Genomic DNA, 288358 nt, shown 5'->3' on the forward strand with positions numbered 1-288358 from the left:
GGAGACAGGCCCCGATCAGTTCTGGCCAAATTTCTGAGATCATCCAATAAAGATCTTGTGTTACGTGAGGAGTAAACAAAGGCTTTCTTGGAAGGACCACAGCATTTTCTTGTTCCCAGACTTTGCAAATTCGACAAGAGAGTAACGTGATCGATTCAAGGAATGCAAGAAACCTTTACATCAACGGAAGGTCGCTTTTGCGCTGATATTCCCGGCCAAATTGAGAATAGATGCTAAGGATGGCCGTAAAACATTCACATGCCCACAGCAAGCGATGTCCTTCATAAACTCAATGGAGTATGTCATCTTGTTGTACTCACATTGCAGCTGAGTGGACCGGCTCAATGAACATTCACTTGACTGTTTGAGGAAACTTTGCGCTTTTTTTTTGTTGCTTGTTCCGCTTAGCTGCTGGAGTTTATTTTGTAGAGTAACACACCTTCAGGACAGTTTTATGGATGAATCTACATGCTCTTTGTGCTTATTCTGCCTATTGGCTGCAGTTTGTTTTGTGGAGAATTTCTTGCAAAGCCATTGGAGTAAGTCATTTGCTTGCACTCATGTTGCAGCCGAGTGGACTGGTTCACTGAACATTCGCTTGACTGTTTGAGAAACCTGCACGCTTTTTTTGTGCTGGTTCCACCTAGCAGCTGGAGTTTATTTTGTAGAGTGTCACACCTTCAGGACAGTTTTATGGATGAATCTACATGTTCTTTGTGTTTATTCTGCCTGTTGGCTGGAGTTTGTTTATAGATTATCTTTTGCTGTGTAATTCTGTCACAAACTTTTTATTGAAACACAGGACTTAAGCAATCCGAAGGCAAGGCTTTCGCATGGGTTCTCGTAGGCGTGCATGGACTGTTTGAGTTTGGAGGGATGGACGCCAGTTGCCGCTGTCTTGCGCGGGGTTAATGCACATGTTTTTCTTTTTTCTGTTTGTTTGGTTCTGGGGGATGTTCGGGTTTTGATGGTTGTACTAATGTTGGAATGTAGTCTCTATAATCTTGTTTTTGACACACAATATATTTTTTTATATGTCAAAGTGTCAAATGTTAATATGAGTTGATTGTCTCTCTCCACGTGGAATGTGAATGGGTTGGAGCAACCCATAAAAAGAAGGAAGGTTATTTCTCTTCTTAAACATAAGAAATATGATATAGTGTTACTTCAAGAAATGCACCTTTCTCCACAGGAAGCTGAAAAATTTGAGAAGATATGGGGTGGGCATTTTTTTAATAGTGCTGGCTCGAGTAAGAGCAGGGGAGTCATTACACTGATATGTAAACATCTACAATTCAAATGTCTCAAACAGAGTAAAGATAAATTAGCAAGAGTCATTATTGTTTTAGCTGAAATACAGGGACAAAGTCATATTTTGGCTAATATTTATGCACCTAACGTTGATTATCAGGGCTTTTTTATAGATCTTGAAGGGATGTTGCAAGCTGCTGGCACCCTTCATGATATAATATTGGGAGGAGACTTTAATCTTTTGATGGACTCAGTCCTTGATCATAGTGAAGCAAAAGTGTGCAAGCCCTCTAGAGCAACATTGACACTTCACAGGATGTGTAAAAATCTTGGTCTTACAGATATTTGGAGACTTTTGAACCCATCTGGTAGGGACTATACATTTTTTCATCAGTCCATAAGATTTACACTAGAATAGATTTTTTTTAAATAAATCTAAGTCCCTCATTTCATCTGTTGTTGATTGCTCAATTGGAAACACGTTAGTCTCAGATCACACCCTGGTGTGTTTAGAGGTGTATAGAGGTGTTGCCACATACATAGTTGGCACTTTAATGTATCCCTTTTGCAAAATCCAGAATTCCAACAAATGCTAAAGGCTGAAATCAATGTCTATATGACGACCAACTGGTCCTCTGTATCCTCTGTGGGCGTGGCTTGGGAGGCACTTAAGGTGGTTCTTAGGGGCTGGATCATACAGTATGCCTCATTCATCAAAAAAATCCAAAGCACGAGAACTCATGGAATTGGAAGGGAATATTAAAAGTGCAGAGGCAGAGTTGAAGTACCGAATGTCGTCTAATGGCCTTAGGGAATTGACCCAATTGAAATACAGATATAGCACTATTTTGTCATGTAGGGTGAGTTTTGGCTATTCGGGGAAAGACAGTCATACTCTGAGTTGGGGGACAAGGCAGGGAAACTTCTGGCTAGATATATAAAACAGAGAGAGTCTTTTTCTACCATTCCCTCAGTGAAATCTGCTGGTGGTGAAATATTTACCTCGGCTATTGATATTAATAATGCTTTTAAAGAATTCTATCTTGATCTCTATAGTTCCACGTCTTTGTCTACAGATGAAGATATTAGAAACTTTGTGGAACCATTAGAACTTCCTTAACTGATGGCTGAGCAAAAACATTCTCTTGATTCTGAGATAATCTTGGAGGAGCTTGGCAAGGTAATTAAGGCCTTGCCCACAGGCAAGTCTCCAGGGCCAGATGGCTTTGCCGCTGAATTTTTTAGATCTTATATTACAGAACTGGCTCCATTTTTTCTAGAAGTTTATACGGAATCATTAAAGAATGTAAAGCTTCCCCAAGCATGACACAAGCCCGGGTCAGTCTGATTCTTAAAAAGGACAAAGATCCAAGCAAGTGTCGGAGTGACCGTCCAATTTCCCTGATCAAGTTAGACGTTAAAATATTGTAAAATATTTTGGCTAACCGATTAAGTAAAGTTATGACATCTCTTATATATATAGATCAGGTGGGGTTTATTCGGGGCCGTAGCTCTTCTGATAACATTAGGCGTTTCGTCAATGTCATGTGGTCAGTGGCGAGTGAACAGACTCTGGTTGCCGTCATCTCACTTGACGCCAAAAAGGCATTTGATATGGTAGAATGGGATTATCTTTTTAAGATTTTGGACATGTAAGGGTTCGGGAATACTTTTATTGGATGGATTAAGTTACTTTATACCCTGTAGCGGCAGTGCAAACAAATGGATTCATTTCAGATTATTTTACTCTGGATAGGTGCACCCGACAGGGTTGCCCTCTTTCCCCATTATTGTTCTGTCTTGCCCTGGAACCATTAGCAGCCATGATAAGAAAGGAGGATGATTTTTCAGGGGTGGTGGCGGGAGGTGTGGCACATAAGCTTTTGCTTTACACAGATTATATTTTATTATTAGTCTCTGACCCTACTAGATCTGTGCCTTGCCTCCACAGAATTATTAATTCCTTTTCTAAGTTCTCAGAATACAGACTAAATTGGTCTAAATCTGAAGCTTTGTCTCTGACAGTGTACTGCCCCGGTAACTTTTTAGCCAGGTGCCTTCCAGTGGCCCAAACAGGACATTAAGTATTTGGGTATTTTATTCCCAGCAAATTTGTGTGATTTAGTTAGAGTTCATTTTGACCCTTTAATAAAAAGGTTTTCGAGCAATGTGGGCAGGTGGGCTTCATTACATTTATCTATGATTGGGAAGGTTAATGTTATTAAAATTCAACTACCTGCAACAATCTCTTCCTATAGATGTCCCCCTCTCTTATTTCAAGCAATTTGATAGCATAGTGAAGTCCATCATTTGGAATGTTAAATGTCCCAGATTACATCTGCATAGACCGATTGACAAAGGTGGGCTAGGCCTACCCAAGATTTTGTTTTATTATTATGCATTTGGTCTCAGACATTTGGCTCATTGGTCACTTCCACCTGAGAGAGCCCCACCCTGGTTTTGTATTGAACAGGAGTTTCTTGCCCCTATTTCACCATTGCAAAACCTTTCTACCAAACTAACCGGAGAGGTTAAGTTACACCCCATTATCTCGCATTTGCATGCGATATGGACAAAAGTGTCCAGAGTGTTTAATTCGGACATTTATTGAAATGTTGCTTCGAGCATATGGCTGAACCCAAAGTTATGTATTAATAAGTCCCCTTTCTGTTGGACAGAGTGGATTGTGAGGGAGGTTGATATGCTTGGTGACCTATATGAGAGTGAAGTGTTGAGATCCTTTGAAAATATGGTTCAACATTTTGGGATTCCCAGGTCTCAATTCTTTAGGTATTTACAGCTGCGCCACCTGCTTTGTACTATTTTTGGGAGTAGCATACACCCCCATAAAGCGGAAGATATGGGAGTGGAAATTACTGCTTTTGGAAAAGGTCATGAGGCATCAGAGTATTACTCCCTGTTATTCTGAGTCTGGAGGACAGAGCTTCAATTTCTCTCAAGAAATTAAGGGAGAAAGATTTAAACTTGGTATTGGAGGAGGGAGTGTGTGCTAGGATTCCAAAAAAACATCAAGTCTACATCTAGAGATGCAAGTGTAATGCAATTTAAGATTTTACATCGATTCTATTGGACCCCCTCTAAATTGTATAGGCTTGGTCTTAAAGACACACCCACCCACACCCATTATTATTATTATTATTATTATTATTATTTTATATATTTATATGGTATGTGCATTAAAACACTGCATTTCCCAAAATAAATAAATAAAAAAATAAAAAATATGAAATGCCAGAATAATAGTATTATTTATTTCAGCTTTTATTTATTTCATCACATTCCCAGTGGGTCAGAAGTTTACATACAATTTGTTAGTATTTGGTAGCATTGCCTTTAACTTGTGTCAAACATTTTGTGTAGCCTTCCACAAGCTTCTCACATTAAGTTGCTGGAATTTTGGCCCATTCCGACAGAACTGGTGTAACTGAGTCAGGTTTGTAGGCCTCCTTGCTTGCACATGCTTTTTCAGTTCTGCCCACAAATTTACTATCGGATTGAGGTCAGGGCTTTGTGATGGCCACTCCAATACCTTGACTTTGATGTCCTTAAGCCATTTTGCCACAACTTTGGTGGTATGCTTGGGGTCATTGTCCATTTGGAAGACCCATTAGACCAAGCTTTAACTTCTTGGCTGATATCTTGAGATGTTGCTTCAATATATCCACATAAATTTCCTTACTCATGATGCCATCTGTTTTGTGAAGTGCACCAGTCCCTCCTGCAGCAAAGCACCCCCACAACATGATGCTGCCACCCCTGTGCTTCACGGTTGGTATGGTGTTCTTCAGCTTGCAAGCCTCACCCTTTCCAGACAAAACGATGGTCATCATGGCCAAACAGTAAAATATTTGTTTCATCAGACCAGAGGAAATTTCTCCAAAAAGTAAGATCTTTGTCTCCATGTGCACTTGCAAACTGTAATCTGGCTTTTTTATGGAGGTTTTGGAGCATTGGCTTCTTCCTTGCTGAGCAGTCTTTCAGGTTATGTCGATATAGGACTCATTTTACTGTGGATATAGATACTTTTCTACTTGTTTCCTCCTGCATCTTCATAAGGTCCTTTGCTGTTGTTCTGGGATTAATTTGCACTTTTTGCACCAAAATACGTTCATCTCTAGGAGACAGAATGCATCTCCTTCCTGAGCAGTATGTTGGCTGCGTGGTCCCATGGTGTTTATACTTGCGTACTATTGATTGAACAGATGAACATGGTACCTTCAGGCGTTTGGAATTGCTCCCAAGGATGAACCAGACTTGTGGAGGTCCACAATTTTATTTTCTGATGTCTTGGTTTATTTTTTTATTTTTTATTTTCCCATGATGTTGTTGGGCCTCATGTATTCAGATAGAAGACAAAGGCAGGCCTGACACAGTCGTAAAACTCAGGCCCACATACAAAGTCATAAATCTTACTGATAAAAACCGCACCAAAATCAAACAAAGGGAGTCCAAAACATGCTACAAATCCCATGAAGCCTTGCTCACTAAAGGATCGAACTCTCAACTCCTATTGGATGAGGCACACGACAGAACGCCCCTCAACCATGACGTCATCAGGAGTAGAAATACCTCTGAAATGCTTCCAAGATTTGCTTCCAGCAACTTTGCTTGCCGTGCGTAGATGCAGCTCATCGCTGCTCTCAGGTGTAGCCTCGTGGCACAAGGAAGTAACGTCTGACTTGAAACTGTGGCCATACAATCTTCATCTCGCTGGACGAGTTGAGATTACTCTGTGTTCCACCGAACACTCTAACAGATCCGAAGGAGACCGCTGAGCAAGCCACATCTTCATCCGTTTGCCTGCAGAAGTGAAGAGAGAAAATATTTCTCTTCCATCTTCAATCAAGTCGACGTCACTGATTTCTCTGCCAGCCCGCCAAGAATCAGCAGCCGTAGCGCCCGCCGACAGAGCGAGGAAACGGCCTCCTGTCATCACCCGAGCCTCGTGGAACCGAGTCGGAGTTAAAGGACGGATGAACACACATTCGTCTGCGTCCTCATACAATTCAAGTAAGAGGTTTGCATCTGGGCAGAGATAGAATATTATAGTGTGTTATTCTTGTGTATCAAGGTTATTGCTTGTACAGTTTACGGACCACTGAGTCTGCACATTGCGGCTAATACTCAAGGTATTAATTATCACGAATGAGATTTGCTGTGTTGTAGTCCAACCACATTAGACTGTTGTGCATTTCCACCATCGCGGGTGAGACCGGCACACTGAGTTTATCCATTAAAGAATCAAAGACTGCGGGACGGTTTATGAGCCGTCCACTGTGTCTCTGAGTGATAAACTAACAGCTTCTTTCTCTCCTACGATCACGAAATCAGCTTTGACAAAAAATGAGACAAGTTTTTAGCTATATTACTTGTATTTTAGTGCAATAACAAAGGTTCATTATTCAAATCTTTTTAAATGCAACCACACATTACACCTACTTTTTATGCAGTGTCAAATGTTTGTAATTAATTCCTAACAAAGTTTGTGAATTTCAAAGCCATACAAAAAGACTTCATTTCTCAGCAGCTCAAGGACAACAATACATAGTGATAATAGTCACTGAAAGAAACTCAAACAGCAATTTGACTTCAGCTCACAGATTTTTATTCAGACAGCTATGGAGGAAAGAGCAACTCAGGTTGGAGGTGCTTTCTTTTACCACAGCAATGACACCACAAGGAACATTTTTAAAATGTCTTAGAACGAGTCTCTCGGCAGAGTGATATGTAAAAGGCAGGAAAATCACCCACCTGTGCTTTTTTATTTGTATTTATTTTTTTCATTTCATTTTATTATTTTTTTTTACATCAAACAAACAGAAATTAATTTTACCTGCAATATTCTCCATATTTTAGTCACTTCACACACACACACACACACACACACACACACACACACACACACACACACACACACACACACACACACACACACATATATATATATATATATATATATATATATATATATATATATATATATATTTACTTATATTTATCAACACTTGTCTAAAGAATTCAAATAATCTGCCACATGTACTGGAGAAGATTCACTTTTAAATCACAATAAATATATAAAAAACAAACAAACAAAACAAATACATAGCAAATCCAATATAATTGGGTTAATATTGGAGAGAGGGAGGACTCGTCAGTCAAGGCCATACAGACCTGGTTAAAAAAGTAACGCAGATCCAAAAGTTTCCTGAGGTTTGCATGTTCCCCATACATACAAACAATGTAAGAGGAATGGCTTTCCGACTCACTGAAAGGCTTTCGACTGAAGTCAAAGGGCACATGTCAGTATGTTTATGAGTTAGGTGGATCTTTGCCCCACCCCAACTAGTATGCCCTACTCTATATTCCCAATAAAAAAATGGCATGACATCAAGAGTTTTGCCTTTTGCTTTGTTTCTACCACAACAGAGAAACCATAAATAACTAGGATCAATTGTAAAGGGGGCATTTTAATCCCACAATTGTAGTACACTTTGGGCTGATGAGAAGTCCCTCCTCTCTCTGTTCCATAGCGTCTACAATACATAGTGGCAACCACATGTCTAAAGGCCCTTACAAAGATGTTTTGCCTTGGATGTGAAAAATAATAAAGATCGACAAGGTAAGGAATGCTTTTGAAATAACTGTTGCACGGATGCATGGATTAAAGCAACAGTATATGCTTGAATGAATTAATTGATCATTTATGTAGTCTATTGTGAGTGCCTGGCTGCAATACAATACAAAAGTGTGCAAAGGCCTTTACTGTGGTTTACGTTCACCATCTTCCTGCAGTGTTCCCCACAAATTAGATTTTTTTCTAGTTAAAGTAAAAATTGCAGTGTGGGGTCAGGACAGGACAAGAGGTGGTGCTTTAATAAGACAAACAAAACCAACAACAACAAGAAAAATAAAAGCAACAACAAAAAAATCTGAAATTCTGTACATGTAAACATCACACACTTTCACTGAGTCAAAAAATCAGAAAGAAATCATACAAAGCTTCACATTGGTATACAAAGAGAAACTGAGCTTCGGACTACAGTTTCTTGTAAGTACAGGAGTAAAAACAAATAAAATACCATAATCAATTATAATAATATTACAGAGCACCACAAAATTAAAATATATCACAGGTAATGGTTGTTACCACATCTGATTGCAGATTTTAGCTGCACCAATTAAAAAAATAAAACATTGTAGCATTTCTGTCATTTTCTCTTGCCCTTTTTCTTTTAATGTGTCCTGTGTTCATCAACCTCAGATGTCCAGAGAGCACAATGGGCCTATTCCCTTTAATGAAAAGTAAAAACCGTCTTACACTTCTTATGCTATTTAGGAACAAAACATTGTTATGCCGTATAAGGCCATTTAAAATGCTTGTATTCTTGCAATGACCATAACAATACAATAAGCCTTGAAACATTACACTTGATGACAAATAATCAGAAATCAATTTTAACAAAGCTGGAGGGGCTCACATTTTTCGCTTGTGCGACATGCATGAAGAAGAACATAAATGGCAAACAGAATTATATTTTTGAATAGTAAATATCCACTTACAGTAACAATTCATATGTAGAGACAGATTATGGCTTGACAACGATTAGCTGCATTTCATAATTTAGGATCATTTAAGTGGTTTAAAGGCTCCATCCTATAAATATTTGACCCCTTCTGTGTACAATTTTCCTTTGCGGACTTTAAAGTGCTACTATTTTTTTCAACCAATTTAGTAATTTATGAAGTGTAACATCTTAATATAAATTACTAATGATCCTGCACATATAATTTCATCTGTTCATCAAGGAATATATTTTAATGAGAAATAAGAGGTAATAACAGGCTTCAAGCCGTGTTTTAAAACTAAGTTGCGTGAGACAACTTAAATCTTGTTTTCTCTTCAGAAGTTGCTTCATTTGGATATCAAATTCAGCTACTAAGAGACCAATCTGAGATGCATGTTTTCTATTTGGAATGTTGAGACTCACAACACTGATTCTCATCAGACTGTCAGTGCTGTACAAGGGAGCTTTGAAAAAATATTTAAGGTACAACACAAAGAGATTTAACTTATAATTTAATTTAAAAAAGAATGAAAAACAACATATGGCAAAGCACAAATGAAATGCAACACTTACAATGAAAATATATTAGAAATCCAGATAATTAAAAGGAGGAAAATGCTCTGTTCCAAGGACACAGTTCAAGCTATGGCTACAAGATTTGAAACTTAAAGGCCCTGTATTGTCACCACTTTACCAAAGGCTAGAGAGTCAGTGTGAGATCTCATACAACACTATGCAGTTTTACGAGGAATCAAGTCACAATTGTTCAGGATTGTCTTTTGCTTTTTGAATACAGTTTTATTTCTTCTAATGATGGCATTTGTGTACATGAGAAAATGTAGGGAGAAAGAAGAGTGAGGCTGGTAAAAAGAGAGCATTGTTAGCATTATTGTATGTTCTGTGTAGCCCTCAAGTACAATTCGTATGAGAGGTAGCAGAACACACAAGTTTCTCACATCTCAATCCACCCAACCACTGCCAAAATCTCACCAATCAAATACAGCTCTATGGTGTTGTTGACAGAAAGGAAATGAAGGAATACCCTTATTTCCCTCCTGTCAATCATTAGGTCCTTTCTCTTAAACTCACTATGCATATACAATATGTGTGCCAAAAAGTTGTTAATAAATACCTCTGTTTTGATTGGTCCCTGTGAATAAGATGAAAGTGTCTCAGTCATGAGGTTAGAAAATAAGAGCAGCATTCACAACTTAACTGAACGTATTTGCAATGCAATGCAGCATGGAAAATGCAGTCCTTCGTTTGTTCGTTTAGTTTTTTTTCCCCCAAATCTTTGGAACAAGTCCATGTACAGACTGGTCCTCCTGTCTGGTAGGTTGATGTCACCCATGTGTTCCTGTGCATGTGTTTTCCTACAGTGCATTGGTGTGCTGAGCGTAGAGGGTTGCCAAGGCAATAGATCATGTAAGAAAGGGTTTGAAGCGTTCCACTCAGCACAGCTTCATTTGCATAATGTCCAATGGTTCGACAATCCCAACCAATAGAATTTCAGCATCTCTTTCGTTATCACCAATCGTTGTTTCTTTAAGTAGACTTTTCTGCATGTGTAAGCTTGAATGAAAATTCCTATTTATGAGTAAGGAATATACATATATATATATATATATATATATATATATATGTGTGTGTGTGTGTGTGTGTGTGTGTGTGTGTGTGTACAAACAGTTGTTTATGAGTTTATGGCTGAAAATGATAAATGTTCAGACACACTATAACGATTATCATCTACATTGCACCTTCTGCCCAAACCTCATTAGCATTAAACAGATAGAAGAGATCTTTAAAAACCCTTTCTCTTGGATATGTTCTATGTCTAAAATGGCTAAATCTGGAGCAAAGTTGCTGCATGTCTATCTCTATGGTAACAGAAGAACTTAAAGGTGCACTCAGTAATCTTTTGTTTATGTTGCGCTGGCCGATATGACGCTCAGTGGCTCACTGATATGACTGGAGTCAGTTAAACACATAAGTACTATTAGTTTGTTTATGTGTAAAACTTCATGAAGGAAAATGACTGAGTACACCTTTAAATAACTGAGGTGTGTAAGTTTTGGCTCATCTGTTAAAAGAACTATTCAAATTGAATAAAAACATTAAGTCTGTGACATACAGGAATCTATGGTAATCTAGTGTAAACTTTAGGCTGGAGATGACATCATGTATTTGTTTGGGCATCAGTCCCTAATTTAAAGAGGATTGTAAGATAGCTCTCACTGAGTGATTGTAAGACAATTTTCATGTTGCCGTGAGTCCAGACACCTGTTGCTTTGCATTGCTTTCTCTGATAATACAGCCTCATCATAAAACGATGCTCAACAAGGCATCTCAGTCCCCCAAAATTCATTCAACTCTATTGGACTGAGAATCAAGGGTAAGGAAATTTGCAAGACACTATCATGGACATAAAGCTGTCATGAGCGATGTGTGATAGGTAGCCTTACAGAGGGGGCTTCAGGTGTGTATGTGTGTAAGTGCACATAGCTACATGTGTCTTTCCTGTCATTGTTTGTATGCACATATATGTGTGTTTATGAGTCTGCACTGACGTGTGTGTGGGTGTGAGAGAGAGAGAGACAGGCAGCACAAGACCGTGGGCAGTTCTCAGTTCTGCTGCAGTATGAGGTTCTCAAGCTCATCGGCGGAGCGGAGCAAGAATGCTGCGGACTCACGGTAGCCTGCAATCAGCTGCCGAACAGCTGTGACCTCAGGCGGACTGAGTTGGGCAGATGCCCCCCCGCCCCCTCCACCTTGACCATGACTATTTGAACTGGAGGATGAGGTGGAGGTGTTGGATGCCAGAGATTTCATACTGAGATCAGTGGGACCTAACAAGAGGAAAACACAGAAACCTTTATTAGATATTTAGTAAATATTTAGTAGATCCATAGAATGGAATAGAGTCGAATAGACAATCAAAAAAATAAATGTAAATATACTTAGACACATACTTAATATGTGATAAGTGGGCTTTGTGATTCAAATTCTGATTTTCACTCACCATTGGTTTGTGGTGTACCATTGTTTTGGATCCCATATCCACGGAAACTGTAATTAAGTCCACCATTGGTGTAAAGTTGGTCCTGGGAGTAGGCTGAGGCAGCCAGTGAGAAGCCTGAATTAGCCAGGGCAGCCGGATCTCTGGAGTTGGGCTTGTCTGCAGTAACCGACTCATCCTGAAGAGGAGTGCATAAGCAATGGGAAGGTAAGAGGGAGTTATATTTTGATACAAAAGCACTGAGGGTATGGTTCACCCAAAAATGTCAATTTTGTCATCAGTCACACACCCTCTTGTTATTCCAAACCCAATCACTTTCTTTCTTCCACGAAACACAAAAGTCTCTATTCACTTTCATTGCATGGAAAAAAGATGCAATGAAAGTGACTGGTGACTGAGACTAACATTCTACCTAACTACTTTTTTGCTCCACAAAAGAAAGAAAGTCATACAGGATTGGAACAACATGAGTGTCAGAAAATGATGGCAGCATTTTCATTTTTGGGTGAACTATCCCTTTAAGGCATGAGAATGATACACAAATATCTCACTGAGCAATCTAAAAACCAACCAATCTAATCAACATTCAGTGATGTTATAAAATGTATTAAATTAAATAAATCTTATATTACAGAACCAAACTGTCAGAGCTCCATTATCCCATCACCTTCCCTTTATGTTTGGACTTTTAGTTTGACACCTATTGAGACTTATGTTGAAGTTTTTCCCTTAGACTACACTTCCCATGATGCATTGCCCTCATCACACTCAACTGTTCCCCATCTTTGTTCCCAGGTGTTCTATGTTTTGTCTTACCCATGTATGTATTTAAGCCCTCGTGTTCTCCCCTTCTTTGATTAGTCTTAGTCCTATGTAGCCATTCATTTTTTCTTTCCATGTTAGAATTTATATTTCCATCATCATCATAGTTATTTGTTTATCTTTCATGTTCCTAATTAAACTCTGCATTTGGGCTCTAACACAATTTCTCTCTCTCTTCCTTGTGAAAGCGTGACACAAATATGGGAATTTCTCTAAAAACACATGCACTCACATGGGCCTGGTAGACGTCAAGGCGCATCCTCTTTGCAGCATTGTGTGTTTCACTCTCACATGCAGCTGCAAGAATGTTCTCAGCCAAGGCAGAGGTAAGGTGGGGGGGTGTGGGCCGTGTCTGACACAATCAGGGATGGATAGAAAGAAAGAAAGAAAGAGGAGTGTTATCATTTTAAAGCAGAGAGCAGCTCTTCCTGACCAAATCTACTATTGTGTACTAAAATTTTAAACCCCTACTTTATTAAAACCTCCTGCTTTCTTTAATTATATGGAAAATTCAGTTTTTCTCTTTTGGAATCTGGAATCTTCTGGTCTCTGGAAATGGATACACTGAAATTAGTGTTTTTTTTTTTTGTTTTTTTTTTAAGAATTAATAAGAAATATTGTTTTCAAAAACATAAGACTAACACTACAATAATGCATTTCTTTTTTTGTTTTAAGTTTATTGAAGTCATTAGGACTGCACTGATCTAAGAACGTTTGGCTGATACTGATATTTTGACACCTTATTTTGTCATCAAATCATTGTTTTGCTCATTATGTTTTAATAATGACAAAGCGGTACAAAAGCTTTTTATTCTAAAAATAAATTTTCTTTGAACAGGGATTGGATCTGTATAACACATGACAGGCCAATTGTTTTTAAAGCACATGAAAGCTAAATATAAGATAAAGAGAAAGGAAATATTGAAATAAGTATATCAAAAGCTTGATGGATGTAAAAAAGATTATATTGCACTTCTAAAAATGTTTTTGCAGTTCAAAACAACAGAACATTTACATGTTTGTACTGCATAATAGAACATCATTCATATTATGCATATCATGGAAAATTAAGACTTTTTACTGTAGGTTCTATTGTGGTGTAATGGATTATGGCATTCAGACCGCTAGAGAGTGCCACTTGCTTAAACAATGTTGACTGAATTGCTGAATGCAGTCTATTTTCAAGCTTTTAAGGTTTAGTAATAGATGTAATGATGTTTTTTCCTCATTAATGTGATGCTAATTTAAAATGTATGTCATTTAAAATTGTAATATTACATGTTCTTAGGAGTGCCAACTCTTCTACATTCTGTAGCATTATTAATAAATCATTATTTCAGGATTTTGTATTTGAATTCACAGGGTTTTAACAAGTGTGATTAATTAAATCATAAATAAACTACTGGATGACCCATCAGCCACTAGAGGACAGAAGTATGCTTGTAAAATACACGCGTGTATGGTATGTAGCACAAACAATAAGATTTACCGCTTACAACTCTACTGCATGTGTTCTTACACACACCAGCAAGACTGCTCATATCAACCCTATACTCCAACTTCACTGGCTTCCCATTGTATGCAGATTGGAATCCTAATCTTGGTTTTTAAGGCTTGTCACAGCCTAGCACCATCATATTTGATTCATTAATACACCCCAGTGCACACCCTCTGATCCGCAGGCACCAAATTACTCATCATACCAAAGTTTATATTGTCGTCTATGGGTGACAGTGTCACTGCTCCTAAGCTTTGAAACGAAGCTTAAAAATTATTATTATTATTATTAATGTTTACCTAACTACATAACATAATTTTGTATGTGTGTGTCTGTGTTTGTATGTTTCCCTACCTCAAAGCCACCCTTCTTCATGCGGCGACAGGATTTGAGGTAGGTTCGGATACGTTTGCGAGCACGTTCTTGGAACTCTGGGAACTGACGGCTGCAGGACTCAATGATGGCCTGGATTTTCTCTTTGGGCTGCTTTGAGATCGGAACCATCCGGTCCAAATTCTCATCTACAAACAACCGCACAAACATCTGAAAATGGAAAGAAATATTAGAGAACAAGAAGAACGGAAAGTCACAATGTATCAAATCAAAAAAGTAACATTTGAGAAAAATTTGAAATGTAAACGATGTAACTCCCAAAAAATGATAAATGATTCACTTCCAAACACAAACAATGGAGGTCATTAAGCATAACAAATAAAAGTCATTAATTACAAAACTTGATGTACGTCAGAAAATCATCAAAATATGTTTGAGGGGGTCAGACTCACATTAAAAGCTTTAAGTCTTTCAGGGTCCATGCCCTCTGCATCATTTATCTTGTCACTGTCATCATGGTCATCACGATCGTCATCATCGTCGTCTATGGCCTGAGAGCCACCTGGGGTCATGTCCACTCCGCACGTGCTCAGTTCCGTCTTCACCGAGTCATAGCTTCCTGAGCTGTATTGAGGGGACTGTAAACACATACGTACAAAATAAATGTAAACAATAGTTTAGTTTAACATCATAGCAGTTACAGATAAAAGTCTGAAGCTAACTGAAATTACATTTCAAACACTATTATGCTGATTATTATTTTAAAGGGACAGTTCACCCAAAAATTAATTGTCATCATTTACTCATCCTCGTGTTCCAAACCCATATGACTTGCTTTTTTCTGTGGACCACAAAATGAGATGTTTGGCAGAATAACTCTGTCACCATTCACATTTATGGCATCTTCTTTCCATACATAAAATTTTGCCTAACATCTTCTGTTGCGTTTTACAGAAGAAAGTCATAGGGGTTTGCTGCAACATGAGCGTGAGTAAATGATGACAGAAATTTCAGTTTTGGGTGAACTGTTCTTTACATATGAATATCTAAGAATTCTTAGAATGATGTAGAAAAATGTGATTTAGTCTTGTACCTTGTTATTGTACTCAGTTTTAACAGGGAATTTTCTGTTGGGGTCAGGTGTGTAGGATCTGATCGTCACCCCGGGAAACAGCCTGTCACTCAGGTTAACGGGCTGTTGTCCCTCCTGTGATGAAGAAGTGGTGCTGAAGTCCAGCGGTACTGTTGCACCGTTACTGTTCACCTCTCCATATGGAACCACCCCCTCAGATGCAGGAACTCCTCCTGTCGCCATGGCAGCACCACCAGGCGGAGTCAGTGCAGGGAGACAGTTAGCTGTGCAGCCATTCTCTGAAAAGGAATCATCTGAGAGAAAGAAAGAAAATCTTAATACACTATAATAAGTTACATGCAGTGGTTACCTTAAAGAGATAGTTCACCCAAAATTGAAAATTCTACCATTATTTACTCACTCTCATGTTGTTTCAAACCTGTATGACTTTATCTCTTCTGTGGAACACAAAGGGAAATGTAAGGCAGAATTTTATGACAGCCTCAGTCAGCATTCACTTTCATTGTATGTTAAAAAGATGGAATGAAAGTGAATGGTGACTGAGACTAACATTCTACCTAACATCTCCTTGTATGTTTCACAAACAAAACAGAGTTATACATGTTTGGAACAATGTGAGGGTGAGTAAATGATGACAAAATTTACATTTTTGGGTGAACTAGATGTTAAGTGCATGTGTGTGTGTATCAGCCTGTGTCTACAGGGGGAAGCGGGGTAGGCTTTTCCACTTTAACGCTGTGCTAGTATGTAGTGCTAGTGTGTGCTAGTATATACAGGAGAGCAACATTGGGGTCAACTGTCAAACCAGTGTTGGAAGGCAGAGGTGAAGAGAGAGGGGATGAGGGGGAATGAGATGGGTGTCGGGCTCTGCCAGAATGGTGTTTGAGTGGATGGGAATAAGTATTTTGAAAAAGAGAGGGGGAAGGGGGAGAAGATAAGATGAAATAGAGAAAGAGCATTACTTCTCATCCACCCATTCAGAGAACAAAATAAGATATAACACATGCCCTGTAGACCATATACAGCATCTATCAAAAAGTGAACAAAATTTAAATGACCCAAAACACATTGACTAAAAAACATAGCCCCAATATTCGGATGTGGTTGGATCTGATTTGCTGATTTGCTAGATACAGTCTAGATACAGCCTAATCTCAAGTAAATTATGTGACTGTTGTGACATTTTTGCGTAATGACATTATGTGGTTCATTACACGCATTGCAGCAGTTCCAAATTGAAATATCCACCGTGTGGCACTAAAACTATGTTAAATGTTCTCCCAAACATATGAGATTTTTCAGGTTTATGCTCTATTGAGTTTTAAATCAAGAAAACCTACCTCCGTACCCTAAACCTTAACCTCGTGTGACCTTTTTTTTGGCTTTGCTTATGCAATGCATAATTTAAATGAATTGAAACCAACTGAATACTGTTCACAAGACTCTAGACCTAGTCACATGATACAGAAAACAATGTCATGTTGTTGTGAAGTGCTTTTATGGGCACAGAGCCAACAAAAGGGTCTCTGGTAAGAAATGACAAAGTTTTTTAATTGAAACCTGTGTGGGTGTAAAGAGTAGCGTCTATAGTTTCGTTTGATATGCTGCTTTAAAAAATTCAGTCAATTTTCGCGCATCACCACGCTGATAAACATGATGTCCACATACGTGGATTATTCCCTCATAAGTTGAAAAAACATGTTAGTTATTTTTAAAAACTTTCAACTTTAACACATCTGTGGGTCATTTTACTTCATTTTAATATAGATTTTGTTATATTTTATTTTGTTATTAATGTAAAATACGGTTCTATTCATTAACATTAGTAAATGCATTCCTATATTCACTGTGCATTTTCACATTGTGAATCAATGGGTTCATCCAAAAGCTGAAATATGTTACTTTCAGAGGCTTTATATGAAGTTAGGATAAAAATAAGGTGCATTTCGAACTGTTCTGAGACCAGTGCAGACAGACAGACAGCACACAATTTTTATTAAATGCTACTAGTTACAAATCAAAAAAGGAAATGGAAAATGCACACAGCAGTCACGCTCGGGTCTCAGGTTTAGATTTAACCTCCTAACTCATAGTGTCATAAAAAGCAAATTGTGAGATGAAAAACGTAATTGCTGAAGCAACCGCATAATTTTATGGTGCTTCTACGACACTTTTGCTGTTTTTTTTCATGTGTCGACTTGTGTGCTCTTTTGGACTTTTGGATTCCCTGGTCCTTCACGATGCAAGTGCAACGCTCTATGAGTTGAGCTACTGTGTAGTTTGATCGCACTCGAACGTTTGTAAATGTAGTTGGTTATGTAATGCAAACGTAAAAAATTAACACCTTGCAAGTCATGCGCGATGTCATAACATTGGGTGAGGAACATAGTGAAAAGGCTTATGAACTGATAATCTGCCATTTTACTTGTGATTTGTGTGAAAGGGAATAAAAGCAATTGTTGTAAGTGTTTATTTCACCAGGAAACTGCCGCAATACGTACAACGAGCCACATTCAAAACTTTAGGTATAATAGCGTGATTCTATAAGACAAGGGTGTCTAGATATCCAATATGACATGGAACTGTGCAGACAGCGACACTAACCTAAATGAACAATTTAGCGTGTCAAGAACTAATCATGTAAATAACAAACAATAGTGCAATGGTAGTGTGTGGGTTAAATAATCATCATTCTTGCCCTGTGTGTCTCTAAACAGCACCCCTCCAGCTATGAATCAAGGGGAGGGATCCATTAGAGCATTGGTACATTGAAAATGGGTACAGGACACTAAAGAGGCTCATTATAGCCGCAAAACACCAGACCTGGAATGGACCATAATACAACCACACCAGGCAATGTATTTTAGAGGGAATATCTGTATCTGTAGGGGGTGTAGTGAACATACATTTTACTTACTAAAATGCATTGTTTTGTAATAACAATATAATTAACATTTATTACATTGTATCAAATGTATAAACCTGTCCCAAACACTCTGGGTGCCTTTGCACAACCTAAACAGTTTTCATGGGTTAAATAATCACTTTTAAAAAGTTAAATATGGTGTTACCCTAAGGAACTATTTCTACCTGATTAACCTTAAAAATATTCACTCATATTTAATAACATTCATGACTTCAATAAAACCAGTTAATTTAGATGTTATAACAAGAAGCACATTTTTAGGTAACCGGACATATATTTATATATAACAGTCTGAAAAAGGGTGTTTAGTTTGAGTTAAATCTGAGACAGTGATTAGTCAAACATGATAAAGTCAGCAAAGCTTACGATGACAAGCAAGGGAGTAACTCTGTAACCTCCATTCCTAAAATACTATTATCCCTCTTTAGGATAATTCCCAGAAGGGCCTCCGCAGCTGTCCGTCAAGGGTTAGGTGCACTGAGCATGTGCGTGGCCCACTCGTCACTTTCTCTCTTCTTGCGTCTGTTTGTATGTGTGTGGCCGAGTCGTTCCCTACAGCCCCCTCTGAGCAAGATTACACAGGATTAGCCCTCAAAGAAGTGACCCAGGCTGCTTCCTCCCTCTCTGCCACCCATTAGACCCTCGACCATCCCAGCAGCCATTTTAAAAACATCTCCTCCTCCTCCCCCTCTGCCCTCATCTTCTCTCCTCATACCCCATTCATACGCTAGCCATGTACCACTCCATCTCCCACTGCACTCAGCTGAACAAGAGACAAGACAGAGAAAGTGAGAGCTGTTGAAAGGAAGGAAGTGTGTTCAATTCAGAAAGGTACTAATGTCAACAACCCTTGAAATCTTACAGTTGTGTACACTTATCCACAAATATGTAGGTCCTGGCCAAAGATCATTGTTTACGTCCTGTTTATAGATTCTAATTTGTAAATTTGTTGTTGGCTTGAGCACTGTAACCAATGGTGTGCATGAACACAGATGCGAATCAGAGACATTTAGATTAGTCTATAGGTCTATCGTAAACAACAACCACTCAAAATTAGTACATTTTAAGCAGTCTGATCCACAGATATGTGTTTGATGTTTCACTTCTTTTTGTGGTGAAAGAAAAATCACCTGACACTGAAGCTACATCCACACTACTCCGTTTTCATTTGAAAAGTTTGTTTTCAGTTTCCTAATGTCATCGTTTTCCAAAGTATGCAGGAATGGAGAGGAGGACACGTTGGGGACGGCATTTCATTGTGGATGAGAGGCATAAACTTAGCAAAATCGCTGCATTTTCAAACAAAAACACAATCAGTGTTGATGAGGCCTCAAAAAGTTTTAGAAGTGAAGTGAAAAGCATTGGTAGTAATTTGGATTAATTTTGGATTCGTAAAATGTCCTGATGCTATACATTCTATTACTCATAATGAACAATCGCGATTACAATATCAAGGAAAAATGATTTTTGTCAAATAATTATGATTTTTGCCATAATCTAGCAACCCTACAAGCCACTGATTTTAAAATCAAGACTGAAGCCAAAAGACTGAGATTCAAAACTTTATAGAACCTCACACTGATGATTTTCACATACACAGCCAAAATGAAAAAATAAGGCCGTTTCAGCATGGTTCTGCATACCCCAGACATCCATTTGACCGGCATCTGTCCAGAGTGTAATGGAAGTGAGCAAGAGAGACTAGAGTGCTGGGAAAAAGGCTATAATGGTCCTTCAGGCACCTCTTCAACATCAGCTTACAAGACACTTGTCAGACTCTTGCCAACCATAAAGTCTTCACTGATAAACCCTGACAAACATCGGCAAATGGTGGCTGTTATTTCAATGAAATATACAACTAACAATATACACAGTGTGAGTGAAAGTGTGAGATAGAGAGAGAGAGAGAGAGAGAGAGAGAGAGAAATCATACCTTCCTCTTTAATGCTGGGCTGTGGGGGTGTAGGCATCCTCTCCTTGTAAGGGGCGGTGGGGCTGCTAGGCTCTGGAGCTGGAGCACGTTCAGTAGAGACCCACACAGGCTCAGCCATCTCCAAATCCTCACTGCTTACCGAACTCTCATCCTGTATGAGAGAGGGAGAGAGAGAGGGGGTTGGACAAGGAGGAAGTCAGAGCTGAGGATATTCTGTGCACAAAATGAAGCTCAACCACTCCACTAATGCCAAGATTCTCCCATATCTCAAGCACATGAACTTTACACAGCCAAAGTCCTCAGTTCAAACTATCAGACCAGTATCAAAATAAAATTCTCTCTTTTCTTTTCCACATTTCCTGTTTGGAATTTCCTAATTCACTATGGTGCCATTTGTGGGATGTAAATAATAATAATAATAAAAAAACTTGTTTTACCACCTGTTTTCTTTTTTCTTCACTTATTATGTTGTAACATTGCAATGTTTTATTCATGTGTATCTGCTTGTGAGGAAACTTCACATTCCAGGTGAAGAATGGGAAAGGACAGAGGGAGGAGACTCTTAAATAATGAGTGACTATGAGGGGAGCTATTTTTAACCCTGTTTGAACCAAAACCAGAAAGAAGTACAACATACAGTGTAAAAAGTGGTAACTTGCAACTTTTACCTCAAGGAGCTTTTTCTGCCTGATCTAACCCTTAAAATGTGTTTTGTTGTAAAATTATATATTCAGGTTGGTTCAGTGATGTCAAATAATATTTTTACTTGAATAAAACCATTTAGATGTGACAAAAATTTTTAGGATACATTTATTTTTTTTGTCAGTGTAGCGAGCAATGAAATGTTTTCTTCAGGAATCAAACACTGGTTGGAAAACTACATACATTTCGTACAGTTTTAAAGGAATATTGTGGGTTCAATACAAGCTAAGCTTAATCTACATCATTTGTGGCATATTGTTGATTAGCACAAAAAATTATTTCGACTCGTCCCTTATTTTCTTTCAAAAAAGCAAAACTAGAGGTTACAGTGTGGCACTTACAATGGAAGTTAATAAGGCCAATTTTTTGAGGGTTTAAAGGCAGAAAATGCAAAGCTTATAATTTTATAAAAGCACTTACATTAAATCTTCTGTTAAAACTTGTGTATTATTCGAGCTGTAAAGTTGTTTAAATCATCGTTTTTACAGTCACTTTAGGATTTGTGGTGTTACGTTGTCAAGTTGTAAATTGAATATAACTTTACCAGAAAATTTTTGTAAGCGATTTATCACAATAAAATCATGTTAACACAGATATTGTTTATGTCTTGTGGCTATACTTTTGAAGTATTTTAATGTTTACAGATTGGCCCCTTATTCACTCTTCCATTGTAAGTGCCTCACTGTAACTCAGATTTGTGCTTTTTTTTTAAGAAAAGGAAAGACAATTTGAAATTAATTTTGTGGTATTCAACATAATGCCGAAAATTCTGTCGATTAAGCTTAACTTGTATTGAACCCAGAATATTTCTATAAGTAATTGCATACATTTATGTTGCAAACACACTACAGGTTCATAGGAGCACTAATGAAGTATTGTGATTGAGGGTTTGAGCATGCTTACCATTCACATAATATATTTATGCATTCATAGTTCCTTTTATAACCTATTTAATTTCATAATGTATTCATTTCAGCCAACATATGGGGCTAATATGTGACAGTTGACAGCCCTAATGCACACTGACACTGTGTGTGTTTCTTTGGGTTTACTTAGCTATACTTTGTGAACAAATCTGCAAGTTAGTCCTTTGGCGACTTTTGTGGATGTCCTCATTTTAGAAAAATCTAAGGTATGTTCCCATTTTAGAAGTGTGTGTGTGTGTGTGTGTGTGTGTGTGTGTGGTGTGTGTGTGCCAGAATAAGAGCTGTTCAATGTTTAGCATGCTCATGGCATAACGAATCACACCGTGACCTATGCTATAGGCATGAACACACCTCTCTACCTCCACCGTTGTCATGACAATGAAGCTGTAAGAAAGTTCACAGTGATTTCGTACATGTTTTAGACCTTCTGGTGAGGCTAACACTGAGCATCTCCACATCCTTCATCATCCAACACAGCCTACAATCCCCTTGTCAACTCCTCCCCAAACGTTCTAGGAAATACCCACAATATACTGCTCACCCAGTGCCTCCTATCTGCTAAGATCAAACCCTCACAATACCATGTGGGCTGATCTTGTAACTATTAAAGAGAAGCATTCACCCCCACCCATGTATATTGTGTCACTTCCTCATTTTATCACAAACAAACCCTCATTTCACTATAACCCCCCCCCCCCCCCACACACACACACACACACACACACACACACACACACTTACTTATCCACCCCATCCCTTATGTACAGGACCTAATATTTAATTCATCCCTTCCTTCCAAAAGTCAGATAAGATTTCAGTTCAAGCTAAAAAAAATAAAAAAAAGAAGATGTCAGGCAAAATCCATCCACTTTCACTGCATTTTTTCTCCATACAATGAAAGTGAACAGTGATTGAGACTAACATTGGGCTTAACATCTTTTGTATTCCAAGGGAGAAAGTCATAAAAGTCTTAACAACATGAGGGTGAGTAAATAATTTTTTTTCATAGATAATTTTTGGATGAACTATCCCTCTACCTCTTTAACTACGAATGAAAATTAAAAATGAATTCTAGTTACAAGTTGCTCATTCTCTCTCTCCCTGCACGTGCACTAACAAACAAACAACTATGGCCTCTACACTACATGTGTCCCTGGATCCCTGTTTATCGTTACCATGGCAACCTGAAGAGTAGAGAGGGGCTGTAATCATCTAGTAGGGCTCAAGAGAAAGTGAGAAATGCAGGTGTGTAGATGGAGACAAGCATGCCTAAGACTAAATACACATACACAACAGAGGAAAAAGTCACTATAATTTCACTCCCAAATTGTGAATTGCCTCTCCCAAGCTCAGCAGTATAATGTAAAGCACTCACAAGATCTGTCACATATTCCCTGTTTTTTGCCTTGACTTTTATGTTGAAATTCTTGTTTAGTTCCCCATTCTTGTTTCCTGTTAGTTTTGTAGTCCTTTGTAGTTTTCTTTTATTATTGGTTTTCCCCTGATTGTTTCCCCAGGTGTTCCTCGTTCCCTTGTTTTCCCTTGTGTATTTAAGCCCTTGTTTCCCCTGGTTTCTTTGTCAGTCTTTACATGTGTTGTCATGTTCTGTTCCTGGGTCCCTGTGTTTTGTTTAGTTTTATTCTGAGTTACCTTGTTCATCTTCGTTTTATTAAAAGCTGTGTTTAGCTCCTCATTCCTTGCCTGCCTTGTTAGAGAATCACTTCCTCTTTTGAGCATTGCACAGCTAACAGAAACATATTAACTAATCAAAACTCTCATAAATGATCTTATTTAACATAAGACTTTAGATTTATCTGGTATTGCTGTAGATTAATGTTGAAGAGGTCATATAATATTTATGTAATCCCCCCCCCCCCCAAGGTCAACTTTATAATGTAAGTCAGGTTTTTTTTTTTTTTTGCGACAGAAGTCATAATTTGTTTTTTCATGACCACTTTCCACCACCTCTATCTCTCCCTTAGAATTAAACGGGCTGTTTTTGATGCTTTGCCTTTAAGATTTCTTTTGAAATTCCCTCTTTAAATGTGAAATGAGTAACAGTGCTTACTCACAGGCTACAGGTTTGTGCCTGATCAGAACCTTTATTAAAATTAATTTCAGCCATCTTTCCTAACGTTGGGATTTTTCTTAAGGTTATGCAGAGCGGCAGGTGTTATACACAGCCAGGAACACTTTGACAGACTTTCTTACATTCTGCTCTTCTCATTAATTCTTTTGGTGTTTAGGAATAACAGTACCTATCCTACTTCTATTACCTCACAGTGACTAAATGTTCAACATGTGTCATTGACGTGTTAATGTATACTGAATTCTGATGTCAGAAATCTAAGGATTTCAGAATGAGCATACTGTAAATACAGTATTAATAGTTATCTTAAACTGTAAAAATAAATTGTTTATTCAACTAAGGCTTAATTTTTTACTATTCTTACTAGTTTAAAATAAATGCCCATTTCTCTCTTAACCCTAAAGTTGTCATTAATAGAAACATTTAAGTGGTCCAAATTAAACAGTACTTGAAATGTCACATTTTGGAATCATAACTAAAATGTATACGCTCTTTAAACTTTGGCTTCAAGTACTACTCACTCCGAATATAACAGCTGTGTGGAATACCCTTAAGCCTTTGTGCTTGAATAAATGATGTATGTTTGGTCAAGACAAGGGAACTTATGTTGAAATATAATAATTGTTATTAAAAATTTTATTAAGTTTTAATTCTTATGACAATTGTTTTTTGTGTGAAGTCACCATTAAGGGTGATTAGTGTTACCTCTGGTGAACCTGGAATCTGTCAATTTAAGCCATTCTTCTTTCTCAATTGTACTTTACAAAAGTGCAGATTTTTGTGCACTAATAAGTACTGAGGAGAATCCAATGTGCCATATGGCTAACCAAGATTCCAGTCATAATTTCTCTTATACTGTATAAGACATGCTATAACTCAATTTAAATAATTAAAAACAATGATACTTTAGTCACAGATGAGTTAAGTTTACTTGTAATTAGTTAACATTACTTAAAAAATTAAGTTCAGTTCATTTGAGCCAAATAAGTATGTTTACTTGCAAACTGGGTTCCACGTGACGCCATGCAAGGAGCGGACGTGTAAACGGCGAGCTCTGCGCACTTTGCTAGTTTTTAATTATTTTTATGTCATAAACTGGTGAGATTCGATACACCCTGCTACATATCTGTACTATGAAGTCAACATGGCAAAGAATTCAAAAACCCTCGGGCTCTGGAGATATTAAAAGACACTTACATGCTCAAGCTGACACCTCAGATAAGGCCACAGATCAGGGACTCGGTTTGGACGGTGCGGTGGGAGAAATCCAGCGGCAACTGGCGAGCATGTCTGTGATGCTGACGAAAGGTGTTGCTGACTTAGAGGATCTTGCTGTAGTGCGTCAATCGATTACTGCGATGGAAACGAAATTCTCTGAGTTGGTTACAAGAATCGGGGATGTTGAGAAACAGATCGATTATCTGGAGTCATCGGAGAGGTAATTAGCTGCTAATCCGCTAGCGACCCAGGCAGATTTGGAATGCGTTTTGGAAAAACTGGAGGATTTGGAGAATCGTAGCCGGCGAAACAATGTCCAAATTGTTGGAATTCCTGAGCATAAAGAAGGTCAAGATATGGTGAAATTCCTACACGAGCTCTTCCCGAGTCTGCTCGACATAATAGGCCACAAGCTGGAAATCCCGGCTCGCAGATCCACTGAGGGAGACAGGCCCCAATCAATTCTGGCCAAATTTCTGACATCATCCGATAAAGATCTTGTGTTGCGCGAGGCAAGGAGCAAAGGAAAGCTTTCTTGGAAAAAATCACAGCATTTTCATGTTCCCAGATTTTGCAAATTCGACAAGAGAGAAACGTGATCGATTCAAGGAATGCAAGAAACTCTTACATCAACGGAAGATCGCTTTTGCACTGATGTTTCTGGCCAAACTGAGAATAGATACTAAGGATGGCCGCAAAATATTTACACGCCCACAACAAGCGATGTCTTTCATAAAATCAATGGACTGAGGAAGTCATGGTGTGTTTCTCATGTAACTCCATGTGGGCTTGTCTTGCTGAACATACACTTGACCGTCCGAGGAAGCTGGGCACCTTTCTTGTTTCTTTTTGTGCTGGTTCTGCCTTGTGGCTGGAGCTTGTTTTGTGGACTAACACTCTTTCAGGACAGCTGTGGATGAATCTGCATGTTCCTTGTGTTTATGCATCCTATTGGCTGGAGTTTGTTTTGTGGAGTATTTTTTGCAGGACATTGGAAGGATTAGGTAATCTGCTGCACTCATGGACAGCCGGCTCACTGAACATTCGTTTGACTGTCTGAGGAAACTGAACAGGTTTTTTTTTGTTTTTTTGTGCTGGTTCCGCTAGAGGCTGGAGCTTGCAGAGGAACACACCTTCGATACAGTATTGTGAATGAACCTACATGTTCTTTGTGTTTATTCTGCCTATTGGTGGGAGTTTGTTTTATAGATTATTATCTGTTATGTTATTCTGTCTTACAAAATTTGTATAGAAGCACCAGACTTGAGCAATCTGATGGCAAAGTTGTTGCAGGGGCTCTTGTAGGTGTACATGGACTGTTTGAGTTTAGAGGGATGGACACCAGTTGGCGCTGTCGTGCGCGGGGTTAATGCGCATGTTTTCCTTTTTTCTGTTTGTTTGGTCCCAGGGAAGTTCGGGGTTTGATTGTTGCACTAATGGGGAATGTGGTCTTTATAACTTTATTTTTGACACACAATCAATTTTTTCTAACATGTCAAAAGGTCAAATGTTAATATGAGTGGATTGTCTCTCTCCACGTGGAATGTGAATGGGTTGGGGCACCCTATAAAAAGAAGGAAGGTGTGGCAGGGTAGAGGGCAGGGCCGGGTCATGATTCCGCACACCCGGCCCCTAATTAGGCTGATTAGAAGCCGGATGTGCAGAATCACGACCCAGCCATGCCCTTCGCCCCACCATAGAAGGTTATTTCTTTTCATAAACATAAGAAATTTGGTATTGTGTTTCTTCAAGAAATGCATCTTTCTCCGCAGGAAGCTGGAAAATTTGGGAAGATATGTGGTGGACATGTTTTCTTTGGTGCTGGCTCAATTAAGAGCGGGGGAGTCATTATATTGATAAGTAAGCATCTACAATTCAAATGTCTCAAACAGATTAAAGATAAATTAGGAAGAGTTATTATTGTTTTAGCAGAAATTCAGGGGCAAAGGTTGATTTTGGCTAATATTTACACACCTAACGATGATGATCAGGGCTTTTCTATAGATCTTGAAGGGATGTTGCAAACCGCTGACACCCCTCATGATATAATATTGGGAGGAAATTTTAATCTTTTGATGGATTCAGTCCTTGATCATAGTGAAGCAAAAATGTGTGTAAGCCCCCTAGAGCAACACTGACACTTCACAGGATGTGTAAAAATCTTGGTCTTACAGATATCTGGAGACTTTTGAACCCATCTGGTAGAGACTATAAATTTTTTTCATCAGTCCATAAGATTTATTCTAGAATAGATTTTTTTTTATTTTTTTATCTATGTCTCACATTTCATCGGTTGTTGATTGCTCAATTGGAAGCATCTTAATCTCAGATCACGCCCTGGTGAGTTTAGCAGTGTTGCCACATATGGAGAAAAAGAAATCATATAGTTGGTGCTTTAATGTATCCCTTTTGCAAAATCCTGATTTCCAACAAATGTTAAAGGCTGAAATCAATGTTTATATGGAGACCAACTGGTCCTCAGTATTTTCTGTGGGCATGGCTTGGGAGGCACTTAAGGTGGTTCTTAGGGGCCGGATCATACAGTATGCTTCATTCACCAAAAAATCCAAAGCATGAGAACTCGTGGAATTGGAAGGGAATATTAAAAGTGCCAAAGCAGAGCTGAAGCGCTGAATATCATCTAATGGCCTCAGAGAATTGACCTGATTGAAATACAGATATAATACTATTTTGTCACGGAAGGTGGAGTTTTGGTTATTCAGGGCAAGACAGAGAGTCATACTTGGTGGACAAAACAGGAAAACTTTTGGCTAGATATATAAAGCAGAGAGAGTCTTTTTCTACCATTCCCTCAGTGAAATCTGCTGGTGGTGAAATATTTACCTCAGCCATTGATATTAATAATGCTTTTAAAGACTTCTATCTTGATCTTTATAGTTTCATGTCTTTGTCTACTGATGAAGATATTAGAAACTTTATGGAACCATTAGAACTCCCTAAATTGACGCCTGAGCAAAAACATTATCTTGAGGAGCTTGATGAGGTAATTAAGGCCCTGCCTACAGGCAAGGCTCCGGGGCCAGATGGCTTTGCTGCTGAATTTTTTTAGATCTTATGCTACAAAACTGGATCCACTTTTGTTAGAAGTTTATACAGAATCATTAAAGAATGGAAAGCTTCCACCAACCATGACACAAGCCCGGATCAGTCTGATTCTTAAAAAGGACAAAGAGTTACCGTCCAATTTCCCTGATCCAGCTAGACATTAAAATATTGTCAAAAAATTTGGCTAACCGATTAAGTAAAGTTATGACATCTCTTATACATATAGATCAGGTGGGGTTTATTCGGGGCTGCCGCTCTTCTGATAACATTAGGCTCGATCAATATCATGTGGTCAGTGGCAAATGATCAGACTCCGGTCGCTGCCATCTCATTTGACGGCGAAACGGCATTTGATATGGTAGAATGGGATTATCTTTTTAAGATTTTGGAAATATACGGGTTCGGGAATACTTTTATTGGATGGATTAAGTTACTTTATAGACACCCGGTAGTGGCAGTACAAACAAATTGATTAATTTCAGATTATTTTACTCTGGATAGGGGCACCCGGCAGGGTTGCGCTCTTTCCCCATTATTGTTCTGTATTGCCCTGGAACCGTTAGCAGCCGTGATAAGAAAGGAGGATGATTTTCCAGGGGTGGTGGCAGGAGGTATTGCGCATAAGCTTTTGCTTTACGCAGATGATATTTTATTATTTGTCTCCGACCCTACTAGATCTATGCCTTGCCTCCACAGAATTATCAATTCCTTTTCTAAATTCTCGGGATACAGGGTTAATTGGTCTAAATCCGAAGCTTTGGCTCTGACAGCGTACTGCCCAGTAACAGCTTTTCAGCTGGGTGCCTTCCAGTGGCCCAAACAGGGCATTAAGTATTTGGGTATTTTATTCCCAGCAAATTTGTGTGATTTAATTAGAGTTAATTTTGACCCTTTAATAAAAAGGTTTTCGATCGATGTGGACAGGTGGGCTTCATTACATTTATCTATGATTGAGAAGGTTAATGTTATAAAATTTATTGTATTCCAAACTTCAACTACCTTTACAGTCTCTCCCCACTGAAGTTACCCTCTTTTATTTTAAACAATTTGATTGTATAGCTAAATCCTTTATCTGGATTGGTAAATGTCCTCAGATGCATTCTAACAAGTTACACAGGCCAATTGACAAAGGTGGGTTAGGTCTCCCCAAGATTTTGTTTTACTATTATGCTTTTGGTCTCAGACATTTGGCACATTGGTCACTTCCGCCTGAGAGAGCTGCTCCCTAACTCTTTATTGAACAGGAGGTCCTTGCCCCTATCTTGCTATTGTAAAGTCTTTCTACCAAGCTGCCCGGAGAAGTAAATACACATACCGTTATCTTGCACATGCAGTTAGTGTGGACAAAAGTTTCCCACGTGTTAATTCACACATTTACCTGAACATTGCGGCAAGTATTTGGTTAAACCCTAAATTGTGTATTAACAAGTCCCCTTTTTGCTGGACAGAATGGATTGAGAAGGGAGTTGCTATGCTGGGTGACCTGTATGAAAATGGAGCATTGAGATCCTTTGAAAATATTACACAGCGGTTTGGGATTCCCAGATCTCAATTCTTCAGGTACTTACAGCTGTGCCATCTAATTTATACCACCTTTGGGTGTAGTACGCAGCCCCCTAAAGTGGCAGGTACTCTTGAGATGGTACTTGCGGCTTTTGGAAAGGGTCATGAGGCTTCAGTGTACTATTCCTGGCTAATTCAGAATCTAGGGGACGGGGTTTTAACATCTCTTAAGAAGTTATGGGAGAGAGACTTGAATTTAGTACTGGAGGATGAAGAATGGGGTAGGAATTTTTAAAAATGTCAAGTCTATGTCTATGGATGCAAGGATGTGCCTCATTCAATTTAAGATTCTGCATCGTTTTTATTGGACTCCCCCTAGATTGTATAGGCTTGGCCTTAAAGACACACCTACTTGCTGGAGATGCCAGTTGGAGGATGGGGACATAACCCAGGTTTTTTGGTACTATACTAAGATTCAAGAGTTTTGGTCGAGGGTTCAGAGTTATGTCTGTGAGATCCTGAGCACTCAAATTTCACTCTGCCCCAGACTTTGTATTTTGGATGATGGGGCAGGTGTTAATGTAGGGAATAAACACATAAACAACTGGGTCCTTACCAGCGTGATGATCAGCAGGATGTGATTCTTGGGGGATGGAAATCAGCTGATGCGCCCTCATTTCATGAGTGGTGCACCGAATTGGGCAGAGTTGCTGCCTTTGAAAAGATGTTGCATAGACGGCTGGGCAGCTTGGATGCCTTTGACAAGAAGTGGGGCACTTATTTGGCCTTCTTAGAGGGTTGCCAGGGAGGAACAGTGGAGAGGGACAGTTTAAATTGAGTGTATGTAATTGATTGATGTGTGGAACCCTTTTTCTTTTCTGATAAGTAATTTTTTGTGTTTTTTTATGTCAGTAAGTATTTTGTTTGGACTGTCTGCTTGTATGTGTGTCTGTTGTTATTTGGTGTCCGATCACTGGGATGTGTGTTGGGTGGGGGGAGGGGGGCATATTGATGAAAGTTGATTCCGTGTTTTCATGTGCTGTTTGTGTTGATTTGAGTTTGGAATTGGAAAAATTGCTCATGACAAAAAAGAAAAAACATGCAAACCAATTGCCTTCAAAAATCTAAGGTCAAATAATTAGATTTACAGTAACAGTGGTGCAGCTAATTTTCAATAAATGGTCATGAATTGGGCAGTAAACGGGGCAGAAGTTTTCAGTTCTGAAACATACAGCAGTAGTTCTCAACCTTTTTGACTCCAAGAACCCCATTTGTCATAATTATGACAAGGCTGCATGTTTTTAAACTTTATTAACAGAAACTAAGAAGGTCAATGCATTCAAATAATAATTGCGATTTTGTGAATCCAGAAGATTCAAGAAATGAATGTTCTTCAATAAAACTAGATGATGAATGGAGCTGATGTCATTTTACATGTTGTACATCTTGATTTTTAGTAGTATTAGCATTTTTTCGATTATTTAAACAAGTTATATTGTTATAATATAGGCCCCATAGTGAGCCCCGGCCCACTGGTTGAGAACCACAGACTTACAGTATTTTTACTTAGTATATCAGACTCTTTCATTTCAAAAGATCAAGGAAAATCAGATTTCTCATGATAAGACCAAGTAAGTCCATGGTAATGATGAACTGGATTCCTATGACTGACTTTTTTTATATCACCGAGATTTTCATTTGTACAATCTGATCACCCAGTGCTGAAGCTGTCAGTCTGTTTGCAAGTTTAGCATTCAGCTTCTATATAGGCTCCCTGTGACAGGTGCTAGTCATCATGATTTCAGCATCTCTCTGAAGCACTTCACAGATTGCGACAGGCGTACTGTACATTCGTAAATGTGCTTTCACACTGCCCTGTACAGCTGTGAACCAATATGGATGTGTGTGTAAACACACACATCTGTATGCTATAAATATGGATACATTTTATTCACAGGATTGCCCTCATGAGTTCCTCTGAGGTTTGTTTTGAAGGTTGACGTGTGGGGTTGGCTCCATTAGGTACCTAGTGGGGCATCGGTAATACAAGAAATGAGAGTGATGGGCCTGGGTAGCTCAGCGAGTATTGACGCTGACTACCACCCCTGGAGTCGCAAGTTCGAATCCAGGGCGTGCTGAGTGACTCCAGCCAGGTCTCCTAAGCAACAAAATTGGCCCGGTTGCTAGGGAGGGTAGAGTCACATGGGGTAACCTCCTCATGGTTGCAATTAGGGGTTCTCGCTCTCAATGGGGCGCGTGGTAAGTTGTACGTGGATCGCGGAGGGTAGCATGAGCCTCCACATGCTGTGAGTCTCCGTGGGGTCATGCACAGCGAGCCATATGAAAAGATGCACGGACTGACTGTCTCAGAAGCGGAGGCAACTGAGACTTGTACTCCGCCACACCGACTGAGGTGAGTAACCACGCCACCACGAGGACCTACTAAGTAGTGGGAATTGGGCATTCAAAATTGTGAGAAAAGGGGATAAAATAAAAAAAAGAAATGAGAGAGAGAGAGAGAGAGAGAGAGAGAGAGAGAGAGAGAGAGAGAGAGAGAAGAGAAAAGAACAATGCAGAGGCACATATAAAACAATAAAGGGGGGGGTGAGAGGATGATGGAGAAAACATTCCAATCAAACAATCATAGGCCAAACCTTTCAATAACCCTAACCATAAAACCACTAAAATCTGAGAGAAATATTAGGTTGAGATAAGAATGCTGTTCAAGCCCCTGACCCCAGCCCTAAATCTAACCCTAAAATCTGACTGGTTAGTAGAAATGTTGTTCTAGTGCTAACAAGGATGTTGATCCCCAAACATGCCCTACATGTGTAAATCACTTTAAGTGAGAGGCAATGCAACAGACAAACACATACGCCAATGTTTAAATCAAGCAATACTAATCTCAGCCATTGAAAATTGTGCTCTTTCTTAGTCTTTCCAACTCACAAGTCCAATATTGATTCAATGTAAATTGCATAGAATGTTTTTGTTTAATAGACAGTTATACAAAAGCACCCTCTACCAACAGGCCTATAGTACACCTCCTCTTATCCACAGCAGCTGTGGTACCTCGGAGTATTTGCTACAGTTATCTAGAACTGGAGTGCTTCCTCGTTTCCTTTCCTTGCTTCCTTTCCTCGTTTCTTAGCTTCCCCCTCTAAGGAAACGAGGAAAGGATGCAAGGAAAGGAAATGAGGAACGAGGAATCAAAGCAAGATGTATTTGTAAATTGGAATGTCCTGCTCACTCACGCGTCAATTTAAAGCGCCTTCTCTGCACAGCTGCAGATCGCTTGATGTTATGTTGTTGAAACATGGTTAATTGATATTTTAATATTAAAACCTAATAATTCAAGATGTGTGTCATATGTGATAATTATGGTTTATTTAAACCACAAAGATGAAACATTAATTAAAACTGTTGTGTCAGATGTGAAGGGGGAGGAGAATGTATGCGTGTGTCAGGTGCTTTGGTCAAAAAGTCTTCCACATCATAGGTCACGCTGGGTTAATTAGTACCCAGTGAAGAACTGGATAAGCATTGCCCATTCAAATACATTTGCCAGCCAAGCAGCAAAACAAAACAAAACAAAACAAAACACATTTGCCAGCCAACAACAAAACAAAACAAACAAATTCTTCTTTATTCTGTCTTGTTAGCAAAATGGGTTCTGGCTCAAAATAAAATAAAATAAAATATTGAATAAAGCTAAAAAAAGATCTGTGCTCCCAAACACATATTTGGTCTTACCACATGCTCTTGCCCACAGAAACAACTAAAACCAGGATTCCTGGTTCTTCAGCTCAGTGGAGGTCTCTAACCTGAGGCCAAATTCTATGAAGCAGGGGACAAGGACAATGCAGCGAGTCACAGGTACTGTACACGGTTACAAATACCCTTTAGACTTATCTTTGGTTGTTTTACACACTGAATGCAACCTTAGCAGGCTTTCCTAACTAAGATGTCATTTTTTCTATAATATCTTTTTTCTGAGATGCAGACGAGTGAAAATAATTTTGATAACTTTTTAGTTAGCTGTAGATACCTTTGACCCAATTATGTTAATGTATTCTGGTGCATCCTGGTCTTCCTTATACTGTACAAGCATATTCTACATACATGCTCTTTAGGTCAAGGCTCAAGCTATATAATTCCATACATTTTTCTATGTATAATTTTATTCGGTGCTACAAGGAACTGTCTTTCACAAGTATGTATTTAACATCACCCCATTTATATAGCACAGTGACCCATAGACACATCCAACTCTTGCTATTCCAGGCATCCACATATACTGTTACTGAGGCAACCACGTCTATAAGAGTTTTCCTTGACAACCACATATTGCAACAGAGTCCTTGCTGCAGTTTCTTGGAGCTGGATGAATTTTACATTTAATTCCTTTCCCAGATGCTAAGGCAAATTTAGCATGATGTTACCATGCTAAATTATAATTTGGTTAATCTAAAATAATCAGTAAGAATCAGCTTTTGTAGCTTTAAGCAAACATTGAGCAAAATCAATTTAAATGCAATACATGCTCCAAACTAACAACTTTGATGTACTGTTAGATAATGCACTCCTTCAAAATTGATTGCCTCTCTCTCTCTCTCTCTCTCTCATGCTCTTTTTTGTTTCTCTCACACTCTTGCTTTTTTTTTTTTCACTTACCTGCTCATTGGTAGTCATGCACTGTAGTTTCATTTGTTTTAGATAGGTGGCAGTGAGAGGCATGTTGTAATCAATGAGGTCTGGCACCAAGGAGGTAGGACGGTCATTCTCTGAGGGTGGGAAACAAAAGTTGTTTTACACTTAAGTCATTAATCAAGAATAATCTTTTTTTTTCTTTTTTCTTTTTTTTTCTTTTTTTATCAAACTGACCTAAGGCAAAAAAAAACTACAACAACAAAAAAAAAAAAGGCAACATTTTCCATTGAAAAGTTAAGAACAAAACCATAAAAAAAGGACAGGGATAATTATTTTTGAATTTTCTATTTCCTATAAAGATTTGTTTAAAGAATGAATGAGCATAATCTAATTGATGTGATAAAATATAAAAATAAATAAAATAAAATAGTATTTTATTGTGTTAAGGTAGCACTTACATTAATGTGATAAAAACAACTGAATTGTGTTTGGTAGCACTTTCATTGATGTGATAACAAAATAATAATAATAATAAAAAAAAATACAATTAAAATAAAATAAAACCTATTTCATTGTGTTTGGTAGCACTTTCATTGATGTGATCAAATTCAATAAAATAAAGTAAAATAACAAGTACTGAATTATGTTTTTGTGCTACCAAACACATATGCTGCATATTACTTGTAAATATTTTAGCTATGGAATCCATTAGCCTCCTTTCATTCATATGATAGGTGGATTTATTTGTAAGGCAAATTTTGTCCCATTCAATAGTATCTTGACCAGGGTACATTACACAGTTAAGTCCTCTAGAAGGCACTCTTGAGTCAGAGCTCCAATAGAGCATGTCAAAAAAAACCCTCGGGTCTTTGTTAAAATCAAACACAATAAATGGAGACAGGCTTTTGTTTGGACACAGATCTTCTGACTCTACAGGGTTCCCAGCCATTATGCAGTCTGAACAGCGAACATTTTAATAGTAAATCTTATTCTATAAAATGCATTGGAGAGCAGGCAGGCCACAACCCTTCAGAACCCCCCGTAGGCAGGAGCTGATCAACTAATTCCCTGTTCAAAGTTTGTTTAACATTCAATATGTGCTGTACAAATGTCGCAAATCAGCTCTCCCCCACATGCCAGTCTTCATGTGCATGGGAGGAAATCAAGCTTAACTGTGGCTGAGAGTGAATTAGTCACATCAGTCTGTGACTAATGGCAGACAGACGTCATGTCTGTGCAGACATCTGACTTATATCATATGGAGTGTAATATCTCCGCAGTGGGAAAACGATCCAGTCTCTACCATCCCCTCTGATTCTACTTCAGGGAAGGGCAATGAAGAATTATTGCTGTACTGTTGATATTATAAATCATAAAAGCACTATGATAATCATGAATCCCTGTGAAAAAGTTTCATTTTTAACAGCAGTAATGTGTCTGAATTATATAATGATGCTAATATCCAGTCAGAAGGCATATCTGAAGTTGAACTGCTTGTTAAATCACACGGGACAGTCTGCTATGTTGTGTCCTAAGGGATTGTTTGCATTTTTCCTCAGGTGTTATTTGTGATTTCTCCTTTTTGTAAATCTGATGTTTACTGTGGGAAGTGCGTGGGTAAGTTTGTAATTCATTAATTACAATTGGCTTGTAGAACTCTAGAGTTTTAGTCTTGCCTCTGTGTCTCGTCATAAAGAGTGTGATTTTAATGAAGAATTTTGGAAATGTTGTCTTCCTAATTACTGCTACAGGGGGACACACTTCAAAAACTTTAATTAATGATAAAATGATCAAAAACAACCAATATACTCAGCAGGGAAAAGGCTTTTTAAATTTTACATATAGATGTGTAAGGTTCAAAATGATAAAAAATTACAAATACAGAGATTAAATTGCGGGGAAGGGGTCTGACCTTTGAACTCTGCCGTGCAGGATTTGATATGCATCCTTTTCTGGCATTCTCCACAACTCATCAGAAAACGGGTCACTGCCTCACGTGGAAGAAATGCGTAGGTCTCCGCAATCTGACAATCAAAATGGAGAGAGGAGAGCAGTCAAGAAACATTTTGGGAAAGAGTAAACAACTGGAGGAGTACAGGCTGAACACAATAGTTACTGTGACACAAATGCAAGAGTTTGTGAATTTGATTTTCACAGTAGTACCCAAAATGAACACTCGCCTAGTGCCAAATATGAGTAAAAATTGGATTTGGTGATTAAATAAAATGCAGTTACTTGATAAATGGCTGCTAGCTTAGGAACTGCAACATAATACATTATTTAAATTTAATTTAAAACGATAGTCAGACCCTCAGTGATGTGATGCAAGTGATTTATATCAAACAAAAACATCTCTTGATCTGAACATCTTTTAAAGAAATATTCAGGGTTCAATACAAGTTAATCTCAGTTGTCAGCTTTTGTGGCAAAAAATAATTTAGACTTATCCCTCCTATTATTTAAAAAAAGCAAATATCTGTGTTCCAGTGAGGCAATTATAATGGAAGTGAATGGAGCCAATCCATAAACATTGAAATACTTACTGATTCAAAGGTATAGTCACAAGACATAAACAATGTGCTTGTTAACATGATTTTAGTGTGATAAAATTGCTTACTAACCTTTTCTGTGTAAAGCTATATACAATTTTACAACTTCGTAGCCATGATGACGTAATGCCATAAACTGTGAAACCCTAAACTACCATAAAAATGATTATTTAAACAACTTTACAACTGAAGTAATACACAGGTTTTAACAGAGAATTAATGAAAGTGCTTTTATAAAATTATAAGCTTCACATTTGGAGACTGTCTCATATCGTATATCTTGATATAGTGACCCAATGAAAGAAACAGCCTGTGCTGTTTGTCACAAATAATGGAAAAACAAAAATATGTATAAGTATTTTTATGTGTATGTATTTTAATATGTATTTATTATGTATTTTTTATTTAAAAAAAAAAAAAAAAAAAAAAATCTCATGGCCAGTAATAAATATTTATGGTGGGTAAATATTCTCAGTTCACTCAGCAAGTTTAGTAAAAAGTTAAAGGAATCGTTCACCCAAAAATTAAAAGTCTGTCATCATTTATTCACCACCATCTTGTTCCAAACCTGTATGACTTTCCATCTTCCATGGAACACCATTTTTTTTTTTCAATACAATGAAAGTGAAAGGTGACTGAGGCTCTTCTTTTGTGTCCCAAGAAGAAAAGAAAAAAAAAAAAAAAAAAAAAAAAAATACAATGGATTTGGAACAACATGAGGGTGAATAAATGATGACAGAATTTAATTTTTTTGGGTCTGTCCCTTTAAAATAATATTAGTCTGTCCCTTTAATTTTCCTTGCTGGAAACAAGATAATTTCTGTATTTTCTAGGTATTTACTATAAAATCTGATCTCATAAAATGTATTATTTACTCTACTTCCCTTTTCTCTCTCTTTTCCAGTCTCCTACTTTCTCTGTCCCTGTCCCCTTTCCCTCCTCTCCCTTTTTTCTCTTGCTCTCTTCTCCTGTAGGCTTTTTTGTGTGCGACCTTCACACATAGAGGGTGATCGAGCAGTAGGAATGGCAGGACCACCTCCTTTTCTGCCCCCTTAGGCTGCACAGAGGGAAAAGGCCACCCAGGGAAAACCGCACCTCCCAGAATGCCATGCTCCCAGACTGCCCCCTCCTCCCAGCCTGGCAGGGCTGGTCTCTGTGGGCTGCTCATGCTATGAGACCTGACAGCCAGGATCTCCGGGGCACTGGCTGAGGAGAAGAGGTGAATGTTGCCCCAAGGACATTGTGCAGCCCGTCACCCCCTCCACACACCCAAACACACATGCTCACACACAAATATCTCTTTATATCTGTAATTAAGAAGGTACTTTAATATTAGGGGTGGTCACTTTCTCTTTGTGTGTCTGACTACAACTTTTTCTATCCTGCAGGAATGAGCTGAGCTCTGTGACAGTCCTGATTGTTCATGTGTTAAAACTCAAATTCCACAGCCACAGAAACGCACAGAATCTCAGTCAATCGAGTGGTGTCATAGATATCCCTTCAATGGTAACAAAGACCAATTTGAATACAGCATCATTGCAGTGACACCAAGCCACCGCAAGAGGGCAGTAAACAGAGAGCAGCAGTCTGATAGTGAGTCGGGATAGGAAGGTTGATCTTGAATCAGCTACAGTAGTGATGACTACTGTGGAGTAGACTGATATAGAATGTTTTTTAAAACTTACATTAATATATATTATTCAACTCCCATAATGAGGAGGAAGAAGTTAAATAGTTCTTACTCATGTTCCTGCTCTTAATTACAGGCCAGTAGTGACAACATCTGGAATCTGACAGGAAATACTGGAATCCAAAATTGTACTTGGGGCTGCACAATTAATCAAATAAATAATCTAGATTACAATTACAGGTTTCTAAATATTTTGCAGTCCACCCCCAAAATAATCAAACTCTGTGTATACTGAACTGGATTAAGCACTCAGAAGATTTGAAACCGTACCGTAAACATAATTAAAGGGTCATACACAAAATAAGTAAAGCAAGTGGAAGCATCTTTCTGACCCTGTTACATAATGAAAAATTAAATGGTCATAGAAATAAATACAATAAATTAAAATAAGAGATATTGCAATAAACATTATTATTAGAGACATTTCAGTCCTCCTGCTTTTCACAGGTGTTGGCTGGGTTTCCCGAAGCACTAAGAAGAACGTTAGTAGCACTTAAGTAGTACTTAATCTCTACGGTGCATTTCCCAAAAGCATCGTTATCTAAGTAAAAACGTTTGTAAATTAACGAGTGTCATGTGTATTTTGTTAATTCATGTTTTTCATGTCTTTTATTTTGAAAAGTTTATTTTCCTAGTTCCTGTTTCATGTCATGTGTTCCCTAGTCATGTGATTCCGGTTTCCCTCCATGTTCTTGTGTCTTGTTTTCATTGGTTGATTGTTTGATTATCTTGTTTAGAGTTCTGTCTGTTCATTGGTCATCTTTGTCATGTGTTCTCCCATGTCTAGTATTTAAGCCCTCATGTTTTCCATTGTCCCTTGTCAGGTATTATGTTTGGTAATGTTCGTGGCGTGGCGTGGCGTGGCGTGGCGTGGCGTGGCGTGGCGTGGCGTGGCGTGGCGTGGCGTGGCGTGGCGTGTTTATGGCAAAATTTAGTCAAAACTATTCAAGTTCATGTTTATGTTTCACATTTATAGTTAGGGTTTTTGGTTTTCACGTTTATTAATACATTTGCACTTGGGTTCTTCATTCCATCATCATCGTCTTCATCATTGTCAGCATCAGCAGCAACGTTACAATGAGTGCTTTGAACCACTCTTAAGTCCATTAAGTGCAACTTAAATGTATCTTTCTCACATCTTTCAGTTTATTAGAGACAAAGGGACATTGAATAGATTATATTAATCTATTTTGATCACTGTTTTAGAGGATCAAAAAGTGTGAAAAAATCACGTTGAAATCGACTGGCAGTCTTCACAGTCAGCGCATGCAATGTGATAGGTCTAAATTAGGTCTAAAGATAAATCTAAATGTACATAATACAGTATAACGTCTTATTGGCCTTATTTGATAATTATAACTATGATAGCAATAGAAAGATTCTTATTAAATAAATGTCTTTAGACATATGTGAGTAAAGTGACCCTGCAGTTTAAAACTTAAATAAATAGGCCTAAATAAATAAATACATTTATCAAAGGAGGTTAGAGTGAGTGTGCAATGAGAGATTCCTTTCATTCTGTTTAGAAAGGTCTATGAGTAGTTCAGTACTGATGTACGTCACTGAACATCTGTTCAGTTTCCAGCCGAAGAAACAACACAGGCTACATGAGGTCCCCTTTTTACGATCATAAGATGTGATGCTCAGTGGGGAAATTCACGTTACATGCATTCCTTGCGTCACTTTTATTAATCTCTTTAAGCTGAGCATACATCTGAAACCCTGTCTTACCAAAGCCGTAATTATTTATTTAATTGAATTCTGTAATAGTTCATACATTTCGGCGCCTCAGCAAGGTTACAAACAACTTACATGTTTGTTAGCATTTCCACATTATTTTAATTTTGAAAAGACAAACTCCTGAACATATTGAGCAAAGTGATCAGCACCTTTGGACCAGACAGCTCCCATAATGAAGCACTTAAATTTGACTTTATAACGAGCAATCTACGTGCTGGTTTGGGAAACAGGCATTAATCCATCGTAAAATAACGAACGACGTCAGTTAAGATGATCATAAAGTCTTAAGTTGCAACGTTATTGGGAAATACAGCGTTGGCTATTTCCCCAAAGATCGAATCTTTAAAATCTGACAACTCTCCTTTGGCTTACGTTCTGGGCTTCGTGGAGCTGCTGCAATGTCGCAAAATATTTCTTTTGATTAGTAGTCTATGTAAAATAAGAGGTCTGGTGAAAAAAGCGAGTGGATCAGATGTTCTATTTAACAGCTGTCCTAGATGTATAGATTTGAGGAATGTTATATTCAAATGGAGGCTAAAAAGTAGACAAGCACAGAAGAGAAACTTCTTGTTCAAGAACCATTTCTGAGGTTGTAGCTACTGAATTATGACACATATGCAAGGGAGTAGATTTGGCTTGAATTTGGGGGGGTTTACATGTTTCCATTAATATAAATATTGAGGGTAATTTTTATAGCTTACTTTAGAAACATATCGGCAGCATTCTCTGGGTTTGATCAATTAAATAAATTGCTAGATGCAAAAAAAAAACAAAAAAAAAAAAAAACATTAAATTAAAAATATAAATTTCCAAATGAAATTTTTTTTTTATAAATTACCAGAACAAAAACAAATCATTAAATTAAATCAAATTAATAAACTACCCCAAAAAATACATTATTAGGCCTATGTATTATTGCCTAATTATTGCCTATTATTTTCTATTATTGCATTTCTTTTAATTAACCTTGCTCTATAATTCTGTGAACGAAAACAAAAATAATACATTCTCAGAATGTTCTACACTTTTTTTAATCAAAACTAGATAAGACTGTCAAAACTATATGTCTAATGCAGAGTTCACTTTTAGAAATACTAGCATTTTAATTTTTTAAGATTTTAAATCTTCCTCTATTTGCATTTGCTGAGCTTCTTCATCTGCAAATGTATAACGCATAAATTAGCCTAAGGCATTACAATAAATTTAGATGGCAATCGATTAAAGTCAAACTACGCAATATTAACTTGTTGATTAGTTCAGTTGGTGTTTTATGTCGTTAAAAGTTCAAATTCTATTAATGCGGAACATAATAGCCTACAGTTAAGATTGAGATGCATTAGATTAGAATGTTGATATGATTATTCAAAATATTTAACAGGGAATATATGTATTACTGACCTTTAGATTATCATCGTGTTTTTTGGACACGTCTTTCAGGATTTCACAACAAACCTTTGATTGTGGCAATCACCTCCCCACTCGTGTTCACCTTCGCCATCCCATCATTAATTTTCACTATATGCCAGTTGACGTAAGAATAAAGAGACAAGACACAAGCATGTAGTTAAGTCAAGCTTCACCGCAAGCTTAACTCAATAGTAAGGAGCATGAAAACAGAAAGCGAAAGTAACCTTCGCGCTGGAGGTCAAACATTACCAAGTGCCGCTAGATTTTAAATTATTATTATTATTTTTTTTTTTTATCACATTCTTTCTGGTTATATCAGAAATTCCATCTTTCCTTCATGCCATTAGTGTTTAACACTGCTTAACACGTGGTGAATTATTGCATTAAGGTCCGTTAACAGGTGTTTTGCCCGTGATGGAGCATTAGTGGAGCGCTCTTGGAGCGAGAGAAAACAATGACGCTCCGATTTTAAAACCCACTCCTCGCTCCAGGCAAAATCATGCCCCTCCACTCCTCGCTCCATTTCCTCTCCGCTCCGCTTACATACTCTGGTTCTTATATTCCTGCAATTTTGATTGGGTGGACCAGCCATCATTCTGGGTGGACTAGTGCCACTCTGGCCCTTATGTGGCCATGTGCCTGAAGCTGCATAATGTGCATGGCTCTATGTGGCATGGTCTATGTCATAAAAGTGTGGACTCGGAGGAGGAACACAAAGGCTGAGTGCAGCATTTGGGAGTGGGCCATGAATGGAGATACTATAGGAAGATAATGGCAAGCGCCAATCAAAGTCAGTCACGGCTGATTACAGCCAATCAAAGCTGGTTCAACAAGAGCTAATTAAGCCAATCACAGTGTGTCTCAGCCAATCAAGTCAGTAAGAACTGAGGGTGTTCTGATCTCTGCTTGTCTGACAGTCCAGCAATATTTGGCAGTTCAATGTGTGCCAAATGTCAAAAACATAGCTATCAGGCAGTAAATTGCTTTAATAAGGTGATTAGCACAGAGCTTAGTGGGGGCTGGAACCTGACACCTAATTTCACACACTAATGCTGTGTTCCATTCAAAGTCAGACGTGATATCTCAGCCTTGATATCTCTTGATATCTATACCGACTTGATGTCTCAGATCTCAAATAAAGGCATTCCATTGCCAGATGCTCTGAAGATTATGTGTAAGCAAACAAAACTGCAATGTTCCCTTTAACCTAGCATGTTTTTTAGATGTCAAAAACATCTCCTACAGTAGCAACCAAATTGGTAAACAATGCTGCAATTCTAGCATTTAGCACTGTACACACCACCAGCCGCACGCAGCGACAAAGAGAAACAATCTCATTGATTTTCAATGAGAGCACAGCGACTTATGGCAACATGAGCGACAGCAACCGCTGGAGACAAGATGTGAGAGTGGCAAACAACACAACAAAGTTGAGAAAAGTTTAACTTTATGCAAATGACGAGCAACATTCTGGAGCGACTACCAATAAGGGTGAATTCAGTGGAGCTCACGTCAACCGCCTCCTGTGGAGCCGAGTGCAGGCAAGACGAAGGAGAAGTTACTGTGAGCAATTTCACTGTTTTATATGATTTGTCTGTGACCACGTGTTTATAATTTTAAAAAAATGCCTGGAAAGCTTATAAGAAATTATCTACATTCTGAATAAGTTTGTTTCATGCATTGATAGATTGTTTATCTTGTAAATGATATGATGCATTGAGCACTATTGCATGTTATATAAAAACACTCTCCCCTGCAGAATTGTCACAGTTAGTCACCATTTTGTTCAAAGGACTCTTATTTTGAAATGGTTTTGTCTTATGTCATCAGTTTGCCATAAACTACATTTCCCATGTTGCACTGCACTCATCACAGCCATCTGTTCCCCATCTTCCTCACCTGTTCTCCATTCCCTCATCAGCACCAGTGTGTATATATACCCTCATGTTTTGTTCACTCTTTGTCAGTTCTTGTTCGTTGTTACTTGTGTTCATGTTGATTTGTAACTCCATCTTCATTATAAGCCTGTGAATAGATCCATCGCCTCCTGTTTCATCTCAGCTACAACACGTGACAGAAGAACTGACCCAATATGGATCTAGCGGCTGTCAGAATTCTTCTCCTTATGCAAGGGGACTGTCCAGTTGAGGATCACGTCCATGAGTTTCTAGAACTGGCTAACTTGGTGCACTATGATGACCACTTTCTGGTGGTTTTCTTCAGGGTTGGTCTTCATAGTGCACTAAGGGCACGGATGCCTCCGGCGGATCCTCACTGGATGTTGTGCGACTATGTGGAGGTGGCTCTGAGTAAGGAAGATGAGGACACTGAATCACCTCCCACAGTAAATGCCCCTAAGCCTTCCACAGCCCCTTGCTCCAAGCTTTCCACGGCCCCTTGTTCCAAGCCTTCCACGGCCCCTTGCTCCAAGCCTTCCACGGTCCATTCCTCCAAGCCTTCCACGGCTCCTTCCTCCAAGACCGTCCCAGAGCCAATGCCTGTAGCCTCAACCATCCCAGAGCCAATGCCAGAAGCCTCATCTGTCCCAGAGCCAGCTCTCACTAAGCTAATAGACATGGAGTTGATCCCCACCCTGTGTACTCCTCCTCCTCCACTGGTTACGTCCAGCATCATAGACTCGCTGGTTCCATCCAGCACCCTAGCCCTTCCTCCTCCGCTGGTTCCATCCAGCATCATGGACTCGCTGGTTCTGACCAGCACCCTAGCCCTTCCTCCACTGCTGGTTCCGTCCAGCACAATGGCCCCTTCTCCTCCGTTGCCTCCACCCAGGACATTAGCTCCTCCTCCTTCTGATCAGCCGGTTCCCCCCAAGTCACCAGCTTAACCATCGCCCCTGGTGACTTCCCAGACAAGGGGATCTGTCGACCCTCTGACTCCGCCTTGGCCCTTTGAGCCCTGGAATCCACCTTGGCCCTCCGATCCCTCATCATCACCTCGGCTCTACGTCCCCTCGTCTCCACCGTGGTACTCAAGTCTATCGGCATCACTGGGGTCCCTTGTTCCCCCAGCTCCGCCTTGGTCCATCAGTCACCTGGCTCCACATTGGCTCTCCGATCTTCTGGTTACGCCTCGGCTCTACGATCCTTCGGCTCCACCAGAGACCTCCATCCCTACAGCTCGGCCTTGGTCCTCAGTCCCACCGGCTCTGCCTTAGTCCTCCGATCCCCCAGCTCTGCCTTGGTCCTCCGAGCCTCTGGCTCCACCATGGTCCTTTGAGCCTTCGGCCACTTCCCCCAGTTCCGCCCCTCAAGCCTCTCACGGCTCCACCTTCCATGGCCCCGCCCACCTTCGTCGAGCCTCCCTCGGCTCCGCCCTCACCTCCTTAGATGACTCCTCCGATGGCTCCGCCCGCTCCATCTCTGGACCCATCTCCAGCTCCGCCATCGGGATCTCAAGTCCCTACTCCTGCTGCTCCGCCTCTGGATCCGCCCTCTAAGTTTCCACCTCCTGCAGCCAAACCTCCCGACCCTGTCCCTGCTTTGTGGCCGCCTCCCAGGCCTTCCGACCCTATCCCTGCTCTGTGGCCGCCTCCCAGGCCTCCCGACCCTATCCCTGTCACAGTTAGTCACCGTTATGTTCAAAAGACTCTTATTTTGAAATGGTTTTTGTCTTATGTCATCAGTTTGCCATAAACTACATTTCCCATGTTGCACTGCCCTCATCACTGCCATCTGTTCCCCATATTCCTCACCTGTTCTCCATACCCTCATCAGCACCAGTGTGTGTATATATATATACCCTCATGTTTTGTTCATTCTTTGTCTGTTCTTGTTCATTGTTACTTGTGTTCACATTGATTTGTATCTCCATCTTCATCTTCATTAAAAGCCTGCGAATAGATCTATCGCCTCCCGTCTCATCTCAGCTACACGTGACAAGAATGTTCAGAATGTTCATTTTCAGAGGCAAAAGAACTGATTCCTTGCCAAATTAAAATGATATCTTAGTTTGATATCTCATCTGTGATCATAATTTCAAAAGCTATGGACAATTATGCAGTCCACCATTAACGTTAGAACGACAGCAGTAGGAACAACCACTAGCGACATACAATACAGGGACTAGCAATATCAAGTAACAATGTCACTGGCGGTGTGAACGGGCCGGGGCTTTTTTTGTACAGGTGTACGATTATCAAAATTGAGTATTATTTGCCATGTTTTAACATCTGTCTTTGCAAATGTTTGCTAAATTGGTTTGATAATCATATAATGTAAAATCTTTGACTCATTGATGGATATTATTTAATGAAAGTGAATGTTTATCATTAACTATGCACCTGCATCTCTGAGTTGAAGATTTCGGCATGAGTTTCCCAGTGGAAATCTGACTTCAAGTGTCTTTCCATTGCACTTTTCCTAGTAGGCAGCTGGAAATTCTGACTTTCCAAATTAAATTAAATTCAGTGTTAGGAATCATTGCACAAGAGAATAATAAAGCACGCTCTGTGCACACTTAAACATTTTCTATAAATCCCTTTAAGATTAATATATGTTAAACCTATTGTGTGTGTGTTGTATGTGTTTCAATTTAATTGGATAAGATGTTAAATGCAGCAATAGGCTGTACCTTTTATCGACTCTCCTTAATTACCTAATAAAAAGCAACATAACTCATTAAACCTGTGCTAAATGTATATGTGTTAAGAAATGCAATAGCCTGCTTATAATTACACCCCACACTAAATACCTCAAAACACACCAGTGCAGTCTCATAGAGAAATTATAATGCACCAGAATAAGGCATATAATGTAGAATCTATTTAACAGTTTTCTGGAAAATGTCTCTACGTGAACAATCATACAGGTAAATTTGCACCAGTGTGCTAATAACTCTGCATGCCGGTGTGATCATGTTGACTAATCTTAACTGACTGAACCGGAATTAGCTGTCGGCCTAAAAAAGGACATGGACCAATGGCAGTAAGAAGGTGTTTAGTAGGGATGCACCGATACCACTTTTTCTCTTCCGATCCGATTCCGATATCTGAATACCGATCCAATACCAGTGTTGTTTTTTCATAATCAGCTTAGAATATCTATACCTCACTGAGTGATGCTAATTATATATAAAGAAACACAAACCTTTAACTACACATTATTTCAATATAAATGTACAAACTATTAAGAAAAACTTTGTTAACTAGTCTACTAGATAATGTTAACAGTAAAAAAACTTAACAGTAATTCCAGTCTAAGTGTTCAGTAGAAAAGAAGGCAGTTTTTTTTTTTTTGTTTTGTTTTTTTTTTTTTGCAAAAAACATTCAAATTGTATCTGGACTTTAAAGGATTCAGGTCTCTTTTTTTTGTTCAATTTAGTTGTAAGATATCAGTTCACTTTTCATTCATAGTTATTTTTTGGAACCCATTCAACTTAAATATTGTTATAATTTGTAAACAAATAATAATAATAATAATAATAATACATTATTATTATTATTATTATTATTATTATTATTGACTTTTAGAAATTTAAATACAATAGTAATATATTTCAATCATGCACCTTTAACTTTAAAACCCTCAAGCTTTTATTTTGACATTCTAATCTCTCCAGGAAGTCCTGTATGTGTCTGTTTGTTAGCAAGTTCACAGTAGTTTAATTCGCTTCTTATTCAGATTCTGGAAAAATGCACTTCCGGCGCCATTCTAAATGCATATTATAAGTGAACCGAACTAAGCATCTACATCTGAGATGTTGTTCGTGAGTAGCGCTCAAATGTTGCACAACGCGTGGAGGCTAAAAATAGCCGCGAGTGTGTGTGTAAACAGAGCAGCGCCATTCAATAATGCGCTGGCGCTGCACGTGCATATTATATATTTACTTATTAAACACAGCCTTTTGTGATTCACAGAGCTATTGCACATCTTCAAGTGGCTTTGAATAAAATGCACGAGTCATATGAACTACTTCAATGGTGTTTTTATGGTTCTTTTATGTCATTTCTGGAGCTTCACAGGAACGAACATGACTAACACACAGTATCGGATTTGGATCGGGCTCGTCGGACCGATCCATTTAAAAACGTCAGTATAGGAGCCGATACCGATCCAGGTATCGGATCGGTGCATCCCTAGTGTTTAGTAGCCAGTAAGAAGTTTTCCTGAAAGTTCACCCAGGCGAGCTGTTACGAACCAACGAAACCAACTCAAAAACACTTTTTTTTAATTTTGTTTTTGTTTTTTTAACAGATTTTGTTATAAATTGTCACACCCATTCATTCTTCAGTTTCGTAGGAAGTGTGCAGGGGCCTTAAGACTGGTGGTTGACAAACCACTCTTTATCATGAGCACCAGTGGAAAAGAAATTGAACAGAGATGTTTTTAAATGATGGAAAAATTAGTCTGCTTTTATCTCTTCTAAATATGACAAAACCTCTGACCTCTCAGATTTTTCAGACAGTCAGAGAGAGAGAGAGAGAGAGAGAATGACAGAGGTGATGTGCAGGTCGACTCATATGCGGGTTGGGCAGGATTTGTTTTTACTCGGTTGAGCATATGCAGCTGGATTTTATGGTAAATCTCAAGACAATTTTTGTGGACATATTTTACCTCAAAATCAAAACATTATTTAACATTATTTAATTAATTACATGCTGTATACTGTATTATTATTATTATTATTATTGTTTTTTACTGTATACAGTAAAACATTCTGTATTATAATAATGAGAATCTAATGGCAGAAACTAAAGGTACCCTAAAAGTACTAAAGTACTCAAAAGACATTTTAAAGTAAAAATATCTAGATGCATTAGCCTAATGAAAATTTTGGGGTTTAAATGAGCTTATTTGTCATGAAACAGTCACAGTGCAAAAAATGTAATAGTCCTAAAAAGGCTTAATTTTCTTTATGCAAAATATAATTTCTTGTTTTTTATTTGAAATTGGGGTGAAATGTGAGACATGTTTTCCTGAGATTCACCCATATAGATTCATAGATTCAAGCCAATAAGCAAAATAAATTATTTCTTCAAGGTTTTAAACTTACTTTTTATCGAAGGTATGCCCTTATTGGTTGCATGATGCAAAGCATGACAAAACGTATGCAAATAGACAGCTGTGCATTGCAAAGAAAAAACATGATTCTTTGGGCAATATCTCTACACAGTCATTTAGCACATCAAACTCTGAACGGCAAGAATAAATGAAGAACAGAAATAGATGTTTGAGGAAGTTTGTTGAGCTATTCAGCAGAACGTAAGCCAACAGCATGGATTCTATTTGGATTGTGAAGTGCCAATACAAACAGACAAATGACAGAGACCTCGACCTTGTCCACTATGTGTCTGGCCATGACAAGACTCCTTGACTCATCCCTGAGTGTCAGACAGGTTCAGGTTAAAAAAGATTTTAAATTGCATTGTGACGAGGAGGAGGAGGGCGGGGCCGTGACTACACATGCCCAGCCCCCAGTTGGGCTAATCAGCCGAGGAGAGGGATAAGTGCAGCTGCGTGTGGCTCTCTCTCTCGAACTGCCACATCCCGGTGCACTTATCCCTCTCGTTGGCTGATTAGCCCGATTGGGGGCCGGGCGTGTGTAGTCACGGCCCGGCCCCGCCCTCCTCATCATCACATGCATTAGTTTTCACAAGTCAGAAGTTAAAAAAAGCTTGCCAGTACATCACTAGTAAGAACCAGTTACTGCATTTACTGTTATTGCATTATCGAACCCTGAGACAAAAGCTACAATAACAGCACAACAGTGCAACAGGTGTTTTAAGATGGCTGCTGTTGCCCTGGCAACAGCCTCCACTCATTATGGTTAGCTAAGCAAATGTTCTATTTTAAAGTTGGTTGTGCAATCATAAGAATAAAATGGGGTGTGGACAGCCTTTGCTTGTACACACCACAAATACATACTAGCATACTGCTTGTTATAGCTTTTAGTTCTTCCAGAAATTAATAAGTTCTCATTCATAAGAACAGTGAATGAAATTATGATGCATTACAGCCAGGGTCCGAAATGAACCTTTTAGCCCACCAGCCAAGGTGGCTGTTAAACGAAAAAATTTACCAGCCAGTCAGATTTCTTACAGGTCATTTTTTCTTTCTTTCTTTTTTTTATTGCATTTTACACATGGATTTTACAGACATGAGAGACAAATAAACAATACTCTAAGCATGTTTAGGAAGCAAGCATGTTTAAGCATGTCAGGGAACTGCTTTTTTAAAGAAGTGTATTGTTTTATTATTTATGAAATTTTTAATTGCCAGATAGTCCATTTAAAATTATTTTTCAGATTATTCGCTTATTTCAACAAAACTAAATGTGTATTTTAAAGTACATGTTGATATGAATGGTCAATCATATGAATGACCAGAAAGTAACTCAAATGAGTCTCAAAAGTACACATAGCACAGTAACAGTTCTTGGTTTATTTTGAGTGAGTCAATTAATTCAGTCATTTCTAATTAATAAGTCTTTTTTAGTATTGTCAGTCGCTAAATTTTTTTTTATCGCGATTAATCACAAAATGTTTTTGTTGTTAATCACGATTAATCACAGATTTTAAAAGTGCTGAAATCTGACACTATATATACTTATTTTCTAGTCAAATTCATTTATTTCCATCTTAGGAAAGAAAACAAAACAATATGTAACAATATAATGCTTTATTATAATTTTCCAAACAAAGCCTTCAACAACAAAGACAACGCACTAAAATATCACCAATTCAAGTTTTCAGCATGAATTAATTCAACATTAATTCAACATTAAACGTTTCCCAAAGTCTAAGTAGGAGTTTGACTAACTGAAAGAACTAGTCCCCACATAGGTTGCATGTTTATTGCAGTGGGCATTAAATCCCTTAAACTGTCATCCTCCACAATATTAATTTGCCGGTAGACTGTGGCTATCTGCTTTGTTATAGCAATCGTGAAGCTGGGTTCATGATTCACATCAAAGCGGCAACACCAGCTTCGAGGGCTGCTTTGAAGTCAACATGAAAAGCGCTTGAAAATAAAAACGTCTCATTCTGCGTTTTGGTGATATTTAAGATTTGGTGTGCTTCTGTGGTAATTAAAATGTGCCTTACATAGGCTGAAAAATACTTGATTTCTATTACAAGTCCCATCTGTGCTTGTTTTGTAAATCAAATAGTGTTAAGAGGTCCTTTCTCCATCATTTTATCACTGACAGAAGAGCTGTCAGAGATTCTTTTATTTATATAAACAACAACCACCGTTGCGCTATCGTAGAAGAAAGCGTAACGGTCAAGTAGCATGTTACGACTGTACCGCCCATAGAGTGTATACAAGACTGCCGCGTTATGCTATTTTATGCTTAGCTTGTATGTTCAACTTGGTAGCAAGGTTCTAGCGCTGTGGCGTGTGCGTCAGTGTAATGACTCCGGGTAGACACATTACAAAGGTTCCGGCCTTCACACCAGTGTTTATGCTGTATTAACGGTCAATGCGTGAATCGCGATTAAAAAAATGTACGTGTTAAACTTTTGAAATTAATTGCATGCATTAACACGTTAATTCTGACAGCTCTAGTCTTTTTTCTTCACTATAAAGAGCTGGCTCATAGATATACTGCTAAATAGAGATGTCCTTATTCAATTTTTTTTAGAACGAGTACCGATCCTTCCTTTTCAGTACTCACCGTTACTGATACCTGTTATTTTGTTTTATTTTTTCTGAAATCCATATCAACAGTTTAAGTTTATATTACTTAACTATACAGTAGTGATATATTTCTGTCGTACTTTTTTCCATTTAAATTTAGCTTTTATTTTGAAGCCCTTTCCGTTTTTGTGTTTTAACGGAAGTTTTCACCTCCGGAAAAGCCAGTCGCTACGTGACTCAAAGTGATTATTAAACTGCTAACAGTTGCTATATTATTAAATAAATATGTAGCCTGAATGAAGTGAATTAGCACTCTGCTATGTGAATTAGTGTTCTGCTCGCAGTCATCTGCTAATGTGTGCGCTGAACGTTTACAGAATGACATTCATACATCAGATGGTATCGGAGCATTTTTACGATCACGAGTACAAGGACATGAGCACGGTATCCCTACTGCTAACTCAGACTTTCGATGAGCAGCAGGACTAGCTAATGAGAGCCGTTTCATGTAAATACCTGCAACCTTACTGACTGAAGACCTACAGAGCCCACGTGATCACAAAACTGGAACATGTTACATTATTTTTTAACCCTTTCCAGCCGGAGCGTTCAAATTTGGGAACAATTATTCCCATGGTTCCTGTCTCAATATCTTCGCCGTCCAATCACCGATATTATTTCTGAAAACAGCCAGATACTTATGACAATATAAGCTAAAAGCACATATGATTGGTTAAGGGGTTACTGGGCGTGAATAATAAAGGTATCGTCATCAGCGTCATCCTCCATTTGCCTGAGCGGAGCCAGAGAGAATATCACGGGAGATTACCTCCAGTGTTGGATTTACTGCTTCAAACTGAAATCTGAGGTGATCTTTCGAGGTAAGACAAGTTATTTAACAGGTGTTGTCAATATTTTCTATTGAAAGTCAGAACGTTTTAGTTACGAAGCATTTATTTGTAGGAGTAACGCTAGTTATTTCTGGAAAAAATGACGTGACCGTCGGGGTTCATCGGACAGGCAGCTAGCCTCTATTTTTAAGCAAATTTCTGTGAAACTTGCTAAATAAACATTAGCTAGCAATACTATGTACATTTTTAGCTAAATATCAATAACTTTTTGGCCAATTTTGTTGCTTGTGGAAGATAGTCAAACACTTTTAGTTACGAAGCATTTATTTGCACTAGCTATTTTTGTTATTTATTTTTCTGGAAAAAACGTGACTGTCATCGGCGAGCCTCTTTTTATATATAAAAGTTTTTTTGGCAGTTTCTGTGAAACTTGCTAAATAAACATTAACTATATATATATATATATATATATATATATATATATATATATATATATATATATATATATATATAACAGAATATTTGGAATCACATTATATTATTTACAACACTTCCTCCCGAACATTAACCACCCAACACAAACAGATACCCCAGTGGTCAAATACAATTGACAAAGACACACAAACAAACAATAAAACATAAGAAAATATTTAGAAATACATTTAAAAAAAATTATATGTTCAAAAATATACTAGCCCACACTCCCTCCTCCAAAAACAAATTTAAATCTTCCTCCCATAATCTTTTGAGGGAATTTAAAGCTCCGTTATTAATACATAGTTTAGGGTTCTGCCATATGCTCGAGGTTACGTTTAAATAAATATCCGAATTAAACACTTTGGACACTTTTGTCCATATCGAGTGTAAATGCAAAATAATGGGGTGTGACTTAACTTCTCCGATTAATTTGATCGAAAGGCTATGCAGAGGTGAGATAGGGGCAAGAGTTTCCTTTTCAATACAAAACCAGGGTGGGGCTCTCTCAGGTGGAAGCGACCAATGAGCCAAATGTCTGAGACCGAATGCATAATAATAAAACAAAATCTTGGGTAGGCCTAACCCACCTTTGTCAGTCGGCCTATGTAACTTATTGAAATTTAACCTGGAACGCTTACTATTCCAAATAAAGGACTTCACTATGCTACCAGATTTCTTGAAATAAGAGAGGGGGACATCTATAGGGAGAGATTGTAACAGGTAGTTGAATTTTGGAATACAATTCATTTTAATTACATTAACCTTCCCAATCATCGATAAGTGTAATGAAGCCCATCTGTCCACATCATTCGAAAACCTTTTTATTAAGGGATCAAAATTAACTCTGACTAAATCAGACAAATTTGCTGGGAATAAAATTCCCAAATACTTAATGCCCTGTTTGGGCCACTGGAAGGTGCCCGGCTGGAAGGCCGTTACCGGGCAGTATGCTGTCAGAGCAAAAGCTTCAGATTTAGACCAATTGACTTTATATCCTGAGAGCTTGGAAAAGGAATGAATAATTCTGTGGAGGCATAGATCTAGTGGGGTCAGAGACGAATAATAAAATAACATCTGCATAAAGCAAAAGCTTATGTGTCACACCTCCTGCAATCACCCCTGGAAAATCATCCTCCTTTCTTATCGCTGTTGCTAATGGTTCCAGGGCAAGACAGAACAATAATGGGGAAAGAGGGCAACCCTGCCGAGTGCCCCTATTCAGAGTAAAATAATCTGAAATTAATCAGTTGTTTGTACCGCTGCTACAGGGTGTTTATAAAGTAACTTAATCCAACCAATAAATGTACTCCCGAACCCATACATTTCCAAAATCTTAAAAAGATAATCCCATTCTACCATATCAAACGCCTTTTCGGCATCAAGTGAGATGGCAGCGACCGGAGACTGATCATTCGAGACCACACCCTGCCCGGGGGGGGTATTTGAGTGGAAATACGTCACATGGTCTTGCCGAGCTTTGTCGGAAGTATGTCATGTGGAGAAGTCCCATGACAGGTCCTACCCTACGGGGGAGGAGTTTCTACAAACATGGTGACTGGGGCAGAGGGGCCTCTGCCCAAGGAAGATGCAGTTTACCAACAGGGAAACAAATTAGCAGAAGATATACGTCGCATGGGGTTACCTATGGGGAACCAACACATGCGGAGCACCTACCCCAGTACAGGGCTTAGTTAGCACATGTACTGAGCTGGCAGCGAGTTTCTCCGCAACCTCGTCTGCCACAGGGCTCGGAGAAAATAATCCAGGGAACACAGTTTGTGAACACTACTGGGGGTCAACAGCGCACGTCTTCAGCTCAGGGGAGGTAAAAGGCACTATGCGCAAGTGATACACCCGACCTGCTTGTGCCTGCCACCACACGGGACGAAACCGGTTCCACCCGGAGATTGTAGAACCTCGCAAAGGTGTTGGGTGTTGCCCAGCCCGCTGCTCTGCAAATGTCTGTTAGAGAGGCGCCACTGGTCAAGGCCCAGGAGGCCGCCATACTCCTGGTAGAATGGGCTCGTAGCCCTGCCTGGGGCGGCACGTGGGTAAATAGATGGGTAAAGCGTGCACCGGACACAGCAACGTGTGGGCTGGGTCTGCCTCCTCCTGGGGCAGCGCTTGCAGATTCACCACCTGATCCCTAAAAGGGGTTGTGGGAACCTTGGGTACATAGCCCGGTCAGGGTCTCAGGATCACGTGAGAGTAGCCCGGACCGAACTCCAGGCACGTTTCGCTGACAGAGAACGCTTGCAGGTCTCCTACCCTCTTGATGGAAATTAGTGCAGTCAGGAGGGCAGTCTTCAAAGAGAGTGCCTTAAGCTCAGCTGACTGCAGGGGCTCAAATGGGACTCTCCGTAGACCCTGAAGAACTACAGAGAGGTCCCATGAGAGAATGAGGCACGGTCTGAAGGGATTCAACCTCCTGGCGCCTCTCAGGAACTTGATGATCAGGTCGTGCTTCCCTAAGGACTTACCGTCCACTGTGTCGTGGTGTGCCGCTATAGCGGCTACATACACCTTCAAGATGGAGGGGGACAGCCACCCTTCCAACCTCTCCTGCAGGAAGGAAAGCACTGACCTGACTGCGCATCTCTGGGGGTCTTTGCATTAGGAAGACCACCACTTAATGAACAGACGCCACTTCAAGGCATAAAGGTGCCTCGTAGAGGGGGCCCTAGCCTGAGTGATCGTGTCTATCACCGCAGGTGGTAGGCCACTCAAGTCTTCCACGTCCCGTCCAGGGGCCAGACATGGAGATTCCAGAGGTCTGGTTTCGGGTGCCAGACGGTGCCCCGTCCCCGAGAAAGAAGGTCCTTCCTCTAGGGGAACGCCTGCTCGTAGAAATGCGAGGTCGATCCAAGGACTGAAGAGGCGGTGACAGACCGGCGTGATGGCCACGCGATGTGTCCCGTGGCGCAATGCCCATCTCGGGACTTGAGTCTGGAACCAGTGTTGAAGCGGTCTCATATGCATCAACCCGAGCGGAGTGGCCACCGCTGAGGATGCCATATGCCCCTGGAGCCTCTGAAACAGTTTCAGTGGAACCGCTGTCTTCTGTCTGAATGCCTTCAAACAGGTCAGCGCCGACTGTGCGCGCTCGTTCGTGAGGCGCGCCGTCATTGAGACAGAGTCCAACTCCAAGCCGAGAAAAGAGATGCTCTGAACCGGGAGGAGCTTTCTCTTTCCCCAGTTGACCCGAAGCCCTAGTTGGCTGAGGTGCGAGAGCACCAGGTCCCTGTGTGCACAACACATCCCGAGAGTGAGCTAGGATCAGCCAGTCGTCAAGATAGTTGAGGATGCGAGTGCCCACTTCCCTTAACGGGGCAAGGGCTGCCTCTGCGACCTTTGTGAAGACGCGAGGGGACAAGGGCAGGCCGAAAGGGAGGACCTTGTACTGATACGCCCGACCCTCGAATGCAAACCTCAGGAAGGGTCTGTGTCGAGGTAGAATCGAGACGTAGAAGTACGCGTCCTTCAGGTCTACCGCCGCGAATTAATCTTGATGCCGGATGCTCGCTTGAATGCGTTTTTGTGTCAGCATCTTGAACGGGAGTCTGCGTAAAGCCCAGTTCAGTACACGCAGGTCCAAGATTGGCTGCAACCCACCGCCTTCGGTACAATGAAGTAGGGGCTGTAAAACCCCGGCTTCATCTCGGCCGGAGGGACAGGCTCTATCGCACCCTTCTGTAGGGGGGAAGCGATTTCAGCACGCAAGGTAGCAGCGTTTTCACCCTTCACTGAGGTGAAGTGGACGTTGCTGAACCTGGGCGGACGCTTGGCGAACTGAATTGCGTAGCCAAGTCGGACGGTCCAGACCAGCAGCGGGTTTCGTCATCCCTGGGTCGCTCGTCTCAGTTTTGAAGTTCAGCTTTGTGTCAGTACAAGGTCCTCCTTTTCGGCCTGCTCTTGTCCCCTTCATGCTTCGAAGCCTTTCGCGGGTTCTTGGCAGCGGCCGTGAGACGGCTGGCGTCTGCTTCCTATGGTGGGCTCCACGCCGGGTCCGGGCTACAGGGGTGGGCTGCGATGGAGCCGGTCCAGTCACCGCAAGGGAACGCCCTTGGCGACGAGCAGACGGGGTGCGGGATCTTGAACCGCGCGGGGGCAGGATGTGCCGGATAGCCTCCGTCTGCTGCTTCATTGCCGAGAACTGCTGGGCAAAGTCCTCGACGAACAGGCCAACCTGGGAAATGGGGGCGCCAAGGAATCGTGCCTTGTCGGCCTCTCCCATCTCAACCAGGTTGAGCCAAAGGTGGCGCTCCTGTACCACCAAGGTGGACATCGCCCGCCCGTGACCATCATCGCCCGGAGAGTGAGGTCGGTCACCGAGCCCAGCTGCTGCATCAATCCTGGGGCAGAACTACCCTCATGCAGTTCCTTTAGCACCTTGGCTTGGTGGACTTGCAGGAGAACCATGGCGTGCAGGGCAGAGGCGGCTTGTCCAGCGGCACTGTAGGCTTTGGCCGTCAGGGACGACGTAAACCTACATGCCTTGGACGGGAGCTTTGGGCGCCCGCACCAGGTGGCGGTGCTCTGCGGGCATAGGTGCGCCTTATCCACCGGGGGGATCGCCAATAGCCCTTGGCCGCCCCACCATCGAGGGTAGTGAGGGCTGGGGAGCTGAAAGATCAGGACCGGGCAGTAAAAGGTGCCTCCCACGACCTTATCAGCTCCTCATGCACTTCCGGGAAGAAAGGAACTGGGGCAGAGCGTGGCTGTGAGTGGCGCCGCGAGCCCAGGAACCAATCATGGAGCCACGAGGGTTCAGGGGAGAGCGGAGGGTTCCATTCTAGCCCGATGCTCAAGGCTGCCCGGGAAAGCATGTCCGTGATCTCCGCGTCAGCCTGTGACTGGGCGACCACACCCAAGGGGAGGAGCCCAGCTGAGGCTTCCATGTCCGACTGGACGAGCCCACTCTCCGATGCTGCGTTCGAGAGCTCATCACCTTCGCGGGCTCCGAATAAGAGGTCGAACTCGCCGTAAGACGAGCCGGCAGACTCATCCGGAAGCCCGATCGGGGCAGACGAGCGTGCTGGGGAATGGGAGGTCCGTGGGGGGATACCTGGCAGAGGTGGTCCCATTGGGGTCCCCAAATCGGCCCCAGTGCTAGCCGTGCTGGCCTCATACCCGTGGGTAGAATGGGCGGGGAGCCGCTGGGGTGGCTTGCTTTCTTACAAAGGCAAGCCGCTACCGCATCGTTGGCATGGACATGTTCTCGCAATGAGTGAGTACATGACCCATCCACGAACGCTGTCTCCGTGTGGGCAGCGCCCAGACACGAAAGACAGCGATCGTGACCATCAGAAGGCGAAAGATAACGAGCGCAACCAGGAATAACACACAAATGGAAAGGCATCTTTTAAAAGACACGTCTTTAAAAAGACGTTCCGTGTATGCCGCTCTTTTAGAAAAATATGTTCTTTTTTTTTTTTTTTTTTTAGAATATACTCTCTTATTTCTGCCGAAGTGCCCAGGGGCGTTCTGTGCAATGCACCAGTGCAGAGGGGGGAGAAGCCGCTGAAATGCGCCATCAGATCCAGCAGAGGTGAATGAACAGCCGTGGGAATTCAGCTCAGTGAGCATTGACCGTTCGGCTCCGAAGAGAAAATCTGAATGAGTGGTTGCATACCAGCTCCTTTCATACCCGTTTGTTCGGGGTAGTGGTATGCAATTTCCATTGTCCTTTTTTCAAAGACCAGAGGTGTTTCGGGCTCCCAAGAGTGACCCCTAGTGTCACTACATCAACGCAACGTCGAGTGAGTGACAGATAGGGAACTAAAGTAGCTTGTTGCGCACCGGAATGTAATGGCAAAAGACTTTGCTTGGTTCACGATAGGAACTGTTTTCAGTCTTGGCACTTAGCGGAGTGTGACCAGTTTCGCGAAGAGGCCTAGGTTGGGCTGTGTTTACTGGTGTTGTCCTCCCCCTCCCCTCTTTTCTCCCTCTCTTCTTTCCACAGGTATTGCAGTTGTTGAGTATTCATGAATTTATATATATTCTGTTCCTGCACTCTTTATTAAAAATGTATTTACTGGTAGATAGTTCGAAAGTTTGATTTTGTATGTATTGCTATGTAATTCTAATGTTCAAATGAAATAAAGTGTGTTTTATTGAATACATAAAATGTATATTTCAGTGTTTGTGTCCTTCAATTTCAGATGCAATCTCAATTTATTGTTACAGGTGCTTAAAAGGAGTATTTAAGGAGTCGTCATGTGAAATGTATCTTATTCTAAATGTTTGTTTTATTCCATTTTCCCACTAATCACTAGATGGTGATAACTTTTAAACAATAGATTATATTTCTAATCTGTCTGCTATTCTACATTGCCCACAAAATTATGTATATTTCATACATACAAAGTTTCCCTCTAGCTTGAAATTAAAATGGTTGAAAATGGAGTTGTCTGATAAAGTATGGTGGCCGGAGAAGATTTTTGTAACAAATTGCTGAAATCTTATTGATAAAGGATGATTAGCCTTAAATAATCATACATATATTTATATCATTTGAAAGCCCTAGTTCTTCTCTTCAGTATGGTATATACAGTTCAGGTGTGTGATGTTATATGAATATGAATGTAATATGAAAATGGATATGAATATTAGATTCTGGCACAGAATGGAATTTTCAGAATTTTGGGCTCAGGCTTTAAAGGAAACAAACTGACAAAGAAGTGCCCGCCAGAGTGGCATTTGACACTGCGAAATTCACCAGCCAAATAGAAAATTTACCCGCTTTTGGCACTTGGTGGGTATTGATTTTGGACCCTGATTACACCAATTAACCACAGTAAATATCAAGCTAGTTTATAGTCATAATTTAACAGAAATCTATGTTCTGTCATTATTTACTGATCCTTATGTTGTTTTGTTCCTGTATGACTTTCTTTTTCCCCGTGAATCACAAAAGGAGATGTTTGGCAGAATACTTCAGTCGCTATTCACTTTCATTGCATCTTTTTTCCATACAATGAAAGTGAATATATATATATACACTTATATTTTCTATTCGCTTTTTATTTTTATTACATTTTTTTATTATCTCTGTCTTGTTGTATTGTTTGTGCACTAGAAGCTTCTGTCACCAAGACAAATTCCTTGTATGTGTAAACATACTTGGTAATAAAGTAGTGCTGCACAATTAATCGAAAAACTAATCGCGATTACGATTACGGCTGCCTCGATTATGTAATTGTGAAAACTGACGATTACAGCGTTCAATTTAAGTCTGCTCGTGTTGCTTCAATGGTTTCTGTTTACAACGTGTTTTTGTAGCGGTTGAGTATTCTAACCAATCACTAACATGTCCGTTGAGCAATGAAATGGCAATGGCCAATCAGAGCCGCTTAAATTAATCCTCCCGTTCTAATCAAGGCATAGACGCGGTGTAAATAATTGATTTATTATGTTGATTAGACAGCTTTGTTTTTAATGAAAGCATTCGCAAGAGTTCAGAAATTTGTGCGGAGCATCATTGAGCTTGCGTCAAAATGCAGGTCTCAATCAGTGTAAACCTGCAGTGAGTGACGGCAATCATTGTAATGAGAGAGTTTGTCATGTTGCTTTATTTCTGTGTACAATTTATTAAAAATAACAGTTTTGTTTTGTCATGTTAGTAAGTAGGCCAATGTGATGTACAATATCAAGGACAATAATCGACAATTATGATTTTTGCTATAATCGTGCAGCCCTACAATAAAGCTCATTCTGATTCTGATTCTGAATGATGACTAAGACTACAAATCTGCCTAACATTGCTTTTTGTGTTCCACAGAAGAAAGAAAGTAATTAGAACAACATGACCGTGTGTAAAAGATGACAAAAAAAAAAATTTTTTTAGGTGAACTATCTCTTTAAGTCTATGACACATGGCATCTCTAAGCTGTTGGATCTAACTACCAAATGTATCTGTTAATGTTCTTTAATTGCGAGATAAAGTGTGTATCAATATTTGTAATGACTGTTGTTTATGTATTAGACTGAAGGGTCGTATCTCACCGCCTTGTAGGTCTTCTTCTGGCCGGCGTGTTTGGGTGCTCTACCAGGATCCACCCCCATCTCCACGTGCATGGCATAGATGATATCAAAAAAATCTTCCACCACAGCAACCCGCTTCAAAGAACTGTCCTGGTTTGCCCCTCCATCTGAACACTGCAGAGAGAAACAGAGAGGATGATTAAAGCAATTTAGAGCTTAATGGGGGCAACAGTTATACAATAAAATACAGCAATGTTCAATAAACTGTTCAACTTAATAATCTAATAAACAAATCTAAACGTAATATAGTTCATTATCCTATTATCCTGTACAAATTTTGCGGTTGCCAAGCAACATTGCAACTTGGCGAATTAATATAGAATCTGTGCTCAAAAATGTGCATTTAAATTTGTTTTACAATCACTTTGAACTTGCCTCATCTGAGTCAGATCTATTCATTTTATAATATGTAGCTGATTAAAGCCATCAAACAAAACAAATAATAATAAAGGTAACTGGGTCAATATTCAACCTCATAATCACTCATACTTTATTAGTACAGAATCAATGAGACTCCTTGACCCCTAAATTCCCTAAAGCCTTGCATTAAAACCTTTACACAGCTCTCTCTCCGCGTCTGTCTCAGACAGCCAGGGAGCGATTTGGTCTGTGTTTAAGACCAGTAAACTCCAGTCTGGTTTTGGCAGGATTAAATTTTAGGAGTAAGAGCAACTCTAACAGGCTCAAAGGCTTCTAACAGCAAAAATGACACAGCAACAAGCACAGCTTGTTGGCACAGACTGGCATCTTTATGGGCAGAATTTTTTATGGCTCTGAGTGTTCATTCATTATCTTATTTCTGAAGTACAATCTCCACGTTTATGCTGATCTCAGTCACTTAAACTGCTCTGGAATGAGTGCTACTCTGCGGTGCTTTATGAGTATCACTCCCAGAGTTTTGGTTGCTGTGTATAAGGCTAAGTGAGTCTCTCTGTGTAGTGTATTATTCAAACTTTCATTGATTTGAATCTAATATTAAGTCCTCCACAGCTCAAGGGGTTTCTTAAAGAATATCTCCTATTTAGATGTGTGTGTGTGTGTGTGTGTGAGATGAAGAGATAGATTGTGGTTTTCAAACGCTTTCCTGCAGCATTTTAAAAATAACTGCTTTCTTCACCACAGACACACACACACACACACACACACACATAACCAGCCCCACCTCCCACCACCAGCACCTTCAACCCTGCTTTCCATAAGGCTGACCCTGTCACTATGGCAACTGCCAGTGTTCTCGGGCAGGTGTGCAGGGCAGCAGGTCATGTGACACCTGCCAGAACTCCAATTGCTAAGACAACCGTCTTATTCCCCAGTCCCACGGGCCAACTGTCACCTGTCCTTTGTTGTGCTATCATTATTTCTTTCTCAGAATGATTTGCGACTTTTTCCCAAGTAACGTGTTAAAGGAATATTTTCGGTTCAATACAAGTTAAGCTCAACTGAAAGCTTTTCTGGCATAGTGCCGATTACCACAAAAAATGTATTTCAACTTGTCCCTCCTCTTAAAAAAAAAGTATAGCCACAAGACGTAAACAATATGCGTGTTTTACATGCATGATTTTAGAGTAATAAAATTACTTAATAAAATTTTCTGTGTAAAGTTATAGCCAATTTTACAACTTTGTTGCCATGATGACGTAAAGCTGTAAATCCTGGTAAACAACAATTTAAATATCTTTACAGCTGAAATAATACAGAAGAATTAATGTAAGTGCTTTTATAAAATTATAAGCTTCACATTTCTGCCTTTATACCCTCCAAAAATTGGCCCCATTCACTTCCATTGTAAGTGCCTCTCTGTAGGAGGGATGTGTTATGGGTTAAGGGTTAGCCTGTATTCATTATAATTAACTTTATATTAAACCAATAGACATTTATGGTAAGTCTTTATTTAGATACAGTAGCTAAGTGTGTGTGTGTGTGTGTATACTGTATGTGTGTATGCGCAGGGGAAAAGCAGCAGTAATTCTCCATCCTCTTCACCTCATCTTCTCTCTCTCTCTCATTGTTTTACTTTTCTACTTTGATTCCAAGAGGGGCAAAGTGTTTTTCCCTCTTTCTACTCCATTTCCTTCTCTCCATCACCTTTTCCCCAATACATCTTCCTCTTTTCTCTCTCTGTCTCTTTCTCTCTGCTGCTTTCCATTCGTATCTTCTCCTATCCCGCTCCATCTTCCCTCTCTCTTTTTCTCACTCCCCCTTTCCCAAGTGCCAGGTAATGAAGGTTGCCATGGCAACTAAAACCAGCACACAGAGCGGGCTCGCTTTAATCCGGCCCTCTCCAGCAGTCCGGCTCGTGCATGCATTCCCCCCTCCTGTTATAATTATCCCTCTTATTATTCTCCGATTAGTCAAACATGCACCAGCCCGGTTTTCATGATCTCAGTCACGAGCTGACCAAGCCACAACTCTGTAGAGGCCCTATGTCTATGTCTCTCTCTCTGCCTACCAGAGAATATTCCAGTAGTGGAACCTGTAGGACACAAGATGCAGGCTCCTCCAATACATCTGTGGGGTTAGGACTGTGTTTGTATGTGTTTGAGGCTTGACGCCTGTACTCCCTGTCCTACAAACATCTCAGCTCAATTGCTCCATCTAGGTTGCTTTCACTCATGCACTCACATACACAAACATTTCCTCTACCCCCCTTTTCCCCAATCTGAGGGCACATCACTTTCTGGGACAGACGTACATGGGTGAATAAACTAGGCCAGCAGGATCAGGTCGATCTGCTGTGCCTTTCCCAAAGCCTAACTTGGGCCAAACCCAGACAACAGAGAGGAACCCAATACTGCACCAATTTTAATCCAGATATGGGCCAGTTCAGTGAACAATGCATTAAATCACAGTGCTGCAACAGAAATAACAATGAAATATGTAAGAGATAATGTGTTTTGAGTCGGTCATTATCACAAAATAAACCCTGAAGTGAAGTGGAGGGGGTTTATTGTGCGATAATGACCTGCTGATAACACATTATCCAACCTGGTCTCAAAGAATCACTATACTACTATATCTACATTTTTGCTAAATTAAATTTTACATGCCTCGTTGCATGTATCACAGCTGTTTTCTGGTGAAATGAACAACAGAGGCGCTAAAACAACAGTTATTTTTATTCCCTTTTAGGGCTGCACGATAATAGCAAAAATCATAATTGTCGATTATTGCCCTTGATATTGTAATTGTGATTATTAATGTTGATTAAAATATTAAATTACCATGATGTTACAAAGTAAGCAAAGTAGAAGATTTCAATGGTGGATATGAGCTGCGCTCCAGTTTCTTTTAAGCATCTTTTAAGCATTAAATATTGTAATAATCTTTGTTAATGTTAGGCCAAATAAAACTTATTTTAAATGGATATCTATGGTATAAAATACATTTAATTATTGCTAAATTAATTCTTAAATTATTAGTCCACATACAGTAAATAATATGACATATTCAATTTTCAAACTTGGCAAGACAGGGGACCATTCATCCCGTTAGATCTTCAGTGGTGATCTTGTTCATGTAAGATCATCGTTAGATCATTTTTGGCCTCAGTGGTTCACGTTGGAAATTAAAAACAGTCATTTGCGATCAGAGTTTGTGCAATTCGTGAAAATGTTAAATCTACTAATACCAGCTTTGTGGCAAATGGGACTTATTACAGCAGACGTGATAACAATGATTGTGATTCCTGAAATATGCTATTCATGCCATATTCTTTATGTTGGCTACACCTCCAAAACAAACTTAGAACAGTTAAGCTGAATTACTTTATTGCTATTTTGTACAAATCAAATTCACATTGGCCTACCTACTAACATGACAAAACAAAACTGTTATTACATTTTTAATAAACCATACACAGAAATCGAGCAACGTGACAAACTCTCCCATTACAATGACTGCTGTCACTCACTGCAGGTTTACACTGTTTGAGACCTGCATTTTGACGCGAGCTCAATGATGCTCCGCACAAATTTCTGCACTCTTGCGAATGCTTTCATTAAAAACAAAGCTGTCTAATCAACATAATAAATCAATTATTTACACCGCGTCTATGCCTTGATTAGAACGGGAGAATTTTAGTTTGGTCGTGTTGTTCATTTGCAGTGTATTTAACATCTACGTTCAAAGCGAGCGGCGCAATATGCAATGAATCCAAAATAATTCCAAAGTGCTTTTCGCTCTTGTTCTACAGCTTTTTTTCGAGTGTCAGGTGATGCTTCTTCAGTATTAATTTTCGTGTGCCACCACGAACAGAGGTGGAACATAAAGTAAGCATCTGGGCATTCAGACGGTTTAAAACCTGCGCATTAGTATCAGTTGTCATTACTGATAGGACGGAGGATTAATTTAAGCGGCTCTGATTGGCCATTGCCATTTCATTGCTCAATGGACATGTTAGTGATTGGTTAGAATACTCAACCGCTGCAAAAACACGGTATAAATACAAACCATTGAAGCAACACGAGCTTAAATTGAACGCTGTAATCGTCAGTTTTCATTATTACATAATCGAGGCAGCCGTAATCGTAATTGTGATTAGTTTTTCGATTGTGCAGCCCTATTCCCTTTTACACATATCATGAGTGAAAGGGCAGATTATCAGTTCATAAACACTTTTCGCCCTGTTCCTCGCACAGTGCAATGCTATCTTGTGACATCTGAAAACTTTTACTATAGAACATGACTTGTAAGGTGATACATTTTAACATTTGCATTAAATAATCAACTACATTTACAAGCTTGTTAAACGCAATTAAATTGCGGGGCACCATAAAATGATGTTGCTGCTTTAGCAATTGTGTATTTCATGTCATATTTGCTATTTATGATACTATTGTTTAGGTTTAAGGTTTAGGTTAGGGAGGTCAGTTTTGTTGATTTAAAACTACATAGAGCATTAACCTTAACCTTTTCAGGAGTAGGGTCTAAATTCCCCTGCAGTGCCCCCCACAGTGAGTTATTTCCATGCATGACACTCCACAGCCGGCAGTAGAGGGGGCGGAGTGTAGAAGAGTATTTTATTGAATTCTTGATTTCTTGTAAAAAAAAAAAAAAAAAAAATACTGTACATACTATAATAAACCTATGAACGGGTCATTTCTACTGTACTGTATTTGTTTTATTTATTTGTTTAATTTATATCTATAAAAATAAATGGACAAATAATATCAGCATATACCATTTGCCTGTGCACTGTTTGACATCTCAAACATTTTGTGTGTCAAACGCATCGTCACATAATGTAAAAAGACGGCTACGTGCATAGGATGATCGTGATTATGGGTTGACTGAGTATACGAGTTATAAACTGTTATCGTGGTGCTTTTGTGATAGTTTAGCTGTCTGTTTCATAAAACAAACATATCATATGCTTGTGTGCTATTTGTGTGAATGAAAACCGCTATATTCACCTAATAAGCAGAAGGCTGCGTGCACGGGATGATCGCGCTCATAAATGTGATGCTGAGGAGTATACAGTATGAGTAAATAAACTGTTATTGTTGTACTTCAGTGACAATTTGGCTGTCTGTTATATAAAATAAACATATCATATGCTTGAAAAGACTTTGAGTATCTGTTTGTGTGAAGAATGTCAACCGCATAAACACTAATGTAAACAAACATGGCCGCACATGCACGCATTGGATGATCAGGTTTGATGTGTTGACTGTGCATATATGATTGCACAGCCGATTTGAATCTGGCATCTATGTGACAGTTCATATGAAATGGCTACAAACCTCATTTGTTAAGAAGAAATTTTAACTTACATTTAGCGCCACATTTCACCCTGGAACTGAAGCGATACTTGTAAGACACCTGGCATTACTATGCGTCTCCGGTGATCTGATCACATGTGTTCAGGTGAGACACATCGCTGTTTACACCTGGTCACTTAAATGCATCTCCTATGACCACTTGTTTTCGGGTTTGGAGGGGAGGGTCTGTTTCATGACGACATAAATCAGTCACTATGTCAGTATGTCAATGTATGATATTAAAGCACAACAAAGTCAGAAAAGACAAAAAAGTGTGATAAAAATGGCGCGCTGTTTCTCTCAGATGCGTTGAAATTTAATCTAAGCACAAATGCAACGTCAAGCAGAATTATCCATTATTTTAGTGTATTACCTGTATTAAGGGAGCTTGGTGTATGTGCTTCTCATCTGACTTGATTTCAGACACACTAAAAAGATCTGTGAAGCTCTTGTGATTGTGTATGTATCCGCTTTTTGACATTTTCCAATCGGACAGTTATTTCTAGGCTTGGAATCGATGCCTCTTTCAAGATAATTGGAAGATTTTTCAGATGATTATCGATATATTTCTGGATTTTTTTCAGATATAAATAGGGCTGCCAGTTACACAACAGTCTTTGTGTTTTTAAATCTATTTCTCAACACAACTTTGGTAAAGTGTGAGCGGCAGGGTATATTTAAGGGGGTTGCACAGTGACCAGACATGTCTGGCAGACGACAAGGTGCATTGAGAAAAAAAGATATTCTATGAAGTTCCACACATAGCACAAGCCCGCCGTCTACAGAGGCTGCTTAAAAATCTGCAGCACCACGGAGCTTAACTTGCATAGTTTTCCATTAAATTCGAGCAGAACATTATTAAAAGGACAAAGATTATTTACTCTAGCCCAGTGGTTCTCAATCTTTTTGACTCAAAGGCGATATTTTATGACATGCCTAGTTATTTCCAATTAAAGCCGCTCGTAACCAGAAAACTTTGAAACACTTGTTTTAGCGCAGCAGTTCATTGACAGGTGAGGGTGGTGCTTCACTGGTGCCGGGACACAGACAGGACAGATTAGTGTTTACGCTTCAAATGTGATGCGATCACATGCGTTTTTGACCATATTCATATGTGGTTCCGATCACAAAACCTTTTAGACCCCATTTAGACCTGTATTTAGGGCTGACCACATGTGATCAGGTCACCAGAAACGCATATTAATACCAGGTGGAAAATGGGTCTATGAAACCACAAACTATCATTTTGCAAAAATGTTGCCACAGTCACATCATTTTCATGAGATCAGACATTATCCCGCATATTAGATGTCTATCTATTAAATGATTAATTAAAACTGAAACTGAATTAAAATTGAACTTATTTTATTATGTGAGAAGAAAGTGGCTGTGGAGAGACATGAAATATGTAGGAAATCGGTTGCCTGGGACAACATACAATTACACTCGTTGGCAGTCATTGGTCAATGACTGCTGCAATTGACCAATCAGAATGACGTATTCCAGAGAACTGAGTAATAAGCAATCAAATAATAAGTAGTATTTAAATATTATTATTTAAACATTACACTTGGTTTTAAAAATATTTGAAATGTGAAAGCAGGGGACCGTTACTAATCGGATAAACAGTAACCAATTGTGACTGCAGTACCGCATGATTCACACACAGATATACTGTGAACGTAGCTTCAGTTCAATAACCCTGATCAGGTGAACACACCTCACTCACTCTTCCTCAAAACACAAAAGCGCAGTGTTTAGATTATCAGGTTGAGCTTCGTATTTGTTCCCAACATGGAGCAACAGTGTGTGTTTGAACTGAATATGTTTGATCATTAATCCACTGTAGAGCTGTACGAGTGAGCAGCTGCTTGCTGGGCCTGAAAGTGCACAATTTCATCATCCTCTCGTCATTTTAAAGAAGCGCTGAGAATTGTCGCAGCAATAATCAGCATTTCCCTTCTGAAACTCCACAGTATCCCTCTCTTCTCCTCCCTCTTTTTCTCTCCATCTATCAGTCTCTTTCTGTTCTTTAGATCCGCAAGCCTTTGCTTTTTTCCAGATGTCGCATATTTTTCAACCCCTCACTCCTCTTTTGTATCCCTCCTATTTTCTTTCTCTCTGCTTTTCTGTCTATCTCTCTCACCCGTCCCACACCAAACAGCTCTGTTGCTAGGAGACTAGAGGGGCTGATTCGGCAAGCGGCCACCCCCGACCCCCCCACCCCCTTTGGCAGTCGCGCACACACACACACACACACACACACACACACACACAGAGTCTCTGAACAGTCGTACACACACAGGGGCAGTGAAGGAAGAGGGCAAGAGAAAGGAGGCAGCTGGGTCACACTCACACACACGCGCACATACGCATGGGCCGATGAAGTCCTAGCAAATATTTACGATAAAAGAGGTAAAGAAGAACTGATAGACTCAAGGAAAACAACTGAACATGACAGATACAGCACCAAACTAGACCCGTTAGATACGTAGATATAAGATTTGAAAAGATAACACTGTCTTATGAACTTATGAACGTGACTGCGAAGGCAGGCATCACTATTATTACTGCTTGGAAGTCAGCACGTTATTATTAACTTCAACACATATCCCATCCCGCTTGTTTGTGCTATGGACATGAATCATATTTCAAATTGTGTGGCTTATTGAGAGGTGTGCTATTACTTGTCTAATTGATCAGACTGGCAAAAGATCCTGTTTTATTGGGATAAAAGACTAAGGAATGCTCTGGGTTGAATGCAAGTTAAGCTCAGTCGACAGTATTTGCGACACAATGTTGATTACCACAAAAATAATTTAGACTCGTCCCTTTTATTTAAAAAAGAAGTGAACAGGGCCAGTCCATAAACATTTAAATACACAGTTTCAAAAGTATAGCCACAAGACATAAATATTATACATGCTGACATGATTTTAGTGATAAAACTGCTTTTCAACTTAATCAGTGTGAAGTTATTTCCAATATTACAACTAATTACAACATCCAAGAGAAAATTAATTTTTTGTAGTAAGCAACATTGCACTGAACTCAGAACACTCAAAATGGCAATGGTTCTCGTGCCGAGCCTGTGCTCGGCTGGTTTATGGCCGGGGCAATCTGGAGCCTGTTGTAAACCAGCTGCAATTGTTTCACTGACAAGAGAGTAAAATGGTGACATAACAGGTTAAGTGACTACATGGTAGTTTTACGTGACTACCTCAAATATAAACAAACATGGCGTGTCACAGTGTTTGAGTAGCCTACAGTTTTAACTCCTGTTTTTTGAGGACATATATAAACATACAGAAAATGCAATCCAACATCATTACATTACTCAATAATATTGCCAGAGAACTGAGAACTATAGTACTATAAACTGTAACAGTGTAATCGCTATTAAAATTGGTGTAGCAGATGGTTATATTTGGATTTTTGCCATTGCATAAAATATTATGTTTATATCTTGATTGAGAATCCCACCGGTTTACAAAACAGATAGCAGCGATCTTCTTAACTAAGTGATTAATGCCCTAACTGAACAAAACGATGCACAAAATAAGATGAGAAGAGTGTTAGGAAAGCTAACAATGTTGGCAAACATTATTAATTACCGAGATCAGCTGCAGAAGACACCGATGATTCAGTGCTCATCTCAAGTAGTGGTCGATCAATATGGGTTTTGTTAATGGCCAATCCAGAGAGCAGGGTGGCCAATAGGCCGATACAATGCCGATATATCACACAATTTAATATAGTAAATAACATAAACATAAAATTGCTAAAAAAAATTATAAACTCTTATTTAGCACTATATTTACTCAATTTCACACAAAATTTTAACTTTGTAAAAAAGAATTTAAAAAAATATATATATTGTATATTAAATTGTAGATAGCAGTTTCTTCTGATTTCTGTTTAGTCATAAAATTTTGGTCATTTATTTGCACATGAAGAAATTGTTAATATATTAGGAAAAAGGAAATAACAGTACACACAGTAGTCTAGCAACCATGGATGGCATGTCCATGTCAGCAATCGCATTTTCTCCAAAAATACAGAATCAAACCAACTGTACAAACAGTACATAGTGAATAAGACATTTACTTGTAGCACACATGAAGCACTTTTACTTTGAAGTTGCACTCACCTGCTCATGCGGATCCAACGCGAGCAACAATCTCCTGACAGTTTAAACGGCCCAGATCACCTGCTTGGATTGTCATGAAGTGACCATCTTGATTTGTGAATCAGAGGAACTTTTGGTCCTGATCCTGGAGTTTTGTTTCTGGCTGATAGAATACGCGCATCAGGGGAAGATATTAGATGAGCACTCAACGGGAAGAAAACACTGGATTTTCATGAAGTTTGTGAATTACATCTGTTAAACGAGATATCTGCATATTTGCAAACGGTATATAATAGAAGTTTTATTAATATTTGCCTTTTATCATGAGAAAAGAAAGTTAAAGGTGACAGGGAACTGCTGAGGAGAGGCTGATAGAATATGTGCTTTAGAGGTAAATAAATGAGCGCTCTACAGGATGCTGGATCAGCTGAAGTTGTGTGAGGTTGGTTTATTACATCAGTTTAAACGGGATATGCACATATTTGCAGAAGGTATATGATATTAGTTTTATTGATAATATCATTAGACAAGACAGTTAAACGTTACAGGGAACTGTTGAGGAGAGACAGGGAGAATGAAACAGGTGAGCACTTTAACATTATGAGCTCAAACGTGTCTGCCGCGGCTCTAATATGCGGACTGAAGGGGTGGATTTTTGAAATCTTTTTATTTTTACAAGTTATACCTTATCTTTTATCATCCTCATTTATTGTTATTATATTAATCAATTTTCTATTTTTCTTTTATTATAAGGTGCAAGTAATATGTATGTAATCTGAGGGGTGACTGAAGGTCTGGCCCATGCCAGAAGTGCAGTAACAGTAATTACTCACTGTAACGAAATTCAGTGGAAAGGAGGAGGCGAGAACCGGCTTAACAATATAAATAATAGTTTAATGATTAACTTAAACAAAAAGACAAACACAAACACATGCCGGGCAGCTGCCCGTAACTCTCTCTCTATCGAACTGCCGACTCCGGTCACCTTTATCCCTCTCGTGCTTGATCAGCCTGATTAGGTGTGCAGAATCACAGCCCGGCCCGGCCCCGCCCTTCGCCCTGCCACACTCATTTATCCCGGCTTCTGGAGAATATGCATTTACTGTATCTTGTATTTATTCACAAAAATATGTAGCTGTTATAATTATTTTAGAATTAATCAACTATTCCATTACCATTATATTCTATTTTATTCAATCATTATTAATTGTAGGAGAGAGAAAGAGAGATTTTAGTTTCTTTAATGTGATATTATACTGTTTTGTTTGGCCTTGTGTATGTTTTATGTGTTTTCTCCTGCTCTCTGTCCTAATGTTCCACAGATGATGAGGACCGACATTCCAGCAAGTTTTAGGAGGATGCCTCTATTCCGGAGGAGAAGATAACACCTATATATTGAATGTCTAAATAACTTATGTCTCTGAATTATTTATGGTTATTGTGCCCTCTCAAATGTAACTTTGCCATAGTCGAAAACAACTTCCAAGGATTTTAATTGTTCTCCTTGGTACCCCTTTTATGTAAAGGAATAAGGAGTAGCTATAACTGATTGCTACTCTGATATCTGACCATAAGTTGGTTTCAACCAAGGATGGAACCTCGATTCATGTTGTGGCTAACAATTATTGTTTGCATGAAGACGGAAGCATCCATATTTGTAAAATGTTAAAATGTTTGAAGTAGCTGACCTACCAGAATGCTAGAAATTGTGGTATGATGACACCCTTAATGTAACTTGCATATGACTATAATTGCTTTGGAAAGTTTGTAAAACTTCACTTTGACTGTCAAACTTCCTGTCTTTCTAACTGTTGTATCTCATCGACTCATGTTGCCTATTGAACCTGCAGAGAACAATCAGTAAAATATCTCTCATTTGATTATTGCAAAACCTGTCTCTAATATTTATTCTTCAATACACATATTGAGGACCCATCTGTTACCCCCTACAGGACTGTTTAAATGAGACTGTATTGCACACCGGTCTATTATTGTAGTAACACAATGGCACGTAACAACAAAACGAACCGTGACTGGTCATTTACATGTCTCAGTCGCTTCACATGCAAGCAGGCGATTTCCAGTGCCCTCAAGGAACAAATCGGCCAAACAGGAAAATTTATCAGCATTGGCGATATATCGGTTGACCATTAGTAAGCTGGATGGTCAGTGTCCAAACACAGAATACAAGACATCGTGGCTCCCTCCATTTCCAATTTTGCTTGGGTCTCTTATGCTCCCTGTACTCTCTTTAAAGTTTTCAGTTTGTTTATGATTTGTTCATAAACAGCTGGCATGCATAATTTCTTACTGTATCTCCTCGAATACTTTTACCTTTGCTATCTCTCTAGTTTATTTTGGATCTCAGTAAAAGAACATTTCACAAGTTGAGCGATCGTTTGTTTGCGTTTCCTCAATGCTTTTGATGTCTGACATTTTTCTGGGGTTTGTATTGTTTAGAGTGAAAAAGTAGTACTTGCTGTAGCTAGACAGTAGCTACTGTTGTTGTTTGGAAAACTAACTGGACGAAACATAATCACGCCCTCCACCCCCAAATGTAATCGGTTCCTGTGTAGAAACCAGCAAGCTTTTGGGGCCAGAGTGGAACCAGATTTTCCACCCCGGAACGGTCTTTACAGTGGTGGAAATGCATGGAAGTTGACTTGGGGGTTGGCTCTTTTGACCTGGGACAGTAAGCACCTCCCTAGCAACCATCCATGACACCCTAGCAACTGCACAGCAATGTACTAAAAACAATAAGAACACCTTAGCGACTGTTTAGCAATGCCCTGGCAACCACCCACAACACCCAAGCTTCATAGTGGCAAGTTTTGCAAAGGTAAGCACCACTCCAATATTTTTCAGAACATGTAAATATTTCGATTTAGTTTTTCATCTTTTCCTCACTGTTGTCCCACACATTAAATAATAGCCAACATGCTTTATCAGTTATCAGTTCTGTATTAACTACAGCAACATACATTTACAGAGACTTCAACATCCCAATAATGTAACAGTTTCATCATATCAGTGTCCTGTGGGGTAAAGAATTATATTGCACTGGGAAAAGATTGAGTGTCGCTCATTCTCAGATGCCTAAACACTTAATATCCTGCAGTATATTTATGAATTGTCTTGTTTGTTAAAGCTGCCATACCACATTACAGTGATACAGTGCTTGAGGGAGAAACAGGGAAATATTTGTATTATAGTAGAGGACCAAGGAATGTGTGTGGAGGGACTCTTTTAAAAATGCAGTCGATTCAGATAAGTGTGTTGCAAATCTGATAACAGGGTCACCTCTTGAAGTCCCATCTCCTCCCTCTGTGGCCAACAGCAGGTATGGACCTACAAATCGTAGAGACCCTATTTCTGTAGGAGGTGGGGGGTTTCGAGGAGGGTTTCAGGGCAGGAGTGCTGTGTGTAAATGTATGTGTGTGAAGGTCAAGAAAAGATTAAGTGTAATCCCTCTGTTAATTTCCTCTTCTCACATCCCCTCCCTTTCAATCCTGCAACCACCCGTCCCTCCACCCTGGCACTCTCTCCACCTCCCTGCCATTATAAGTTCATGAAGCCCTTCCATTAAATCCACATTATGCTTTCTATTGCTACTTCTCTCTCTCCCTTTCCTCTTCCTTCATTCCTGACCCTCCCTCTCATTCAGCTTCTTTCCTCTTCTCTCTCTTTCTCTGTCATGGTGTGACAGATGCTTTCAGCTTCTCGTATGGGTGCTGCTCTTCCCTGATCTCCGTATGACTCCCATCACCCTCATTTCCCAGACGCACAGCTGATCATTAACTGTCATCAACTGTTTATTGGTTTGTATTGCTCTGAAGTTAAATATGACTAGGACGTTTTCTTGACACGTTTTGTGAGAATCACCCAACTGCTAATAGTTAAACATAAAAACCAAAGGAAGTAAACAAATATTAAAAATTAAAAAAATATGGAAATTGAAAAAAATATATATTGGAGAGAGATGCGCCCCCTCACTGCCCATAATGCTTACAGCCCTGCAGAAAACCAAAGCACCAGAAAAAGAAACACACTTGTTTGCATGTTGGTATAAACGTGTTCTGTGCATGCTCTGAGGTGTCTGTTGGGTCATGTGACCCTGATGTCAGTGTGTAATTGTGGGGTGGAGAGGGGGGGTATACACAGTGAGACAACCGGACAGGTTCACAGTGCTAATGAGAGACTGCAGCAGTTAATTACAAAGGAGAGAGAGAGCGAGAGGGAGAGAGAGAGAGAGAGAGAGAGAGAGAGAGAGACAGAGTGGAATAGAGGGTAAGGAGGGAGGATATGAGGAGGGGGAGATGGAGTGAGACACTCTTTTGTCCCAAAGCTGCATCCTCCCAGAATAGAGATGGAGAAGGCTTTTATTCTTTCTCTCTCTCTCTCTCTCTCTCTCTCTCTCTACACACACACACACACACACACACACACATACACACATCCTCTCTGATCCGCTCAGTGAGGCAGTGTATACTGGGACTGTGTCTGTGTGTGGTAATCTGTGTAGGTGTGTAAGTGTGTGTGTGTTTGCAGGAGCTCTTTCTCTCTGGTAGGGGGGAGGCCCTGGAGCCAGTTAAAAATGGTGTTAATTTCTTCTCCTATGGGAGAGGAGAACGGTCTCTCCATGGCAACAGAGAAGGAGCTGAGGGGAGGAACACCAGAGCAGCACCATCCGCGACCCTCTCTCATCACATGCACACACTTGCAGAACACACAAATACAAACTACACAATATGGGTATACATGCACCCTAAACACACACTCATGCATGCAATCACACATACCATATGTATACATACCACTTACAATCTCCTTTACTGATCTATACATTCCTAGACCAAAAGGCTCACACACATGGACATACTATCACTGCCATGAATCCCCCCAAACTACCCTTTAGACAGTGGCAAAAACGATAGAGAGGAGAGGAGACACCAGATCAGATCACCTACTTCTGAATCAAACATCAGTTTCAAGTAGGAGGCTTCTAACTTCCAAGGGACTGAAGTGGGTCAATCAAGCCATGTGTATGTGTGTATGATAGCCTAATCAGAACAGTTCTTGGTAAATCTAGACTCCAATGTCAGTTGTGGTAGCATTTTTTGTCCTCTATTGATTGCTGGCAGCTAATGATTCAAACTTTTAGTTAAATTGTCTACATTGTTTTATATAAAACCAAGGGCCTGAAGTATAAGCAGTGTATACATTTAGCAGGTTGACTTTGTACTAATTGAGCAGCATTTAAAGGTGAAGTGTGTAATTTCTGCACCACTAGTAGCAGTAAACGGAATTGCAAAAATTACAGCTGTTTTCAAACAGGTTTCCTGAACAATCCATCCTATCTGTCATTGGTCAGACAAATATATAGTCCTGCCCCCAAACATTGGTTGAGCTAATGGTGCTGTGTTGCGTTCGTCAGAAGCTTTAAAGTAATATTACAGGTTAGGGCTGCACGATTATAGCAAAAATCATAATTGTCAATTATTGCCCTTGATATTGTAATCACGATTATTAATGTCGATTAAAATATTAAATTACCATGACATCACAAAGTAAGCAAAGTAGCAGATTTCAATGGTGGATTTGAGCTGCGCTCCAGTTTCTTTTAAGCATCTTTTAAGCATTAAATATTGTAATAATCTTTGTTAATGTTAGTCCAAATAAAACTTATTTTAAATGGATATCTATGGTATAAAATACATTAAATTATTGCTAAATTACTTCTTAAATTATTAGTCCACATACAGTAAATAATATGACATATTCAATTTTCAAACTTATTAACAGCTGATTTCAATTGACCAAGTTACTTACTGCGTTCAGTAAGCCCTTTGGTGGTGAGACAGGGGACCATTCATCCTGTTAGATCTTCAATGGTGATCTTGTTCATGTAAGATCATCATTAGTGTCACGGACCCATCTGACCCTTCTGCCACATTCACTCAACCTTCGCTCTCTCCTGATTACTAATCACCTGCACCTGTCTCTCATCACTGCGTCAATCAGCTCCTCTACTTAAAACCCATTCTACTGTCATTGTCTGGTCTCGACAAAGAATTCAGACTCACTTACCTGGTCCTCCAAGGAACTTCTTCACAAGATTCTGAATAATTCCGCTCCACTCCTGCAATCCTGATCCCCCGACGATTCCTCTCCACTCCAGCAATCCTGATACCTTCCTTTCCTACGTGAGCACTCAGTAGTACGATCACCACCTAAAGTATATCCCACTCTTGAATTAACCCAGTCCTTCACAGCTCGTCACTACATGTCTGAACCATCTTGCTTGTTTATAATTCACCTGTTTGTTTCTGTTTGTTTTTGTGTTGCAATAAACTCCTGCCGTTGGGTTCAACACCATCTCCGAGTCTGGGTATTCCTGACAGAAGACCAGACCGATAAAAGCCATGAACCCAGCTGGTTCGGACCCGGTCCAGGAGCTGATTGACGCACTCCGATGAGCACTCTTCCCTCCAGCAAATCCTTCCAAATCTCTGTCTATGCCCAGCATTTCTTCTCCAGTCTATTCTGGCAGTCCCGTGGTGAATCCAGCGCCCTACTCTGGATCGGCGGAGGACTGCGGCAGCTTCTTACTGCAGTGTTCACTCGCCTTAGAGATGCAGCCGCATCGTTTTCCTACGGAGCGCGTGAAAGTGGCTTATTTTCATCTCCTTGTTGGCCGGACGAGCACTACAATGGGCCCATTCATTATGGGATCAAAACAGCCCCATAATGCAGTCACTGGATAGCTTTATCCATCATTTTAAGGAAGTGTTTGGTCATAGTTCCATCACCGACTATGCTCTCAAGTTCCGCACTCTGGCAGGATCCAGTGGTTGGAATGAGGCCGCTCTCCTCACCACCTACCGCCTGGGGCTCGAACCAAAGTTGCGGCTGCATCTCACATCCTATGAAGACACCATGGGGCTGGACTGCTTCATACAATTCTCCATCCGGGTAGCCAGTCGAATGAAGACTTGCCTCGATGAGTTGCCCGCCGAACAGTCCCCGTCATTTCCTCCACGGAAATCCCCTTACCACTCTCCAGAACCTGATGGCGAACCCATGCAGTTGGATGCTTTTCAGCTTTCCCCGGCAGAGTGCCAACGTCAGCTGAACCAGGGTCTGTGCCTGTACTGTGGTGGTAAGGGACATGTAATGTCTGTGTGTCCCGTTCGTCCTCTCCGTTCACTGGTAAGCCACGTAATCGCTACTAAAATATGTGCCTCTCCTTTGTTTACCAGTGTAACAATAACTGCTCTTGGTTTCTCTTTATCAGTACCCGCACTCCTCGACTCTGGCTCAGCCGGCAACTTCATCTCGGACGCGCTCTGCCACCGGCTACAACTCCAAAGATGCTCATGTGACCCCAAGCTCCAAATACACTCCATAGTTGGCAAGCCTTTGGGAAAAGGGATTATTCATTACTGTGTGGGTCCCATCAAACTCCAAGTAGGAATTTTACACACTGAAGACACTACCACTGAAGTTCCACCACTGGCATTGTTTTGGGACATCCGTGGCTCATTCAACATTCTCCAGTCATCTCCTGGTCTACCGGTGATGTCCTGAAGTGGGGATCCCAGTGCTTTCCTTCCCGTTTTCTACATCTTCCCTCTCCTAGACCCAAGCTCTCTGCCAAGAAAACCCTTCCTCTCAGTCTTAACACAACTTCCATCGAGAGCCCTACCAGTTCCATCCCTGTGGAAATCCCATCCTGATATTCCCACTTTCAGGACATCTTCTGTCCTCTATCTCCTCATCGACCGTGGGACTGCGCAATAGACTTAATTCCCGGTGAGCCAGTGTCTCGTGGCAAAATCTACCCTCTATCTATTCCTGAGCAAAAGGCCATGGAGGAATACCTTGAGGAGGCCCTCAATCAGGGGTACATCTGCTCTTCTACTTCCCCTGCTGCTTCGAGTTTCTTCTTCGTGGCAAAGAAGGATGGAGGACTAAGACCCTGTATCGACTATAGCTCCCTCAACAAAATCACAGTCAAGTTCCGGTACCCACTTCCCCTCATCCCTGCTGCTTTGGAACTATCTTCACTAAGCTGGACCTTCGCAGTGCGTACAACCTCATTCGGATTCGGAAGGGGAATGAATGGAAGACAGCCTTCGTGACTCCGACCGGCCACTATGAGTACCTGGTGATGCCTTATGACTTGGTCAATGCCCCCTCTGTATTCCAGGGCTTCATGAATGAGGTGTTCTGAGAGTATCTCCACTGATTCGTCCTCGTTTACATCGACAACATTCTAGTATACTCCCGGAACGAGACCGACCATCGTCTACACGTCGCGCTTGTGTTGGAAAAGCTGAGAGAATTCCATCTGTACCTTAAGGCAGAGAAGTGTTCCTTTCATCAAACCTCCCTCCAGTTCCAGGGTTATATCATCAGCCTGGAGGACATTCAGATGGACGAGGGGAAAGTACAGGCTGTGCAATGCTGGCCCACTCCTATTACCATCAAGGAGCTCCAATGCTTCCTCAGTTTCGCCAACTTCTACCATCGTTTCATTCGGAACTACAGTACCCTCTCTACTCCTTTAACCTCCCTCCTCAGATCCAAACCCAAAACACTATCATGGAACCCAGAGGCTTCACACACCTTCCAACTTCTTAAGGATGCTTTCACCTCAGCCCCACTCCTTGTACACCCAGATCCTAATAAACCATTTGTAGTGGAAGTTGATGCCTCCACAAATGGCGTAGGAGCTGTCCTTTCTCAGCAGCAGGGGAAACCATCTCTACTTCACCCGTGTGCCTTTTTCTCCAGAAAGCTCTCCCCGGAGGAGCAAAATTACAACATCGGAATCTGAGAGCTTCAAGCTATCAAATTGGCCCTGGAGGAGTGGCGGCATTGGTTAGAGGGGGCTCAACATCCTTTTTAGTGCTAACTGACCACAAGAATCTTGAGTACCTCAGAGAGGCTCGTCGCCTCAACCCCCGCCAGGCACGATGGGCCGTCTTCTTCACGCGATTCAATTTCACCATCTCCTATCGTCCAGGTAATAAGAATTCCAAAGCGGATGCACTTTCCTGCCTCTACACTCTTGAGGAGAGTCCCGAGGAACCTAACACCATTCTCCCTCCTCACGTTGTAGTAAGCCCCATCCGATGGCCCCTGGATGATAGCATTCGCGAAGCCACCGCCACTGAACCAGCTCCGTCGGAGTGCCCCGCCAACAAAACTTATGTCCCTTCCTCCCAACGCTTATCACTCATTGACTCTGTACAATCCTCCTTAGGCACTGGCCACCCTGGGACCAATAGGACCCTCTCGCTTGTCCAGGACCAGTTCTGATGGCCATGCATGGATAAAGATATCTGAGATATCGGGATGTCTGGAGTGTGCAATATCTCGAACTCCACGACAACTTCCTACCGGTAAACTTCTTCCGCTGCCTGTCCCGCGCTGACCCTGGTCACATCTAGGGGTTGATTTTATCTCTGATCTACCTTCCTCTGAGGGATACACCTGCGTTTTGGTTACCGTGGATCGCTTTTCCAAAGCCTGCAAATTAGTCCCTGTCAAGGGACTTCCCACTGCCCTAGAGACTGCAGAGGCACTATTTAACCACGTGTTCCGAAATTATGGGATTCCAGAAGACATAATCTCCGACCGAGGTCCCCTGTTTGTTTTTGTGTTGCAATAAACTCCTGCCGTTGGGTTCAACACCATCTCCAGAGTCTGGAGGGCTTTCTTTTCTCTCTTGGGAGTGACCGTCAGCCTTACATCTGGGTACCATCCACAGAGCAATGGGCAGACGGAAAGGAAGATCCAAGAGATCAGCTGCTTCCTCAGAACCTTCTGCCACCACCGCCAGAACCATTGGAGCCGTTTCCTGTCCTGGGCAGAGTACGTGCAAAACTCCCTACGTCAGCCCTCTACCAATCTCACACCTTTCCAGTGCATACTCGGCTATCAACCTCCTCTCTTCCCCTGGTCTGGAGAGCCATCTGATGTCCCATCTGTCGACCACTAGTTTAGAGAATAGCAAGAGGGTCTGGGACTTAGCTTACCACCACCTGCAGCGAGTGTTAAACCCCATTCTACTGTCAATCATTGTCTGGTCTCGACAAAGAATTCAGACTCACTTACCTGGTCCTCCAAGGAACTTCTTCACAAGATTCCGAATAATTCCGCTCCACTCCTGCGATCCTGATCTCCCGACGATTCCTCTCCACTCCAGCGATCCTGATATCTTCCCTTCCTACATGAGCACTCAGTAGTACGATCACCACCTAAAGTATATCCCACTCCTGAATTATCCCAGTCCTTCACAGCTCGTCACTACACGTCTGTACCATCTTGCTTGTTTATAATTCACCTGTTTGTTTTTGTGTTGCAATAAACTCCTGCTGTTGGGTTCAACACCATCTCCGAGTCTGGGTATTCCTGTCAGTTAGATCATTTTTGGCCTCAGTGGTGCACGTTGGAAATTAAAAACAGTCATTTGCGATCGGAGTTTGTGCAATTCGTGAAAATGTTAAATCTACTAATACCAGCAGTGTGGCAAATGGGACTTATTACAGCAGACGCGCTAACAATGATTGTGATTCCTGAAATATGCTATTCATGCCATATTCTTTATGTTGGCTACACCTCCAAAACAAACTTAGAACAGTTAAGCTAAATTACTTTATTGCTATTTTGTACAAATCAAATTCACATTGGCCTACTTACTAACATGACAAAACAAAACTGTTATTAGATTTTGAAATCATGCAATGCGACAAACTCTCCCATTACAATGACTGCTGTTACTCACTGCAGGTTTACACTGTTTGTGACCTGCATTTTGACACGAGCTCAATGACGCTCCGCACAAAGTTCTGCACTCTCGCGAATGCTATCATTAAAAACAAAGCTGTCTAATCAGCATAATAAATCAATTATTTACACCGTGTCTATGCCTTGATTAGAACGGGAGCATTTTAGTTTTGTTGTGTTGTTCATTTGCAGTGTATTTAACATCTACGTTCAAAGCAAGCTGTGTAACATGCAATGAATCCAAAATAATTCCAAAGTGCTTTTCGCTCTTGTTCTACAGCTTCTTTTCGAGTGTCAGGTGATGCTTCTTAAGTATTAATTTTCGTGTGCCACCGTGAACAGAGGTGGAACATAAAGTAAGCATCTGGGCATTCAGACAGTTTAAAACCTGTACAAAGCATCCGGAAAGTATTCACAGCGCTTCACTTTTTCCACATTTTGTTATGTTACAGCCTTATTCCAAAATGGATTAAATTCATTATTTTCCTCAAAATTCTACAAACAATACCCCATAATGACAACGTGAAAGAAGTTTGTTTGAAATCTTTGCAAAAAGATAAAAATAAAATAAAATCACATGTACATAAGTATTCACAGCCTTTGCCATGACACTCAAAATTGAGCTCAGGTGCACCCTGTTTCCACTGATCATCCTTGAGATGTTTCTACAACTTGATTGGAGTCCACCTGTGGTAAATTCAGTTGATTGGACATGATTTGGAAAGGCACACACCTGTCTATATAAGGTCCCACAGTTAACAGTGCATGTCAGAGCACAAACCAAGCCATGAAGTCCAAGTAATTGTCTGTAGACCTCCGAGACAGGATTGTATCGAGGCACAGATCTGGGGAAGGGTACAGAAAAATTTCTGCAGCATTGAAGGTCCCAATGAGCACAGTGGCCTCCATCATCCATAAATGGAAGAAGTTTGGAACCACCAGGACTCTTCCTAGAGTTGGCCGCCTGGCCAAACTGAGCGATCGGGGGAGAAGGGCCTTAGTCAGGGAGGTGACCAAGAACCCGATGGTCACTCTGACAGAGCTCCAGCGTTTCTCTGTGGAGAGAGGAGAACCTTCCAGAAGAACAACCATCTCTGCAGCACTCCACCGATCAGGCCTATATGGTAGAGTGGCCAGACGGAAGCCACTCCTCAGTAAAAGGCACATGACAGCCCACCTGGAGTTTGCCAAAAGGCACCTGAAGGACTCTCAGACCATGAGAAACAAAATTCTCTGGTCTGATGAAACAAAGATTGAACTCCTTGGCCTGAATGGCAAGCGTCATGTCTGGAGGAAACCAGGCACCACTCATCACCTGGCCAATACCATCCCTACAGTGAAGCATGGTGGTGGCAGCATCATGCTGTGGGGATGTTTTTCAGCGGCAGGAACTGGGACACTAGTCAGGATCGAGGGAAAGATGAATGCAGCAATGTACAGAGACATCCTTGATGAAAACCTGCTCCAGAGCGCTCTGGACCTCAGACTGGGGCGAAGGTTCATCTTCCAACAGGACAACGACCCTAAGCACACAGCCAAGATAACAAAGGAGTGGCTACGGGACAACTCTGTGAATGTCCTTGAGTGGCCCAGACTTGAACCCGATTGAACATCTCTGGAGAGATCTGAAAATGGCTGTGCACCGACGCTCCCCATCCAACCCGATGTAGCTTGAGAGGTCCTGCAAAGAAGAATGGGAGAAACTGCCTAAAAATAGGTGTGCCAAGCTTGTAGCATCATACTCAAAAAGACTTAAGGCTGTAATTGGTGCCAAAGGTGCTTCAACACAGTATTGAGCAAAAGCTGTGAATACTTATGTACATGTGATTTTTTTTAAATTATTTTTTTTAATATATTTGCAAAGATTTCAAACAAACTTCTTTCACATTGTCATTATCGGGTACTGTTTGTAGAATTTTGAGGAAAATAATGAATTTAATCAATTTTGGAATAAGGCTGTAACATAACAAAATGTGGAAAAAGTGAAGCGCTGTGAATACTTTCCAGATGCACTGTACATTAGGATCAGTTGTCATTACTGATAGGACGGAGGATTAATTTAAGCGGCTCTGATTGGCCATTGCCGTTTCATTGCTCAGCGTACATATTAGTGATTGGTTAGAATACTCAACCGCTGCAAAAACACGTTGTAAATAGAAACCATTAAAGCAACATGAGCAGACTTAAATTGAACGCTGTAATCGTCAGTTTTCAAGATTACATAATCGAGGAAGCCGTAATCGTAATCGCAATTCGTTTTTCATTAATTGTGCCCTATTACAGGTTCAATACAAGTTAGGCTCAATCGACAGCATTTGTGGCATGATACTGATTTCCATGAAAAGTTATTTAAACTCATCCCTCCTTTACTTTAAAAAAAAAGAAGCTAAAATCGAGGTTAGTAGTGAGGCACTTACAATGTAAGTGAATGGGGCAAATTTTTCGAGGGTTTAAGGCAGACATTTCAAGCTTATAATTTTATAAAAGCACTTCTAATAAATACTAATAAATTCCTCTTTTAAAACTTTATTATTTGAGCTGTAAAGTTGTTTAAATCATCATTGTTACAGTCGTTTTAGGGTTTGCTGAAATTACATTGTCATGCAACGAAGTTGTACAATTGGCTATAACTTTACACAGAAAAGTTTAGTAAGCAATTTTATCACACAAAAATCATGTTAACATGCATATTGTTTATGTCTTGTGGCTATACTTTTGAAACAGTGAGAATTTTAACATTTACGGAATGGCCACATTCACTTCCATTAAAAGTATCTCACTGTAACCCACATTTTTCTTTATTAAAAGAAAAGAAGGGGCAAGTCAAAATAATTTTTTGTGGTAATCAATATTATGACACAAATGCTGTCAATTGAGCTTAAGTTGTATTGAACTGACTGAACCCAGAATATTGCTTTATCAAAAAGAGCAATGTTTTGATAGTGCCCCAGTTTACATTTTTCACAGAAATCAGCCGAAAGTATTTTAACATTGAAAAAATTATGCATGTCACCTCATTTAATATTTCACTCAATGTAATGACACTATTTGGCATTTCATGAATTCATATTTTCATATGGTTCTTACAGTAAGGTAAACATACAGTATATGGTCTGCTGCCTGTGATGGAGGGCTCAAAATTGATCTCTCAATTATATATTCAATAATTAAGAAGTACAGGTGGAAATTCTGTTTATTTATCCTTGTGTTGTGATTGACAGGATTAGATGAACATGCTCCTGAACGTACGATTAGAACTTAATTATTGGTATTGTTCTTCTTCTTTTTTTTTTCTTTTTTTTTGCATAGTAAACTTTGAGAAGAACATTGAACTGGAATTTATTGTTTGTGTACAGCACAGTGCTCTCTGTGGGCTTTTCATGTCTTAACCTGCTATTGCAAATGCATCATGCAAAACTGTTGGCATTCATGCAAATTAATGGTAGATAAAAGGCCACTGTTGAGGCAGCGGCAGCGAGTGTCTCTGGGTTTGGAGGGATAGGGAGGGGAGCCGAGGGAAGGTCTGTTTAGATCCCTTTTTCTCCAAGGCCCTCTGCAGATATGCTCACTAATTAATCACTTATCATAATACGATTTTTGCCTAATTTTTTTTCCTCAGTGATATGCTAATAATGGAATCCAAATGTGGTTTGCTACTGTTTAAATCCTGCTCTTCTTTGTGCAATTGTGTGTGTGTGTGTGTGTGTGTATTTTTGAGATTAGTTCCCAAGAGGAGCAGTTCCTTCAGGACAGAGGACAGTGTCTCCTGATCTCTGCAGGATAGAGGACAGCATCTCTTGAGTGTGTTTCTCTGCACAGATCTGCCTTCAGCTGACCTGGAGCTCTGAGAGAAAGGTTTGACACCAAACAAACCACACAGATGAAAATAGCTGACCACAATTTTGTATTACTTAAAGTGTCAGTTCTGAAGATTTTTTCCAAAACCATGATCTGTCACTGTCACTAATCCAAAGGATTAATGTAGAAAAGCTGTAGCACATACAGTAATTACAGGATGTGACTTGTTTTTATGAAAATGCTCCAAAATGTAAATTCTCTTTCGATTTTTTATTATTTTTTTTTACTCCTAAAATTCACTCATCTGTGATCCAAGTTTTTAAAGCAAATCTGTTGCATGAGGTTACAGGTATGATGTGAATGCAAGACCTTTTTTGAAACAACTGTTTACTTTTGTATCGCTACCATCCCTCAGTAGATATGACGGAATGAGTGAGTACCGAACGCTTGACCAGAAGATTTCAGAATATGCTCACGGATTTCTTGCCATAGGCCCATACTGCGGAAGTCTGACTAAACCCTCACACGGCTACACACATACATGGCAATGAGGATATTTCTGTTTCCGTTGGCATAGCAACAGAAAGCAATCATTTCCCTCACTTAAAATCTTGCGGCATCCTTTCTTCTCCTTTGCCCCCTTAATAAGAAAAACCTTTAAAAAGTCTCCCTCTCGCTGGACTCTTTATCAGTTTCTGAAAATCAACGGAGACAAAGATGAGGGAAAAAAAAAGATGTGAGTGGTAAGTGATGAGTGTATGTATATCTGTTATTGCCAGCATTTGGTGCATATGCAGCAGACCATTGGGTCCTTTTTTCAGGTTGAGGATCCCTTGGTATAGACAAGGCAGGGACCCCCTGTTATACACTGTATAAAATCACTATGTACTGCCATTGTATTTAATTCAGCCAACGGGACTTTCATTAAATTATTTCCTTTTGTGTTCTGCAGAAGAAAGAATGTCATATGGGTTTGGAACGACATGAAGGAAAGTAAATTATGACAGAACTTTCATTTTTGGGTGAACTATCACTTTAAGCCTGGCCTATAATAACATGCATGTAGAACCATATTACTGTAATGTATTAACATATGTTGTTATGATGTTTAAATTGAAAAACCATACATTGTTACTAATATACTGTACTTTTTCATTTTAGAAGCCATTCATCATTACTACTGTACTTGTATATTTAATTGTACATTATAATGTTAGCGGGACAATTAAACACTTTGATACATTAGCTTCTTAACTAGCTTTATTTGAAGTACATTGTTTCATATTTTCCTTTCTTTCCAAAAAATTAGTTTGAGATCAAATAACAATTGGTGGACCCCCTGCAGTACCGCTGCAAACCCCCTGTTGAAGACTTGCTGTAGATTGTGAGATGTGTTTTTAAGAACACGTATTATTGAATTCAGAGTGGTCACCACAAAATAAGAGTGCGTGAAAATGTTTTTGCTCCCAGTGTTACCCACAGGACATAACAGGTGATAAATTAAGTTACACCCCCCCCCTCGCTAGTGACAGAGCAACAAATAGAAAGAGTAAAAAAGAGATCAAGAGAGAGGGAGAGAGAGAGAGAATATTTAAGTGATACAGAGAAAGAGTCTGACAGACAGAGAGCAGAGCGAGCTTGTGGTGCCCTCCAGCTGAATTCAAAACCACTCTCATGAAACAAAGTCTACAGTGGGTCTGTGACACAACAGATACATATTTAATAGCTTTATGAATTATCTGTACGCTGTGAGCACAGTCAGCACAGAATAACACAGGGTGCTCAATGTAAACGCTAACCGTGCCTTATTCTGTCTCTTTCTCTCTCTCCTACCTCTACATTGATGGAGGTAGGTCTTTTTACTCAACCCTTGCTGCCTTTTCTTCCTCTATCTTAAAACCACACAGTATAAACCCCCACCAACCCCCCCACATACACACATGAACACACACTCCACCTCCAGCCCTTAGTAGCCCCCTTGCTCCATCAGTTCCCCCTCCTCCTCTCCTACACTGAAACTTGGCACACCCATGGAGCAGCTGCATCGGAGAGGCCCTCCGCCACTCTGCTGCATCCCACACTACACCAGGGCTCCGGCCCACACCATGGCACCCTGCAGCCCTGGTACCCAGGGGGAGGTGAAAGGGAAGGGAGCAGAGACACTGCTCTCAAGGGGATGGGGGGGGGGGGGTTACAGGCAGAGGAAGCTATCAGCAGGAGTTTGCAGGGAGCACCCTGGGTGAAGTCAAATTTGTGTTTATTGATGATAATGAGAGTGAAAGACTGAGAGAGAGGGAGAGAGAGAGACTGATAAGAGAACGTGTAGTGGAGCCTTGTAACACAAAAAATTATTCTGTTGGTGCATGTGGGTCTGGGACACACACAGTGGAAATAAACATGTATATAAATATGTACATATACAGTGGCCCCAAAAAGTATTTAGACACTTAAGCCGCACTTAAGATGGATGAATTTCATTAACAAAATATAAAAACCAAGTGCCATCTGCAAACAAATAATGTTTGTTTTTACTTTTAACAAGCTGGTCCCAAGGTATTTTTAGTGTATAATATGAAGTCAGTTCACACAGAGTGTCCACAGGTCGATACATTACCTATGGACATGTTCAACTACGTTTAGCAACCAAGTTTCCAAATAGTTTTTGTCTTAAGTTTGAACAGAATGTCTATTGCTTTATAACTGGATCATAGACAAATGAAGTTCTCCAATGTAATAAAAATGAGAATCTTTTCAAATTCTATTTTAAAACACTAGTGTCAGGTTTGTATAAATGCAATCAATAGCTGCATTTCCACCATCAGGCTGAACGATCCTCCATGCGAAAACGTGCCGTTCCGTGCTTATCCGGGCCAGTTGGCACGGTTATGGTTTCATTTTCCACTGTGGGTGCTTGCATATACGTAACAAAGTCTTACTGTAAGTTAGCTACAACATGATAGGTAAACACTGGAGCAAGTGCGCTATGGAGGATGGTCGCATATTCCAGTTTTTAGGACTGCTTTTTGCCCTGGTTTTTAACTCTGCGAAAGCACAGGAAAGACACAGCCCATGACCCAAAAAAGAAAACAAAGAGAAACATTTATGTTGATGGGTTGTGCTTGCCACCGGACATGAACAGACAAGAAAAAGTAAAAGTTCCCAGACTTGCTAAAAAGGACATTTATTGACAAAATATTGTGAGTAACACATAGATAATCTACATGAGTTTTAATGAGCTAGCTAGCATAAATCGACCTCCCTGATGAAAAAGGTGCGTAGAAAACAAATGTACTATACTAGTTAAACCATCATCATAAAATCACGAAGAGACACCAAACATACACTTTTTTATTATTATTCAGTTTTATTAACCCCACCACAGTGACAAACTGACAATCGTGAATCGCCACGTACTAAAGCCATTTTACCATCATGGTTAAGCATGGTTAGCTAACCATGTCGAGGAATCCAGCACGAAAACGGTTTGTAATTGTGCCGTGCCGAACCGTGCTCAAGTGGAAATGCTACTGGAACCATTCTTCACGGTGCTCAGAAACGTTTGGCCTGATGGTGGAAAAGTGGCTTTTGTGTCCATGTTGGTTTCGTAATTTTTTTTAAAACATTCATAGCATTTTCTAAAAATAAAAAAAAGAGATGAATTTAGAAATGTCATGTGGCGCATCCATCATGTAAAAGGTATTCAAATACTTTACTTGTACCTTGAATGCATGAGATTATACACAGTTAATTTATTTTTATAATTTGTTTTACAAATATCATGAATTTTTGAGTCAAGCAGTTTTCTCAGGGTTACTCCATATGACCTGAACTTATGGACAAAGTTTTTTTATTTTTTATATTAAGACAAAATTAAACAAAATTGTTTCACTGCTTATTTCTTAAAGAAATAATAATCAAATACTATTCTGCACTACTTATGCCAACATTTTTTTAAATAATCTTTAATTTTAATAAGACTTTTATATTTTTTACTGTCTCTAGATGGTAACACATTTTTTACTTTAAGCCCCAGAAAAAAATATCAAAATGACTTCAGTATTAACTAAGTAACTGAAAACATGTTCATCATAGAAGAGGTGTATTCAAGTAATTTTTCTTTTTCTTTTTTTTTGAATTGCATTTTAAATGTATTTTTTAAATAACTTTATAGATTAGAACAAAAAAGGGGTGTCACGTCACTGACCCAATTAAAAACCAAACAAACTCAATTTTGTATGTCTTTCATTTAAAAAAATGCCACATGCAATGACATTCTTACATTTTTAAGTGTGGCTTAAGTCTCCAAATAATTTTTGGGGCCGCTATACACACAAACATACAAAGTCACTTCAACTAACACACCTGTAATGACCAAGGATTTTAATGTACACTCACTGAGCACTTTATTAGGAACACAATGGTCCTAATAAAGAGCCTGACATGGTCTTCTGCTGTTGTAGCCCATTTGCCTCAAGGTTCGACGTATTGTGCATTCTGAGATGCTATTCTGCTCACAATTGTACAGAGTGGTTATCCGAGTTATCGTAGCCTTTCTGTCAGCTCAAACCAGTCTGGCCATTCTCTGTTGACCTCTCTCATCAACATGGCATTTCCGTCCGCAGAACTGCTGCTCACTGGATGTTTTTGGCACCATTCTAAGTAAACTCGAGAGACTGTTGTGTGTTAAAATACCAGGAGATCAGCAGTTACAGAAATACTTAAACCAACCAGTCTGGTACCCACAATCATGCCACGGTCGAAATCACTGAGATCAATTTTTTTTCCCCACTCTGATGGTTGATGTGAACATTAACTGAAGCTTCTGACCCATATATGCATGATTGTTTGCATTGCACTGCTGCCACACGATTGGCTGATTAGATAATCGCATGAGTACAGGTGTTCCTAATAAAGTGCTCAGTGAATGTACAAAGCTGCAAATAGACCATCTCCAGTCATTATAAAATGGGTGAATTTAGGTAAACTGGGATGCATTTTGAGCTTCTGGCCCAATTTGCCTGTATTCACCCTACCAGTTGTATTTCAAAAATGTGACTGCTACATGATGACGAGTACATGTACAATGCTAAGTGGAACCACAGAGATGTTGTGCCACATGTCTTTGCATCTTATTACTGTAAAAAGGTTCCCTGGTTCCCTCTGTTCCTCTTAATTTTCTACTCTGTTCTGTTTGTTCTTCTTTCTGTGTTGTCTAATTTGCGTACATTGAGCAGGTTGGGGAGGATCCCCTGGCCTACTGTTTCAGCTCTTAATGAGATAACGCAGATGTGAACATCATTCTCTTGCTCAGTGTGTGTGTTGGATGGTTGCACTTCCTTGTTCTTTGGCACTTTGCAACATGATGATTGGTGAGGCACACTGCAGGGTGGGTATTAGAGGAAGTAACCTTAGCAGCTAGGTTTGGATTCATCGCCCTTTGTGTGAAAGTTGTCATGTTCCATATTTCAGTTACTGCACATTTTGAGGGCATAGTGTAAAAAGTTAAGAATTATGAAGAAACGTGTTAACAAACTACACTTTAACATTTACTAATAAGTAAAGTGTAATGTACAGTCAGCTGGTGTAACTTTGTTGCTGTTGCTGGCAATGACAAAGATGATGACGATGAAGTGAAGAACCCAAGTGCAATTTTATTAACAAAAGTGAAATCCAAAAACCATAACTACAAATGTGAAACATAAACATGACTAGACTTGAACTTGACTTGACACAAACTAGGGTGACCATACGTCCTCTTTTTCGGACCTTAAAAAAGCGTCCAGCCGGGATTTCTAAATTTGCAAAAATGTCCGGGATTCGGCTTTAGTTGCATTATGATGTGCATCTGGTCTAATACTTCATTGTGTGTGCACGCATATTTGCATTACTTTAACCCCTGCCTTCTCGCACACCAATTGGTCAATTATAAGAGGCTTGCAGCGACTACTGGTCAAATTCCTGCCTGTCAATCTCTCTGCGAACGTGCAAAGCGCTGTTGTGTTTGGCATCAAACAGTTGCTTGACAGTAGCAGCAAATGACAGCTGAGTGGAAACAATGCCCAAACGATTAATAATAAAATTATTTAATTTTAATACATGGACATTCAAATGGAAATTTTTATTTATTTATATATATTTATGTTATGCTAACAGAGTGTCTTTTTCACTGTATTAAAGTTTGAATTCATAGTAACACTGCTTTGAACCCTATTATTCCACCCCAACCCGGTGAAAACAAAAAGGTGTCCTCTTTTTGGAAAACCAGAACATGGTCACCCTACATAGACACGACACGACACGACACGACACGACACGACACGACACGACAACATTACCAAACAGAATACCTGACCTAGGACAATGGAAAACATGAGGGCTTAAATACATCGACAAGGGGTAAAACAATGACGAGGGAACCAATGAACAGACAGAACTGATAACAAGATAACAAGACAAAAACCTAATGAAAACAAGACACAATAACATGGAGGGAAACAGGAATCACATGACTAGGGAACACATGACATGAAACAGGAACTAGATTTTCAAAATAAAAGACATGAAAAACATGAACCAACACATCAAACATTACAGCTGGTCACTATCCCACTTATTACAGTGCTACTTTTGAGTAAATTAAACAAATAAACAACATTAAATATAGATTTTTGGTTAAATTATGAGACCGCTGAGAGATACAAATGACTACCACATCTATGAAGGAAATCTTTAATGTAAGATTTCAAGGAAAATAGTCAGTTATACAGTTTAGTAAAAATATCTGGCCACAGAATGCTGTGATTGACTAAAATCAAGTATTCCAGCGAGCCTTTTAATATATATGATCTAGTGGCCATAGATCACATAACCTCTTCCATTTGATAGAACTGGTCATCTGTGTGACTGACAGATCGTTTGTGAGATGTTGTGTACTTGTCATGCAGTGACAGGAGGCTGTATTAGGATGCACAGAGGGACACAATGACTGATGAAGGGTAAAACAAACACTAGGGAGCTGTTAAAAAAATTATAGTAAACGCCAGTGCAAACAGACCTCAGATCAGCCACAGATACATACATGTCCTCGGAGAAAGAGAAAGAAAGTGGTGGGTGGAGAAATGCATATGTGTGTGTTTGGGTGAGGGGCGTAGTCTTCAACAGGTTATTCATATATGTAATCATGAACTTCACTTTCACATCCAACTTGCACATTCATTCCATTTCAGGAGAAATTTGTGGACCGAGGACCTGTAATTGCCATAGGTTTAATGTATGTCCTCTGGGTAGTTAAACCCACACATCTGTGTGGAGGGTTAACGGTTGCAGGAGACGTTACTATGTTCAGAGTTCTGCCTCATTTGTTCTTAACACAGTCTTATAAATTAAAAGCATGCTGGGAGCTGCCTGTTAGGAGCTGTCAAAGGGTTGCATAGCAATTATCTGCTTACGAGGATTAATCAACGCTAATTTAGCTTTGGTTATCTTCCAAAAAAAATAAAAAATGATATGTATTGAATTACATTTTTTTTCTTCTTTGTTTTGCCTAACTTGATGGCTCCTGTCAGTATGATTGCTAATCCTTGTTGTGTCTTTAACCCTCCTATTGCATTCGGGTAATTTTTGACCCAGGAGAAATACCACATTGTTTTAATACAGGAACCAAACTTTGTGTCAAAATACACTATACATTTTTTCATATTTTTTTAACAAAATTGTTTAAGAGATATAACCATATTAAAAAAATTTTTTACATCTTTGCATTTGCTGATCAATTTTGACTTTGTATACTTGAGCTGTATGCTACAGTTGTTTGGATAAAGTTTAGTTGAAAAAGAATAAGTTGGTTTCATAACTTTTGAACACCATGTTGTATTGAGCAGTTACGAGTCATAGGAAATTCATTCAAATTACTAATAATTCTCACATTGGATGTTAATATTAATTGTATATTATTCTATATTTAGATAAAATTTCACAGAAATGTTGATAAAAAAGATGTATTCACATGTATCACACTAGTTTGTTGTGGTTAATATATTTTGAAATGTCAAATAATTTCTACATTTTTCACATGGTCAAAAGTGACCCACGAATGCAAAAGGTATATGCAGATTCTGAACGCAATAGGAGGGTTAAGTATATAGTTAAACAATACAGGCGAGTCACATGAATAATGAACAGGTGAAAACTCATTAAAATACTGTCTTGTTACCATTGTTCCTAATTTGTTGCTTATTTTTTTCAGACCAAGGTGTGCCAGTCTCTGGGGTGAAAGTCCCCTTGGCTGGCAGACAAAGGTCTGCTGGTGGGACCCCTTGAGGGCACTACTCAAAATGGTGTATGTTTGTGACACTCTGAATATGCACCAGTGGTAGGGGAGGACCTCCTAGTGTTCAGGAAAACAGTCACTATATATCCCAGCCATTGCATTGCATTAAATATGGTCAATTTTCTCTGATTTAATTAAAATGTCCATATTGCTTCTGAACCCCTTGTGTTCAAAATGGTCGTGACAAATTATTCATCTCCAGTTTTAATTAAAACTATTATTGGCCAGACTGGACCTTTGAAAGGTTTGTGACAAAACGCTTTGAACAATTTAAATAGTATCATCACTGCTCATCCTGAGGGGCCCTTTTTTGTGCAATGGTGGGACGTCAAACTGATTCCGAATGAAATCCTAAACGACGCTCATCTTGCTCTGGTTGTGTTTCTAATGATGGATTCCGTCACAGTCCTGGGATGTGTGAAGAAGAAAAAATCATTCTAGAGCAGAACAGGTAGGTTACCAGAGCAACGGGTGCCAGTCGTCCGCTCCGCCCTCATCCGGTGCAGAACAATGCAAGTGCTCTCCCTCTCCAAATGAAATAAACGTACAGTATGAGGCATGTTTGGCAAATTGTTGACGATTTCATACTATACTGGCTATTAGTACGTTTCCATTTTTCTTAAATGTTCAACGTTTGTGATATACCGCTCTAATTGTTATCGCAGAGCACGAGAGAGGATGGTGCGCGAGACCCTCAAGTGGTCCACGAGCGCAGCTGATAAGTCCCTCAAACACTCATTCACCACAACATAAATATTCACTAGAACTGTTTATATCAACGTGACTGTTTAACGTTCACTATATCGTCATCCCCTCAGGCAAACTCCCCCTTTGAGCGCGCGCCCCTCTACACCCCGGCATCCCCAACAATTGGGTACACAACCTCACCGTACGCGCGCTCCCGACTACAACCGTCCAGTGTTTCGTGACTCAAACCAAAGTGAACAGAAACGGCGCTGCGGAACGCGCTGTCTCAGTCAACATTATTATGATTTAATGGGATGGAAACGGGCCACGTTGTGATATTCTGTGCCATCCCGTCAGCAGGACAACGTCATGTTTATTCGTCAGGCGGCGAGATACCGTTACTACACCGCCGCTATTACTGCGAAGGACCGGCGTTGCTATGGCAGCCAGCTCTTAAAGTAAGACTGTTCTGCCCGGTTGGGGTGAGGGATGCAACACTCGGTCAACCCTCGGTGACAGAGAGGTGTAAGATTGAAAAGTTGCGCACAGCAATGTGGTTTGAGATTGAATCAAACGAGCGCTGTCCTAAAACACGTTAAGGGTTACAATATTAGTAGTACCACATCGATAGTTTAAGTCTCACAATCACAGACAGACACAATTCACTCAAAGGTTTCACAGTTAAAATACAACTTTCAGCTGAAAAAAAGCACTTTACCGTAGATTTGACAGGGACGTACAGGACGGGCTTCCCCGATGACTCTTTCTTATTGTGCTCGCCCAAGATGTTGCTGCCGACCTGGAACCCTTTGGACTTCACCCAAAATTTAAATTTGGCGTTGATGTGGCTATTATCGACATAGACACCGTCGGACTCCTCGTTTTGAAGCAGGGTCTGCATAATTTTGTTGTATTTTCGACGGGTGACGGTCTTTGTTTTACCCGTGTCTCCGTAAGTCCGGAGACACCAGTCCTGAAATTCGCTGAACATCTCTGCCTCCAACACGACGGGACTTCGGCTCCTTTTTGTTAAATCCGCGCATGGTTTCTTAGTTGCCATTCCTTCCTCTTTGTGAGCCGTGTCCTGTTCGAAATAATAAAATGCAACTACAAAGCCTCTAACTGAAAATTATAGTAGACTCCCCCTCCTCTTCCTGTCCCGCTACGAGGATGATGGCTTCGACGCTGGTGTTGGATGTCCACCACCTCTAAACAAGCCGAAAAAAGTCGTATTTGTGCCGGTTTCTGGCAGCCGCACACCTGTTTGCAGTGACGCCTCGCCTACTGTCCCAAACCGCAACGGCAAATGTCACTTGCACACATCATCCGCTGAGGAACTGAGAGAGGGGGCCGTCCTACTAAGCGGGTATCTCCCACCTGTGCGTAAACGGTCTTCTGCTCGAGGACCATGCAGTGTGGTGAGAAAAACTCCGAGGGCCGAATCCGTGAATTAAAAAAGACAGAAAAGGATTCGAGTCCAGGTACGCATAAAACAAGCTGCGCGTGGTGGACTTTAACGGCTCAATTTTCAAACGGCCGGCCCGCGAAAGCGTTCTAACACGGGATACAGCACGAGCCTGTTGATGTCAAAAGGCGCATGAAAAAAACATGATTCAGTTTGTTTACTTATTCTGAGATTTGCACACACACACACACAAAAAACCTCTTAGGGTTACAAAAGACTGCCTGCGCAACCGTCGTCACGCGGTAGGACTGTCCCACTCTTTCCACCTGTTTGAATCGGACCTGCGCGTGCACTGCTGTCACGAGCAGCGCACCGCCACGCTAGAGACCGTCTCAAATTGACATTTCTCGTTTGTAATTCTCGAAATGTAATAGCTACTGGTAGTTTTTAAGGCAAAAATGTCTTAAGTGAAAGAAAAACACCCGTAACGAAGTAGTATTTTTCTTTCTATCTCATTCCTTTTTTTTTTTTTTTTTTTTTCAGGAAGTAGACTGTGCAGCGCGTGGACGCAGTGGGTACAAAGCGGGTGGGCAGAATGGTGTCGCAATAAAGAGGAAAACAAAATTTTCCGATTCAGACACAGCTAAGGGCAAAGGACCTACTCCATATTTTTTATTAATCCAAATTAGTGAAAATAAATATATTAAATAAAAAAGCATTGATGCATGGTTAAACTGTTTTGTAATTTGAAGGCAACAATAGCTATGCTTTTCACCCTCATATTTACGGAAATGGCTCTAAAAATCTACTTTCCATAAAAATAAATAAATAAATAAATAAAAAACCCCGGAACTGAACAGTGTCTAGTTTTGTGGTATTTTTAATGGCAGAGACTGCTTTCGTTTCAAGCTTAAAATTTGACCATAACACACCAAAAAGTTTAAATAAAACTCATAAGACCCACAAAATATATCTTTATCATTAAATAAAACCCACTAAATCTTTAAAGCCACTAAAATCCTCATTTATACTCATGCACCTGATTTAGGTTGATTATAAAAGATTAATTTGGCATGCGTTAATGTAAAGGAAAGCAACGAAAAAGATGACAAGGCAGCACAAAACAAACTACCCTTTCTTTCTACCATTTACAAAGGATTCCCATCTTGTACTGTAAGCTGAAAGCAGTTTAAAATGACTGATTGATTGATTGATTTGTCCAAATGAAGAAGGTTTAGGTAACCTAATTTGTGAATTGTTCATGATTCCTAATGAGCTGAGGGCACTTGGGTCAAAGTATCATTTTGGTTAACTCACAGCACCTGGCAGTACTTTGCACAAATGTGAATATTAGATGTGTTGATATCTGTGATCTTTTCCATGTGGTGCATTTTGTGGGACACCCACAAATATTGAATAGCAAGTTTGTATATTGCTAGGCAGACAGTTTAATCGTAAGTAGCTTACGTCTAAGATAGGGTCCTCTACCAGAATCTACACATTTCGATTTGTGTTCTTATACTGGAAGTACGTAATTCTTAATCATATTATGTTGTCCCTTACTATGTTTGTGCCATATACATGCATGTGGTCAAGTTTTGTGTCCTCTAATGTCAGGTTCTGTGTGTGTATACACTGTGACAGTGTGTTAATATTTTGTCATATGTGCAATGGCATGTGTACACGACTGGACCGCGTGTGTTCATATGTGAGTGCTGGTATGCGAGCATGCTCTCTTTCTGTGTGCAGTCAGTAGTGTGAGTGCTCCGGGGCTGTGTCGAGGACCATGCTGGGACTGCTGGTGATGTCGGCTGCTGTTGCTATGACAGCAGCTCAGCTCCAGCAGCTGAAGAAGCAGAACAGGCCGCCTGTATCTGCCCCATCCAGACTGCATTGCCTCACTCCACTTACACAGCTCCAGAATCTTCTCTGAGTCATTGAACCTATATAGAGTTCTAAAATCTTTTCCTGGACCTGAAAACACTTCAGCATTTCAGAATGCTTTGAGATCTGGAATTCTTTCAAATGTTTGAAATTCTCAGGTGTAATGGATTACGCTGATGGTAATGTGTCCCTTTGTTGTCCTTTGAATCTTAAAGGGACATCCCGCCTTGTATATATATATAATTTTCCTCAGCAGCTAGTATGAAATTGACAGTTGAGTGGCAATAAAATGTTTGACTGACAGCACTAAATCTTCCCTCTTGATTGGCACCACCCTGCATGTGCTAGATGTGCACCCCTTAAATTAGCAAAGATTTTAACAAACCAATTAACATCACAAGGCAAGGCTATACTGTATTTAGATTAAATTGATTTTTGGGTAAGATGTATTTGAATAAATTCTACTTTTTTATTACGTAACCTCAATGAGAGTATTTTCATTATATTACTTTAAAAAAAAAAAGCTCTCTCTCTCTCTTTCTCTCATTTTTCATTGAGATAAGTAATGAAGGAATCCATGTAATGGGATAAACAATGTTGAAATAGCAATGTGTGGGCATATATTGAACTAATTACTTGTGTCTAAGTGTCTTTCAACACTAACTTAGAATTTTTATCAAATAGACACTACTATAACTATATCAAGCTAATTATGAACAAGACAGCTAAGTTAAAAGTAAGATAATGACCCTCAAAATCAAGCACACTTTTCCAAAAATATTCTGAATAATAAGCTATATTTTCACAGCATTTCTGGGCTGTATGTAATCTTTTGTATTATAAATGTAATATGATAATGGTGGTAGCCAATGTTAATTAATTTAAATAATTTTTTTAATGTCTTTATTTATTTATTTATTTAAATTCAGAGACATTTTTGTAGAAATATAACATCCACAGAAGGAGAATATATAGAGAATATACATTGTGTAACTGAGTGGCAAACTATATGTAAAAATTGCATGGACAAGAGACAACAAAGATTTTCAGTCTTTAAAAATACATCTCAATCCCATTATCATGATTTACATTTTTTCTTATGCTATGAGTCACACCCTTTGAAAACACAGTTGTTCCAGCTATCCTGTGGTAAAGGTACCATATGGATTTATTAAAAGGATAGTTCACACAAAAATGAAAATCATTTACTCACGTTCATGCAATCCCAGATGTTTATGAGTTTCTTTCTTCTGCAGAACACAAATAAAGATTTTATAGAAGAATATCTCAGCTCTGAAGGTCCTTACAATGCAAGTGAATGGTGACCAGACCTTTCAAGCTCCTGGGGTGGCATGAACGTGAGTAAATGGTGAGAGAATTTTCATTTTTGGGTGAACTATCCCTTTTAGAATGCTAAATATTGACAGGATGTTCCTTTACAAAATCTTTATTACCTTTGAGTTTAAATTTGAGGTCAGTCCCTTTCTTGCCAAACAATTCTCTTGTTTTAGAAAAATAAAATAAAATAAAATAATGGAACATAGTACACAGAAAAATGATAATAGTTTAACTTGATGCTCATTAAATATTTATTATACATTTTGTATAGGCCTACATATTATGTGTTTTGAACAATAATTGTTCACTTAGTTGAAATGGTTTTGGTATTTCTTTTAAAATAAAAAGAAATTGCACATACAATCTGGATTACATAAAGTTCTGGTTCTGGCTCTGTACTATACAGGTTAATGTCTTCAATAGGCCTGTGCTCTCAAGGTAAGGGCATTTCATCATTTTTACTAAACTCTGGACAGAGACATTTGATTGCTAGGTGTGAGCCATGATTAGTCTGTTTTGGGCCTAAGCGTTATTTCTGATTTAGCAGATTAGCTCCCATGTTTTCATCTCTAAAAGGCTGGGAGGCTCCGTACAGAGCTTACCCTAATATTTCTACATCATGCCCTCTGGTTATGATTATACATACTGACACTGAAAGGGAAAACGTTTATTTTGTCCTTGTGTGTGTGTTTCTATGAGTTTAAGTTTCCGTGTCTTTCTCTTTCTGTGTTTCTCTCTTGCTTCTGGCCACACACACACACAGTGTGCAGTCTTTGGCATAAGTGTGCCAGGTTTCTGTTAGAGCAACAAAGGGTGTATTTCCCTGCCATTCAGAGCATGTGTTTGCAGAAGTGAATGGGAGAGAGGGGATTACTGTGACAGTGTAGCGGAGGCTGCCGTTTTGTACCGTATGTATGTGTGTGTGTGCAATCCAATGCTTATACAGTATTTGCCGGCTCAGGGTGGGTGTGACTAAAGCTGCGCATTAGCTTAGAACTTTGCTTGGGAAAAAAACAGACACCCTTTCTCTTTTAATCTCTCCCCCCTTTGCTTGCCTCTCATCCCTTCATTTCCTCTCTCTTAAAACATCTTTCTTTTCCTCTGCTTTCTCCCCCCATCCTTCTCTTTTTCTGTCTCGTTCTTTCTACAGCATCCTTCTACATTTGTCCAAAGTATCTAGTTCTGTCTGTCAATACAGAATTCTATAGTAAATACCATAACCAGTTATAAAAACAGCAAAAAATAAGTTGCCATTGACGGGAGAACATGACTCCTGGTGTGTTTGTCTGTAAGTACCATACAGGCATGTGTGTGTTTTTGAACACATACACATTTATGTATTCTCACACTGGTGCAATTGTAATGTCTGTAATGATGACGGTATGTGTGCAGCACACTTATCTTCTGTTCCAATTAAGATCTTTTGACTCTCTTGACCTTTGCCCCTTTGATTGGTTCTGGAACACCCTGTGGCCCGAATTACATCAGGATCAGCTGGTGGGATGAAAGGGAGGAGGGATGGAGATGTGTGTGCATGTGTGTGTGTATTTGTGTAAGGGGGTTTATCATTTCACATTGTTAATAAGCTACTTGCTTCATAATTAACCCCCCCTTAATACTCACCCTTCCCCCATCACAGGAGGACAATGATGGACCTTCAGTAATCATCTCCATAACACTGTCATTTAGAAGTGGAGGAGGGAGGGAGGCCACGCAGGGAGAAGCATTCTCTCCCCCTTTCAGGTCCCTTAGAAGGTCACATGACTCATCTCAGTGCTATGGTGGCAAGTCTTGCACTCTAACTGTGGTGATTAGTGTCAAGCAGTAGATGTTGCCTCATCCTGGTACTAATGTGCTTTACGGGATGTACCCTGACTTTGTATGTACAATAAGCGTGTTTTTAAATGGAGGAAAAGTTTATAAGGGGAAGTCTTAAAGACTTTAACTTACACTCCTTTCTCTGTTCATCATATCTGGTGTGCCATCTGGTGCTCTCATAAATATTTTTCTTATCAATCTAGGGGGAACTAAAAGCATAGTAGAAAAGATTAAAAGGGAATGTATAGGCAGTGCTGAATCAGTTGAAGTTGGAATGCTGACGATGAATATTAAAGGGGCATTCAGTAGTTCTCTAGCTAGCGTTAGCACGGCTCTTCTTCGTGCATTTTAAGTACCGATGTTACAGTGGTGTTAGATGCTATACTGCAATCTTTCGACATGGATCAGCATGACCGTCTCTGCTGCCCCCATCAGCTTTGGAATATCATTTGCATCTGGAAAATGTCGGAGTTTGAGGTAATTTCTAAAGTTATTTATTACTCCTATAATTTGTTTTATTTCCAAGCAACAAACATCATGGTTTACACAAAATCCACAACAATCGCTTTACCAAGCTACTTTGCACTAAATGAATGAAGATGTAGATGCCTTACCGTTACTGATGTTTACTCTAGTTTTTTGCCTTTGCCAGTCTTTCTGTCTTCTTGCTTGAAGCAAGTTGCTTCAGACCTTTTTTTACTTCTTCGGCAGTACAGCTACTTGATCTCCCATTGTCTCTGCTGCTAAAGCACGATAAATAAGTATGTTCCATTGTGTTCTGTCACCATGACACATACCTTGTGTGTGTAAGCATACTTGGCAATAGAGCTCAGTCTGATTCTTTTTGCTCTTCGCATTACCAAACAATAATGTTCTAAGCATAACCAAGAGTATCTACACAGGTGGCAACCAATGAGCACAAGGATTCTCTTCTTCGACATTTAGTGAAACACTGTGGATCATGTGATTTCAACATGGCAAAACACATTGAAGGGGTTGACCCACACCATGTAGAATAAAACACTTTTTATAGAAAACTATGAGAACAGTCTTCATCTCATGTGAGTGTACACCATTCGGATCAAACTTCTCAAAAACACAATTCATTTGTTAATGTGTAAAACTTTTTAAATTGGCTCCAAACTATGAATGCACCTTTAATATTTTTACTCTGTTGATGACTGATGAGAAGTTGACCGATGGTCTATTCACTGCTGACACCTTAAGTTTGTCCATGGAACTGAACTCCTGAATTGCCAAGACACAATGCAGTACGTTTTTGTCTCAAAACGATGGTGTAAGGAATGTAAGAAATGTTTTCTTTCTAAACGAAAGTTCAAGTATGGTGAACTCTTACCTATTTTATTGTTGCAGAAAAGAGTGTAGACAATATATTTGATCATTTTGAATATAATTTGAATTATGGGGACACTAGAAATGTCCTCATAAACCACATTTATAGCATAATAACCTTGTAATTACCAGTTTGTAACCTAAAAAAATTTATTCGTAAACCACCCAAACCCGCCCACACACACACTACACAGATAAAAAGCAAAAAACCCATAGACAAATTACACTGTGCAACAATTTATTTATTTATTTTTTCTGGGTAGTAAGTGTTATTTCCTAATCATTTATGCCTCAAAAGTATAGAAAATGGCTGTTATTCCCCACAAACTTTGCTTTTGTGACCAGGACAGTGATATTTTGAAATTTACCTATTTCCAATGAGAAAACAGGCAAATTTATGTCTTTTCGTTCACATAAATTCAACATATGAATCCAAATTAACATGTATTTATACTAAAGTAATATTCAAATCCGTGCTGGTCCATAATGGTAACAAGTACCCGTCTCTTCCTCTGGTTCACTCGGTGCACCTCAAAGAGTATTACAACAGCATCAAGACCTTGCTGGACGCCTTGAAGTATGATGAGTATGGCTGGGAGGTCATAGGAGACTTCAAAATGGTGGCATTCCTGATGGGTCTCCAAGGTGGTTTTACCATGTTTCCCTGCTATCTTTGCCATTGGGACAGCAGGGACCGGCTGGCCACAGCGGACCGAGTTCTCTGTTGGGAGGAACAACATCAAGTGGGAGCCACTGGTAGACCCCCAGAAGGTGCTGATGCCACCACTGCACATCAAATTGGGCATTATGAAACAATTTGTCAGAGCTCTAGATAAAGAGTCGGCAGCCTTCAAGTACCTTCAAGACTTCTTCCCTAAGCTGTCTGAGGCAAAGGTCAAAGCCGGTGTCTTCGTCGGACCACAGATATAGAAGAATTTTGGATTCATATGTTGTTTTTTCTGACTTTCTGTGAAAGACACAAATTTGCCCATTTTCTCATTGGAAATAGGCAAATTTCAAAATATCACTGGCCTGGTCACAAAAGAAAAGTTTGTGGGGAATAATAGCCATTTTCTATCATTTTGAGGCATAAACAATTAAGAAATAACACTTACTACCCATGAACAAAAATTGTGTTACATAGTGTTATGTGACCCTTTTAATTTAAAATGAAATACTGTAGTCATGTGAAGGTGACAAAAATTGACATCCGGAACCATTAATAACTCAACACTTTTCAAATTATATCAATATGTTCAGAACCCAATTAAAAAAAAAAAAAAACTTAAATTAAAATTAATTTACATATATATATATATATATATATATATATATATATATATATATATATATATATATATATATATATATATATATATATTTAAATCAAGAATTACATTTAAAAAAGTTACAACGGTATGTGATGCCAATTATTTAACTAAAACTATTATATTAAGAATTTAATTTAGAATTTTTATACAAACAGCCATGTACATAGCAATGAAACAGTTTAGTTATATATATATATATATATATATATATATATATATATATATATATATATATATATATATTAATTTAATTTGATCTGCATCGTTATTTTCCATCCAAACAGAAAAAGAAAGAAAATAAAGAAGAGGCTTCATTGATCAAAATGATTGATTCTGAAGCAAGCCTCTCATCACACATTTCTTTGACCAATTTTTAGGATTTAGTCAATAACTGATCCAGATGTTGTTTAATAATTTCAGTGTAATTTACTCACACCACATTCAGTGGTTTCTCACGTCGTGTTTGACAGCGAGAAAACAACAGTAGAAGGTAGGAAAGCGCAGCAACATTAGTTATGGTTAGTAAGAGGAGCCCAAGTATAGGCTGGACATGACGGAGGGTCACTTAACAAATTTAACAAGCTTTTCTCTCTAAATGTAAAGCGATTTAACACCCATTCCCAACGGCTACTTTTTGCATAACCTTGACAGAAAAGATACTCGAAAATGAACTGATATTTATGTTACCTGGCCATCTGTAACTCTCTGTAGAGGTCTGCGCGGAACTTTTTTCCCCCCCACCCCGCTCCAGGAAGTTTCTATCCCGTATCCAGACGCTCCCACTGAATTTTACTCCATGTTCACCCGCTCTCTGTCCGCAGTGATTTTCTTCCCGACCGTTCCCGTTCCCACAACCCCGCATTTGTTTTCCACACAGGGTAAAATCCATACAAATAGACAACAAGTGTACACAATAACGTTATATTTTTCTGTTATTGCTATTATCAGATGACGCGTGACTTGGTGCCTATGTGACTTGCCTGAGATTGGTTTCTCAACACTTAAACTGACCATTTTCCAGTCCCAGTTTCACATCCTTTGATGACACATTGTATCCACGCTTTGCTCTGCCATTATTGTAAAGCGCCGTTGACTATAGCATGCTCTAAATATTAGAAAAAGTTTGCCTGTGTTGTGTGCACATTTTTACGTTGGATTTTCTGTTTATTGTTTATTATCAAAAATAAATAAATTGTGAAATTATATATATATATATATATATACACAGGTGCATCTCAATAAATTAGAATGTTGTGGAAAAGTTCATTTATTTCAGTAATTCAACTCAAATTGTGAAACTCGTGTATTAAATAAATTCAGTGCACACAGACTGAAGTAGTTTAAGTCTTTGGTTCTTTTAATTGTGATGATTTTGGCTCAAATTTAACAAAAACCCAGCAATTCACTCTCTCAAAAAATTAGAATATGGTGACATGCCAATCAGCTAATCAACTCAAAACACCTGCAAAGGTTTCCTGAGCCTTCAAAATGGTCTCTCAGTTTGGTTCACTAGGCTACACAATCATGGGGAAGACTGCTGATCTGACAGTTGTCCAGAAGACAATCACTGACACCCTTCAAAAGGAGGGTAAGCCACAATCATTCATTGCCAAAGAAGCTGGCTGTTCACAAAATGCTGTATCCAAGCATGTTAACAGAAAGTTGAGTGGAAGGAAAAAGTGTGGAAGAAAAAGATGCACAACCAACCGAGAGAACCGCAGCCTTATGATTGTCAAGCAAAATCGATACAAGAATTTGGGTGAACTTCACAAGGAATGGACTGAGGCTGGAGTCAAGGCATCAAGAGCCACCACACACAGACATGTCAAGGAATTTGGCTACAGTTGTCGTATTCCTCTTGTTAAGCCACTCCTGAACCACAGACAACGTCAGAGGCGTCTTACCTGGGCTAAGGAGAAGAAGAACTGGACTGTTGCCCAGTGTTCCAAAGTCCTCTTTTCAGATAAGAGCAAGTTTTGTATTTCATTTGGAAACCAAGGTCCTAGAGTCTGGAGGAAAGGTGGAGAAGCTCATAGCCCAAGTTGCTTGAAGTCCAGTGTTAAGTTTCCACAGTCTGTGATGATTTGGTGTGGAATGTCATCTGCTGGTGTTGGTCCATTGTGTTTTTTGAAAACCAAAGTCACTGCACCTGTTTACCAAGAAATTTGGGAGCACTTCATGCTTCCTTCTGCTGACCAGCTTTTTAAAGATGCTGATTTCATTTTCCAGCAGGATTTGGCACCTGCCCACACTGCCAAAAGCACCAAAAGTTGGTTAAATGACCATGGTGTTGGTGTGCTTGACTGGCCAGCAAACTCACCAGACCTGAACCCCATAGAAAATCTATGGGGTATTGTCAAGAGGAAAATGAGAAACAAGAGACCAAAAAATGCAGATGAGCTGAAGGCCACTGTCAAAGAAACCTGGGCTTCCATCTCAGCAGTGCCACAAACTGATCACCTCCATGCCACCCCGAATTGAGGCAGTAATTAAAGCAATAGGAGCCCCTACCAAGTATTGAGTACATATAAAGTAAATGAACATACTTTCCAGAAGGCCAACAATTCACTAAAAATGTTTTCTTTATTGGTCTTATGATGTATTCTAATTTTTTGAGATAGTGAATTGGTGGGTTTTTGTTAAATGTGAGCCAAAATCATCACAATTAAAAGAACCAAAGACTTAAACTACTTCAGTCTGTGTGCATTGAATTTATTTAATACACGAGTTTCACAATTTTAGTTGAATTACTGAAATAAATGAACTTTTCCATGACATTCTAATTTATTGAGATGCACCTGTATATATATATACATATATATATATATCAGTCCTGGAGGCGGAGGACAAATCAGTTGCCTCCGCGTCTGAGAACGTCAACCCGTGCATCTTATCACATGTGGCTTGTTGAGCATAGCGCGTGTGGAGGCTTCACGCCATCCACCGCAGCATCCGCACTCAACTCACCACACCACCCCTCCGAGAGCACCACGAGGAGGTTACCCCATGTGATGGTTACCCCATGTGACTCTACCCTTCCTAGCAACCGGGCCAATTTGGTTGCTTATGAGACCTGGCTGGAGTCACTCAGCATGCCCTGGAATTCGAGCTAGCGAACTCCAGGAGGTGGTAGCCAGCGAATTGTACCACTGAGCTACCCAGGCCCCCACGGGCATTGATTTCTTCATTTCAATTTACTGTTTTTCATTTTCCACCTTGTTTTTTCTGTTCTGTGCCCAGGCCAGAACATATTCCCCCTCTGACTATTTTTGTCATGTGACAGTCAGAGCAACGTCAGTAGGCAGAGGGTGAGCGGCAGCTATGACAGTACCTCTTGATAAAATAAAATAAAACAATAGAAATGCATATTTGAACCCATTTAAAATGCTATTTTTTTATTTATTTAAGTTAAATAAAATAAAATAAAAGTTTATTTAAATAAAATACATCCTTTCATTATTGTTTAAAATTGTGCTTTTGGTTATTTGTAAGATATTATGGAGATTTAAAAAGTATGATTTTGGGGCAGTGGGGAGTGTCAGGACAGGAGAGCTAAGTATGAAGGTCAGTCAGTAGCAAAACTCGACAGATTGCATATTTGAATTTGAGAACTTGTACAATAAATATTTGTACTAAATATTTGTATAAGTTGAAACTTACACAGCACTGATGTGAAAACTTGTAAAATAAAAATTTGAAGCTGAATGTTGCAATCTGCACTCACAGACAATAATTCAAAGATTGTGTTTTGAATTCTTAATTGCAGACAAGTAATCACAAATGTGTAATATGACATTCACATAAATACAACTACAGGCACAAACTTGTATTACACATTAACTTTTGTACTTTAATTCATTTTCGCAGTACAACCACAAATCGGCACTTATAACCTCTCAAATCTGGCACTATAACTTTAAATCGTCACGCTTTGCAACTACTTTTGCGAAAAACCTGTAGCAAAATTTCTAGGTTACGTACGTAACCTCGGTTCCCTGAGATGAGGGAACAAGACATTGCGTCACTAAGCTGATGCATAAGGGGAGTGTCCTTCTATAGGACCTAGCTGAAACCTCTCTACAATAATGGCAATTCTAATATTGGCTATGGTGTTTGAGCCCCGCCCTTTTAGGCGCAAAGCTGTCCACTATAAAAGCGGGCACACAGACACCATTCCTCATAATTTTCTGACTGAGGGACAAAGAGCCCATTGCTCACACCTCAAAGAACTCTGAGTCTTGTAATGCGGCCAGCTTACGCAATGTCTCGTTCTGCTCGTCTCAGGGAACCAAGGTTTCGTACGTAACCGAGACTTTCCCTTATGACTCAGTAAACTTGACATTACATCACTAAGCTGATGCATATGGGGAACAGAGTTCTATCACGCTGCACTACACGACATAACCTTCCAGAGAGGAAACATGACGTCGGGACAGCGACCAACATGAGTATGCCACAAGTGAATGACCCTCATCCAATATATACACTGGCCAAAAGTTTGTAATAATGTACAGATTTTGATGTTTTGGAAGGAAATTGGTACTTTAATTCACCAAAGTGGCATTCATCTGATCACAAAGTGTAGTCAGGACATTACTGATGTAAAAAACAGTACCATCACTATTTGAAAAAAGTAATTTTTGATCAAATTTAGACAGGCCCCATTTCCAGCAGCCATCACTCCAACACCTTATCCTTAAGTAATCATGTTGCTAATTTTGGTACTAGAAAATCACTTGCCATTATATCAAACACAGTTGAAAGCTATTTGGTTCGTTAAATGAAGCTTAACATTGTCTTTGTGTTTGTTTTGAGTTGCCACATTATGCAATAGACTGGCATGTCTTAAGGTCAATATTAGGTCAAAAATGGCAAAAAAGAAACAGCTTTCTCTAGAAACTCATCAGTCAATCATTGTTTTGAGGAATGAAAGCTATACAATGCCTTAAATTGCCAAAAAACTGAAGATTTCATACAGAGGTTTACACTACAGTCTTCAAAGACAAAGGACAACTGGCTCTAACAAGGACAGAAAGAGAAGTGGAAGGCCAGATGTACAACTAAACAAGAGGATAAGTACATCAGAGTCTCTAATTTGAGAAATAGATGTCTCACATGTCCTCAGCTGACAGCTTCATTAAATTCTACATGCTCAACCCCAGTTTCATGTACAACAGTAAAGAGAAGACTCAGGGGTGCAGGCCTTATGGGAAATATTTCAAAGAAAAAGCCACATTTGAAACAGAAAATCACAAAGTAAATGTTAGAGTGGGCAAACAAACAGACATTAGACAACAGATAATTGGAAAAGAGTGTTATGGATCTTAATCCCATTGAGCTTTTGTTGGATCAGTTAGACTGTAAGGTGCGTGAGAAATGCCCGAAAAGACAGCCATATCTATGGCAAGTGCTACAGGAAGCGTGGGGTGAAATGTCACCTGAGTATCTGGACAAACTGACAGCTAGAATGCCAAGGATCTGCAAAGCTGTCATTGCTGCACGTGGAGGATGTTTTGATGAGAACTCTTTTAAGTAGTTTAAGAAGTTCTGAACTTTTTTCTCAAATTATAATAGTAATTTTTTACGTTATTAATGTCCTGACTATACATTGTGATCAATTGAATGCTACTTTGGTGAATAAAAGTACCAATTACTTTCTATAAGAGCAAAATCTGTACATTATTCCAAATTTTGGCCACCAATGTGTATGAACTATGGTCATATAGTATGGATTAACCCCTTCGCGAACCCAGTCGGAAAGGAAATGTATTTATAATGAAGTGCCTGTAACTTTGGGAACATTAAGGTTCGAATGTTTATATTTGGCCAATAAAATAGCAAGCACTCTAGACAGAGAGGACTTGTTTTGAGAGAGACGTTATGTCTAGGTTGTAAAACCTTGCGAATGTGTTTTGAGAAGACCAACCTGCTGCAAAACATATGTCTTGTAAGGACACACTGTTTGTCCGTGCCCATGAAGAGGCCATGCCTCTAGTTGAGTGTACTTTAACACCAATTGGGAAATTCGCTCCCTGCAACTTGTAAGCCAGGGTGACCGTATCAACAATCCAGTGAGAAAGTCTTTGCTTGGAGACGGACATTCCTTTCGTGCATCCTCCATAGCACACAAACAGTTGGTCAGACAGTCTGAACTAGCATGTGTGCTCAACGTATGTGTGTAGCACTCGCAAAGGCCATAACAAATGCAAGGACCGTTCCTCATGCAAATTAAATGTCTTGAAGGTGAACCACCTGCGCTCTGAAGGGTGTGGTTATAACCTTAGGCACATAGCCTTTTCTGGGTTTGACAGTGGCTTTGAAAGACCCGGACCAAACTCCAGACATGAATTGTCAACTGACAGTGCTTACAAATCACCAACCTGTATTACTGAGGCCAAAGTCAGCAGTGATGTGGTCTTAAGAGAAAGCACACGCAATTCAACATAGTCCAGAGGCTCGAAGGGAGGCCCCGCGATCACTTTTAGGACCAACTTAGGTCCCAAGTCAGGGCTGTAGCCGGGCGAGGGGATTTAGCTGCCCTGCCCCCTAGGAATTATAATTAAATCATGTTTTCCTGTAAAGGTGCCAGTTTCAGGTGCGTGGTATGCAGGTATAATCTCCACATACATTTTTAACATAGACGGAGTGAGCCCTGCATCCGATCGCTCTTAAGAAATGTAAAAATTTCAGGTATGGGGCAGTTCACTTTGTCTTTGCCATGTGAAAAGCATCAATTAGTAAACACATTCCATTTCAGTGCATAAAGGCGTCTCGTGGATGGCGCTCTAGCCTGTAATATGGTGTTTATAACCAACCAAGCCAATTCTGGCTCATCCGCTGTGCTCCGTTTATAGGCCACACGTGTAGGCTTCGCAGCTCTGGCTGGGGATGCCAAACCGTGCCTTGTGTTTGAGAGAGAAAATCTTTCTCAGCGGTATTTCCGTCCAGTATTTCTACCATCTCCAGAAACCAGGAATGATTGGGCCATTTCGCCACAATTAACAAAACTGTTTCTATGTCCACTTGGACTATGCTGATGACTGAAGGAGGCACAACAGGGGAAAGCATACCTCCTCTCAAAGCTAGAAAGACAGCCAGTAGCTCTAGGCCATAGGTCACAGCCATTTCGCACCTGTCCAGGTGTCAAAAATCGGGCGTCCATTACACACCACGCCCCAACCTGTGTTGGATGCATTTGTGGTCAGCACTTTCCTTCTGAAAACTTGACCCAGCATAACACGCAGTCCCTTTGAACACAAATCTAAAAAGCCGCCTTTAACACAGTGCAATTGGTACATTAAGTACGCGTCCTTCAGATTTGTTAATGCAAATCAGTCCTGAGGACAGATGTGCGATAAGATCTGTTTCCGAGTTAACATTTTGAATGGGCACGTCGCGAGCGCGCGATTCAAGCGTCTCAGAACTAGAATGGGTCGAAGCCCACCACCCTTCTCCAGAACGAGGAACTAATGGCTGTAAATCGCTGTCGCTGTCTGTGCGCACAACACCGGTACATCCTGTGGTCGGACCACAGATTGTGCTCGATCATTGTAAACACCAGCTCTGACACGCTCATGAGGACTTGCCACGCATTCGCGCAGTGGGACGGAAGGCTTATTAATTCATATGAAACAACCTCTATCACGTTCTTTGCGAAAAGATTGTGTATTTCGGCTAGTAAAACCACCGCAATCTTTGTATCTTCATACATGATATAATGCGCCGCTCACCACTGGAAAGCGGTTGTGCATAAGGTGCAAACTTTATTGCATGTGATTAATGTGAGACACAGAAAACAACATATTGAACAACATTTTGAACAACATTATTCCTTTCCCGATAAACAGCAGTGGGGAAGAGGGGAACAGCAATGTGTCAGGAGTTTTTTCCCTTCAGTGCGGGGCTTGCACTGAGGCGGCTGCATTCATTTGGGTCATGGCTTGCATGGGTTTACCAGCGGTGTGAGGTTTTTAGCCGGGCGCTGGCCCGAGACAGAGTGGGAGCGAGCCGTTTGTGATAAAGTACTGCTCCTTTTTGGCATAAAATGTCTCATAGCCTATGAGTGTTGCTGAGTCGTGACGTAGCACTCAGCAAATCTATCCACAGAGCCTCCGAAAAGACTGGCTGGAGACACCGGAGCATCAAATAGAGGGGCTTTTCCCGCATCACGCATTTCCGTGAGTGTCAGCTAGATGTGACGATCTAACAATACCAGGTTGCTCATTGACTTGCCAATGGCCTGTGCAATGACTTTCGTGGCTCGCAGCCCTAAGTCCATAGTGGTGCGGAGCTCTTTGAACGTCTCTGGATTGTAGCCTTGCTCATCCATTTGTTTGAGGAGCTTAGCATGGAAAACTTGGAGCACCGTCATCATGTGAAGTGCTGAACCAGTTTGGCCTGCCACTGAGGATGCTTTTCCAGCCAGTGCGGACGTTAGTCGACATGGCTTAGAAAGATGAACGGGGCGTGTTCCACACCCTGCTGCTCGCCGGGCAGAGATGTGCTGCTACCGCCTCTTTCAGGGGGGGTAGTTGGGCAAACTTTTGTCTTCCCCGTGGTCCACTTTATTGAGAAGAGTGGAATCGCTGTGCGAGCGAGCTGAATAGGGCGCAGGCCAGGATTTTGTCAGTTCATTATGAACTCCTGGGAAGAGCGGGACAGATCTGCGGAACGCGGTCGCTTGACGGCATCCGGACTGCACAAACCATTCATCAAGGTGAGGTTTTTCAGGTTGCTCTGGAGATTACTCGAGACCGAGCTCCTTGATGGCCCTTGAAAGGACGCAAAGTATCTCCTTTTCAATGGTGCGTGCACGCTCCTAGCCCTCACTGGGGGAAGGGGCGGCACTGACCACTCGCCAGATCCAGCGAAAGACATAACATCATCATCCTCAGCGTCAGAACCGCCGAACATGATGAGGCGGCGTGCTCCTACAGAGGACCGAAGCTCATCACGCACACATTCGTGTATGTCGATGGTGAAGTAGTAGAGGGCTTCTAGACGAGAGATGAATCGCTGTCGTGAAAGAAAACAGCTCTGAGGAATTGTGTTTGCGCACCCACTTTTATAGCGGACAGCTTTGCACCTAAAAGGGCAGGGCTCAAACACCATAGCCAATATTAGAATTGCCGTTATTGTAGAGAGGTTTCAACCAGGTCATGTAGAAGGACACTCCCCTTATGCATCAGTTTATTGACGCAATGTCAAGTGAACTGAGTCGTAGGGGAACTCACTTGTGCACTTGTAAAATTCTGATGTGAGAGAAAAATACCAGTGTTCGGCAGGGGAGGGGTCTATGAAGTCATTTTATTGGTTAATGCCTAGCCAATGAATGCTACCGGTGTGGATCATGTTAACTGGGGATGTGCGTGCATGTGAATAATTTCACTTTCCTTTTCAGCAGATTCGTTCAATGTGAATTGCCAAGGAGCAAAGAAAAGACATTTTGCACATTATAAAAAAAAACTTTGTAACATTATTAACCCGCTTTGTTTAAATGATGTCTGTTCTAATGAATTTAACACAGTTTAAAGTCCCTCTCCAGTCACTGGTTTAATCCCTAAAAACTCATCGTTGTTCATCAAAATTACATATTTAAAAAAAAAATTCCATGAAAATATTCACTTCATGCCTAAAAATGGCTTAGATATAACTCTATGCCTTTGCCTCATTTAATATGCATGGATCTATGAATATGAAAATTAGTCCCCGCCTCCATCTCCACTCACCCCTGCACTTCTTGCATGCAGCTCAGGCTACCTGCTCACCTTCACCCATTTATCTGAGATTTTCAGATCCTTTGGTAATACATGAAGGCTCACCATCTGTCCTTTCGCAACTTTGCATTCGAAAACAGATCATGTCTTGCAAAATATCTATATGTAGCTACACCTGGCTTCTCCTAATACCCCTTGCTTTGCTGTAGCATCTGCTATTGATATGGAAAGCCCCACCCCGCAAGTTGATGGGATTAGTTCCTTAGGTTTGTGACATATGAAACCTTGGCTGTCTGAATCCGTGTTTTTGAAACTGTCTTTGGTAGACTGCAGTTCCAAGGCGAAAATGCTCAGCCATGGTGTTGACTGCTGATTTCACTCATGGTATGTCTTCTAGCATATAAAAAACGCCATATGTACATGTAAACAAGGTTAAAAACTTGATTTTCACTGGAAGGGGTCTTTAAGAGCTTTACGTGGTTACCTATGTTAACGTGGGATATTGGCTTGAATGGGAACTGGCGATTAAACTTGTCAGAGCAGTAAATCGCAAGTGGAATTATTTTATTGCAAAATGAAAGCATCATAGGCTGAAATTTCTCAATAATTGGCTTATACATTTAAATTACATTTATTTATTTATGAAAAGTAATATCTTGATAAAATTATTGAGATATATTCGTTGGTCTAGTGGTAGTGTGTCCACTAACCATGCATATCGTTCTGAGTTCAAATCCCCTGTAAACAGTTGATTTTTTATTTACATTGTTATAACAGCATCCTTTACTTTCAAAGGTTATGTGCATGACAGTGTCATATGTATATAACTACCCATGACACTGCCAAAAGATGATCTTTCAGAACATTTTTTTTGGTGGAGCGCAAGTACAAATGCCAAATTGACCAATGGGTGAGAACAAATGAAAATAAACTCTGAGAAAACATGAGAAATTTCTTCAGAAACTTAATAATTCTGTTTGGCAAAATCTTTAGATTTTCAATCTCAAATTGGTTTGACAATTTTAAAAAGTCTCTTAACTATGCATGGAAAACGTAGTTCATATTTTTTTTCTCTCTCAGTAATTCAAGCATACTCAGAAAATTCAATAGATTGTACTGTAATTGCTGGCTGTCAGATTCAGTTACAATTTTGATAGATTTATTTAAAACAGTTTTATAAATTGTTTGTCTGTGAAAATTGTTTTCATTATATCTGTTAAAAACTGCTGAATGTACTGCCAGCAAACCTAACCACTGGATCAGCGTCCCAGCTGTATTTGGTTTGTCACTTTGTTGATTTTCAGGTTAATGAAGTCATTATTCATTATAAAGAAATAAAGGCAATTGAAAGTATATTATTGACACATTTCAGCCTATGATGCTTTAATGTTGTAAATAAAATAATTCCATTCCAAGAGCGATTTACTGCTCTGACAAATGTAATCGCCAGTTCCCATTCAAACCAATGTCCCACGTTAACATGGGAAACCAGCTGTTACCCTGTGAAACCATTAAAATTGCTCTTAAACTGGGTCAGATTCATTAGAACAGACATCAGTGAAACAAAGCGGGTTAATAATGTTACCAGCATTGTTTTTATAATGTGCAAAATGTCTTTTCTTTGCTCCTTGGCAATTCACATTGAATGAATCTGCTGAAAAGGCAAGTGAAATTATTCACATGCACGCGCACATCCCCAGTTAACACGATCCTCAGTTGATCCATAACACCAGTGTCATGATAAATTGAGTATGTCTGGTAAATCGAGTCCCCATATGACATCACAGCGATTCCATTGGCTCAAAGAGCTAGTAATGGGTACTCTGTTCAGTGCCTGATTAAAAATCTTACAAATTCACTTTATAGTATATGCATTTTTAACTTGTAAATACGATATTTAATGTCTTTTAAATCATATGTTACACATAATAATATATAACTGAAGTTATTGTGATTGTGAAATTAAAGATGTGTTGTTGTTTGTGTTTTTCAGTTAGCCTAGACTTCAATGACATGCTATCAGGATTTTTGCTCAGGCATTAAAAACGGTAACCCCCATAGGTACTCGATTTACCGGGTGGACTCAATTTATCATGACACCTGTCCTGCTTTGCCCTAACAAAAAGGCACGGGCTGGCGCTGTGACGTGACATCATCACATACAAAAATGTCCCATTTCATTGGCTAGGCATCAACCAATAAAACAACTTCATTGACCCCTCACCTGCCAAACACTTGGCTTTCTCTCTCGCATCAGGATCTTAGTGCACAAGTGAGTTTTGTGCACAAGTGAGTTTTGCTAGTTTTGCCAGATTTGAGAGGTTGTAAGTGCCGATTTGTGGTTCTACTGCGAAAATGAATTCAAGTACAAAAGTGAATGTGTAATGTAAGTTTGTGTCTGTAGTTGTATTTATGTGAATGTCATTTTACACATTTGTGACTAGTCTGCAATTGTGAATTCAAAACACAAGCTTTGAATTATTGTCTGTGAGTGAAGATTACAACATTCAACTTCAAATTTTTATTTGACAAGTTTTCACATCGGTGCTATGAGTGTAAATTTCAACTTACGAGTACACATATTTATTGTACAAGTTCTCAAATCCAAATATGCAAGCTCTCGAGTTTTGCTACTGATTTAACTTCATAGCAACGAGGCTGTTGGGAAACAACAGAATGGGCATGGTCACCATGGCAACGCAATTGGCCCAAGCAGTTTGAAGCAACCGGTAACCAAGTAACAGGAAATGAGTAGTGAAAGGAGGAGAAGCAGAGAGGAAAGATAGAGAAGAAAGGAGGTCTCATTTAATGGGACAGGCTCTTGAACTCTTGATAGATGCAGCTGTTAATTCACAAAGGAGGAGCATTTTTGTCCAGCACTTTATAAGCGTGTAAATATGTATGTATGTTGTAAAGTGTGAACTGTACATTAACATACAATGATGATAGCGATATGATTAAATCTATTATTTATAAACACTGGCATTTATTATCATCGGACTTATCATTAAACAATGTATTTCAAAATTCTCCATTGTTTATTTATTTATGTAAAGCCCAAATAAAATAGGCAAACATCAATAGAAAGGAAATGATAGATATATGATATTAATAATCAATGCTTGAAATGCCACCTATAGAATTTACATTTCATTTGTATGTCATTATATTAAATAAATTAACTTTTATTTTATAGACCATGAACACTTCATTTCCCAGAATGCTCTAATTTTCCCTACATTTTGTTGTCAATATTTGTTTTTATTTTTTATTTTATTTTGCTGTATTGCAAAATGTAATCTGTTTTGATGTGTTGGACTAATCAAAATTCCTTTGCTGTTTGACTGTTGTAAATTCCACTTCTTGTCATTCTAATTCAATGTCCTGTGGGGTGTGGCCAATTCAATTAAAATTCCAAATCGTACATTGAAAGGGAGCAAATTCTTAACGAAATGTTGTGGGTTCAATGCAAGTTAAGCTCAATCAACTGCATTTGTGGTATAATGTTCATTACCCCAAAACGGTATTTACTAGTTCTTGAGGTTTTGCCAAACATAACCTTTAATAGGCAATGAAACACATGACAGAGTCATGAAAATATATATAATAGAGTTAATTAGAGGTGCTATTTGTTAATATCATGACTAACAGTGTCCTTCAGCCCCAATTAAAGATGCTTTTTATACTCTGAGAAAAAAAATCCAGAGTATGATGCCTGTAATAAAAGCCTTTTTGTGAATATTTGCAGTATTTTTTTAGTGTTGTTAAATTTAAAAACATGTTTTGAATACAGTTTTTTCATACAGTATTACTCTTTTCTTCTAACATCAAAAATAAATTAATAAAAAAAACTAATCTAATTAATTAGAGTATCACTCATAAAATCGTCCTGATTACTTTTGTAACCTCCGTTCCCTGATGGAGGGAACGAGACGTTATGTCGATGTAGTGACACTAGGGGTTGCCCTTGGAGGCCCCAAACACCTCTGATCTTTGAGAAAAGAACAATGGGAATTGGCGAGTGGAATTTGCATGCCACTCCCCCGGACATACGGGTATAAAAGGAGCTGGCTTGCAACCACTCATTCAGGTTTTGTGCTGAGGAGCCGAGACAAGGTCCCGGCCATTTCAGCGGGTAATTCAGTGTAGTGGCAGGAGGGACACAACATCTCGTTCCCTCCATCAGGGAACGGAGGTTACCAAAGTAACCAGGACGTTCCCTATCTGTCACTCACTCAACGTTGTGTCGATGTAGTGACACTAGGGGTCCCTATACAAAATGCCACAACTAGCTGAACTGTGTTACGTGAACTGGTGGTGCGAGACGGGCAGACCATTGTGTGCCTCGTAGTCAGTGCACCCGGCCGTCTTACGTAACCTCCCCCAACGCTCTTACGAGCATTGTACGGTCCCCTGCACCTCGGGGACAAGTCGACTGCCCAAAATAGGGACCGGATGCCCCAGCCGCAGCCGGTCCCCAAAAGGAAAAATCGTTCAGCTGGGGGCCATATAGCGTCTGCATCGGGGGGGTGTCACTCCCAAGGGGAAGACACCACGGAGACCACACCCTGCCTGAGGGGGAGGAAATTGTGTGGAAATACGTCACATGGTCTTACCGAGTCTTGTCGGCAGTGTCTCATGTGGAGAAGTCCCCGTGGTAGGTCCTACCCGGGGGGGAGTAGCTCCACAAACATGGCAACCGGGGGCAGAGGGGCCTCTGCCCAAGGAAGACGTGGGTTCACCAACGGGGGAACCGTCTCGCGGAAGATACATCACACGGGGTTACATATGGGCAACCAGCGCATGTGGAGCACCTACCCCAGTATAGGGCCAAGTTAGCACACGTACTGGGCCGGCAACAAGTTTCTCCACAAACTCGCCTGCCACAGGGCTAAGGAGGAAGGACATCCAGGGTCCACGACTTCGTGAACATGACTGGGGGTAAAAAGCACACGTCTTTGCCTCTGGGAGGGGAAAGGCGCTATATGCAAGCGATACACCCGGCCAGCTGTCCCACAACTTACCTGCTCGTACCTGACAACACACGGGACGAAGCCGGCTCAACCCAGAGATTGTAGAACCTTGTGAAGGTATTGGGTGTTGCCCAGCCCGCTGCTCTGCAGATGTCTCCTAAAGAGGCACCATTGGTCAGAGCCCAGGAGGCCGCCACACTCCTAGTAGAGTGTGCTCATATCCCCAAGGGAGGCGGCATGTCCTGGGCGTGATATGCCAAAGCGATGGCGTCAATGACCCAGTGGGTGATCCTCTGTTTGGAGACAGTGCTCCCTTTACGCTGTCCTCCAAAGCAGACAAAGAGCTGCTCAGAGCGGAAGGTCATGTGACGCCATGCAAGAAGCAGATGTGTGAGCGACCAGCTCTGCGCACTTTGCTAAATTTTTTATTATTTTCATGTTATAATTTGGTGAAATTTGATACACCCAGTTACACATTTGCTCTTTGAGGTAAAACATGGCAAAGAAGTCAAAATCCTCGGGCTCTGGAGACATTATAAGACACTTACGTGTTCAGGATGAAAGCCCTGACAGGCCTACAGACCGGGGACTCGTTTTGGATGGCGCGGTGGGAGAGGAAATCCAGCGTCAGGTGATGTTGACGAAGGTTCTTGCTGACTTGGAGGATCTCGTTGTAATACATCGATCGATTACAGCGATGGAAATAAAATTCTCTGAGATAGGTACAAGAGTGTCAGATGTTGAGAGATGAATCGATTTTCTGGAATCTTCGGAGAGGGAATTAACAAAAGTTGATTTTGAACATCTCCTTGAAAAGCTTGAAGATCTTGAGAATAGAAGCTGCAGGAATAACATTCGAATTGTTGGAATTCCTGAGCATGAGGAGGGCAGAGATATGGTGAAATTTCTAGACGAGCTTTTCCCGAGTCTGCTTGACATAACAGGCCACAAGCTGGAAATTGAGAGAGCTCACAGAGTCCCAGCTCACAGATTTGCTGAGGGAGACAGGCCCCGACCGATTCTGGCTAGATTTCTGAAATCACCCGATAAAGATCTTGTGTTGCGCCAGGCGAGGAACCATAATATTTTCTTGTTCCCGGACTTTGCGAGTTCGATAAGAGAGAAACGCGATCGGTTCAGGGAATGCAAGAAACTCTTACATCAGAAAAAGATCTCATTTGCTCTGATGTTCCCGGCCAAATTGAGAATAGAAACGAAGGTCGGTCGCAAAGTATTTACATGTCTAAATCTGGCAATGTCTTTTATAGAATCAATGACTGAGTAAACTGCATTGGCTCTGCCGAGCAGCTGTAGCTTGTTTTGTGAATAACACTTTTCCTTAAAGAAACTTTTGCATTGATGAAAGATTACTTTTGCATTGAATTTCCCGGACAGATTGAGAATAGACACTACGGATGACCGCAAAATATCTACATGCTCACACAAAGGATGTCTTTTATAAAGTTGACAGATTGTGTAAGTCATGGAATATATGTTTATGCGGCCTCCGAGTGAATTGACTCGATCATCCGGGGAACCGGGATGCCAGTTTTGTTTCTTTTTGTGTTGGTTCCGCCTAGCGGCTGGAGCTTGTTCTGTTGAATAACACTCCTTTGGAATAGCTGTGGATTAATCTGTTCGTTCTTCGTGCTCATTCCTCCTGCTGGCTGTAATTTGTTTTAAGTTTTTTTACGGGACACTGGAATGATTACGTCATCCGCTGTACTCATAACAGCTGGCTCATTGAAGATTTGTTTGTCTGTCCGAGGAATCTGAACGGTTTTATACCAGCTGGAATTTGTTTTGTGGAAGATCACATCCTTGAGACAGTTCTGTGAATGAATCTACATGTCCTTTGTGTTCATTCTTCCTATTTGCAGGGGTTTATTTTACAAAGTATTTTCTGTTATGTAATTTTGCCTCACAAATTTGTGAGGCAAAATTGAGCAATCCGATGGCAAAGTTGTCGTGGGGGCTTGTGTGCGTTCATGGACCTTTTGAGTTTAAAGGGATTGTTGCCGGTTGGCGCTGTCTTGCGCGGGGTTAATGCGCACATTTTCCTTTTTTCTGTTTGTTTTGTTTGGGGAGATGTTCGGGGTTTGATTGTTTCACTAATGGGGAATGTGGTCTGTATAACTTTGTTTCTGTCACACAATCTATTTTTTCTAATATGTCAAAATGTCAAATGTCAATATGAGTGGATTGTCTCTCTCCACATGGAATGTGAATGGGCTGGGGCACCCCATAAAAAGAAGGAAGGTTATTACTTTTCTCAAACGTAAGAAATATGATATAGTGTTTCTTCAAGAAACACATCTCGCCCTGCAGGAAGCTGAAAAATTTGGGAAGATATGGGGTGGACATGTTTTTTTTAGTGCTGGCTCAAGTAAAAGCAAGGGAGTCATTATATTGGTAAATAAACATCTACAATTCAAATGTCTCAAACAGATTAAAGATAAATTAGGGAGAGTCATTATTGTTTTAGCTGAAATTCAAGGGCAAAGGTTGATTTTGGCTAATATTTATGCCCCTAACGCTGATGATCAGGGCTTTTTTATAGATCTTGAAGGGATGTTGCAAGCTTCTGGCACCCCTCATGATATAATATTGGGAGGAGACTTTAATCTTTTGATGGACTCAGTCCTTGACCATAGTGAAGCAAATTTGTGTAAACCCCCTAGAGCAACATTGACGCTTCACAGGATGTGTAAAAATCTTGGTCTTACAGATATTTGGAGACTTTTGAACCCATCCGGTAGGGACTATACATTTTTTTCATCAGTCCATAAGATTTATTCTAGAATAGATTTTTTTTTTTTGGTGTCCAAGTCCCTCATTTCATCTGTTGTTGATTGCTCAATTGGAAATATCTTAGTCTCAGATCACGCTTTGGTGAGTTTAGAGGTGTTGCCATATACAAAGAAAAAGAAATCATGTAGTTGGCGCCTTAATGTGTCCCTTTTGCAAAATCCTGATTTCCAACAAATGTTAAAGACTTAAATCAATGTTTATATGGAGACCAACTGGTCCTCAGCATCCTCTGTGGGCGTGGCTTGGGAGGCACTTAAGGCGGTTCTTAGGGGTCGGATCATTCAGTATGCCTCATTCATTAAAAAATCAAAGCACAAGAACTTGTGGAGTTGGAAGGAAATATTAAAAGTGCCGAGGCTGAGCTGAAGCACCGTATGTCATCTGATGGCCTCAGAGAACTGACCCGATTGAAATATAGATATAATACTATTTTGTCACGGAAAGTGGAGTTTTGGTTATTCAGGGCAAGACAGTCATACTTTGAGTAGGGGGACAAAGCAGGAAAACTTTTGGCTAGATCAATATAGCAGAGAGAGTCTTTCTCTACCATTCCCTCTGTGAAATCTGCTGGTGGTGAAATATTTACCTTGGCCATTGATATTAATAATGCCTTTTTAAGAATTCTATTTTGATCTCTATAGTTCCAGGTCTTCATCCACTGATGAAGATATTAAGAACTTTGTGGAACCATTAGATCTCCCTAAACTGACGACTGTCCAAAAAAACTCTCTCGATTCTGAGATAACCTTGGAGGAGCTTGACGAGGTAATTAAGGCCTTGCCTAAAGGCAAGGCTCCGGGGCCTGACGGCTTTTCCTCTGAGTTTTTTAGATCCTATGCTACAGAACTGGCTCCACTTTTGTTAGAAGTTTATACAGAATCATTAAAGAATGGAAAGCTTCCTCCAACCATGACGCAAGCCCGGATTAGTCTGATTCTAAAAAAGGACAAAGATCCAAATGAGTGTAAAAGTTACCGCCCAATTTCCCTGATCCAGTTAGATGTAAAAATTTTGTCCAAAATTCTGGCTAACCGATTAAGTAAAGTTATGACATCACTTATACATATAGATCAGGTGGGGTTTATTCAAGGCCATAGCTCTTCTGATAATATTAGGCGTCTCATCAATATCATGTGGTCAGTAGCGAATGAACAATCTCCGGTCGCTGCCATCTCTCTTGACGCTGAAAAGGCGTTTGATATGGTAGAATGGGATTATTTTTTTACGATTTTGGAAATATACGGGTTCGGGAGTACATTTATTGGTTGGATTAAGTTACTTTATAGACACCCTGTAGCAGCGGTACAAACAAATGGGTTAATTTCAGATTATTTTACTCTGGATAGGGGCACCCGGCAGGGTTGCCCTCTTTCCCCATTATTGTTCTGTCTTGCCCTGGAACCATTAGCAGCCGCAATAAGGAAGGAGGATGATTTTCCAGGGGTGACGGCAGGAGGTGTGGCGCATAAGCGTCTGCTTTACGCAGATGATATTTTATTATTCTTCTCCGACCCTACTAGATCTATGCCTTGCCTCCACAGAATTATTCTCCTTTTCCAAATTCTCAGGATACAAAGTCAATTGGTCTAAATCCGAAGCTTTGGCTTTGACAGCATACTGTCCAGTAACAGCCTTCCAGCTGGGTGCCTTCCAGTGGCCCAAACAGGGCATTAAGTATTTGGGTATTTTATTCCCAGCAAATTTGTCTGATTTAGTCAGAGTTAATATTGATCCCTTAATAAAAAGGTTTTCGAATGATGTAGACAGGTGGGCTTCACTAAATTTATCGATGATTGGGAAGGTTAATGTTATTAAAATGAATTGTATTCCAAAATTCAATTACTTACTGCAGTCTCTCCCTGTAGATGTCTCCCTGCTCTTACTTCAAGCAATTTGATAGCATAGCGAAGTCCTTTATTTGGAATGGTAAACGTCCCAGGTTAAATTTAAATAAGTTACATAGGCCGATTGACAAAGGTGGGTTAGGCCTACCCAAGATTTTGTTTTATTATTATGCATTCAGTCTTAGACATTTGGCTCATTGGTCGCTTCCACCTGAGAGAGCTCCTCCCTGGTTTTGTATTGAAAAGGAAGATCTTGCCCCATCTCACCACTGCAAAGCCTTTCGATTAAACTAGCCGGAGAGGTTAAGTCGCATCCCGTTATTTTGCATTTGCACTCGATATGGACAACAGTGTCCAGAGTGTTTAATTCTGATATTTATTTAAACGTAGCCTCGAGCATATGGCTGAACCCTAAAATATGTATTAATAAGTCCCCTTTCTGTTGGTCAGATTGGATTGTGAGGGGGGTTAATACACTTGGTGACCTATATGAGAGTGGAGTATTGAGATCTTTTGAAAATTTGATGCAACATTTTTGGATTCCCAGATCTCAATTTTATAAGTATTTACAGCTGCGCCACCTGCTCTGCTCTGTTTTTGGGAGTAGCATACACCCCCCTAGAGTGGCAGATACTCTGGAAGTGGTGATTGCTGCTTTTGGGAAGGGTCATGAGGCATCAGTGTATTACTCCCTGTTAATTCAGAGTCTGGGGGACAGAGCTTTAAATTCTCTCAAAAGATTATGGGAGGAAGATTTAAATTTGTTATTGGAGGAGGGAGAGTGGGCTAGGATCCTAAAAAGCATCAGGTCTGCATCTAGAGATGCAAGGATCTGTCTGATGCAATTTAAGATTTTGCATCGGTTCTACTGGACCCCCTCTAGATTGTACAGACTTGGTCTTAAAGACTCACCCACCTGCTGGCGATGCCAGTCAGAAGACGGGGACATAACCCATGTTTTTTGGGGTTGTATTAAGATTCAGGAATTTTGGTTGAGGATCTAGCATTTTGTGTGTAACGTACTGGACACTCAGTTTTCATTTTGCCCCAGACTTTGTATTTTGGGTGATGGAGGGGTCCTGAATATAGCAGATAAATATATGAAAAGCTAGGTCCTAACCAGCGTGATGATTGGCAGACAGCTAATCCTTAAGGGTTGGAAGTCAACTGATACTGAGTGGTGCACCAAGTTGGGTAAAGTGGCAGCTTTTGAGGAGATGACTTCCAGACGGCTGGGGAACCTGTCGAGTTATGGCAGAAAATGGGGCAGTTATTTGTCTCATTTGGAGAGGTCCTAGTGTGGGGCAATTGAGGGAGACACATTTTTTTTATTTTTTTTCCTATATGTTGAACTTTGTCTTTGTTTTATGTACTATTTGTGTGTCTGTTTATATGTGGGTATTTAGTTATTTTATATTGTGCAGGGGGGGGGTGGGGGGGGTTATAAAGGGTTTTAAGTTGATTCCTAATGTATAATTTTGTGGTTAAATTTATTTTTGTCTGTCTTGGAATCAATAAAAAATGTTAATAACAAAAAAGAGCTGCTCAGAGCAATTAAAGCTCTGCGTGCGATCCAAATAGATGCACATAGCACGCACCAGACACAGCAACGACAAGGCTGGTTCTGCCTCCTCCTGGGGCAGTGCTTGCAGGTTCACCACCTGATCCCGAAACAGGGTCGTGGGAACCTTGGGCACATAGCCCGGTCGGGGTCTCAGTACCATGTAAGAGTATCCCAGACTGAACTCCAGGCACGTGTTGCCGACAGAGAACGCCTGCAGGTCCCCTACCCTCTTGATGGAAGTGAGCGCAGTCAGGAGGGCAGTCTTCAAGGAGAGTGCCTTTAGCTCAACTGACTCCAGGGGCTCAAATGGAGCTCAACAGTGGCCCTGAAGGACCACTGAGAGGTCCCACGAGGGGACAAGACGTGGTCTGGGAGGATACAGCCTCCTCGCGCCTCTAAGGAACCTGATGATCAGGTCGTGCTTCCCTAAATACTTACCGTCAACTGTATCGTGGTGCACCGCTATAGTGGCCACGTACATCTTCAAGGTGGAGGGGGACAGCCACCCCTCCAGCCTCTCCTGCAGCAAGGAAAGCACTGACCTGACTGCGCATCTCTAGGGGTCTTCGTGTCGGGAAGAACACCACTTAGTCAACAGATGCCACTTCAAGGCATACAGGCCCTAGCCTGAGTGATCGTGTCTACCACCACGGGCAGTAGGTCATTTAGGTCTTCCACGTCCCGTCCAAGGGCCAGACGTGGAGGTTCCAGAGGTCTGGTCATGGGTGCCAGATGGTGCCCCGTCCCTGAGAAAGAAGGTCCTTCCTCAGGGGAATTCACTGGGGGGGGCTGTCGCGAGGAGCGTGAGGTGAGGCAGTACTGAGTCTGGGGACATCGAAGCACTTACCTGGCTCCATATACCCACCATAGGACCAGTCTGGGACGGGGGAGGAGGGAAATCATCCTCACGGCCTGTCGCAACCATCCTGGCGTGGGTGCAATTATGCCACAGCTGGGCACGCGGGGGCAGGGGCCCGCCTCCGGAGCGCCATGTCTGCCATGTCTGCCGTGATAACGACAGCCATGGACACCGAATGTGTGACCCAGGAAGTGAGGAAACCGCTCTTTTCTTGAAAATGTGGGTACCACATCCCTATGGGCATGCGGCGAAATCATAAGAAAAGGAAAACAAGGATTCTCCTCCTGGCCCTCCACTGGGGGATGGAGTGGTCTGTTTACCAGCTCCAGGTCTGTAGCGGGTCTCCGTCTCCCTGGGTCGCCCATCTCAGGGGTGCTTCGAAGCCTTCCTCGGGTTCTTAGCAGCGGGCCGTGAGACGGGTGTCGTCTGCTTCCTGCAGGTGGCTCCACGCCAGGGCCAGCCTCCTGGGGTGGGCTGTGACGGAGCCGGTGTTGCTGCCACAGGGGGGCGCCCTTGGCGACGAGCAGACAGAGTGCGCGATCTTGATCCACGCCATGGCAGGATGTGCTTGATAGCCGTCTCCACGTGGGCAGCGTCCAAGCACGCAACCAGGAATTAAACACAAACGAAGAGGCATCTTTAAAAAGATGCTCTCCGTGAGTGCCACTCTTTTAGAAGGGAAATATACTCTTTTAGAGGAAGAATATACTCTTTTAGGCTGCTGAAGCACCCAGGGGCGTTCTCTGCACTCCACCGGTGCAAGAGGGGGAGAAGCCACCGTAATGTGCCGTAAATCCAACAGCTTTTCGAGGTGAATGGATCGGCAGAGTAATTCAGCTTGCTGAACACAACCGCTCGGCTCCGAAGAGAAAATCTGAATGAGTGGTTGCAAGCCAGCACCTTTTATACCCGTATATCTGGGGGAGTGGCATGCAAATTCCACACGGCAATTCCCATTGGCCTTTTCTCAAAGATCAGAGGTGTTTGGGGCTCCCAAGGGCCCTGCTTCATCGACACAACGTAGAGTAAGTGACAGATAGGGAACATAAGCATTTTATGACCCCTAGTATTATTTATGGTCTACACTGTAAAAAATGGCCAGGATTTTACAAGATTTAACAGTAATTTCTTACAATAAAATACTGTTTTCAGATACTGTAAAATCAATGCAGGCTAGGTCATTTTCTGTCACAACAAATCACTGTGATTTTTTTCTTTTTTTTATATCACACTGCATTGTAGGAAAATTGGGTTTTGTTTGAAGTCACCATTACGGTGTTTAGTGTTCCCTTTAGATGGGATCTTATCTTATTTATATGTAATTAATTTTATCCAAGTTCCCAGTGCAATTGTGTTTAAGAACACAAATTATTGTACTGTTATGTATGGAGAAAATAAGTCAATTTAGTGGTTGACTTTATGTCAGCCCATGATGTATAAACTACAGCATGTGATGCATTGAAAGGAAAGAAATAGTATCATTTTAAATTAACAATGAGGAAGGGATGTTTGCAAAGCTAGGCTATAATATGGTTGGTTTTATCACTCATTAACTTTCTATCATGAATTGTCAATCAGGCACTTAAGATAGCAACACTCAGCATACAAATCTCAATGATGGTGACAATTAAAAAACAATGTAGATAAAAAAAATACAGATGATCATTGTGATTCTACAATGCAGCACATTCCAATAATTAACTGGTCCTTTTCACTGTAAAGTCACAGTATACAGTTGTCTTTTAATTGCAATAAATTGTAGAAATACTATTGTAAAATATACCGTGAAAGTATGCAACTAGTAGCTAGGAATTTACTGTAAATTCACACTAAAAATGTTTACAGTGTACTTTTTCGTGACTTTTACAAAATGTCTACAATTTTTTTGCCTTAGCGTGACAAGTTGAAAACAAAAAGCAAAAACTGAAGTTATTTTAGGATCAACCTTGTTGTCTTGACAACATGCTCATATGGGCTTTAGAAGTAAATATAGTTCTAAGGATGCTCTCAGCTTAGCAATCCATGATTCATATATTATACGTATACTTCTGTTAGTTAAGATAGACTTCTGTTAATTATGATGAGGAAAATATAAAAGATGACTGATTTCTTCTGAGTAACAAGGCCCTCTTTCTCTGCATTTGCTACATAAACATCATGGGAGTACAGTCTAATGAAAAGTGGGCTACTGGTACCAACCATAAATGGATGACCTATGACGCATGCTTTATTTGTTCACAAATAGCAGCTTCATTACTTCACTTACTAAAGACTGGATGAGTTTACCAAACTTCACTAAAATCATCAACATTTATGGATGTACTGTATCTTGTATCTACAGTAAATGTTATCTTGGTCCCAATGAACTGGTCAACATTCCATCTTTTTCTAAAGAATCCAGGAAAAGCAGTATCCCACTAACTGTACATTTTGGTGTGCACATGTTGTACATAAAGAAATTTAGGCCCAAAGATAATACTGAGACAGCACCTTTCAGAGTAATAAATTACTAACAGTTATCACCTGACTGTGTATATAATGCATTTCTCTGTGTGTACTGCTGTAGACTGTAATTCTGCAATCGGCAGTATAGATCTAAATATTCTCTTGGAAAGAGAACATGTCAATGCTTGTCGAGAAACGCTAACCTGGTTTAATAATTCCTATATGTCAAATTGCTAAAACGTTAAGTGAAAATGAGGACTTGTCTGACTTAACACAGGTGAAGTCTTGAGGCTTTGTGCTCTGTTGTTCTTCTTGTGCATTTTTGCTTTCATTGTATTGCTAATGGCACAAAGATTTATATTTCTACTAGACCACAAAAATTGTCACAGTTTGAGTTAGCAGAGTACATATTAAAGACATTTAACACTAAAAGGCCAGTAATTTCCAACCATTTAATTCTGATAACATAATCTTTAGTAGTCTTTGGATCTAAGGTTTCTAAAAGTAAGAAAACTGCATTCACAATCAAATACTTAAGACAAGATTATTGTAATATGCTTTAGATGCCCTGCTGTATCTGTTAACATATTACCCCAATAGTGACTAAAAATCAAGGCTGGTAATCAGAAGGTTGCTGTTCATTCAAGTCCTACAAAGACAGAGCCATTAGCCATCGCTATTGTGACCAAGGCACTTAATCGCCAGTTGCTCCATGGGGACTGACCCTGCAATAAGGGTACTGCAAGTCACTTTGGATAAAAGTGTCTGCTAAATTACAGTTTTCAACTTTCTATGTTTCATTTGGTCCAAAAATGCAGCAGCAAGTGTACTTATCATATATAAAAAAGTTTGTGCAGGTCAGACCAAATTTTATTTTTTATTTTTTTGGCTAACATTGTGACTGTGTGCTTGAGGGTTTGTGAGTGTCTATTCAGATTACAGTTTAGGATATGCAAAAATGTAGGTAATACAACTCCTTAAAGTGCATGCAAGTAGAAAATCAATATAATTATATTTGTGCCAGTAAACTATATAGAGAAATGGAGTTTACAGGCCCACTCAGGCCTGTGTGTTAAACATATTTGTCTGTATGAGCCTGTGTGCATGCCTGTTTACTGAAGTGAAGCTTCATGTACAGCAGAGAGGTTGCCATGGCAACTCAAGGTCAGTGCCTTGGTGTGTGTATGTGTGCGTGTGTTTGACGACTCCTAGGGGTGCAAAAGATTGTGGCCTGAACACAAGGATCCAGCAGAGAAACCCTTAAAAAATTATAACTGAAAATAATTTAGGAATAGTATATCTGGAAAAACAGAACTGATCACGGACCCACTTTATATCAGGTGACTTTAGCTACTATGTACTAACATTAAAAGTCATACAATACAATGTACTTTTGTGTAACAACATGCTCTGCAAAATTCTCACAAGATTCACACTTGCTGCTACTGAAATTGAGGTAAGGTTAGGTTTAGGGGTAGGGTTAGGGTTTAGATTTGGGTAAGGGTTAGGTTTAGGATTAGGGGTAAGATTAATAGCGTAACTACAGATGTAATAAAATGCATGTGCTTTAAATGTAAGTACAATGCAAAAACATGTATAAGTTAATTGTATCAAATGCAAAAGTATTTGTAGTTAAATACATCTAATATAAAGTGGGTCACTGATTACTAATTAATAATTATAATAATAATAGAATATAACTGTAAACAACAATTATAGTCCAAAGCACTACAGTGATTTAACTTGTAATTTTCTTACTGAGTATTGCCCCCACCCCAAGTAAAATATCTAAACATTCTTAAAACAAGAAAAACGCATTTAAGAAGCAGACTAATATAAGAAATTAAGTCTTGTTTTCAAACAAATCTAACAAAATTAAGAACAATCAAGACAAATCTAACAAAAATTGGGGTTATGCTTAAAACAAAAAATTCTTGTTATAAGCGTAAACATTAATAAATGTTGTTAGATTTCACTGAAAACAAGACAAAATATTTAGCTTCGCAAGTAAATGTATCTTGATTTTAGACTGTTCAGATATTTTTCTAGAAAACAAGACAAGAAAATTATTTTTGCATTGTGTAATTTTAGAATAATCTGTTCAAAGGATATGACCATTTGTCACTGTTGTTAACAAAGTTTGATCACCAGTGGGCGCAGTCCCCACATTTCACACTGATTTTACACTAACCTACAGTGGATGGATAGTCCCACAGTTATAGCTACTGCAACGTTTCAATTGCGCAAGTGAAAGAATAGCCAAAATATAGTTTCCTTTGTGGCAACCTCGCCATAACATTTGTTGACGTTACACACAAATGGCTAGGTATATCAAAAGTCTGTCAGAAACTTTTGACCAGCACAAATCAAATCAAATCACTTTTATTGTCACACAACCATATACACAAGTGCAATAGTGTATGAAATTCTTGGGTGCAGTTCCGAGCAACATAGCAGTCATGACAGTGATGAGACATATACCAATTTACAATAAACTTCAGATTTACACAACACAATTTAAAATGTAATATACACTTAATTCCACACAACACAATATACAAATAATAACATACAATGTACATTATACAATACACACAATATAGAATACACATTATACAATAAAAAACTGTATATATAGTATATATAAATTGTACATTAGGTTGTATTGTACTGTATTGACATTCAGGCTGTCGGTTGATAGTCAGTTGCCAGTGTGTTGTTAAGAGAGATATAATTATGACAGTCCAGTGTGAGATAATAAGATTAATAAAGTGCAGTGCTGATGTATATTGATCTTGAGAGATCAAGAGTTCAAAAGTCTGATTGCTTGGGGGAAGAAGCTGTCATGAAGTCAGCTGGTGCGGGTCCTGATGCTGCAATACCACCTGCCTGATGGTAGCAGTGAGAGCAGCCCATGGCTCAGGTGGCTGGAGTCTCTGATGATCCTCCGAGCTTTTTTCACACACCGCCTGGTATATACAGTATGTCCTGGAGGGAGGGAAGCTCACCTCTGATGATGTGTCTGGCAGTTCGTACCACCCTTTGCGGGGCTTTGCGGGGCTTTGCGGTTGTGGGCGGTGCTATTGCCGTACCAGGTGGAGGTGCAGCCAGTCAGGATGCTCTCTACAATGCTGGTGTAGAACCGTGTGAGAATGTGGCGGTTCATTCCAAACTTCCTCAGCCATCTCAGGAAGAAGAGGCGCTGATGAGCCTTCTTCACAACGGCCTTAGTGTGGACGGACCATGTGAGTTCCTCAGTGATGTGGACACCCAGGAACTTGAAGCTGCTGACTCTCTCCACTGGTGCTCCATTGATGGTGATGGGGCTGTGTTCTCTTTCTCTTCTCCTGAAGTCCACCACAAGCTCTTTTGTCTTATTAATGTTGAGGGAGAGGTTGTGCTCCTGACACCAGCGTGTCAGATTGTGCACCTCCTCTCTGTCGGCTGTTTCATCATTGTCAGTGATCAGACCAACCACCATTGTAACATCAGCAAACTTAATGATGGCATTGGAGCTGTGTGTTGCCACACAGTCATGTGTGTACAGGGAGTACAGGAGTGGGCTGAGAACACAGCCCTCTGGGGCCAGTTGAGGGTCAGTGATGAGGAGATGTTACTGCCCATTCTAACCACCTGGTGTCTGTTTGACAGGAAGTCCAGGAACCAGCTGCACAGCGAGCTGTTTAAGTCCAGAGCCCGGAGTTTCTCATCGAGCTTGGAGGGCACTATGGTGTTGAATGCTGAGCTGTAGTCTACAAACAGCATTCTCACATAAGTTTTCCTTTTTTCCAGGTGGGAGAGAGTAGTGTGTATTGTAGATGCATTGGCATCATCAGTGGAGCGGTTGTTGCGGTAAACAAACTGCAATGGGTCCAGTGATGGAGGCAGCACAGAGCAGATGTAATCTCTGATTAGTCTCTCAAAGCATTTGCTGATGATGGGGGTCAGAGCAACAGGACACTAGTCATTTAAGCAAGTGATTTTGGATTGCTTTGGTACAGGCACATTGGTGGACATTTTGAAGCATGTGGGGACCACAGACAAAGAGAGGGAAAGGTTGAAAATGTCTGATAAAAACACCAGCCAGTTGGTTTGCGCACGCTCTGATGACGCGGCCCGGAATGCCGTCTGGACCCACGGCTTTATGGATATTCACCCGTCGGAAGGATCGGGTTACATCCACTACAGAGACGGAGAATTAACTAACCTCTGATGCTTCGGCCGTGAGAGCTCTCTCCGCGAGGGCGGTGTTATTTCCCTCGAAACGTGCATAAAAAGTATTTAGCTCATCCGGGAGATAGGCAGCGGTGTTCACGGCGGAGTTTTTATTCCCTTTAAAGTCCGTGATGATATTAATTCCCTGCCACATGCTTCTAGAGTTGGTGGTGTTAAACTGTCCTTGAATCTTGTTCCTGTACTGGCGTTTTGCTGCTCTGATAGTTTTTCGGAGGGCATAACTGGCTTGTTTATGCTCCTCCGCATTCCCAGAATTAAAAGCGGAGGTCCGCGCATCAAGTGCCGCGCGAACATCGCTATTAATCCAAGGTTTCTTGTTCGGGTAGATCCATATTGTTTTGGATGGAACAACATCCTCTACGCACTTTCTGATGAAACACGTGACGCTATCAGCGTAAAGCTCGATGTCGTCATCAGAGGCGGACCAGAACATCTTCCAGTCCGCGTGATCAAAACAGTCTTGTAGCGTAGAGTCTGATTGGTCCGACCAGCACTGGATCGTTCTGAGAGTGGGTGCTTCCTGTTTCAGTTTCTGCCTGCAGAAGCAGAAAGGAAGAGTGGTCCAATTTGACAAATGGTGGGCGGGGGAGGTATCTGTAGCCATCCTGGAAAGGAGAGTAGCAATGGACCAAAACCCGGTCCCCTCGTGTGTTAAAACTGATGTGTTGGTGGTATTTTGGTGTGATTGATTTGAGATTGGCTTTATTAAAGTCCCCGGTCACAATGAACGCAGCCTCAGGGTGCGCGGTTTCCTGCTTGCTTATAATCCCATACAGTTCCTTGAGTGCCCGGTCTGTGTCGGCTTGTGGCGGGATGTACACAGCAGTGATAATGACCGCTGTGAATTCCCTCGGTAGCCAGAATGGTCGACACAGAAGCATGAGAAATTCCAGATCAGGAGAGCAGAAAGACTTGATAGAATGTATGTTCCTCTGATCACACCAGGATTTGTTGATCATAAAACATACACCACCACCTCTGCTTTTACCTGAGAGGTCTTTCACTCTATCCGCTCGGTGCACGGAGAACGGCTCGATGGCTGAGTCTGGAATCTCCACAGACATCCAAGTTTCTGTAAGGCAGATAATGCAGCAGTCCCTCGTCTCTCGTTGGAAAGAGATCCGCGCTCTCAGCTCGCAGAGCTTGTTGTCCAGAGACTGAACATTTGCCAGTAGAATACTGGGTAGCAGGGGTCGATTTGTGCGACGTCTTACTCTGATGAGAACGCCGGCTCTGTTTCCCCTTTTCCTTCTGCGTTTCCGCAGCCGGGATGCCCAGACAAAGGGCTCCGCTGGTGTGTTTGTAAACAGTGGGTCGGCATTGAAGAATCTGAAGTCTGGTTTACAGTGTGTAATTGCAGAACCAATGTCCAAAAGTGTTTGTCTGTCGTAGACAATAAGGCGGACAACATCCAATACAAAAAACATAAGAATTGTAAACAAAACAAACAAAAAACTACAATGTTGTGTCGGAGCTCACAATGCAGCAGCCATACTCGGTGCCATCTTGAGTCAATTTAGACAGTATTTGATAAAATCTCTACGACAAATTCAGAAAAGTACCCCAAAATTGCCACGAGAGAAGTTGAGACTCTCCAAAATTTCACAACCTTTTACCATACTGATATAAACTCACATAGCCTATGGAATAATAATAATAATAATAATAGTAAAAGGAATCAGACACACACATTCAGTTCTAAATCCCTACTTACATTATAATAATTATAATTATCAAATGAGGATCTCTCAAGGAAGCTGACAAATGTCCTGGTTACTTTCGTAACCTCCGTTTCCTGATGGAGGGAACGAGACGTTGTGTCGATGTAGTGACACTAGGGGTCCCTATACAAAATGCCACAACTAGCTGAACTGTGTTACGTGGACTGGCGGTGCGAGACGGGCTTACCGCTGTGTGCCTCGTAGCCAGCGCATCAGGCCGTCACGTATCCTCCCCCAACACTTTTATGAGCGTTGAACGGTCCTTCGGGTACAAGTCTACTGCCCAACAAATAGGGACAGGCTAGCCCAGCCGTGGCCTCTTTTCCTCTTTTTTCTCCCCAAAAAGAGTGGAATTTGTTAACCGACTGGGGGCCATAAATGTCACTTCAAGGGGAAGACACCGCGGAGACCACAACCTGCACAGAGAAGGGGGGGGGGATTTTGAGTGGAAATACATCATATGGTCTTACCGAGTCTTGTCAGAAGTATGTCATGTGGAGAAGTCGCATGGTAGGTCCTACCCGAGGGGGGAGGAGTTTCTACAAACATGGTGACTGGGGGCAGAGGGGCCTCTGCCCAAGGAAGATGCAGTTTACCGACAGGGAAATGATTTAGTGGAAGATATTACATGGGGTCACCTACGGGGAACCAGCACATGTGGAGCACCTACCTAACAGGGCCTAATTAGCACACGTACTGGGCCAGCAGCGAGTTTCTCCACAAACTCGTCTGCCACAGGGCTAAGGAGGAAGGTCATCCAGGGATCAAAGCTTGTGAACACGACTGGGAGTCAAAAGTGCACGTCTTCACCTCAAGGGAGGGGAAAGGCACTATGCGCAAGTGGTACACCTGGCCAGCTGTCCCACAACTTACCTGCTCATACCTGACAACACACGGGACAAAACTGGCTCAACCCAGAGATTATAGAACCTCGCAAAGGTGTTGGGTGTTGCCCAGCCCGCTGCTCTGCAGATGTCTGCCAAAGAGGCGCCACTGGTCAGGGCTCAGGAGGCCGCTATACTCCTAGTAGAGTGGGCTCATAACCCCATGAGGGGCAGCATGTCCTGAGCGTGATATGCCATCATGATGGCGGCAACGACCCAGTGGATGATCCTCTGTTTGGAGACAGCGCTTCCTTTCCGCTGTCCACCAAAGCAGACAAAGAGCTGCTTGGAGCTCCTAAAGCTCTGCGTGTGATCCAAATAGATGCGTAAAGCACGCACCGGACACAGCAACGCCAAGGCTGGGTCTGCCTCCTCCTGGGGCAGCGATTGCAGGTTCACCACCTGATCCCTAAAATGGGTCTTGGGAACCTTGGGCACATAGCCCGGTCGGGGTATCAGGATCACGTGAGAGTAACCCGGACTGAACTCCAGGCACGATTCGCTGACAGAGAATGCCTGCAGGTCCCCCTACCCTCTTGATGGAAGTGAGCGCAGTCAGGAGGGCAGTCTTCAAAGAGAGTCCCTTATGCTCAACTGACTCCAGGGACTCAAAGGGAGTTCCCCGTAGACCCCGAAGGACTACAGAGAGGTCACACGAGGGGACGAGGCACAGTCTGGAGGGATTCAACCTCCTAACGCCTATCAGGAACCTGATGATCGGACGCCGCTGAACCTATGGCGGGCGCCTGGTGAACTGAATTGCGTAGCCGAGTCGAACGGTCCGGGTCACCCATCGCGACGGGTTGGAAAGCGTGAGCCACGCATCCAAACTCCGGGTGAGGGGGACCAAGAGGACAATCACGTCGGACGTACCGGCGGGAGGGGCCTCGCGGCGGGGCGGAGCCTGAGGCGCCACATCGAGGGGGCTCGAACCCCCGTGGACGTGCTGAGTCCAGAGACATCAAAGCACTTACCTGGCTCCCACCATAAGATTGTTCGAAGAGGGGGGAGGAGGAATATCATCCCCACAGTCAGTCGGAACCAACCCAGTGTGGGCATGTTTGTGCCACAGCTGGGTGCACAGGGGACCCCCTGTCCGCCGCTGGAGCACCAAACCTGCCAAAATGGGATGGTGGACGGCGGTCGTGACAACGGCCGTGTGCACCTGACATGTGACCTTGAAGTTTTGGGTACCGCAGCCTTTTAGGTATGCGGCGAAAAATGAAAGAAAAGATTCTCCTCCCAGCCCTCCACCGGGGGATGGAGTGGTCTGTCCACCAGCTCCATAGAAGCAGGTCTCCTCGTCCCTGGGTCGCCCGTCTCAGGGGCGCTTCGAAGCCTTCCTTGGGTTCTTGGTGGCCGGCCGTGAGACGGGTGGCGTTTGCTTCCTGTGGTGGGCTCCACACTGGGGCCGGGCCGCGGGGGCGGGCTGCGGTGGAGCCGGTGCTTTTGCTGCAGGAGGACACCCTTGGCATCCATGGCATGCAGGGCGGAGGCAGCCTGTCCAGCGGCACCGCAGGCCTCAGTCGCCAGAGATGACATAACCTTACAGGCGCTGGATGGAGGTCTCAGGCGGCCCCGCGAGGTGGCGGTGCTTTGCGGGCACAAGTGCACCGCAACCACCTTATCCACCTGGGGAATCGCTGAGTACCCCTTGGCAGCCCCACCATTGAGGGTAGTGAGAGCGAAGGAGGTCAGAGACCGGGTCCAGGCAATGAAAGGTGTCCACCACGAACTCATGAGCTCCTCATGCACCTCCGGGAACAAAGGGACTGTGGCGGGGCGTGGCCGGGAACCAATCGTCAGGCTGCGAGGGTTCAGGGGAGGTGGAGGGTTCCACTCCAGCCTGACACACGCAGCCGCCCGGGCAAGCATGGCTGCCAGCTGCGCATCAGGCTGCGACTGGGCGACCACACCCGAAGGTGGGAGCCCAGTCGAGTCCTCAGCGTCAGACTGGACAGCCCGCTCTCCGATGCTGCAATCGAGAGCTCATCCACATTGCGAGCGCCGAAACGAGATCGCGAACTCGCCCTGAGACGAGCCGGCGGTCTCATCCCAGCGGGGCAAACGAGCGTATTGGGGAATGGGAGGTCCGTGGGGAGTTACCCAGCGGAGTGGCTCCCATTGGGGTCCCCAAATCGCCCCAGTGCTAACAGATGCAGCCTCAAACTCGTAGGTAGAAGGACCGAGGCGGGGAGCCGCTTGGGTGGTCTTTCCCTCTAACGAAGGAAAAACCACGACCGCAACGTTGCCATGGTCACGTTCTCACAGTGAGAACATGACCCATCCACGAATGCTGTCTCCGCGTGGGCAGCGCCCAAGCACGTAAGACCGCAATCGTGGCCATCGGAAGTGGAGAGGTAACGACCGCAACCAGGAAATACACACAAACAGAGAGGCATCTTTAAAAAGATGCTCTCCGTTAATGCCACTCTTTTAAGAAGGGAAAATATACTCTTAATAAGAAGAATATACTCTTTTAGCTGCTGAAGCGCCCAGGGGCGTTCTCTGCACTTCACCAGTGCAAGAGGGGGAGAAGCCGCTGTAATGCGCCGTAAATCCAACAGCTTTTCGAGGTGAACGGATCGTCAGAGTAATTCAGCTCGCTGAACACAACCGCTCAGCTCCGAAGAGAAAACCTGAATGAGTGGTTGCATACCAGCTCCTTTTATACCCGTATGTCCAGGGGAGTGGCATGCAAATTCCACTCACCAATTCTCATTGGCCTTTTTTCAAAAAGCAGAGGTGTTTGGGGCTCCCAAGAGTGACCCCTAGTGTCACTACATCGACACAACGTCAAGTGAGTGACAGATAGGGAACAGCTGCATGTTAGGCAGTTTCTGATAATAGTTGTTGTAATGACCATACATATCCACTAGAAGTCGCTCTATGTGTGAATTAAACAGACATTGTGATTTTGCTGTTGTGTGAGAGGAAATAACCATGCTTAACACACAATGGCCATGTGTTTGCCACATGGTCTGAAAGTTAATATATGTATATATATATATATATATATATATATATATATATATATATATATATTTGATTCTTTATGGATTAAAAGCACAATCAAAACAAAACAAAAATGTGCAAATAAAAATAAAAAGAGATAATGCTTATGAACTTCATTTGGTGACCTGTGTGTGTATGTGTGTAATTTTTCTAAGAAAACTCTAATACACTGTGTTACTGTAAACAATATTCAAAACCTTGTAGGGCCCTGTGGAAGAATAATACAATGCTCTACACAAAGCCAAAGTGTGTTTATGACCCTTTTGGCCCTTAACTCACGCCACCCCCTTTACTGACACAGTCATTAGACGAACGACTTGAACACACAATTGGGCACGGATATTCTCAAACACAAATATGTGTGCTTTAGCTAGAATCTGCCCTTGTGAAAAGTATTGAAAAACAGCAATCACAAGAATAGTAACTAACAGAGCCCTGAAATACATTTTGTCATATATTGACACAAACATATACATGAGCTAAATATTAAAGCTCTATTTTAGTGGACAGTGACTTTTGGAGATCTGCTGAATCCTCTATAAATAAAGTTTAAAGGAACAGTTCACGCAAAAATGAACATTCTCTCATCATTTATTCACACTCATGCCATCCCAGTTGTGTTTGACTTTCTTTAGTCTGGAAAACACAGTCTAAGTCTTTGCACACAATGCAAATGAATGGTGACCAAAACGTTGAAGCTTCAAAAGCACATAAAGGCAGCATAAAAGTAATCCATATGACTCCAGTGATTTAATCCTAAAAAAAAAATCTTTTATTGTATTCTGCAGAAGAAAAAAAGTCATACACATCTGGGATGGCATGAGGGTGAGTAAATGATGAGAGAATTTTCATTTTTGTATGAACTCTTCATTTAAATTAATAAAACACGGATAAACACAAAGTGATTCCAATTTTGTATCACTCATATTTTAGATTTTATACACTTTTCCAGAGGAATTTAGAACTCAACTTCTTGCTCTACTGGCCTGTATAAAATGCTTTGTAATTCCTTGTCTCATCCCTGTCAGTCAGGCCCTAAAATCAATCAAGCTGATTGGCTAGAAAAGTCTCATGGTGAGGAGACAAAAACACAGTCTGTGCTCATGTGGTGGCTGTGTCTGATTGGCTGTGACAAGTGCAGGGTGCCCCCCTGTGGTGGCTGTGAGTTCCCTTTATCCTGGGAGCATGTGATGAGTTTGATCGCACCTGTCAGGACCTGACCTCTGAGTATTGTTTTCTGTCTTTTCCCCGACTGCCCTCAATTTCTCACCTTTCTCCTTCAATCAGTTTCTTTGTCCTTCTCATGGTTTCTTTCTGTTTAATCCTGATTTTAGCTCAACCTTTTCCCTTAAGAAACATACACATAAATCCCTAAAGAATGTACACTTTAAAAATTGGCATTTGCAAAGCTTCAAACATTCAAAATAGCCACAGTAAAACTAACAATTTGTGAGTTTAAAGTTCCATCTTAAAGGGATAGTTATTCCAAAACTACTAATACTAATACTTTTCCTTACATCATTTACTGGCATTTTCATTCCATACAATGAAAGTCCTTTTGTGTTCCACGGGGGGAAAAAAGTTATACAGGTATGGCACAACATGGGTAATCTACCCCTTCAGGCTTAATGTAATTACTAATCATAAAAATAAAAAAAATCACATCCATATCCATAAGTTTTTCTCTCAACTAACTAAACTATGGAGGTTTTTTCTTACCACAGTCAAATTAATTAAATGCTGGTTTACCAATTCTACACCAAATTGTTACCGTGTAAAACAAGGGTGTAGGTTTGGCTTGAAAGTTTGTAGGGACATTTTACATTTTATTCAAAATGTTGAGATGCGAGAACGTCAGTCTGGTAATATAACGACGATATGTGATGCGATAAACGTAAGATTTATGTGTCAAAATCTAATTCAGATGTTTTCTAGTAGATCTACACTGAGAAAACAATGATATCCAAGGGACATAGAGTGACATTCTGTAAAATGTATGACAGAAAACATTTGTACACAAAAAATATGCCTGTTTAAATCTATTAAATACAAATGGAAATTTGCCCTTGTGATCTCCAGAAAATAATTTAAAAAAAATGTATATGCAGTAATCAAAAACGCCTGTGATTGGTGCATCCTGAACAGCACTGAGAAATGTAACAGTTGCTACGTGACAACACCGTTTCTGCACTGCTCCAGAAGAGGTGGGACCATAATTTAAATATGAATTATGATACTGACAAACTTTAATAGTCATTAAAATGAAAATAACATAGTATAAAGTTTTTTTCTATGTGGTAAAATTTCCCACATGTTGGTGGGGACATTTCTGATTTTCTAAAAGTTAGTAGGGACATGTCCATACCATCCCAACCTAAATCAACGCCTATGGTGTAAAATAACACTGGGGCCTTTTCAGCTTTCTTACTCATGTAAGAATTTTATTTTAGTTTAATCTGCTAGACCTATTTAGGCTTATTAAGGCACCCTTTCTCTAGCCAATACAACAATTATTGTGTGAATTTCATTACTGAAACTTTATATTTTTAGTTATCTAAACAGATTTCAAGTTTGACCAACTTGGGTCAACTTTGTTTATATACAGTACATATGTAAAATGTGTAAGAATTTATTTATAAGAAGCTTTCAATTCAAGCAAAACTATTGCAGATACGTTTCAAGCAAAACTTTAACTTTCAATTCCTCAACCTTGCTCTCCCCCTCTCTGCTCACAGGGCGTTGCTCCTTGATAACAACACAAAGCCTACCTTGAACCCTGTGACCCTCCTATAGTCTAGTCCAGGCATTACTAGCACTGAGTGAGATTTGGCATCTCAATAGCGAGGTCAGTGTGCTGTCAGACACTCTTGGTTCTTACGTTCTTCAGTAGCTGTAGGTGAGAATATAAGGTCTCTGATAGAAAGCACTTCTCATTTGGTTGCTTTTTTAGTGAATCACAATTGTCAGATGGTAGTATTTTATATTAAACTATGTGAAAGACCAGAGAGCATATTGTTTTTATTCAGGTATTTTTTTACAGAGAAAAAACTTGCATCAGGCTTCTAAAAAGCTGTCCTTCACACACAAACTAGCAGATGAACGTCAGTTAAATGGTCACTTCTTAGGCGTGCCAAAAAAGACATTGTGATTTATGCATTAGAGAGATTTATGTGTGTGGTTTTGAGGTAGTTTGTAGTTGAACCGTTGTTTTCAGTTTCAAACAGCAGACATCTGGAGGGGAAAGGAAGGAGAGACGATAAAGACCTCTGCTGTATTTTAGAGCAGAGAGCCTGATAGGGATCTGTACCTATTTCACATCTGATAAAGAACTCACTTCAGTATATGTTTCCCTGTTCCGCTTGGACATTCAAATACAGTAATTTAAATGTTACCGAAAATAGATCACATGACCTTCTTTTGTCCTTACCTCTTGTTCACAATTTATTGTTCACAGCATTTGTGGCATAATGTTGATTATCACAAAAATTCATTTAGATTTGTTTCTCCTTTTCTTAAAATATAGCAAAAATCGAGGTTACAGTGAGGCACTTACAATGGAAGTGAATAGGGCCACTTTTTGGAGAGTTTAAACACAGAAATGTGAAGCTTATAATTTTATAAAATCACTTACAATTATTCTTCTGTTCAAACATATGTGTTATTTGCAGTGGTGTAGTAGTGTCTGAAGAGGTGGGCATACTATGAATTTATGAATGACCTAACCCCCCCCCCCAAAAAAAACATGCACCTGATCTCTAAAATTCATTTACATTTATATACAGTTCATATGTAAAATGTGTAAGAAATTTTTTTCCATTTAAATTAATAGGTGTCATTAATGTTCCTTTTATAAGGCTACTATGAAAATTGTTAACATTTTATTATTACTCTAACTAATAAACAAATTCATAATACGCAATAAATTGTAAAGCATTGCAGCTAATATGAGTATAGTAATGTTCATATTAACACGTTATCTTGTATAAACATATGTAGCCTACATAAAAATTAATGGTTATTTGTTTTATTTGTGTACTATTATGTGCTTTTCTGTGTATAGTGAAATTACTTTCCTAGTTAGAACTATAAACTGAAATGATTTAATATCACGAGAAAAAGGTACCACCGACAGCAGTAAGAGGCAAATAAAAAGAAATTTAAAAAAAGAGCATCAAAAACTTGCAGGGGTGCAATAACATGAAGTATTTTCACAAAATTTAATTTCATAAGTTAAATTTAAATGTTTATATATATATATATATATATATATATATATATATATATATATATATATATATATACACGTTTAGCAGGGAAATACATTTACAATGCAAATTACGGTTACTCCAGGGATGCTTGTGCAGCAGACGCTGAAAATGTCCCGCCCCTTACTGAAAATATTATGAAATATATTATGGGCTATGTCGTGAAAAAAATTTACGCTTACACGTTCTGCATTTTTGTTACTTAATAACAAAAAAGTGTAGTGACACTAGAGGTCTTGGGAGCCCGAGACACCTCTGGTCTTTGATAAAAGGCCAATGAAAATTGGTGAGTGGTATTTGCATGCCACTCCCCCAGACATACGGGTATAAAAGGAGCTGGTATGCAACCACTCATTCAGGTTTTATGCTGAGGAGCCAATATAAGGTCCAGCCATTTCAACGGGTAGTTCAGCATTGTAGCAGGAGGGACACAACATCTCATTCCCTCCATCAGGGAACGGAGGTTACACAAGTAACCATGACGTTCCCTATCTGTCACTCACTCGACGTTGTGTCGATGTAGTGACACTAGGGGTCCCTATACGAAACGCCACAATTGGCTGAACTGTGTTACGTGAACTGGCGGCGTGTGGTGGGCAGACTACTGTGTGCCTCATAGCCAGCACACCAGGTCGACACGTAACCTCCCCCAACAAAGTTATGAGTGTCAAACAGCCCTTTTTGGGACAAGTCGACTACCCAAGAGATAGAGACAGGCTTAACCCAGACACGGCCTTTTTCAACTCCCTAAAAACAGAAGGGGGATTATCCGACTGGGCCACCAAGTCTAGTCGGGGGGTGTCCCTCCCAAGGGGAAGACACAGTGGAGACCACACCTCACCCAAAGAGAGGTGGGGATATTTAAGTGGAAGGATACGTCACATGGTCTTTCCAACCATGTGGAGAGTCTTCAAGGTAGATCCTGCCCAATGGGGGAGGAGTTACTACAAACATGGAGACTGGGGCAGAGGGGCTCTGCCCAAGGAAGATGCAGTTTGCCAACAGGGAAACGAATTAGCGGAAGATATATATCGCATGGGGTTAGCCTTACAGGGAACCGCCACATGCGGAGCACCTACCCCAGAACAGAACTCTTAGTTAGCATGTGTACTAGGCTGGCAGCGAATCTCTCCGATGATTCGACTGCCACAGGGCTCGGAGGAAGTCAACCAGGGAACAAACTTGTGAACACTACTGGGAATTAATGGCGCATGTTTTCAGCTCAAAAGGAGGTGGAAGGTGCTATGTGCAAGCGATGCACCCGGCCGGCTATCCCGGGCTTATCCGCTTGTGTTGCGTGCCACTACCTGGGACGAAACCGGTTCCACCTAGAGGTTGTAGAACCTTGCAAAGGTGTTGGATGTTGCCTAGCCTGCTGCTCTGCAAATGTCTGTTAGAGAGGCACCTCTGGCCAGGGCCCAGGAAGCCGCTACACCCCTGGTAGAATGGGCTCATAGCCCTACCGGGGGTGGCATGTCCTGGGCGAGATATGCCATAGTTATGGTGTCAATGAGCCAGAAGGCGATCCTCTGCTTGGAGACAGCGCTTCCTTTCCGCTGTGCACCAAAGCAGACAAAGAGCTGCTCAGAGATTCTAAAGCTCTGCATGCGATCCAAATAGATGTATAAAGTGCGCACTGGACACAGCAACGACAGGGCTGGGTCTGCCTCCTCCTGGGGCAGTGCTTGCAGGTTCACCACCTGGTCCCTAACAGGGGTGGTGGGAACCTTGGGCACATAGCCTGGTCGGGGTCTCAGGATCACGTGAGAGTAACCCGGACCGAACTCCAGGCGCGTTTCGCTGACAGAGAATGCTTGCAGGTCACCTACCCTCTTGATGGAAGTGAGCGCAGTCAGGAGGGCAGTCTTTAAGGAGAGTGCCTTAAGCTCGGCTGACTGCAAAGGCTCAAAGGGGGCTCTCTGTAGACCCTGAAGAACTACAGAGAGGTCCCATGAAGGAACGAGGTGCGGTCTGAAGTGATTCAGCCTCCTGGTGCCTCTTAGGAACCTGATGATCAGGTCGTGCTTACCTAAGGACTTACCGTCGACTGCATCATGGTGTGCTGCTATGGCGGCAACGTACACCTTCAAGGTGGAAGGGGACAGCCTCCCTTCCAACCTCTCCTGCAGGAAGGAAAGCACTGATCCGACTGCGCATCTCTGGGGGTCTTCGTGTTGGGAAGAACACCACTTAGCGAACAGACACCACTTAAAGGCATACAGGCACCTCGTAGAGGGGGCCCTAGTCTGAGTGATCGTGTCTACCAGCACATGTCTGGCATCCCGTCCAGGGGCCAGACATGGAGATTCCAGAGGTCTGGTCGCGGGTGCCAGAGGGTGCCCCGTCCCTGAGAAAGAAGGTCCTTCATCAGGGGAATTCGCCAGGGGGAGCTGTCGCGAGGAGCGTGAGGTCCGAGAACCATGTCTGGTTGGGCCAGTAGGGTGCTAGCAGGATGACCTGCTCCTCATCCTCCCTGACCTTGCATAGGATCTGTGCAAGCAGGCTCACTGGGGGAAATGCATATTTGCGTAGGCCAGGGGGCCAGCTGTGTGCCAGCGTCTTTGCCGAGGGGAGTCTTGGTGAGGGCATACCAGAGCGGGCAGTGGGAGGATTCTTGGGAGGCGAACAGGTCCACCTGTGCCTGTCCGAATCGACTCCAAATCAGCTGGACCATCTGAGGGTGGAGACTCCACTCTCCCCTGAGGGTAACCTGCCGTGACAGCGCGTCTGCTGTAGTGTTGAGGTTGCCCGGGATGTGAGTGGCTCGCAGAGACATGAAGTGCTGCTGACTCCAGAGGAGGAGACGGCGGGCGAGTTGTGACATACAACGAGAGCACAGACCGCCTTGGCGGTTGACATATGCTACCGTTGCCGTGTTGTCTGTCCGAACTAACACGTGCTTGCCCTGGATCAACGGCCAGAACCTCCACAGGGCGAGCAGAATTGCCAACAACTCGAGGCAGTTGATGTGCCAATGCAGTTGCGGACCCATCCAGAGGCCGGCGGCTGCTTGCCCGTTGCAAACAGCACCCCAGCCCATTTTGGAGGTGTCTGTCGTGACCACGACACACCTGGAGACCAGTTCTAGAGGAACACCTGCCCGTAGAAACGAGAGGTCGGTCCAAGGGCTGAAAAGACGGTGACAGACCGGCGTGATGACCACGCGAAGTGTCCCGTGGCGCCATGCCCATCTCGGGACTCGAGTCTGGAGCCAGTGCTGAAGCGGCCTCATATGCATCAACCCGAGTGGGGTGGCCACCGCCGAGGATGCCATATGCCCCAGGAGCCTCTGAAAAAGTTTCAGTGGAAACGCTGTTTTCTGTTTGAACGCCTTCAAACAGGCCAGCACCGACTGGGCACGCTCGTTCGTAAGGCACGCCGTCAAGGAGACTGAGTCCAACTCCAAACCGAGAAAAGAGATGCTCTGAACCGGGAGGAGCTTGCTCTTTTCCCAGTTGACCCGAAGCCCTAGTCGGCTGAGGTGTGAGAGCACCAGGTCCCTGTGTGCGCACAACATGTCTCGAGAGTGAGCTAGGATTAGCCAGTCATCGTGATAGTTGAGAATGCGAATGCCCACCTCCCTTAACGAGGCAAGGGCAGCCTCTGCAACCTTCATGAAGACGCGAGGAGACAGGGACAGGCCGAAAGGGAGGACTTTGTACTGATACGTCTGACCCTCGAATGCAAACCTCAGGAAGGGTCTGTGTCGAGGAAGGATCGAGACGTGGAAGTACGCATACTTCAGGTCTACCACCACGAACCAATCTTGATGCCGGACGCTTGCCAGAATGCGTTTTTGCGTCAGCATCTTGAACGGGAGTTTGTATAAGGCCCTTTTTTCGGTTCAATGAAGCAGGGGCTGTAAAACCCTTTCTTCATCTCGGCTGGAGGGACAGGTTCTATCGCGCCCTTCTGTAGGAGGGTAGCAATCTCCGCGCGCAAGGTAGCAGCGTTTTTGCTCTTGACCAAGGTGAAGTGAATACCGCAAAACCTGGGCAGGTGCCTGGTGAACTGAATCACGTAGCCAAGTCGGACGGTCCGGATCAGCCATCGCGATGGATTGGAAAGCGCGAGCCACGCATCCAAGTTCCGCGCAAGGGGGACCAAGGGGACAACGTTGTCGGATGTACCGGCAGGTGGGGCCTCGCGGCGGGGCGGAGCTCGAGGTGCCACACCACGTCGTGGCCATGCTGAGTCTAGGGACATCGAAGCACTTACCTGGCTCCTTGTGACCACCCCTGGAACAGACTGGGATGGGGGAGGAAGAGGCCTGTCCTCGTAACCCGTGGAGACTGCCACATCGGGGGCAGCTGTGTGCCACAGCTGGGCGCTCAGGGGCGGAAAGGCCACCGCTGGAGTGCCAATCCTGCAAGAATAAACCCGTGGACGGTAGTCATGGTGACAACCGTGCACACCGGGTATGTGACCCAGGGAGGAAGGAAGCCGCTCTTTTGCTGAACTGTTGGGTACCGGAGCCACATGGGCATGCGGCGAAATCAAACAAAAAGGCAACAAAAGATTTTCCACCCGGCTCTCCACCGGGGGATGGAGTGGTCTTTTTACCAGCTCCAAGTGATTGGGTTCCCTCATCTCTGGGTCGCCCGTCTCAGGGGTGCTTTGACGACCTCCGTGGGTTCAACGCCTTGGCTTGGTGGACCTGCAGGAGAGCCATGGTGTGCAGGGCAGAGGCGGCTTGTCCAGCAGCGCTGTAGGCTTTAGCCGTCAGGGACGACATGAGCCTACAGGGCTTGGACGGGAGCTTAGGTCGTCCGCGCCAGGTGGCGGCGCTCTGCGGGCATAGGTGCACCGCGAGCGCCTTATCCACCGGGGGAATCGCCGTATAGCCCCTGGCCGCCCCGCCATCGAGGCAGTAAAAGGTGCCCCCCATGATTTCGTCAGCTCCTTCTGCACTTCCGGGAAGAATGGCATTGGAGCAGGGCGTGGCTGCATTGAGCGGCGCCGCGAGCCCAGGAACCAATCATCAAGCCGTGAGGGTTCAGGGGAGAGCGGAGGGTTCCACTCTAACCCGACGCTCGTGGCCACCCGGGAAAGCATGTCCGTCATTTCGGCATCGGCCTGTGACTGGGCAATCGTCCCCGAAGGGGGAAGCCCAGCTGAGGCTTCTGCGTCCGACTGGACAAGCCCGCTCTCCGATGCTGCGCTCGAGAGCTCATCATCTTTGCGGGCTCCGAACAAGAAGCCAGACTCGCCGTGAGACGAGCCGGTGAACTCATCCGGAAGCCAGATTGGGGCAGACAAGCATGCTGGGGAATGGGAGGTCCGCGGGGGAATACTCGGCAGAGACGATCCCATTGGCGTCCCCAAATCACCCCCAGTGCTAGCCGCGCTGGCCTCATACCCGTAGGTAGAAGGACCGAGGCGGGAAGCCGCTGGGGTGGCTTGCTTTCTTTCGAAAGCAAGCCACAACCGCAACGTTGTCATGGTCATGTTCTCGCAATAAGAACATGAACCATCCACAAATGCTGCCTCCATGTGGGTCGTGCCCAGACATGAAAAACAGCGATCATGACCATCCGAAGTTGAGAGATAACGACCGCAACCAGGAGTAACACACAATCGGAAAGTCACCTTCAAAAATACGCGTCTTTAAAAAGACATTCCATTTGTGCCGCTCTTTTAGAGAAATATATACTCTTTTAGAGGAGAGAAAAGCTCTTTCAGAAAATATACTCTCTTGTTTTTCTGTCGAAGCACCCAGGGGCGTTCTCTGCAGTGCACCGGTGCAGAGGAGGGAGAAGCCGCTGAAATGCGCCATCAGATCCAGCAGAGGTGAATGAACAGTAGGATTCAGCTCAATGAGCATGACCGTTCGGCTCCGAAGAGAAAATCTGAATGAGTGGTTGCATACCAGCTCCTTTTATACCCGTATGTCCGGGGGAGTGGCATGTAATACAACGTCGAGTGAGTGACAGATAGGGAACCTCTTATTTTTCTCATACCGTACATTTCTGAGTAAGCCTCTGTTCTCCATTCATAGCTCGGGCAACAAAAGTTCAGCTACACCCATTCCAACAAAAGATGACTAACTTAGACGCACGATGTGTCTTTTACTTTAATCTTTGTTAGGTTCACAATAATCAACAGTGTACTTATAAAGAAATCTACAAAATTAAAACTTACCACTGTCAAACGTCCTGCTCAAGTCGTGCTTGCGAATGTGGTTCAGATCGATCAGCTTGTTCTTCCAAACTTTCATTATCAGACTCAAACTGGAATGGCAAAACCGACGCCATTGTTACCATAGTGAGCATGTTAGCTGTGGACAGGGTTGGGAGGGTTACTTTTGAAATGTATTCCAAAATACATGCTGTAAAATGTAATTTGTAACGTATTCCATTAGATTACTCAAGGTCAGTAACATATTCTAAATGCTTTGGATTACTTCTTTAGCACTGGTAGATTTTTTCACTTGTTTTGACTATAAAAACTCTGCCAGTACAGTACGACTTAATACACATGTTAAAAATACATTCTCTGAAAAACATAAATATCTTATGCAATGTTGTTTCTAAAACAAGATAAATCAAATTGATCTTGTTTTAAGGATTTTTTTTTTATATTTTTACAGGAAAACAATACAAAAATTATCAAGAATACGAGTCTTACTAGAAAAAATGAAATTATGATCCATGTGAATTTTCTTGATAAATATGATCGTGCCTGGTAAAATGTGCATGTAAAATGGCTAGAGATGGCATTTTAGCTTAGCGTAAAGCTGACAATTTACACAATTTATTTGGTTTATTTCTATTTCTTCTGCTCCAATCTTCAAACGTACTTATCTGTCTGCTCATTTGAATGTAAAACATAAGAAAGTGTTTCACCGCTGTTCAAATGCACTTTGGATCACATCATTTATATGTATATATGTTTTCCAACTGAAAGGACTAAATAATAAATGAAACAAATAACAATAAAATGCAAAGTAATCTCTTCAGTAATCAAAATACTTGAATACTTTGAATGTAACTCTATTCTAATTACCAACTATTTAAATTGTAACTGTAGTGGAATACAGTTATTTATATTTTGTATTTTAAATACGTAATCCCATTACATGTATTCCGTTACTCCCCAACACTGGCCGTGGACTACCGTGGATAGTGGCCGTAACATTACAGCTTGTAATTAGATAATTATATAAGACTCTTGAGATCGACCATTTTGTTACACAGTTTTAGGTCAAAGCTGGCCCACAGCTGAATAGTAAACCCTTGCCAAAACAATAACATTACATAGCAAGTTAGCCAAGCACTACCATGGACTGCAGACGTAAAATGACTGTTTGTAAAAATAAATCCATCTCCACACTTGATCACTATTCATAAATTCTACACAAGTGTAGGTAAAAGTGGGCCAGCAGCTGATTAGCAAATCTATTTAAACACAATAACATTAACTAGCAGGTTAGCAGAGGCCTACAGCTGTGCACTGAGTGTACACCATGGTTGAACTCTCGGTAGCAGATAAATCCACAAATAATCAAGCATACTTACAGGTTGTGATCCTGAAGCATCAGATTGTACCAACAAAGTGGGAACTGCTCCATCTTTCAGGAGTAACCATCTTGAAAACCCAGCATAATTGTGGTTGTACTGCTAAATAATTAAAATACATTTTAACTACTGATTCTTCAATTCGTCTGCCTTTGGAAGTCCAAACAAAGAGGTTTTACTTTCGCAGTGAAGAAAACATCATGGTTACTGGTGTATCCTCCGTTCCCTGATGGAGGGAACGAGACGTTGGTGTCGATGTAGTGACACTAGGGGTCACTCTTGGGAGCCCGAGACACCTCTGGTCTTTGATAAAAGGCCAATGAAAATTGGCGAGTGGTATTTGCATGCCACTCCCCGAACATACAGGTATAAAAGGAGCTGGTATGCAACCACTCATTCAGGTTTTACGCTGAGGAGCCGATATAAGGTCTGGCCACTTCAGCGGGTAGTTCAGCGTTGTGGCAGGAGGGACCAACGTCTCGTTCCCTCCATCAGAGAATGGAGGTTACACCAGTAACCATGACGTTCCCTGTCTGTCACTCACTCGACGTTGGCGTCGATGTAGTGACACTAGGGGTCCCTATACAAAACGCCACAAGGCTGAACTGTGTTACGTGAACTGGCGGTGTGTGGTGGGCAGACTTGCTGTGTGCCTCATAGCCAGCACACCAGGTCGACACGTAACCTCCCCAACACAGTTATGAGTGTCGAACGGCCCTTTTTGGGGACAAGTCGACTACCCAAAGATAGAGACAGGCTTAACCCAGTCGTGGCCTCTTTTCCCCTTCTCTTTTTCCACTCCCTAAAAAAGAAGGGGTTATCTGGGAATCTGACTGGGCCGCCAAGTCTAGTCGGGGGGTGTCCCTCCCAAGGGGAGGACACCGCGGAGACCACACCTCGCCCCAAGAGAGGGGGGGATATTTAAGTGGAAGAATACATCACATGATCTTTCCAACCATGTGGAGAGTCTTCAAGGTAGATCCTGCCCAATGGGGGAGGAGTTACTACAAACATGGAGACTGGGGCAGAGGGGCTCTGCCCAAGGAAGACGCAGTGTGCCAGTAGGGAAATGAATTAGCGGAAGATATAGATCGCATGGGGTTAGCCTTACAGGGAACCGCCACATGCGGAGCACCTACCCCAGAACCGGGCTCTTAGCGCGTGTACTGGGCCGGCAGCGAGTCTCTCCGAACACTCGACTGCCACAGGGCTCGGAGGAAGTCAACCAGGGAACAAATTTTGTGAACACTACTGGGAATTAACGGCGCACGTCTTCAGCTCAAAAGGAGGTGGAAGGCGCTATGTGCAAGCGATACACCCGGCCGGCTATCCTGGGCTTATCCGCTTGTGTTGCGTGCCACTACCTGGGACGAAACCGGTTCCACCTAGAGGTTGTAGAACCTTGCAAAGGTGTTGGGTGTTGCCCAGCCCGCTATTCTGCAATGTCTGTTAGAGAGGCACCTCTGGCCAAGGCCCAAGAAGCCACTACACCACGGGGGGCTCGTAGCCCTACCGGGGGCGGCATGTCCTGGGCGAGATATGCCATAGTTATGGCGTCAACGAGCCAGTGGGCGATCCTCTGCTTGGAGACAGCGCTTCCTTTCTGCTGTGCACCAAAAGCAGACAAAGAGCTGCTCAGAGATTCTAAAGCTCTGCGTGCGATCCAAATAGATGCGTAAAGCGTGCACCGGACACAGCGATGACAGGGCTGGGTCTGCCTCCTCCTGGGGCAGCACTTTCAGGTTCACCACCTAGTCCCTAAAGGGGTGGTGGGAACCTTGGGCACATAGCCCGGTCAGGGTCTCAGGATCACGTGGGAGTAACCTGGACCGAACACCAGGCACGTTTCACTGACATAGAACGCTTGCAGGTCACCTACCCTCTTGATGGAAGTGAGCGCAGTCAGGAGGGCAGTCTTCCGGGAGAGTGCCTTAAGCTCGGCTGACTGCAAAGGCTCAAAGGGGACTCTCTGTAGACCCTGAAGAACTACAGAGGTCTGATGAGGGAACGAGGCGTGGCCTGGAGGGATTCAGCCTCCTGGCGCCTCTTAGGAACCTGATGATCAGGTCGTGCTTCCCTAAGGACTTACCGTTGACTGCGTCATGGTGTGCTGCTATGGCAGCAACGTACACCTTCAAGGTGGAAGGGGACAACCTCTCTTGCAGGAAGGAAAGCACTGATCCGACTGCGCATCTCTGGGGGTCTTCCTGACGGGAAGAACACCACTTAGCGAACAGACGCCACTTAAAAGGCATACAGGCGCCTCGTAGAGGGAGCCCTAGCCTGAGTGATTGTGTCTACCATCGCAGGTGGGAGACAGCTTAGGTCCTCCGCGTCCCATCCAGGGGCCAGACATGGAGATTCCATAGGTCTGGGCGCAGGTGCCGGATGGTGCCCCTTCCCTGAGAAAGAAGGTCCTTCCTCAGGGGAATTTGCCAGGGGGGAGCTGTCGCGAGGAGCGTGAGGTCCGAGCACCACGTCTGGGCGGGCCAGTAGGGTGCTACCAGGACGACCTGCTCCTCATCCTCCCTGACCTTTCACAGGGTCTGTGCAAGCAGGCTCACTGGGGGAAACGCATATTTGCGAATGCCAGGGGGCCAGCTGTGTGCCAGTGCGTCTATGCTGAGGGAGGCCTCGGTCAGGTTGTACCAGACCGGGCAGTGGGGAGGATTTTTGGGAGGCGAACAGGTGCACCTATGCCTGTCGAATCGACTCCAAATCAGCTGGACCACCTGAAGGTGGAGTCTCCACTCTCCCCTGAGGGTAACCTGTTGTGACGGCGCGTCCGCCGTAGTGTTGAGGTTGCCCGGGATGTGAGTGGCTTGCAGCGACTTGAGGTGCTGCTGACTCCAGAGGAGGAGACGGCGGGCGAATTGTGACATACAACGAAGCGCAAACAACCTTGGCGTTTGACATATGCTACCGTTGTCGTGTTGTCTGTCTGAACCAACACGTGCTTGCCCTGGATCAACGGCCGAAACCTCCCCAGGGCGAGCAGAATTGCCAACAACTCGAGGCAATTGATGTGCCAATGCAGTCGTGGACCCGTCCAGAGTCCGGCAGCTGCGTGCTCGTTGCAAACGGCACCCCAGCCCGATTTGGAGGCGTCTGTCGTGACCACGGTGCGCCTGGGGACCAGTTCTAGAGGAACACCTGCCCGTAGGAACGAGAGGTCGGTCCAAGGGCTGAAAAGACGGTGACAGACCAACGTGATGTCCACGCGGTGTGTCCCATGGCACCATGGCCGTCTCGGGACTCGAGTCTGGAGCCAGTGCTGAAGCGGCCTCATATGCATCAACCCGAGCGGGGAGGCCACCGCCGAGGATGCCATATGCCCCAGGAGCCTCTGAAGAAGTTTCAGTGGAACCGCTGTTCCCTGTTTGAACGCCTTCAAACAGGCCAGCACCGACTGGGCGCGCTCGTTCATAAGGCACGCCGTCAAGGAGACTGAGTCCAACTCCAAACCGAGAAAAGAGATGCTCTGAACCAGGAGGAGCTTGCTCTTTTCCCAGTTGACCCGAAGCCCTAGTCGGCTGAGGTGTGAGAGCACCAGGTCCCTGTGTGCGCACAACACGTCTCAAGAGTGAGCTAGGATTAGCCAGTCATCGAGATAGTTGAGAACGCGAATGCCGACCTCCCTTAACGGGGCAAGGGCAGCCTCGGCGACCTTCGTAAAGACGCGAGGAGACAGGGACAGGCCCGAAAGGGAGGACCTTGTACTAATACGCCTGACCCTCGATTGCGAACCGCAGGAAGGGTCTGTGTTGAGGGAGGATCAAGGCGTGGAAATACGCATCCTTCAGGTCTACCGCCGCGAACCAATCTTGATGCCGGACGCTCGCCAGAATGCGTTTTCGCGTCAGCATCTTGAATGGGAGTCTGTTGAAAGCCTAGTTCAGAACTCACAGGTCCAAGATTGGCCTCAACCCACCGCCTTTTTTCGGTACGATGAAGTAGGGGCTGAAAAAACACCTTCTTCATCTCAGCTGGAGGGACAGGTTCTATCGCGCCCTTCCGTAGGAGGGTAGCGATCTCTGCGCAAGGTAGCAGCGTTTTCGTCTTTCACCAAGGTGAAGTGGACACCACTGAACCTGGGCGGATGCCCGTCGAAGTGAGTCGCGCAGCCGAGTCGGACGGTCCGGGCCAGCCCTCGTGATGGATTGGAAAGCGTAAGCCATGCATCCAAGTCCCGCGCAAGGGGGACCAAAGGGACAACGTCATCGGATGTACCGGCAGGTGGGGCCTCGCGGTGGGGTGGAGCTCGAGGTGCCACACCACGTCGTGGCCGTGCTGAGTCTAGGGATATCGAAGCACTTACCTGGCTCCTTGTGACCACCCCTGGAACGGCCTGGGACGGGGGAGGAAGAGGCCTGTCCTCGTGACCCGTGGAGACTGTCACATCAGGGGTGGATTTGTGCCACAGCTGGGCACTCAGGGGCGGGAGACTGCCGCTGGAATGCCAAACCTGCCAAATGGAGTGGTGGACAGTGGTCGTGATGACAACCGTACACACCGGATACGTGACCCAGGGAACAAGGAAACCGCTCTTGCTGAATTCTTGAGTACTGCAGCCATTTGGGCATGCAGCGCAATTAAATGCAAAAGGTAACAAAAAGATGAAGATCTGCTTACCAGCTCCAGAGCAGCGGGTTTCGTTGTCCCTGGGTCGCCCGTCTCAAGGGCGCTTTGAAGCCTTTCACGGGTTCTGGGCGGCCGCGAGACGGGTGGTGTCTGCTTCCTGCGGTGGGCTCCACGCCAGGGCCGGGCTGAAGGGGCAGGCTGCGGCGGAGCCGGTGCAGTCACCGCAGGGGGACGCCCTTAGCAATGAGTAGACGGGGTGCGGGATCTTGAGCCGCGCCAGGGCAGGATATGCTGGCTAGCATCCATTTACTGCTCTACCATCGAGAACTGCTGGGCAAAGTCCTCGACGGTGTCGCCAAATAGGCCCGCCTGGGAAATGGGGGCAGCAAGGAATCGTGTCTTGTCGGCCTCACACATCTCGACCAGGTTGAGCCAAAGTTGGCGCTCCTGGACCACTAGTGTGGCCATCGTCCACCCGGGAGACCGCGCAGTGACCTCTGTCGCTCAGAGAGCGAGGTCGGTCGCCAAGCGCAGTTCTTGTATCAATCCCGGGGCGGAACTACCCTCGTGCAGTTCCTTTAGGGCCTTGGCGGACTTGCAGGAGAGCCATGGCGTGCAGGGCGGAGGCGGCTTGTCCAGCGGCACCGTAGGCCTTGGCCGTCAGAGACAACGTAAACCTACAAGCCTTGGATGGGGGCTTTGGGCACCAAAAAAGACATTCCGTGTTTGCGCTCTTTTAGAGAAATATATACTCTTTTAGAGGGGAAAAATGCTCTTTCAGAAAATATACTCTCTAGTTTTTCTGCCGAAGCGCCCAGGGGCGTTCTCTGCAGTGCACCAGTGCAGAGGGGGGAGAAGCCGCTGAAATGTGCCGTCAGATCCAGCAGAGGTGAATGAACAGTAGTATTCAGCTCAATGAGCATGACCGTTCGGCTCCGAAGAGAAAATCTGAATGAGTGGTTGCATACCAGCTCCTTTTATACCCGTATGTCCAGGGGAGTGGAATGCAAATACCACTCGCCAATTTTCATTGGCCTTTTATCAAAGACCAGAGGTGTCTCGGGCTCCCAAGAGTGACCCCTAGTGTCACTACATCGACACCAACGTCGACAACACTAACCCAACTCATCCTGGCCTCTGCTATAACCACGTTTGTTTGAGGGCAGGCCAAAGTAGCACCTTAGGCAGGCATAATGCAAATGTGTTACATAGTGACGTAGATACTTAACAGAAGAAATGGCTGGACTACAATCGTCTTTGAAAAATGAGACCAATTTTTTTGCAATTACTCCACAGTATGTATGAACAGTGATCTTTTTTGTTTTGTTTTTGTAATTAACATTTTTTATTGATTCAAAGAAAATAACACAACAGAGAAAAACACAACATATACACACCGAATCAACATTTAACTTTTGACCCTCATTAATATCCCTCCCCAAACACCAACCCCACCCTAACCCAAAGAACACCCCTGTGGTCACATAAAATAATACACACACACACACACAAACAATAAAATAATAAATAAATAAATAAATATATAAAAAACATGCATAATTAAACTAAATGTCTCTCTCCTCATCCCTTCCCCTAGAGTCCCCCAATACCGCCAAATACCTACCCCACTTCCTGAAAAACATGTCCTCCATCCAAAGCCTTCCATCTATCATCTTCTCAAAAGCCGCCACCCTCCCCATCTCCACAAACCACTCCGGAAATGGTGGCACTCCATCTGACTTCCAACCCCTTAACTTGTCTACCAATCATCACGCCAGTCAGAATCCAATTTTTTATATATTTGTCCCCCAAAATTATAACTTCCCCATCACCCAAAATACAAAGTCTGGGGCAAAGTCAAATTTGAGTGCCCAGAATGTCACACAAAAAATTCTGAACCTTTAACCAAAAATCTTGAATCTTAACACATCCCCAAAAAACATGAGTTGTGTCTCCAACTTCTGATTGGCATCACCAGCAGGTGGGTGTGTCTTTAAGACCAAGCCTATATAATCTAGAGGGGGTCCAATAAAATCTTTGTAAAATCTTAAACTGCATAAGGCGAACCCTTGCATCTCTAGATGCAGACTTGAAATTTTTCAGAATCTTAGTCCACACTCCATCCTCCAATACCAAGTTCAAATCTTTCTCCCATAATCTCTTAATAGAAGTTAAAGCTCCATCCCCCAGACTCTGAATCAGCAGGGAGTAATACACTGATGCCTCATGACCTTTCCCAAAAGCAGTAATCACCTCTCCCAAAGTATCTGCCGTTTTAGTGGGGCGTATGCTACTCCCAAAAACAGTACAGAGCATGTGGTGCAGCTGTAAATACCTATAAAACTGAAATCTGGGAATCCCAAAATGATGACCCAAATTCTCAAAAGATCTCAACACTCCACTCTCATACAGGTCACCGAGTGTAGCAACCCCCCTCACATCCACTCTGACCAACAGAAAGGGGACTTGTTGATACATAATTTTGGGTTAAGCCATATGCTCAAGGCAACATTTAAATAGATGTCCAAATTGAATACTCTGGTCACTCTTGTCCAAATCATGTGCAAATGTGAGATAACGGGTGTGACATAACTTCTCCGGTTAGTTTGATAGAAATGCTTTGCAATGGCGAAATAGGGGCAAGGACTTCCTGTTCAATAGAAAACCAGGGAGGGGCTCTTTCAGGTGGAAGTGTCCAATGAGCCAGATGCCTGAGACCGAACGCATAATAATAAAACAAAATCTTGGATAGGCCTAGCCCACCTTTGTAAATCAGCCTATGTAATTTGTTGAAATGTAGTCTGGGACGTTTACCATTCCAAATGAAGGACTTTACTATGCTATCAAATTGCTTGAAATAAGAGAGGGGGACATCTATAGGGAGTGACTGTAGCAGGTAGTTGAATTTTGGAATACAGTTCATTTTAATAACATTAACTTTCCCAATCAAAGATAAATGTAATGAAGCCCATCTATCCACATCGCTCGAAAATCTTTTAATTAAAGGGTCAAAATTAACTCTAACTAAATCAGACAAATTTGCTGAGAATAAAATACTTAATGCCCTGTTTGGGCCACTGGAAGGTGCCCGGCTGGAAGGCCGTTACCGGGCAGTATGCTGTCAGAGCCAAAGCTTCGGATTTAGACCAATTGACTTTATATCCTGAGAGCTTGGAAAAGGAATTAATAATTCTGTGGAGGCAAGGCATAGACCTAGTAGGGTCAGAGACAAATAATAAAATATAATTTGCGTAAAGCAAAAGCTTATGCGCCATACTTTACGCCACCACCCCTGGAAATTCATGCTCTTTTCTTATCGTGGCTGCTAATGGTTCCAGGGCAAGACAGAACAATAATGGGGAAAGAGGGCAACCCTGCCGAGTGCCCCTATTCAGAGTAAAATAATCTGAAATTAATCCATTTGTTTGTACCGCTGCTACAGTGTGTCTATAAAGTAACTTAATCCATCCAATAAAAGTACTCCGAACCCATTAATTTCCAAAATCTTTAAAAGATAATCCCATTCTACCATATCAAATGCCTTTTCGGCGTCAAGTGAGATCGAGAGGCAGCAACCGGAGACTGATCATTCGCCACTGACCACATGATATTGATGAGACGCCTGATGTTATCAGAAGAGCTACAGCCCCGAATAAACCCCACTTGATCTATATGTATAAGAGATGTCATAACTTTACTTAATCGGTTAGCCAAAATTTTTGACAAAATTTTTACATCTAGTTGGATCAAGGAAATTGGATGGTAACTTTTACACTCGCTTGGATCTTTGTCCTTTTTAAGGATCAGACTGATCCGGGCTTGTGTCATGGTTGGCGGAAGCTTTCCGTTCTTTAATGATTCTGTATAAACTTCTAATAAAAGTGGAGCCAATTCTGTAGCATAAGAAAAATTCAGTGGCAAAACCATCTGGCCCCAGAGCCTTGCCTGTAGGTAAGGCCTTAATTACCTCGTCAATCTCCTCCAAGTTTATCTCAGAATCAAGAGGTTTTTTGCTCTGTTGTCAATTTAGGAAGTTCTAATGGTTCCACAAAGTTTCTAATATCCTCATTCGTAGACGAAGACTTGGAACTATAAAGATCAAGATAGAATTCTTTAAAGGCATTATTAATATCAATGGCCGAGGTAAAAATTTCACCCCCAGCAGCTTTCACTGAGGGAATGGTAGAAAAAGACTCTCTCTGTTTTATATATCTAGCCAAAAGCTTCCCTGTTTTGTCCCCAGACTCAAAATATGACTGTCTTGCCCTGAATAACCAAAACTCCACTTTCCGCGACAAAATAGTATTATATCTGTATTTCAATCATGTCAATTCTCTGAGGCCATCAGACGACATTCGGCACTTCAGCTCTGCCTAGGCACTTTTAATATTCCCTTCCAATTCCACGAGTTCTCGTGCTTTGGATTTTTTGATGAATGAGGCATACTGTATGATCCGACCCCTAAGAACCGCTTTAAGTGCCTCCCAAGCCATGCCCACAGAGGATACTGAGGACCAGTTAGTCTTCATATAGACATTGATTTCAGTCTTTAGCATTTGTTGGAAATCAGGATTTTGCTAAATGGATACATTAAAGCACCAACTATATGACCTCTTTTTCTCCATATGTTGCAACACCTCTAAGCACACCAGGGCGTGATCTGAGACTAAGATGTTTCCAATTGAGCAATCAACAACAGATGAAATGAGGGATTTAGACATTTAAAAAAAAATCTATTCTAGAATAAATCTTAGGAATTTATGAAAAAAATGTATAATCCCTACCAAATGGGTTCAAAAGTCTCCAAATATCTATAAGACCAAGATTTTTACACATCCTGTGAAGTGTCACTGCTGCTCTAGGGGGCTTATACACTTTTGCTTCACTATGATCAAGGACTGAGTCCATCAAAAGATTAAAGTCTCCTCCCAATATTATATCATGAGGGGTGCCAGCAACTTGCAACATCCCTTCAAAATCTATAAAAAAGCCCTGACCATCAGCGTTAGGTGTGTAAATATTAGCCAAAATCAACCTTTGCCCCTGAATTTCTCCTAAAACTATAATGACTCATCCTAATTTATCTTTAATCTGTTTGAGACATTTGAATTGTAGATGTTTATTTATCAGTATAATGACTCCCCTGATCTTACTTGAGCCAGCACTAAAGAAAACATGTCCACCCCATGTCTTCCCAAATTTTTAAGCTTCCTGCGGAGAAAGGTGCGTTTCTTGAAGAAACACTATATCATATTTATTACACTTAAGAAAAGAAATAACCTTCCTTTTTATGGGGTGCCCCAACCCATTCACATTCCATGTGGAGAGAGATAACCTACACATATTAACATTTGACATATTGATATAATTATTAAAAAAAATTGTGTGTCAAAAACAAGATTATACAGACCACATTCCCCATTAGTACAACAATCAAACCCCGAACTCCCCCCCCCCCCCCCCCCTCCAAACAAAACCAACAGAAAAAAGAAAAACGTGCACATTAACCCCACGCACAACAGCGCCAACCGGCATCAATCCCTCTAAACTCAAAAGGTCCATGTACGCATACGAGAACCCCCACGACAACTTTATAATCGGATTGTTTAAGTCCGGTGCTTCTGCACAAATTTTGTTTGTGCAGAAGCGCACAAACAAAATTTGTGCGCTCGGTTTTGTTTGTTTAACTTTGTAAAACAGACCCCAGCCAACAGGCAGAATAAACACAAAGAACATGTAGATTAATTCACAGAACTGTCTCGAAGGTGTGTTCCTTCACAAAACAAATTCCAGCTGATATAAAGCCATTCAGTTTCCTCGGACAGACAAACAAGTGTTCAGTGAGCCGGCTGCTTATGAGTGCAGCAGATGATGTAATCATTCTAATGTCCCTTAAAAATTCTCCACAAAAACAAACTCCAGCCAAGAGGAGGCATAAGCACAAGGAACGAACAGATTCATCCACAACTGTACTGAAGCAGTATTATTCAACAAAACAAGCTCCAGCAGCTAGTCGGAACCAGCACAAAAAGAAACAAAACAGGCATCCCGGTTCCTCGGATGATCAAGTGTGTATTGAGAGAGTCAAATTCACTCAGAGGCCACGTAAAAAAAAATACACCATGATTTACTCAGTCCGTCAACTTTATAAAAGACGTCCTTTATATGAGCATGTAGATATTTTGCGGTCATCCATAGTGTCCATTCTCAATCTGGCTGGGAACCTCAGTGCAAAAACGATCCTCCGTCAATGCAAAAGTTTCTTGAAGTAAGTGTCACTCCACAAAACAAACTCCAGCCGCTAGGCGGAGCCGACGCAAAAAGACTCGGGAAGAGTTCGTCTAGGAATTTCACCATATCTCTGCTCTCTTCATGCTCAGGAATTCCAACAATCCGTATATTGTTCATTCGGCTCATATTTTCAAGATATTCCAGTTTTTCCAAAATGTGTTCCAAGTCTGTTTTGGACGCGGGCGGATTAGTGGATAATTCCCTTTCCGATGATTTCAAATAATCGATCCGTTTCTCAACATCCTACACTCTTGTGACCAACTCAGAGAATTTTGTTTCCATCGCCGTAATCAATCGACATATTACAGCAAGATCCTCCAAGTCAGCAACAACCTTCGTCAGCATCACCGAGATGTTGGACAGTAGACGCTGAATTTCTTCTCCCGATGTGCCTTCCAAATCGAGTCCCCGGCTCACGGCCTGTTCGGGGGTGTCAGCTTGAGCACGTAAGTGTCTTTTAATGTCTCCAGAGTCTGAGGATTTTGACTTCTTTGCCATGTTTACCTCAAAGAGCAAATATGTAATTGGGTGTATCGAATCTCACCGGATTATAACATGAAAATAATTAAAAAACTATCAAAGTGTGCAGAGCTCGTGATTCACACGTCTGCTTCTCACACGGCGTCACGTGTTCCCATGTGTGAACAGTGATCTTTTAAATTTGAGTGGGACAAATTGCAGGCTGCAGCCCAAAAATGCACAAGAGTATAAGGGGTTAAGGCTATTCAAGTGGACAAGTGGGGCTATCATTATTTAGAAAAGTGAGCCTGTAAAACTTTGCCATGTTCTAAGCCCTTTTATGCTTTGTGGAGCTCCTCTCATTGCAATCCCAATCTGAAGCTATTTCCTTTTCAAACCAGCTTGTGTGTAAAGTCACCAAAATCACACAGCACATTGACTGTTAATGATACACAGAGAGGAATTCTGTTACCATGTAGCCATGCCTGTGCTGTTGGTCAATCATTATTTAGACGAATCTTCATAATCTTAATCATGAGAGATAAAAGTAGGAAGGTTAGGGAAAGAAAGAAAGAAAGAAAGAAAGAAAGAAAGAAAGAAAGAAAGAAAGAAAGAAAGAAAAGACCAGCCCAAACCGGACTTCCTTGTTTGTGTGTCCTGTCTCTCCATCTGCTACTTTGCCTATGTAATCAAATTATATTTGTATGTGTTTTAGATGATACCAAAATGATAGCATTGTGGCGTAAACAAGTCTCATCCAACAGTCTCATACATATTTCATGTTTGAGTTTGATCATCCTTTTTTACATTAGATATGTAAGGGTAGGTTAAAATAGTACTAACATGCTAATTACCTTGTCACACTGTGCCAATGGATGAATGTCTTTTTATTATAATTTCTGCAGCCTCTTCAAGCTGCAAACTACGCCTTACATAAACATGATTGTTTTTGTTATCAGATAAAACCTGTGATCTACTGTAGTCTACTTTATTAAAGAGTCGGATAATGTGATAATGTGTAAAGGTTGCAAACTCGTGGAGTCAGAAGAATTTGGCTATTTGACTTACAAAGTCATCTGACAATAAAAGTGATTTGATTTAACTTGAATGTTGTGACTGGGAACGTTTGAGTAAAGAAGCAAAATACAGAGGCGAATTGCGGCCTTTCAGTACATTAGCGAGTCGCATTTTTGAGATTAGACAGCAGTAGTATTACAGCTAATTTAAATTACCCTGCCATTTTATGTGGTGAAAAACAAACCCTCTTCCCGAAGTCTGTCTGACACCATATCATCAACACACGTTCACGTGTGCCTTCCGCAATTTCAGTTCCGTGCCTTCCGCAATTTCAGTTCCATGTGCTTTCCGCAATTTCAGTTCCGTGCCTTCCGCAATTTCAGTTCCATGTGCGTTCCGCAATTTCAGTTCCGTGCCTTCCACAATTTCAGTTCCGTGCCTTCAGCAATTTCAGTTCCATGTGCCTTCCGCAATTTCAGTTCCATGTGCATTCCGCAATTTCAGTTCCATGTGCCTTCCGCAATTTCAGTTCCATGTGCGTTCTGCAATTTCAGTTCCGTGCCTTCCACAATTTCAGTTCCATGTGTGTTCTGCAATTTCAGTTCCGTGCCTTCCACAATTTCAGTTCCATGTGCGTTCCGCAATTTCAGTTCCATGTGCCTTCCACAATTTCAGTTCCATGTGCCTTCCGCAATTTCAGTTCCATGTGCGTCCTGCAATTTCAGTTCCGTGCCTTCCACAATTTCAGTTCCATGTGCTTTCCGCAATTTCAGTTCCGTGCCTTCCGCAATTTCAGTTCCATGTGCGTTCCGCAATTTCAGTTCCGTGCCTTCCGCAATTTCAGTTCCGTGCCTTCAGCAATTTCAGTTCCATGTGCATTCCGCAATTTCAGTTCCATGTGCCTTCCGCAATTTCAGTTCCATGTGCCTTCCGCAATTTCAGTTCCATGTGCGTTCTGCAATTTCAGTTCCGTGCCTTCCACAATTTCAGTTCCGTGCCTTCAGCAATTTCAGTTCCATGTGCCTTCCGCAATTTCATTTCCATGTGCGTTCCGCAATTTCAGTTCCATGTGCCTTCCGCAAATTCTGTTCCATGTGCCTTCCACAATTTCAGTTCCACGTACCTTCTGCAATTTCAGTTCCATGTGCGTTCCGCAATTTCAGTCCCCTGTGCCTTCCGCAATTTCAGTTCCATGTGCATTCCGCAATTTCAGTTCCATGTGCCTTCCGCAATTTCAGTTCCATGTGCGTTCTGCAATTTCAGTTCCGTGCCTTCCACAATTTCAGTTCCATGTGTGTTCTGCAATTTCAGTTCCGTGCCTTCCACAATTTCAGTTCCATGTGCGTTCCGCAATTTCAGTTCCATGTGCCTTCCACAATTTCAGTTCCATGTGCCTTCCGCAATTTCAGTTCCATGTGCGTCCTGCAATTTCAGTTCCGTGCCTTCCACAATTTCAGTTCCATGTGCTTTCCGCAATTTCAGTTCCGTGCCTTCCGCAATTTCAGTTCCATGTGCGTTCCGCAATTTCAGTTCCGTGCCTTCCGCAATTTCAGTTCCGTGCCTTCAGCAATTTCAGTTCCATGTGCATTCCGCAATTTCAGTTCCATGTGCCTTCCGCAATTTCAGTTCCATGTGCCTTCCGCAATTTCAGTTCCATGTGCGTTCTGCAATTTCAGTTCCGTGCCTTCCACAATTTCAGTTCCGTGCCTTCAGCAATTTCAGTTCCATGTGCCTTCCGCAATTTCATTTCCATGTGCGTTCCGCAATTTCAGTTCCATGTGCCTTCCGCAAATTCTGTTCCATGTGCCTTCCACAATTTCAGTTCCACGTACCTTCTGCAATTTCAGTTCCATGTGCGTTCCGCAATTTCAGTCCCCTGTGCCTTCCGCAATTTCAGTTCCACAAGACACTCGGCAGATTATTTCTATTTGGTTGATATGTGACAGCATTTGGGTATTTTTAAAAGCATGCTATGTATGCTTTTGACAATAAAGAAAGATGTATATAACGAGATGTAGTTTTGTTTAGCAATTCGTGTATATAGTCCAATTTGTACGAATTTGTGAGCATTTAAATGGTCCCACCAAAACAGTTTCCAAATACATATAACAAATTAAAAAGCTCATTCAGCATGGCTTTCCTATGTGCGGGAGAACAATCTTCTAAATGCATCACTGGTCGTGTCATTTTATCGTCTTCAAACTGATTTACAGTTATTTTAGATATAAAGCAGATAGTGAATCGAAACGCGTCGAAATACCGAAAAAGTTACTATCGTTGTGCTTTTACGCGTTACATTTAATACATTACTATTTAAACAAAACCTTAAAAATCTGGTTGCCATAAACAGAAAACAAGGAATAAAGAAAATTATCAGCGTAATTGTTAAATGTGCGATCTGAAAAATCACAAAGACTTTGGTTTGATGTCGCACCGTCGTTCGTATTTCGAAATTAAACAATTGGACACACGTGAAGTCAGCTCACGTTTACTTAACATTTGTATCTCGAAATGGGAAAATACACGTTTCCGCGTAAAAAATCTTAATTTCGTACATTTGAGAAATCATAGCTAGTGTACTATAGGACCTCCCATATGGGTTTTTACAGGCCAATCCTTGTCAGCAAAAATGCATATGTTGGGGGAAGGCACTAGGGTGGACTGGGGATTGCCTTCTAGACTGGGGAGTAGCGAGGTCTCCGGCACTAAGGCACAAAAGAGGTAGGACAGACTTAATGTTTTAAAAGCACGTTTTGCTTGGCAATTTGGCAAATTTCGTGCATAGTAACATACATCCGCAACACATTTCCGTGTTTTGTTTCATGGTCATATGGTTGCATTTTGGTCGACCTTTACAGCTACAAAGACACAAAGACTGATTGACAAAGGCAACCGGTCTTAATACAATGAGATCACGGATATGGTTTCTAAAAGACGTTTTTACTAAATTATAGTTCTGCAAACAAGAGCACTGATGTTGTGCTACATGTAATAGTGTTTACGTAAATGTTCAAGCAACTTGTAAAGCTAAAAGGTTTAAAACAAGAAAAATTCCGGGAAACTAGTCGGTTTTTGTTAGCGGTAAATTGTTTTTGAAACTGTTCGACAAGGCAACATTGATGTGTCTCCGTGACAATTCAGTCTTAATATAACGATATAACCACCAGAATTGTATCATGTCATCCTACCAATAGGTTAAATCAAATGCCGAATATTTAAATGCTTTCTGCCAATTTGTTCTTTATTATGTCATGTATCTCGCGCACTTTGTTTGCGATTCGCGAGTTTTCAATATGTTGTCACTGGTTAATCATATAAAAGTGAAACCTTAAATTCAAGCGTGTAGCTTTCGCGGCAAAATTACCCCGCGAGATTTTCTCCTTCTCTATACATGGTCTGGGGAGGAGTGTTTTACTCAACTCGCTGACGAAAGAGAGAGTCTGTAGTCTTCTTAGTTTTTTAGGAAATGCAATTTCACTCCCACTCCTTGTGTAACATCGGGATCCAAAACCTTTCATTAAACATTGTACATCTCAGATTAACTTAATGTTTTTTCTGTTTTCACAAAACATGACACGTAACTATGTAAACAGTATTTGCTGTATAACTGGTTTTCCATAGAACCTTAGAGGTGTAAACCAAAACAATCACAATTATATAACTGAGATTAACTTTGTTTTATATTTTTTCATTAGAAAAAAGAAAACTATGTAACATTTTTTACTGTATAACTGGATTAGTCTCATTCCAGATTACCTTTGAGGCTTAACCCAAAAAAAAAAAAAAAAAAAAAATTGCAGTTAAAGGTGCAGTATGTAACAATTTTCATGTAATATTTGCCTTTTTTTTTTTTTTTTTTTTTTTTTTTTGCCGTGTGAACGGCTTGTAACGCAACTTACAAAATGAGCCCTTCCCGGACTTCCTAGGTTGCCTATTAAAGCCTGTAGACTGATTTTCATGTGAAGGGAGCGGGTCGCTTTTGCCGGGAAAATCCAAAGGATGTGATGTTATGCGTGCTCCCGAGAGCCTTCTATTGAATCCCGTCCTAAGCGGAAACGTGATCGTGGTCGAACGAAAGCTAGAGTGAACATCAGCAGGGCATTTGATTCCTGAAGGGACCTATGTTCGGTTTTGGGGATCGAAACTGACCCCAAATTGGCATTCTTCTTATTGGACAGGTAAGCTTACATAACTGCAAAGCATGTGAAATATAGTGCCATAAGGATTGATCTGTGTAATTTTAGCTAACTTGATCTTGCCTGCTAATGCTGACGAATTGCAAGCTACCTTGCTTCGTAACTTTCAAATAATTTCAACGATCTTCTCTTAATACTAAAAGTCAGGTATACAGGATAAATTTAAGCAAATACACTGGCTTCTTTATCGTAGTACAACATATGACTTACAAAACATACAATAGTGCAACATAACTGCAATGCAACAGTAAACTGTCTGGTATAGTTCGGTAGTATGTAGCTGTATGTGTGTATCAGTATGCTATGTTAGCTGATAATTAGTTTTAGTTTAGTCTCAAAGTTTGTAGTAAAACAATCATAACTGTAATTTTAATCATGTTACCTCATCTGTCAGCATGATGCTGGTGGATCATGTTCAGTCACTTTGTATGTTACGTCATTGTTTTGGCCGATGCTCGCTCGCGTCCCTATGGAGTGTGTGCACGAGCGCGAGCACCAGCAAAATGTAGCTGGCTGCAGTTCACTTAACGGCTACAGATGTCATTAATAACAAGGGTTTCTGAATCTTGCATACTGCACCTTTAACTTTGGTTATGATTTATTGCTTCTGAATGTTTGTCTCATCTGCTATTATTATATGGTAATAATAATGCTATTATTTTATTAATGGAAGCATAACATGGCAACTAATGTCAGTCTGGACCCTAATGACCTTGAGGACAAGTGCAATCGCTATGAAGTTCTGTCCTGGATCAACGAAACCCTACAGACCAAGTTTACTCATGTGGAGCAGTGTCGTTCAGGTACTGCCCAATGCTTCCAAGTTTTTTTGTTTTTGTTTACGTCTAATTATTGACACAGTTATTGTTTACATTTGAGGTATAAATGGAAGTCAGTGGTTTTAATCTAAATGACCTGTGATTATGTCTTATTTTCCAGGAGCATGTTATTGCCAGCTCATGGACTGGCTCTTCCCAGGGACCATCGACATGAGCAAAGTGAAGTTTCAGTCCCAAGAGGAGTCTGATTTCCTGCAGAACTACAGTCTTTTGCAGACAGCCTTCCGGAAAACAGGGGTGACGAAGGTCAGATTTACCATATTCTATCCTATTAATCATGCATTTAGTGTGTTTTTCAAAGTTGACGTCATTTTTTTCAGTGTTAAAATATTTTCTCCCATCCCAGCTGAGCTTAATGTGTCGAAATCCATGTCATTGATAGGTTGATTTGCATTGCTTGTAATCTGTGGTTTGACATAGCAGGCTAAATCAATGCAGCTGGAGTATTTTGGAAACCAGTTTGAGAACAAGAAAACTCATTATTTAAATTTTTAATGCCTCTTTCAGTCAGTTCCTGTGGACGAGCTTCACAAAGGAAAGTTTAGATCCACTTTTACCTTTCTAAAGTGGTTCAAGAAATTTTTTCTTGCCAATGAGGGGCATGAGAGACTGTACAACCCAGTTGAAGCCCGTGATGGTCAGGATATTGTACTAGTAGACAACGAAGTCTTTAGGTCTCCGAAATCCTGGAAAAGTCTGCATGATTCTGGTAAGCCTGCATTCTTGTTTAGTTTTATAAAAGAAAATTGGGTTTATTTCAGAAGAGGAACTGTCATTGTTCTACAGATTTGTGCCTTCATGTATTACCTATATGTCAAATTTTGGTTCTGTTTTATTAGATTCATGCCTTAAAGTGATAGTTCACTCAAAAATGATATTCTGTCATCATTTACTCATCTTTATGTTGTTTGAAATCTGTATGACTTTCTACTGTAGAACACAAAAGGAGATGTTAGACAAACTGACCCTGTTTACATGCACTTAAGAAAACGGCTTATTCCAGGGTTTTTGCAGAAAGTGGCACTTTGTTATGTATTCTGTTTTCCTTATGGCACTTAAGGCAAGAACACCTAGGTTTCTAACAGAGAACACGGCTTATGTGGCCATACAAACACATAAATGGCATTTCTATAGGTTTTAAAGAGTGCTCAGGTACTTGTGCACTCAAGTGCGTCGGCAGAATCCCGGAGTATGCCATTAGAGGGAAACCACACTACTCTACTTATCTTTCCATCGTGACCCGCCTCGGAAGGTACTTGTGCTCTCAAGTGCGCTGTGGGAATCCCGGAGTATGCCGTAAGAGGGAAACCCCACTACTTCACCACTACTCCACTACTCAACTTAACTTTCCATGGCGACCCACCTTGGAAGGTACTAGACCTGTCAAGGTGAGTTGCAGTGGAAAGTTAAGGAATCAAAACCAGCAGCAACTGTGGGACATTTTGAAATAAAGCAAAACAACAGAGGAAAAAAAATGGAGAAGTCATCCTCAGACGGCATGTTTGTTTTTCACTCCAGAGTAGTGGGGAAGTTAAGTTATAATCAGTTTCCTTCAGAGAGAGCTGTTTACTGACCTGCATGTATACAGGAGTAAAGAGTACGCAATTTACACAGTGCATGTAATCGTGAGTGCTGCTTTCATGTTTTATGCAGCTTTCTGGCAAAAAAAAAAAAAAAGGATGAGTTCACTGCTAGCCTCAGTCACCATTCACTTTTCAGCCCTCTGTATTGGGAATAGTTGACTTGCATATACGACCAATACAGGTGCATCTCAATAAATTAGAATGTCATGGAAAAGTTCATTTATTTCAGTAATTCAACTCAAATTGTGAAACTTGTGTATTAAATAAATTCAATGCACACAGACTGAAGTAGTTTAAGTCTTTGGTTATTTTAATTGTGATGATTTTGGCTCACATTTAACAAAAACCCACCAATTCACTATCTCAACAAATTAGAATACATCATAAGACCAATAAAAAAAACATTTTTAGTGAATTGTTGGCCTTCTGGAAAGTATGTTCATTTACTGTATATGTACTCAATACTTGGTAGGGGCTCCTTTTGCTTTAATTACTGCCTCAATTCGGCGTGGCATGGGGGTGATCAGTTTGTGGCACTGCTGAGGTGGTATGAAGCCCAGGTTTCTTTGACAGTGGCCTTCAGTTCATCTGCATTTTTTGGTCTCTTGTTTCTCATTTTCCTCTTGACAATACCCCATAGATTCTCTATGGGGTTCAGGTCTGGTGAGTTTGCTGGCCAGTCAAGCACACCAACACCATGGTCATTTAACCAACTTTTGGTGCTTTTGGCAGTGTGGGCAGGTGCCAAATCCTGCTGGAAAATGAAATCAGCATCTTTAAAAAGCTGGTCAGCAGAAGGAAGCATGAAGTGCTCCAAAATGTCTTGGTAAACGGGTGCAGTGACTTTGGTTTTCAAAAAACACAATGGACCAACACCAGCAGATGACATTGCACCCCAAATCATCACAGACTGTGGAAACTTAACACTGGACTTCAAGCAACTTGGGCTATGAGCTTCTCCACCCTTCCTCCAGACTCTAGGACCTTGGTTTCCAAATGAAATACAAAACTTGCTCTCATCTGAAAAGAGGACTTTGGACCACTGGGCAACAGTCCAGTTCTTCTTCTCCTTAGCCCAGGTAAGATGCCTCTGACGTTGTCTGTGGTTCAGGAGTGGCTTAACAAGAGGAATATGACAACTATAGCCAAATTCCTTGACATGTCTGTGTGTGGTGGCTCTTGATGCCTTGACCCCAGCCTCAGTCCATTCCTTGTGAAGTTCACCCAAATTCTTGAATCGATTTTGCTTGACAATCTCGGTTGGTTGTGCATCTTTTTCTTCCACACTTTTTGCCAGCTTCTTTGGCAATGAATGTTTGTGGCTTACCCTCCTTGTGAAGGGTGTCAATGATTGTCTTCTGGACAACTGTCAGATCAGCAGTCTTCCCCATGATTGTGTAGCCTAGTGAACCAAACTGAGAGACCATTTTGAAGGCTCAGGAAACCTTTGCAGGTGTTTTGAGTTGATTAGCTGATTGGCATGTCACCATATTCTAATTTGTTGAGATAGTGAATTGGTGGGTTTTTGTTAAATGTGAGCCAAAATCATCACAATTAAAAGAACCAAAGACTTAAACTACTTCAGTCTGTGTGCATTGAATTTATTTAATACACGAGTTTCACAATTTGAGTTGAATTACTGAAATAAATGAACTTTTCCACGACATTCTAATTTATTGAGATGCACCTGTATTTGTGCAATGCGACTAAACATTTATGTTATTAGCCACTGGCTAGTAAATATTCAGATTACACTTGTGCCAGTGATTGAGTTGTGTAGAGCACAAAGATCCTTTCACTGCATGCTGTGTCTCAAGAGCCAGCACTGTAAGGAAATGTAAATTATTTGACTGCAGGGAGTTCTTAGTTGTCGTGGATCACGGTGTCACCATTGCTTTAATTGAGCCATGATACGCCATAGCTACATTTGCATTACATTTAACTATGTATGTTTTTCAGTAGCATTACTCTTACATGCTGTCAGAAGTCTGGTGTGTAAAAATTAAAATGTACTAGCCAATGGCGATTCTTTCTACAACTTGTCAGTAGAGGGTTGCTTCTACTGAATGAAAAAAAGATGCTATGAAAGTGATTAGTGACTGAGGCTAACTTTTTTACTTTCTGCGAAAGGAAAAGTCATACAGGTTTGGTATAACATGAGGGTTAGTAATTGATGACAGAAGTTTTATTTTGAGTGAGCTAGACCTTTAACAACATGAAATTTTATTGTTCTCAGTAGCATTTACATCAAGGGTCTTCAACCGGGGGTCCACGTTGACACCGCAGAGGGTCTGCAAATTATTTTTTGATCCACCATTGGCACGCATTAATCAAAGTTATAGCGAAAGAGAGGAGTGTGCATTTCATGTAGTTAAAAGTCTCTACATGTTGACGTCCCTCGCACCTGCATGTCAAATCTTCATCTTGCAGTAATCCTTCCTCATGTTCGTGCATCCTGTTTTATTTAGTTATGAACTGAATGGAAAGCCAAACATTATTAAAGTGTGACAAAACTGTGCTAGTCAACGGAAGCATGCAGCGCAGTCAAACCATTTGTGTGACCACTGCTCATCACGAGCTGCTGATAGCGCAAAGCGGATTCGTTTTTTTCTTCTTCTGATTAACACTTTTATTGATTCAGACGCATGAAACAGAAAAGCAAACATATATACACCGAATTAACTTCCCCCATAATTCCCTTTCGCCCTCCTAATCCCCAACCCCACCCCGACCCCCAACAAACATCCCTGTGGTCCAACTTGAGAATAAAAAATATATATAAAAATAAAAATCAACACACATTTAAAACTACACATCTCTCTCCACTTCCCCTCCCCGAGAGCCCTCCAAATATAGCTGCCCCATTTTCCATTAAACAATTCCAAGTTTCCCTGCCTTCTATATGACATTTGTTCGAATGCTGCCACCCTGCCCATCTCCATGCACCACTTCCGAAATGAGGGTGCTCCAGCCGACCTCCATCCCCTAAGGATGACCTGCCTGCCAATCATAACACTGGCTAGGACCCAATTTTTTATATATTTATCCCCTATATTAATGACCGCCCCATCGCCTAATATACAGAGTCTGGGGCAAAATGAAATTTGAGTGTCCAATACGTCACACATAAAACTCTGAACCCTCAACCAAAAATCTTGGATCTTAACACACCACCAAAAAACATTGGTTGTGTCCCCATCTTCTGACTGGCATCCCCAGCAGGTGGGTGTGTCTTTAAGACCAAGCCTATACAATCTAGAGGAGGTCCAGTAGAATCGATGTAAAATCTTAAATTGCATAAGATGCACTGTGATGAGGAGGGTGGGGCTGGCCGTGCGGTCTCACGGCCCCGCCCTCCTCCTCATCACATGCACCCTTGCATCTCTAGGTGTAGACTTGACGTTTTTTAGAATCCTAGCCCACACTCCCTCCTCCAATACCAAGTTTAAATCTTTTTCCCATAATCTCTTGAGAGAAGTTGAAGCTCCATCCCTCAGACTCTGAATTAGCAGGGAGTAATACACTGATGCCTCATGGCCTTTTCCAAAAGCAGTAATCACCACTTCCAGTGTATCTGCCGCTTTAGGGGGGTGTATGCTACTCCCAAAAATAGTACAAAGCAGGTGGCCCAGCGAAGCAGATTAGTTTTAACAGTGCTGCAGTAAAGGGGCCAAGCAAATAAACGCATCTGGTTTGCGTTTGTTACTCTTTGTTGATGAACAGATGACAGGCTACAGTTTCTTGTATTGTTAGTTGCTTTTTACTTTCAGAACAATAGCTTACCTGGTGTAAATAAATAGATACCTTTGAGATTATTAATCTAGCATAGGCTACATTCCAAACACACAAGACAGTGACTCTCAAATCATCATAGTTAAAGGTGAACTCATTACAGAGTTTCCTCATTACAAAGTGTTACTCCTTAAGAAATTAACAGTGATTTTGAAACAAATAAACTCGACCACTCACATGAGATGAAGTCTTCAGCCATATCAGTAACCTTATAAAAGATGTTTCATTCTGCATGTCAAAAAGATTGCAGAACCCTGCTGTACATCACCAAATGGTTATTCTAATTGCAATGTAGTTTGCAATGCAAACATCATAATGTATGTACATAAATTAATATAGTACCATACATGTTATTATAGGCATAAAACACAACACTCAATTTTGTACAATATGTAACAGGGGGTCCCTGCTCTGTTTCTCTATCCACCAAGGGGTCTGAAAAAGGTTAAAGACCCCTGATTTACATCATAGCAATATGCTATAGAATTTTGAATACAAATTAGATTTTCTATGTATTTAATTAGTACTTGGGCTGCAACTAACAATTATTTTGATAATCGATTAATCTAACAATTATTAGAATGATTATTGCAACGATTAATCATTAGCTCTTAACCGATTATTCAGCTTGTGCCCCGACTTAAAAGGTTGTATTAAATGTGCTTACTAACAATAAAGAGGACAAAATCATCTTTTAAAAATACCTCTAAATGACATTCACTGAATTAAAGGGAAAAATAATTCAGTACATTCAGTAAAGAAATTCACTGCAAAAATTGCTATTTTTATCAAGTGTTTTTGTCTTGTTTTCCAAAATGGTCTAAAAATCCTTAAAACAAGATACATTTACTTGAGAAGCAACATATAAGATATTTAGACATGCCTTAAGAGAATGTATCTTAAATATAAGTGTATTTTGTATATAAGTGTATTTTTTCACTTGTTTATACTTCTGCAAGTGCAGTAAAGACAAAATATACTTATATTCAAGATCTGTTTTCTAAAGGCAAGTCTAAATATCTTATATGCTGCTTCTCAGATGAATGCATCTTTTTTTATAGGATTTTTAGATATTTTAATATATTTGTATTTTTAATATTATATTCAACATTCTCAGATAAATTTTTTTCTTCTGCAGTATAGCTGCTAAAGAAAATGTAAGTTGTTTTAAAGGCGTTTTAGATATTTATATTAGAAAACAAGCCAAAACAAAAACAAATCAAAAACGTATTTTGTTGCAGTGTATAATGGGGCGAAGACTACCCTCTCTCATTTTTCTGTTCACTTCAATCCAGCTTTAACTCACAAAAAACAAACTCTCTCCTCTTATTAAAGCTGCTTATTGCCAGTTTTCTTCACAATAAGAAATGCACAGTGACATATATTATGATTCAATAATTCGTGAGCCATCACGTTATGATCTAGCTGCATTAAGCGTGCGTGCTCAAGGGATGAGCGTCCCCGCAACAGAGTGTGCCTCAGCCGGTTGCAGTTTCAATCTCTCCCCCTTAGATCGGGACATTTACACAACTCATAGAAGAGGCGCTGACCTCACAGAGAAATGCCATTTTCGGAGTTTGTAGTTATTTACAAGATCTGCTTCTATATTATTTGAACTTTAATAAAGCTGTAACGCATTAAAAAGAACTGCATTTAAGATGTAACGTCGGGGTGTTTCCTTTAAAGAAGCTTGACAAGCAAGTGTTGCTTCAGCGGAGCGGCAGCTCCAGCTCCACTTATTCCACAACGAGAGTGCTTCTGTATTTACTTATTTTGTATTTTTACATTATAATTCCCTCATACTTTGCGATCTACATCACCTGAAGCTGTTTGGAAAGGTTAGAGTGCATCTGGACTCTGAGCTGTGTAATTCTTCCTCTCCTCAGTCAGGCGTGAAGTGCAGTGCTGCTCTCGCGTATCATTAGAGTTTAATGTGATCTCGTTACGTTAAATGAGATCAAACGACTATTCGACAACGGAAATTTTTGTCGACAATAATTTATATCGTTACAAATATTTTATTTTATTGTCCATGGTTGTTTTTAATTTTATACAGGCAGCGTAAGAGACGAGCCTGACATGGAATTGAATGGGAAGATGCGAGTTGTGACTTATGACCCTAAATGGCAAAAAATCACAAAATGGATAGGGGCCAGCGATCTTGGGGACAATTTTGCTTACTGTACTTTGTGTGACACCAACATCATGCTGAACGCAGGTTTTTTTGATGTGAAACGACACCAGCAGACTAAAAAGCATATGAAGCATGAAATGGGAGCATTAAATTCATCTGAGAGAAAGCAGGTTGAAGACTCAAGACTCATGATTTCTTGTAGTGAAATCATGCTGCTCTTCATCCAAACTCATTGCCTATCCAGTTTACCCTCAAGGATCAGCAAGGTCTCCCAACATACTGCAAGATATATCCTTGGACTAAAGTACCCAAACGACATTGTTTCGGCTTGTAAGCTGAACCCATACTGTGTTTACGTGTGTGGGGATGTGCCACTTGATGTAGAGAGTGGAGAAAGGACCTGCCATGTGGTACTTGTGGGTTTCTTTGATGAAAAGTTAGCTAAGTATTCCATCCGTATCCTTGATGTCTTTCAAGCATTTGCCGAAGACTCAGATTGTTCTGTAACTGTATGTTTACTCAACGTCCTGCAAAAGTTTGAGCTTCCTGCTAGCAACATGGTTGCGTTCTACATTGATGACCAGGACCAGACCTCAGAGAGTGTTGCCGTGCAGATTAGGGAGCTCAACCCAAAGGTGATTGATCTTGGAGGACTTTACTGCTTACCAGACTCTGCCTTCAATGCTGGCTTAATGGGTCACTTTAGTGAGGTTCAGGAACTTATTGTAAACATCTATGGACACTACTCAACTTGTTCCACCAGTAACGACAAACTCAAGATGCTGTTTGCAGGAATTGATGGACTAAAAGTCTCCAGCCCTCCACTCTCAATCAGCTGTGAAGATTTTTGTTTGCTTCTTCAAAGGATGCTTGGAATATGGACAGATTTGATGTCATACTTCAGTTCCTGTGATGAGAACAATGATAAAGCTAAGCATATTTGCACCCAGTTGGAGAACCCTAAAATCAGGGTCACCTTGATGTACCTGGACCATACCCTTGGACCATTACGTGCCTTCGGACAACGGCTGCAACATTGCAAAGGTTCTGCTCGTGCTGATCTTGTGCAGATTCTTCGAGAAGCAAGTGGGCTTCTGCGATCTTTTGCCTCCAGCTTTCTTCGCCCTCATGCGGTCATACGTTACCTAAAAGAACGAGACCCAGCCATCTTGGAGAACTCAACATTCTGCCTTCCGGCTACTGAGCTTAGTCTGGGTGGGGCAGTTGAAGACTTCATCTCTGCCCAAGAAGAGGAACTAGCAGACTCCCTCAATGTTTTTCAGGATGAGAGTTTATCATTGTACAAAACACTTACTACTAGCATTGCTAGCTGTCTACCTCTAAGCGATGGAATCCTGAGGAGCATGTCACAGCTGCTCAGTCCAGCAGGAAGGTTAAAGATTATGGGAAAGAGTATAGTTGAACTTGCCGTACAGTTTGGCCTTTGTGCCAATTCTGAAGATTCTGCTAAGCTCACCGATGAATTCTTGGAGTACCAGCTTGTAGAGGATAAGGAGCTGAAAATGGAAGAGGGGTTTGATGAAGGGCTCCTAGATACATCTTCAACCCTTTCCCTGGAGCGATACTGGAGTATTGCCCTTAAGACTTTTGCACCAGTATCCATCTTCAGGAGACTTGTTCTCAGTCTTTTGGCTTTGCCGTGTCCATCTCTTGGAGCAGAGAAGATTTTTGCTCAGGTATATAGTACACAACAGTATCATATAGCTACTGTATCTGTACTTGTTTACAGCTGTCTTTAGCAGGCACTAATGCTTTGAAGTTTATACTCGTACCTATAATGAATTTTATTCATGTGTTTGAAATGGTTTTGAAATTATCCCACACAGGCTATCGAAAATGGTGATGCTGGCCATTGGGATGACAGTTCAACCGAAAGTGACTCCTCTTTGGAGCACACTGAAGTCAAGGCACAACGCCACAGAAATGGGAGAATGAAAAAAGCCAGATCGGGTTAGTTAACCTATACAAGCCTATTCACACCGTAAGCAACGTGACAAAGCTGTGTGAATTGTCAACTACGATCGCTGGTGAAGATTTGCACCAAATCTATTCACACTAGCACGACATGAATTTTTGTCAGCAACTGAAAACTTTGAATAACTGAACGAAAGCTAAAAATGCATGCAAAATACAACCCATCTGGCATACAGATTTTACTCTTTTAATGAAAAATATATCCTGTCACTACAGTGTAGCTGGTATGATGTCGGTATGGAATGGAATAATGGAAGAAAATAGTGTAGTAGCTTGATATATCATGTAATGGCATGATATGTTGTGTGAATTGGCCTTGAGTCTATTGCATAAGTATGGTTTAATTAGTCAATCCATGGAGTGCAATGAAACAGACAGCAGAACAGCTGTTTAAATAACAACATGTTGACACTGAAGGTAATATGTGTTAGTGAGTATCAGAGAGATAAATGATATTTTTCTGTATTCTTAGTCATATTTGTTAAAAAGGTGCCCTGGAATTGAAAAGGGCTCTGAAATGTTAAAACATTTTCATATAATTTCAGTTCAGTTTCAGGTCCAGTGCTCTGGCAATGGTAGCAAGACAGCAGAGAAAACTATAGTGTAAATAACTGGCATGCAGCCTAATAATAAATCATGGATGCGTTCCATAAAAGTTTAATTTTGTTTGGATTTAAAATGAACTTTTCTGTCTGTTGTTTTATGTTTGAGCCCTTGCCTTTTGAGATTCAAAATTGTCTGTGCTTTGAGTTTCAGGGCTCACTTTTATGTATGATTGGTCCAGTGTCACTAGCTATGTTTCCATCCAAATTGTGAATTGAATATATAGGTGAAAAGCTATAATATCACAAAAACAATGTACAAATAAAGCTGTTTCCATTCCATTCCAAAAAAAAAACTAAATTGTCACTTCCGGAGAAATTGTAGCCACTGTGACTCTTTTAATAATAAAATACTCATGGCCTGGGAGTGACAGCCCATCACACAGTTTTTGGAGCACTATGTTTGTGCATTCCTCCTTCCTTATGTCTTTGCGGATCTATAATATAATTTTCAAAAGTGTCAATAAACCTGTTCTTCAGCACAGTTTGTATTCAACTTATTTGCTCTGCAAACTTTTTGAAGGCTTGGATTTTCACGACACATTTATTTCAGGATGACCAGAGCAACATTTCAGATGTGATGAATTGGTCCTCTGGTTAGTCCAGTTATGAATGAATTATTCAGTCACATGACTTTTTTGATACGCATCTTGTATTCCTAAAAAAAATTATAGGAGTTTATTTGGTAAATGTGTTTCCACCATAGTTTATGCACATTTCTTCTTATCGAATAAAAAATGTATCTACCTCAACCGAGCGTATACGTTTTTTATGCGCATTTTGGAGATTTTAGTTGCATTTTTTTATGCGATATCCCAAAATGCTCATTAAAATATGTGGATGGAAACCCAGCTACTGTCTCAGATGTTGCATGTCAGTTAGTAGGATCTGGATGAGCATTGTAAGCTGAAGTTACATTGATAGAACCACAGTTTTCCATGTAAGGTTTGTGTTATTAATGTGGACTGGCTCTCTTTAATGCTAATGGTATTCTTCTCTGTTTTCCATGTGCCACTTTTAGCACAGTTTGCAGGGACTGTCCGTGTAAAGCCTCGTTTTTGTAACTAGTTTTTGTGTTTTTTGGATGCATCTTTGTGCCTCGTTTGCAAAACGTTTGTAGTGTACATGTGTCAAACATTTCCGAATGGGCTCACAGTCAATAGAGTATACTTTGAAAAGCTTGACATTTGACTCAAGACTTAAGGTCACATGGAAAAACAAAGAATACCCCAGCCTTAAGATGCCATGCCCATGGATCACTCACACACTGTTCACTGACCCTATATACAGTAAATGTAAATTTAATATTACTTTTGATATAGTGCAGTTACATTTGAAAATCAAGTGAATCCCGTTGGATTAACAGAAGAGGTTAGATTCATGGAAACAATGTGTTGTTTTCCAGAGACGGTTCAACACTCAGTCACAGTGAAGCCATGTGTGGTGCGACTGGAGAAGATCACCAGTCAGCGAGGTGTGAATAAAATGCTTCAGACCAGTTTAAGTGAATCTAGGGCAGCTAACAAATAATGCTTTACAATCTCAGTCGCTTCTACTGGTGGCAAATGTTTGTGGGTCTTAAGTCCCTCTCTCTCTCTCTCTCTCTCTCTCTCTCTCTCTCTCTCTCTCTCTCTTTGATTCAGCTTCACCCTTAAGCTTAAAGAAAGTTGATCCATGGCAATTAATGTTGATTGTTGCTAGTAGATACTGATCTTTATTGAGATTAACATGGCCCACATTAGATCAATTTATACTTGGCACTTTCAATTTACCTCTTTTAATTGTGTTGTTTTCCTGCAGAAAATGGAGCAGACGATGATGGTATCTGGACTAGTAACAAATTTCAGGAGGTAATATTAGCAAGAAAACTGCTGTGGCTGAGAAACAACAATTAACTGTTTTTAGATTTGTTTTTTTGTTTTTTTAGCCAAATAACTAATTCATGAGGGAGGAATTCACTAAGAATGAATTTCATCCACTGATTGTATGCATCTGGATATATGCCCAGTTTTGATGCTGTTCTCCATCTATCATCAGATTATGAATTACAACTGCATCTTATTTTAATGAAGTAGCAATAAGTTTTTAAAATACAATGCAATCTGTAATATCGATCTATTATCAGCATAATTTGCATTGAAATGAGACGTGTTTGCGCTGAAAATGGCAATGACGTAATTTAAATACACGTTGCAGCACTGTTCGTAAAAGTGGTGCAGCTGTTAAGTGAATTCACCCCCAAGTGTCTTTAGAACATTTTGCTGATCAAATCAGCCATTTCAGCTTTTGAACCCTAAGGAAAATGTTATGGTTACTTTCATAACCTCCGTTCCCTGATGGAGGGAATGAGACGTTGTGTCGATGTAGTGACACTAGGGGTCACTCTTGGGAGCCCCAAACACCTCTGCTTTTTTGAAAAAATGCCAGTGGGAATCGGCAAGTGGAATTTTCATGCCACTCCCCCGGACATATGGGTATAAAAGGAGCTGGTATGCAACCACTCATTCAGGTTTTGTGCTGAGGAGCCGAGACCAGGTCCCGGCCATTTCAGCGGGTAGTTTAGCATTGTGGCAAGAGGGACACAATGTCTCCTTCCCTCCATCAGGGAACTGAGGTTTACGAAAGTAACCATGACATTCCTTATCTGTCACTTACTCGACGTTGTGTCGATGTAGTGACACTAGGGGTCCCTATACAAAACGCCACAAATAGCTGAACTGTGTTACGTGAACTGGCAGTGCAAGACGGGCAGTCCGCTGTGTGCCTCGTAGCCAGCGCACCAGGCCGTCACGTAACCTCCCCCAACGCTCTTATGAGCGTCGAACGGTCCTTCAGGAACAAGTCGACTGCCCAACAATAGGGACAGGCTAGCCCAGCCGAGGCCTGTTTTCCTCTCTTTTCTCCCCAAAAAGAGTGGAATTTGTTAACCGACTGGGAGCCATAAGTGTCTACGTCGGGGGGTGTCCCTCCCAAGGAGAAGACACCGCGGAGACCACACCCCGCCCAAAAAGAGGGGGGGTATTTTGAGTGGAATACGTCACATGGTCTTACCGAGTCTTGTCGGAAGTATGTCACGTGGAGAGGTCCCATGGTAGGTCCTACCCGAAGGGGGAGGAGTTTCTACAAAGCATGGCGACTGGGGGCAGAGGGGCCTCTGCCCAAGGAAGATGCAGTTTACCGACAGGGAAACGAATTTGCGGAAGATATCACTTGGGGTCGCCTTCGGGGAACCAGCACATGTGGAGCACCTACCTCAGTACAGGGTCTCATTAGCGCATGTACTGGGCCGGCAGCGAGTTTCTCTGCAAACTCAACTGCCAGAGGGCTAAGGAGGAATGTCATCCAGGGATCACAGTCTGTGAACATGACTGGGAGTCAAGAGCGCACGTCTTCACCTCAAGGGAAGGGAAAGACGCTATGCGCAAACGGTAAACCCGGCCGGCTCAACCCGGAGATTGTAGAACCTCGCAAAGGTGTTGGGTGCTGCCCAGCCCGCTGCTCTGCAGATGTCTGCCAAAGAGGCGCCACAGGCCAGGGCCCATGAGGCCGCCGCACTCCTGGTAGAGTGGGCTCGTAACCCCGCAGGGGGTGGCACATCCTGAGCCTGATATGCCATTGCGATGGCGTCAATGACCCAGTGGGCGATCCTCTGTTTGGAGACAGCGCTTCCTTTCCGTTGTCCACCAAAGCGGACAAAGAGCTGCTCGGAGCTTCTAAAGCTCTATGTGCGATCCAAATAGATGCGTAAAGCTCACACCGGACACAGCAACGCCAAGGCTGGGTCTGCCTCCTCCTGGGGCAGCGCTTGCAGGTTCACCATCTGATCCCTAAAAGGGGTCATGGGAACCTTGGGCACATAGCCCGGTTGGGGTCTCAGGATCACGTGAGAGTAACCCGGACCGAACTCCAGTCACGATTCGCTGACAGAACACCTGCAGGTCCCCTACCCTCTTGATGGAAGTGAGCGCAGTCAGGAGGGCAGTCTTCAAAGAGAGTGCCTTAAGCTCAGCTGACTCAAAGGGAGTCCCCGTAGACCCTGAAGGACTACAGAGAGGTCCCACGAGGGGACAAGGGATTCAACCTCCTAGCGCCTCTCAGGAACCTGATGATCAAGTCGTGCTTCCTCAAGTACATACCATCTACTGCATCGTGATGAGCCGAAATAGCGGCTGCATACACCTTCAAGGTGGAGGGGGACAGCCGCCCCTCCAGCCTCTCCTGCAGGAAGGAAAGCACCTATCCGACTGCGCATCTCTGGGAGTCTTTGCATCGGGAAGAACACCACTTAGCGAACAGACGCCACTTCAAGGAATACAGGCACCTCGTAGAGGGAGTCCTAGCCTGAGTGATCATGTCTACCACCGCGGGTGGTAGGCCACTTAGGTCTTCCACGTCCCGTCCAAGGGCCAGACGTGGAGATTCCAGAGGTCTGGTCGTGGGTGCCAGATGGTGCCCTGTTCCTGAGAAAGAAAGTCCTTCCTCAGGGGAATTTGCCGGGGGGGGGGGCTGTCGCGAGGAGTGTGAGATCCGAGAACCACCTCTGGGTGGGCCAGTAGGGTGCTACTAGGACGATCTGCTCCTCGTCCTCCCTGACCTTGCACAGGGTCTGTGTTGTCTGTCCGGACCAACACGTGCTTGCCCTGGATCAACAGCCAGAACCTCCGCAGGGCGAGCAGTACTGCCAACAACTCTAGGCCGTTGATGTGCCAACGCAGCTGCGGGCCAGTCCAGGAGCCGGCGTCTGTGTTCCTGTTGCATATGGCGCCCCAGCCCGTCTTGGAGGCGTCTGTTGTACCAGTAAGTACAACAGTCCTTTCAGTATTCGCAGGTCCAGGATTGGGCACAACCCACCGCCTTTCTTCGGTATAAGGGCTGTAGAACCCTTTCTTCATCTCGGCTGGAGGGACAGGCTCTATCGCGCCCTTGCGCAGAAGGGTAGCAATCTCCGCACGCAAGGTAGTGGCATTCTCGCCCTTCACCGAGGTGAAGCGGACGCCGCTGAACCTGGGCGGGTGCCTGGCGAACTGAATTGCGTAGCTGAGTCGGACGGTCCGGGTCAGCCGTCGCGATGGGTTGGAAAGCGTGAGCCACGCGCCCAACTCCAGGTGAGGGGGACCAAGGGAATGATCACGTCGGACATACCGGCGGGTGGGGCCTCGTGGCAGGGAGTACTTGCAGGAGAGCCATGGCATGCAGGACGGAGGCAGCTTGTCCAGCAGCACCGTAGGCCCTAGCTGTCTGGGATGACGTAAACCTACAGGCCCTGGACGGGTGCTTCGGGTGCCCACGCCATGTGGCAGAGCTCTGCGGACACAAGTGCACCGCGAGCGCCTTATCCACCTGGGGGATCACCTAATACCCCTGCCACCTGGCCGCTCCACCATCGAGGGTAGTGAGAGCGGGGGAGCTGAAAGACCGGGATCGGGCAGTAAAAGGTGCCTCCCATGATCTTGTCAGCTCCTCATGCACTTCCGGAAAGAAAGGAACGGGGGCGTGGCCGTGGGCAGCGTCCCGAGCCCAGGGACCAATCGTCGAGCCGTGAGGGTTCAGGGGAGAGTGGAGGGTTCCACTCTAGTCTGACGCTCGTGGCCGCCCGGGAAAGCGTGTCCGTCATTTCCACATCGGCCTGGGACTGGGTGACCATTCCCAAAGGAGGAAGCCCATTCAAAGCCTCTGCGTCTGACTGGACGAGCCCGCTCTCCGATGCTGCGCTCGATAACTCATCGTCTTCCCGGGCTCCAAACAAGAGGTCGAACTCACCCTGAGACAAGCCGGCGGACTCGTCCGAGCGCCGGACTGGGGCAAGCGAGCGTGCTGGGTAATGGGAGGTCCGTGGGGGGATACCCGGCGGAGGTGGTCCCATTGATGTCCCCAAATCGCCCCCAGTGCTATCCGGCATGGCCTCATACCTGTAGGTAGAAGGACCGAGGCGGGGAGCCGCTGGGGTGGCTTGCTTTCTTACGAATGCAAGCCGCGACCACAACGTTGCCATGGTCATGTTCTCGCAATGAGGACAAGACCCATCCACGAACGATGTCTCCGCATGGGCAGCGCTCAGACACGTAAGACAGCGATTGTGGCCGTCAGAAGCGGAGAGATAACGACCGCAACCAGGAATAACACACAAACGAAAAGCCATCTTTAAAAAGACATTCCGTGTGTGCAGCTCTTTTAGAATGAAAATGTACTCTCTCTTTTTTTAGAATATACTCTTTTGTTATTCTGCCGAAGCGCCCAGGGGCGTTCTCTGCACTTCACGGGTGCAGAGGGGGAGAAGCCGCTGAAATGCACCGTAAAATCCAGCAGATGAGGTGAATGAACTCGTGGATGAATTCAGCTTCAATGAAAAGAACCCCTCGGCTCTGAAGAGAAAATCTGAATGAGTGGTTGCATACCAGCTTTTTTTCAAAAAGCAGAGGTGTTTGGGGCTCCTAAGAGTGACCCCTAGTGTCACTACATCGACACAACGTCTGTTGAGTGACAGATAGGGAAACGGCTTTTTAGCTGTTAGATTCCTATTTCAAATTGAATATGGGCCCTTGGAAATGACAACACAACACAGTCTTGCTCCAAAACTGATTAGGTCATTTCTTTGCAGCCAAAAAAACATTGGCACAAATAAACCAACAATATCATCTCACTAACCTCTTTTGATTAATCTTCTTTCATTCTCTATATCTGTACTTTGGGACCTTATTACTTCACTGTAGGAGTCATGTGACCTTAGTGACAGCGTATGTGTGTAATGTTTGAGCATATATGCATGTGTGTGCATGTATGTGTGTATTTGTGTGTGTGGGTCTTTAGGGCTCTGTTAGGGGAATATACGGTTGGGAGAGCAGCTTACGGCAGAAACCACAGGCACGCACCGTCTTTCAGGCCGGTGCAGGCACCTGGAGCAAACCAGTGAACCTAGACAAGGACAGCAAGCACGAGGCGGTATGTACCTGCCCAGGAGGAGATCAAATGCTCTGTCTTGCTGATCGCAGGTGTAGAGGGACAGTCTCCTAGCTTTGTCCCATTCATGCTATCTCTGTTGGTCTGTTTTCATAAGTGATGGATGCAGCTTCATGAATGTGTCCTGTGGTTTCCTTTCCCGCTTTGATTCTACCTTTTGAATTCTTCTGTAGATATGAGTCTTTGTCTGTTTTCTTTCTGTTATTTCATGCCTAACCTTATTAACGTCTGCTTTTCTATGGTGCATGGATGGTTTTTATAGCCTATGTACTGTATGTTCATTATGCAAAGTGCCATGCATGGTACACTGATACACTAACTTTCATAAGAAAAGTCTTCTTACTGGTGCCAATGACCCCGTTTCCACCTGGTATTAAGATGTGTCTTGATCACATGTGGTCAGTGCCAAATACAGGTCTAAACGGGGTCTAAAAAGTTGCGATCGGATCACAAAAACCACATATGAATGTGGTAAAAAATGCATGTGACCACATCGCATTTGAAGTGTAAACAAAATCCGTTCTGTATGCGTCCCGGTGTAGTGCCGAATGTTGACTCCCTAGTATCCTTATGTTTAGGGATAGGTGTAGGGATGGGCTTTGGGGATAAGGGCCAATCTGGTAGCAGGGAGGCAGAATCTGGTGGGCAGTCAGATGAACACTGGCAGCAAAGTTCCACCCCTCACCTGTCAGTCAACCGCTGCGCTAAAACAAGAGTTTAAACTAGGGATGTAATGGTTTCAAGGCTTCACTGTATACCTCGGTTTTAAAACAGACAGTTATCATACCGTTGAAATCTTCTCATTGACGGTATTACATAAATATAAATACAGATTTTTTCAGAACTTTTCTAAAATCCAAATCAGTTTAATTAAGAAACACAACATCAAATAAACTTGGTGAGATAAAATAAATCTTTAAATTGCGCCTTCCTCATGTTACATTCGACTGTCACTCAATTTCAAAGGTAACATGCAGGTGTCACGAGTGCAGCGCATCATGAGCACATCAGAAGTGCAGCATGAGCGTATCATACAGACATGTCAGAGCCTGAACCTTTATTTCCGCCAACAAAACGGTTGAAGTCCGCTGTCTAGGATTACTTTGGGTATGTTAAAGACCCACGAGGCACCATCAGTGTTGATGGTTACCCAGTCTGTAAAGTTTGTTACAAAAAAGTATTGGCTCAGGCAGAAAACACTTGCACCATCTCTGTTGAGCACCATCCCATGGAATTTGCGGAGATGAATGTAAGTGGAAATACAGTATACAGGATAATAAATTATAGCCCCTATTTCATAAAAACACCAGATTCAATGTAGTTTCACATGATTTGTAATGACTAGGTAAGCTAAAGTTATGTTTATGTTTTCTGTAACATTCACAAATGCAGAAAACGTATTTAAGCACTCATTCAACATTACGAAGTGCCAACTGTTTTCTCATTTGCCTAAGTGCAGTGCAACAGTAGGCCAACAATGTGTATGATACTACTAACAATATTTTTTACTTATAAATAGGGTTTACAAAGCACATGGCTTTTGTGTGCAGGAAATTTACATTGACAATATGCATTCAGGAAATTGACAGTGAAACTGTGGCAGAAAATAGACAGTTTTGGAGAAAATGCCAATAAATAAACTGCAAATAAATATATATTTTTAAGAAGGTATTGTTTATAATTAAACTAAATCACAAATGCAACAAATTACTGAATGCATACAAATGCATATCTGAAGTGTTAACCTGGGCAATAATCATTACACATTTTTATAATTCAATTTCATAAATCATAAAATAATAACAAAATGTGTGTTGCTCAGCGAGTAAAGACACTGACTACCACCCCTGGAGTCACGAGTTGGAATCCAGGGCGTGCTGAGTGACTCCAGCCAGGTCTCCTAAGCAACCAAATTGGCCTGGTTGCTAGGGAGGGTAGAGTCACATGGGGTAACCTCATGGTCGCTATAGTGTGGTTCGTTCTCGGTGGGGCACGTTGTGAGTTTTGTGTGGTTGCCGCAGAGAATAAAGTGAAGCCTCCACACACGCTATGTCTCCGCGGTAACGCACTCAACAAGCCATGTGATAAGATGCACAGATTGACGGTCTCGGATGCGGAGGCAATTGAGAGTCATTCTCCAACACTCAGATTGAGACGAGCCACTACGCCACCACGAGGACTTAGAGCGCATTGGGAATTGGGCATTCCAAATTGGAGAAAAAAAGGGGAGAAAATAAAAAAGAAAGAAAATTTGGACATAACTGGTAGGACTTTCTTGCTTAGATTGATTGCAAAAAGAGATGTCAGGCAGTATGTTAGTCTCACACAACATTCACTTTCATCTTTTTTCCATGCATTGAAAGAGAATGGTGACCAAGGCTGTCATTATGCCACAGTAGCCGCGTTTCACTGGCGCTAGTGCCTGCCAAGGCCAGTTGCGTTCCCACTGACACGTCCGGAGCTTCATTGTGCTTTCTCTGGGCTTCCTCAGGGCCAACAGTCATTGGCCTTTGGCGGAGTTTAGCTGATTCAGGTCAGAGGTTTCAGCACCAAAATACCTACCAATTTTTCATATCTAGCAACCAGCTTCAACAGATCAGTACAGGTTCGGGAAAAAAAAATAAAAAATTGCATGCACAGTACAAATCCGTATTCATTTCGAGGGCAAGCTAGTATCCAGGGTCTGATACCCTCTTGCTTGTGGAATGGGCAGGGTGCGTGATGTTGGCTTTTGGGCAGCGTATTAAGGGCGGTGTGTAGGGCAACTCTGCAGGGCTACTGGCCCGACGATGATTTGCTCTCACAGCTCGAGGTCTGAGACTATTGGTCCCTTCCTGACCAGTTGATAGCCCTGGCTCACACTGGCCTGATGGTGGAAAAGTGGCTATTGAATCTGGGTGTTGTGTCTTTGTGTTTTCCTCAAAAAAGTTTACACAAATAAGATTGTTATTTACACTTCCTTTATAAGTTTTTGTTTCTGTCAAATTTTAGATGAAGAACGAAGCTCATTCGTCTGGATCCAGTGTTTCGACGGCAAGCCCCAAACCTGGGAAGAGAGACATGACATACCAGGTAAACTGTGGAAAATGTGGGAAATATCAGGGAATTTTGGAATTGTGATTTCCTTTTCTGGAAATGTCATGGAAATGTATTATAATCTTAAAAAGTCATGGAAGTGAATATAATGTTTAGTTTATTCGTTTTGTAACTAGTTATGCTCACCTCTAAAATTCCTCATTATTGAAGTATGAACTAATTTATCCTTCTACTGTAATTTCTCAGTGGACGGTAGTATTGTTGCATTTTCTGACTCCATTTCCCTTTGCAGGATAATAAGGGTTTTTCCAAAGGAGAGCTGGTGTGGGGGAAAGTGAAGGGCTTCTCTTGGTGGCCTGGGCTGGTGGTGGCATGGAAGGGCAGAACAGTTCCCGTGTCTATGAGGCGTGTGGAGTGGTTTGGAGATGGCATGTTTTCAGAGGTAATGACTTTTTCTGTTTCTGTCCCTCTCTCTCTTTCTCCTGAGTCTGAGAAATATTTTTCCTCATTCAAGCATTCAGTATTTCTCAGAGCACATTTCCTAAAGCACATCTCTCTTGTTGATTGTAGATTCATACAGAGGGGCTAATGCCTTTTGCTGCATTTGCAAAGTGCTTCTGTAGTAAATCCTTTGAAGGTCTGCCTACCTACAAAGATGCTATTTACCAAGTCCTCGAGGTACAGTAGCAAGATATTTATTTAATGGTGCTTGTGAGTTTTGAACACTTATTTGAACATTGATACAATAGTTTAGTTCTTATCCTCAAAGGTTCTTGAATATGCTGCATGCATTCATGACATCAAATCTAACTTTAGCTCAAATCATTCATAGTGCAGTCTTAGGCATTAATTTATTTCTGTTTAATTACACTGTATTGTGTTATGTTTGTGTGTAGTTGGCAGGAGAACGCTGTGGGAAGACTTTCTCCAGCTCTGGGAAAAGCACTGAAAATATGAAAGCCATGCTGGACTGGGCATTTGGAGGTTTCAAGCCCACAGGTCCTGATGGCTTTATGCCTCCTGTAGGTATGTATAATAAGGTTAGGGATTGACAGATGTACCCGAGTGGGACTGGCATGAGTACTCGAAAATGACAGCAATGATTGATCATGAAACACAAAAATTAAAACTTCAAAACATTTCTCACCATTTGAAGTCCAGTGATAACTAAATGCAAATGTGCAGAAAAGGGCCCCATTTTTAATTTGGGTGTTTGTTGTTTTGGGTGCTTGGGTTCTGACAGACGTTATTTTGCGTCAACATTGTACACTGTGACATTCAGTCAGGTGCAGCAACAACACTGAGCACACATCAAAGATTAGCGGGTGTTCACACAGGATGCGTTCTCCCTTTTAAAACAGATAGATGGAGCGCAACTCAGTGGGACAGTGTGTCTTGAGACACATTTTTTTAAAATTTGTAATTAGACATGTCCTCTTAGAAACGACACAATAGCCAATGATATGCAGTGTTGGGTGTTATCCAATTACAAAGTAAATAGTTACTGTTATCTAATTACTTTTAGTCAAAAAAGTAATGTAATGAATTACATTTTAAATTTTTGTTATCAGATTGCAGTTACTGACTTTTTTTTCTCCCCAATTTGGAATGCCCAATTCCCAATGTGCTGTAAGTCCTTGTGGTGGCGTAGTGACTCGCGTCAATCCGCGTCTGAGACCATCAACCCGCGCATCTTATCACGTGGCTTGTTGAGCGCGTTACCACGGAAAAATGATGTGTGTGGAGGCTTCACATCATCCACTGCGGCATCCATGCACAACTCACCACGCGCCCCACCGAGAACGAACCACATTATAGGAGACCTGGCTGGAGTCACTCAGAATGTCCTTGATTCGAACTCACAATTCCAGGGGTGGTAGTCAGCGTCTTTACTCGCTGAGCTACCCAGGTCACAGTTACTGACTTTAAATTAATTTAATTACTTTTAAGTACATAATATGGTTATGCTTATTTCTAATATATTATTTATGTAGAATACATGAATTATTGCCCCATAACGAGTCATTGTGAAGGAGAAATGTGAGGTGCTCAGTGTGACTTGTGTGGAAAAATGGACAAGGAAGAAATATAGACATTAATTTGAATTTGTTGAGCAGAAAAGTGTTTTAACTTAAATGTAAAGTAATTGGTAATGTAATTACTTCTTCAATAAAGTCATTAGTAAAGTAGTCTGATTACAATTTTAGAGAAATAATTAGTCATTTGTAGTGGATTACTATTTTTAAGTAACTTACCCAACTGATGATTTGACATGTGATATTCTGTATCTGTCAAGTACTCAAATAGGCAAAATGCCCATTGGTTTAAGATGTCCTATTCAAGCAGCTTGTGTTATTTTGTAATTGAAAAAACAATTTGTGTTTCTCTTTAGTTCTTTCAAAATTGAAGAATTAACCAAATGTTGACATTTTCAGATATTCCTTGGCTTCATCTGCACTGTTTGATCAGAATTGAATGCAACTTTTGTTTTTACATTTCACAGACAGCTCATCTAGTAATAAAGCGGAGTCATCGGATTCCTCTGTGTCTGATTTTCAGCCACCAGCCAAAAGGAAGTATGTCCACAAGAACAGACAGCCCACTCAGGAATATACCAGAGGTAAGCGAAATCGAGCAGTGATGTTCTTTTCATTTTATCTCATATATTCTATTTCATATTAGCCGATTATGCAGGAACTAATGTTAGTTTCGGTATAGTTTTTGTGTGAAAACATACACAAAATATGTTTTGTCCTATTTCTTTCAGAGCAAATGGTCCATGAAGTCTCGGTTAAAGGCAAAAACATTAAAGGTGAGTCATTTGATTTATTTATTTAAATTCAACATTTGAGTTAATTAATAAAGCTATATTTAACTCCTACAATTATAACTGTACATGCTGTCTGTGGTTATGGCTGTTTCCTCAGATTTCTGTCTGTCCTGTGGAAGTGCCGACATTGAAATTTTCCATCCTCTCTTTGAGGGAAGCCTTTGTTTTAAGTGCAAGGTATAAGTTGTATGTTTGTTCCTTTAGTGCTGAATTACAATTGGTATTAGTTAACCAGAGCATAATTTTGGATGTGTGATTGTGTATTTGTATGCATGTAGGAGAACTTTACAGAGACCCTGTACAGATACGATGAAGATGGCTATCAGTCATACTGCACTGTGTGCTGTGCTGGGCTGGAGGTCATTCTCTGTGGAAATAAAAGCTGCTGCAGGTTTGTACTACACACTTTCTCACTTTTGTACTTAAAGGGTTACTTCACCCAAAAATAAAAATGTTGTCATTTACTCAACAACATGTTGTCCCAAACCTTAATTACCTTTTTTTGTAGCATACAAAAGGAGATGTCAGGCAGAATGTTAGTCTCAGTCACCATTCACTTTCACTGTATGGAAGAAAGATGCAATGGAAGTGAATGGTGACTGAGGCTAACATTCTACCTAACATTGTCTGTTGTGTTCCACAGAAAATGTATGCCATGAGGGTGAACTATCCCTTTAGTGCCATCTTAACCATCAATGCAGATTGTCTCACTGTCTTTTCCTTCTTTTATTCTGTTCAGGTGTTTCTGTAAAGACTGTTTGAATATGTTAGTGGGACCAGGGACATTTGATAAGCTAAAGGAGGTAGACCCATGGAGCTGTTACGTCTGCCTGCCCTCTAAGAGATATGGTGTGCTCAAGCTCAGGCCTGACTGGAGCGTTCGTGTCCAGGAGTTTTTTGCCAATAACAGTGCTTTTGAATTTGTGAGTGTCCAGTGTTTCATCTACCATACCATCTTGTCCTCCTCCTATTAGATATTCAACTGATGCAATTCATATTTTGAAACTTTAAGAGCAGAATGGTGTTTTGAACTCAAAGAGGACTGTAAAACTAAACTAATTTGTAAATTTTGATGGTATAGATGCAGTTAAGACAAAAAAACACTGACTTGGGATTTCTTGTCCCTCTTCAGTTCAAGGATTGTTTTGTAAAGAGTGCATATTACATCTTACTTTTGCTAAATACATGTATTATGCCAGAAAGTGAGACAAAGAGACCCAAGAGCAGAGGAACAGTTCAAAGGATTTATTAACAATAAATTGTAACTTCAACTGGGCTTGCGAAGAGTGGAGAACCCGGCACCGGCTTCAGTAAGCAGGAGATAGGTGTTCGTTGATGCATGCATGCTGTGGCCGCACAGTGAGCAGATCCGTGAGGAATCCTCCATGAAGAGTGTGTTCGTAGGTGAGTGTTTGTATTGTGGTAGTCAGGAGCAGATCTGTGAGGAATTCTCCATTGAAGAGTTGTGGGTGCAGAGAATAAGCGCACAGCAGACTGGAAGATAACCACACTCCTGACACATGGGCAGAGACGGGCAACCAAAAAAGATACACGAGACAGGACCAACTAGGCAGAGAGAGTGAAGTAAGTTACTTCACACCAAACAACAATCTAGAAAAGATACTGACACAACGAAGGGATAAATTAGGCAGTGAATCAGCAGATAACCAGGTGCTGATAGCATTTCCCATGGAAACACCGATCATGCATGCCAGCAGCGCCTGAGACACATAAGGGAGAAAAATAACAAAACAAACAGAACAAACCGACGAACTCACTGGAACCATGACAGTACCCCCGCCCCCTTCCCAGGGATGCCTCCTTGCGTACCCAGCAGAATTACCTTGCCGGAGGTGGAACTGGTATATGAGGGCATGGTCCAGGATGTCCTGAGCCGGGACCCAACATCTCTCCTCAGGCCCATAGCCTTCCCAGTCAACCAAGTACTGGAACCCTCCGCCTGATGTCGATCAGTCTCCTGACTGTAAATGCTGGAGGGCCCACAATTAGACGCGTAGGAGTTGGGACGGGTGTGGTGGGTGGTAAATTGGAATGTAAAACTGATTTAAATTTGGAGACATGAAAAACAGGGTGAATGCGTTTGAGGTAAGGATGTAACTTAAGACGGACCAGTGATGCACTAATGACCTTGGAGATTGGAAACGGCCCAATAATCTTGGGACCCAGCTTACATGAAGGGAGTCGGAGCGGAATGTCCTTAGAGGACAACCAAATCTTCTGACCGCACACGTAAACTGGGGGCTTAGACTGGTGCCAGTCCGTCGACCTCTTAACACGTGCACCAGTCCTTATGAGGTATAGGAGGTCTTATTAGTCATGCAAACGGCTACGAACCAGCAAATGTCCTGCACTAGCAATGGCCACCAGAATCGCTGTCTAATAAGTGTCTAGGTGCAAGTCGCCCCTGGATGACAAGGGATGTTGGATGAGTGAACCCACTGTAGGACAGGTGTCTGAAGTGATCGCAGAACAAGCAACCGACCCGCTGGGCACGTAGTGGGGGATGCGGTTTTTCGTATCGCAGCATAGACTTTAGCCTCCACCTCCCAGGATACCATGCCCACCATTTGAGTGGCGGGTAGAGTGGTAGCTGGTGGGATGGTAGAGGTCTTGACCTCGTAAATGAGACAATGAGTCGGGCTTGATGTATTTAGAGCCTGGGCAATACGAGAGGATGAAATTAAATCGGGTAAAAAATAGTGCCCAGCGAGCCTGTCTAGAGTTAATACGTTTGGCACTACGAATGTACTCTAGGTTCTTATGACCAGTCCAGACCACGAAAGGTACCCCCAAACCCTGTAACCAATGACGCCACTCACCCAAAGTCAGCCGGACAGCCAGCAATTCTCTGTTACCAACGTCGTAGTTCAGTTCTACTGATGTTAAGCGATGCGAAAAAAAGGCACACAGATACATCTTTCCATCCGAGGAAGAGTGCTGCGACAGGACCACTCTGACACCAACCTCCAACGCATCCACCTCCACCACAAGCTGACATGCAGGGTCGAGAGTTATTAGGATAGGCACGGTAGAAACTGCTTCATTAATTCTCGGCCCACAGGGACCAACAAAAATCAGTGCGGGTGGAGGCGAGATCCGTCAGAGGAGCGGTGAGTAGGCTGTAATTTCGAATAAACCTATGATAGAAATAAGCAAACCCCAGAAACATTTGCAAAGCCTTGCAAGAATCTGGGGTTGGCCAATCAGTGATGGCTCTGACCTTGGCAGGATCCATGTGCACTCCCTCGGACGAAACGATGAACCCCAGGAACAGAACCAACTGCATGTAAAGCGCACTTCTCCGCCTTGACGAACAGCCTATTCTCTAGCAGTTGCTGAAGCACCTGCCTGACATGTTGAACACGGTCTTGGATATTCCAGGAGAAGATCAGAATATCATCAAGATAAACAAACACAAAACATCAACCATGTCTCTGAGCACATCATTCATGAGCCCCTGGAAGACGGCGGGGGCGTTGACCAATCTGAAAGGCTTGACCAAATATTCAAAGTGCCCCCATGGGTGTTTAAAGCCATCTTCCACTCATCCCTCTTCCTGATCCAAACAAGGTGATAAGCATTGCGTATGTCCAACTGCGTAAAGACGGATGCTTCCTGCAAGAGTTCGAAAGCTGAGGACATCAACGGTTCAATTCAATAGCACAGTCGTACGGGCGATGAGGAGGAAGGGTCGCAGCGTGGGACCGGCTGAACACCACCCTCAAGTCATGGCATTTCAACAGAACTCTGGATAAGTCCGCCAGTTCATCCTGCAATGAAACACAATACTGGACAGGGGAGACAGCAGAGTTAAGACAGTTCGACAAACAGTAAGGACTCCAAGCAAGTACAGTGTTGGTTGACCAGTCTATGTGTGGGTTGTGCGTTACCAACCAAGGATTCTAACACTACAGGTGCCGATGGAGATTGGATCATGTAAAAGGACAACTGCCCCATATGACTTCCAGAGATGAAGGTGACTGGCTTGGTGGACTGGGTGATGACAGTCAAGGGTGTGCCACTGAAGGTGTGGGCGGTGATAGGTCCATCCAACTGGACCATAGGAACCCACCATTCAGAAGCCAAGTCGATGTCCATAAAGTTCCCTTCAGCTCTGGAATCCACCAACACGGAGACTGTGTAACTGGTTGATCCAAACTGCAGCTGGGCCGGGAGAAATGTGTGTAAACTGGGGTCTCTGTCCAAGGGTGTTGCGCTTGCCAGTAACACCCTACTTACTGACGAGCGGTGTCTTTTAACTGGAAAGAAAGCAGAGAAATTACCAGACCAGACACAATGAAAGCATAATCCTTGAACAAGGCATCGCTGTTTCTCCTTATGAGAGATCCGAGTTCTCCCAACCTGCATGGGCTCTGCGACGGGCCGTGATTCCGGTGATCTGGCCGAAGCTGTGGACTGGGTAGGATGGCCAGCTGCCCGGGTAGGTGGGGAGCAGCGCAATGGCATAGGGCCAGACGTTGATCCACTTGGATGGCCAGGTCCACCAAATCGTCGAAGCATGGAGGCAGATCCAAGGGATAGATGTCATCCTGGATATTGTCAGAGAGCCCATACAGAAACCAGTCCCACATGACGTGATCAAGAAGCTTCCAGGGTGCGGAACTCAATAGCATAATCCGTGACTCACTGATCTCCCTAAGACAGTCCGGATAAGAGCCTAGCCGAGCGATCAAACACTCGGCGGAGCTCCGTGGAGAAGGCGTGAAATGAAGCGCAACATGGATGTCTGTTGTCCCACATGGCGGTCCCCCATTCATTGGCCCTTCTGGTGAGGAGTGTGATAACACAAGCCACAAAGCAGAGGGCTGTAACATTAAGAACAAGGAACATTGTGAAAGGAAAGTGCTGCAGGATCCTGCCTCACCTGAGAATGGGGTTGGAGGTTGGATATGTGAGTATCCAGAAACGTGGGGAACCGGCAGAGCCGGTGAGGGCGCTTCCTGAGTGAGACCAGCATCGGTAGGTTGGCGGAGTTGTTGAACGACAGAGGTGAGCTCAGCAAGCATCGTCTCCAGAGCCCAGTTAGATGCAGAGATTTGATCCTGCTGATGTCCCAGTAATTTGATCCTGCTGATGTCCCAGTAAAGCTTCCTCCTGAGACAGGGCGGAGCGAAGAGTAGATTCCTCCGCTGGGTCCATACTGGCTGGATTGTTCTGTCAGAAAGAGAGACAAAGAGACCCAAGAGCAGAAGAACAGTTCAAATGATTTATTAACAATAAATTGTAACTTCAACTGGGCTGGCAAAGAGTGGAGAACCCAGCACCGGCTGCAGTAAACAGGAGATAGGTGTTCGTTGATGTGTGTGCGCCATGGCCGTGCAGTGAGCAGATCTGTGAGGAATCCTCCATGAAGAGTGTGTTCGTACACACGGCAGAGACGAGGAATCCTCCATTGAAAAGTCGCGAGCACAGAGAATAAGCGTACAGCAAACTGGAAGGTAACCACACTCCCGACACGCGGGCTGAGATGGGCATCCAAACAGATACATGAGACAGGACCAACAAGGCAGATAGAGCAAGGTAAATTACTTCACACCAAACAACAATCTAGCAAAGATACTGACACAATGAAGGGATTAAGTAGGCAGTGAATCAGAGGAGAACCAGGTGGTGCTAGCACGCTACTTAGTGGCATGATCAGCGTTCCCCTAGGAACAATTAGTGTTCCCATGGAAACACTGATCATGCATGCCGGCAGCACCTGAGACACACGAGGGAGAGAAATAACAAAACAAACAGAACAAACTGACAAACTCATCAGAACTGTGACATATTACTGCTAAGTAATTTTTTTTCCTTTCTTAGGAGCCACATAGAGTGTATCCTTCAATTCCAGCTCATCAGCGTCGGCCGATCAAGGTCCTCTCCCTGTTTGATGGAATTGCAACAGGTCTGTTCACTTGTTTGTCTTTCATTTTAAATTTGTTCATAAATTGAAGCAGTGAGAGCATTAATTGGATTACAAGGTAATTAATTACTGTAATCTAATTACTTTTTAGTCAAAAAGTAGTAGTTTAATGCATGACATTTTAAACTCTTGTAATTAGATTACAGTTGCTGATTTTCAATTAAGTTAATTACTTGGGTTACACATATTTCTAAAATATGTGTAACCTTATTTATGTACAATTCATTTAAAAAATGAATTACAGTGATATATATGTCTGTTTGTGTTTCTGTGAGAGCTGAAGGGTGTACGCCCCCTAACAAGTCATTGTAAGGGAGAAACATGTGGTGCTGAGTTCATTACTTAAGTGTGACAGTGAACAAGGTGGAAATATAGATTAATTTGATGAATGGAAATACAAAACCTTTTCTGTGAAAGTAACGTAAAAGTAAAGTAATTAGTAATGTGATTACTTTTTTCGATAAAGTTTTCAGTAAAGTAATTATTGATTACTGATTAAAATTTTAGAGTAAATTTGTAGTGGATTAACTCAACCAACACTGAATTAGAGTGACGATTTTTGGCTTAACCAAAGGGGGGTGTTATAATGCGAAAAAAGTTTTCGCTTAAAATGTTAAAGTCACCGTATACATAATGCAAAAGAGGTATCATTTGAAAGCTTAGAATCTGAACTTTTCATAGATAAACATCACTTCTGCATTTATGTTACATAAAATAACAAAATAAGGCCTTCATGTCGCAAATTAGCACCCCCCAGAGGTAATGGGGTAGAAATATTTGTATGAAAATAAAATTATTTTACATAGCACGTAAATGGACAAGTCATATATCAAATAAAAGCTCTTATTCTAAGAAATGTGACTGTACAGTTTATTTTGTTGCCCTATTACCACATTTTGAAAGATTTTCAAAAGAATCCCAAATTGAAATATGATTTCTGTAAGTCATCAAATATAATGTCTCTTTATGTGCCAATCACTGCTGTTGTAAGCTCCAAATAGCTAAAAACTTTATATATGCATTAACCGTAAAGTTTTCAAAAAAAAAAAAAAAAGAGCAATTTTTTACTTATCTGTGAGCTTGCTTGGCTGAATAATCTTGTTATATTTTAGATGTCCAGAACAAAATATGCCATCCAGCAGGAAAAGCATGCTAAACAAATCATCAGAAAAATATGTTTTCCACTATTAATGATGATGATTAACATTTTATAAAAATGTTATATATCATCGCGATGACACTTAGATTGAGCTTCTAGTCCACTCAGAGGCTTAGATATTTCACGAAATAATGAGGGTGGTACATGAACTGAAAATTAGACTGAACGTCTATGGACAACCACATCTTTGAGTGCTAAAATGCGTTAGAGTGCCACCTACATTTCAGATCTGTAAATTGTGATGGAATGTGATAGAGAAAAAATTTATTTTTCTAGTGCTTGCTACCATCTAGTGGAACGAAATAATACTTTTCAATGTGAGGTAGAGTGAACAGAACCAGAAATATATTTTGACAAATTTAGGGAAGAAAAAAAAAAGTTCTTTTTTTGGGGGGGTTTCTGAAAAATAAGACCAATGTTTTGCAATTAGTCCACAGTATGTGTGAATTGTGAGCTTGTAAATTTGAGTGTGAAACATTGCGGGCGGCAGCCCAAAAATACACCAGAGTTTAAGAAGCTTGTGAATTTGTTGAGTATCATGGGAGTTGGGAACCAGGTTGATTTGTGATCTTATTGCTCTTTATTACAGGATACCTGGTTTTAAAAGACCTGGGCTTTAAGGTGGAGCGCTACATCGCCTCTGAAATCTGTGAAGACTCCATTGCAGTTGGGATGATCAAACATGAGGGCCTGATTGAATATGTGAAGGACGTGCGCACCATCACAAGGAAACATGTACATAAAGAGCATTATCACTTTCCCGAATTTGTGGGAGTTTTAAACATAAGAAATGTAACCGTGATATTATTTGATATATAGGCTAAAGTTTGCTAAACAAACTTTAGCTAAACATACTGTTATATATACTTTTCCTCACACCTGCATGTTTTAAGGAAATTGAAATGAACTCTTACAAATGTTTCCTTTTGCACATCATTTTGTAGCTGGCTGAGTGGGGCCCATTTGACCTCCTGATTGGTGGAAGTCCCTGTAATGACCTGTCCATGGTGAATCCAGCCAGAAAAGGTCTTTTTGGTAAGAACTCTCTGGGATGTTTATATTTACAGCAGGAGTTCACAGTGTAACATCATTTATATCAAAACAACACCAGTGATTTATCCTACCAGTTAAATCAAACTGTGAAAGATGATAATTGGTATGATAGAGCATTCATGTACAGTTGAAGTCAGAAGTTCACTTAGGTTGAAGTCATTAAAACTCATTTTTTAACCACTCCACAGATTTCATATTGTTGTTTAGGACATCTACTTTGTGCATGACATGAGTAATTTTTCCAACAATTGTTTACAGACAGATTGTTTCACTTTTAATTGACTATATCACAAATCCAGTGGGTCAGAAGTTACTGTGCCTTTAAGCAGCTTGGAAAATTCCAGAAAATGATGTCAAGTCTTTAGGCAATTAGCCAATTAGCTTCTGATAAGCTAATTGGCTAATTTGAGTCAATTGGAGGTGTACCTGTGGATGTATTTTAAGGCCTACCTTCAAACTCAGTGCCTCTTTGCTTGACATTATGGGAAACATCTAAAGAAATCAGCCAAGACCTCAGAAAAAACATTGTGGACCTCCACAAATCTGATTCATCCTTGGGAGCAATTTCCAGATGCCTGAAGGTACCATGTTCATCTATACAAGCAATAGTACACAAGTATAAACACCATGGGACCACGCAGCCATCATACCGCAGGAAGGAGACGCATTCTGACAGGTTGACAAGTATCTATATCCACAGTAAATTGAGTGCTATATTGACATAACCTGAAAGGCTTCTCAACAAGGAAGAAGCCACTGCTCCAAAACCACCATAAAAAAGCCAAACTACAGATTGCAAGTTCACATGTGGACCAAGATCTTACTTTTTGGAGGAATGTCCTCTGGTCTGATGAAACAAAAATGTTACTGTTTGGTCATAATGACCATCATTGTGTTTGGAGGAAAAAGGGTGAGGCTTGCTAGCGAAGAACACCATCCCAACCCTGAAGCATGGGGGTGGCATTATCATGTTGTGGGGGTGCTTTGCTGCAGTAGGGACTGGTGCATTTCACAAAATAAATGGCATCATGAGGAAGGAAAATTATGTGGATATATTGAAGCAACATCTCAAGACATTAGCCAGGAAGTCGCAAATGGGTCTTCAAATGGACAATGACCCCAAGCATACCTCCAAAGTTGTGGCAAAATGGCTTAAGGACAACAAAGTCAAGGTATTGGAGTGGCCATCACAAAGCCCTGACCTCAATCCGATAGAAAATTTGCGGGCAGAACTGAAAAAGCGTGTGCGAGCAAGGAGGCCTACAAACCTGACTCAGTTACACCAGTTCTGTCTGGAGGAATGGTCCACAATTCCAGCAACATATTGTGAGAAGCTCGTGGAAAGCTACCCAAAATGTTTGACCCAAGTTAAACAATTTAAAGGCAATGCTAACAAATGCTAACAAAGTGTATGTAAACTTCTGACCCACTGGGAATATGATGAAAGAAATAAAAGCTGAAAAAAATAATTCTCTCTCTACTATTATTCTGACATTTCACATTCTTAAAATAAAGTAGTGATCCTAACTGACCTAAGACAGGGAAGGTTTTCTACGATTAATTGTCAGGAATTGTGAAAAACTGAGTTTAAATGTATTTGACTAAGGTGTATGTAAACATCTGACTTCAACTGTATGTCTGAAGCTGGCACATGTTTTGCTAGTAGACTTAAGCTACAGAATACATTAGAAACCTGCCACTGCAAAAATACAGCATTTTTGACTTTTCTGTCTTCTCACAGAAGGCACAGGTCGGCTGTTCTTTGAATATTACCGCATGTTAACATTGATGAGACCAAGAGAGGATGATGATCGTCCATTTTTTTGGCTCTTTGAGAACGTAGTTGCCATGAGCGCCCACGATAAGGCAGATATCTGCCGCTTCTTGGAGGTAAGAAGGCTTATACATACTGTCCTCACAAGGCCCTTTTTCATCCCTCACTATCATGAGATGTTTTGTTGTAAATGCTTCCTTTGCTTTCTGCTGGGTTTATACTCTTATAATGAAAATGCCCTTGGTGTCGATGGTAGTGTATCATCAAACATTCATCTACCTACAGTGTAATCCTGTGATGATTGATGCTGTGAAAGTGAGCCCAGCCCACAGGGCCCGTTATTTCTGGGGCAATTTACCTGGAATGAACCGGTATAAATGAAAACACACACTCACAATCACACATGTAAACATAAGGCATAATTTGCTCAAGAATGGAAATATATGTGTGCTCAGTCATTTATGTGACCTATGCTGAAATAGATAGTGATAGATGCATTAACAACTTAAATGTGATTAAAGACCTGGTTTTGTTTTTTTAGACCACTGGCTGCTTCGCTCACTGACAACATAGATCTGCAGGACTGCCTGGAGGTTGGACGAACAGCAATGGTAAAACAAATATTAAAAATATAAAAGATCTTTTGTACAGTTTGACTGGAAAAATTAATTTTAACAAACCCAGGACTTCAAAAGAAATCGACAAGACTTAAATACACATTTTCATTTGTAGTTACATTTTCCATTAGCCAATAGTGCTATGCAAAGACAAAATGCAGTAACTACCTGTTCTGCCAAAATTGTGTTATGAGTGAATTCTTGTCTCTTAGACTATGATCTGCCCTGTGACAGACGGGATTTGCTTAACTATGCTCAGATTCAGAGAAAACAGATTATAGGTATAATCCACATTTGTGTGGACAATAAAAAAAATGACAGTTACTGTGTTTTAACTTGTAGGACTGCATAGATGTCTATATAATAGTGCGAAAGATCTAAACATAACAAAGTTAGATAGTTGAATGACAAAATCAAATACACTTTATTTCCTCCCTTTTAACATCAAGGGATATGCAAAATTTCTCATTTTATTGTGTCTGCAGTTCAACAAAGTTCGCACCATCACCACCAAGTCCAACTCCATTAAACAAGGGAAGATGGGACCTCTGCCTGTCACCATGAACGGAAAAGAGGATTATCTTTGGTGTACTGAAATGGAGAGGTCAGCTATTTATAATGTTCATTTTACTAAAGTAATATTGTAGACTGTAGTAACCATAGTTTTTGTGGTGGAAATAAATGTTTTATAGTAATATTGTTGTAACCATGACTGTTTTAGCCTAACCATGTTTTGTTTTTTTGGCAGAAACCATGGTTTTATGAAGTAACCATGTTTTTTTGGCAGAAACCATGGTTTATACAGTATACTGTATCAATATAGTAACCATGATTTTACTATAGATTAACCATGGTAATTCTTCTGGCTTCTAAAGTTTACTACAAATACCATTTGTAGTAAAACCATAACCACAAAATTATGATTTTATTTTCCATAGTTTTAATTTTCCTGTATTATTACTATGGTTTTACTATGAATATCTTGGTTAAAATATGTTTAATATAGCAAAAGTAGTGGTGGCAGTGGTGGCTCAGCGGTTAAGGCTCTGGGTTACTGATCAGAAGGTCGGGGGTTCAAGCCCCAGCACCGCCAAGATGCCACTGTTGGGCCCTTGAGCAAGGCCCTTGACCCTATCTGCTCCAGGGGCGCCGTATCATGGCTGACCCTGCACTCTGACCCCAGCCTAGCTGGGATATGTGAAAAAGAAGAATTTCACTGTATATGTGCAAATGTATAATGTGTGATAAATAAAGAAAATTATAATTATAAATTATAAGTATGGTCAGTTTATTGTGAGGGAACACAAAACTATTGCAAGGGCAGCAAAACTTATTGAGAGGAAATGGAAAACTATTGCAAAGGAACGCAAAACTTACAGCGAGGGAACGCAAACTATTGCGAGGGCATGCAAAACTTATTGCAAGGGAATCCAAAACTATTGCAAGGGAACACAAAACTTATCGCGAGAGAATGCAAAACTATTGCAAAGGAACAGAAAACGTACTGCGAAGGAATGCAAAACCATTGCGAGAGAACACAAAACGTATTGCGAGAGAATGCAAAACTTTTGCGAAGGAACAGAAAACTATTGCGAGGGAACGCAAACTATTGCAAGGGCACACAAATATATTGCAAGGGAAAACAAAACTTTCTGCAAGGGAATGCATACTATTGCAAGGTAACTCAAACTATTGCGAGGGCACACAAAACCTATTGAAAGGGAACCAAAACTTATTGCGAGGGGACGCAAACTGTTGCTAGGGAATGAAAAACTTATTGCAAGGGCATGCAAAACATTTCAGTAAAAAAATCCTGCCCTGTCCTCTAAGGGGCTATGAAGAATTGTGATTGCCAGGTTTTTTCTGTCATTAACCTACCCTCATGTTGTTCCAAATCTGTATGCCTTTCTCTCTTCCCTGGCACACAAATTGAGAAATTTGTAATAATGTTCTGGTCTGTTTTCCTGCTATTACTGGGGCATTCATTTTTCAGTAAGGATGCAAAAGCACCATAAAAGTTATTTTTTAAGTGTTCCTCTGCCCAAAATGTTGATTCTTTACAAAAGAATTGATATTTTATTTCTGTCTGCACTTTCAGAATATTTGGGTTCCCAAAGCATTATACTGATGTGAATAATATGGGGCGGTCACAGAGGCAGAAAGTCCTTGGGCGGTCCTGGAGTGTTCCCGTGATCAGACACCTCTTCGCCCCTTTGAAGGATTACTTTGCTTGCAAGTAAAGCCACCCTCTTGTCCAGGCAGCACTGGCACCAGAGGTATAAATGGGGAGGAATCCGCTACCCACAGTTCAGATAAATGAAATTTGGATATATATTTTTTAAGGTTTCTGCAGATTCTGACCTCACAGAATATTTTGTCTGTTTTTAACATTACAATTTTTTCAAAACTTTCAGAACTTTTTAACCTGATCAAGTCCTTGGAATGTACAGACACTTTTGGATTTGATTTTGTACATCATCAAAAACGACAAGTACTGTTGTTTTTATCTTGTGTTCATTTAACACGATTAAATGCTGGAGAGAGCCACATGATTGTCACCCACTACCTCAGTGCCATTCTGTGATTGGTTGGAGAAATGCCGCTTTATGCCTATTTATAATTTAATAAGTTAATATTAATTCTGTTTAGTTTATCTAAACAATCATTTTAACCTTAAGTCAGCTTTTTACATTATTACATCAGATCTTATTCTTGTTTAGGAATAATCATGTCCTATTTTTAAATATTGCAAGTATTTGTGACATAATTTTTTTAAATAATAATTGATAATCTTTTTATTCCAATATGGTGCTATTTTAGAATATTTCATATCTGACCACCATGACAGCTGTACCCAAGTCGGAATAGGGTAAATATTTTCCTAATTCGGATCATGCTTTCAAATGAATATAAATCTACACAGCAAAATCCCCAGTTTAGTTCCTGGCTTTTTAACATTTTGCTCAAAGGAGTACATTCAACCTTGTAGATGTTGAATTGACTCATTCCTATGTACACTCTGTACATTGTCATCTCAGCACAAGTCATTGTCTGTGCCATTATATTTTAATCAAAGCTTCAGGCTTTTGGCAGATTTGAGTAAGCTGACAATGGCCTTCCAAAGCTTTAGGTTTTGATTGTTTTAACATCATCCATTTGCAGATCGACACTAGTTTTAAGTCAACGGTTTACAAAAAAAAAATAAAAAATTAACCTTGGAACGGCTAGCATTTCAGACCATACCATCACATCATGCTACAATAGAAAGGTCATCAATTAATTTGAAGACCTTAGGGTTTAGGTTGAGTTGAGGTTTAGTATATTCTTCCAACACAGCAGTTTTGCCCCATTTGTTACCTATACGCACTTTCCTGTTGAAATTGTTGGCCTTGAGCTGCTGGTCTCAGACTGTTGACACTGCTGCATTGCAAATGGATGTTTCTTTCTTTTGTTTTTTAGTAAGAATTTAGCATACCACAAGATCTATGTGGAAGTTAGTCACTGTGATAATTTAGTGAAACCCTTTTGGACTACATGATGCAATGTGATCAAGGGCTTAAATTCTAAATAAGTGTCTACAGTTGGATAGGCTATATTTTTTATGTAGAAGGACATTTTTAGACATGACATGATTTTAGATTACTTCCGAGGGAATTATTTTGTCTATGCAGCATTGACATTACCTTAGCAATGTCTCAGCATACACAGATACCAAGTGTAGTGATTGAAAACTATGTTAGTGTGGAATTAGGTGCTACATAATGTGTTTTATTTTATTTTGTTCTTTGTAGTTTATTAGCATGTTTTTATTTTTTAGCAGTACACAGATAATAGTGATTCTAACTTTACAGGTTTGTCACAAAAGCTAATCTTTAGCTATGGGTAGTTTTCTGAAACATAATCATGAGTCAGTTAACGCTTTGTTTGATTTTGAAATATGGAGTTCTCTACTGTTACTGCTGGCTACACAATCCCTATCCTAACATTGTATATTGGATATATTACCAGCTATCTCAAACTTAGCTTGTTTAAAATTATTCAACATTTGTGTGCCTAGAGCTTTGGATAAAGATCAGTAACTGGATTAATTTGACTGTGTCTTGATGCCTGGATGTTTAAGTCTTGTAGCAAAGCTTTAGAAATTCTCAATAACATCTGTGTTAGTGATGTGTTGCATGTGATTGTGTGAAATGACGGTCAGTGTTTAATGTAGAGGTGCAGTGTTGTATCTTTATTAGGAATAACTCCCTCAGGTCTCCTCAACACCAGCAGGCCACATAGGACCGTGATCTTTAATGTAAATTTTTTTTTTATTTTAATTTTTTTATTCAATACATTGTGAACAGAATATGCTTATATATTTGTACTCTTGAAATTGCCCTGAATACATCTTTTGGTGCTATGTTTGGTGCTAAGTGAAATGGGAATTATGTCTGTAGACCTAGAATGTAGAACAAACAAGACAGGTTTTGTTTTAATAGCATTTAAAATTGTTTCTTTGTCTAACTTTATTATTTCATGCTTGTACTAACATCAGTGAATTAAAATAAATTGCACCAAGCCTTTTTTTGTTTTTGTTTTGTTAATGTGTTTTATCACTCCAGAGAACTAAACGATCAGTCCTTCATTCTAATGTTTTCTATTTGCTCTGATTTCATGTTTCCCCAATAAGATAGCTTGTTTAATAATGTGCTTAAGGCAAGAAATCACATACTTCCTACCATAAAGGGATAGTTTATCCAAAAATCTAAATTCTCTCATTATTCACTCACCCTCATCCACATCTAAGATGAGTTTCTTCTGCTGAACACAAACAAAGATTTTTAGAAGAATATGTCAGCTCTGTAGGTCCATACAATGCAAGTAAATGGTGATCAGACCTTCCAAGCTCCAAAAAGGAGATAAAGTCAGCATAAAAGTAATCCATCAGACACCAGTGAATCAAGGCGACCTGAAGCGATCCAGTTGGTTTTGGGTGAGAACAGGCCAAAATACAGTATATCTCCTTTTTCACTGTACATCTTGACCTCAGTCTCCTTGACGATCATGATTTTAAGCTCGATTACAGTTCCCATAGCTCGATCTGCGCATAGGTTAGGAACAAGGAAGCATACTTGAGCATGAAATCATGATTTTGCTTAGAAACTGCAATGGCAAAATGTAAAGAGAAAAAAGGAGTTATATTTCTCTCCCAAACCTAACTGGATCCCTTCAGAAGACATTGATTAAACCACTGGAGTCTTAAGGATTACTTTTACGCTGACTTTATCTACTTTTTGGAGTTCTGGTAACCATTCTCTTGCACTGTATGGACCTACATAGCCAAGATATTCTTCTAAAAATCTTTGTGTTCAGGAGAAGAAAGAAAGTTATGAACATCTGGGATGGCATGTGGATGAGTAAATGATGAGAGGATTTAAATTTTTGGTGAAGTATTTAATATGTGAGTTTAATTGAAAAGAATTGTATATTAGACATTTAGCTTGAGCATATAAGCTAAAAGATAAACAGTTAATACAGTTACAGCAGTTAAATATTACAATAGGCCTTGGTCAGAGTATTTAAAATTATTTATTTTTACGGGGATGAAAACAAGGCTGTGAGGGATAGACAGACTCTTCAATGGTGTTGATCGTTCAGATGACGAAACACTGAAAAATGACAAATGTCCAAAAAAGTATCAGTAAACAAAAAAACTCCAAAAAGAGTTGTGAAAATCAGATGTCATGTAGGACATTTATACAGCTTTATACAGTGCATGCCATTGTAGTACAGACTGTTTTTTCCAATTACCTCACAGCCCTGTTTTAATTTTTGTTTCTGCCAAAAAAAATGATATGCCGCTACTCAGACTAAGGTCTATAGAACTGCAGCAATTTTAAATACAAGACTGCACACTGTCTTATTAATTTATAACATACATTTATTAAGCTATTTAAATATACAAGTAGCTTATACATATGGAACAAATATAAAGCTTTAATTTGTATATTATCTTTTTTTTCTTTTTCTTTTATTAAAATTCCTTCAACATATTACAGTAAGAAGACATTATGTTTGATACAACAATTATCGATTGAAGGAATAACATTAAATGAAAAAAAAAAGAACATATTAGACCAGAAAGGAGAAAAATAGAGACAGGAAAAAATGGCAAAAATGGGAAAGAAAAGAGGGCATTAAAGGAAATAAATATCTATACATCTATTAAGGTGAATAGTTTAAAGGCAGTGCAAATTGTAATTGTTCTAAGTACTTTTTTGTTAATAAAGAGTAATATCGTATTCAAATAATGTTTCATCTCTTTTCGAAATACAGAAAAAAAAAAATGTGGTGTACTGTTCGGAAAATTTGCATTTATGAATGAAAAATATACATAAGCAAATTAAATGTATAATAAAGCAAGCATTTTCTTTTTCGGGATCAGACATAAATTGCATTGAAAATCCTTGCAAGATATTATTTGAAATAAACTAATGTCTTTCCACAGTTATTGAGTGTAGTGACACGACCAAACTAAATGGGAAAAAGTTTCAGTGTAGTTCTGGCACAAGGAGCATTTTGTATATTATTGTCTAGTCAATAGAGCTGTTCAGCCGTGACATCAATTCCCCCAGACAACTGACAGGGGCCCAGAGAAACGATAAGCCCCGGGGCCCAGGACAACCTTAATGCGGCACTGATCATACTCTGTTGAATATGTCTCAGTGAAATACTGATATGGAGGTAAAGTTGATTGTTTTTAATTGTCATTCTTTGTTAATTGACATTCTTTCCTACACTGTATTCAATAGATGACACTGTGGCAAAAAAGTGAACTAAACAAACATATAACAATATAGGAACTATTGCAGCTGACTCCACAGCACAAGGTCCCTGACCTTGGTCACACTCTTTACATCACTCTTCTTACTCTCTTCTAAAATTCCCTCTCTTCTCCTCTTTTCCTTCACCTTTACCTGGCACTTTCCTAAAAGTAAGATGGTAGGCTGCTAGCTTGATTGCTGGCAAACTGGAAGAGGAATTTCAAAAGAAATGATCTCACTTGACTACCATTTCCATCAGTATTACAACTTAAATTATATGAAACACTTACACTATGTGTTATATCAGGGCCTGAAATTAATTTCTGAAGGGCTGATTGCCCCTCTTAAGTGCCTCATAGTGTTGGGGATTTTTTCCACTTTGTAGTCATGACATAAAGATATTCATTATTGTATAATAGTAATAATGATTATTATTACACTATTTCACTTAACTGTTTCTATCAGTTATCTCATATGGTATCTCCTATGGACCTGTTTTTCTTAATATACCTTTTATTTTGATCAACTCTTATGCATTATGTTGCTTCTTTTCAGTCACATGTTTCCCAGCATGGCACAATGTAATCAATGCTGTAATGTGATGACTTACACTTATTGTTGTTCTTTGCAGATACCTTATACATTTCATTTATTTTTCCGTGTTATTAATGTCCTATTCTTATTTTAAAAGCATTCATTTTATATAATCAGGGTTGGGGAGTAACGGAATACATGTAATGGGATTACGTATTTAAAATACAAAATATAAGTAACTGTATTCCACTACAGTTACAATTTAAATAATTGGTAATTAGAATACAGTTACATTCAAAAAGTATTTTGATTACTGAAGAGATTACTTTGCATTTTATTGTTTCATTTAATATTTAGTCCTTTCAGATGAAAAACATTTATATATATAAATGATGTGATCCAAAGTGCATTTGAACAGCGTTGAAACACTTTCTTATGACATATAACATTCATACGAGCAGACATAGAATTAAGTTTGGAGCAGAAGAAATAGACATAAACCTTGTGTAAATTGTCAGCTTTCAGCTAAGCTAAAATGCTATTTCTAGCCATTTTACTTGCACATGTTACCAAGCATGATCATATTTATCAAGAAAATTCACGTTGGATAATAATTTCTTTTCTTCTTTTTTGTAATAAGACCTTTGATATTAGGGCAAAAATCTTATTCTTGATAATAATTTTTGTACTGTTTTCCTGTAAAAATATCTAAAAATCCGTAAAACAAGATCAGTTTGATTTATCTTGTTTTAGAAACAACACTGCATAAGATATTTATGTTTTTCAGAGAATGTATTTTTAACGTGTATTTTGTCTTACTGTACTAGCAGAGTTTTTATAGTCAAAACAAGTGAAAAAAATCTACCAGTGCTGAAGAACTAATCCAAAGTATTTAGAATACGTTACTGACCTTGAGTAATCTAACGGAATACGTTACAAATTACATTTACATGTATTCTGTAATCTGTAGTGGAATACATTTCAAAAGTAACCCTCCCAACCCTGTATATAATACATAATATAACTTCTGTATAACATAGCTAGAACGTGCCTCATCTCGAAGCTGATTACAATGTTTGCTCACTGGTCCAGTTCTTAATGTGTAAACTGCCGCGAACAAGTAATCAGTAAAGGAAGACGAATGACTTAAAGCTGCTATAGCGAGCAGCCCCTTCTGTTGGTAAACATAAACAGCCCACGGTAAAACTTGTTGCCAGTGGGCTTCAAAAGCGGCTTTCTTGCCTTTAATTTTCACTTTGTGGACTGTTGAATGCACAGTAAATACGGGGACATTTCTGGGGACAGCTCCAGTCGGGGACAGACCGTCAAAAACCGGGACTGTCCCCGCAAAACGGGGTCGTCTGGTCACCCTAACGTATAAGGTATTACATTTGTAAAAATTTACAAAAAAAAAAATATGCCGATACTACATAGAGTCGAGATGACCGTTTTTTTATTGACAGTGCCTCACTTTAGTGTATAGGTGACATGAAGAGATGGTCAGAGGTTAGTTACAGTGTATCCGGAAAGTATTCACAGCACTTCACTTTTTCCACATTTTGTTATGTTACAGCCTTATTCCAAAATGGATTAAATTCATTATTTTCCTCAATTCTACAAACAATACCCCAAAAAATGAAAAAAAAAAAAAAAACATGTACATAAGTATCCACAGCCTTTGCTCAATACTTTGTTGAAGCACCTTTGGCACCAATTACAGCCTCAAGTCTTTTTGAGTATGATGCTACAAGCTTGGTACACCTATTTTTGGGCAGTTTATCCATTCTTCTTTGCAGGACCTCTCAAGCTCCATCAGGTTGGATGGGGAGCGTCGGTGCACAGCCATTTTCAGATCTCTCCAGAGATGTTCAATCGGGTTCAAGTCTGGGCTCTGGCTGGGCCACTCAAGGACATACACAGAGTTGTCCCAGAGCCACTCCTTTGTTATCTTGGCTGTGTGCTTAGGGTCGTTGCCCTGTTGGAAGATGAACCTTCACCCCAGTCTGAGGTCCAGAGCGCTCTGGAGCAGGTTTTCATCAAGGATGTCTCTGTACATTGCTGCATTCATCTTTCCCTCGATCCTGACAAGTCTCCCAGTTCCTGCCGCTGAAAAACATCCCCACAGCATGATGCTGCCACCACCACCATGCTTCACTGTAGGGATGGTATTGGCCAGGTGATGAGCAGTGCCTGGTTTCCTCGAGACATGACGCTTGCCATTCAGGCCAAAGAGTTCAATCTTTGTTTCATCAGACCAGAGAATTTTGTTTCTCATGGTCTGGGAGTCCTCCAGGCGGGCTGTCATGTGCCTTTTACTGAGGAGTGGCTTCCGTCTGGCCACTCTACCATACAGGCCTGATTGGTGGAGTGCTGCAGAGATGGTTGCTCTTCTGGAAGGTTCTCCTCTCTCCACAGAGAAACGCTGGAGCTCTGTCAGAGTGACCATCGGGTTCTTGGTCACCTCCCTGACTAAGGCCCTTCTCCCCCGATCGCTCAGTTTGCCCGGGCGGCCAGCTCTAGGAAGAGTCCTGGTGGTTCCAAACTTCTTCCATTTATGGATGATGGAGGCCACTGTGCTCATTGGGACCTTCAATGCTGCAGAAATTTTTCTGTACCCTTCCCCAGATCTGTGCCTCGATACAATCCTGTCTCGGAGGTCTACAGACAATTCCTTGGACTTCATGGCTTGGTTTGTGCTCTGACATGCACTGTTAACTGTGGGACCTTATATAGACAGGGTGTGTGCCTTTCCAAATCATGTCCAATCAACTGTATTTACCACAGGTGGACTCCAATCAAGTTGTAGAAACATCTCAAGGATGATCAGTGGAAACAGGATGCACCTGAGCTCAATTTTGAGTGTCATGGCAAAGGCTGTGAATACTTATGTAGATGTGATTTTTTTTTATTTTATTTTTTTATTTTTAATAAATTTGCAAAGATTTCAAACAAACTTCTTTCACATTGTCATTATGGGGTATTGTTTGTAGAATTTTGAGGAAAATAATTAATTTAATCCATTTTGGAATAAGGCTGTAACATAACAAAATGTGGAAAAAGTGAAGTGCTGTGAATACTTTCCGGATGCACTGTACGTTGATAGCATTAATTATTCTGAGTTATTATGACAGCCAGCAACTGCACTAGTTGAGCCTGAAATTCATTTTTACACCAAGTAACACTTAAATGGTTGTTGTTCTCCCCTGGATCGCTGGTTTTGGCAGTTTTTACTTGGAAAGAGACCAGAAATAGAAAAAAGGCGATTACAATCATTATGGCGCCGCCCAGTGGTTGCTCAGGAAAACTTTGGATAGAGCGCCACAGTGCCTGCCCACCTTTTCAGCAGTCTGGGTTCCGAAAGTATTTTTCCCATTCAAATTCCATAGGCTTTTCATAAAATAATTTCTAAGTAATGAAACAAACCAACCAGCTCTGAGGTGAAGCAGAACATTAAAACTTTGATTTAAAGCAAAAAAGTATTTAAAAATTCAGGCAAAAAGACAAAGGTAAAAGACTGTGCACTCACCCTTTCCACGAGGATACAAACTAAAATCCCATAAAGCACTGCGAATGACATATTTGAATAAAAAACAATGAAAGTATATAAAACTATTGATAATATTGAAAATTGGGGTTATCCCCTTTTCTCCCAATTTGGAATGCCCAATTCTCACTACTTAGTAGGTCCTCTTGGTGGTGTGGTTACTCACCTCAATCCAGGTGGCGGAGGACAAGTCTCAGTTGCCTCCACTTCTGAGACATCAATCCGCCAATCTTATCATGTGGCTTGTTGTGCATGACACAGCGGAGACTCCGCATGTGGAGACTCGTGCTACTCTCTGCGATCCACGCACAAATTACCACGTGCCCCATTGAGAGCGAAAACCACTAAACGCGACCACAAGGAGGTTACTCCATGTGACTCTACCCTCCCTAGCAACCGGGCCAATTTGGTTGCTTAGGAGACCTGGCTGGAGTCACCTGAACAGCTCTTTTAAACAATGGCATATACCAGGACAGACCTACCGTAAACTCAGAGGTTGTTCATCTATGGTATATGCCATTGTTAAAGGAGTTACCTTTAAAAAAAGGTGCGTTTCATTCGGTTGATGGTTACTTTTATTTTGACAGCTGAGATTAGTTGTGCGTATCATTCGGTTGATAGTGACTTTTATTTGGACTGCTGAGATTAGTTGTGCGTTTCATTCGGTTGATAGTGACTTTTATTTTGACAGCTGAGATTAGTTGTGCGTTTCATTCGGTTGATGGTGACTTTTATTTGGACAGCTGAGATTAGTTGTGCGTTTCATTCGGTTGATGGTGACTTTTATTTTGACAGCTGAGATTAGTTGTGCGTTTCATTCGGTTGATGGTGACTTTTATTTTGACAGCTGAGATTAGTTGTGCGTTTCATTCGGTTGATGGTGACTTTTATTTTGACAGCTGAGATTAGTTGTGCCTTTCATTCGGTTGATAGTTACTTTTATTTTGACAGCTGAGATTAGTTGTGCGTTTCATTCGGTTGATGGCGACTTTTATTTTGACAGCTGAGATTAGTTGTGCCTTTCATTCGGTTGATGGTTACTTTTATTTTGACAGCTGAGATTAGTTGTGCGTATCATTCGGTTGATGGCGACTTTTATTTTGACAGCTGAGATTAGTTGTGCCTTTCATTCGGTTGATGGTTACTTTTATTTTGACAGCTGAGATTAGTTGTGCGTATCATTCGGTTGATGGTGACTTTTATTTGGACTGCTGAGATTAGTTGTGCGTTTCATTCGGTTGATAGTGACTTTTATTTTGACAGCTGAGATTAGTTGTGCCTTTCATTCGGTTGATAGTGACTTTTATTTGGACAGCTGAGATTAGTTGTGCCTTTCATTCGGTTGATAGTGACTTTTATTTTGACAGCTGAGATTAGTTGTGCGTTTCATTCGGTTGATAGTGACTTTTATTTGGACAGCTGAGATTAGTTGTGCGTTTCATTCAGTTGATTGTGACTTTTATTTTGAAAGCTGAGAGTAGATAGTTGTGTGTTTAATCCAGTTGAACGATATTGACTTTTATTTTGACAGCTGTGATTAATAAGTAAGCCTCTGCTGTGGTTGCAGTCTGTTTTCCAGTCCTTTGCTGAAGCGGCACTTTCGGAACAACACGCCGCTGAAACTGTAGCCCAGTTCACTCACATCACAGTTCAGAGTTTCTGGACCAAACGTAAGATATTGTTTTCAGTTTCATGTGTAACACGCAAACTCGATAAAAAGACCAGTTTAAAGGACTTTAAAGGTAGTTTTGCTCATTGTTACGATTATTATGTTTTTACGGGATGTGCAAAAGTTCAGCTGTCATAATTAGAGTGTCGACTGTTTAAGTTAATAAAATATTAATAATTTGAACAGATTCGCGGTTAAAACTAAAAGCAGTCCTTAAAGCAGGGCGTTCAATTGGTACACTACAAAATAAACAATTCACTAAATTAAAAAATATTATCTAATTTTTATATCTTATCCCTATGCTTGTTTCAGCCCTCAAGCTCTGGGTTGGACGTAAAAGTACAGCCTCAAGCTTGAAGTGACATTAAGTAGGAAGTAAAGATGTGATGCAGATGGTTTGATGGGTGTGAATGTGTGTTTAAGGAAATGAGTCCTAACCCATTTTTGCACAACCTCTTTCTCCAGACACGATAGTGATAAAGGGTCTTTAATCAATTTCAATTCATCGGTTTAGTCTCAGCCATGGCTGTGAACGTGTACTCGACATCAGTGACAAGTGAGAACTTCAGCCGCCATGACATGCTCACATGGATAAACGAGTCTTTACAGATGAACCATGCCAAGATCGAGCAACTGTGCACAGGTCAGTGAGCCCCTTCACTACACATACTGACAGTTGTGTTATTCTACTCACTGAGCTTTCTGGACAAATAAAGTTTAGTTTGCATTTAGAGGATAAAAACCTCTAAATACTGTAGAGTAGCAGTGGGATGCGTCATGGATTGACTCATTTGCATGCTAAAAATGTTCTGTCAATAATATCTATCATGCTTAAGTGAGAGTGAATGGACAAAAGATAACGGTCGGGACCTGCAGGAGCATTTTTATTTGTTGACTTTGCTGTTGTGTTTCAAGGTGCTGCGTACTGTCATTTCATGGACATGTTGTTTCCAGCGAGTGTTCCACTGAAGAAAGTCAAATTCCAGGCCAAACTTGAGCATGAATACATCCATAACTTCAAACTACTTCAAGCCAGCTTCAAGAAGATGGGAGTTAGCAAAGTATGTGGACTAATGCAACTCCAGTAAACAAAACCTATTCAAGATGTAAGATACGTAAACCTGAACATGTCTTTCATTTCTATGCAGATTATCCCAGTTGACAAGCTTGTGAAAGGCAAGTTCCAGGATAACTTTGAGTTTGTGCAGTGGTTTAAGAAGTTCTTTGATGCAAACTATGATGGGAGAGAATATGACCCGGTCGCAGCACGACAGGGACAAGATACAGCGGACAAACCGATTCCAGCAGCAGCCATAGCTAATAAGCCTAAGAAAGTCAGCTCAGGTGAGGAGAGAGAACACAGTATACAAAACCCCCAGCCTTTTTTAGGATTATCTTGGTCATATCTCTTCTGCAAATTAACATGTATAGATTTTAAACGTATAGCTGAAGGCCTACTAATATTTAATTTAAAAATTATCATTTTTAATTAATAATTTTCATTTGGGGTTACACAGTACTCTCAGAAGTACATAGGACTAGTGTTCTTGTCGGAAGCCAGTTGTTCCATTGCTCCAATACTAGCAGGTGCATGACAGGTGCAGCTGTTATGGATTATGATCCCCAAAATATGTGGGCGTGAACCAGTCACACATGCCAATGGGCCCATCCTTTAACTGTTTTTACATGTATGAGAATGGCTGGAGCCTTAAGTTGTATGTGGATGTATTTTCTGTTTACTTCAGACATGGGCAGCACACTTGCAATCAAGCCAATGGCTCCTGTTGGTAAGATGTTTATTGCTGTGGCTGTTACCAGTCACAGTCTCTACCAGTCACTTCACCTCTGATGGTGTTGTTTCATTTAAGTGTTGCACAGAAAAGTCACGATGCAGTTCTCAGATGGGTTTATTGCGTTGTAGGGCTGGGTATTGATACAGATTTCCCGATTCGATTCTATTCGATTCCAATTCACAAGCTTTTGATTCGATATCGATTCATATGTGTATATTTCAGTTATAATGTCCCTTTTGCTTACAGATAAAATCAATTCTCTACCAGCTAATACTGTTCATTATACAGGGGACCTTCTAACTATGTACATTAAGACAAAATTAATTTGACTAATTATATTTTATTAGTTTTTCATCATTTTGGTTACATTTTAGCTTTTTAAAAATGAACATCCATGTATTCAATCCATAAATATGATGTTATATTGCATATATTATATTTTGTTACATGTGTATTGTTTAACTACATAATTTGTACTATTTACATGGAGTGTCTGTAAATGAACGCATGTTAACGAGAGAGACTTGTATGGCTTTATCTCATTTGCGCTATGCGTGATTAGAATTAAATGTTAATTTGTTTGTTAGTTTTAATCAACAACTGACTGTAGAGAACAGAAAGGGTATTAAAAGAGGCATTATTCAATGACAAATGGGTTGCGTGGATCTTGTCTTTGGACACATTACAAGAACAACTTTTACTCTCAACACGCTGTGAAAGGATCTCACTGCTGAATAATCCACCACTATACTACACAATTACTGGTGAGTGAAATCTAACATTTACCAGCCAGTTGCTGAATATATACATTTTTAGTTGAATAGCAGGAAATTTGGTCACATCTGCGAGTGATTTCCTCACATTGTAGTGGAGGGTTGCGCAAAGAAATCAATCTTGGTATTTAAGAATAGATATCGAGATTGTTGAAATGAAGATTGCGATGCGTCGGAAAATCAATATTTTTACCCACCCCTATTGCATTGGGTCTCTCACTGATTGGTTATAGATGGAATGTGTTATTTTAACAGGGTTGAGGTCAGTTTAATTTCAGTCCCTATTGGAATATTGGAATTCTTAAAATATTGAATTCTTAAGGATGGTTCCCCAAAAATAAATGATTTACTCAGCCTCCTGTTGTTCCAAACCCTTATGACTTTCTTCCGTTGAACACAAAAGGAAAGTTAGGCAAAATGATAGGGACTGACAGCCTCAGTCACCATTCACTTTCATTGCATCTTTTTTCCATACATTGAAAGTGAATGGTGACTGAGGCTTTCAGTCCTTAACATTCTGACTAACATCTCTGTTTTTGTTCCACGGAAGAAAGACATGGCTTTGGAATGACATGAGGATGAGTAAATAACTTTTTGGGTAGTTGACTAAAGTCAATCTGAGGCTGGAATTGAACCTTATTCTGAAGGAAGATTCACAAGTATGTATAACAAAATGATGGATGTCATGTTGATCTATAGCTCCACAGCGTTCAGCCACAGCACCCAAGTCTGCACCAAAGACAGCTCCAGCTGCAATACGCAGTGCAAGTGGTGGCGATGAAGACAAAGGAGCGCTTACTCAGATGGTAAGACGCTGATGTTATAAGATCAATAAATGGACAGTAATCACATTGGCTTTAGCAACACTACTGTGTAACAGGACAGAGACATTATTTTCAGTGTTCAGATGTATGAATATTAAGCAGCTATTTTTTTAGTTGAGAAAAAAAAAAAAATCAAATTCTGTCATCTTGTACTCACCCTTACATGGTTTCAAACCTGTATAACTTTCTTTCTTCCATGGAACAAAATATGTTAGGCAGAATTACAGCCTCAGTCCCTATTAAGAAGTTATAGGAAAAAGTATATGGGAAAAAAGATAATAAAAAAAGTGAACTATCCCTTTGGATTGAATGCATTTTCTCAGTTGATTATGAAATTGTGCCACAGCACTACATATACATTTAAAGTTTTATTATTCTTTTCAGTATTCTGTCTGGTTCCTGATTCTGCTATTTGAGAGCAGCCTCCCAAAATGTTTTCGACCTTAAAGTTTAATGTTCCTATCTGAGCAGGTAAATGATCTGAAGGCCACCATTGCAGACATGGAGAAGGAAAGGGATTTCTACTTTGGCAAACTCAGAAACATTGAGCTCATCTGCCAAGAGAAGGAGGGTGACGGTGACCCAACACTTCAAAGGATTGTGGAAATTCTGTACGCTACAGATGTAAGTGTATTTCAGTGCTTAAAGTAAATCTCAAACAAAAGTTTCTTCAACAAGCTCAGTTGTGTGGTTTCCTCTGTCTTTCAACAGGAAGGTTTTGTAGTTCCAGAGAGTGATGTGGGTGAACCGGAAGAGTTTTGACCAATCCAGGGGTGACCTTTTTAAAATTACCCCTTGGACACTCAAATGCACATACTGTACTGGCTGATTACTGCTGTTCTGCTGCACTTGCCTTTGGTCCATTGTTTTGGACTGTGACTTTTGAATGTCTTTTATTCAGGGAAGTTCTATACCTTGAATTTTCAGCTTTTTTATTGAACTTCAAAACAAAAACAAAATTTGTGAATGTAAAATAAAGTAGTTAACAATGGCTGTTTGTATTAAGCAGTCCAATGAAGTGATGACGCTCAGTGTTTCTTGAATGGATCTTGACAATCATGCTTCTCCACTAAAGGACTCCAGTATTTACACTTGAAAATGCCATTCTGGTCCATTCATTAGTAAAGGAACAGGCATGATGAAAGAGATCCCCAAGTGTATCTGGTATGCTTTTGTTAGTGTTATCTAATTTCTGATCTGCACATTTGATTGCTGGTTGAGCAGCTGAGTGTTGAGTGATGTTCACTTCCTCTAATAAGCAATGAGACTGAATGTGTTAACTTCTCGTTTTGCATTTCCCTTTTACATAGACATGAGGCTATGAGGAACAGGCTGACACTTTGTGAGTTGGGAGAACCAGCCTTTTTAAAGGAATATTCTGGGTTCAATACAAGTTAAGCTCAACCGACAGCATTTGTGGCATAATGTCGATTACCTAAAAAAGAAGCAAAAATCAAAGTTACAGTGAGGCACTTACAATGGAAGTGAATGGGGCTGATTTTTGGAGGGGGTTAAAGGCAGAAATGTTACACTTATAATATTATAAAAGTACTTGCATTAATTCTTCTGTTAAAATTCATGTATTATTTGAGTTGTAAAGCCAGATCTGTTTTTGTGTGTGTGTTTGGGTTTTTTTAAGAAAAGGAGGGGCAACTTTTTTCTTAATTTTTTTTTTCTTTTATATTTTTGCTTACATGCATAACGATACAATATAAAGCAGTCTACAATTTTTAATTCGAAAACACAAATAATTTCTCCCATGGTTTTGGCTTCTTATGCATCTGAAATCGTTGGCTGCTGAAGACAAGGTCTGACGTCCAGTTTTTGTAGTCCAGGCACCTGTTCCCCAGCTTGAATCATACGGTAAACCTCTGGGAAGGAGAGAGACTGCAGCTCCGCATCTGCTCCTGATCCATCAAGACTCTCTCACGAGCCACGTCCACATTCTACTTCTCCATCGATCAACTGATTTGACAACTCGTTTGCTGAAAACAATTTAAAGCAATTCTTTACTGAATTCACTTAACTTCTCTGTTATTTAGATTGGATGCTCAATAAACATAAGTAACCTACCAGTTACTAAAGGAAATGTTTTAACTGTTTTAGGCTATCCTCAAAACCATCATTTGGTTTCAAAATAAGTTTCCTTTACAATCATTCTTTCAAGAATATGTCCATAAAACGCAATGTTACATTTTGTTTAAACTGTAGGTACACACGTGGCGATTTTTATGTTACTAACACGAAATGCTCATTTAATTTCATACTGCATGTTTGCAAAGTCCGCCAGTACACCGACGTCCGTATACGCCTCTTCGGCATTCCGCCAATCATGCGCGTTCCATGAATTTCAAAATAAAAGCCCCCCACTTAAAAAAAAAAAAAAATTTATAATGTTTACTGTATGTAAAGATACGTGCACTGTTTTGTGTAGATTTAGTTTGGGTTTTTTATATTGTAATGGACAAATAAATGTTTAACTTTTTTCCTCTGATATAAGTATGATTCCTCTATGTAAGTATGAATAATTGTAACTGTTTTTTTTTTTTTGTTTTGTTTTTTTTTGGCTACCATAGGCTATAATTAAAGGAATATTATGGATTTAATACAAGTTAAGCTCAATCGACAGTGTTTGTGGCATTATGTTGATTACCACAAAAAAAAAAAAATATTTCGACTTGTCCCTCCTTTTCTTTAAAAAAAAAAGCAAGAATAGGGGTTACAGTGAGGCACTTACAATGGAATTGAATGGGACCAATTTTTGGAGTATTTAAAGTCATATTTGTTTAATGTCTTTTGACTATACTTTTGAAACAGAGAGTATTTAAAAGTTTTTATGGACTGGCCCCATTCACTTCTGTTGTAAGTGCCTCACTAACTATAACCCAGATTTTTACTTTATTACATTTTTTTATTTTTTATTTATTTATTTATTTTTTTTTAAGGAAAGGATGGACAAATCGAAATAAATTTTTGTGGTAATCTACATTATGCCACAAATGCTGTTGATTGAGCTTAACTTGTACTGAACACGGGATATTCCTTTAAAAAGGAAATATTTGTGAAAGGTAGTAACCAACCAAGTGGTGTTACCAAAATAGAAACAAAGCATGAATATACAGCATAACAATGAGAAAACGGGTAAAATTATTAAATGGCTGCAGTATTTATCACAGACAGAGGACAGCTGCATATTTAGCCAGTCTTTCAAATATACATATTGTTATCATGCACTATATTAATTTTTGTGAATGTACTACAAGCCTAGTAAGGTTGTGTGGGATAGCCCAGACCTGCAAGAAGATTTGGACTTGGCCCTCTACCTGCCACCCTACCTGTTTAAGTCAATCATTAATAAGTGAGCTCAGAAGACATCCCTTAGGCTATAGGAAGCCACCCTTTGTATAGATTCAGTATAAATTTTTTCCACCTATCATCATTTTCCTAAGTCTTGACATGATTTAGGTGTTTGGCGTGTGTTTACTTATTTTGATCAGACACTTGAGCGCTCCTAATCAAGCTGCTTTTTTTGTGGGACGTCTCTGATTTCACTGAACAATGAAGCCAAACAACTGTACTTTCATGGGGGGTGGGATCCCTTTGTCATCCGAGTTCTTTAAAGGTAAGAGGTTTAACTGATAAAAACTGTTGATATGTCAACACAAATGATGTCTATCCGAGTAATGTAATGGCTATCATGTAATGTTCCATGATTTATGATAGGAATGGTATGCTGCTATGCAAAATATTTATGGTTACATATGTGCTGTAATGAAAACTACTTTATATATTTTGTATATGCATTGACAGACAACACAGATCATTTCAACAAGTGACATGTTGGTTAATGCTGAGTCTGCTACCATTGCATCCCTGTTTTCCAAATTCTGACATTTTCCTTGTTTAGCTGTTTCCAGGAGTATTACCCAAAAAGTTGGTAAAACGTGTCTCGGAGCTAGGGTAACCAGATGTCCCTATTTCTCCAGAGACTGTTCTGTACTTTTTAAATTGTCCTGAGAAAAACGGCATCTAGTCACCCTACTTTGCTGTGATAAAGGTTGTCATTCACTAGCAAGGCAGACGGCTAATTCAACCTGTAGGAAGTGTTTTAAGAGATGCCCTTTTGCATGGGCATCTCTTAAACATATCCCTGCCACTGGATAGTCTTCATATGATGGCCCTTAATGATGAGCTGTTTGGGTCATTACATAGTTTTGTTTCTGCTTGTAGTGATCAAAAACGATCTTTGGCTGTTCCTCCTTCCTGCTGTGTTTGCCGTGCTGCTGCTCGCTCTTTTCTTGGAGGAGATTGGCTTCTTTCTGCGCCATGTGCCTTTTCCACGGCACAGTCGTTTCACCCTGTGGATCCTGGGAATGTACCCAGTAAAACAGCACCTACCACTAGTTACTGAACTTCATTCATTTCAGGCTTTTATTTGTCATTTGGTAACATTGTGTTTACTGTACAGGTTTTCGGAATGACATCTATCATTGCACTGTATGTTCCTCGCTCCTCATCTCTATGCAATTTCATTGCTTCCTTGTGAGTGACTTTTGACCTCCACTGTTGCAATCAAATTGTACAATATGGATACTGACTGACAGTCAGACAAACAATCATATCTATTTGGAATATGTGTTTGTATTCTTTACAGATATCACTCTATTACACTGTTGAAGTTCATGGGTCTTATTAAGGATTTTTTCGGTGGAAAGGCCCGCATGCTTGAGGCATTAGCAGGGGAGAAAGTGCCTCCAAACCCCTTCCCCTGTTGCTGCTGCTGCTGTCTACCTCTATTCAACATCAACAAGTACTTCATCACATGAATACCTACTGGTTTACATTCCATTTTATTAGATTCTGAGACCATTTACAGCTGTTCTAGAATTAACGGTCTTTACAGAATAAAAGTTTAAATTTGAAGTAAATTTAAAATAACGGTATTGTTCTATTATATTTGAGGTTAGAAGAATCTTATTGTTTTTCAGGACCAGTGTGGGCTGGATGATGGCTGCTGTCCTTCAGCTCTCTGTGGTCAGAACACTCCTGTTCTTCCTAACTCTTGTCCTCTGGACAGATGAACAATATGACTATGGGGATGTGAGTACAATATGCAATTGCTTTCAGCTCACTTTAGTGTCAGACACAATATTTTTATGGTACTATAGAGTTAAAAGCCCTTATTCAGTTGAAATATATTAATCCCAGAGAAAGGCGTTCAGGCATCAAATGTATGTCTCTACACAAGGGATCCAATTATTAGTTTCTGAACTACACTATATGACACAGTGTCTCTTTGTAATCTGTTTCTCTTTCTCATAGGTGGACTCAGTGAACCCCAACATGTATGTCAATGCTATTATTGCTGTTTCCACTTTTCTGTCCTTTTATGGCTACCTGCTGTTTTATAAAGCCACAAAAAGAGCATTGCCTGGATACAGTCTGCGAGCCAAGTTTATTTGCATCATTGTTGTCCTGGTCCTTTGTGGACTACAGAGTGGAATTCTAGAGACCATGGGTGCGCTGAATGTCATCCCCTGCACACCTCCCTTCTCTGACCTCTTTCGGTCTCAATGTAAGAACTAGATTTGTATTGATTCTTGTATTGATGGGATTTGGAAACAGGAATAAGGCAGGTTTAACTAAAGCTTTAAATTATTAAAGGGATAATTAACCCCCCAAATAAAAAAATGTATACAGTATATCATTTACTCACCCTCATGTTGGTCTAAAGATATAAGTATTTTTCTTTCATGGAACACGAAAGTATATGTAAGGCAGAATGTCAGCCTAAGTCACCATTAGTTTTCATTGTATGGAAAAAAATAAGCAATAGAAGTGAATGGTGACTGAGGCTAACATTCCGCCTGACATCTTTTTGTGTTTCACAGAAGAATGAAATCCATACAGGTTTGGAACAACATGAAGGCGAGTACACTTTTAGGTGGATTGGTCTTCTAAATAAATCTTTAATTTGTTAAAATAACTCTTTTTTTTCTCTCTTGCGGTCTCTCCAAGTAATTTACCACTATGCTGTTATTGTGGAGATGTTCTGCATCAGCCTCTTTGCACATCACACATTCCGGAAAGTTGAGCCCTGTCCTGAGGAAGGTGTTGAAATAGAAGATGATGTCGTAGGAGAGCTCAGTGAGAAGGCGATTCAAACAGAAGACGAGCTGCAGCCCTCCTCTCACGAGGACGAGCCATACCATTCTAACCAAGGGTACAACAGTGACAGCGAAGATAGCCTCTGCAAAATTGAGCATGCCCCACTGGACCGCTTCCACTTCCCCTTACAGCACAGACTGCAAACTGCAGCAAGCACAGAGACAGTGCTGCCAACAATTACTGTCATTGCAGAGATTAACCATATTGACAAAAATGATGTTACTGTTGTATAGCAGAAAAGGAAAGAAAATGTATATATTATTTTATAGTTTTGTAGTTAATGTGTGACATTGTATTTCAAATGTCTGTGTACAAAAATAAAAATAAAAAATGTAATTATTGTCCTAAGACTCTCGTGTACAAACATGGTGACACAAATAATGTAATTATTTACAGTGGTCGATTTGTAAAAAAAAATTCAAGGGGGATGGTGTAGTCAAAGATAAAAAAAGTTTTTTTTTTGGGGGGTGGGGGGGGGGTGGGGGGTTGTCATTGACAAATATGGTTGGTTGCACAAAGTGTTATAATGAGAAATCTAGTTTAAATCATTTGTCATGTTCTCAGAAATGTAATCTTTGTGTCCAATTTAGTTTCATACATTTTTGAAAAACCTTTATAGCATTTTCAACCAAAACAAAAATAAAATATAACTTTAAAATTGTCATGTGGTGTAACCATGAAGTAAAAAGTATTATAATACTTTCTTTGCACCTTGAATACATGAGAATATAAACAACTTAATTAATTTCCAAAAAGTTTTCAAACACATTTTTCAAGATTTTCAAGAAGGTTTTCTCAGGGTTCACCACATGAACAAAATGTGCCTTTTCATAAAAATGTCAAAATAAATATCAGATGTTTTTTAAAACATCACACTCAGTCTTGAGGTGTCCACTCTGTTTTATAGTCAACCTACATTTACATTTGGCAGGCACTTTTATCCAAAGTTGCAGTGCACTTATTACAGGAACAATGCCTTGCCAAAGGACACAATGGTGGTGGCTGTGGGGATTGAACCAACAACTTTCTGATTACCAATTACATGCTTTAGCCCACTACACCACCACCACTCACTAACTTAACAAAAAAATAACTACCTACATGTTGGTTACACCCAGCGACTTTGATTTGGTGGACAAAAGTGTTTTTAATCATACTTTAAAAACAGTTGTTTCACTGCTTATTTTTTAAAGAAATAACAATAAAAGATTATTCAGCACTAGTCATGCCAACATTTCTTTTTTCAGGAATTTCAGCTTTTAATGAGACTTTGACTTTTTTTTATTTTATTTGAATACCACATGATAATTTTTTACTTTAAGCCCCAGAAAAAAAATAAAAATAAAATATCAATATGACTTTAAACTCAGCAATTAAAAAATTTTCATTATAGAAGAGGTGTATTCAAGTAAATGTTTTTTGTGTATTGCATTTTTATATGTATTTTTAATTTAATAGATCAGGACAAAAATGAGTGTCACTTAATTGACCCTTAGGACACGGCCATAATATGCACCTGTTACCCTCTGTTATTGTATTTTATGATGAATCTTGTAAAAAGAATCCACGTTATGATCATGAAAAGGTTTTTTTTTCTAGATCGCTCACCCAATGTTTGAAATTGTGTGAAAAATTTGAAAACTTGTGGCAAGATCTGATTGGGGGATTTCACCTATAGAAATCTGGTAACATCACATGTCGAAATCAAATTCTGACAGGCTAATCACCCTTATTTAAAGTCTGTTATTTATCAAACGTATTAAAATTAAATATTAAAGTAATTGCATTACTTATTACTAATTACTTTCTTAAACCCTTATCAACCTCACACAGATGAAAAATACAGGATAGACATGAAACTGTTTTTTTTAATTCTTTCAAATAAATCGTATAAAATCAAATAAATTATTCATGAACTGGCCAAAGAATTTAAGGGGGCAGCGTTAAATTAGAAAACTTATATTTTAACATTAGCCATTAAATTTTGATTTTAAGTTCACCACTGTTTTATATAGAATTGTTCTATAGTCTATACAGTATTTGACGCAATTACATCAGAAGTAACTGTAACTAAAAATAATAAAAATTACGAGTAATCCCTTACTTTACTTTTTTAATGAAAAAGTAATTTAATTACAGTAATTAATTACTTATTAATGCATTACACCCAACACTGCTTGCAAAAGTGAAATTAAGTGAATCTGGTGCACTTTAAAAATGACATGCTCAGCACGTGGAACCAAATGGAGCACATCTGTTACTCTGAGAAGGAGATGGAGTTGTGGAGCACAGAACCGCTATGAATACACAGTAATAATGGTTATACATAATACAGACAGGACAGAGAAGTGTGCATTGACTTTGAAGCGAACAGCTTGATTTATTTATGAATTTAATTTAATCGTCATAGCCCTTTGCAGTTAAATAATTGCACAATGTCATACCGTGATTTTATTTTAATTAATTGTGCAGCCCTAATATGTAAACGTGTGTGTGTGTGTGTGTATATATACTGTATTAATGACCGTTAAGTACACTACAGTAGTAAAACAAAACATTAAAATGTGAATACGCATGTGCATTAAAACATCCACTACGTCACTATAGTTCAATACGCATGGGATTAGATCCACCACGTCATCACGCTACAGTCTGCTGCGAGAAAGTAAAGGCTTGTTAAAACATTTTTCACACCATTTTCTTTTTTATTGTCTACTAACACTGTCCAACATTGTATACATGCATCACAGGAGATTTATGTAATTTTTGTCATGAAAATTCTCACCAGTGTCATTTCCACCACATCTCAAATTCTGTATTGTGTTTCTGTTTAGAATTCTGTGGTAGAAATGATGGAAATTAAATTTTAACGCTTTTGAAATAAAATGGCAGACTCATTTGACTTGCCAAGGCGTATATATTTATAGCTAATATTGTATGTAGCATTAATACAGACAATTGAATTATATTTTCACACTTTTTGCATAATTAAACACATTTTCAGCTTGACTGGAAATGACGCCCATTAAAAATATTATGCTCACAAGTTATATTTACCTTCAAACATCACTTGTCTCACATTTCATCTCGAGCATGCTTTTCACTGACACTTTTGTCGACTTGGTGAACAAGTACTTGTAGTTTTTTTAAACAACTAATATAAATTATTTTCACACAATACATATTTTAAACGGTTTTTGTTTTTGTTTTTTTTTTTGTTTTAGATAAATTGCGTGCGCCCCATGTTCGCAACGTTGTTACACGCGGTTAACGGGATTAACCAGTAAGCGTGTCATATTCTAGTTTTAGATACACCTCGACCAATCATCAACGTAAATGCCTAGCATGCCCTTCCTGCAGTGGGAACCCAAGCATCTTGCCGTGGTGAAGTGAAGATGGCGCAAATTTTTAAAGGTACGTTTGCTTGCTCTTTATTCAATAGTGAAAGTTACGGTTCAAAATAAATAGCAAAACGCACTGTTTTAGATGGTACTGCGGGAGTTTTATATACATGAATAACACGAATCCTGCACAGCAAGTGCTGGGAAGATGTAAATGTGCAACATATTTAACAAAATTCGTGATAATAAATGTATGCGTCTGCATTACCGGGTTGTGGAAAGGCACTTCACTTTGTTTGATTTGCTTGGCAACTGCTTGACTGGTAGTTCGGTAAAATTGGAAATATATTCACAGATTCGAACTTCCTGGATCAATAACTCGAAACGTTGTTAAAACACGCCTCTTTCAAACCGTAGTAAGGTAGACAACGAGCTACAACATCATTTTCATCCTCCGAGCTGGACAAATAACATGGTCTGTGAGACGAGTGCGCGGGGACCGTCTAAAAAGTGTAACATCGAAAAGCGATGCTACAAAATATTCAGTATCTTCACTCTTACAAAGTGTAGTGTCACCAAAATCACTTCACACGTCAGTGGTCTCCTGTTGGTTATTCTGCAACACTTAGTTAGGAAAAATGTGCTTTTGCATAATTTGGGGAATTTCTATTGGGAAAAATATTCAATAACTTAAAATGTCATCGTTTTTAATGGTCTTAAAGTGTAGTGGCACCAAATTCATGTCAAACACCAGGAGACCCCTGATGGTTATACGAAACCACCTACTTTTTTAAAGATTTTTTTGCTTAATTTTGCTTAATTTTAACCAGAATCTTTTTAGCATTGAAACCATGTAAGAAGGTGGCCTATTTGCTTTCCACAAACCAGAACATTGGTTTAGGCTTCTTTCATGAATTGCCATACAGACTCAAACACACTATCCATTTTATATTTACTCAGCTGCTTCTTCTGAGAAGGATGACACTACTCTTTGGAAGAGTGAAGTTATTGAATATTTTTGTTGCATCGCTTTTCGGTGTTGCACTTTTTAGACGGTCCCTGCACATCGTCTCACAGCCGGCTCCACGTAGAGACCAAAGTTATTTGTCCAGCTCGGACTATATGATGAAAATTAGGTTCAAGCTCTTTGTCTACCTTACTACGGTTGGAAAGAGGCGTCGTTTGTGTTTTAACAACGTTTCGCTTGTGAGTTTTTGATCCGAGAATTTCGAATCTGTGAATAAATGTCCAACTTTACCGAACTTTGACAGGTTTATTGAAGTTGTAGTTGTTTGTAGATTGCAGGGTGTCCTGTAAGCTGACATGGGGAGACCTCCAGGCTCTGTGTTGCAGAGAGAGGCTAGTCTGCAAGCAGCTGAGTGTGACAAAGAACAACTTCAATGACTATGGGGTGGAGTACATTTTTTTTAACTACAAAAATATAAGGTGAGTTAATATTGTTGTAATTAGGTATTGCTTGTAGGGAGACCCGGGGCAAGTTGTCACTCGGGGAATTTGTCACATGGTGTATATCTCAGGAATTATACAATTTTGAGTTAAAGGTGCACTTAGTAATTGTTTCCCTTATTAAAAATGTTTACTCCTAAAGAAATTAATTGTAATTTTGAAATGTGTGTATGTATATAATGATGACTCACGTGAGATGAAGACATCAGTCAAATCAGGGTCCCCTCATGGGGGCTGCCATGTTAAGATCACATGACCTTCTGAATACTCCTCGCTTGATCTCAGTATCCACTATGTTATTGGCCACTTACACTCATAGATTAAATTAATAATGGCCAGTTGTGAATAGTGATTTTGTAGAATGTTATTCTTAACTGAAAACTACTACATTTAAACGACCCTGCATCCATGACCCTAAGTGTCAGTGTAAGTCCAAGACAACATGAACTAAAACTTAATGAGTGCACCTTTAAATGTCCAATTACACAAATGTGTGTTTTCTTTAGAAGGGGTTTTGTATGTTGGTTTAAATCTTCAGGGTTGTGTATCAATACAGATTTCCTGATTTGATTTTGTTCCAATTTACAAGCTCTCGATTAGATTCTGATTTCGATAGGATCTGATTCATTTGTCTATATTCCAGTTATAATGTCCATTTTGCTTACATATAAAAGAAATTCGCTCTCAGCTAATGCTCTAAATTATGCAGAGAATCTTCTTATTTGGTACATTGTGACAATATTAATGAAAAAAATTAACAACAGGGCCCAAACTATGCATTTAATTTGCTATTTATTTAACAGATACTTATCAACACAACCAAAAATGAAGTAAACTTTAAAGTAAAAGTAAAATGTAGATCTTGGGATGTTAAGAATCAACGGAAACTTTCAACTGAAGATCACGATTTATCAGAAAATCGATATTCTTACCCTAAAATCCTATAGGTCAAAACTTTTGTAAATTAGAATACATAATACATAATCTCGAAACGAAAATTACAATTTCATCATATTTTTGAGCCAAATTACTGTATTTGTTGGTCAAAACATTGGTTTGATAGTTTTATGCATTTGCCTTCTACATTATTGTTGTTTCATGATTTTTTTTGTTTCATAACTGTTTTACTGTTTAAATTTTAAAGCCTATAACAAACTGTCTCATGGCAAATTGCATTAAGAAAACTTATATAGCCAATAGCAGGTCAACGTTTGTTCAGTGGCTTTTTTTTAAAAAATTTTCTGGGAAATAATGGTGGAAATGTTCACTACCTTTTTTGTTCCCAAGACTTTAAATGAATATTCTGGGTTCAATACAAGTTAAGCTTTTTCGACAGCATTTGTGGCATAATATTGATTATCACAAAAATTAATTTTCTTTAAAAAAAAAAAGCAAAAATCTGTGTTCCAGTGAGACACTTGTAATGGAAGTGAATGGGGCCAATCCGTAAACATTAAAATACTCATTGTTTCAAAAGTATAGCCACAAAACATAAACAATAACATGATTTGAGTGTGATAAAATCACTTACTAACCATTCCTGTGTAAAGTTATAGCTAATTTTACAACTTTGTTGCCATGACGATGTAATGTCAGCAAACCTTAAAATGACTAAAAATTACGATTTAAACAACTTTACAGTTCAAATAATACATGTGCTTTAACCGAAGAATTAATGTAAGTGCTTTTATAAAATTATAAGCCTCACATTTCTGCCTTTAAACCCTCAAAACTTTGGCCCCATTCACTTCCATTGGAAGTGCCTCACTGTAACTGATGTTTTTGCTGATTTGCAGAAAAGGAGAAACGAGTCGAAATAGTTTTTCGTGGTAATCAACATTATGCCACAAATGCTGTCGATTGAGCTTAACTTGTATTGAAACCGGAATATTCCTTTAAGGTATACGCCTACAGAAATTTACTTTTAAAAATAAACCAATCTGGAGAAATAGCCACTGGATTTAAAAGTGTGACAACTAGCCCTGGTCTCCCCTATAACTTACCAACTTGTGACCTCATCATCATTTGTGCCACCAACTGCACCTTCTTTTGTTCCCTTATCCACTAAATTCATGTTCACGTTATGTCACTTAGTTCTGCTGCACTGTAACCTATGTAATATTTTTTTGTTCAGGGTCAAGAATTCTTTCTGGTGAAGGGCTATGACGAGTCCAAGAACACATGGGAGCCTCTCAAAAACCTTAAATGCCCCATACACTTGCACCGGTTCCAGCAAGGAAAGAAGACAGCTCTGCTTGAGGCCAATGAGCCATTCGATTCTTTGAGCACCCCCATTGTCGCCTTCCTCCGCAAGAAAGCCATGCAGCGCATGAAGCTTCAGAAATGGGAAGACCTCATGAACCAGACCAGCAGGCACGATGAGGCTGACCTGGATGGACCTCCTACAGACTTCTTACATTTATGACAGAAAGTTTGGGAAAGTGGTTGAGGTAAACCCAGTGACAGTGGGATGTGAGTGTGAGAACCGCTTCTCTCAGCCTGTAAATGGCTACTGTCCAGGGCTTATGAGTCATCGCAGGGCATATAATGAAGCAGGCAGGTGAAAGTGATGCCTGGGGTACCCATCTACCAGTGTAACTTTAAGTGCAGATGTGGGCCAGACTGTGGGAACAGGGTTGTGCAGAGAGGTATTCAGTACGATATGTGCATCTTCAAAACAGCCAGTGGGAGAGGTTGGGGTGTGCGGACGCTACAGCACAAAAATGCCTATATTATGGAGTATCTTGGAGAGGTATGCAAGTTAAATAGGTTAACGTGGATGCATATTCAACAATAGGTGAAGTGATTAATTTCTGTGCCACTAGCATCATCAAATGGAATTGCAAAAATAATCACTGTTTTATAACAGTTTCCAAAAAAATCTTCCCAGTCTTTCATTGGTTATACAAACAAATAGTCCCACCCCTAACTCACCCCTAGGAATTTTTAACATGGAAAAAATTACACAAATCAGTTTTAAAGTGGTTAACAATAAAAATGTAAAACTATAGCTATAATTAATTATACGTTGTGGTGTCTGTGATGTTAATCTGAATTGATATTTCATATTTGATTGAATGATTTAGTAAAAAAAAAAAATTTCAAACTTATTTCATACAGTTACAAAAGCTTAACTATTCTATAAAGTCTAAACAGGTTTTTGTTCCTGAATCCCCCAAATTCGTGTTGCTCTATATATTGAATTTAATTATTTATATTAAAATAATAATATTAAAATGATAGTTCAACCAAATATGTAAATTCTGTCATCATTTACACCACCAGTCAAAAGTTTTGAAACACTTACTCATTCTTTATTATAATTTTTTTCACATTTTAGAATAATAGTAAAGTCATTAACACTATGGAATAACATAAATGGAACTATGGGAATTATGTTGTGACTAAACAAAATCCAAAAGAAATCAAAACTGTGTTATATTTTAGCATCTTCAAAGTAGTCACCCTTTGCCTAGAATTTGCAGACATGTACTCTTGACATTTTCTCAAACAACTTCTTGAGGTATCACCCTGGGATGCTTTTTAAACAGTATTGAAGGAGTTCCCATCTATATTGGTCACTTATTGGCTGCTTTTCTTTATTATTTGGTCCAAGTCATCAATTTCAAAAACTTTTTTTTAAATTAAATTTTAGTTTTATAATGAAATAAATTAATATGGTGGCACAATTATATTTTTGTCTACAAAACTAATTTCAAACATTTAAGCATACGCCTTCAGATCAAAAGATTTTTAAGATCATGAGAAACATTTCAGTCAAGTGTTTCAAAACATTGACCGGTAGTGTATTCACCCTCATGTTGATCCAAACCTGCATGACTTTATTACAAAATAAGATGTTAGGCAGAATGACAGTCACCATTCACTTTGATTCTATGGAAAAAAGATGCAATTAAAGTGAATGGTGACCGAGACTAAAATTTTGCCTAATATCTCATCATGCCGAATAGAAAGTCAGATGGGTTTGTTACAACTTGAGGGTAAGTAAATAATGACAGAATTCACATTTTTAGTTGAACTGTCCCTTAAAAGTATTTTTTCATGTTGCAACCCATCCATCCTTTAAAACAACAGCTCTTTGCCATTAAGTCATTGTGCCGACACTTGCATTGTTGTAAATTTTCTGTAATAGCTGATCACTGATCTGCTGTCAGCTGTGTGTTTGATCAGGTCATCACCACAGAGGAGGTACGATAAACACGGTGTCACATACCTGTTTGATCTAGACTACGTGGATGACGTCTACACCATTGATGCGGCTCATTATGGAAACATATCTCACTTTGTCAACCACAGTGTAAGCACTAAATAGCTATATACAGTATCTTTTTACAGAACAGAGTATGTTGCATGCACATTCAAATTCATGAGGATTATTGTCAGTTGAGGAATATTGATCAAAGTAATCAGTCCTCAGTTATAGATATTGTTAGGATATTTAAAACATAAGGTAGAAAGAAATACATAATGCTTTTTTAATCATAGATTTAATCATATTAATAAGCCAGGATATTTAAGATATAGCCAGTAAATTCACATTTCTGGTATAAATTCCTCCTATTCATTTTTTACTTAAAATTATAGGGGACATTTAATTTGAAAAGTATTAACACTTAAAAGACTAAATTATTACATGTGTAATAAAAGGACATTCAAAGGTCTTATGCAAAACCAGTAGCGCAGAGTATGGGCTTCTCATTACAATAACATCTAATGATTTCAGTAACATCAAATGTTAATGTACTAATAGTTGCTTTAGCAAATCTGTCCTAGTATGTTGCTGTTAAATTAACATTATAACACTTCACATAGCATTAAATTAATAGATCTTATGTTTTTCCAGTGTGATCCAAACTTGCAGGTGTATAATGTTTTTATTGTCAACTTGGATGAGCGACTTCCCAGAATCGCATTCTTTGCGAAACAAGGGATAAGATCAGGAGAGGAGCTCACCTTTGACTACAAGATGACAGGTGGGGATCCTTATTGGTGTCAGCCTATAATTTTTGGTTAAAATCGGTATCATTATCAGCCACAAAAGTTTATACTGGTTCATCCCTAAAAAAATAAATGAATAAATTGACACTCATTGTCAGATCTTGTTTACTTTGTACTGTCTTCCTGTCTCTTTTGTTGCAGTTGATCCAGTCGATGCAGAGAGTTTAAAAATGGACTCAGACTTCAGTCTAGCAGGAATTGAAGGATCACCCATCAAACGGATCCATATGGAGTGCAACTGGAGTGAAGAACTGCCGGAAATATGTTTTAATCCAGTACATGCAGAGAATAGCACTCACACAGAAGCATGCATAATATGACAGACATTAAGATACATGTCAACATTCTTAATAGTTTTAAATTTGTATGTATTTTTGGATATTTTTATGTTTTGCTCTTGTGTATGTGCAAATTTTAAAACTTTTATTAATTTAACATTTTATAGTGGACATTCAAACTGCATTTAAATTAACTTTGCTTTAAATAAAAAATTTAAATAGTAGTGTTTCAAACTTAATTCAGTACATTAATGTTTTACATAACTTGTTTTTTTCCCTCAATGAATTTGCACTGTTGAGGTGTGAGAGTGTATGGCCTTATTTTTTTTTTTTTTCTTAAGCATGAGCAAATGGCCTTTTTGTTCCTGTTTTATGTTCTTTTTATTAAAGAATTTGATTAAAAAAAAAAAAAAAAAACATTACTACTAATACTATGTGGAGTATTTATGCTCACTGCAAGAATATGTGGTTTACGTTAATGTCTGTATTGACCGCCAGGTGGTGCAATTGTATTCATATTTTCAGGTCTCTCCTAAGTCAATTTTATTCAAGCTTTATTTCGTATAATGTGAAGCAAATTAATTCACAGATTCAGTGGCAAAACGTAGCATCATCCCTCAAGGCAAGGAAAGTGAATAAACATAAAAAAGAAGCTGATATTTGAGGCTTTGATATTTTAGATCTAAAATAAAAGAATAAAAGGGATTTGATTTTGATCTGATTTGAAAAGTGTTGAAAGATTATAGTAGCCTGAGGTTTTGTGTCAAAAATTGAGACCGTTGACAGAAGGTTATTCTTTTACATTTTTTTTTTTTTTTTAAATGTATACAGGTAAATACTCTACAAGAAAGTAAAATTAGCAATATACAAAAACAAATTAAACTATTACTTATATTTACTGTTTCAGATTTGGCAGGTCAGATTCGTTGATCTTTCTGTGAAGTCTAAGGTAAATAATACAGGGACAAAAGTAGTCAAAATCAAGCATTTCAGTAGCCAGTTGTTAAAGGAATATTCTTGGTTCATTGCAAGTTAAGCTCAATCGACAGCATTTGTGGCACAATGTTTATTACCACAAAAAAATGTATTTCTACTCGTCAGACAGAACTGGTGTAACTGCGTCAGGTTTGTAGGCCTCCTTGCTCGCATACGCTTTTTCAGTTCTGCCCACAAATTTTCTATCAGATTGAGGTCAGGGCTTTGGTGTATTTGACAGCCACTCAAATACCTTGACTGTGTTGTCCTTAAGCCATTTTGCCACAACTTTGGAGGTATTCTTGGGGCCATTGTCCATTTGGAAGACCCATTTGTGACAGAGCGTTCTCTGATTAACATTTTTTACTGATTCAAAGAGTTAACAAAGGAAAACAAAACATATATTCACAGAATCAATGTTTAACCCCCACTATTACCCCTCCCAATCCCCAACCCCACCCCTCAACAAACATCCCTGTGGTCACACATGAGTCACACACAAAAACACATATGAAACTATACTTCTCTCTCCACTGCCCCTCACCGAGAGCCCTCCAAGAATCCCAAATATCTGCCCCATTTCCCATTAAACTTATCCAAGTTCCCCAGCCTTCTAGATGACACTTCCTCGAAAGCCGTCACCATCCCCATCTCCATGCACCAGTCTTGAAATAAGGGCGCTCCAGCCAACTTCCATCCCCTAAAAACAATCTGTCTGCCTATCATAATACCTGCCAGGACCCAAATGTTATGTGTTTATCCTCTATACTGATGACTGTCCCATCTCCTAATATACAGAGTCTGGGGCAAAATGAAATTCTATTGTCCAATACGTCACACACAAACTCTGAACCCTCAACCAAAATTCTTGTATTTTAACACACCACCAAAAAACATGGGTTGTGTCTCCATCTTCTGATTGGCATCGCCAGCAGGTGGGAGTGACTTTAAGACCAAGCCTATACAATCAAGAGGGGGTCCAATAGAATCGATGTAAAATCTTGAATTGCATAAGGCGCACCCTTGCATCTCTAGATGCAGACTTGACGTTTTTTAGAATCCTAGCACACACTCCCTCCTCCAACACCAAGTTTAAATCTTTCTCCCATAATCTCTTGACAGAAGTTAAAGCTCTGTCCCCCAGACTCTGAATTAGCAGGAGTAATACACTGATGCCTCATGACCATTTCCAAAAGCAGTAATCACCACTTCCAGAGTATCTGCCACTTTAGGGGGGTGTATGCTACTCCCAAATATAGCACAGAGCAGGTGGCGCAGCTGTAAATACCTAAAGAACTGAGATCTGGGAATCCCAATATGTTGAACCAAATCTTCAAAGAATCTCAACACTCCACTCTTATATAGGTCACCGAGCATATTAACCTCCCTCACAATCCACTCTGTCCAGCAGAAAGGGGACTTATTAATACATAATTTTGGGTTCAGCCATATGATCGAGGCGTCATTAAAATAAATGTCTGAATTAAACACTCTGGGCACTTTTGTCCATACCAAGTGCAAATGCGAGATAACGGGGTGTAACTTAACTTCTCAGATTAGTTTGATAGAAAAAGCTTTGCAATGGCGAAATAGGGGCAAGAACTTCCTATTCAATACAAAACCAGGGAGGGGCTCTCTCAGGTGGAACCGACCAATGAGCCAAATGTCTGAGACCGAATGCATAATAATAAAACAAAATCTTGGGTAGGCCTAGCCCACCTTTGTCAACCTATGCAACTTACTGAAATGTAATCTGGGACGTTTACCATTCCAAATCGCTATTCCTGCGCTATGCTATCAAATTGCTTGAAATAAGAGAGGGGGACATCTATAGGGAGAGACTGTAGCAGGTAGTTGAATTTTGGAATACAATTCATTTTTATAACATTAACTTTCCCAATCATAGATAAATGTAATGAAGCCCACCTGCCCACATCGCTCGAAAACCTTTTTATTAAAAGGCCAAAATTAACTCTAACTAAATCACACAAATTTGCTGGGAATAAAATATCCAAATACTTAATGCCCTGTTTGGGTCACTGGAAGGCGCCTGGCTGAAAAGCCGTTACAGGGCAGTTTGCTGTCAGAGCCAGAGCTTTGGATTTAGACCAAGTAACTCTGTATCTCGAGAACTTAGAAAATGAATTAATAATTCTGTAGAGGCAAGGCATAGATCTAGTAGGTTCGGAGACAAATAATAAAATATAATCTGCGTAAAGCAAAAGCTTATGCGCCACACCTCCCACCACCACCCCAGGAAAATCATCCTCCTTTCATATCGCGGCTGCAAATGGTTCCAGAGCAAGACAGAACAATAACGGGGAAAGAGGGCAACCCTGCCGGGTGCCCCTATCCAGAGTAAAATAATCTGAAATTAATCCATTCATTTGTACCGCCATTACTGGGTGTCTATAAAATAACTTAATAATCCAATAAAAGTATTCCCGAACCCGTACATTTCCAAAATCTTAAAATAATCCCATTCTACCATATCAAACGCCTTTTTCGGCGTCAAGTGAGTTGGCAGTGACCGGAGACAGATCATTCGCCACTGGCCACATGATATTGATGAAACGCCTAATGTTATCAGAAGAGCTACGGCCCCGAATAAACCCCACATGATCTATATGTATAAGAGATGTCATAACTTTACTTAATCGGTTAGCCAAAATTTTTGACAATATTTTAAAGTCTAGTTGGATCAGGGAAATTGGACGGTAACTCTTACACTCGCTTGGATCTTTGTCCTTTTTAAGAATCAGACTGATCCGGGCTTGCGTCATGGTTGGTGGAAGGTTTTGATTCTTTAATGATTCTGTATAAACTTCTAGCAAAAGTGGAGCCAGTTCTGTAGCATAAGATCTAAAAAACTCAGCGGCAAAGCCATCTGGCCCCGGAGCCTTGCCTGTGGGCAAGGCCTTAATTACCTCGCCAAGCTCTTCTAAGGTTATTTCAGAATCAATATAATTTTTTTGCTCAGCCGTCAGTTTAGGAAGTTCTAATGGTTCTAACAAAGTTTCTAATATCCTCATCAGTAGACAAAGACGTGGAACTATAGAGATCAAGATAGAATTCCTTAAAAGCATTATTAATATCAATGGCTCTGTTTTATATATCTAGCCAGAAGTTTTCTTGCCTTGTACCCCGACTCAAAGTATGACTGTCTTGCACTGAATAACCAAAACTCCACCTTACGTGAAAATTAGTATTATATCTGTATTTCAGTTGGGTCAATTTTCTGAGGCCATCAGACGACATTCGGCGCTTCAGCTCTGCCTCGGCACTTATATTCCCTTCCAACTGCACGAGTCATGCATACTGTATGATCCGGCCCCTAAGAACTGCCTTAAGTGCCTCCCAAGCCACACCCACAGAGGATACTGAGGACCAGTTGGTCTCCATATAAACATTGACTTCAGCCTTTAACATTTGTTGAAATTCAGGATTTTGCAAAAGGGATACATTAAAGCGCCAACTATATGATTTCCTTTTCTCAATATGAGGCTCTAAACTCACCAGGGCATGATCTGAGACTGAAATGTTTCCAATTGAGCAATCAACAACAGATGAAATGAGGGACTTAGATATGAAAAAATCTATTCTAGAATAAATCTTATGGACTGTTGAAAAAAATGTATAGTCCCTACGGGATGGGTTCAAATGTCTCAATATCTGTAAGACCAAGATTTTTACACATCCTGTGAAGAGTCAATGTTGCTCTAGGGGGCTTGCACACTTTTGCTTCACTATGATCAAGGACTGAGTCCATCAAAAGATTAAAGTCTCCTCCCAATATTATATCATGAGGGGTGCTAGCGGCTTGGAACATCCCTTCAAGATCTATAAAATAGCCCTGATCATCAACGTTAGGTGCGTAAATATTAGCCAAAATAAGACGTTGCCCCTGAATTTCTGGTAAAACAATAATGACTCTTCCTAATTTATCTTTAATCTGTTTGAGTCTTTTGAATTGTAGATGCTTACTTATCAATGTAATGACTCCCCTGCTCTTACTTGAGCTAGCACTAAAGAAAACATGTCCACCCCATATCTTCCCAAATCTTTCAGCTTCCTGCGGGGAAAGATGTGTTTCTTGAAGAAACACTATATCATTTTTCTTACGCTTAAGAAGAGAAATAACCTTCCTTCTTTTTATGGGGTGCCCCAAACCATTCACATTCCATGTGGAGAGAGACAGTCCACTCATATTAACATTTGACATTTTGAAAAAATAGATTGTGTGTCAAAAACAAAATTATAAAGACCACATTCCAACATTAGTGCAAAAATCAAACCCTGAATTTCCCCTAGAACCAAACAAACAGAAAAAAGAAAAATGTGTACATTAACCCCACGCACGACAGCACCAACCCCACGACAACTTTGCCGTCGGATTGCTCAAGTCCGTTGTTTCTATACAAATTTTGTGAGACAGAATTACACAACAAAAGATAATCTATAAAACAAACTCCAGCCGCTAGGCGGAACTAGCACAAAAAAAATTAAATAAAAAAAAGGCCCGCTCAGTTTCCTCGGAGAGTCAAACGTATGTTCAGTGAGCCGGCCCATTCGGCTGCTACATGAGTGCAACAAATGACCTAATCACTTCAATGTCTTGCAAGAAATACTCCACAAAACAAACTTCAGCCAATAGGCGGCATAAGCACAAAGCGTGTGCAGATTCATCCACAAAACTGTCCCGAAGGAGTGCTACTCCACAAAACTAAATCCAACCGCTAGGCAGAACCAGCTCAGTTTCCTCGAACATTCAAGTGAATGTTCAGTGAGTCGGGCCACTCGGCTGCAACGTGAGTACCAAAAAATAACTTACTCCAGTGACTTTATGAAGGACATTGCTTGCTGTAGGCATGTGAATGTTTTACGGCCATCCTTAGCATTTATTCTCAATTTGGCCAGGAACATCAGTGCAAAAGCGACCTTCCATTGATGTAAGAGTTTCTTGCATTCCTTGAATTGATCACGTTTCACTGTTGTCGAATTTGCAAAGTCTGGGAACAAGAAAATGCTATGCTTCTTCCAAAAAAGCCTTTCTTTACTCTTCGCTTCGCGTAACACAAGATATTTATCGGATGATCTCAGAAATTTGGACAGAATTGATCGGGGCCTGTCTCTCTCAGTGGATCGCCGAGCTGGAACCCTGTGAGCTCGCTCGATTTCCAGCTTATGGCCTGTTATGTCAAGCAGATTCGGAAAAGAACCCGTCCAGGAATTTCACCATATCCTGACCCTCTTCGTCCTCAGGAATTCCAATGATTTGGAAATTATTCTGCCAGCTACGGTTCTCCATGTCCTCCAACTTCTCCAAGACACGCTCCAAATCCACCTTGGTCGCTAGCGGATTAGCAGATAATTCCCTCTCTGATGACTCCAGATAATCTTTCTCGACATCCCCCACTCTTGCAACCACCTCAGAGAATTTTGTCTCCATGGCAGTGATCGATCAACGTATTACAGCAAGATCCTCTAAGTCAGCAATGACCTTCGTCAGCATTGCCGACATGTTCAGCATCTCTCGCCGAATTTCTCCGACCAATCTATATTGTGAAGTGAACCAATCCCTCCTGCAGCAAAGCACCCCCACAACATGATGCTGCCACCCCCATGCTTCATGGTTGGGATGGTGTTATTTGGCTTGCAAGCCTCACTCTTTTTCCTCCAAACATAACAATGGTCATTATGGCCAAAAAGTTCCATTTTTGTCTCATCAGACCAGAGGAAATTTCTCCAAAAAGTAAGATCTTTGTCCCCATGTGTACTTGCAAACTGTAGTCTGGCTTTTTGATGGTAGTTTTGGAGCATTGGCTTCTTCCTTGCGAGCTATATGTCGATATAGGACTCGTTTTACTGTGGATATAGATAATTGTCTACCTGTTTCCTCCAGCATCTTCACAAGGTCATTTGCTGTTGTTCTGGGATTGATTTGTACTTTTCGCACCAAACTACATTCATCTCTAGGAGACAGAATGCTTCTCCTTCCTGAGCGGTATGATGGCTGCGTGGTCCCATGGTGTTTATACTTGCGTACTATTGTTTGTACAGATGAACGTGGTACCTTCAGGTGTTTGGAAATTGCTTCCAAGGCTGAACCAGACTTGTGGAGGTCCACAATTTTTTTCTGAGGTCTTGTCTGATTTCTTTTGATTTTCCATAGTATCAAGAAAAGAGGCACCGAGTTTGAATGTAGACCTTAAAATACATCCACAGGTACACCTCCAATTCAGGACACCTCCTATCAGATGCTAATTGTCTAAAGGCTTGACATAATTTTCTTATAGCTTCTTAAAGGCACAGTTAACTTAGTGTATGTAAACTTCTGACCCACTGGAATTGTGATATAGTCAATTAAAAGTGAAATAATCTGTCTGTAAACAATTGTTGGAAAAATTACTTGTGTCATGCACAAAGTAGATGTCCTAAACGACTTGCCAAAACTATAGTTTGCTAATATTAAATATGTGGAGTGGTGGGGGGGCCTGGATAACTCAGCGAGTATTAACGCTGACTACCACCCCTGGAGTCGCGAGTTCGAATCCAGGGTGGATGAGTGACTCCAGCCAGGTCTCCTAAGCAACCAAATTGGCCCGGATGCTAGGGAGGGTAGAGTCACATGGGGTAACCTCCTCATGGTCGCGATTAGTGGTTCTTGCTCTCAATGAGGCATGTGGTAAGTTGTGCGTGGATCGCAGAGAGTAGCATGAGCCTCCACATGCTGGAGTCTACGCCGTGTCACGCACAACGAGCCACATGATAAGATGCACGGATTGGCGGTCTCAGAAGCGGAGGCAACTGAGACTTCCTCCGCCACCCGGATTGAGGTGAGTAACCGCACCACCACAAGGACCTACTACGTAGTGGGAATTGGGCATTCCATAATGGGGAGAAAAGGGGATAAAAAAAAAATAAAATAAAATAAAAAATATCTGTGGAGTGGTTAAAAAATGAGTTTTAATGACTTCAGTCTATGTAAACTCTGACTTCAACTGTACAATGGTAGTGAAGGGGGCAAATTTTTGGAGAATTTAAAGGCAGAAATGTGAAGCTTATAATAAAAAAAAGCACTTTACATTAATTCTTCTGTTAAAACTAATATTTATTTTGAGCTGTACATTTGTTAAAATTGTCATTTTTACAGTCGTTTTAAGGTTTGTTGGCATTAAATTGTCATGGCAACAAAGTTGTAAAATTGGATATAACTTTAAACAGAACATTTTAGTTTATCACACTAAAATCATGTTAACACGCCTATTGTTTATGTCTTGTGGCTATACTTTTGAAATGTATTTTTACGTTTACGTATTTTTACGTTTATGGATTGGCCGGATTCACTTCCATTGTAAGTGGCCCACTGTAACCCAGATGTTTGCTTTTTTGAACCCAGAATATTCCTTTAAAAGGATATATTCACCAAAAAACGAAAATTCTCTCATAATGTACTCACTCTCATATCATCCCAGATGTGTATGACTTTCGTTCTTCTGCTGAACACAAACAAAGATTTTTAGAAGAATATTTCAGCTCCGTAGGTCCATGCAATGCAAGTGAATGGGTACCGAAATTTTGAAGCTTCAAAATGCACATAAACGCAGCATAAAAGTAAACCATAAGACTCCAGTGGTTAAATATATATCTTCAGAAGCAACAAGATAAGTGTGGGTGACAAACAGATCAATAATTAAGTCCTTTTTTTACTATAAACTCTCCTCCCTGCCCAGTAGGTGGCAATATGCACGAAGAATGCAAATCACCAAAAACAAAAGAAGAAGAATATGAAAGTGAAAGTGGAGATTTTTAGTAAAAAAGGACTTAAATATCTGTTTCTCACCCACACCTATCATATTGCTTCTGAAGATTTGGATTTAACCACTGGAGTCTTATGGATTACATTTTTGCTGCCTTTATATGCATTTTGGAGCTTCAAAATTATGGTACCCATTCACTTTCATTGTGAGGACCTACAGATCTGAGATATTCTTCTAAAAATATTTGTTTGTGTTCAGCAGAAGAAAGAAAGTCATACACATCTGGGATCACATTAGGGTGAGTAAATGTTGAGAGAATATTCATTTTTGGGTGAATGATCCCTCTAACTGTGGGTGAATTGCAAACCAGTATTTGTTTATGAAATAGGCTTTTAAAATAGCTTTAGTCTAAATCCCTATGCATTCTGTATTATGAATATGTAAGAAGGAAGTGGTAGAACCTTTCACTTAGAGTTGGCTGGCCTTGCCTGATCTCTGGCCTGAAGCACCAGCTTGGGCCAGACAGACTGTCAGCTCAACTTTAACCTCGTATGAGGATGTCAGATTACTCACGGCCAACACCTCTAGTTTTTACATTTATCCACACTTGTATTTCCATACCTATTTTTAATCTATAACCTATTCATTGCATCTCTTATGTTACTCTCTCAGTCTACCATGCCATATACTTGTTTGAGGGTGGGAGAGTGGCTGCCTTTATTGGACTTAGTGGATTTGCTGTGGATCAGACCTCTCCAAGAGGAGACTGGCAAACATTAATCAGTTGACCTCACACATATGGCCTGAGCATCTAACCATGGCCAGTCTCACACTGGGTGGACTAATGTTCATCCACCACACAAAGCTGATCACTTCACTGTTGATCTCACATTGAACATATCGGTCAAGTTCAGATTGCAATATGTGAGTTGGACAATGCCAGCCAACCTGTTTCAATGTTTATTTTAAGGATCAATATACCCAAATTGACTTGTATACCCATAAATGACACAGGAATGCACATCCTATACTGTAAAACTGTCAAATGCTGAACATGTGAGAATCTAATCTAAATGCATAGATGCATTTAGTTTTTATCTAAGTTTTTTTTTAAGACAAGTTTTTATCAGTTTTCTTGCGGTAAATTGCATCTAAACTTAAAATCAGAAGCATACATATTTTTATCTTAGTTCATCACTAAATTATGTTATAATCACAATGCTCAGTTGTCAGCCATATAATTTGGTCTAAGAAGCCATAGGGAATCTTTCCTGTATACAGACACATATTTACCGACTCACTTTGGCTCTCCTGCAGTACAGCATTAGCAATAAATTTCAGGTAGATAAAGGTCAGTGGTCAACTCCATGTCTGCAAGGTGACAAACTTCACTATGAAAGTAAGGAACATGCAGTGCTTTTGTATCACTATTCATAGTTTCCCTAAAAATAAAAATTCTGTCATAATTTACTCACCTCATGTTGTTCCAAACTCATATGACTTTCTTTCATATGCATTATACAAAGTAGAAATTTTAATGAATATTCCAGTTTGTGTCTTCAATACAATAGAGGTTAATGGTGACTCACTTTAAATCTTAACCTCATGTGACCCTGTGTCCACATATGTGGACGTTTTATTTTTGCTTCGCTATACGCAACACAATTTAAATGAATAAAAACCGACTGAATACAGTTCACAAGACCCTAGACTATCATTTAAGTGTTAATCTTCTGGCACACAGAGTCCCGTGACACAACAGCATGCCGTTGATTTCCTTGAAGCAATTTGTTTGATATGCCGCTTTAAAAAAATCTGTTCATTTTTCGCACATCAGCACACTGATAAACATGATGTCTACATATGTGGACACTGGCACAGCATTTCCTCAGAAAAAACATGTTAGTTATTTTGAATAACTTTCAACTCTAACACATTCTGTGGGTTAATATACATTTTGTTATGTTTAATTTTGTTATCTCTGTGCAATACAATTTTATTCTTTAACATTAGTAAATGCTTTCATATATATTTACTGTGCATTTTCACACTGAGAATAAATGGGTTCATCCAAAAGCTGAAAAATTTTGCTTTCAGATGCTTTAAATGATGTTAGGATGAAAACAAGTTGCTTTATGAACTGTTCTGAGACCAGTACAGACAGACAGCACACAGGAGGTTAAGTCATTCACTAAATAGTGAGCAAGGGAGCATCCCATCCAAGTGCATTCAATCATAAAATCCAACCAAAAGTTCAGTTTCCGGCTGCAGATGATGTTTGGACCACTCAACATGTTTGGCAGACATGGGCCAATGGTAATCAGTACTTAGACTCAGAATTTATAATGCTACATTTTATTTTAACATGACTGGCAGTGACTGGATGATGCTGGACATTACTTTGAATAAGAATTATTTATTCAGCTTTACAGAAAATCAGCTGTAATGTCTGTAACGTCTCAAAAACGTTAATAACCAACAGTCCTGGACATATAATAAACTATTTGATGAAAACAATCTGACTTTCTATAGCTTAGTGTTATTTAAAATTTCATAACGTAGTCTCGCTGTCCACATATGCACATACATTTTGAGGAAAACTATTTGCTCTAGTAAAGTTTTTTTTTTGCTTGTTTATTAGGTGCTACTAGTTACAAATCAAAAAGGGAAATGGAAAATGCACACAGCAGTCACGCTCGGGTCTCAGGAGGTTAAAAAGGACCTAAAAGTATTACAAAAGTCAAGATTTTTTAGAACAAATGGCTTATATTTCAGGTTGTTTCTCACAAAAAACAATTTTATGCTTTCAGAAGGTTTGGAATTTGATGCACAAGTCGCATAACTATATTTATGATACTTTTGCGGCTTTTTTATGCTTCAAATTGATTCATTAAAACATTTTTGTGTTCTGCATAAGAAACAAAAGACATTGTGGTTTGGAACAACATTAAGGGGAGTTAATTATGACATTCTTTTTCCTTTTGAGTGAGCTATATCTTTAACTTCTTTTTTATTCATTTTTCTCAGCCAGAGCCTTTCTTTTTATGTTGTGTCTTTTTTTTAATTTTCTTTTTTCTTTTTTTTTTGTGAATGGTTTTTCAGAACAGAGATAGGCAAAGTTTTGTTGTAGAATTGAGAATACAAGATAAAACGCATTATTATACCATTTAAAAGTAAATTACATTTCTTACACCACATTAACAGTCAAAAATGCAACAAAAGTAAACTTTTATTGTCATGTTGGGAAAAAAAAATCCTGTTGATTTACAGATCAAGATATCTGAAAGCGGACTCATGTTTTCTTTCTCATTTTTTTTTTTTCGGTTTTGGCTATACCCCCTCATACAACATGCATTCACATATCAACAACTCCTGAGTTGCTCAACTAAAACTTCAATATGGATAGAATTTTGATGGACAGTTTCTGTCTTTTGCTCTAGTAATAGTTATTTGTATGTGCAACTTGTAATTTCTAGAGGCTGTTTTATGAAAGTTTTTGCATGCATTCATGTTATTTTTTTTTTATTTAAATCAAACATTGGCTAAAACAAATCCATATGAAATGATATTCTTATCTGCTTAATACCAGGCCCATTATTAAGAATAATTAATATAATGGAGTCTTCAGAAGTATCTTTATGCATTTCTTCTCTAAATATGAATGGTAAACTCTATAAATGTTTTCTTATGTAACATTTGCATTATTCAGATTAAGTAAAATTCATCTCTGAGAAGATGTATGGATTTGTTTGTCTTTACAATATCACAAAGTTGCTTTCAAAACTAATTAAAACAGGGTTATTTTAATATGCAATTTCATTTACAATTTTTGTTTACTTAAATATATGGGATAGTTTGTGCACAAAACATATTCTGTAGTTTTCTAAATTGTGGAAAAAAGACTCCTGAATGGCAGATATTCGAAGTGTTCAGAATAAACCAGAATGATCATTCAGAGGCTCAAAAATAATCACTGCGATTGCCTGTTGAAAATCCAGTGAGCATCCTGAATATTAGCATTAATTTGCCAGATATATTTCTCTCTGATTCATTTGCATAACAATCTTCAGCAATTATTGTAACAGGAATTGCCAACAATGTATAATAACTATTTCATGTCTGTGAATAAAGAAAAAAATGAAGCAGCCTGTTTTTATGATTGTTTACATCATCCCAAGATATGGTAAACAAGGTTTAAACACTCTATTAAAAATAAAATGCTCTAAATGTACACTACCGGTCAAAAGTTTTGAAACACTCATTCTTTATTATAATTTTTTTCTTCACATTTTAGAATAATAGTAAAGTCATCAAAACTATGGAATACCTATGGGAATTATGTTGTGACTAAACAAAATCCAAAAGAAATCAAAACTGTGTTATATTTTAGCATCTTCAAAGTAGTCACCCTTTGCCTAGAATTTGCAGACATGTACTCTTGACATTTTCTCAACCAACTTCTTGAGGTATCACCCTGGGATGCTTTTTAAACCGTATTGAAGGAGTTCCCATCTATGTTGGGCACTTATTGGCTGCTTTTCTATATTATTTGGTCCAAGTCATCAATTTCAAAAACTTTTTTTTTTAAATTACATTTTAGTTTTATAATTAAATAAATTAATATGGTGGCACAATTATATTTTTGTCTACAAAACTAATTTCAAACATTTAAGCATACGCCTTCAGATCAAAAGATTTTTAAGATCATGAGAAACATTTCAGTCAAGTGTTTCAAAACTTTTGACCGGTAGTGTATATATGTTGTGACACTGTATTCCTTCTGGGCTGTTTAGTTTTGTTAAGAACAACAATTGTATTGGTAAGTTTCACCCAAAAAATTAGAATTTTCATATCATTTACACACCGTCATGTTGTTCTTTCTTCTGTGGAACACAAAAGGATGTGTTAGACAGACTGTTTGCTTCAATCGCCATCCACTTTCATTGTATGGAAAAAAGATGCAATGAAAGTGAATTGTGAATGAGCCTCACATTCTGTCTAACATCTCCTTCTGTGTTCCACATAAGAAAGAAAGTCAAATGGGGTTGGAACAACATAAGGGTGAGTAAATGATGAGAGAATTTTAATTTTTGGGAGAAGCATTAAGTTTGATCCATATCATGTATTTCCACATTGGCCTAACCAACATTATGTCCTACCAAGTAAGGCTCAGCTCTTTGCAATGCCAGTAATGATGTTCACAGCTTTAGAAATTTTAGTTGATCAACTACAGGAGTGGTTCCCATCAGATGGTTTATCTGACCTTTCACATTTTCTCAATTTAATGAGTACCCAGTTCCATCCACACACTCATATTCATCAGCGTAAACACACACACATGCGTGGTAAAAAGATGACGATCAAGGGTTGTAACCCCACCCTTCACTCCACCCCCCATTTTAAGTTAGTGCGTTTTCCATATAATACACATGAAATTACACAGAGGTTCACAGTTATTTTACAAAAGATAAGATGCCTGAAGCAACTAAAAATGTTCTACCAGGCATTTTTGCTCATTACAAAATCAAATCCTTTGCACCCGACCCAAACACCAACCAAAGCAATTTCCTATTCACATGTGAATACACATTAGCTCAAACCTTCATTCATATACAGGCCCACACTCCAACGCCCTCCCAAAGACAATAAGAGGAAAAAAAGTCTCAAAGAAATCCTTAAGACTCCAAGAAGTTCCTTTTAATTCCACAGAAAATCTATTTTCACGTGTCACGTTGTTGTTTTTTTCCTTAAATTCAAGTCTCTCCAGAGAACTGCGCAAACTTGTACACCAGTGTGTCACAATTTGCAGATTTGTTATCAGTAACCCAGCCGATGTTGGCGTCTTCTCACCCGCAACCCGCAGGCTTGTGAAGGGGAGCGAGACATGTCCTCTGCTAATCCCCGAATACACAGTGTTGTGTTTTCCCCAGCATATGTTTCAGTAGAATTTATTGGTGTTTTTAGAAGCATATAGCTTTCAGATCATTCTTGCATTGGTAACATTAAACCATGGTAATGGAGTAAGGCATAAAATGCAGAAACAGAAAGAATTTTTCTTTTTCTTTTGTTAATAGATGTTGTAATAAATTTAAGCTGCTGTTTTGCTTTGTTCTTGCATTGACAGGTTTCAGAAAAGAAAGTCTGATCACACTTACCACAGAGAGATGGCATGTGTGTTTTTCCCCCTTTTAACATTCAAATATTACAATCTCCATTGGTCAGCATTCCGATTCAAGTCAAAATATGCTAGAGAAATCAAGTCACTGGATCAATCATTTCTTGTGGTTGTGTGCAAGTTGTGTGCAAAATATGAAGGTAAATTCATTTGACACTTCAACCGATTTGCTTCTAATAAGATAGAATACTTGTAAAGTAATTTTAACATTCTTAAAACAGTTTACATGTTTTTTTTTCTAATTTGAAACACATTCATAATTTCATTACAAGAATTGAGTCATAAAATTAGATTTTTGTTGCTTGATTTATGCTGTGAGAGGTGAACAGGAGGCCGGATTTCACATGTATTATGTCATACTGCAATCCAGCACAAACATTCAACTTTAATTTCTTTGTTCCCACCTAACCAACTTATTTCCAGGAAATCCATTCATCCTGTATTAGTCTGTAATACACAGTAAATGCAAAGAAATACCTCAACTACAACCTACCTGTCATAAATGACTATGTGAAAAGCTGAATTATTTCCCCTCAAAGATATACAATATTTCAATATGTAAATCAAATTTTTAAATTGTTTACATTTTGAATCGATCAGATATGCTATTAAACGTTCATTCAAGTAATTCAAAAAGCTTAAAATTAAGTACCCTCTCCTCTACAATGTCTTCTGAATAATTTGGAAGGATAAAAGGTCAGTTAGTTTAACCAAAGTAGATTATTATCTGTTCAGTATATTCACTCAATCTCTCAAAATCTAAACCTTGCTTGTAATCAAATGTTGTCTCCGTGTTAAGAGACCAAATACAGTAAAGTACTGTTGTCTTATTAATTTATTTTATATCTTTACCTTTTCTTGGTTTGAATATCAAAGGACTGGTCACATATTCAGATCCGAACAGATTCAGATCTGAACATGATAATGGCATGAAGTAGTTTTGTGCAAAGCAATGAAATATTTATAATAAAAATGAATTGAGGCAAATAAATAAAACACAATAAATTACAGCAAAAATGTAACTAAAGTCACTCAGGGAAAGAGCACCTGCAAACCTGAATAGGCATTATTTCATAGAGATTCATATTTTCAGTCAGCCCCTTTTATCTGTATCATCCCTTTAAATCAACTAAGAAAGGAACAAGCACCATTTTTCATGGAAGTTTCTCTGTTGTTTTATATATATATATATATATATATATATATATATATATATATATATATATATATATATATATATATATACTGTTGTTCTATTATCATTCCTACTTGACAGGGCAACAGGAAGTATCCAGTCCAACCAGTTAGCATAAATTGTAGAAACTTTGTCTTTTTGTCTGCCCCCATTGATTACCATTCATATAGAGGCTTATGCTTGTCTCCTGGCACTCATTCTTAAACATAGTTTGTTTTGCCCTTAAAGATAAGGTAATATACATGCACGTTAAGTATTTTTGAATAGTTAGTTTAAATAAAACAAATTACTCGGTCAAGAGTGCAGCTGTTCACAAGGCGTGGATAAATTTTTGCAAATTTTTGTTTCGAGGCCCTTAGGATCTTTGTAAAAGGACAGAGATATTGAGCCAAATGGTAATGTTTGTAGGGTTAAATCATAAGAACCCCTTTGATATAGCCATCATACATTCACCATAAAATATACCAGTTTGGTTGATTTCTGAACAGCTAGATTTGTCATGTTTTTAACCAATCTAACGCATCCCAATGGAAAACATATGGTTCTTCAAACCTGTTTCGATTTGATTTACCATATCACATATCAGCATAGAGCTCATTTTCCCCTCAAAATCACTATAAGATGACAGTAGATGCTTATTCACCATCCACCATTTTAAAGCATCTTAAACTGAATCAAAGGCCACAACAGCTCTTAAAGATCACTTCAAAGACCTCCTAATCCCCTCCCCTGGCTGTCCACTCTTCACTCATCCAAAAGAGAAAGAATGGAAAAAATAACAATATGAATGAACACTCATCTTCACATTACACAGTAAGGCTCACGGGGCAGTTGAGGTGGAGTTCTACAACAGGGAGGCAGGTGGGCCAGCAGGCCCTTTTTCAGGTCTTTGTTGAGGAAAAAGCAGATGATGGGGTTAACGCCAGCCTGGGCGAAACTCATCCACACGGTGGTGGACAGATACCGGTGTGGGATGGTGCACGCCTTCACAAAGACCCGCCAGTAACAGGCCACAATGTATGGGGACCAGAGCACCAGAAAAAACAAGGTGATGACATAGAACATCCTGCCAAGCTGCTTCTCAGCCTTAAACTCCTCCATGCCTAGCAAGCGTCTGTTCTGGTTGTGCAAGTTCTGCCTGATGCCCAATAAAGTGGGAGGCATTGGACCACGGCCGAACCCTGCTATCCAGTTTGCAGCTGCCTGGCCAGTGGCTCCAGGCCCGTGAAAGGTCCAGTTTTGGCTGATGGCCGGAACCATCTGGACCGGCTTCATCTTCCGATGCTTGTATTCAAACAGCAGGAGTTTCATGTAGACCACATGAGTGGCCAGGATTAGCACAGCCAGCATGAGCATGAAGCCTAACGTATCATTGGCCTTGAAGTAGCGGTGTTCAAAGATGCACTGGTCCTCCTCACGGATAAACTTGTAGGTGCCTACGTCGAAGACAGGTGGGAATGCCATGGCGACCGACAGTGTCCAGACCATACAGACCACTGCAACACAGGTCCAGAAGGTCATTCGCTTAGAGTAGAACCGGTGGTGGGCGATGGCCATGTAACGTGTGACACTAATGCAGAACAGCATGAAGGCAGCATGGAAGCAAAAAAGTACGGCCATGAAGGCCACCACCTTGCAGCTGAGCACGCTATAAGTCCAAGCAGAGCCGTTCTTGATGGACACCAGCACGAAGGGAAAGCAGACTGCTGAACGAATGGTGTCGGCAAGGCAGAGGTCCAGAAGAAAGTAGTAAGGTGCCTTGTGAAGCGCTCTGTCCCGCAGCACCAGCAGAGACACCACTAAGTTGCCTACCAGGCTGATGCAGATGATAAGCCCCAGAAGGACAAGTTTGACATAGGTAGACACAGCCGAAGAAGGTGCTCCACCCATCATGCCACCTGTAGTAGACACTATGGCTGCCAAGGGGTTCCCAGGCCCGTCGCTGCTCGCGTTTCCGTTGGCCATCCCTTTCGCTGCTCTAATTGCACGCCTTCTCCTCTGAAACCAACTCCTCCTTTACCCCCACTTCCTCCACTCCCTCCTCCACCTCCGCCTCCTCCGGCTGAGCTGTCGTCCGTCCTCGTGGTTGCCTTTCGTTGTTGTCTCAAATAAAAGGTGAGAAGCTTGATCTGCATTGCCCCATTTTGCACAGTTCTCTTTGGAACTTCCCTTCAAAGGTGCCACCTCTGGCCTCCACACCTATGAATAAACAACAAAACATTTGTTACAGTTTTTTCCCCCCAAAAGAGTTGCTGGTTCTTCTCACAGGTCATAGACACAACTGACATCTGAGAAAAGTAAATGGCTATAAAATTTAGTTTACTAATGTTAGGTACAGTAAAGTAGCAGGTAGCATAACTTGATATTGATGCTTGATAAAAAAAAGCTTATTCTCAGAATCAGTACTGCTTTTTCTTCCTATCCTATTTTGATGTTGGGCAAAAATGTTAGCCTCAATCTATATTCACTTTCATTGCATCTTTTTTCAATGAAAGTGTATGGTGATTAAGGCTGTCATTCTGTGTAACATCTCCATGTTTTACATGGAAGAAAGTCATACAGCTTTAGAACATTATTTTTATCTTGGGTAAACTATCCCTAAAATGCATTTCTGATTGGCTAAAGAAGGGCCGCTCCCCTGACACTTTTTTTGCAGTTTGACAAATATGATATCTCAAGACACCTATTTCTATCTGGCAGTTTATAGTGACAATTAAAGTGTTGCTATTCCAAAAGAAAAATATACAAGAAAAAAAAAAACCTTAAGCACTTTTTAACATCTCAATCAACTCCCTAGTTCAGTGGTTAGGGAACTGGTCAGGAAGTCTGCCATTTCAAGGGCTTTCTAGGGCTGCATTAGCAATACTATTTAGTGCACTAAAACGTTCGCTCCCTAGAAAATTCCCAGAATCCACCATAAAAAACCAGGAAGCATTGTTGCTCACATCATGTCTTCTGAAGTCTTTCAAGTCATTACAAGATGAGTCAAAGGCTTATTTTCCCATTAAAAGAAATTTGCTTGTAATTATCTTTTATCCATAATGTGCATGAAAGGTTTTTAGAAGAATTGTTAATTTTTTATTCATGTCTTTCATTATAACACTGTACAGTACATTTATCTAAAAAATGCACAATGTAATTTATAGAGTGATGTTGTTGATTAATAATACCAGCTGCGCTTAAATGTGTGACCTCGTAATTGTGTCTCAGATAATTTTATCATTAGTGTCTCAATGTTTAGTGGATGAACCCCCTTGCCAGTGCCCGAATTCGTTTTCAGAATATACTGGTTCACGACATAGCAAGCAAAGAAGCGAGATGAGACGCACCCCCAGTGTCTTTTGAATCCGTTTGAATAAAGATTAGTTCAGATTCATTCAGTCAACATTTTAACAGATTGCATAGGCTGAGTTCAAAATTGCGTACTACCCATACTACTCGTGCAACTTCTACAACAAATCTATGGCAGAAATAGTAAGAGTAGTATGGTAGTATGCAATTCCAAACTCAGCCGTACAGTATTTTAGACAAGTTAGCGTCTTCTGTGTTATGCGAGTCATTTAATCAATTGATTCAACTGATTCGTTAAAAAGCACAGAGTCGTTCATGACCAATATAAGTAAATGAGAACGATTAATTCATTTAAAAGATCCATTCAAAAACACTAATGTTTTTAGCCACTCGTGACATGAAACTGATTGGAAAAAACAACAGAAGTATGAGGACAGTGCATAAAATACAGATTAACGTGCATCATGCTAAATATCAAACCACATAGTGGTATTTGCAAATTACAGTTTAATACCTCTGAAACTAATAAGACACAAACCTAACCACTGATGTCGGGTTTTCCACTGTAAACAGCCAGGGTTGACAAACAAAAAACAAACCAAACCACAATGTGAAGCCACGTTTTCTATACTCGCATTAAAAGCAAGTACTGCTCGTGACAGTGGAAGATGATTTACGTCTGTGTGTGGGCTACTGAACCACGGATTGACATGATGCACTCTCAGCAACAGGCTTAAACATCACACTGAATACGGCAAGGTAACGTCTATATATTTTATATATCTGCATGTACAGGGTTGGGAGAGTTACTTTTGAAATGTATTCCACTACAGATTACAGAATACATGCTGTAAAATGTAATTTGTAACGTATTCCATTAGATTACTTAAGGTCAGTAACGTATTCTAAAAACTCTGGATTACTTCTTCAGCACTGGTAGATTTTTTCACTTGTTTTGCCTATAAAAACTCTGCTAGTACAGTAAGACAAAATACACATGTTAAAAATATATTATCTGAAAAACATAAATATCTTATGCAGTGTTGTTTCTTAAACAAGATAATCAAATTGATCTTGTTTTAAGGATTTTTAGATATTTTTACAGGAAAACAATACAAAAATTATCAAGAATAAAATTTTTGTCTTACTAGAAAAAAAGAAATTATGATCCAACGTGAATTTTCTTGATAAAAAAATATGATCATGCCTGGTAACATGTGCATGTAAAATTGCTAGAAATAGCATTTTAGCTTAGCGTAAAGGTGACAATTTTCACAAGGTTTATTTCTATTTCTTCTGCTCCAAACTTACTTCAAACTTACTTCTCTGTCTGCTCGTATGAATGTTATATGTCATAAGAAAGTGTTTCACCGCTGTTCAAATGCACTTTGGATCGCATCATTTATATGTATAAATGTTTTCCATCTGAAAGGACTAAATATTAAATGAAACAAATGACAATAAAATGCAAAGTAATCTCTTCAGTAATCAAAATACTTTTTGAATGTAACTGTATTCTAATTACCAATGATTTAAATTGTAACTGTAGTGGAATACAGTTACTTATATTTTGTATTTTAAATACGTAATCCCGTAACATGTATTCCGTTACTCCCCAACCCTGTGTATGTATAACCTTAGTTATATTATTTAGTAGTTTGTCAAGGTGTTAGCACGCATTTTTCATCTCAGTGGATTTTGGGTTGTTTGCACATATACTGAAAGTTTTGACTCCTACCTTCAAGCACCTTTAATGATACTTCTAAGTTAACTTAATTTACAACAGTATGAGGATTATACATGTGTGCAAAAAGTATTTTGACAATTTAAAAGTACAGTAGTTCCATTAATGTGATTATTTTAAAAGAATAAATAGTCTTATTTGATTTGATCAACTAAGCATCTCTACAGCAATGCACTTCTCATGTTCAGTTACATTTTAAATGTTTAAAGTTGTACTGCATAATACAATTCTTTGAACAATAAATAAATATCATATTAATTTTAATCATGAGTACTAATACTTTAGCATATGTAACAGCACATGTTAGCTTTCCAAAATGGTGTCTATTTTGTTTGTCCACCATCAGTAAACAGAGATCAATCAATAGTCTGTTGAATGATAAGCAGGGTTCCTGTAAGCATCTGCTGTACCATGCTGAGGAACATCTTCTGCTTCTCCCTTAGTGCCGAGCAGATCAGCTGTTTCCACCACACGCTACATGGCATGCCAGCAACTAGTCTTTCATGGTAATTACCTCATTGTTGCTAGGCTACAACACATCACTTGTTATGTCTTGAGTATGGGCATGTGACTGAGATGCGGGTGGGGGGGTGGGGGTTTGGCCTAGTATTTAGTTACATAGTATGTGTAATAATAGTTATGATTTCATTGATTAAATTAATTATTCAATATATTTGTAAGGCAATGTTTAAACTATAAGGATAATGATTAAATTGTAAGCATAATGATTAGTTTGCAGTCTTTGAAGTCTATCCTAAATTGACTGCAGAGATTCAGGCAGTATTCTGTCTGGCTGGTACAGGCTGTCTATGTTGAGGGTATTTGGACGAGGGCATGTAAAGTTGCCAAATCAACAGTCTCCCCTGCTTTGGCATAGCAAAGCCAGCTAGCATTATCCGACTCAGTAAATGTGAAAGATAATTGACCCATGAATTCAGGTCTATACCTTCACCTGTGGTGATATTGGCAGCACTTAAAGAGCCATTAGTGCCAGCCCTCACTGGCTAACGGCCTCTGGTACCGAGCGAGCTATAAGAAGATGCCTTAGCTGATGACAAAGTCGCTGAGTACCTTAGTCTAACAAAAGACAGAACTGCACCGACCCATTGTTTTAGAGCAGAAACACTAATTCACTTGTGTCACCGCAATTACAGCTGCTTGTTGCTAGGCTACAGGGTCCTTCTGCCTTGTGCGGTGTATGTGTCTTTGTAAGTCTGAATGCAACTCAGATTTGTGTGTGTTGAGGTGAGTTTGGCAGGAAAGAACATAAAAAGATCATAAAAGTGTATGTTTCTGTTAGTCAAGAAGTTGAAATGTTGTTTAACTGTAGTCTGTCTTTACTATGACAACCTGTTTATAAATGGAAAAATATTATATAATTGTAAGGTGTATTTTGAATCAGCAGTTTCACTATTCCTTGACTCACTTTCAGAAGATGTCAGGAAGAATGTTAGCCTCAGTCACCATTCAATTTCATTGAATCTCTTTTCCATACAATGACAATGTTTACATGGACACCAGAAAGCGGCTTATTGTGAGAAAGCAGAGTTTCCGTTTACATCACCTTATTCAGCTCCGCCCCTTTTCCGTACTCCGCTCTTCCACATTTTGTCATCTAACTTCCTGTTTATATTGAAGCTACTGAGAAGAGTCGATCAAAATGGATTACGTGTGGGAGCACAGAAAGTATTTTTCACCAAGAGTTGATGGTGTGAGTCCACATCACCCCTTTACTTCGTGAAAATGCTAGTGAGGTGTTTTTTCCGAGACACACGGAGGTAAATTGGACCTGGCAGATCACATTCAGACAGATATGACACACTGCACTTTTTCATAATACAAGTGTTTAATTGTTATAAGTGTTATTCTACTTTTTTTTTAAGGTACAACTTGTTAATAATTTATGTTAATGTGTTGTTGACATGAAATTTCCAACATTGACAGCTCATATTATTACACATGCAAGTTCATAACGTTAAAGAAAATGTATTTGTCACCCTACATTTTTAAGAGGGTTAAATGTGATTAAAATTATTGTAAATGGAATATGAAATAAAACATACACTTTCACATGTATATGTGTGTATATAAATATAGTAGCACCCCTTCCCCCATCCTGGTTTAACACTCAAAAAAATCTACTCAACTTAACTATAACGCGATGGGTGAATGACACGAGAAGATGGTCAGAGGTGTTGTACAGAGATATTTTTTATGACTTTGTGTTGTCTCTTGGAGTTTCATGAGCACAGAGGCACATCAGTACGTCCACAGTGTGAAGGTAGGATCTTGTGTATTTATGAATAAAGTACTCTTGTTTTGAAATCTCCCCACTCAGTTTCCAGTTGTTATGACATACCCTGAACACTTTAAAATACCCATGATGACTTTTGACGACACTGTATCCTGTAAATCCACTTCGCTAGCTATTTTACTTTGACAGCAACACTATCGATGTCTATATAGCAACCGCTAGAACAGAAGTTCCAAGACAAAATGTACAAGATGGCTGCGCGCTAGTTTCTCTGGAGCATAAGGTGAATAAGTGCCATACTCTTTACTCCCATATACAGGTGCATCTCAATAAATTAGAATGTCGTGGAAAAGTTCATTTATTTCAGTAATTCAACTCAAATTGTGAAACTCGTGTATTAAATAAATTCAGTGCACACAGACTGAAGTAGTTTAAGTCTTTGGTTATTTTAATTGTGATGATTTTGGCTCACATTTAACAAAAACCCACCAATTCACTATCTCAAAAAATTAGAATATGGTGACATGCCAATCAGCTAATCAACTCAAAACACCTGCAAAGGTTTCCTGAGCCTACAAAATGGTCTCTCAGTTTGGTTAACTAGGCTACACAATCATGGGGAAGACTGCTGATCTGACAGTTGTCCAGAAGACAATCATTGACACCCTTCACAAGGAGGGTAAGCCACAAACATTCATTGCCAAAGAAGCTGGCTGTTCACAGAGTGCTGTATCCAAGCATTTTAACAGAAAGTTGAGTGGAAGGAAAAAGTGTGGAGGAAAAAGATGCACAACCAACCAAGAGAACCGCAGCCTTATGATTGTCAAGCAAAATCGATTCAAGAATTTGGGTGAACTTCACAAGGAATGGACTGAGGCTGGGGTCAAGGCATCAAGAGCCACCACACACAGACATGTCAAGGAATTTGGCTACAGTTGTCATATTCCTCTTGTTAAGCCACTCCTGAACCACAGACAACGTCAGAGGCATCTTACCTGGGCTAAGGAGAAGAAGAACTGGACTGTTGCCCAGTGGTCCAAAGTCCTCTTTTCAGATGAGAGCAAGTTTTGTATTTCATTTGGAAACCAAGGTCCTAGAGTCTGGAGGAAGGGTGGAGAAGCTCATAGCCCAAGTTGCTTGAAGTCCAGTGTTAAGTTTCCACAGTCTGTGATGATTTGGGGTGCAATGTCATCTGCTGGTGTTGGTCCATTGTGTTTTTTGAAAACCAAAGTCACTGCACCCGTTTACCAAGAAATGTTGGAGCACTTCATGCTTCCTTCTGCTGACCAGCTTTTTAAAGATGCTGATTTCATTTTCCAGCAGGATTTGGCACTTGCCCACACTGCCAAAAGCACCAAAAGTTGGTTAAATGACCATGGTGTTGGTGTGCTTGACTGGCCAGCAAACTCACCAGACCTGAACCCCATAGAGAATCTATGGGGTATTGGCAAGAGGAAAATGAGAAACAAGAGACCAAAAAATGCAGATGAGCTGAAGGCCACTGTCAAAGAAACCTGGGCTTCCATACCACCTCAGCAGTGCCACAAACTGATCACCTCCATGCCACGCCCAATTGAGGCAGTAATTAAAGCAAAAGGAGCCCCTACCAAGTATTGAGTACATATACAGTAAATGAACATACTTTCCAGAAGGCCAACAATTCACTAAAAATGTTTTTTTTATTGGTCTTATGATGTATTCTAATTTTTTGAGATAGTGAATTGGTGGGTTTTTGTTAAATGTGAGCCAAAATCATCACAATTAAAAGAACCAAAGACTTAAACTACTTCAGTCTGTGTGCACTGAATTTATTTAATACACGAGTTTCACAATTTGAGTTGAATTACTGAAATAAATGAACTTTTCCACGATATTCTAATTTATTGAGATGCACCTGTACATGCAGCTTGTTCAGTAAGCAGCTCTCTCCACAGCAACATAATTTCCCCGCAACGCTTCTGTAAATAACAAACATGGTATATGAGGAAGACTTCACTATTTTATTCTCCGTTGCTCTGCTTTATTTCCAGATATTCCAGAGTTGTTGCTGTTTTTGTTTCCTTTCTTTCCTGACCTGCAGCGGAATTATGCTGCAACAGTAGAGTTTCCTCTTACGTAAAACTTCGGGATTCCCTTAATGTACGAGTGCATATACTGGTATGTGAACGTGAGGGACTGTCAATATTTTACATTAGTGTATGTAAATATAAAAGTATAGTTTATAGTGTATGTGCTTTTCCCACTGTAGTCCCAGAAATGTTGAATTCTTTCCACTTTGTTCTTCGGTCTGTTCCACGCACATGCGCACTCCTCAAATACCTGTTAGAATGTCGCTTACGTGTTTACATGGCCACATTAAGCTGCGTTCTCTGTGAGAAAACTGGATGTGTTAAACTGCTTTCTCTTAATCCCTTAAATGGTGTAAGGAAATTGGTGTTCTCATTTACATGATGTTTCAGAACACTGCTTTCTGCAAAACCCTGGAATAAACCGTTTTCTTGAGTGCATGTCGTTAAATGAAACTGAATGTTGACCGTGGTTAACATTCTGCCTAACATCTCATTCACTCAAAAAAGAAAGTCATACAGGTTTAGAACAACATGAGTAAACGATGACAGCATTTTTGTTTTTGGGTGAACTTTAAGTATAGTTAGTGTTGAGAAAATATTAGCTGTTGTAGCAACTGTAGATTTTGCTTTTAAAAGATTTGCAGAATGATGCAAATAGAGAACAGAATACATATTGTTAGATAGAAATAAACTGAAGATGACAAGTTAGGCAAACTATAGGTAAATATTCCCTAACAGTTTGGTAAGAACAATCAAAATAAAGGATATCCAATGAGTCAAACACAGGGACATTTGAAATATGTTTTTTTGCACGTGTTCTCTCAACATGTTTGTTTATTAATTTTGATGCTAATGTATTTGTAATTCTGACAAAACTTCTATTGGAAACCTGAGTGAAATAACTTACAGTACTACATGTTCACCGTTGAGCTTTTATTTTGGTGATATCCAGATGAACAGCTCACATTCACAACAGCTGTATAATGTGTTCCTCAATCTCCTCCTCTGTCCACAAATACAAAATATTTATATTGCAAATTATTTGTATTTGTATATTAACTTGTAGTGGCCAAATATTTGGAATTAAGCAAAAATGAAATTAAAGAGAATCTGGAGTGCTTTAAATATAACACACTCAGTGCAAGCAAACAGAACCGAACTCGGATCACATCTGATACTCTGAACACCAGCTGGAATTGTGGAGCACAGGACCACTTTGAAAACTCTGTAACAATGCAATAACACAATACAGACCGGACAGAGCAGTGCTCATAAATTTGAAGCGAGCAGCGTGGGCAGACTATTTATTTATTTAATTAAATCGAAGCCCTTAGCATTTTAATAATTGCACAAGGCCATATAATGATTTCAATTTTAATTTCATTAATTGTGCAGCCCTACTAGAACTTTACTGGTACATAAAAAAGAACAAAGGCCAAATGAATATGAACATTTTACCTGAATGTCACATTTTTCACTTGGAAATGTATAGCAGTTCAATGACCTGGTTTAGGAATGGTATTCAAATTTTTATGGGCCATAGACAAACCTTTTCAAAATGCAGATTTTATCAATTTGGTGTGCAGATGTTTCTTTTTCACTTTCCCTCTGTAAATGTTAATGCATACATATTTAGCTCTGTGAAATAAAGAGTTGAACAAATATGGGTCTTCTTTGGATGTGTCAGAGCTGGTTCTGTCATTCATGTCAACCTACATGATGTGAAGTTCAGCTCTCTCTATTTTTTAAACTCTAGACAGACGCATGCATTCCAGTGAGGGCGGCTGAAAAGTTTCACTTATTTAACGAAACAGAATTTACCCTCCTCCACAAAATACTTTGATGTGTACCTCAGATATTCAGCTTTAAAAATATATTTCCTAATGAAGTTAACTATAGGGTACAAGGCCCCATGGGGTAAAAGGCACTTTTGGTTTTATTTTCTCCCAAAACACTGAAGAGCAACAAAAACTACCACAATACTTTTCTTAACACCTGTTTGTCAGTATACACTGCAAAATATTCCTGATCCATGAGATCACTGCGTGCATTGTCTAATTTTTGATTTTGAGGTAATTATACCTAATATTTAATAATTTTTTTTAAATGTTACAAATTTATGTGGCTAATGAAAATCCCTGAAACTCTCAAATGTATTTTGAGACAAAATACTAATTTGTCATTTTCAGTTTTGTTCAAGGTGATTCAATCAAAAGATTTTTAATAAATCTCCAGTAAGTGAAAGTGTTGCAGGGGATAAAGGCCCCCATAAAACACATTGTTTTTCATAAGTGGAGCATAAAGATTTAATTTGAAGAATGTTCAAAGTGGGCTCAGACTGACTGATCCAGTCACAACAGAGATTCATTTGTTTATAGAATACTTGAGATGTTATAAAATGCCAAATGTGATTGAAATTAACAGGAAATGGTTAACCCTTTCCTGCAGTAGTAATTTTGAGTAAGCATTATCTAAATTTGTTACTCAAAAAAGCATCTTGATATCTCAAAAGTATTTGCCTATAGTTGACCAATTTTGTCCAATAACTATTGCCCCTATATCTACACTATATCACTATAACCCCTCTGGGGGCCTTTTACCCCAAGTAATTTTAATCAAAACAACCTTTCATTATTTCTTTTCACACAAATGATGTTGTTCCATCAATATTCAATATGCACTTTGTGACCAGAAAAAAAAAATAATAAAAAAAAAAAATGTCTTAATGTGTGCCGTTAGCCTCATTGGACCCTACACATACACAGTTATCATCCCTGGGTTACCATTATGCTATTAATTATTCTGACTCTATCATATTTGCCTCCAGAGGTTTGAAGTGCCCTTAAAGGCTAAATTGAATATCTCGCATTAATAGTGAGAAGGCCTTCGATCGAGCTGGGAGGAGTCAGATGTAAAGAGCAGGTTGGAAGTAGAAGGCTGGATAGCAACAGCAGTGAATATCGCTACCGTGGTCTCGGTGGGAGGAGGCGACGTGGAATTCACCAACCAAACGAGCCTGAATCATTTCAACTCTCCCACACCTATCATTTTGATAAGATAAAGAAAGAACAATGTGATCCCATCGTCCGTGGCTGGCTTTTATCAAATAAAAGCCAGGTTTTCTCCGCGTCTTCATCTTTATTTGTGTTGGGCTAACGGTGTGGGCTGAGCTGCACGCGATGCGACATATGGCCTATACATACATACATACATATATATATATATATATATATATATATATATATATATATATATATATATATATATATATATATATATATATATATTAATAGTTTGTTGAAGTGGAGCTCATTTAACGACGCTTGTAGGCTACTGTCCAGCTTGGGGCCGATGGTTCTTCTTTTAAGCATACGAAAGAACATGAAAATGATTTATTACTTAGATCCAATGACGTGACCAGCACAGCCAATGTCGGTGCCCCTAATACGCAAAAGAGCAAATGACCGGTATGGACACAGTCAGAGCGCATATGACAGTCCAGACAGAGTTACACTGATTTTCTTAGTTCTCTTGGGTGCAATTTACATATTCATAGATGTACTAAACATTGTGGCCTGCATGTATAAGCTTTGGGTGTGATGGGGAACAGCGTCTCTTTCTGTCTTATTATTCCGCGCGCGCGCGCGCGTGTGTGTGTGCGCGTGCGTGCGCGCGCTTATGTTTGCTTGAGGGACAATGAAATAACAAGTGCATAAAACAGGACTGCATTTTACTTTAGGAACCTACATAGGGTGCGTCATAACGAGATGACGAGAGCCATGGATGCTTTTTTTATGAATGCTCCAATTGACATTAGTATTTGTATGCCCTCAAATTATAGTAAATTATTATTCCACAATATAAACAATAATGTTGTCTATTGTAGAGTCATATATGACGGAGCTCTTACCTAGAATTCTTGGTCTTCCTCCAGACAATGGATCTTGAGGCGATGGTAGGCCTTAACGGGAGCTTGTTGCAAATATATGAAAATAAATAAATAAAATAAAAACAGACAAAAAAGTTGGAAATATGTTTCTTCGACCCGACACAACGTGTTCAATGAATAGCACATGAATCCAGATTGTAATCCAAGAAGCCTCGACGTCCTTTACAAACAACAGAGAATAAACAAATAAATAAATAAATAAATAATGAATTAATGAATACAGGGGATGGTCACGTCTGGGGGGAAAAAGAAACAAGGCCTGTTTCACTGTAAAATCTTTTGTCGAACGGCTCTAAACTTATTATGCCTGGAGCTGGTTTCTTACGTACATACAGGTTTTAAAAAACAAAAAATATCGTTTCCTCTTTTTTCGTGTGCATGTCATGTCTTCGGGGTTTCCATAAAGCTAGGCCAAGCCTCAGCAGTATATTCCCATTACAATGACTAAATCAAACACAGTTGACTGGCAAAATCACTCTATTTATGCTCTGTTTTGTGGTCTCGTTTAATTCTGAGACACAACGTCAGTATCATTATCTCGTGCGCCGACTTATACTGTAAATAACGATTGGCACGCGCTACTGGGCTACAGGACAACGCTTCTTCCCAATCTTCATTTTCTTGCTGAAATCTCGACTGAAGCCAAAGACATTTTCTCCCACGCCACACCGATACACTTCTTATCTTCGACGGGAATAAATCCGCTTTATCGAGCATCGTCCCTGGATATATCCAGTGACATCAACGTTGTCCTCTCACATAGTGTAGTCATTTTGTGTGTAGACATGTACACAGTACATGTAAGCGCCCTATATATTTCAAATGCATAAGCCTGGTACGGTCTGTGATGCGAGGCGCAAAAAAGATGGATCACACATGGCAGTCAATCCCGGTTCTTCAATCGGGAATTCGCCATGACTGTCGGTATCCTGTTGCCATCACTGAAATAAGAACATTAACGAAAAATGATCAACATGAAATGGGTTCCTCTGCGATGATGAATTGGAAACAGCGGCTCCCGTCCCTGCGCTCTACCTCTGTAATCCCTAGATCGGATCCCTCCGGAAACGTCTCGGGATGTTTCGGCAACCTCATTGATGCTGTTCTCCCCACCGTGACGATGTCACATAGTCAAACCACAAACTTTTAAATGGCCAATGTTTTCTCTAATTTGAAGAACACAAAACAGTTATACGAATTACATTATACGGATAGACAGACAGACAGACAGACAGATAGATAGATAGATAGATAGATAGATAGATAGATAGATAGATTAAACAATTATTAGTTTTCACAGTGAAGTAAAATGTAAATATTGAAGTACAAGGTTGTTTGTGAAATTCAAGATGGCCTTGTTTTGTTGTCTAAAGCAGTTGTTGTCAGCACACTTCCAGGGGGGCCTCAATATCTCTTAATATTATTTAAAATATGATAGATTATTATAGTATTTATATAATTATTATAATTAAACTTACTGAAAATGCTAAAAATGTAATAACACCCTTCAATAGCTTGCTTTTTATGAAGAATATACAGTTCTAGACATTTCTGGATTCACAAGTTTTAAGGAAATATCTTATAATAGATATATCTTATAATATAAATATCTAATAGCCTACATGGGGGGGGGGGGGGGGGGCCTTCTAATATTTTCTCAGACTATGGGGGGCCTTGGAGTCAGGGGCATATATTCTGGGGGGATGGGGTGGAGTTACCCCCCCCCCCAAACCCTCTCATTATTTATACCATGATCAATGGAAACATGTAAATACTTCACGCTGCAACTCCACAATGTTCAAGCCAAATCTACACCCTTGCTTGGAGTCAAAAAGATTGAGAACCACTGGTCTAAAGGGATAGTTTACCCAAAAATGAAAATTATCTAATTATTTACCTACTCTCATGCCATCCCAGATGTGTGTGACTTTCTTTCTTCTGCAGAACACACAAACAGATTTTAGAAAAATATTTCAGCTCTGCTGGTCCATACAATGCAAGTGAATGGTGGCGAGAACTCTGAAGGTCCAAAAAACACATAAAGGCAGCATAACAGTAATCCATAAGACTTCAGTGGTTAAATTTATATCTTCAGAAGCGATATGACAAGTGTGGGTGAGACTTATAATAAAAAAAAGGACTTTTGATCTAGTAATATTGATCTGTTTCTCACCCACACTTATCATATCACTTCTGAATATATGGATTTCACCACTGAAGTCATATGGATAACTGTTATGCTGCCTTCATATGCTTTTTGGACCTTTAGAGTCCTGGTCACCATTTACTTGCATTGTATGGACCTACAGATCTGAGATATTCTTCTACAAATTGTTGTTTGTGTTCAGCAGAAGAAAGAAAGTCATACACATCTAGGATGGCATGAGGGTGAACAAATGATGAGAGAATTTTAATTTTTGGGTGAACTATTTCTTTTTTGCATTTGGGTCTTTGGCACATTTTTGATTGAAGTGTGTCATCCTGCAAGCCAGCTCACCCAGTAGGCCCTTGGTGAGTGAGCATTTAATCTATCTGTAACTTCCTAGTAAAAAGATGTTTAGTCTCTGCATGACACAGCGATCTACTGTGTGCCCTCATGCCTGGCCAAACAGCTGCCCGAACTGCTGGAAGCCACAGGAACAGATGGCCTTACACGAGAAAGGGAAAAGTGTTACAGACCAACCTGGGGACACACAATCAGTCACAAGAAAGGAATGAAAAGTAATTTTTTCTTAATTAAGATATTTTTTGCAAAAAATGGTGAGTATATTGTTTAAATGATTTATTTAGAGAGATGAATGCCCATTCATTCCCTTTCCATTAGTGCATTATTCGTATGACATGGTGGTTGCACTGATTAGCTGCTGTTACATTCTCTTCTGTTGTAAGCTCAATTAGTGGAGTCTGAAGTATTAATAGCATGATAAAGTTAAAAGAACATGTTACCTCACAGAGCACATATAAACTTCTCATTAACTTTATAGTATAACTTTGTATATCATTATGATCTCTTGATTATTGATAATGTTTTCAATAAGCATTTGTTCATCATTTCATTGGTCTGTACCCAGGAAATCATTTGACTCAAGTAGGCTAGAAAATGCCAAATTGCTGAGGCACTCTGTGTGCAATTGCGCCTTCTAGTGGACATAATTTGACATGTTTGACATGTCTGGTAAACTGTGCTCAGTCTACACATAGGCTAACTCATTCCAAAGCAGAAACAGATTGTCTGTTCTTTATAGTATTCTCCATCACAGTAAAACACAGTTTTATATTCTGTTTAAATAATGTCATTTGTTGTGACACATCAATTTCTACAATAATGTTACCACTAAATCTTTTCAGAATTTCAACATTGTTTTCATTAGAGCATTTGTTATTTAGTGTAATCCATTTAGTCATTACATACTTCTTTACATATTTACCTATTCTATTTCGTGATCACTCTTTTTCAATGAATGATGGATTGTCAGCAGCACAGATGGATGGTTAACTGATACTGATTGACTTCTCATATCAACTGCTTTTTCCCAGAGGCCAGTGCAAGGGCAAATAAAGTTTGTTTACATGCCCTTCATAGTCTATGCAAGTGGTCCAAAAGTTTTATAACAAATTATTATCCATTTTATTTCCCCTTCTGCATCAACATCCATCCCTCACTCATATGCAGTTTGGGTTTCAGTACAGGGCCTAGCCCACATATTTTTAAATATAATAGTTGTTTGCAGATATACATCAATATAAGCAAATTTATGAAGCTCATAAGCATACATTTTGTCAGATTAGATAAATCTGAAATAAGCGCAAGTTCTATTTATTAATTAGAAAGACCTTTTGTCTGTCGTTCCGGTGAAAGTGTTTATCTGTGCAGAATTGATGTCATGCAATCTTGTAACTGACGCCGATGATGACTGATGGGTTTTCAGAGGAAATCAGAATGCAGCTTATCAGAAATCGGAGCATAACATGTGTGACATTTTGCCAACCACAAAATAAGAATCTTCATCAAAACAAACTGTGTGAAAACGAACATCGTCAGTTGCTCTTGTGAGGACAGTCCCATGTAAATTTCATTTTTGTTGTAGCATTTTCAGGTGTGGTTGCTACTTGCTTTAAATATAGGCCAACTTTATGTTCAGTCATTTTGAAATGGACAAGTTAATTCAGGTTTTTTTATTTTTTTATTTTTTTATTACATAGACCTAAAAATAACATTTAGATAATAACATTCTAATACTTCATAGGTTATGACAGGTGAAATATTTACATTCAAGTGTGTCATTAAACATAAAATGCTCACAAGCAATACCAAAGCAACATTTTTCTAATTTGACCTTTGCTGAAAAAGGTCACATTATTAATGTTTATTACAGTTGAAGTCATGATAGAAATTACTTTTGAGCAGACTTTGAAGTTGAAGTTGTTGTTTTTTTCTGCTTGGCAAAGATTGAATTGCCACAGAAAAAAATAACAGATAAAAACATGAAAACCCGTCTTTCTAAATGTCCGATCTGCCCATCCCAGGGTCCAAAGCTGGAACTACAGTTGTGACAAACTGCACAATGCTAAAACTTGCTTCTTTGAATGGATTTGACATAAAAGGCACAGTGCATCCAATTTTAAGAAACTTTTGAGTTGTGATTACATTAATGTACTCCTAACCCAAACCCTGTACCTGACCCTAACCATAACAGTACTGATACCAAAACAGCGCTCTTTCCACTTGCCTCTTTGAATGGATGTGAGGTGAAAAGCACAGCAATTTTCGGGGCATGAACATTCGTTACATGGTTGCGCTTGTCTGTAATTCGCCACATTTGGTTCGAATATGGGTGGCAAAATATTCAGAACGAACACACAAATTTTCTGTGTGATCATGTTGCAAAAACACGAAAATCACAAAATTGGTAAATAAATCTAAAAGTCATCCATATTAAAAAATACACTAAAATGCTACAGCGAATAAGATAAAAATTGACAGTAAACAGTTGATTTATAAAAGTCAATTATTTATAACTTTTTTTAATGAGAAAAAAATTGGTTGACATCTTGGTTTACTTGCTCTCTTCGAGTCTCTTCACAAATTAGGGAGCTGCACTGAGATGTTTAGTTTAAAAAGTTGTTGATTTTTGCTGTAGTTGAATGGGCAAGATATTGATATTTAAGATGAAGGTTTCACATGTTTAACAAAACACAGAGACCCGGTTTTCTAAATCTCTGCTAATATAATTTTGACTTTCAGATGAAAACATCTCATAAACTGTTTAACAACAACTTTTGCCCTTTGGTCAAGTACTCCACTTGACAATTTTCACTGTAAATTTTCACGCTAGAATATTGGGTCATGTTGTTTCAGTGGCTACACTAGAATCAGCCTTCATCGCCCACAAACGGATCCAAATCAGCTGAATCTCATAGTAGCAGACACCTACAATAAGAAATACTTAGTCATACTACGTTAAGCACACGTTTGACTCACCAGATATGTGTAAAAAAAAAAAAAAAAAGAAAAAGAAAAAAAAAAGATAAATATCTACAGAGGCAGCTATTTAGGTAGATAACCAGAAACATACTGATTACTTAGCAGATTTACTGGTAAAGTAAGTGTCAAACACACAGTTTTAGCGAATGCGGCTTAAAGATTTCAAAAGTTGTGAATCTGCTAAGTCACGTCCTTGCATTTTAAGAATCAATGCATTGTGTGTAGAGTAGACGATCTTACCAACACAGCTCCAAACATCAAAAGCAATAAACATGCAGATTTTGAGAAACCTCTGTCAGTCTCAGCAGCTTTACTATTCTTTCCCTTCAGTGTCCAAGTTATATGTTTCACATTAAAGAGATAGTTTACCCCAAAATTTAAATTCTGTCATCATTTACTCATCCTCCTGTTGTTCTAAACCATATGACTTTCTTCTGTGGAACACAAAAGAGATGATAGGCAGAATGTTAGCCTCAGCCACCATCCACTTTTGTTGTATTGAGAAAAGATGCAATTAAAGTGAATGGTGACTGAGTCGAACATTCTGCTTAACATTTCAGTTTGCGTTCCATAGAAGAAAAAGTAATAGACCAGCAGGTTTGGAACAATAAAGGGTGAGTAAATGCTGACAGAATTGTCATTTGTTTTATGAACTATCCCTGTAATAGAATTGCTATAGTATGCTATCATTGCATAACATATTGTATTACTTAGTAGGGTACAATGGGGCTAAAGGCACACCTTAAGGAAAATTAGCTTTTCTTCTGGTCACAGAAGAAATATATCAACATTTAAAAAAGAATTTTCTTTTTTTTTATATTGATGATGCAACATTATTTGTGTGAAAAGAAATAATAATGCAAAGTTGTTTTGATTAATATATATATATATATATATATATATATATATATATATATACAGTACTGTGCAAAAGTCTTTTAAGATGTTTCACACAAACATTTGTCTTAAGATGGTTTTTTTATATCTTCAGCTTTAGTGTGTCAATAGGAAATATAAATTCTAGACTCTCAAATGTTCCTTTTGCAAATAGAATAGAATAGAAGAACAGGGAGCCCTGCAACAGATGGCCTGGCCCCCACAGACACCCCCCCCCAACTGAGAACTGTGGTGAATTCTCCTAGAAGCTTGGAACATCCTATCTGCCAACAACCAAGAAAAACTGTGTCCAGGTGTAAGTAGGAGAATTGGTGCTGTTTTGAAGGCAAATGTGGCCACACTTAATATTGATTTAGCTTTTTTTTTTTTACGATTACTGGACTTTGTATGACATTAATTGATAAATGAAAACTATTCATGGCATTATTTTTTAAGACCTCACTATGCAACATGTTTCACAAGTGCCTAATTTTTTTATTTTTTTTAAAGTGGCGAGAGAGCCCTTTATTCCACATTTGGGTAAAAGGCCCCCAGAGGGGTTCTAGCGATATAATGTAAATATAGGATTATAGTTATTGGGCAAAATTGGTTGAGTAACAAATTAAGATAATGCTTCTTCAAAATAACCACTTCAGAAAAGGGTTAATCATTTCCTGTTCATTTCAATCACATCTGGCATTTCATAACATCTCAAGTATTTTATAAACAAATTAATCTCCATTGTGATTGAAAGAGTCAATGTGAACCTGCTTTAAACATTTTTCAGAGCAAATCTATTCCCCCCACTTAAGAAAAACAATGTGTTTTATGGGGGCCTTTATCCCCTGCAAAAGGGGGGCTTTTACCACAAATACTATTCTTTCAATTATTAGACAGTTATTAAAAAACTTTTGATGTAAACACCTTTAACAAAGCTGAAAATGACAAATAAGTATTTTGTCTAAAAATATATATGTTAATTTGAGGGGTTTTCATTAGCTACATAAAATTGCAATAATTAATATAATATTCAATATTAGATAAATGACCTCAAAATCAAACTTTAGACACTGCACACAATGATCTCATGGATCAGGAATATTTTGCAGTGTATACTGACAAACAGGTGTTAAGAAAAGTACTGTGGTGGATTTTGTTGCTGTTTTGGTTTTTGGGAGAAAATCAAATCAAAAGTGCCTTTTACCCTGAGGGACATTTAGCCTCGTTGTACCCTACTTATTTATGCATGTAACTGCACTGTAATGTGGACACTGTTATATAAAGTGTGACCCAGATTTTTTTTCTTAATGTATATATTTAAACATCCAGAAAAGACAAAGGGGGAATGCTAGCTCTCACTTGGATTATTTTATATTGCAATATACTGTACATAACCTCTGTCTAATAAAGAACAATTGAGTCCATCTACAAAACACACACCAAAGACATTAGGTATAATTCCTAAATAATGCAATTTAAGAATAACTTATACAATTATGCAACATTTTGCAATATTGCTCAACATGAATCTAATTGTGAATATGCCTGTATGTGTTTTCTCTATTTTCTTGTTTTCTGTATGTTTTCTGTATGTCTACTACATAGGAGAGAAATGACATAAAACCAGCTTTGTTTTTTAAATGGAGTTTTAAAGTTAACACTTTGTTTTTTGTGATTTTATTTTTCATATGGCAGATAATGATTCCTCCTTCAAACTTTTCTATCACATAAGAGAGGCAAAGGAATGCAGTGAATGTCAAATACATTATGATGATTTTCTGAGCATCATTCATTCATTGACAAACTGTATATATAGAGCTTTAAGCATTTCTAAGTCTTTAAGCATTTTGGCATTTTCATTCCTGTTATTTCTGTGATGTGCATTTATGCTGCTTAGTAATGAGGGAATTGGAGGGAAAGAATTTCACAATCAAAATGGCAATGAAATGGTGTGTGGGACTCACAATGTATGATTTACTATTCCTTTCTTCATTAATTATGCTCTTGACATGGTTATTGCCAACTCAGTAACTACCGTATTCTATGGAATTATTCTTTCAAAATCAGTGCTGTTTTTCATGCAAATTCTGTTTAACCTTGCTTTTTTATTTGTGTAACATTTAATCATGTTTCCTCTGTGATGACGGCAGGTATGAATAAGTGCTGGATATTGTCTACATGCAATGACACATTCTGTGAATGTTGGAGAGAGGTGGCAACTTCAGGTGAGTCTTAAACGCACTGCAGCTCTCTGGCAAGAATTCCTTGACAGGCACTGAACTTTTTGATAAAGTGTGAATGAGAATAATTTGCCTACAACCTAACGGGTTTGTTACATGACGAGTTATTGCTCACATTTCCATGCTATTTTTGCTGTAATAACTAATTTCTATCTCTGCTGGAAGACTGCTCGCCTCCATTGCTCCACAGGTTTATGTGTATGTAATGGCAATTTAAGGGAGAGGTCAAAGGGTTAAAAATATACATTCAAGTCATGTTTTTTGTTTATGATTATTATTATTATTATTAATTTTATTATTGTTTTACCTGATCAAAATAATGAGTGTTTAAGGTTTCAGAAATTCATATTTTTAACTATTCATAAAAAACAGATTAATACTTTATTAAACCTGACAATTCTTAGATTTTTTAATATTTGATTAGAACAGGTATTTTCAATCACAATGTGGCATAGCCTAAATGGGTCATAGGTCGTAACATAAAGCATTCTGTGTAAGTGAGATGAATTGCCTTTCAGAAACTCTTGCTCTTGTGATCAACTCCTGCAGACCGATGTGTGTTAGATGGTCTTCAATTTCAAGTGTGTACATTACATAGTTGTATAGTTGTGCATGCCATGATGCATGACCTTTGCCATGAATTAAAGAAACCAACATTGCATTTGATGCTTTGGTGTGAGATTTAATCTCCAATTTATTGTCAGATTGTTGTTTTCTTTTTCATCCTGTAAAGATTATTTCACTCTCGTTTCTAACCAGAACTGCACAGGAAGAGATCGGCTGACTACAAAGGTGCAAGGTAAAGAACACACTCATGAATATTTACATGCTTGTCTCTGAAATTTGCTTGATTTAGTAGTGCTTGACATTTACTGAATGTGGCAGTTTAAAACAACCAAGGCATTTCATCTGGGCCTTAGATGAGATGGCTTTGGATTATGACATTTCAAAGTATCCAAAATGTGTATGGATCCTGAAATCTATATGTACTTTATAAAGGGATGAGTCAATTTTAAACTTGATGTTTGTGGGGACTTATTATTTGCATATTAAATGTTATGTCTTAAGATTAATGAGAGATAAAGGTTTTAATTTATGCAAATGCATGCTCCTTTCCAGTCGCACTGTCAGATCATAAAACTATTATAAAATCTTTTATTCAAAACAGTTAACTGCTTTGCGTATACTACTGTATACTGTAAATATTCTGTATGTTTTTGTACCATGTTACAAAGTTAATGATTATAATATGATACATAAACAAGTAGCCACTGAAATCTCACTTAAAGACTTTGGTTGTTAAGTATTTGGAACAGTTTGTGTTTGTTTCATGCATGCCCCATACTGAACCATTCAAACACTGGAAATATTAGAGTGGGACAAAAGACAAAAGAGACAAAGTATGGCCACTATGAGACCAACAAAGTTCAGTTTTTCAACTTGTTTCATGTGGTAGACATGGTAAAGGAAAGTAGCTGAGAGAAACTGATGCACATATGGAGTTTCACTTATATCTTATGATGCATGAGGTGATATTGTGGAAAGTTGTTTGAATTTTGAAAAATCTCTCACTTATGTGAAATTAGGAAAAAGAATCAAATGACTGAGGCAGTGAGTAACATTCCATCACTGTGTGGTTTAAACCTGAAAGCAAAATTAGACATGGAGTGATAGACACTCCGCAGATTGCATGAAAAAACATTGAAAGTGTGATTTTGGTTTGTGTTTTTGACAGACACAAAACCAGGATAACAAACATTTTTAGCATTGAGGATTTTCAGTAGGGCATACTTCACCAAATTATAAAAAAAAAGTATTTCATATTTGATTCACCCTCATGACATGTGGCACACAAAAGGAGATGTTAGGTCGAGTATTAGCCTCAGCCACCATTCACTTTCATGGTGTGGAAAAAAGTCATTGCTGACTTAGTCTGAAATTCTGCCAAACATTTATTTTTGTGTGCCACGGAAGAAAAAAGTTTATACAGGATTGGAAAAACATGAGGATGAGTAAATGATGACAGATTTTTTTTTTTCGTGAACTATACCTTTATGAATTTGGGTTGCCTTATTTAATGTTTCTTTAACAGTGCGGAGGAGTACACGAAAACAAATCCTTTTATCGTTATTGATGCTCTGATCTCAACTCAGACTCATTAACATTGTCAACCACATTCTATCTCAATCTCATATCCCATATCCTGTTCCTGGGTTGATGCTTTTGTGCACGTTTTTGCAAAATGCAAAGTATGTGTGGTTTCCTGAGAGGTGGGAGTGGTTTATGTCTTGTATAGACAGATAAATGTCACACATCTTTTTTGCTTTTCATTAAAGCAGCTCTTGTGCTTTGGTTTTTAAAGGGACTTCAACCAAAAAAGAAAGAAAAAGTTATATATTGCCAGACATGTCTTAAATTGTGTCTACTGTAAAATATGAACACAGTAGTGGTGCAGAGGGTTATAGAGACTCACTATGAATACCAGCAGTGTGTCATTCACCTTGCATTCATGCTCTCTTACCTGTTTTTTTTTATTTTTTTACCCTCTCTGCTCACCTTCAGGGAAAACCCCACGTGAGATGGTCTGTGTTCCAGGATCTCACATTCCTTACATGCATACCTTGCTTTCATCCTTTTGAATTGCAATTTTTTTTAAGTTACATTAAAAACACCTTTCCTTATTAATGTCTCTTAACATTATGCCATCAGATGCCCAATATTTCAAACTTACATCTATTTTATCTCTTGGATGTTGGTTGGTTGAAAGACAGACACTAAAACTTTAATGGGTACCGTAACTACCATACAACAATTGTATGTAATAGTAGTTATGATTTTTTTTTCCATTAATTTTTAATATTTAATTTCTTTAATGAACATTATTTAATTATATTAAGTGGCAAAAGGCTGTTATTTGCTCATCAGCTTATAAATATATTTTAGTATATGTAGTATACAGGATTTAATTATACGGGACCAAATAAGACATTTGTTTTAAATGCATATTATTATTCTATAATTTTTATGGTATTAAAAGAATTAATACCATATAGAAAGGAAAGATTTTCAGTCATATAAAGCTAAATTTAAACCAGTATTATATATATTATTATTTTGAGAGGTTTTTGAGAGGTGAGCTTATTAGAGATACAGTGGGTTAAAATAATTATTGCCCCCAAACACCAACAAAGTGATGGCAACACTCCAAATTAGTTTTACTCAATATAAATATTTTTACCGGTACTATTACATTTGACACATTTATAGATGACATGTAGATTTGTAGTATTTTGTGAATTATGAAGGAAAATGTAAACATTCTTACAATCCAGTGTCCCCAACGCTTATGTTTTGCACTCTTTGCAATTTGCTTATACATTTCCAACATTTTGTTTTACTATTTTCTGTTTAATTTTAATGAATTAAAGCATAATGTAAATTCATGAGACTAGGTTAACCATATTAAAAACCACTGAAATAAACAACATTTTGTCAAACTCTGTACTTCAGGAATGCCAAAGTCTGAGAAAGAAAGTGATAAGAAAGTGTGTGGGAGAGAACATGAACGACAGCCGACACTAAAAGAAGAGCATGATGCATCTCCCCCTCTGCTGAATGAATGTTCTTCACCACAGCATGAGCAACATCTTTCTTCTCAGGTACATTGTATGAGCTTTTATTTTGCGGTACTTTCTGTGTCTATGCCTTATAGAAGAAATCCATCCCTTAGTGGGGTGCATGCACATAATGTCCATTGCATTTTCTGTAGATAAATTATTTTATGTATAGTCCTTTTTTATAATTTTTATAATTGAAATGCAATACATTGGATTTGTTCTTAATTTTTTGGAAATTTACTTATGCTGCATGGGACACTGTGTGCAGAATTCTGCCCCTCAGATGGTGGCACCAGTCCAGTTCAACCATTCTACCTCTTCCATCAGCTCATCATCCTCTGTTACACCACATAGATTATTAAGTTAATAGATACTGTACCTATCTTACCAAAAGTAACTCTTGGTTAGTGAATAGTCTTTGTTGTGAAGTGGGTGTTGACATGATTTTTTCTGTGTGTTTGTGTGTGTGTGTGTGTGTGTGTGTGTGTGTGTGTGCAGGGAGCTGGTAATCAGGAACGGATGCATTTTCTTCAGCTGGTGTTTCAGAATTCTTGTGCTGGCCAGATCAGGCCAACTGTACTCCGTTCTACGGCTTTCCTGCTTCAGGGTTTGTGCTTCAATTAATTATGAACTTAACATTGTTCCCTATCGTTTTTTATTTAATTTAATTTTTTACATTTTTTTTATGGGTAGTAAGTGTTATTTCCTAATTGCTTATGCCTCAAAAGTATAGAAAATGGCTATTATTCCCCACAAACTTTGTATGTGACAAAGGACTGTGATATTTTGAAATGTACCTATTTCCAATGAGAAAACGGGCGAATATGTGTCTTTTCGTTCACATAAAGTCAACATATGAATCCAAATTAACATGTATTTATACTAAAGTAATATTCAAAGCCGTGCTGGTCCATAATGGTAACAAGTACCCCTGGCTCACTCGGTGTACCTCAAAGAGGATTACAACAGCATCAAGACCTTGCTGGACGCCTTGAAGTATGATGAGTACGGCTGGGAGGTCATAGGAGACTTCAAAATGGTGGCATTCCTGATGGGTCTCCAAGGCGATTTTACCAAGTTTCCCTGCTATCTTTGCCTTTGGGACAGCAGGGACACCAAGGCGCACTACCACAGGCGGGTCTGGCAACAGCGGACCGAGTTCTCTGTTGGGAGGAACAACGTCAAGTGGGAGCCACTGGTGGACCCCCAGAAGGTGCTGATGCCACCACTGCACATCAAATTGGGCCTTATGAAACAATTTGTCAGAGCTCTAGATAAGGAGTCGGCAGTCTTCAAGTACCTTCAAAACTTCTTCCCTAAACTGTCTGAGGCAAAGGTCAAAGCCGGTGTCTTTGTCGGACCACAGATAAAGAAGGATTTTTTTTCGGACTTTCTGTGAACGAAAAGACACAAATTCACCTGTTTTCTCATTGGAAATAGGTACATTTTAAAATATCACTGTCCTGGTCACAAAAGCAAAGTTTGTGGGGAATAATAGCCATTTTCTATCATTTTGAGGCATAAGCAATTAGGAAATAACACTTACTACCCAGGAACAAAAATTGTGTTACATAGTGTTATCTATCATTATCTATCATTATATTCTATATAATTGCATGCTCTATGGTTCAACAATGATTTCAAGTTTGTATGTACAACTACTGCATCCAAAAACATAACCACTTTAAAGTGGTTCAGAAGGGGTTTATTAGGGGAAATAGAGAGCACAAAGTGTTGTTTTTAAACTTACTTCCACATCACCAGAAGCATAATGGAGTTAATTAACAGAGGTTCAGGAGGAGCATATTAATTTTATCCTGACAAATCACAGCCCGTGAGTAGGAGCATATAAGCCGCTGCTTACCTGCTTCCTGTAACAACTCTCCTGACATCCCACCTCTACCCCATCTCCACGTATTCTCTAGATACATTATTTATCTAAATAAGTAAAGTCCGGTATACGGACAGCAAGCCAAAGATGCTTACCACTTCAACACAAGATTACATTAACATACCAACTAGTGAAATAATTGTATATAATATAAACCAATTTGTATATATGATTTCTTAAAGGTGTAGTTCACCCAAAAATTAAAATTCACTCATCATTTACTCACCCTCATACCATCCCAGATATGTATGGCTTTCTTTCTTCTGCTGAACACAAACAAAGATTTTTAGAAAAATATCACAGCTCTGTTGGTCCACACAAGTTAATTGTGACCAGACCTTTGATGCTCCAAAGATCATATAAAAACTAAATAAAATTAATCCATATAACTCCAGTGTTTAAATCCATGTCTTCAGAAGTGATATGATAGGTGTGGGTGAGAAACAGATCAATATTTAAGTCCTTTTTAAAATAAATCTCCACGTGCACTTTCACTTTCAAAATGTGAAAGAATGTGAAATTGAAAGTAGATACTTTTTTGATCTGTTTCTCAACCACACCTATCATATCACTTCTGAAGACATGGATTTAACCACTGGAGTTATATGGATGAATTTTCTTTAGTTTTTATGTGATCTTTGGAGCTTCAAAGATCTGGTAACCAATAACTTGCATTAGGAGCAACAGAGCTGATATATTCTTCTAAAAATCTTTGTTTGTGTTCAGCAGAAGAAAAAAAGTCATACATATCTGGGATGGCGTGTGGGTGAGTAAATGATGAGAAAATTTTCATTTTTGGGTGAACTATCACTTTAAGCTCATAGCTTGTAAAGAGAATCATCATGGGATCATTCATGGCATGATTTCCAGAAAGTATCCTGTAGTCCTCTGTAATGGTCATTTTGGAGGGTCCTGTCCTTACTTTAATTTAAAGTACTCATATATGTGCTCGGCTTTGCCTCATTCCTTAGCAAGCGAGACCAACCCAACAGCAATGAAAAAAATAAAAGATGCAGGTCGCAGTGCCCAGATTTCAATCCAAGCTGTTCCTGGATCAAGCCAGCCCGGGAAACATTTTCCCAGCTTTCACTCACACAGGTGAGAATCTATGTACTACTGCAAATATATTGATTAAGAGTATAAAATGTTCATAAAGAACAGTATAAGTCCTATATGTGTCCTTCTCAGGCACGGCCAGTCAGACATTGAGAGTTCCAGCTCTCTGTTTATAAATGGACAATGTCGTTGGCCTGGCTGTGACGAAGTCTTTCAAGGGTATCAATGTTTTTTGAGGTACGTCTGTAGGTTTTTAATTTCTGTGTTCCATGTTGTTCCAAACCTATATGAATTTCTTTCTTCTGTGGAACACAAAAATAGATGTTAAGGGAAAATGTTCAGACTCAGCCACTATTCACTTTCATTGTTTGGAGAAAAAAAAAGAAAAGAAAATAACATGTTGACTAAAGCTAACACTCTGCGTAACATCTCCTTTTGTGTTTCCCGGAAAAAAAGAAAATCATATAGATTTGGGTAAGTAAATGATGACAAAATTTTCATTTTTGTGTTAACTATTATAACCTTTAAATGTAAATGTAAACAGAACCAGTTCATCAGAAAGCCACTGTTGTCAGAACTGATCATTTGTTAGGATAATTTTGAAGTTGAGTCATCATTAGCAGAAAACTTTTAATTCTTACACTGTCTAGACACCTGAATCGAGACCACAGCACAGGTGAGAAAACTATTGCGCAGTGGCGAGTTCAGCAAGACCTGGTACGACACATGGAAAATCAGGTACAAAGACGTCAGTGATACAATCTCTTGCAGACAGCATGCATGAATACTACAAATTTACATGTCATCTATAAATGCATTCTGTGCATTTTTATTCCCCTTCAGTCATAATGAATGAGGAATAAGAAAGTGAATCATAGTTTCAATGGTTTTGAGTCATTAAGCAAGAGTGTGAACCCAAATCAATCAGATGTCTTGATAAAAGTGGTTTGAGAACCCACTGGCTCTTGTGTGCAAAAATACTATATGTCATGATTTCTAAATGTTTCAGCTCATTCAGGAGAAGCAGAGACTTCACGCCATGCAGCTCCACCTTCGGCTGTTTGAGTGCATCTCAACACGCACCGTAAGACTGTTCAGATTACTCTTTAAAACAATGCCTGTATAGGTTTCGGAAATATAGGTTCTCACAGTGAACATGTCATTTCCTTTATATAATAGGCTAAGCTGTTTTTTTGGTCTTAGCTGGTCTCCCAGGCTGGTATGTTGGCTGGTTTTAGAGGGGTTTTGGGTAATTGTTATCTGGTCACACTGGGAGACCACTTGGCTAAGCAACTAAACCAGCTGAACACCAGCTTGGCCAGGTTGTTTACTTTTCAGTAAGGGAACTTGTCTTAAAGTTGATCGTTTTGGCCCTGGATAGTGAGTAGGCAATACAGTGGTGCTAAAATCCACAATATAGTAATAGCCATGGCACTGTACTATTTTGTAGCATAGTCACGTTCTGTTATGTCAGGGCCTGCAGTATATCTTCAAGTGGAAAATCGGTACTTAATAAATTTGCTTTATAAAATAAGAATTTAAAAATACAAATTGTGTCCTCAATATATTATGTGCGTATTTATTATGTAACTGTTGTATAAATGCAATAAGGCACTTGAGACTGTTTCATATTCTGAATATAGTTACAGCTCAAGGTGTTGCAGTGCCATTTAGCCATGATTATTTTCACAGTATATCATGGCCTCTTGTACCTTATGGCTTAAATATACTCTATTGGTTAATTGATTTGAGATATTTGCTCTACTCCGTAGTTGTGCTTGATGAAACCTCTCTTACTTGAAAGGCTGACCTGTGTGTTCTCCATTAGGGAGCAGATCCAGGATGGTGGAGGCCGCTGGCACTAAATTTGTCCCCGTTGGGGGAGCCAAATGGCAGGACAGAGAGAGCAAGTGAAGCACCAGTGCGACAGGAACACTTGCACACCCCCTCACCATACCTGCTGCCAGGTAAAACCTGCTAACATACTGACTTTCCTGTGGGTGGGAGACCAAAATACGCTATGCCCCAAACACACACTCTAACTAAAGAGTGTCAAAATGACACATCACAAAAGGGGAATTTTTGAAGAATCTTCAAGCTGTTCTTTTCCTACCACAACACCAGATAGTGACCACAATCCAAAAATGTCCAAAAAATCCAACCATTAATTAAAAACACTTTAAAAGTAGTTCATATGACTCGTGCACTATATTCCAAGTCTTCTGAAGTCATATGATAGCTTTGTGTGAGGACATTGTCATGAGGGTGAGTAAAAACTGACAGAATTTTATTTTTTGGGGCGAACTCTTCCTTTAAACATAAATAATCCAGTCAAAAATAAACTGAAGTGGAACTCATGGATGAAATGCAGATGAGTTAGAGTTTCAAAAATCTAGACGGATAAAGGTTATAATCCAACATTGTTTACAGTGTGAAAGGCACACCCATCTGTTTATTTCCTTTCTCTTATGTTGTTGGCCAGACAGTAGTAAGTTGGCGGTCTACCACTATCACTACAGTTGAACTTGTTAGATTGCTTATTTTCTGTTGTCACATTTGGCAAGGTTACCTAAACTCAGCAAAAAAAGAAACGTCTCTTTTTCAGGACACTGTATTTCAAAGATAATTTTGTAAAAATCCAAATAACTTTACAGATCTTTATTGTAAAGGGTTTAAACAATGTTTTCCATGCTTGTTCAATGAACCATAAACAATTAATGAACATGCACCTCTGGAACGGTCATTAAGACACTAACAGCTTAAAGACGGTAGGCAATTAAGGTCACAGTTATAAAAACTTAGGACACTAAAGAGACCTTTCTACTGACTCTGAAATACACCAAAAGAAAGATGCCCAGGGTCACTGCTCATCTGCGTGAACGTGCCTTAGGCATGCTGCATGGAGGCATGAGGACTGCAGATGTGACCAGGGCAATAAATTGCAATGTCTGTACTGTGAGATGTCTAAGACAGCGCTACAGGGAGACAGGAAGGACAGCTGATCTTCCTTGCAGTAGCAGACCACGTGTAACAACACCTGCACAGGATCGGTATATCCGAATATCACACCTGTGGGGCAGGTACAGGATGGCAACAACAACTGCCCGAGTTACACCAGGAATGCACAATCCCTCCATCAGTGCTCAGACTGTCTGCAATAGGCTGAGAGAGGCTGGACTGAGGGCTTGTAGGCCTGTTGTAAGGCAGGTCCTTACCAGACATCACTGGCAACAACGTCGCCTATGGGCACAAATCCACTTTCGCTGGACCAGACAGGACTGGCAAAAAGTGCTCTTCACTGACGAGTCGCGGTTTTGTCTCACCAGGGGTGATGGTTGGACTCGCGTTTATCGTCAAAGGAATGAGCGTTACACCGATGCCTGTACTCTGGAGCATGATCGATTTGGAGGTGGAGGGTCCGTCATGGTCTGGGGCGGTGTGTCACAGCATCATCGGACTGAGCTTGTTGTCATTGCAGGCAATCTCAACGCTGTGCGTTACAGGGAAGACATCCTCCTCCCTCATGTGGTACCCTTCCTGCAGGCTCATCCTGACATGACCCTCCAGCATGACAATGCCACCAACCATACTGCTTGTTCTGTGTGTGATTTCCTACAAGACAAGAATGTCAGTGTTCTGCCATGGCCAGCGAAGAGCCCAGATATCGATCCCATTGATCGGAGGGTGAGGGCTAGGGCCATTCCACTCAGAAATGTCTGGGAACTTGCAAGTGTTTTGGTGGAAGAGTGGGGTAACATCTCACAGCAAGAACTGGCAAATCTGGTGCAGTCCATGAGGAGGAGATGCACTGCAGTACTTAATGCAGCTGGTGGCCACAACATATACTGACTGTTAATTTTGACCCCCCCCCTTTGTTCAGGGACACATTATTCCATTTCTGTTAGTCACATGTCTGTGAAACTTGTTCAGTTTATGTCTTAGTTGTTGAATCTCTTTATGTTCATACAAATATTTACACATGTTAAGTTTGCTGAAAATAAAAGCAGTTGAAAGTGAGAGAACATTTTGTTTTTTGCTGAGTTTAAATCTGGACCAAAAGTAGTTTACAGGTCTCAGCTGGATTTCCTTTATAAAACTTTGATTTTACAGGTTTGGTGCATTGTGTAAGTAATTTGTCGAAAAGAACTGACTCATTCATGTTACTCGGCTGTACAATTTGTTCATACAGCAAAATACATAGCGACATACATACTGTAAACCACAATGCACGAATGAGTCTTTGCAGTCAATTTCCAATAATTATTGTGTTATGCTCTGATTCCAAGCCATCTGTTCTTATGATTTGCAGATTTTGTTAGCAGCATTGAATACTACAAATATGCCAATATACGACCTCCATATACGTATGCTTTCCTAATCAGATGGGTGAGTACACAAAGGAGTGCAGATAGAGAAGAGTTGTTAGAGTTATTGTAAGAGTTCAAATGCACTTAAAGTAAGGTCTATATAGGCCACATCAAGTGCATTCAGGAAGTATTCAGACCCCTTCTTTTTTTTGACATTTTGTTATGTTGCAGCCTTATGCTAAAATGCTTTCAATTATTTATTTTTTCACATCAATCTACACTCCATACCCCACAATGACAAAGCAAAAACCAGATTTTTGATAACTTTGCAAATTTATTAAAAAGAAAAAAAACTTAAATATCACATTGATATAAGTATTCAGACCCTTAACTCAGTACTTAGTTGAAGCACCTTTGGCAGTAATTACAGCCTCAAGTCTTTTTGGGTATGATGCGACAAGCTTTGAGAACCTGGATTTGGGGATTTTCTGCCATTCTTCACTGCAGATCCTCTCAAGCTCCGTCAGGTTCGATGGGGACCGTCGGTGGACAGCCATTTTCAGGTCTCTCCAGAGATGTTCGATTGGGTTCAAGTCCGGACTCTGGCTGGGCCACTCAAGGACATTCACAGAGTCTTTGTCTTGGCTGTGTGCTTATTGTCATTGTCCTGTTGGAAGGTGAACCTTTGGCCCAGTCTGAGGTCCTGAGTGCTCTGGACCAGGATATCTCTGTATTTTGCAGTGTTCAGCTTTCCTTCAACCCTGACCAGTCCCCCAGTCCCTGCCACTGAAAAACACCCCCACAGCATGATGCTACCACCACCATGCTTCACCGTTGGATGGTATTGTGCAGGTGATGAGCGGTGCTTTGTTTCCTCCAGACATGATGCTTGGAATTGAGGCCAAACAGTTCAGTCTTTGTTTCATCAGACCAGAGAATCTGGTTTCTCACAGTTTGAGAGTCCTTTAGGTGCTTTTTAATGTGTCTTGCACTGAGGAGAGCCTTCTGTCTGGCCACTCTGCCATAAAGCCCAGATTGGTGGAGTTTTGCAGTGATGGTTGTCCTTCTGCAAGTTTCTCCCATCTCCACACATGATCTCTCAAGCTCAACCAGAGTGACCATCAAGTTCTTGGTCACTTCTCTTATCAAGGCCCTTCTCCCCCGATTGCTCAGATTGGCCACGCGGCCAGCTCTAGGACGAGTCCTGGTTGTTCCAAACTTCTTCCATTTAAGAATTATGGCCACTGTGCTCTTGGGACCTTCAATGCAGCTGAAATTTTTCTGCAGGCAGTTTCTTTGAGCTCATGGCTTGGTTTTTGCTCTGATATTCATTTTGAGATGTGAGACCTTATATAGACAGGTGTGTGCCTTTCCAAATCATGTCCAATCAATTGAATTTGCCACAGGTGGACTCCAATCAATGTGTAGAAACATCTCAAATATGATCCAGAGAAATGGGATGCACCTGAGCTATATATCAAGTGTCAAAGCAAAGGGTCTGAATACTTATGTCAATGTGTTTTTTCAGTTTTTTCTTTTTAATATATTTGCAAAGTTATCAAAAATCTGGTTTTTGCTTTGTCATTATGGGGTATGGCATGTAGATTGATGTGAAAAAAAAATACTTTAAAGCATTTTAGCATAAGGCTGCAACATAACAAAATGTGAAAAAAATGCAGGGGTCTGAAAACTTTCTCAATGCACTGTATGTACTGCAACAAAATATTCATGTAAGAATATAAAAATCTTACATGAATGTTTATTTGCTGGCTGTTCCCATAAATGTATTTCCACTGTAAATGTTATTCTTCCTTTTTCATACAAAACAATTTGTGTAGAATTCTGGATTACACATGCAATTCTGCAGCAATTAAGAATTTTCCTTTTAAACATATTAAAATGTGAATATATTCCTCAATCTAAGTGTTTTTGAGAAGTTTATTTTCTGTTAATTCCAACAGTCAATACTAGAAGCTCCAGAAAAACAACGGATGCTAAACGAGATTTACAGTTGGTTCACACGAATGTTCTACTACTTCCGTCATAACTCTCCTACATGGAAGGTACTGGACATCCTAACGGCTGACTCAGCCAATTAACCATCAGTGCCAGGCCTAGCGACAATCCCATTTCTGTTTAGTCAGCTCACAGAATGGAAGAAAAAGTTTTGCATTTGCTAATATATATATATATATATATATATATATATATATATATATATATATATATATATATATATATATACACACACACACACACACACACACTACCAGTCAAAAGTTTTGAAACACTTGACCGAAATGTTTCACATGATCTTAAAAATCTTTTGATCTGAAGGCGTATGCTTAAATGTTTGAAATTAGTTTTGTAGACAAAAATATAATTGTGCCACCATATTAATTTATTTCATTATAAAACTAACATTTAATTTAAAATAAAAAAGTTTTTGAAATTGATGACTTGGACCGAATTTTAAAGAAAAGCAGACAATAAGTGCCCAACATAGATGGGAACTCCTTCAATACTGTTTAAAAAGCATCCCAGGGTGATACCTCAAGAAGTTGGTTGAGAAAATGTCAAGAAATGTCAAGAGTACATGTCTGCAAATTCTAGGCAAAGGTGACTACTTTGAAGATGCTAAAATATAACAAATATAACCAACATATTTATTTTGGATTTTGTTTAGTCACAACATACTTCCCATAGTTCCATTTATGTTATTCCATAGTTTTGATGACTTTACTATTATTCTAAAATGTAAAAAAAATTATAATAAAGAATGAGTAAGTGTTTCAAAACTTTTGACCATATATATATATATATACATATATATATACACACACACATATATATAGGTCCAAGCTTGAAAAGATTTAGATTTGAATGTACTGATGGTGATCTGACACAACTTTAGGACATTATATTTATCACCACATGGTGACAGTGTTGACATGATGAGGACATGATGAATCATTTCAACACTTGTATTTCATGGAATCTTAAATCTGAATATAAAATTATATTCTCTGTTTCATAACCATTTAAAAAAATGTAACAGAATGCTGTGCGACACAATCTGAGTCTTCATAAATGCTTTGTGCGAGTGGACGGGAGGACGGGGGCGGTTTGGACGGTGGATGAGGAAGAGTTTCAAAAGAGGAAAGGACAGAAAATCAACAGGTAATTTTATGTTCTTCCCTCATACACATTGAGAAAATCAGGATGATCAAATTAAGCATATAAATCAAACTCACAACAAAGGTTATTGGTACATTGTTTTGGAAAGTCAGTGTTTTTGTGTTTAGAACTGGCTTTACTGACTTTAACAATCCCTGTCCTCTGGCTCCCACACAGTTTATTTAATTTTCTCCAAGTAGGTGGACTGCAGCAGTTCCAATGATTAAAAGTAAATATGAATGTTCTCATGGTATGTTTTGCAGGGACTATACTTTGAAATGGCTGACACCTTTCTCCAATTCTCCAACCCATGAGACCTCAGATGTATCGATGAAAACCACAGATTAAAAGTGAAACCTTCTATAATTTGAGACTGTTCAGTTACATAGAGTTTTGTTAATATACATTTTTGTATCCAAACTATCTATATCTGAACAAAAATATACAATAAGTCTTACCTAAAATATGGTGTTAATTACAGTCTTGCCAGTTGTCTTTGTAACAATTATCAACAGCTATTGTCTTTGCAATTATTTATGCAGACAGTAAGGCTTTTATTTTTCATTGATTTAAACTGTGCATTATTACTTTATTTCTATATTTTGTGCTATACCAAAACTCCTTTTTGGATTAAAATTGAGAGTAAAATAAATAAAGTTTAAAATGAAAGACAATATTGTAGCAATGATTATGTTTATATTAGAAAATAAAAATTCAGAATTTCACTTTGAGTGACAAAACTCCAACCTGACCAGAAGAGGGCATCTGTGTGTGTGTTTTCCGTGCGTCCGTGCGCGCGCATGCTTTTGGGTGTGGTAATTCTGTAACCGTTCAGGCAAAGACATAAAGCATCATCAAAGCTGCTGGTATGAAAGACAAAGACATTTTCTCTCCACAACATTTTGTTCGTTTTATGTGGTATGCTGATGATACTTACTTGATGAACAATTAATAAATGAGTGACTGAATTATAGCCTAGTAGACACAAGGGTAAATTATATGCTGAATCATTTATACGTTGTCACACTAAATTCCCCTTAAGGTTGATTTGAATTGCAATTCAATAATCTTTTTCTGCCTCGAGTTTTTCCTCAGATATGCTAAGGTACTCTTGTTTTATTTTTATATTTTTAACCCATTCACACACACGCACACACATACTTGTGTGATGTGTGACTGATACTGCAGTTGAAAAGGCGGCAGGTAAATAAATCTGCTGCATCTGCTCCCCTGTGGTTCTCTGTTTTGTCTTCCAGCTAGATAGGAACACATCCATGATTCCTCGCCCTCTGCTTTTGTGCCCTCACCAGGCTCCTCTGCCGGCACAGGCTTTTGTTGAGCCTCACATTTCATTGTCACTGTGCTTTTTCTCACAATGCCAGTGTTGGTGTTTGGTATTGTAGCTTAAAGGAAAACTAATACATCTTAGTTTAAAAAGCCTCTTAAAAAATTATTAATTTTATTTTTAATTTAAAGAGATAGTTCACCCCAAAATGAAAATTCTATCATCATTTACTCACATTTATATTGTTCAAAACCCATGTAACTTTCTTTCTTCTGTGGAACACAGAAGTAAAAGTTTAGAAGAATTTTCACACTGCTCTCTTCCATACAATGAACGTGGATGTGACTGGTGTTTAAGCACCAAAAAGGATTAAAAAGCACCATAAAAACATCCTAAAAGTAGTCAATAGAACTTGTAAGCTTTATTCCACCTAAAATGAAAATTCTGTCATCATTTACTCACCCTCATGCCGTTCTGAACCGTATAACTTTATTGAAAATGAAAATAAACATTCTGAAGAATATTCACACTGCTCTCTTCCATACAATGAAAGTGGATGGTGACCAGGGGCTGTTAAAGGAATAGTTCACCCAAAAATGAAAACTCTCTCATCAGTTATTCACCCTCATGCCATTCCAGATGTGTATGACTTTCTGTCTTCAGCAGAACACAAACAAAGATTTTTAGAATAATATTCCAGGTCTGTAGGTCCATTCAAGTGAATGAGTGCCAAACTTTCCAAAAAGCACATATAACCATCATAAAAGTAATCCATAAGACTCCAGTGGATTAATTAATGTCTTCTGAAGTGAAACACTAGGCGTGTGTAAGAAATAGATCAATATTTATCAACTTTTTTACAAAAAATTCTCGAGGGTCGAAATCATGCCGCCTCTCTATACTAAAACTCCTTTTTGGATTAAAATTGAGAGTAAAATACATAAAGTTTAAAATGAAAGGCAATACTGTAGCAATGTTTATGTTTATATTAGAAAATAAAAAATATTCAGAATTTCACTTTGAGTGACAAAACTCCAACCTGACCAGCAGAGGGAATCTGTGTGTGTGTGTGGGCAGGTATGGGTGGTTTATGAGGACCTTTTTAAACTACTTTTGTGTGGAAACATTATTGCGGTCCATAGGAACAGCTGCTAATAAGTAATCTACGTCACGCGAAGGAAGTTTGAACTCCACCCTCACAAACGAGCTGGCCGGAAACAAACATTTTTACTAAACAAGTTGTAAATATTGTCTTGATCGGTTTCATACATGTAGAATTTTGCTTCAAAAGACATTAATTCCATTAATTAAATCCACTGGAATCGTATGGATTACTTTTAAGGGCTATACGTGCCTTTTGGAGCTTCATAAATTTGGCGCCCTTTCACTTGCACTTTATGGACCTACATACCTGAAATATTCTTCTGAAAATCTTCAGTTTGTGTTCTGCTAAAGAAAGACAGTCATACACATCTGGGATGGCATGAGGGTGAGTAAATGATGACAGAATTTTCATTTTTGGGTGAACTATTCCTTTAAGCACCAAAAAAAAAAAAAAACACAGTAAGGCATCATTAAAGTAGTCTACATGACTCATGCACTAGTCTTTTGAAGCCATATGATAGCTTTGTGTGGATAAGACAGAAATCAACATTGGGCATCATTCACTTTCATTGTATGGAAAAGCTTGAACATTCTGCTATAATTATCTTTTTTTTTATGCCAAGGAAGGAAGACAGACATTTTGAAAGACTTGAGGATGAGTAAATGATGACTGAATTTTCAATTTTGGGTGAAATATCCCTTTAATTGTTCAGTAAGGCCCAAGGACACCAGCTCTAAAAATACAGTTTGTTCTGTTTTTTGCCAGAACCAAAGACACGAATATTCCATTAATTTTACTGCTCACATTTTCCATCTGTCTCAACGGAACTCCTCATGCCCGCCAATCATTTTATTGGTTCCGCACAGATCCGACAAAACAAATCCAACCCTCCTTTTTCTTTCTTTTTTTTTTTTTTTTTTTTTTTCTTGTTTCCATGGCCTTCAGTCCTTCAGATATATTATGAAAAATGGGCAGTTGACAGCCTCAGGGTACAGCTCCGTGTTAGCTGTACCCTAATTACACTTGGAGCATTTCCTTGAGTGAACACACCTCATTATATTGGCCTCTGGACAGTCTCACAGATTCTAACAGCTGCCTCTCTTTGTGTCAGGTGCGTATTACCTGCTCTTCCTTCCCCTGTCGACTTTCAGAGCCAAACAGGTGTCTCAGCCCCTGAATCCAGTGTGTTATATGACTTCTGTGTTTTCATTACCTGAACCAACCATAGATATACAGTGGAAAAAGAGGGTGATATTTTCTTCAGGGACTTTACAGTGTTTTATCACTGATAAGTGATGTGTGTTTTTCATTGCAATGGTAGATAGTGTATTATCTCAAAGAGTTTTTTCCAGATTCAAACATTATGTGAATACAGATTTGCTCTGT

The 288358-nt window shown here is 40.1% G+C and overlaps 6 protein-coding genes and 1 pseudogene across 15 annotated transcripts; 5 read left to right on the forward strand and 2 right to left on the reverse strand.

Moving 5' to 3' along the window:
• Positions 1 to 6860: 6860 nt before the first annotated feature.
• On the reverse strand, positions 6861 to 95773 carry LOC127415141 (nucleolar protein 4-like). 2 transcript variants are annotated; one of them, XM_051653725.1, is made up of 11 exons: positions 95180 to 95773; positions 60927 to 61079; positions 36525 to 36636; positions 34637 to 34746; positions 20459 to 20609; positions 15600 to 15892; positions 14959 to 15144; positions 14528 to 14716; positions 12908 to 13027; positions 11857 to 12031; positions 6861 to 11683 (listed from the first exon to the last, which is right to left on the reverse strand). In XM_051653725.1, exons 1-11 carry the CDS (start codon positions 95519 to 95521, stop codon positions 11460 to 11462), a joined length of 2055 nt encoding a protein of 684 aa, XP_051509685.1. In that variant the 5' UTR covers positions 95522 to 95773; the 3' UTR covers positions 6861 to 11459. The 2 variants fall into 2 exon arrangements, with proteins under 2 accessions (XP_051509685.1, XP_051509686.1); XM_051653726.1 differs by lacking the exon at positions 95180 to 95773 and adding an exon at positions 66737 to 66750.
• Positions 95774 to 101329: 5556 nt separating this feature from the next.
• Positions 101330 to 204882, forward strand: dnmt3ba (DNA (cytosine-5-)-methyltransferase 3 beta, duplicate a). Of its 8 annotated transcripts, XM_051654143.1 has the most exons (27): positions 101330 to 101383; positions 166658 to 166787; positions 166924 to 167069; positions 167331 to 167532; positions 174255 to 176029; positions 176180 to 176303; positions 178335 to 178403; positions 178730 to 178779; positions 183737 to 183868; positions 186878 to 186958; positions 187215 to 187364; positions 187493 to 187600; positions 187819 to 187948; positions 189426 to 189542; positions 189690 to 189734; positions 189850 to 189929; positions 190031 to 190143; positions 190492 to 190675; positions 195600 to 195684; positions 197451 to 197596; positions 197806 to 197896; positions 199656 to 199804; positions 199974 to 200059; positions 200230 to 200299; positions 200791 to 200909; positions 202404 to 202581; positions 202720 to 204882. In XM_051654143.1, exons 1-26 carry the CDS (start codon positions 101369 to 101371, stop codon positions 202543 to 202545), a joined length of 4539 nt encoding a protein of 1512 aa, XP_051510103.1. In that variant the 5' UTR covers positions 101330 to 101368; the 3' UTR covers positions 202546 to 202581; positions 202720 to 204882. The 8 variants fall into 8 exon arrangements, with proteins under 8 accessions (XP_051510103.1, XP_051510102.1, XP_051510107.1 ...); XM_051654142.1 differs by having other exon boundaries at positions 202404 to 204882; XM_051654144.1 differs by lacking the exon at positions 101330 to 101383 and adding an exon at positions 164415 to 164509 and having other exon boundaries at positions 202404 to 204882.
• A 7819-nt stretch (positions 204883 to 212701) lies between these two features.
• On the forward strand, positions 212702 to 217266 carry LOC127415441 (microtubule-associated protein RP/EB family member 1-like). Of its 2 annotated transcripts, XM_051654164.1 has the most exons (8): positions 212702 to 212859; positions 213324 to 213501; positions 213774 to 213919; positions 214007 to 214202; positions 214604 to 214645; positions 216124 to 216230; positions 216720 to 216872; positions 216960 to 217266. In XM_051654164.1, exons 2-8 carry the CDS (start codon positions 213381 to 213383, stop codon positions 217008 to 217010), a joined length of 816 nt encoding a protein of 271 aa, XP_051510124.1. In that variant the 5' UTR covers positions 212702 to 212859; positions 213324 to 213380; the 3' UTR covers positions 217011 to 217266. The 2 variants fall into 2 exon arrangements, with proteins under 2 accessions (XP_051510124.1, XP_051510125.1); XM_051654165.1 differs by lacking the exon at positions 214604 to 214645 and having other exon boundaries at positions 212703 to 212859.
• Positions 217267 to 219276: 2010 nt separating this feature from the next.
• Positions 219277 to 222784, forward strand: LOC127415438 (organic solute transporter subunit alpha-like). Its single transcript, XM_051654160.1, has 7 exons — positions 219277 to 219870; positions 220479 to 220630; positions 220717 to 220790; positions 220903 to 221058; positions 221237 to 221348; positions 221571 to 221823; positions 222267 to 222784. The coding sequence occupies exons 1-7, from the start codon at positions 219807 to 219809 to the stop codon at positions 222647 to 222649; spliced, it is 1194 nt and encodes a 397-aa protein (XP_051510120.1). The 5' UTR covers positions 219277 to 219806; the 3' UTR covers positions 222650 to 222784.
• A 2998-nt stretch (positions 222785 to 225782) lies between these two features.
• Positions 225783 to 232834, forward strand: LOC127415442 (histone-lysine N-methyltransferase SUV39H1-A-like; annotated as a pseudogene).
• A 15848-nt stretch (positions 232835 to 248682) lies between these two features.
• Positions 248683 to 262961, reverse strand: LOC127415440 (probable G-protein coupled receptor 173). Its single transcript, XM_051654162.1, has 2 exons — positions 261895 to 262961; positions 248683 to 250825 (listed from the first exon to the last, which is right to left on the reverse strand). The coding sequence occupies exon 2, from the start codon at positions 250589 to 250591 to the stop codon at positions 249428 to 249430; it is 1164 nt and encodes a 387-aa protein (XP_051510122.1). The 5' UTR covers positions 250592 to 250825; positions 261895 to 262961; the 3' UTR covers positions 248683 to 249427.
• Positions 262962 to 270501: 7540 nt separating this feature from the next.
• foxp3b (forkhead box P3b) lies at positions 270502 to 285451 on the forward strand. Its single transcript, XM_051654161.1, has 13 exons — positions 270502 to 270519; positions 271294 to 271333; positions 274045 to 274193; positions 274650 to 274758; positions 277014 to 277140; positions 277231 to 277335; positions 277749 to 277836; positions 278108 to 278182; positions 278927 to 279065; positions 281408 to 281484; positions 283367 to 283468; positions 284464 to 284585; positions 284846 to 285451. The coding sequence occupies exons 3-13, from the start codon at positions 274047 to 274049 to the stop codon at positions 284928 to 284930; spliced, it is 1176 nt and encodes a 391-aa protein (XP_051510121.1). The 5' UTR covers positions 270502 to 270519; positions 271294 to 271333; positions 274045 to 274046; the 3' UTR covers positions 284931 to 285451.
• The last annotated feature ends 2907 nt before the right edge of the window (positions 285452 to 288358 follow it).

This window comes from Myxocyprinus asiaticus, chromosome 24 (genome assembly GCF_019703515.2).
Source record: "Myxocyprinus asiaticus isolate MX2 ecotype Aquarium Trade chromosome 24, UBuf_Myxa_2, whole genome shotgun sequence".
Classification (NCBI taxonomy): domain Eukaryota; kingdom Metazoa; phylum Chordata; class Actinopteri; order Cypriniformes; family Catostomidae; genus Myxocyprinus; species Myxocyprinus asiaticus.

Coding starts and splice junctions, on each gene's coding strand:
- LOC127415440 (XM_051654162.1), bottom strand. CDS start 250,591: ATGGCCAACGGAAACGCGAGCAGCGACGGGCCTGGGAACCCCTTGGCA.
- dnmt3ba (XM_051654142.1), top strand. Junction 189,735..189,849: donor TAAAGGCAAAAACATTAAAG/GTGAGTCATTTG, acceptor CTGTTTCCTCAG/ATTTCTGTCTGTCCTGTGGA. Junction 200,060..200,229: donor AATTTACCTGGAATGAACCG/GTATAAATGAAA, acceptor TTGTTTTTTTAG/ACCACTGGCTGCTTCGCTCA.
- LOC127415141 (XM_051653725.1), bottom strand. CDS start 95,521: ATGGCAACTAAGAAACCATGCGCGGATTTAACAAAAAGGAGCCGAAGT. Junction 15,145..15,599: donor AAACTGAGTACAATAACAAG/GTACAAGACTAA, acceptor ATGTGTTTACAG/TCCCCTCAATACAGCTCAGG. Junction 13,028..14,527: donor TGAAGAAGGGTGGCTTTGAG/GTAGGGAAACAT, acceptor TGATTGTGTCAG/ACACGGCCCACACCCCCCCA.
- LOC127415438 (XM_051654160.1), top strand. CDS start 219,807: ATGAAGCCAAACAACTGTACTTTCATGGGGGGTGGGATCCCTTTGTCA. Junction 220,631..220,716: donor GGATCCTGGGAATGTACCCA/GTAAAACAGCAC, acceptor TTTACTGTACAG/GTTTTCGGAATGACATCTAT. Junction 221,824..222,266: donor TGACCTCTTTCGGTCTCAAT/GTAAGAACTAGA, acceptor GGTCTCTCCAAG/TAATTTACCACTATGCTGTT.
- foxp3b (XM_051654161.1), top strand. CDS start 274,047: ATGCCAAAGTCTGAGAAAGAAAGTGATAAGAAAGTGTGTGGGAGAGAA. Junction 277,141..277,230: donor CCCAGCTTTCACTCACACAG/GTGAGAATCTAT, acceptor TGTCCTTCTCAG/GCACGGCCAGTCAGACATTG. Junction 277,336..277,748: donor GGGTATCAATGTTTTTTGAG/GTACGTCTGTAG, acceptor TACACTGTCTAG/ACACCTGAATCGAGACCACA.
- LOC127415441 (XM_051654164.1), top strand. CDS start 213,381: ATGGCTGTGAACGTGTACTCGACATCAGTGACAAGTGAGAACTTCAGC. Junction 213,920..214,006: donor AGAAGATGGGAGTTAGCAAA/GTATGTGGACTA, acceptor ATTTCTATGCAG/ATTATCCCAGTTGACAAGCT. Junction 214,203..214,603: donor GCCTAAGAAAGTCAGCTCAG/GTGAGGAGAGAG, acceptor TGTTTACTTCAG/ACATGGGCAGCACACTTGCA.